This window comes from Equus asinus, chromosome 5, assembly GCF_041296235.1.
Source record: "Equus asinus isolate D_3611 breed Donkey chromosome 5, EquAss-T2T_v2, whole genome shotgun sequence".
NCBI lineage: Eukaryota > Metazoa > Chordata > Mammalia > Perissodactyla > Equidae > Equus > Equus asinus.
The window spans coordinates 76340174-76628531 of NC_091794.1; the positions used below are offsets into that span (position 1 = coordinate 76340174).

At 44.0% G+C, this 288358-nt stretch overlaps 4 protein-coding genes, 2 long non-coding RNA genes and 4 pseudogenes across 10 annotated transcripts; 6 read left to right on the top strand and 4 right to left on the bottom strand.

Annotated features, from left to right (window-relative positions):
• Window positions 1–559: 559 nt before the first annotated feature.
• LOC106833866 (cytochrome P450 4X1-like) lies at window positions 560–47525 on the top strand. The gene is made up of 12 exons (XM_014845236.3): window positions 560–878; window positions 20277–20418; window positions 21571–21615; window positions 22404–22531; window positions 24504–24631; window positions 24714–24868; window positions 35847–35953; window positions 36516–36706; window positions 42539–42672; window positions 44012–44076; window positions 45393–45475; window positions 46281–47525. Exons 1-12 carry the CDS (start codon window positions 702–704, stop codon window positions 46447–46449), a joined length of 1524 nt encoding a protein of 507 aa, XP_014700722.1. The 5' UTR covers window positions 560–701; the 3' UTR covers window positions 46450–47525.
• Window positions 47526–55288: 7763 nt separating this feature from the next.
• LOC106833869 (cytochrome P450 4B1-like) lies at window positions 55289–70275 on the top strand (annotated as a pseudogene).
• A 6516-nt stretch (window positions 70276–76791) lies between these two features.
• Window positions 76792–96976, bottom strand: LOC106833867 (cytochrome P450 4A6-like). 3 transcript variants are annotated; one of them, XR_006527884.2, is made up of 13 exons: window positions 96686–96956; window positions 92151–92292; window positions 91439–91483; window positions 90835–90962; window positions 89714–89838; window positions 89184–89338; window positions 88624–88730; window positions 88347–88537; window positions 88114–88247; window positions 87150–87214; window positions 86932–87008; window positions 85762–85999; window positions 76792–77792 (listed from the first exon to the last, which is right to left on the bottom strand). XR_006527884.2 is itself a non-coding variant. In XM_014845237.3 (12 exons), exons 1-12 carry the CDS (start codon window positions 96935–96937, stop codon window positions 77624–77626), a joined length of 1590 nt encoding a protein of 529 aa, XP_014700723.3. In that variant the 5' UTR covers window positions 96938–96976; the 3' UTR covers window positions 76792–77623. The 3 variants fall into 3 exon arrangements, 2 of the variants coding, with proteins under 2 accessions (XP_014700723.3, XP_044626671.2); XM_014845237.3 differs by lacking the exon at window positions 85762–85999 and having other exon boundaries at window positions 96686–96976; XM_044770736.2 differs by lacking the exons at window positions 85762–85999; window positions 88347–88537; window positions 89184–89338 and having other exon boundaries at window positions 88114–88302.
• LOC139045316 (uncharacterized) lies at window positions 92300–106875 on the top strand. The gene is made up of 3 exons (XR_011503410.1): window positions 92300–96557; window positions 99344–99412; window positions 106737–106875. It is a non-coding gene; the product is annotated as an uncharacterized lncRNA (long non-coding RNA).
• A 15425-nt stretch (window positions 106876–122300) lies between these two features.
• On the bottom strand, window positions 122301–215388 carry LOC106833794 (cytochrome P450 4B1-like; annotated as a pseudogene).
• Window positions 149639–158392, top strand: LOC106833899 (cytochrome P450 4A11-like; annotated as a pseudogene).
• Window positions 154547–196149, bottom strand: LOC139045444 (uncharacterized). The gene is made up of 4 exons (XR_011503764.1): window positions 195935–196149; window positions 195721–195838; window positions 158056–158175; window positions 154547–154896 (listed from the first exon to the last, which is right to left on the bottom strand). It is a non-coding gene; the product is annotated as an uncharacterized lncRNA (long non-coding RNA).
• LOC106833789 (cytochrome P450 4A11-like) lies at window positions 197990–211397 on the top strand. Of its 2 annotated transcripts, XM_044770732.2 has the most exons (13): window positions 198032–198295; window positions 200123–200256; window positions 202627–202768; window positions 203442–203486; window positions 203965–204092; window positions 205076–205200; window positions 205579–205733; window positions 206186–206292; window positions 206379–206569; window positions 206669–206802; window positions 207723–207787; window positions 207933–208009; window positions 210439–211397. In XM_044770732.2, the coding sequence occupies exons 1-13, from the start codon at window positions 198079–198081 to the stop codon at window positions 210605–210607; spliced, it is 1689 nt and encodes a 562-aa protein (XP_044626667.2). In that variant the 5' UTR covers window positions 198032–198078; the 3' UTR covers window positions 210608–211397. The 2 variants fall into 2 exon arrangements, with proteins under 2 accessions (XP_044626669.2, XP_044626667.2); XM_044770734.2 differs by lacking the exon at window positions 200123–200256 and having other exon boundaries at window positions 197990–198295.
• A 27463-nt stretch (window positions 215389–242851) lies between the features above and the next one.
• On the top strand, window positions 242852–255176 carry LOC106833753 (cytochrome P450 4A11-like; annotated as a pseudogene).
• A 1249-nt stretch (window positions 255177–256425) lies between these two features.
• Window positions 256426–278308, bottom strand: LOC106833773 (cytochrome P450 4B1). Of its 2 annotated transcripts, XR_011503411.1 has the most exons (13): window positions 277951–278190; window positions 266309–266450; window positions 266084–266128; window positions 265387–265514; window positions 264448–264572; window positions 263997–264148; window positions 263738–263844; window positions 262765–262955; window positions 261913–262262; window positions 260857–260990; window positions 260045–260109; window positions 259863–259945; window positions 256426–259445 (listed from the first exon to the last, which is right to left on the bottom strand). XR_011503411.1 is itself a non-coding variant. In XM_014845115.3 (12 exons), exons 1-12 carry the CDS (start codon window positions 278128–278130, stop codon window positions 259253–259255), a joined length of 1545 nt encoding a protein of 514 aa, XP_014700601.2. In that variant the 5' UTR covers window positions 278131–278308; the 3' UTR covers window positions 256426–259252. The 2 variants fall into 2 exon arrangements, 1 of the variants encoding a protein (XP_014700601.2); XM_014845115.3 differs by lacking the exon at window positions 261913–262262 and having other exon boundaries at window positions 277951–278308.
• Window positions 278309–288358: the final 10050 nt, after the last annotated feature.

Genomic DNA, 288358 nt, shown 5'->3' on the forward strand with positions numbered 1-288358 from the left:
TTTAACAAGGGGCTCCACATTCTCATTTTGCACTGGGATCCACAAATTATGTAGCGGGCGCTGATTGCATGCCTGGTGGAAATGCTAGATAATGGTACACTATTTCACGTCTCTCCCCAATCCAGTGTTCAGTGTCCTCTGTTAGCAGCTTGAAATGGAACATGGTGGACATTGGCAAACGTTAGAAATCAGAATGAGAACCACTTGTAAAACAATTACCAGCACAGCACTGGATAGGCCACGCTCCGTGAGTACAAAGATCATAAACGCCTACCACCAGCCCCCACACCCGTGTGGGTTTTGATAGAATATCACGGTGGGAAAGAAAGCTTTTTGCATAGCCGTTTACTATTTGTGGCAAAAAAAGAAAAACAATGACTTCAGCCATGGCATTATTTCAAAACCTAATTTCAGACCTCCCATGACTGAAAACTGTATGACACTCCAGGAGGGTATAAGAAGTCCTGAATGAAGGTTTGCATCAATTGATAAAGGCTTAGAAATCCGGGAACTCGCGCCTCCTCTGGCCAACCCCGAGCTGCCCCTCCCACCGCTCTTCCTCCTTCCCAGGGAAGAAAGGAGCTTCCCGCAGGCCACAGAGGCGCGGTGGGAGAGGTGACCCTCCCCAAGCGCGGGGCTCGAGAAAGCTCACCCTCTCCCCCCGCCCCAGAGACTGCTGGCAATCCGCGCGGCACACGGCGATGGAGTCCTCCTGGCTAGAGACGCGCTGGGCGCGGCCCTTTTACCTGGCTTTCGTGTTCTGCCTGGCCCTCGGGCTGCTGCAGGCCATCAAGCTCTACCTGCGGAGGCAGCGGCTGCTGCGAGACCTGCGCCCCTTCCCCGCGCCCCCCACCCACTGGTTCTACGGGCACCAAAAGGTAGATAGAAGGGAGGGGAGAAGGAGGATGCTGGAAACCGGGTGAGCAGAGGCGGCTGCTTCTTTCCCTTCCTCCCATTCCCCCGTCCTGCACAAACCTCTCTGGCCCAGCGCGTGGCTCTGGGCATCTTTTCATTACACCAGACTTTCCCTCACAGCCCTACTGGGAAACGGAAACACCCTGGAGCCACTAGAGAGGAATCTTGGGGAGCTGGGAGGGGGCTATTTAAAGAGACAAAACAGAAAAAGAGAACGTGGTGTAACTCAGGTCTGTGTCCAATTGCTTCACCAATCTCTTGTATATAAATGCATTTTATTTATACCGCATTTATATTTATTTATATTGCATTTTAAAAAACCTTCCACATATATTGCCAAAAAAATGGTATGTTATCCTGAATAACACTTACTAATTGCAGAAAATATGCAAAATTGGATGCAGTAGTTGCCACCCTTAGTCCCTTCCAGCCAGAGAAAATTAACTTCTTTTCTTAAGATTCTCGTGAAGTAGGGAGCAGCCCCAGCCAATCACTAAAAAAATATCGACTAAATGAAATTGTAAAATAGAAGGAGACCCTTACCTTTTGGTCTCTCCAGTTCTCTAAATCCGTTCCCACCCCTGATTCCTTGTTTTATTCATTCTGCCAACTTTGGGTGGCAGGTGTGTGATAGGTGCTTGGGTTACAAAGAGGAGACAGGTGCCTGCTCTCAAGGCGCCCAAGTCAGATGTGTAGGTAGACCACAGAGAGAAGATGAAAATACAGGGTCATGAGCGCTTTGACAGAGGCCTAGGGACAAGCGAACCTTGGAGGGACGTACGTATCTCTACCTAGGGGAGGAAAGAAAGTCTGTGAAAGGCTGAGCAGAATCCTAAAGGGTGGGTGGGGTAGGGTGGGGAGGGTGTCCCTAGCAGAATCCTACTGCAGAGTCCTTTGGCTCCCCCACTCCTACTCCTCTTTCCTAAGGCAGCCACTTTCAAGTCTTTCATCTGTTTATTTAAATCCTTACTTGTAAAATGTTATTACTGTGTTGCATTTCTTAATTTAATAATTTTGGATATCCATCTATTAAGTACCTTATGATGAGTAATCATTTACACTGCATCTTTTACTGCCCCCATATAGTTATATTGTATTTTTTTGTTAAATAGAAAAACTAGTCTTTATATTTTGATTATGTAAATGTTATTCGCCACCGACTTAATGGTTGATTTTGTTCCTATTCTCATAGGGCTTTTCTCTCCCATGGTGTTGTTAACTTTCTCCTTTTCTCACATGCTTAGTTTTTCAATATCTATCACTATTGTTGTTTCCCAAATGCTTTAATAGATCTGTCAATCACATCTCAATGATATTTCCAAATATTCAAGCATATCAAACAGTCTGTCCGTCCATATGCTTTTCTGGGGTCATTGCTCCTGGAGACTTCTCCTCCTGTTCTCATCTGGACTGGCTCTCTAGGCCTGGTGCTGTCCTGTGTCACGTCTCCTGTCTCCTGGCTACTCTGTCCTCTTTTGTTCTTGATTTATTTAATCATTTCTATGGGTAGCTTCTTGAGAAAGAATGAAGGAGTGTCAGGTGCGTTTTTTGAGCTCTTGAATGGCTGTAAATGTCTTTATCATAATTTTGAACTGGAATGATACTTTGGCTGGGTGTAGAATTACACTTTGGAAGAAATTTTCTCACAGAGTTTCGAAGACATTGTTCCATTGTCTTCTAGCTTTCAGGATAACTGTTGAAAGTTCTGATACCTTTCTGATTTTTTCCAACATTTTTATCGTGGTAAAATATACACAACATAAAATTTATCATATTAACCATTTTAAAAGTGTACTGTTCAGTGATATTAAATGCATTCGTAATGTTGTGCAACCATCAATGTCATCCAACTCCATAACTCTTTTCATCTTGTGAAATTGAAACTCTATACCATTAAACAATAACTCCCCGTTTCCGCCTTTCCTCAGCCCCTGGTAACCATCATTCTATTTTCTGTCTCTATGATTTTGACTACTCTAAGTATCTCGTATAAGTGGAGTCGTATAGTGTTTATCTTTTTGTGGCTAGATTATTTCACTTAGCATTATGTCCTCAAGGTTCATCTATATTGTAGCATATGTTAGAATTTCCTTCCTTTCTAAGGCTGAATAATATTCCGTTGAGTGTACATACCACATTTTGTTTATCCGTTCATCCATCGATGGACACTTGGTTGTTTCCACATTTTAGCTGTTGTGAACATGGGTGTTCAGTATCTCTTTGAGACCCTCCTTTCAATTCTTTTGGATATACACCCAGAAATGGAATTGCTGGATCATATGGTAGTTCTATTTTTAATTTAAAAAAAATTTTTTTAATTAAAAGTTTTTTTTGAGGAAGATTGGCCCTGAGCTAACATCTGTGCCCATCTTCCTCCACTTTATATGTGGGATGCCTGCCACAGCATGGCTTGACAAGTGGTGCATAGGTCCTTGCTTGGGATCCGAACTGGTGAACCCTGGGCCACCGAAGCGGACTGTGTGACCTTAACTGCTATGCCACCGGGCTGGCCCCTCTACTTTTAATTTTTTGAGAAGCCGCCATACTGTTTTCTGTAGTGGCAGTACCATTTTACACTTCCACCAAAAGTGCACGGGGGTTCCCATTTCTCCACGTCTTCACCAACACTTGTTATTTTCTATTTTTTTTTTTGATAGTAGCCCTCTGAATGGGGCTGAGGTAGTGTCTCATAATTTTGATTTGCATCTTCCTAGCGATCAGTGATATTGAGTATCATTTCAGGTGTTCAGTGACATTTTTATATCTTCTTTGGAGAAATGTCTAATTAAGTCCTTTGCCCATTTTTGGATCAGGTTGTTTGTTTTTTGTTGTTGAATTTTAGGAGTTCTCTATAAATTCTGGATATTAATCCCTTATCAGATATATGATTTGCGAATATTTTCTCCCATTCTGTGGGTTGCCTTTTTACTCTGTTGATGCTGTCTTTTCATTCACACCAATTTTTAATTTTCGTGAACTCTGTCTATTTTTTCTTTTTCGCCTCTGCCTTTGGTGTCATATTCAAGAAATCATTGCCAGGTACAATGTTGTAAAGCTTTTACCCGATGGTTTCTTCTAAGAATTTTTATAGGTTTAGGTCTTACTTTGAGGTCTTTGATCCATTTTGAGTTTATTTTTGTATATGTTGTTAGGTAAGGGTCCAACTTCATGCTGTTGCCTGTGGATATTCAGTTTTCTCAGCACCATTTGTTGAAAAGCCTGTCTTTTCCTCATTGAGTGGTCCTGGCACCTTTGTCAAAAATCATTTGATCATATATTGGAGGATTTATTTCTGGGCTTTCTAGTCTATTCCATTTGTCTCTGTGTCTGTCTTTACGCCAGAACCATGCGGTTTTATTTATTGGAGCTTTGTAGTAAGTTTGGAATCGGGATGTGTGTGCTTTGTTCTTCTTATTGAAAATTGTTTTGGCTATTCAAGGTCCCTTGATATTCCATATAAATTTTAGGATGGATTTTTCTATTTCTGTAAAAAACATCATTGGGATTCTGATAGGGATTACATTGAATCTGTAGATCTCTTTGGGTAGTAATGACATCTTAACAATATTAAGTCTTCCGATCCATGAACGTGGGATGTGTTTCCATTTATTTATATCTTTTTAAATTTCTTTCAGCAATTTTTTATGGTTTTCACTGTACAAGTCTTTCACCTCATTGGTTGGAAATAATTGGTTTTCCAATACTTGGTTTCAGCTCCTAAGTATTTTATTCTTTTTGATACTATTGTAAATGGATTTGTTTTTGTAATCTTGTTTTCAGATTGTTCATTGTTAGTGTATAGAAATACAACTGATTTTTGTGTAGAAAATATAGGTTTTCTACTTTTTAGTATAGAAATACAACCGACTTTGTATCCTATACTTTGCTGAATTCATTTAATAGTTATAACAGGGTATTTTGTGGAATCTTTAGGGTTTCCTACATATAAGATGATAGCATCTGTGAAGAGAGAATTTTACTTCTTCCTTTCCAATTTGGATGCCTTCTATTTCTTTTTCTTGCCTAGTTGGTCTGGCTACAACTTCCAGTACTATGTTGAATAAAAGTGGAAAAAGCAGGCATTCTTGCCTTGTTCCTGATTTTACAGGAAAATCTTTTTTTTTTTGTTTTGAGTAAGATTAGCCCTGAGCTAACATCTGCCTCCAATCCTCCCTTTTTACTGAGGAAGACTGGCCCTGAGCTCACATCCATGCCCATCTTCCTCTACTTTCTATGTGGGACGCCTACCACAGCATGGCTTGACAAGCGGGGTGTAGGTCTGCACCCAGGATCCAAACAGGCGAACTGAAGCAGAACGTGCAAACTTAACTGCTGTGCCACTGGGCTGGCCCCAGAGGAAGATCTTTTAATCTTTCACCATTGACTATGATGCTCACTGTGGGTTTTTCATATATGACTTTTATTATATTGACGTAGTTTCCTTCTATTCCTAGTTTATTGAGTGTTTTTTTATCAGGAAAGATATTGAATTTTGTCAAATGCTTTTTCTCCATCGATTGAGATGATCATGCAGCCTTTTCCCTTCATTCTGTTAATGTGGTGTATGGTGTTGATTGATTTTCATATGTTCAACCATCCTTGTTTTCCAGGAGTAAATCCCACTTGGTCATGGTGTATAATCCTTTTAATGTGCTGCTTAATTGTTTCCTCATTTGTTGAGAATTTTTGCATCAGTGTTCATAAGGGATATTGATTTCTGGTTTACCTTTTTTGTAGTGTTTTTGTCTGGCTTTGGCCAAATAGGATGAGTTAGGAAATGTTCCCTCCTCTTCAATATTTTGGAAAATTTTGAGAAGGATTGGTGTTACTTCTTCTTTAAATGTTTGGTAGAATTCACCGGTGAAGCCATCAGGTCCAGGGCTTCTCTTTGTTGGGAGATTATTTTTTGGTGAGGAAGGTTGGCCCTGAGCTGACATCTATTGCCAATCTTCCTCTTTTTGCTTGAGGAAGATTGTCGCTGAGGTAAGATCTGTGCCAATCCTCCTCTATTTTCGTAACTGGGATGCTGCCACAGCATGGCTTGATGAGCAGTATGTAGGTCTGTGCCCAGGATCCAAACCTCTGAACCCCAGGCCACCTAAGCAGAGCATGTGAACTCAACCACTACACCACTGGGCTGCCCCCAAGGGAGATTTTTTTTTAATTTTTATTTTATTTATTTAATTTTTTTATTGAGTTATTGATGGGTTACAATCTTGTGAAATTTCAATTGTACATTAATGTTTGTCAGTCATGTTGTAGGTGCACCACTTCACCCTTTGTGCCCACTCCCCACCCCACCTTTCCCCTGGTATCCACTAAACTGTTCTTCGTCCATAGTTTTAAATTCCTCATATGAGTGGAGTCATACACAGATTATCTTTCTCTTGCTGGCTTATTTCACTTAACATAATTCTCTCAAGGTCCATCCATGTTATTGCAAATGGAATGATTTTGTTCTGTTTTGCAGCTGAGTAGTATTCCATTGTATGTATGTACCACATCTTCTTTATCCATTCATCTGTTGATGGGCACTTAGGTTGCTTCCACGTCTTGGCTATTGTAAACAGTGCTGCAATAAACATTGGGGTGCACAGGACTTTTGGGATTGCTGACTTCAAGCTCTTTGGATAAATACCCAGTAGTGGGATGGCTGGATCGTATGGTAGTTCTATTTTTAGTTTTTTGAGGAATCTCCATACTGTTTTCCATAGTGGCTGCACCAGTTTGCATTCCCACCAGCAGTGTATGAGGGTTCCTTTTTCTCCGAAACCTCTCCAACATTTGTTGCTATTAGTTTTAGATATTTTTGTCATTCTAACAGGTGTAAGGTGATATCTTAGTGTAGTTTTGATTTGCATTTCCCAAGGGAGATTTTTGATTAGTAATTCAATTTCCTATTACTTATGGGTCTATTCACATTTTCCATTTCTTTGTGGTTTAGTGTTGGTAGGTTTTGTATTTCTAGGAATTTGTCCCTTTCATCCATTTTTTGGTATTTGATTGTTCATAGTACTCTCTTATAATCCTTTTTATTTCTGTAGAATCAGTAGTAATGTCTCCAATTTCATTTCTGATTTTAGCAATTTAAGAAGGAAGAGTCTTCTCTCTTTTTTCTTAGCCCATCTAGCTAAAGAGATGGAAATTTTGTTGATCTTTTCAAAGAATCAAATTTTGGTTTTGTTGACTTTTCTCTATTGTTTTTCTATTCTCTATTTTGTTTATCTCTGCTCTAATCATTATTATTTCCTCCCTTCTGCTAACTTTGGGTTTAGTTTTGTTTTTCTTTTTCTAGTTCCCTAACTTGTAAAGTTAGTTTGTTGATTTGAGATCTTTCTTATTTGTTAATCTAAGTATATATATAGTTATACATTTCCCCGTTACTGCTTTTTCTGTGTTCCATAAGTTTTGGTATGTTGTATTTTCATTTTCTTTTTTTTTTTTTTAAGATTGGCACCTGAGCTAACATCTGTTGCCAATCTTCTTCTTTTTTTTCCTTCTTATTCTACCCAAACTCCCCCAGTACATAGTTGTATATTCTAGTTGTGAGTGCCTCTGGTTGTGCTATGTGGGATGCTGCCTCAGCATGGCCTGATGAGTGGTGCCAGATGCATGCCCAGGATCCAAACTGGCAAAACCCGGGGTCGCCAAAGCAGAGCATGCAAACTTAACCACTTGGCCACAGGGTTGGCCCCTGTATTTTCATTTTCATTCGTCTCTAAGTATTTCCTTATTTCTCTGGTGTTGTATTCTTTGATCCATTGGTTGGGTAAGATTATGTTGTTTAATTTCCACAAATTTGTGAATTTTTCAGTTTTCCTTGTTATTGATTTCTAACTTCATCCCCCTGTGGTTGGAGAAGATACTTTGCATGATATCTGTCTTTTAAAATCTGTTGAGACTTAATTTGTGGCCTAACATATAGTTTATCCTGGAAAATGTCCCATATGCACTTGAGAAGAATGTGTTTACTATTGTTGGGTAGAGTGTTCTGTACATGTCTGTCAGATCTAGTTGGTTTATCGTGTTATTTAAGTCCTCTGTTTTCTCACTTAACTTCTGTGTGATTGTTCTATCCATTATTGAAAGCAGGGTGTTGATATCTCCAACTATTATTGTAGAACTGTCTATTTCTTTCTTCAATTCTGTCAGCTTTTGCTGCATATGTTTTGATGGTCTGTTGTTAGGTGCATAAATATTTATAATTGTTTTATCTTCTTGTATTGAACTTTTTGTATATAACGTCCTTTTTTGTCTCTGTAACCTTTTTGGATTTAAAGTATATTTTGTCTGATGTTAATATAGCCATACCTGCTCTCTTTTGGTTACTGTTTGCATGGACTATCTCTTTCCATGCTTTCACTTTTAATCTAATGATGTCTTTGGATCCAAAATGAGTCTTGTAGACAGCATATAGTTGGATCATGTTTTTTTAAAAATACATTATCCCAATCTCTGTGTTTTGATTTGAGAGTTTAATCCATTTACATTTAAATAATTGCTGATAAGGAGGGACTTTCTTTGTCATTTTGATATTTGTTTTCTATATGCCTTATAGCTTTTTTTGTCCCTCATTTCCTGCATTATTGTCTTATTTTGTATTTGGTTGATTTTTTTGTACTGAAATATTTCAATTCCTTTCTTATTTTCTTTTGTGTATATTCTATAGTGATTTTCTTTGTGGTCACCATGGGGATTACATTTAGCATCCTAAAGTTATAACACACTAATTTGAATTTATATCAGCTTAACTTCAATAACATACAAAAACTCTGCTCGTTTACAACTGTTCCCATCCATTTTAGTTGTTGATGTCAGAAAATTACACCTTTATACATTGTATGCCCCAAAACATAAACTAATAATTCTTTAAATGCATTAGTTTCTAAATTCATGTAGAAAAAAGGTAGAGTTACAAACTATTGTTACAATAATATTAGTGTTTATAATTGCCCATGTATTTACCTTTATTGAGATCTTTATTTCTTCATATGGCTTCGAGTTGCTATCTAGTGTCCTTTCATTTCACCCTGCAGAACTCCTTTGAGCATTCTTGCCAGGGCAGGTCTAGTGGCAGTAAGCTCCCTCAGCTTTTGGCTATCTGGGAATGTCTTAATTTCTCCCTCACTTTTGAGGGACAGTTTTGCCAGATATAGGACTCTTGGTTGACAGGCTTTTTTTCTTTTAGCTCTTTGAATATATCAGCCCACTGTCTTTTGTCTTCCAAAGTTTCTGATGAGAAATCTACTGATAATCTTATTGAGGATCCCTTGTATGTAATGAGTTGCTTCTCTCTCGCTGCTTTCAAGATTCTCTTTTTGTCTTTGTCATTCAAAAGTTAGATTATAATATAACTCAGTATGGATCTCTTTGAGTTCATCTTACTTGGAGTTCACTGAGCTTCTTAGGTGTTTATATTCATATCTTTCTTCAAATTTGGGAAGTTTTTAGCCATTATTTCTTCAAATATTCTCTCTATTCCTTTCTCCTCTCTCTTCTCCTTCTGGGACTGTATGTTGGTCTGCTTGATGGTGTCCCATAGGTCCCTTAGGCTCTGTTCACTTTTCTTCATTTTTCTTTCTGTTCCTCAGATTCAATAATTTCCGTTGTTCTTTCTTTAAGTTCATTGATTATTTCTTCGCTCTGATTATATCTGCCTTTGAATCCTTCTAGGGACTTTTAATTTCAGTTATTGTACATTTCAACTCCAGCATTTCTTTTTCGGTTTTGTGTCTCTTTAATGATATTTCCATTTTGTCCATACATTATTTTCTTGACTTTCTCCACATCTTCCTTTAGTTCTTTGAACATCTGTAAGACAGTTGTTTTGAAGTCTTTGTCTATTAGGGCTGCCACTAGATCTTCTTCAGGGAAATCTTCTGTTGATTTAATTTTTTCCTTTGAATGGGCCATATTTTTCTTTTTCTTTGTATGCCTTGTGATTCTTTGTTGAAAGCTGGACATTTCAATCTAATGATATAACTCTGGAAATCAGATTCTCCCCCTTCCCTGGGGTTTGCAGTTTTTTTTTTTTAGTTGTTGTAGGCTCTCTCTGTGCCAAGGATCAGCATGAGGTGTACACTTAAGGTCTTCTCAGGTCTTTTCTAGATCCATGCCTTTCCTCATGCATGTGTGGTGACTTTCTAATTTTTCCCACATATTCAGTTGTTTTTGAATGTCCTAGTCTTTATGCCATTTTTTCCTCCCTGAAGCCGCAGTACATAGTTGTATATCCTACTTGTAAGTCATCTAGTTCTTCTATGTGGGGTGCCACCACAGCATGGCTTGATGAGTGGTGTGTAGGTCTGTGCCCAGGATCCATGCTGGTGAACCCTGGGCTGCCAAAACAGAGTGCACGAACTTAACCACTCAGCCCTGGGGCCAGCCCCTGTCCTAGTCTTTAATGTCTGGTTCTCAAAAGGGGAAAAAGAGAGAAGTGATGGGGGGAAAAGACATCAGCCCTTTAAATCCTCTGAAAGTCACTTCAGCCAGAGGGGGAGGGGCTTGCAATAATGAGGGGAGGTGCAACAACAGTGGCCACTGGCCTCTTTGTCAGCACCTCTGTGACAGAAGAAGCAGTAATCAGAGCACAGATGCCCAATATTTGGAGGACAGGGTCTTTTTGTTCTCCCGGCTCCCACAAACTGTGTACAAGGTGCTCCAGGAACACCTGTAGCTGCCTGCCAACGTTCTAGGGGTGGGGGATGGGTAGGTGCTACTGTGCAAATTGCTGAAATTGACCAAAATTAACCACAGTTTACAGTCCAAGCCTTTTCCTTGGAAGTTGCAAGCCTTCAACTCCAGAGTTCCACAATAGGTAACATCACACACATTCTGCCAGTGCAATAGTTGTCTAGGTGGGGAGACAGAATACTGGTACTTCCTAGTCTACCATCTTTCCAGAATCCTCCCACTTTTCTGATTCTTAATCCTTATTATGTGACCCTTTGCTCTTCCTCTCTAGCAGCTTTAAGGTCTTTCCTTTGCCTCTGGTGTCCTGAAATTTAATTATGATGTGCTTAGCTGTGGCATCTAGGCACTTTTTTCATTTATTATGCCTGATGTTTGATTGGCAATCTTTTCCATCTGGAAACTCATGTCATCAGTTCTGGGAAATTTTTATGTATAATATTTGTCTTAGTTTAGGTTTCCCCAGAATAAGACCTTGAGATAAGGATTCAAGGGCAAGTAGTTTATTTTGGAGATGATGCCAGGAAACTTCGATACAGGATTAGGCAGGTGAGATAGGGATGGGAAGGCAGCCAATGCAGACTTTGTTCTCAAGCAGGTTACCACTGTGGATAACTGGAGTTAATCCCACAGGGGAACTCTGGTGGCCAATGTATGTACCTCAGAGTTATCCTGCCTGAAGAGTAAGGGAACTGGGGCATTTTTAGACTAACTTCTGTCAGTCATTGGTGGAAGGCTGGTTCTAGGGGGTGTTAAATCTCCAGTACTTCTGGACTGTTATGCAGGCAGCAAAGCAGGCTCCAGTGGCCAGAGCAAATCCTTAGTTTAATAAATGCAGATGTTGGTTATGGTATGCCTTAAAGTGGTAAGAATGATGAGTTGGGACAGAATAGTACCAGTGAATACTACAATTTCTTTGATACTCCCCACCACACCCAATTTCTCTCTTCTCTCATTCTGAAATTCCTTTTGGTTACATACAGACCTCCTGGATTTTTTAAATTAATTTTTTAAATTTATTGAGTTCATGATAAGTTACAATCTTGTGAAATTTCAGTTGTACATTTTGTTTGTCAGCCGTGTTGTAGGTGCACCCCTTCACCCTTTGTGCCCACCCTCCACCCCACCTTTCCCCTGGCAGCCACTAATGTGTTCTCTTTGTCCACAGGTTTAAATTCCTCACGTGAGTGGAGTCATACAGAGATTGTCCTTCTTTATCTGGCTTATTTCGCTTAACATAATTCCCTCAAGGTCCATCCGTGTTGTTGCAAATGGGACAATTTTATTCTTTTTTTACGGCTGAGTAGTATTCCACTGTATGTATATATATATATATATATATATATATATATATATATATATACCACATCTTCTTTATCCAATCATTTATTGATGGGCACTTAGGTTGCTTCCACGTCTTGGCTATTGTAAATAATGCTGCAATGAACATTGGGGTGCATGGGACTTTTGGAATTGCTGACTTCAAGCTCTTTGGATAAATACCCAGTAATGGGTAACTGGGTCGTATGGTAGTTCTATTTTTAATTTTTTGAGGAATCTCCATACTGTTTTCCATAGTGGCTGCACCAGTTTGCATTCCCACCAGCAGTGTATGAGGGTTCCTTTTTCTCCACAACCTCTCCAACATTTGTTACTATTAGTTTTAGATATTTTTGTCATTCTAATGGGTGTAAGGTGATATCTTAGTGTAGTTTTGATTTGCATTTCCATGATGCACAGCGACGATGAACGTCTTTTCATGTGCCTATTGGCCATCCATATATCTTCTTTGGAGAAATGTCTGTTCATGTCTCCTGCCCATTTTTTGATTGGGTTGTTTGTTTTTTTGTTGTTGAGTTGTGTGAGTTCTTTATATATTATGGATATTAAGCCTTTGTCGGATGTATGACTTGCAAATATTTTTTCCCAGTTAGTGGGTTGTTTTTTTGTTTCAATCCTGTTTTCATTTGCCTTGAAGCTCTTTAGTCTGATGAAGTCCCATTTGTCTATTCTTTCTATTGTTTCCCTTCTCTGAGAAGACATGGTGTCTGATAAGATCCTTTTAATACTGATGTCAAAGAGTGTACTGCCTACATTTTCTTCTAGAAGCCTTATAGTTTCAGGTCTCACTTTTAGGTTTTTGATCCATTTTGAGTTTATTTTGGTGAATGGTGAAAAAGAATGGTCAATTTTCATTCTTTTACATGTGGCTTTCCAGTTTCCCAGCACCATTTGTTGAAAAGACTTTCTTTTCTCCATTGTATGCCCTCAGCTCCTTTGTCGAAGATTAGCTGTCCATAGATGTGTGGGTTTATTTCTGGGCTTTCAATTCTGTTCCATTGATCTGTGCACCTGTTTTTGTACCAGTACCATGCTGTTTTGATTACTGTAGCTTTGTAGTATGTTTTGAAGTCAGGGATTGTGATGCCTCCAGCTTTGTTCTTTTTTCTCAGGATTGCTGTAGCAATTTGGGGTCTTTTGTTGCCCCATATGAATTTTAGGATTCTTTGTTCTAATTCTGTAAAGAATGTCGTTGGGATTCTGATTGGGATGGCGTTGAATCTGTAGATTGCTTTAGGTAGAATGGACATTTTAACTATGTTTATTCTTCCAATCCATGTACATGGAATGTCTTTCCATCTCCTTATGTCCTCATCCAATTCTCTCAGAAAGGCCTTGTAATTTTCATTATATAGGTCCTTCACTTCCTTAGTTAAATTTACCCCAGGGTATTTTATTCTTTTTGTTGCGATTGTGAATGGTATTGTGTTCTTGAGTTCTTTTTCTGTTGGTTCATTACTGGAGTATAGAAATGCTACTGATTTATGCAAATTGATTTTATACCCTGCACCTTTGCTGCAGTTGTTGATTATTCCTAAAAGTTTTCCAATGGATTCTTTGGGGTTTTCTATATATAAGATCATGTCATCTGCAAACAGCGAGAGTTTCACTTCTTCCCTCCCTATTTGGATTCCTTTTATTCCTTTTTCTTGCCTGATTGCTCTGGCCAGGACCTCCAGTACTATGTTAAATAAGAGTGGTGATAGAGGGCATCCTTGTCTCATTCCTGTTTTCAGGGGGATGGCACTCAGTTTTTGCCCATTGAGTATGATGTTGGCTATGGGTTTGTCATATATGGCCTTTATTATGTTGAGGTAGTTCCCTTCTATGCCCATTTTGTTCAGAGTTTTTATCATAAATGGCTTTTGGATCTTGTCAAATGCTTTCTCTGCATCTATTGAGATGATCATGTGGTTTTTATTCCACAATTTGTTGATGTGGTGTATTACGTTGATTGATTTGCGGATGTTGAACCACCCCTGTGTCCCTGGTACGAATCCCACTTGATCATGATGTATGATCCTTTTGATGAATTGCTGAATTCGGGTTGCCAAAATTTTGTTTAGAATTTTTGCGTTTATGTTCATCAGTGATATTGGCCTGTAGTTCTCTTTTTTTGTGCTGTCCCTGTCAGGCTTTGGTATCAGTGTGATGTTGGCCTCATAGAATGTGCTAGGAGGTGTTCCATCCTCCCTAATTTTTTGGAATAGCTTGAAAAGGATAGGTATTAAATCCTCTCTGGAAGTTTGGCAGAATTCCCCATGAAAGCCATCTGGGCCTGGGGTTTTATTCTTTGGGATGCTTTTCATTGCTGTTTCAATCTCTTTCCTTGTGATTGGTCTGTTCAAATTCTCTGCTTCTTCTTGAGAGAGCTTTGGGAGATTATAGGAATCTAAGAATTTATCCATTTCCTCTAGGTTATCCATTTTGTTGGCATATAGTTTTTTGTAATATTCTCTTATAATCTGTTGTATTTCTGTGGAGTCTGTTTTTATTTCTCTTTCCTTTCTGATTTTGTTTATTTGAGCTGTCTCTCTTTTTTTCTTTCTGAGTCTGGCTAGGGGTTTGTCAATTTTATTTATCTTCTCAAAGAACCAGCTCTTTGTTTCATTGATCCTTTCTACTGCCTTTTTTGTTTCAATAGCATTTATTTCTGCTCTGATTTTTATTACTTCTCTCCTTCTGTTGACTTTGGACTTTGTTCTTCTTTCTCTAATTCACTTAGGTGTAGTTTAAGATTGCTTATTTGGGATTTTTCTTGTTTATTAAGATGTGTTGTATTACAATGAATTTCCCTCTTAATACAGCTTTTGCTGTATCCCATATGAGTTGGTATGGCATGTTATCATTTTCATTTGTCTCCAGGTATTTTTTGATTTCTTCTTTAATTTCTTCAATGATCTATTGCTTGTTCAATAGCATATTGTTTAGTCTCCACATCCTTGTGTCTTTCTCAGCTTTTTTCTTGTAATTAATTTCTAGCTTTATAGCATTATGATGGGAGAAAATGCTTATTATTTCAATTTTTTTAGATTTGTGCAGTATTGCCTTGTTTCCCAACATATGGTTTATCCTTGAGAATGTTCCATGCACACTTGAGAAGAATGTGTATTCTACTGTTTTTGGATGAAGTGTTCTATATATGTCTATTAACTCCAATTGTTTTAGCTTTTCGTTTAGCTCCACTGTTTCCTTGTTGGTTTTCTGTCTGGATGATCTGTCCATTGATGTGTTGTGGTATTGAGATCCCCTACTATTATTGTGTTCTTTTTAATGTCTTCTTTTAGTTGCTTTATGAACTTTGGTGCTCCTGTGTTGGGTGCATAGATATTTATAAGCATTATTTCTTCTTGATGAAGTGTCCCTTTGATCATTTTATATTGTCCCTCTGTGTCTCTCTTTACCTGCCTTATTTTGAAATCTGTTTTGTCTGATATAAGTATTGTGACACCGGCTTTCTTTTGTTTGCTATTAGCTTTGAGTATTGTCTTCCACTTCTTCACTCTGAGCCTGTGTTTGTCCTTGGGGCTGAGGTGTGTTTTCTGGAGGCAACAAATTGTTGGATCTTGTTCTTTAATCCATTTTGCCACTCTGTGTCTTTTTATTGGAGAGTTTAATCCATTGACATTGAGGGTGATTATTGATGTGTGAGGGCTTAATGCTGTCATTCTGTTGCTCGTTATCTGGTTTTCCTGTGTTATCTTTGTTTCTCGTCCTGTGTGTTTTAGCCTACCCATTGACTTCTGCAATTCCTTATGCTGGGTTTCTTAGATTTCCCCTTATTTATGTTTTGTGTCTCTGTTCTGTTTTTTAGTTTAGTGGCTACCCTGAAGTTTGTATTCAGAATCTCGTGTATAATATAGTCCATTTTATGGTGGTCTCTTATTTACTTGACCTAGACTGATTTAGTCCCTTTGCTCTTCTCTTCCTAAATTATTCTCTTCATCTCTTCTTCCAACTCGTGTTGTGAGTTTGTGGTTAGAGTGATAAGATCGTCTTTGCTTTGGTGGTTTCCTTCCCTTTATCCTAAAGCTATAGTTGAATAGTTATCTTATTCTGATTCTATCTGTTTGTCTCCCTACTCTGTGATTTGTGACCCCTTTCTCCCTTTTTTTTTTTTTCAGGTATGAAAGCCTTCTTGAGGATTTCTTGTAGTGGAGGTCTTTTGGTTACAAAGTCCCTTAGCTTTTGTTTGTCTGGAAAATATTTAATTTCTCCCTCATATCTGAAGGATATTTTTGCTAGATAGAGTATTCTTGGCTGAAGATTTTTATCCTGTAAAGTTTTGAATATGTCATTCCATTCTCTCCTAGCTTGTAAAGTTTCTGTGGAGAAATCCGCTGAAAGTCTGATAGGAGTTCCTTTGTAGGTTATTTTCTTCTGCCTTGCTGCCCTGAGTATTCTTTCTTTGTCATTCATTTTTGCCATTTGTACTACTATATGCCTTGCAGTAGGTCTTTTTACATTGACAAATCTAGGAGATCTGAAAGCTTCCTCCATACACATTTCTCCCTCAATCCCTAGATTTGGGAAATTTTCTTCTATTATTTCTTTGAGCACTCTTTCTGTTCCATTTTCCTTTTCCACACCCTCAGGGATTCCAATAATTCTTAAATTGGATTTCCTCATTGAATACACTATTTCTTGGAGATTTTCTTCTTCTTTTTAAAAATTGTTAATTCTCTTTCTTCCTCTGTCTGGAGCCATTCAGCCTGTCTATCTTCGATTATGCTAATTTGCCCTCTATGGTATCTACATGTGCATTCAGGGAATGCATATTCTGTTTTATCTGATCTGTTGTATTTTTCATCTCTAGTATTTCTGATTGATTCTTCTTTATAGTTTCAATCTCTTTTGTGAAGTAACTCCAGAACTCATTGACTTGTTTCTCTATATTTACCTTTACCTCATTGAGTTTTTTGATGATAGCTACTCTGAACTCATTTTCACTTAGTTTACCTATTTCCAAGTCCTCAGGACTTAGTTCTGTGTTTTTATTGTTTTCCTTCTCGTCTGGAGCTTTTATAAATTGCTGGATGGTAGAGGACTGGGTTTTGCTCATGATGCTATTTTTCAGTTGCAGTTACAGCCTGTCGCCACTAGATGGGGGTCGAGAGCCACCCATTCTGAGCCGGCTGCCTTCAGCTGCGATGGCGGTGCACAGAGTGGGTTGGGGGAGGAGGGGCACTTTCTCTCGCATGTGGAACTGGATTCCAATCAGCTCTCGCTCTCTGGTTTCCCTGGGCCCTGACTTGATGGGGTCCCCGCACACAAAAGCTTTCCCCTGTTAGCGGGTTTCCACTGCATGGGTGGTGGGAGTCCTGGACCATCCTGTGGATATGTGGCCCCTCCCCTGCTCCTTCCCTCACCCTCTGCTGTGACCCCAGTCTCTAGGGGAGGGAGTGAAGTTCTCTCTTACCCCCTTCAAGCTCCTCCAGGGGTGGCTCCAGCCTCTCCGCCCTCCGTCGTTTGGCTGCTGTGGGTCTCTGACGATCTCTCTATTATTAGAATTATTGGTTGAAATTCAGTTGTTCATTTTTGGCTGTAGTTTGGAGAGGAGAGAGTCCCGGGTGAGCTCACTCTGCCATGTCACTGACGTCACGACTCTGGACCTCCTGGATTAAAAAAAAATCTTTGCTTTTTGATTTTGTCTTCCTACGATTTCTACTAAAACCATTTTTTTTTAATTTGGCTATCATAATTTTAATTTCCAAGAGCTCTGTCTTATCCTTCATTTATTCTTTGGTCAGTTACCTTATGATGCATGAAAAAATACCCTAAGACTTAGTTGCTTAAGACAACAAAGAAGTCCAATTTATGTATTTTTCCTTTTGTTGCTTGTGCTTTTGGTGTTATATCTAAGAAAACATTGCCAAATGCAAGGCTAAATCCTTACGTTTTCTTCTAAGAGTCAGAGTTTTAGCTCTTTCATTTTGAACTTTGATCAATTATGAATTAATTTTTGTATATTGTGTGAGGTAGGGGTCCAACTTCATTCTTCTGAATATAGATATGCAGTATCCCAGCGCCATTTGTTGAAAAGACTATTCTTTCTCCCATTGAATTGTTTTGGCACCTGAATAGGAGAAAGCCAGTCCTCCTCCTCCCTGTCTCCTTTACTATCACATACTACCACACTCACAACACTTCTGACACCAGATGTGTGGGAATTTTCCCCACAGTAAGCAATTCTGTGACACCAGCTGGAAGTCCTATAATTTAGCTCAATTCTGACGCCATCTGCCTGGAGAAAGCATCAGATCCCACAGATTAAGAGCTCAATCCTGCAAGATTGCCCCCTGCCCCTTCAGATGCCAATCACAAGTCCAGGTTGAAACCTGAGGTTCTGACTAATCAACTATAAAGCAGAGGTTCCCAGGACTCCCTCCTCAGGTTTCATTAATTTGCTAGAACAGCTCACAGAACTCAGGAAAACACTTTACTTACTGCTACTGGCTTATTATAAAAGGATATGATAAAAGATATAGATGAACATCCAAATGGAAGAGATGCATAGGGTAAGGTTTGTAGGAAGGGGCATTATTTCTCTGGGGACTAAGCATTTTCTGAATATTTCTGAGCAACATTTCCTAAATATGTGTAATACATATTTTCAAATGTATTTAGATACTGTTGTGGATGAAGAAGTATGAATTCATATATTACAGGATTCACAATAGCTTTCTGTCCTTTTTATCCAGACAAAAGTTACTAAAGGTATAACCAAATGCTTGTGGCTGAGGGTCTCCATGACAATGTCTTACCTAAAGAAATAATCTTCATGTGAGGCTATAATGTCCATGAGGGCAAAGATCTTGCCTGCCTTATAGTTTTCTAAATCTCTGTTGCCTGGTACATATAATAGGCACTTAGTAAATTCTCATCTGTTTACTGTTTGCAAATGAACAAATGAATACATATTCACATTGTTGGGAAACACTGCTTGCGTCGTCAGTGGATATTTGTCACTGGCTTGATTGTGGCAATGGGAGCAAAAAAGTCTGTAGCATTTCAAGAATTAGATTTCAAGAGTCTCAACGCTTTAGGGCTCCTAACCTATCCAGGGAGCACTTCATGGGTTAGAGGTACTAGCTGGTAATAGAGGAAATTGGGAGCCAAAGTTTTCCATCTCTTCTGAGGTGGAAACACCCTTCTCAGGGTAGGAACAAACCATCACAGGGAAAATCCTGTGATTGGTCACACAAGAACTTGCCAGCCTTAAGTTTTCTCTGCAAGTTAGGACCCCCATGATCATGCTCAAATGTGTAGCTAGGCACACCCAGACACACACGTACACCCGGACACGACACACACATACAGGTGCCCCCCATCCCCCACATTATACAAGAATCTGATGTAAATGAATCTCATTGTCAGTGATTTAGAGGAACTATTTATTTTTATGTTTTTTTAAAGATTTTATGTTTCCTTTTCCCTGCAAAGCCCCCTGGTAGATAGTTGTGTATTTTTAGTTGTGCGTCCTTCTAGTTGTGGCATGTGGGATGCCGCCTCAGCATGGCCTGATGAGTGGTGCCGTGTCCACGCCCAGGACTTGAACCAGCAAAACCTGGGGCTGCTGAAGCAGAGCGTGTGAACTTAACCACTTGGCCACAGGGTGGCCCCCTAGAGGAACTATTTAAATGGGCCATTAGTAATCTGCTTGTCAAGGCAAAAAGTTCATCTCTGATGGTAGTATTTGTACTGATTTATAAATGTTGGAAGCTTAGAATTTTGTATTTGAGTTTGCTTCAAGCTTCATACACCTGTTTAAATGAGGCTTCTACTGTCGTAAGGGAAAAGAATTGGATTTTCTTTGTAGATGGAGTTGGCAGGTTTTTAGAAAGAAGTCCTCATTATTAAGTTTTGAGAAAGAATCACTCATCAGTCATTACAGAGGAAAAGAGAGAGGGAATGGAGTGGAGAGCTGGATGATGGGTCATGTCAATCTACTAACAGTTTGCTTTCCACATTGGAAAAAAACTTTTTCAGCTTCCAGACTCCACTTCTAAGTATGTGATGTTGGTGGTGAGGCAGAGTGTGTGACTTGGCTCCCTTCACCCTCTCGGTTGGGTATATGTCATTGGCAGTGACTTAGTCTGGGGATACAACATGTATTTATAGTGAAAAGATAAATATACTAACCTTGTTTAGAAAATTATACCCCAAGCTTAGAAATCCCAAGGAAAGTAGGTTCACCCACTTCCAGGAAAAGGACTTGGCCCCTCTGCCTGTGCAACCTCATCCAGGCCCTGAGCTCAGCTTGTGTTTCTAAGAGGGGACAAATCCAGGCTGGCTGACTTCTCTAATTTCCTTCACTTTTTTCACTACAGTTACTTCAGGATGGTAAAATGGAGAAGCTTGAGGAGCTTGTCGAAAAATACCCTTGTGCCTTTCCTTGCTGGGTTGGGCCCTTCCAGGCATTTTTCTATATCTATGACCCAGACTATGCGAAGACATTTCTGAGCAGAACAGGTAAGAAAAGGGGGAATCTCAAGAATGTAATCCTCATAGAATGATATGCGCAACCCACAGGCAGGACTCTAAAGGAATTCTGCAGCAGAGATCAGTACTGGGCCTTTATGAGACACTGGAGAAAATGTGGGGAGGTTTCCTACCAATCCTGAAGGGGATCCCATGTCCCCCAGGTCCTGGTCTGGTTCAGGCTCCCGTGGGCCCTTTTAGGTCAGTGTATCCCAGAGGCCAGGCAGCACCCCCAGATCACCAGGGGCTTCCTTTGCCTCTCTTGCTTCTGTGGCTTCAGTGTCAGCAACACTCCCCACCCTCAGCCCCTTTCTTGAGCAGAGTCTTCAGGGGATGCTGACGTAGCTCTGCCTCTACTTGTTCAGTATGTCAGCCTGATTCCTAGATCGTTAATCTACCCATCTAACCTCTTGATTGCGGTCCAAATATTGTTTTTCTTTTCTCCCTGTTTCCCAACTGTGCTCCCTTTTGGGGGCACACATCATCTGACTCCCCCATCCAATCCTTTTCCGTGGCTTCCATGGTGGAATATCTCATAGCACAAAATTTAAACGTGCAGTTCTTGCTCCACAAACTCTGGTATCCTCATCTTTCGTCCCTGTGCCCTTGTCTCGATTGCTCTCAGTCAATCCTAGTACAAGGAAGCAGCCTTTCCCTGCAAGTCTCCATGTTGCCCCTCCCCCAGCTGATTCCTCTCAAGCTCACCTCTTAAAGCACAAGAGCCTAAACATCTCCAGGTGAGAGTTCAGGGGGCCCCAGGCGGCATTTGTACCTCCCTCTCTGGTGTCTGCTGCCCCAGCTCTAAGAGTTCATTTGGTTTCCAGAAAAGATACAATATGTTGTCCCAACTCCTGTCCTGGAACCTTGTGACTGTCAGCAATCTCTGTGTCTGTTGGAGGAAGTGTAAACAAGGGAGGAACCTGGGTTCTTGAACCTGTCTGTCTTGTGGGCTTGCTGTTCTCTGGTTCCAGAACCAAGGCTTGGGGTTTCCCCGGGCCTGCCAAGGGCTGTAGGAAGTGAGCTCTGGGCTCCCTCTTATTCACTGTTTGTGGTTAGTGCAGCCAAATGAAGAGAACTGTCGCCTGTGGTGACCGGTGATTTTCCTCTGATGCTGTCTCTTGTCTCCTCTGCTTGTCTCTGCAGATCCCAAGTCCAAGTACCCATGCAAGGTCTGGCTTCCATGTCTTGGTATGTATGTGCAAATGAGAGGGGTGCCCCGCTCTCTCGCTTGAAGTCCCCTTTCCATTAAAGCATTAGTTCCTTGTGAATTTTGTGTTCCCAGTATAGTTCATGGATTGGTTTGGAGTTGAGAGGACATGAATATTTGTTGTGTTTCTACTTTGAGCTAGAGACCAGGCTTATATATAGACAAGACCAGCTAGAGAAGGTGCCTTATGTATACACCTTCCTTTAATGTGCCCAGCGACACAGTGAAGTAGATATTTATTATCACACTTTATGATTGAGAAAACCAAGCCTCAGTGACCTACTCTATTATGTCATATGCCGCATAATGATGTTTTAGTCAATGATGGAGGGCATATACAATGATGTTCCTATAAGATTATTACCATATAGCCTAGGAGTGTAGTAGGCTATACCATCCAGGTTTGTGCAAGTACACTCTATTATGTTTACACAGCCATGAAATCAACTAACAACACATTTTTCAGAGCATATCCCCATCGTTAAGCGACATATGACTCTACTAGACAGGTCGTAACTGGGGATTCCAGGATTATCACTTTCATCAGGCTTTTAAACTTGGAGTCTTTCTCACGAAGCTAAATACATCCATCCCAGATGTAAGCATCAAAACTCCCCTCAATCTTAATAGATGGGCACTGCTTTGATATTCCACTATGTCATGACCACCTATGCGTCATGGTCATTCCATGATGTCTGTGTTCCTCACCTTTCCTTCCTTGTCTCATCTAATAAAATAGAATGAGGTTTTGTGCCTTTTATTTCTCAAGGAAAAGGACTAGTGAGTCTTGATGGACCCAAGTGGTTCCAGCACCGTTGCCTATTAACTCCTGGATATAGTGTTAACATCTTGAAATCATATGTCGAGGTGATGGCCCATTCTGTGAACATGATGTTGGTAAGTGAAGGGACAAAAGTGCTCTGGTGTGTTGCAAAATGCTTCCAACAGGGACTGGGTTAGACATATGTTTAATGGGCAGTGAGAGTCAAAGGGGGATGATTTCTAGAAATTAACCAATGTGCAAGTACCCACTGAGCAATAGGTGTCCATGTAAAGCTTTGGGATTGTTCTTGGGGTGATAAAAAAAAGAGGAAGATCTGGTCATCTATCTTAGATATGTTTTGAGATCCTATGGCAGTAACCAAGGACCAAGTAGTAAGATTCAGACGGTAGGTGCTGTAGGCGACGGGTGAGGAAACCAGGAGCAGCTACAATAGCTTCAGATTCAGAGGAGACTCCAATTTACCATGAATGTGTGCTGCACTAGAACATGTGGGTCATATGGACGAGGGCGTTCTCGGCAGGGTGAGTCTGTGTGAACAAGGGTTTGGAGTTTGGAATGGACTCTCCTGAAGGCCATAAAGGACCTAGCAAAGGCTAAGTGTCTACACTGAAGTGGCAGATGTGAGTGTCCTCTTATAGACAGTGGGTGATCTTTAGGAGTTGACCTGCGCCCTCCAAAGGGGCAGGAGGACTTTGCAGAGGAATATTCCTATGGGCGGTCCCTGGTGTATAAGTGAGTTCTATTCCCAAACTCCACTGTACGTGATATCCTTTAAAGTGCACTTATTTAAAAATCAGACGAGTACCTCATTAATACAGTCTCGTCATAAACACTTCAGACACCACAAACAAAGCCCAGGTTTCCCTCCCCCTTTTGCAAACCCATCTCTTTTCTCTAGAACTGCTGTTAGCAGCTGGTTGGCTGGGCTCTCAGCCAAGCTCACAGAAGCGGATTTAACCTGAAATTTGCCAGATTGTGGTGAAAATACCCGTGTGAGTTCTCAAGGCAGAGAGCTGGAGGCACAGGCTAGAGGGTGGGGCATGCTGCTCCTGTTTGGTGCTGCGCAGCTTTATGCTGGATTGCAAACCAGCCAGTGGTGCTCTTTGAGTTTATCTCCTTTTCGCTAAACCACTTCCATCTTGCTGGCTTCTCAGTCCCACGTTTCCCTGAGATTCCTCTCACAGCTTTCCCTCTGCTGAGTTGTCCAAAGTGCCTCCAGCTTTGAGCCGCCTCTTTGCTCTCATTTCTTCTAAACTCACTCTTTGTACTCAGCAAAACTTACATAATTCAAGATGAAAGCAACTGACTAAACAATTACATTTAGGTAGAAGCATTAAATAATGTTTTTTTCCTGTGGCCTCCAAATTCTTAGCACTCAGCCGTAGGCATAGGTGCTCAACAAGTATAGGTTGATGTGAACTTAAACGTTGAGATTTATTTGTATTTTGACAGAAAGAATGCTTATTATCACAAATACACATTCAACAGGGGACTTTGTGGCAGTTTAAGCCACAAAACCTTTCAGTGGTGTGAGTAGGTCGTTTTCGGGGAGGTAAAGTGGACGCAGGCAGCGCTTGGCTGGGCGTCAGCTCCCTGCAGCTGCTCCAATCATGGCTTGTCTCTTTCTCCCACTTCTCAATAGAAAATGGTTTTCCCCCCTAATGTTCCAGGTTTATTTTAAGAATGGTTATAGTGTTTGAGAGTAGTGTCGGGGTGGGGTGTCTATCAGTTTGGGGATGCTGATGGAGGAAGCCCTGTAATTATGGGTCTTGTAGCAGAGACTGTCTTTTTACTGGGACTCTGATCTGTGTTAAAGCAGAGTTATGGTAATAATTGAAAGGCCAAAGCTCCTTCACTCAGCCACTTACCAGGCACCTGGTTTACTCCATCTTCTTTCTCACCCAGCTGGGTGCATTTTCCCTTCCTCATGCCAAAGAAGCACTTGTCTTACTGCCCTTCATGACCTTTGGCTCCTGCTCGGTCGGGGCTGTCTCCCTCACGTCATAAGGGCAGGGTCAGAGAGGAGTCTTCAGATACAGGCGGTGTGATGATGGTGATGCTGTTGATCTTGACCTCCTGTGCCAGGGCAAGTGGGAGAAGATTTGTGGCACTCAGGACACGATCGTGGAGGTCTTTGAGCACATCAACTTGATGGCCCTGGACATACTCATGAAATGTGCTTTCAACCGGGAGACCAACTGCCAGATAAACAGGTCAGCGATGGGAGGACAAAAAAGACACTTGTTTGCCATTATCTAAGTCATTTATTGACATTATCCTCACTTTCTCTTCTAGCCACTGTGATCTTTATGTAAAATCGACATTTGAAGCCAGCAAAATCATCTTTTATCGCTTGTACAGTTTCTTACGTCACCACAACATACTTTTCAACTTCAGCCCTGAGGGTCACTGCTTACAGGAGACCAGCCAAATGCTGCATCAGCACACAGGTAGTTCTTGGGTTTGAGCTGCCCATGGCCATAACGCTTTCATCATTGTACTGTGTCTCTCTGGAGAAACAGGCCTCAATGTGACAAGAGAAAGAATTCTTGTCTTAATGGAGCTCTCATGTGGGCACTGCTCAAAAGATATACAAGTCCTTACAAGAGTTTGAGCATCCATAGTGGTAGTCTTATCAGAAATTTTCTATATATTATGCAGTTTTTACTATGTACAATTTTTATGAATACAAATATAACCCAACAAGTGGGCATTTAATATTTCAAGGCACACATGGCCTATGGCTTTTGCCCATTGATTGCCATAATGATGACAAACTAAGAGCATTCATGCAACATAGGAATGAAGAGGAGAACAGAGTACACATGGACATATATTGAAAAGAAGAGGGAAATGAGGAGTCGTTCAACGGGTGTGAAGTTTCAGTTATGCCAGCTGAGTAAGTTCTGGAGATCTGCTGTCCAACACAGTGTCTGTAGTTCACTATGCTGTGTTGTACGCTTGCAAAGTCACTAAGTGGGTAGATCTCAGGGTAAGTCTTCTTACCACAATAAAAAAACAAGGTAAAAGAAGCTCAGTTCAAAAATAAATAGTTTTAGCAAAACTAACATAAAAGTTGAGATAGATTCCGCTTTTTAAGCAATTCAGCATGACTTTTCATGAGCATCAGATAGAGCATATTTATCAAGCAGTTAACTAATCCTTTTTCAGCTCCACGTTTACTAGCAGTGTGACTTTGTTTTGTCTCAGTGTCTTCTGTAAAATGGGGATAAAAATGAACCAATCTCATAGGTTCATGGTGATGATTAAATATGTTAGTGTATGTAAGCACTTAGGAGAGTGCCTGCCATGGAGTAAAGGTTAAATATCAGATATATTTGCCCCCAGGAAATTTGTGAGACACATCTGCACTTGCACACTCACAGACATATGTGCACACATGAACCTAGATGTGGCAAGGAGGACAGTCCGATAAGCAAGTTAGAAACAATTAAGACATAAACGGGCATTATTTACAGTGAGAGTTCTCAAACCTGTTCGCATGATGGACCATACAGAAAATGTAAACGTTTGTGTGGCTCATTGGAGTAAACAGGAGTGGATTTGGGGGCATCTCCATGGGACTTGGTAAAAAAAATCTTTATGTTGTCTTTGTATTAGATAATTATGGTGAGAAAATGCAAAGTATTAGGTAAAAGATTAAATGTTAAAGTTGTTCAAAATAAAACCTTTCAGGGGCTGGCCCTGTGGCCGAGTGGTTAAGTTCATGCGCTCCGCTGCAGGCAGCCTAGTGTTTCCTGGGTTCGAATCCTGGGCGCGGACATGGCACTGCTCATCAAACCATGCTGAGGCAGTGTCCCACATGCCACAACTAGAAGAACCCACAAGGGAAGAATATACAACTATGTACTGGGGGGTTTTGGGGAGAAAAAGGGAAAAATAAAATCTTAAAAAAAAAAAACCTTTCAAAAATTTTAATTTTTCTTTAGTTAGATTTATCAATATTTGCTTTCATTGAATCTGGATTTTTAAAAATTTTATTGATGTCATAATAGTTTATAACATTGTGTAATTTCAGTTGTACATTATTATTTGTCAGTCACAATATGAATGTGCTCCTTCACCCCTTATGCACACTCCCCAACCCTTTTGCCCCCTGGTAACCACTAATCTGTTCTCTTTGTCCATGTGTTTGTTTATCTTCCACATATGAGTGAAGTCATACGCTGTTTGTCTTTCTCTGTCTGGCTTATTTCACTTAACATAATACCCTCAAAGTCCATCCATGTTGTTGCAAATGGGACGATTTTGTCTTTTTTATGGCTGAGTAGTGTTGCATTGTGTGTCTTCTTTATCCAATCATCAGTCAATGGGCACTTGGGTTGCTTGTACCTCTTGGGTGTTGCAAATAATGCTGCAGTGAACATATGGGTGCATAGGTCTCTTTGAATTGTTGGTTTCAAGTTCTTTGGGTAGATACCCAGTAGTGGGATAGCTGGGTCATATGGTATTTCTATTTTTAATTTTTTGAGAAATCTCCATCCTGTTTTCCATAGTGGCTGCACCAGTTTGCATTCCCAGCAGCAGTGTATGAGGGTTCCCTTTTCTCCACATCCTCTCCAATATTTGTTGTTTTTTTTCTTGGTAATTATAGCCATTCTAACAGGTGTAATGTGATATCTCATTGTAGTTTTGATTTGCGTTTCCCTGATAATTAATGATGTTGAACATCTTTTCATGTGCCTGTTGGCCATCTGTATATCTTTGGAAAAATGTCTGTTCATATCCTCTGCCCATTTTTTGATTGAATTGTGCTTTTTTGTTTTTGAGTTGTATAAGTTCTTTATATATTTTGGAGATGAGCCCCTTGTTGGATATAGGATTTGCAAATATTTTCTCCCAGTTGGTGGGTTGTCTCATTGTTTTGCTCCTGATTTCCTCTGCCTTACAGAACTCTTTAGTCTGATGAAGTCCCATTTGTTTATTTTTTCTTTCGTTTCCCTTGCCAGAGTAAAGATGGTATTTGAAAAGATCCTTCTAAGACCAGTGTCAAAGAGTATACTGTCTATATTTTCTTCTAGGAGTTTTATGGTTTCAGGTCTTACATTTAAGTCTTTAATCCATTTTGAGTTGATTTTTGTGTATGGTGTGAGATAATGGTCTACTTTCATTCTTTTGCATGTGGCTGTCCAGTTTTCCCAACACCATTTATTGAAGAGACTTTTCTTTCTCCATTGTATGTTCTTAGCTCTTTTGTCGAAGATTAGCTGTCCGTGGATGTATAGTTTTCTTTCTGGGCTTTCAATGCTGTTCCATTGATTTGTGTGCCTGTTTTTGTACCAGTACCATGCTGTTTTGATCACTATAGCTTTGTAGTATGTTTGAAGTCAGGGATTGTGATGCCTCCAGCTTTGTTCTTTTTCCTCAGGATTGCTTTAGCTCTTTGGGATCTTTTGTTGCCCCATATGAATTTTAAGATTCTTTCTTCTATTTCCGTGAAGAATGTCATTGGGATTCTGATTCGGATTGCATTGAATCTGTAGATTGCTTTAGGTAGTGCGGACATTTTGACTATGTTTAGTCTCCCAATCCATGTGCATGGAATATCTTTCCATTTCTTTATGTCATTATAGATTTCTTTCAAGTCTTACAGTTTTCGCTGTATGGGTCTTTCACCTCCTTGGTTACATTTATTCTTAGATACTTTATTCTTTTCATTGCGATTGTAAATGGGATTGTATTCTTGAGTTCTTTCTGTTAGTTCGCTATTAGAGTACAGGAATGCAGCTGCTTTTTGTAAGTTGATTTTGTACCCTGCAACTTTTGTTGTAGTTGTTGATTATTGAATCTGGATTTTGAGTAATAGTCACAAGCCTTCCCCTATTCCAGAGTATCTCAACCGTGGCACTAATGACATTTTGGACTGAATTGGGGGGATGTCCTGTGCATTGTAAGATGTTTAGCTGCACCCCTAACATCTACCCACTTGATACCTGTAGGACTCTGACGCTTGTGGCAACCAAAAAATGTCTGCAGACATTACTGAATGTTCCCTGGGGACAGTGTTGTCGCTGGTTGAGAACCACTGCCCTATACCCAGGTTATAGAGAAATTCACCTATGCTCTCTTCTAGTGCTTGTGCAGTTTTGTTCTCCTGCATTTAGATCTCTGATCCATTTAGAGTTTATTCTTATGTATGGTGTCAAGGGTTGATCTAATTTTTCCAGATCATTCTCCAGTTGTCTCATCACCATTTATTAAAAAGTTCCATCTTTTCCAGTGATTTGAATGACCACCTTTATCATAGTCTAAATTGACATATGTACTTGGATCTATTTTTGTACTTCCTTTTCCATTACATTGGTCTATCTGTTCATGTGCTAGAATCACACTGATTTTGAATATATCATTCCACTCCTAGCTGTAGAGCTTCTGCTGAGAACCTGATGGAGGTTCCTTTGTAGGTTATTTTCTTCTCTCTGGCTGCCCTTAATATTCTTTCTTTGTCATTGGCTTTTGACAGTTTTAATATAAGCCTTGGAGAAGGTCTTTTTGTAGTGAGATAATTAGCAGTTCTGTTAACTGTTAGGTACTTGTGTATCCACTTTCTTCCCCAGGTTTGGGAAGTTCTCAGCTATTGTTTCTTTGAATAAGCTCTCTGCTCCTTTCTCCCTCTTTCCTCCATTTGGGATACCTGTTATCCTTATGTTACTTTTCCTAATTGACTCAGATATTTCTCATAGAATTTCTTCGTTTTTTAAGTATCTTATTTCTCTCCTCTTCCACCGGGATCATTTCTGGATTTATATCTTCGAGCTCACTATTTCTGTCTTCTATATGATCGGCTTTATTTTTCAATCTTTCTACGTTACTTTTCATCTCATTAATTGTGTTCTCCATCTCCAGAATTTCTGTTTTTATTTTTAATTTTTAAAGTTTCAATCCTTTTGGTGAAGTACTCCTTCTGCTCCTTAATTTTATTCCTGAGCTCATTAACTGTCTTTCTGGATTTTCTTGTAACTCATTGCGTTTCTTCATGACAGCTATTTTGAATTCTGTGTCAGTTAGATTGTAATCTTCTGTGACTTCAAGTTTGGTTTCTGGAGAGTTGTCATTTTCTTTCTGTTCTGCAGTGTTACTGTAGTTCTTCATGGTACTTGATGAGTTGATCATCTGCTGGCACATTTGTGGTAATAACCACCTTTCTTATTTGAGTACGGCTTTGGTTACTTTAGTTCTGAGCTGCTTCTGGTTGTGTTTGAGAGCCTGCACTTTCTACCCTCTGCTGCCTCTGCTAGAGGTGTCGTCAGTGCCCTCCTTTTGCTGCTTATGCCTCTGAGGTTGCTGGTGCCTTGCTGCTTTTGATGTTACTGCAATCTTGGGTGTCACCATTGGGGTCACTGGGCTGTGAGCACTTCTGTTGCTTCTGGGGTTGCCTGGGTCTCGTGTTACTCTCCATGGGTTTTCCATGGGCTTGGATACTGCTGCCATGTGCACCACTTGTGCTACTGCTCCTGGGATGTCTGGGAGTGCTGGTTGCATTGCTGCCAGGGGCGCTGGGTTCACGAGTGTTGCTGTTGCTGCCAGGGGCCTGGGGACCCCGGGACTTGTATGCAGCCCCTGCTGCTGTTAGAGCTGGCATCGGGGGTGCTGCCACTGGGGGCTGGATCATGGGTTCTGCGTGGTTCTTGAAGCCTCAGGTTGCAGGTTCACCTGCCACTGCTGTGGGGGTCAAGGGCTAAGCAAGGAGTGAGTTTTTTTGTTTGTTCTGGCCACTGGCGCTAGCTGGGGTATTTTGAAAACTCAGGTCAGGGTGCCTCACCCCAGCTAGGAAAATGTGTGTTTTGGATACTGTCCCCACTGTTGGAAAGATTGGGCCACTGCTGGAGGAGGGAGAGGGGGCTGGGTCACCAGCTCCACTCTGTCCTGAACCCTCAGGGAGTTTGTGCCACCCACCACTGCTGGAGGACAGGGGCTAAGCCGTGAGTGCCTTTTCTGTCCCTGTAGCCTCTGGACACAGGCATGTGTGCTGGTGTGAGGATCTGGTTTTGGATCACCCTTGTGGGAGGAGCTATTACCCTAGTTTCACTGCCTCCCAGAAGTCCTGTATACCTACCTTCAGACATATAGATGCGCGGATCTCTTAGGTGTTCCATTGTGCTGTGTAGGGAATCCTTTGTTTGTCAATGGATGTCTGATTGGTGGTAGCTTAGAGGGAAGAGACAAAGGGAATAACTCAGTTTGCCATGATGCTGATGTCACCCTCCCAAACTGATTTATTTAAAGAGACTTTTAGTATGTTTTTCTTAAGTTAATAATTACTTTTTAGAGAGCTTTAGGTTTACAGAAAAATTGAGCAGAAAGCTCAAGTCCATAGTTTACTTTAGAGCTCACTCTTTATGTTGTACACCCCATGGATTTTGAGAAATCTAATGATATCTATCCATATTACGGAATAATTTCACTGCCCTAAAAACTCCCCCGGGCTCCACCTATTTACCCTTCCTTCCCTCGCCCTAAACTCCTGGCAACCACTGATTTTTTTTTTTTTACTGTCTGTATTGTTTTGCCCTTTCCGTGTCATTATTTGGAATCATACTGTATGTGGTCTTATAAGATTTGTTTCTTTCACTTAGTAATATGCATTTAAAGTTCCTCCATGTATTTTTATGGCTTGATAGCTCTTCTATTTTTATTGCTAAATAATATTCTATTGTATGGATGTACCACAGTTTGTTTACCCATTCACCTATTGAAGGACATCTTGGTTGCTTCCAAGTTTTGGCAGTTTTGAATAAAGCTGCTGTAAGTGTTTGTGTACAAGTTTTTGTGTGGACATCAGTTTTCAACTTCTTTGGGTAAATTCGAAGGAGCGTGATTGCTGGATAGTATGGTAAGAAAATGTTTAGTTTTGTAAGAATCTACCAAATTGTCTTCCACCATGGCATTACCATTTTGCCTTCCTGCCAGCAATGAACGAACAGTTCTGTCACTCCACATCATTGCTAGCATTTGGTGTTGCCGGTGCTCTGGATTTTGGCCATTCTAATAGATGTGTAGCGGTATCTCATTGTGGTTTTTAATTTGCATCACTTTCATGGCATATGATGTGGAACATCGTTTCGTATGCTTATTTGCTATCTGCGTATCTTCTTTGGTGAAGTGTCTGTTAAAGTCTTAGGTCCAGTTTTTAATCAGGTTGTTTTTTTTCTTATTGTTGAGTTTTAAGAGTTCTTTGTATATTTTGGATAACAATCCTTTATCAGAAGCGTCTTTTGCAAATATTTTCTCCCAAAATGTGGCTTGTCTTTTTATTCTCTTAAATCTGTCTTTTGCTGAGCAGTTTTGAATTTTAGTGAAGTCCAGCTTGTCAATTTTTTTCTCTCATGAATCATACTTTTGGTGTTGTATCTAAAAAGTTATTGCCAAACCCAAGGCCACATAGGTTTCCTTCTGTGTTATTTTCTAGATGTTTTATGGTTTTACATTTAGGTCTATGATCCATTTTAAGTTAATGTTTGTGAAAGAGGTGAGATCTATGTCTAGATTATTTTTCTTACATGTGGATGTCCAGTTTTCCCAGCACCATTTGTTGAAAAGATTGTTCTTTTCATTGAATAGTCTTGGCACCCTTGTCAAAAGTCATTTAACCATACATGCCAGGGTTTATTTCTGCACTCTCTATTCTATTCACATATTCTACTTATATATGGTATATGTCTGCCTTTATGCCAATATCACACTGTTTTGGGCACTGTAGCTTTGTAGTAAGTTTTGAACTTAGGAAATGTGAGTCCTTCAGTTTTGTTCTTCTTTCTCAAGATTGTTTTGGCTATTTGGGGTCCCTTGATTCCATCAGAATTTTAGGATGTTTTTTTCTGTTTTTTATTGTTAATTTTTAAGGCTATAAATTTTCTTTTGTTCACTGATTAAATATATCTCATGTATTTTGATAAGTAAATTTTCCATTATCATTGTTTTTTTTTCTTCAGAAATTCTGTAATTTCTGTTTGTATTTCCCTTTCACCGCAAAGGTATTTAATAGAAGGTTTATAAATTTCTAGGTGCAAAGGCTTTTTATTTTTTGATCTTTAAAACTTTCTAGTTTTATTGCAATTAGAGAACATTGTTTTTACTATTTCCCCTTTATGGAACTTACTAATGATTTTTTTTTTTCCTCTCTGTCTTTTTTTTTTTTTTTTTTTTGCTGAAGAAGATTCCCCTGAGCTAACGTCCATGCCAATCTTCCTCTATTTTTTTTTTTAGTGTGGGCTGCCAACACAGCATGGCTGCTAACAGAATGGTGTAGGACCATGCCTTGGAACCGAACCTAGGCCACTGAAGCGAAGCATGCTAAACTTAACTACTAGGCCACTGGGGCTGGCCCATGATGCTTTTGATTTAATATATGATGAATTTTTGTAAATTTTCCGTGTGCTCTTGAGAAGAAGATATACTCTCTATTAGGTATGGTGGTTGATATTTCTCCCTGTATGTTCTGCTTTTTATTTTGTTTAGATCTTCTATATCTTATTTTCATCCACTAGGCGTGTCCTGTTCTGAAAGCAGTATGTTAAAGACTCCTATTATTCATGTGATTCTGGCTATTTTCCCTTGTATCTCTTGTAGTTTCTGCTTTAAATAAGTACTGCCATGTTTGTGGTTTGAGTATATGTTCATAACTGTTCTATCTTGTGATTTCATGACTTTTAGCATTAGAAACTGACCTTGTTTAATGAGTTTTTGCTCAAATTCTCCTTTGTCTGATTTCAGGATTGCAACTCCTGCTTTCTTGTCATTTCCACTTGCCTGGTATATCCTTGTTCATGCCTTTATTTTTACCTGTTTTGAATTACTTTGTTTTATGTGTTTTTCTTATATGTAGAACATTTTTTTTTTCTTAAAGATTGGCACCGGAGCTAACGATTGTTTCCAATGTTCTTTTTTTTTCCTGCTTTTTCTCCCCAAATCCCCCCAGTACATAGTCGCATATTTTTTAGTTGTGGGTCCTTCTAGTTGTGGCATGTGGGACGCTGCCTCAGCATGGCCTGACAAGCGGTGCCATGTCTGCACCCAGGATCCGAACCAGCGAAACCCTGGGCTGCCGAAGCAGAACATGTGAATTTAACCACTCGGCTACGGGGCTGGCCCCTGTAGAACCTTTTTGAGTTTTGCTTTTTGAACCAATTTGAAAATCTTTTTATTTTAGTAAGCCAGTCATTCTCATCCTTATTTATTGAAATGACTGACATGTTTGATCTCAACATTGTCATGTTATAATGTTTTCCTATGTGTATGCTGTTATAATTAGTGTGTGTGTTAGGTTCCTAGGGCTTCTATAACAAATAACCAGACTAGGTGGCTTAAAACAACAACAGTTCATTCTCTCACAGTTCTGGAGGCTAGGTGTCCAAAATCAAGGTGTTGGCAGGAGCATGATCCCTCTTGAAGACTCTAGGAAAGAATCCTTCCTCTCCTCTTCCTACCTTCTGGTGGTTGCAGGTGATCCTTGGCATTCCTTGGCTTGCAGCTGTTTCACTCTCATTTCTGCCTCTGTCTTCCTGTGGTTGTCTTCCCTCTGTGTGTCTATCTTAGTCCATCTGGGGTGGTAAAGTAGAATATCACAGACTGAGTGGCTTAGAAACAATGACTTCATGACCTAATCACCTCCCAAATATTTCACCTGCAAATACTGTCGCATTGGGGATTAGATTTCAACGTATGAATTTTGGGAGGACATGAACACTCAGTCTATAGCAGGGTCTGTGTCCAAATTTCTTCCTCTTAAAAGGATACCAGTCATTGTATTAGGTCCCACCCTAACCCTATATGGCATCGTCTTAGTTTGATTACATCTGTAAAGACCCTATTTCCAGTAAGGCTACATTCATAGGTTTTGGGTGGACATGAATTTTGGGGGGACAGTGTGCCGTGTTTTTTTTTCTACGTGGTATGTCTTCTTTGCTCTTTTTAAATGTAATACCTTTTGACATTTAAGAAGGTTTATATTTTTGTTCTATGTCTATTGTAGTATTTAGTCATTTCATAGATCCTTAATCCCATTTTTCCTTATTTAATCTTTTGCTATCTGGTTGATCAGTACTTTATATTGTGATAAAATACACACAACATAACATTTACCACCTTCATCTTTTTTACGTGTACAGTTCAGTGCTACTAAGTACATTCACATTGCTGTACAACCATCACCACCATCCATCTCCAGAACTCTTTTCATCTTGCAAAACTGAAGCTCCATACCCACCAAACAATAACTCTTCATTCCACTCCCCCCTCAGCCCCTGGCAACCCCTGTTCTACTTTCCGTCTATGAAGTTGACTAGGTACTTAGTTATGTCGTGTATGGGGAGCCATACAGTACTTGTCCTTTGGGGACTGTGGTTGATGGTCTGTCAGTTTTTAATGACATCTTGTGATTTTTATTTCTCACCTGGACAACTATTAGGTTTCTTATTCTACTTTCCCCTCTCCCTCTACTCCCCCTAATTTTAGTTGCATTATTTTCATTTTTAATGTTTATGTGTTATTAGTCTGCCCATGTACCTATCCTTATATTAGTCTGAGATCTAGAATTAAATCTATGAAATTTTCCATTCCTCTCTTCATTGGATGAAACTCATCCACTATAGATTCCTCAATATGGGCTCATGGATGTAATATTTTCTGAGTTCATGCGAGTTGATAACTGTTTTTCAGTATACTTGATGTTCAGAGGACAGTTTTGCTGGATATAAAATACTTATCTCACATTTTGTTTCCTTGATTTTCTTGAAAATGCTCTAATCTTGTCTTGGCTTTTTTATTGTACTTGAGAAGTATGGTGCTAGCCTAACTTTCTTACCCTTAAAAGTCATTTAGTCTTTTATTTGGAGTCTCTGAGGATTTTCTATTCTCTGTCTTTAATGTCAAATAGTTTTACTAGGCTATATATTGCAATTGGTTATTCTGTTCCAATTTTTTCAGGCATAGGGTGTACCCTTTAATATGTAGATTTGAATTTTCTCTTATTCCAGAAAGGTCTCTTGGATTATTGTTTTAAGTGTTCTGTTCCACATTTTTGTTTGTTCTATAAGCCCCTTCAATTATACATATGTTGGCATATCTTTACCTGTGTTCCATTTTACTCCATTTCATTTGATAACTTTCCCATGGAAATGAGATATTAGCCTCAGAAAGAAGAGAATGATTGGTCATTTGCACCTAAATTTGAAATCATCTTAATTATATTGCCTATCTAGTTGTATGAAGTACATTTTTGGTCTGTTGTGTTTGTCTTTGGAGCTTCAATCAATGGTTGTCATTTGATGGGAAAATAAACATCTTTAAAAATTAAATCTATCTAAATATAATAAAACTTCTGGAAATTAGGCAAGATTTGAAGCTGGATATTGCTTGCTCTGTAATTTATTTTTCTTTGATTTTGTTGTCACTTTTATTCCACTCCAGAAAAGGCAATCCAGGATAGAAAGAAAGCCCTCGAGGAAGAGAAGAGGCAGGATAACACTCAGAAGAGGAAGCACCAGGATTTTCTGGATGTTGTCCTTTCTGTCCAGGTAAATCTTTCAAATTTCTGAGCCTGCTCAGGTATCTACTTAATTGTGTGAATAGGTGGATGAGTGGGGAGGAGAAGGGCCACAAGCAAAATTGATCACCTAAATCTAACTCTACTTTGGAATTGATGGACTGGCTCCATACAGTTTGAGATAAAGATAGAATTCTGCAGCTTTGTTACTCGGTGGAGCCAGATAACACTGAATTTTCTCCTGATTTGACAGGATTTGGATTATCATAAAGACACATGGTAGTTCAGGGAGGCACAGGAGAATGGGTCACAGGGAAAGCTGGTAAAATGCTGAGGAGGAGGTGCTGGAAAACCTGGATAATTTGGGCAGGATGAGTGGAAGAACTCTTTGCAAGGCTTGCTTTCCTTATGCAATGTTATTCTCCTTCATGCTCTGGACAAAGTGTGGCTCTTAGTATATATTTGTTGAACTGAATTAAAATTGAAACTCTCATTTGAAACTCTAATGTTTTTTCTAAAACCGTTATTTTGATCAGGGCTCCAAACATCTATAAACTGACGTTGCATAAAAATATCTCCCTTGTACTTTCTAGGCTGAAAATCGTGACAGCTTCTCAGACACTGACCTGCGGTCCGAGGTGAACACATTCTTGTTGGCAGGGCAGGACACCATGCCAGGGGGCATTTCCTGGCTCCTCTACCACCTGGCTCTGAACCCTGAGCATCAGGAGAGATGCCGGGAGGAGATCAGGAGCATCCTGGGAGATGGGTCTTCCATTACCTGGTAAGATCTGCATCCCTAAACATTTCATCCTAGTTCTCCTCCCGGGACTTTGCTTTATTCTTCCCTCTTGTACCTGGGTAACCATAGTACATCAAGACGTGTGTATGTGGAAGCAGAAGAGGCAGGCTACCATTCTGCTCTTTTTCTAGAAGGCCCCAAACTTATCTTTTGCAAAAGAAGTTCACTCATCTGTAAGTTGTCTATTTCATTGTTTTTCTAATCAGTGATGTGTAAAATGTCCTATTTATTTCTTTCCTCCAGGCTCTCATGCATTGGAAATGGGGACTTGATCCCTAGACTTGCATTTAGAGTTTGAATGGTTGGGCTCAAGTGGGCTCCTCTTCTGAGGGACCTGAGTGGGCATCTGCATCATTTAAGCCTCACTGTGGACATTCTCTCCCATCCCCTCGTTCACTTGTTTGGATTGGCTTTGGACTTTGAATGTAGTACTAAATGATATACATTGTAGTTGAGTTTAGCAAATATGGATTGAGGACATTTTGAGTACTGAGGCACTAAAAAAAATATACCAGATTTGGTGTGGGTCCTGCCCTCAACAAGCTCATGCTCTAGGATAGGAGCCAGGCCCCATGCAGATAACTGCAGTATAACATGGTGAGGATGATGAGAGAGATATGTGCTGGCTCCACAGAGTCTTAGAAGACAGGCACCTAAGCTGGCGTGGGGGGCTCAAGGAGACTCCCTGGGAGAGCTGCCATTAACTGCCTCTTACAGGATTGGTGGGAGTTAGCCAGGTGGAAAACTTCAACTCCTTTGCTAGACTTTGAGCATATCTTGCTGTTAATGAAGCCCAGATTAAAGATTTGCCTCTCAGACATGCTGTTTGCAGAGAAATCATGTGTCCCTGATGTAAACCGCACTCTGCACCTCAGGTCGATATTTCACATATCATCGTTTTGCTGGTGAGAGGGGCAGAAAGACAGAAGTGCTAAGGTACTTCTAAGGCAACCAGTCCCATGACTAGTGGGAAAGCACCATATTTCTAATGCAAAGATCAGCTCGGTTAGAACATTTATAAAGGAAAATTTAAATTTATAGGTATAGTAGAGATCTCACTTTCTATGAGGAAATAATAGACATTTCCTAATCCATATAGCACAAAACGCAGTGTTGATTAGTCATTTTGTATTCATTCATTGAGTTTGGAAACACTGTTTATCACCTCCCAATATTAATTAGATACTTTAACCTTGATTAGGATGAGTCTATATATAACTCAAATATTGACCTTTCTCATTCTTGTTTGGCCTCTGTGAAATGTGAAAGGAATAAAGATATCTTTGCCAGGTGAGAAAGCAAATTCCAATCTGTTAACTACCATTTATTTTAATGAGAGAAATGGCAACAATATTACAGAGAATAAAATATATTTTTATGCTATAATATGGCCTTATAGTTATGTTTAATGAAATTTGTACATAGCATTCTGAGAATTTGTAATTCTTTTACACAGATAATAAAAACACAATGCAAAGAGCAATTTCTATAAAAGCTGGAAAGTTGTTCCACGTCTCCGTTTGGCTCCTTGTTAGCCCGTTTCTGCTTTTGGTTCAAATTCCTGTCTTCTTTTTGCACCACGGCTGAGATGGAGAACATTGTTTTTCTTAAATATGCAAAGTGCCAGGCTAAGCAGAATTATTCTTTTTATTCTGTGCTTGAGGAGGAAAGAGTTCAAAATTAAAATTTCACATTAACTTATGGACAAAGTCTACATTCACAGTGAGTAATCAGAAAAGCAAATAGAAATAGAATAAAGCAAATAGACTGAATACATGCAGTCATTTTATTGAACCAACCTGACCAGCTAGGAAGCAAATAGAAAACTTTATTCTTCTCCTGCTGGCACTTCACACTTGCTGTGGGGAACAAGTTCTTTTCATCTCCGGGGTGTAATCTTGAGTGAATCTCATAGAGTTGCCATCCATTGAAATCACAAGAGCAGCCTCATTTCAGTAATTAGGCCGTCTGGTCCAGTGTCTTAATGTAAACTTCAAGTTCTCGTCCACTTGGAGCGTCTCCCTCCACCCAGCTCGGTACATCTTTGGGTCTAGAAGCCAGGGGTGGGTAACGGGTTGTGGTTGGCTTCTTACTGACCAGCTTGTGCCCTGCCCAGTAGCTGCTGTTTCTGACCCTTCTAGAAAGGGTCCATGAGGGAGAGAGGATAAGGAGAAAGGAGCTGGTACTGTCATGATCTTGCCCTCTGAGCTTGGTGGGTAGGCAGTGCTTCCTTTTACTCTCGATGAGAGTGTCCACGGTTTTCCTGGAGATTCCCTCATTGGGACTTTGCCATGGTGATTCATGGGGCAAGAGAATTCTTGTCCTAGGTCAGAGTTCCTTTCAAGCTGGTCCCGGAGCGCTCGCTCCTGTGGGTTCATTGGCCCACAGGACACACTGGGGCATTCCTGCCTTGTCCTGCAACTTTCCCCTGCTTCTCTGTCTGTTCTGATTCACAGCATTTCCTATCTGTATTATGTTCCCCAATCTTCAGGGAGCACATGTCAGATCATCGTGACCCGTCTGAAGCCCCCCTTTACTTAACACGGGAGGAAGTACCCTCTTCAATTCTTCATGGCACTTGGCATTACAATAATTCTTTTTTATTTTATTTTTCATTTTATTTTATTTTTATTTTTATTTTTATTGGATGTACATCATATTTCGAATTCTGTGTACATTATATCCTGTTCACCACCCAAACACTAATTATAGTCCATCCCCTCACATGTGAGCCTAATCACCCCTTTTGCCCTCCCCCCACTCCCCTTCCCCAATGGTAACCACCAGTCCAATCTCCAATGCTATGTGTTTTTTTTGTCATTGTTTTTATCTTTTACTTATGATTGAGATCATATGGTATTTGACTTTCTCCCTCTGACTTATTTCACTCAGCATAATACCCTCAAGGTCCATCCATGTTGTCACAAATGGCCGGATTTCATCATTTCTTATGGCTGAGTAGTAGTCCATCGTGTATAAATACCACATCTTCTTTATCCATTCGTCCCATCATGGGCACCTAGGTTGCTTCCATGTCTTGGCTGTTGTGTATAATGCTGCAATGAACATAGGGGTGCAAGTATCTTTATGCCTTTGTGTTTTCAAGTTCTTTGGATAAATACCCAGCAGTGGAATAGCTCAATCATATGGTAGATCTATCCTTAATTTTCTGAGGATACTCCATACTGCTTTCCATAGTGGCTATACCAGTTTGCACTGCCACCAGCAGTGAACAAGGGTTCCCTTCTCTCCACACCCTCTCCAACATTTGTTGTTTCCTGTTTTGTTAATTATAGCCATTCTGACCGGAGTGAGGTGATACCACATTGTAGTTTTGGTTTGCATTTCCCTGATAGCTAATGATGTTGGGCATCTTTCATATGCCTGTTGGCCGTCTGTATATCTTCTTTGGAGAAATCTCTGTTCAGATCTTTTGCCCATTTTCTAATTGGATTGTTGTTTTTTTTGTTGTTGAGCTGTATTAGTTCTTTTCTATATTTTGGATATTAACCCCTTATCTGTTAGATGGTTTGCAAATATCTTCTCCCAATTGTTAGGTTGTCTTTTCGTTTTGTTGATGGTTTTCTTTGCTGTGCAGAAGCTTTTAGTTTGATGTAGTCCCATTTGTTCATTTTTTCCTTTGTTTCCCTTGCCCGGTCAGACATGGGACTTGAAAATATGCTGCTCAAACCAATGTCATAGAGTGTACTGCCTATGTTTTCTTCTAGAAGTCTCATGGTTTCGGGTCTTACATTCAAGTCTTTAAACCATTTTGAATTGACTTTTGTGCGTGGTGTAAGGGAATGGTCTACTTTCATTCTTTTGCATGTGGCTGTCCAGTTTTCCCAGCACTGTTTATTGAAGAGGCTCTCCTTTCTCCATCATATGCTCTTGGCTCCCTTGTTGAATATTAGCTGTCCATAAATGTGTGGGTTTACTTCTGGGCTCTCAATTCTGTTCCATTGATCTATGTGCCTGTTTTTGTGCCAGTACCATGCTGTTTTGGTTACTATGGCTTTGTAGTATAATTTGAAATCAAGGACTGTGATACCTCCAGCTTTGTTCTTTTTTCTCAGGAATCCTTTGGCTATTCGGGGTCTTTTGTTGTTCCATATAAATTTTAGGATTCTTTGTTCTATTTCTGTAAAAAATGTTGTTGGAACTTTGATAGGGATTACGTTGAATCTATAGATTCCTTTAGGAAGTATGGACATTTTAACGATGTTAATTCTTCCAATCCAAGAGCACGGAATATCTTTCCATTTCTTTGTGCCTTCTTCGATTTCTTTCAACAATGTTTTATAGTTTTCGGTGTACAGATCTTTTACCTCTTTGGTTAGGTTTATTCCTAGGTATTTTATTCTTTTTGTTGCAATTGTAAATGGGGTTGTATTCTTAATTTCTCTTTCTGCTACTTGGTTGTTAGTGCATGGAAATGCAACCGATTTTTGTGCATTGATTTTGTATCCCGTGACTTGACTGTGTTCCTTTATTATTTCTAAAAGTTTTTTAGTGGACTCTTTAGGGTTTTCTAGATACAAAATCATGTCATCTGCAAAGAGTGACAGTTTCACTTCTTCTTTTCCAATGTGGATCCCTTTTATTTCTTTTTCTTGCCTGATTGCTCTGGCTAGGACTTCCAATACTATGTTAAATAAGAGTGGTGACAGTGGGCATCCTTGTCTGGTTCCTGTTCTTAGAGGGATAGCTTTCAGTTTTTCTCCATTGAGAATGATATTTGCCATGGGTTTGTCATATATGGCCTTTATCATGTTGAGGTATTTTCCTTCTATACCCATTTTATTTAGAGTTTTTATCATAAATGGATGCTGTATCTTGTCAAATGCTTTCTCTGCGTCTATTGAGATGATCATGTGATTTTTATTCTTGATTTTGTTAATGTGGTGTATCACGTTGATAGATTTGCGGATGTTGAACCATCCCTGCATCCCTGGAATGAAACCCACTTGATTGTGAGGTATGATCTTTTTAACATATTGTGTTATTCGATTTGCTAGTATTTTGTTGAGGATTTTTGCATCGATGTTCATCAGTGATATCGGCCTGTAATTTTCTTTTTTTGTGTTGTCCTTGTCTGGTTTTGGTATCAGGATAATGTTTGCTTTGTAGAAGGAGTTAGGAAGCCTCCTCCCCTCTTCAATTTTTTGGAAGAGTTTGAGAAGGATAGGTATTAAGTCTTCTTTGAATGTTTGGTAAATTCAGCAGGGAATCCATCTGGTCCTGGACTTTTATTTTTTGGGAGGTTTTTGATTGCTGTTTCGATCTCCTTACTGGTGATCGGTCTATTCAAATTTTCTACATCTTCTTGGTCCAGTTTTGGAAGGTTGTATGTTTCTAAGAATTTATCCGTTTCTTCTAGATTATCCAATTTGTTGGCGTATAGCTTTTCATAGTATTCTCTTATTATGCAATAATTCTTTTTAGAGGATTTTTTCCCTCTCAAAACTCTTAAGCCTCCTTTCTTCAATCCTTATACATTCTCAATTTATATGATGAGCTAAGGATGGCAAAACTGGTTTTCAGAAATCTGCTTAGCAAATACTTTACCATTAGTTTAGCAGCCTCACTTTATAATAAGAATATTTGGCACCCGTTGGTTCCTCTTCCTCTGGGACCTCACCCAATCTGGAGGCAGAAAGTGTGCCATTTTGATGTTCTGTTACATAAACCAATTGGCAAAATAGCTTTAACCTGAGGATGATGTTTACCAGGAACAAACAAAATACTATCAGTATTTGCAAACTGCATATGGAGTCTGAATTCTCCTTCCTCCTCCCTCCCTTGTCCTCACAGGGACCAGCTGGATGAGATGTCATACACCACAATGTGCATCAAGGAGTCACTCCGATTGGCCCCTCCAGTCCCATCCATTTCCAGAGAACTCAGCAAGCCCATTACCTTCCCAGATGGACTCTCCTTGCCTGCAGGTCTCTGCATTCTTTTCCTAAGCACTTCCTAGAGACCATGGGATCCTGGAGACCACAGTCACAAAGACTAGCAGGTTTCTCAACCCTTGGAGGGGTCAAAAGACAATCCTAAGGACAGCTGGCTTAGGGTTGGACATCTATTAAGAGCTCAGTGGGTAATGCTTTGATCAGGTAGGTTTCAGAGATTTCCCTGAAGGCACATAGCATTTGCAGCAAAGCTCTGCCCAGAACCTGTGTCACCAGAATCCAAGCCCAGGGTTTCTTCCGTTATGGAACATTGTTTCTCAGTTAATTCTTGTTTGGTTGAGTTTGAGACCCAGGGGAGACTTCATGGGGGATGAGCACCATTGTCTTTGTCTAGAAGACCCAAGGAGGGTCTTTGGCTTCATCATAATAGTATCACCCTTATAAGTGTGCAGCTCCTAATAGTTTACAGACAGCCTTCAAACAAATTCTCTCAATTTTTCCCCTTTGAACATGATCTTAGCAGACATTGTACAGTGCTTGGCAGTTTACAAAGCACTTTCAAATAGTTTCACTGTAGCCAAAACCCACTGGGGACCCCAACGTGCAGATGAGCAGAGCTGGAACTCACATAGTGGTCCTGTGCCCAGAGCCCTGTGCTCATCAGAAGAACACAGCTTTCTGAGCAGGGCGAGTGGGAGGCAGAGGGATCACATGAGACAGCCTTCACACATCTGGGTTGGTGTTCTGTTCACTCTTGCCATTGGAAACAAGCCGACAGAATGGCTTGTAGCAAACACCAACAGCCTGTCACTTACTGTGACTTTGTTGACAGATCCAGAATTAACTTACCAGAGTTATTTATGGTAACCAAATAATCCTCAAATTCTCTCTCCTCTGGTCTTTTTTTTTTTTTTTAATATCCCAATTACATGGATATTTGCAAAAATTCCCCAGCTTCCATTCATAAACAACACCAACAGAAACTTGTCATTGGATCTGCACGATGAAATTATGATTCTCTTCTTATGCACCCAAACTGTCTCCAGTGGGTGTTTTATAGTCCATTAATAGATATATAAGTAATATCTAGAGGTAGCAGAAAACATAAGTCTGGGTTATCATTTTTTGACATGATACCGATAGGTCCTTAAGCTAGAATCATGTATGAAATAGATCACTGCTCTGAATACTGAGGTGCACGAAGCCTCATGTTCCCATGGGTCCTTCACTGTTGGCATCAGCTACAGCACACAGGGCTGTGCCAGGAGCCTCCTCTTTCCCTTCAAGAAGAAAAGTCTTACTAAAGAGCCGTATAACCGCAGCCCCAGCTTTTTCCTTCTCCTGCAATCTCTTTATTGCCTTTCTTTCTCAGGAATAACTGTGGTTCTCAGTATTTGGGGTCTTCACCATAACCCTGCCATCTGGGAAAAACCAAAGGTATGACTGTCTTATGGGTAAACTTGCTGTGCAAGTCATTTTTTGTTAGCTGTGCACAGAAGTGGCCAATGACACAAAGCAAACAAAAATAAACATAAAAACCAAAAGTGTAGAACTTTTCCACCAAAGGAAAACTCTCCTCTTCCTCTATTCCTACTTTATCTTTGCTTTGAATGAACAGATTGCCATAAGGCCAGACGAGCTGCTCTAAATTGCTGCAGTCTGTAAATGAGTCATTTACTCAATGAGCTTACCAAGCACTTACCTAGATATCAGCAAGAGTGTCGACTCTTAATAGTAATTCAGGCAAGACAAACTCCCTTTGCTGGATGTAACAATCAGGATTCTGGCAGAAATGATGGCACGCTCAAGCTGGGCAATGGGACACAGGAGAGAGGCTGCTACTGGGAAGGGCCATGAGACAAGAGTGTGGCTTCAGTAGAGCATGCAGCCAGCCTGAGGCAGCCTGGTAGGGAGGGGACCAGGGAATCAACAAACCAACTGTTCTCTCCTCCCTCCCTTTAGATCACTTATAAACGTCTTTTATTGGCCAAACCCAACAGGAGGCCATGTGAGTCAGCTTCTTAGAGCCCAGAGCAGGATGGGAAATGGAGGAGAGAGGATCTGGAGAGGCTAAAAGAAGATGTGTGTAGCATACCTGAGTGCCTTGATTCAGTGTTCTTGAAATTAAACACTCACAACATGTATAGACACTTCTTTTTACATAAGCTGCTGAGGTTTAAGATCTATTACATGTAGTCGGAAGTTGGACCACGTGTCTCAGTAACAACTGATCACGTAATCACTTTGGCTTGACGTCTAAGTGAGTGCCCTCTTACCTCCAACGTGAACATAACTCCACTGGCCATAGTATTTCTGCTTTCCCCCTACGTAGTCTGGGTAGGAGACTAGTCCATTGGGAGGCCAGACAAGCTCTGCCGGTCTAGAGTTGCTCTGTCCAGTGTGGTAGCCATTAGCCACACGTGGCTATTGAGCACTTGAAAAGTGGCTAGTCAGAACTGAGATGAGCTGGAAATGTAAACTACACACTGGATTTTGAAGACGTAGTGCAAAAAGTTTGAAATATTTCCTTAATAATTATTTATATTGAGTACATATTGAATGATGATATTTTCTGTTAAAGGAGTAAATTCTATTATTAAAATTAATTTCACCTTTTTAAAATGTGGCTACCAGAACATTTGAAATGACATATATGGCTCACAGTATATTTCTGTTCATCAGTGCTAAGTAACAGCTTAAGAAACTTGTTAATGGTGTTCTGGATATGGTGGTGGGTTGCCCTCTCCTTTCAGGTCTTTGACCCGTTGAGGTTCTCCCAGGAGAATTCTGATCAGAGACACTCCCACTCCTTCTTACCATTCTCGGCTGGACCAAGGTGAGGACAATTTGAAATTGTTGAAAAAGCACAAAAATGTTTACTCGAGAACAGCTTTCTCCCTTTAGCCCCTCAGCTCTATAAATTCTTTCACGGAACCCCATCTTCTCACCTGACCAGGAGGTAGACCTTGGTGCCTATGTGAGCCCCTGAAAGGTCCAGTTAGTTTCACAAACGACAACACCCTTCTCTATCACACGCTATACAGCCATGCCTCAGAAAGCCATCCCAGGATGCAAGCTATTGCTCATAGGCTCAATGCAGTCCACCCCTAATGCAGGAGAAATACTTTTCTTTTAAATTTCAACTTTATTGAAGTATAATTGACATATAAAATGATAAGATATTGAAAGTGTGCATCGTGATGATTTGATGTACATATATGTTATCAAAGGATTCTTCTCCATCTAGTTAAGTAACACATCCTTCAACTCACCTATTTATCTTTCTGTGTGTGTGTGTGAGAACATTTAAGTTCTACTTTCTTAGCAAATTTCAACTATACAATGCAGTGTTGTCAACTATAGTCATGATGTTTTCCATTAGATCCTCACAGGAGACACAAGGAGACACAATCTATGAACAAATCCAAGGGCCACCTTGTTTAGGGAAGGTGTCGTGTTAGAGCCTCCCAGCTCACATTCATGCAGGGAACAATAGTCCAAAGTCCAGAAGTTTCCATGGCATTTACTGTGAAACTGTTGCTTTACTGTTAACATCAGAATTGTTGTTCTAGTATCTCATTAAAGAGTCGGGAGAAACAGCGTTTCCTCACCTATCTCTTTCTTTCCCTCGCTGTGTGCAGGAACTGCGTCGGGCAGCATTTTGCCATGGCTGAGTTAAAGGTGGCCATTGCTTTGATTCTGCTCCGCTTCAAGGTGACTCCAGACCCCACCAGGCCTCTTGTCTTCTTGTCCCAGGTTATCCTCAAACCCAAGAATGGGGTCCACTTGCATCTGAAGAAACTCTCCTAATGTTAGAGCCCAGGGTACAATGATGCATGTATTTTGTCTTAAAGTTAAATTACAGCTAATGGTCCAAGAAAATGGAGAGGAATCAAAGTGTGGTGGGAGGGCTAGGGGGTGGGATGGGGTCTCTGTGGAGCTGCACGTTCTCCAAAAACATTTCCAACAGAAATAAGTTTCTGTATGACTTTGGGAGGTTTTTAGATCTTTTCTGTTTTATTCTGGCTACTATTAATGCTAGATTTCAAGAATTTTGCTAGGAGACTTCCATATATTTTCTGTTGTTTTTAAAAATAGTTTTAAAAATTACACAAAAGGTGAATGTATCTTTACTGTAAGATATTTCCAACACTAGTAAAGTATATAGAGTAAACAGTAAAAATCCCCACTTGACGTAGCCCACACCTCCCTGCCCTGACCAATTCTACAGCTTTTCCTAAAGCAGAATAGTTTGGCGTGCGTTCTTTCAAACTTTTCCCTGTACATTCATATGTGCATATGTCTGTCTGTATTCTTATAGATGGGCTCGTATCTACGTTGTTCTTGCTTTTATCACTTAATAAAAATACACCTCATTCCTAATCATGGCTTCATGATATTCTATAAGATGGATGTAGTATAATTTAACTATTTTCCTATTAGTGGATATTTAAGTTATTTGTAGTTTTAAAAACATGCCTATTGGCTATTTGTGTTTCTTTGTTTTGTTCTCTGTGATTTGTACATTATCTATGTTTATTTTTCTATGGAGATGTTTGTCTTTTTCTTATTGATATCCTTGAGTTATTTATATATTGTGGATAGTAATCCTTGCTTGTAACTTTTCTTTGTAATTTTTTCCCATTTATTCCTTTTTTAAAAATGCATTTATGGAGGCTGTTACCATATGGAAATAACTTCTAAATTTTCATGAAGTCAGATATGTAAACTTTTCTTTATGGTTTCTGGGTTTTGATTCTTGGATAAGAAAGCCTTCATGTGGAATATTATCAATCTATTCTACAGATTTTCCTGGTGCTAACAACTCTTGTGAAGCACGAATGGGAATTTCTTTCTTTCTTTTTTTTTTAAGCATTGGCACCTAAGCTAACATCTGTTGCCAATCTTTTTTTTTTTCTCCCCAAAGCCCCCCAGTACATAGTTGTATATTCTACTTGTGAGTGTCTCTGGTTATGCAGGGAATTTCTTAATGATTTCCAGATTCATCTCTCATTTGATGTTTAAGTGCTACTCCCTGTCAGATACTGTGACAAGCACTAGGGATTCAGTGGATCAACAGACATGGCCCTTGCCCTCATGGGGCTTGTGTTCTAAAGTGGAAGATGGATGAGAAACAGATAATTCCACGTTGTCCTAAGAGCCATGAAGGAAATGAGTGGGCTGAGCTGGAGTGTAGTCCAGGGGAACTTACTTTAAATTGGGTTGACTGGAAAATCGTCTTCAAGAAGCTGACATATAAGTTGAGACCTGAAAGATGGTGCTGGGAGCTCCCCCTGCTTTTTCTCATGTGCCTCCTAGAGGAAAATTGTGGCCCATAGCTGGACATTTTAAACCACCCTGAAACAAACAGTGGAAGTCTGTTGTCTCTGCCAAGTGAAAGCAAAGTGATGTTGACTATCTGGATGGGTAGGAAATGAGCAGAAAGCACAGGTCCGATCACTAACAGCCTACTGCAACAAAAAGATCTCCCAATGGAGAAGCTAACACAAGACAACAACGTCTTTCTCTGTCACATGAAGGTCTTGAGCAGGAAGGTGGTGCAGAGCTGGTCGGGTGGGTTGCTCTGCAAGGTCATCAGGCATCCAGGTGTTCTAGCTTGTTCTCCTCCTTCAACACGTGGCTTTCAACTAAAGATCTAAGATAGCTGCTAGCTCCTGCCACCACATCTGCCTTCGGGCCAGTGGGAGGAGATAAAAGGGAGTGGGAAGGCACGCACCTTTCCTTTTGAGATATTAGCTGGAAGTTGTACACGTCACTTGTGCTCGCAGCTCTGCCAAAAACTAGTCACAAAACCTAGTCCCACCTTCTTTAGCTGAACGGGAGGCTGCGGGAGGTGGTCTTTAGCTGGCAACTGCGGGCTGAGCTAGAAGTTCTGTTTGTCCAAGAGCAGAATCCTGGTTGCGTTACTGGCTGTTGCCTGCGTGGAACATGGCCAGCTTCCAGGCCTCCTGATCCTGCCCTGCTCTGCCCACATTCCACAGCCCGAGCCGTCTCCCTCCACTTTGCCCATACCCAGGCCTTGGCACCAGCCGGGCAGTGATGTTTACTCTGAAGCACTTCTATCTCATGGGATAAGCTGTCCAGAAGACAAAGGCCAAGAGTCCACGTACCAGAGCCCACCTTCATGGGAAACATGCCCTCCTGCCTGGCTTCCTCCAGAGGGGAACAGAGTCCTCTTTGCCTGAGGCCACACTGCCAACTGGTCTAACTGCGCCCCAGGGGGAGCCAATCAGGAAAAGTGCTGAGTCGTCATCCCTGCTGGGAGAGGGAAGGACAAAGAGGAAAGAAGAGAAGGAAGGAGAGAAGGGGAGGGAGAGAGACAAGGAGATAGGTCATTTAGGAATGTCATGAAGTTTTCCCTGATGTGCCAAACACATCCCTTCCCTCTATGGGTTTTGAAGCAATTGTGAAATACCCATATCTCTTTTCTTGGTATCTGGGAAACTGGGTTTTTATGTAGGGGTTCCCAAGCTTCATGATTCCCCAAGACCAGGTGGTTAGAGTTTCCCATTGACTCAGGACCCATTGCACCAATCAGTGCAATAAAATGGGATTAGCACCTACATTTAGCATCAGCATGTAATCCCTCCCCTTGCCCCAGCTTCTGATCACTGACACCCCAGCAACCCCCATCCACACAGAGTCTTATGACCAGGAGTCACATAGCCATACTTCTTAGCTTGGGCTCCCCCAAAATGCAGAGCTTGAGGAAGAGGCTCATTAGCAGGTAGTTGACCCAGAAAACAGGAGGAGTGTGGTGCCTGGGAAGGGTGAACAGGAAGGAGGCAAAGTCGATCTAAGGTGTGTCATTGAGCTGGTTACCACTAGAGGCAACCAGGCTCAGTCATGCTTGGGGACCTTTGGAGGAACTGTGTAAAGTGCACCTCAGAACTGCTTGCCCGGGGCGTGGGGAGGAGAATGTTTATTATTTACTAGCTCCTGTTGTTCCCTGGTCAAAGGTTGCCTCAGGGGTGTCAGCTCTCTGGTCCTACCAGGTGTGTATGCCTATGCTGGAATGTCTAGGCAGCCTCCTACAGCTATCCTGCTGGCAGCAGCAGGGAAGCCCTGGGGCAGAGCACAAGAGGTGTGAAGTGAGGGGAGGTGCCAACAGGCTACAAGTGGGTGCAACTGGCTACTGCAGAAATGGTCAGAGCAAAAAGGTGGGCAGAGAGGATGTGAGACGGGGCATAAAAGCTGCCAGAGCAGCCGTGCACAGTTTGCACACAGGAGAGCACAGAGCACTGCCATGATCTCAGGATCCTCAGCACAGCTCTATGAACCCCTAGATGCCATCTGATTCACTGACATGGGGCAGCTGAGGCACTGAGAGCAGAGGGTGTCATCTGAGGTCACCCAGTGAGCCAGAGACAGACTTGAAACCAGAACCTGCATTTCCTGGCTCCCACCCAATGGTCTTCATTTGACAGGGCTTATATGCAACTAATCTTCCCAGGCGCAGGGTCACCTGGCGGGCAGGGGAATGCCTGAGTTCTGGACTCAGGCTCCTGGCAACACAGGGAGAAGTCTTTCTTTTGGCAGAACCATGTTAGAATGTGAGCTCCTGTCTGTCTTATCATTTTATTTCAGTCCCAACAGACTTTCTGGCCTGTGGTAGGTGCTCAGTACACATGTGTTGATGCACGAATGAGTCCGTTTGGTGACTGATAGGGGAAAAGTGGCACCACTCCTGGCTCCTCCTCTTGCATGCAGATGAGGGCAGTCCTCTTCTTTGGTGTTGACCTGCACAGCACTGACAGGCCTTCCTTCCCTTCCTGTAACTCAGGTCTGCTGGGTTTTGCCTGTTCTCTTCCCTCACCTCCCTTTCTCCTCCCGTTTGCCAAGATTGTAGTGTTCTTCCCAGGGACACATCTCTTACTCATTTTCTTCAGAGTGACACACAGCTCACAGTTTTTCCTGGAACCTGAAGGATCCCACTATTCCAGGTGGTGCCCTTGGAAGAGCAGGGATTCTGAGACATGCCCTCCCCCATCATGCTGCATCCTTAGTTAGCTGTCCTCGTGGCAAAGCCATCCTTGGGTGGATCAGAGCACCTTGGAAGGAGGCCCCTACCGTCTCCAGAGCCTCCACTCAGCACAAAGCCTGCAGAATGACCAACTCCTGCCCAGCCCAGCCACTTCACATCCCTCACTGCCCTCCTGCCCTCCCATCTACACCATCCACACCTCCCTCTCCTGTATTTCACACTTTCAGGAGCAAGATACTCAGCCAAAGCGGGTTGGGATTGCTCATGGGCTAGTACAGCCTAGGTGGAAGGAGCTGGGCAGACCACAAAGATCGGGAAGTTCCACATGCGGGGGTCGGGGGAAGCCATCTCCCCCGCCTCCCCTCACCCATTTTGGGCACTGATCCCTCACCTGTGCACCAAGTTTACCATGTGCACAGAGCATTGCCTGCTCTCCAGATGCCCCCCATCCCATGAAGAAGGTCGTGTGAGCAGGAGACACTGGAGTGGACAAGCCCAGAGGACAGGGAGGCATTGAGGGCATCAGACATTTCTAAAGCTGCCCAGGAGATCCCACGTGCAGCCAAGATCTAGACTGTTTTGGACACAACACTTCTCCTCCTGAATATAATCTGGGCCCTCCTTTCCCCTATCAGGAAGTCACACTCAGCACTCCCTCAGTGTGCCTGACATCCCTGGGAAATAGAGGTGGGTGTCAGGTTGAGGAGGATGGTGAGCTTTGGGCTCCTCATCAGGCAGCGGCTGCTGGGACCCAGCCACAAGAGGTGCCAAATGTGCTGCCCAGAAGGACACTAGTTTGGCGTTTCCAGTATATTTTGCATTAGCCAGTCAACCTTTCCTCACCTTCTCCTCCCCACAACCCCCAATATAATAGCCAATCTCTTCAACATCCATTCACCGAACAAATATTTATGAAGTTCCTACTGAGTGCTGGGTGCTGGGGTGGCAGAGATGACCCTGACATGGACCATCCTCTGAAGGTTTATGGAGTTGTGGGTGGGTATGCACAGGGCAGTATGGTGGGTGCACATTGCCAATGTTCTCTCAACCCTGCAAACCTCAGTGCCTGCACAACCCTCAAAGGTGGTCCATTCTTTCTTATATGCGCCTGGTCATTGATTCCCTGAGTGCTGGTATCTTGCCTGTCTCAGCTCAGCCGTGCAAAGTAGGGGAAAGACAAGCTCAGGCTCTGGCTTGCAGCAGAATGGGAAGATTTCAGGACAGGACAAACACTCTGAAACATGCCATGAAGGAGAAAGTAAAAAAATCCAAGAAGAGTTGCAGGCAAAGTCTTCAGAGTCAGAAGACTGGCTCTAACTGGTGTTTCTGAAGTGGAGGAGGAGTGTGAAAGAAGGCTTTCTGGAGGAGAACTGGAAAGCATTTGGATAAATGCAGAGTCTGACGGTGTGCATCTTCCTGACATGCACACTACTGCACTGGGGCTCATCTATAAGCTTTTCCTTATGGCTGACATTTTCCACTGGGCCCTTGAGGGTAGACTTTAGACCAGTGGGTGAAAGCTTCAGCGAGGCACATCTTGGCTTCCAAGAATCACACTACCAAGGTGGCCTCAGGGGTAGCTGGTAGGATCAGGACCCGGGAGTTGGCGGCTGGCCAGTCTCTGATTCTGGCCACATGATGACCTGTCCTCAGCTCTAGAAGTGGGGATGACTGTCAGATTCCAGCCAGGGAGTGGAGAGCAGGGTGTGTGACAAATAGACCATGAGTGCTGGGAGTGGCAGGAGAAGGTTTGCAGGACCTCAAACGCCATAAGCAATGTCCACCCTGCTGGGCCTCCCCCTGACTTCCTCTTCCTGATTGCCAACCCAGGCTCCCGGCCCCTTCCACACCAGGCCAGCTCAGAGCCACTGCACACACAAAGGGGGAAATCTTTCTGGAACATACCTCTGACCACCTTTGTTCCTCTGTTTAAGATCCCTCCATGGCTCCTGTCAGCATGGAAGACAAAGTCCAGTCTCCTCACCCCTCTGTTCTGTTTGAGGCTCATGTTAACTCTGCTCTTGACATTCCAATGTCCTGACCCGCTCCTCCCCGTGTGGTTTCTGCTTCATATACCTCAGATGTTTGCTTCACCTCCAAGCCATGGCCTTCAATTTCTCCATAACCAGATAGTTTCTTGCTCCCTCTGAGGGGAGCTTTGCTGAGGTTAGTCTCACTTAGAGCTCCTCTATGAGCCCTCTCAACACTTCCCAGGCTAGCCCCACTGCTCAGAGGCTACCATGTCTTTCCCACTTGTCCCTTCCCAGGTAATTCCATTCAGTTTGTTGCAGGCTAGCTCCCTAAACAGGTTTCAGCCCAACTTAACCAAGCCTTGCCCACTTTCCTGGGCTTTCCCCAGTATACCACTTAGGAATCCTTTGGTTTCAGGTAACAAAAAACCTAACTCAAACTGAATTTGAACAATAAGGAGGATTCATTTGCTCACATAATTCAAAGATTTGGAGGCACTCCTAGCGCCAGGTGAAGCTTGATCCAGGAGGTTGAACAATGTGATGAGTGTTCAGTTTCTCTCTGTCTAGTTCTCAGTTCAGGTACTTTGGCACGGAGTACCTTCTCGTCTGACTCTCCCCACACAGATGGCTCATGAGAACACATGCTTCCAGGTTCAAATCCAATCCTGGAGAGAGAGTCTGCTTCCAGAGAGCTTAAATTAGAGACTGAAATCGAATTTTAATCACCCTGATTGACTGACTTTGGTCACGTGCCGACCCTTGAAACGTCACTGTGGGCAAGCTCAGTGCAGACTGTCCTGAATAAATATGGGCCATGCTGGAGTTGGTGAGGCCAGTCCCACTGCACCCAAAGCCAACGAATTTGCAGACCGGTTGGACAGGGGAAGCAGGGAATGAACGCTGGGAGTCATTCAACCGAGGTCCACAACACCCACCTACCATCTTCTAGGCTAGCCCTATTCACTTCCCAGGGGAGTCCTAAATGGTCCTTGCCAGGAGCCGTGGCTCTTTCATCAGGTGGGAGCTCCTTGAGGCTCTCCCCTAAACACTGCCTTCATTACCCCGCTGGGCTGAGACCACGCTGATAAACAAATTCACCGTAAAGCATGGACGTCTGCTGATAGCTCTTCCTGCTCCCTTACTCTGACCTGGATGACTTGCATTTTCCTGGGGCACTCAAGTCTCGATCTAGGGACATGAAGCATGAATGCAGAATTTCAGGAAGTCCCTTGGAGTGTTGTCATCTTGCCTCCTCTGCCTATGGGTAGGAAGGGGTGTGGTGTCTCCCCAACAGAGGAGGAGGAGGCCATGTTGACACTTTACCATTCTCTGAGTCGCACCTGTGATCTGAGCTCTGAGATTGAGTTCCAAGTCCACCTGTTCGCTAGTTTTCCCCCTGCCACCTCCATGCCAGGCCCAGCCTTTGCTCTCTCTGCCCTGCTGGGAAGCTGATTTCCCAACACTGACTGCCCGAGCCTCTCTTGCCCTCTCACTGCTGGTTGGGTTTGGCGGATAGGAGACACTAGGAAGAGATTGGAGGGTGGGGGAAGAAAGGCTGGCACATTTCTTCTCTGCTCCGTCCCTGTTCCGGCTTCCCTTCTCCGGCAATAGCTGCCTCCACCAGGCTCCAGCAACGCTGTTTCCTCTCTTGTTCCTTCAGCCTACGGATGTCGATGGGCCTCTGCTGTTGCTCCTCTCTGGATGCCCCATCACACCTTGTTTGATTCCCGACTCTGCCTCCCCTCTGAAAGGAGCCCTGCATCCAAATCTCTTCATCTGAAGCATCAGCAGTGAATTCTGTTTCCCGTGGGATGCTGACTGTTACCACCCAAGACTGGAGGGAGAAACCGCAGATTCTGCCAGACAAGCCTGGGGCCTGGGCCAAGCTTGTTCTTCAACAGAGCCCTGGGATAGGGAGTTGAGAGCTGCCACTGCCCTGCTGTGAGCCATTGGGCTATTCCCTGCCCCTCTCTAGGCCCAAGTGTCTCGCTCCATCAATCCAGGAGTAATTGAATGTGATGATTTCTCGTTGTCACCCTCAAAGTAATATTCTGTATTCCTAAGCGTCAAGGTTGTACTGTGGTCTTGGGGGTGGAGTTGGCTTCTTTCTGACCCAGGATCTCCCTTCTGGGGCTAGAATCTTGTCCCTGAAAATGTCTCACAACAAAGGACTCAGAGCATCATGAGCCTGGCATAAATGCATCCCACCCAGTGGTCCATACTGATGGGGACAGTGGAAGCTTTCTTGTAAGAAAGTGCAGGCAAGCTGAGCCTCAGTCTCATTATCTGGAAAATGGGTATAAAGAGTAAGTACTTATGACCTGCTTGTTTGGGTTAAATGAGAGAGTGTCTAGAAAGTGCCTGAAACAAACATGCTTGGATGAAAAGGCAGTCGTTATTAGGTGATGATCACACCAAGAATTGCCTTCTGTGTGCTCCTCCAAGGAACCAAGGCCAGACACCCATTGCCTGGTTTCTTTGAAGTCCACCGCCTGGTTTCTCTTCAGCTGAGTTCTGTCTCCTCTGTTGTCTGTGGCTCCTGAGGCTGCTGTCTCCGCACTGTGGGGCTCAGCCTAGCCTGGGCTGCTGCTGGCTGCAGGGCGTGGCTAGGGGTGGGAGCTGGCAGGTGCCTGGGTCTAGAGTATAAGGGAACCTGGGACAGCAGGAGGCAGGCCAGAGACTAGGTGGCTACATCTCCAGCCATGGTGCCCGTCTTGCTCTCCTTGAGTGTCCGCCTGGGCCTGTGGGCTTCTGGACTGATCTTGGACTTAGGCTTCCTCAAGCTCCTTAGTCTGCTGCTACAGAGGCAGAAGCTGGCCAGGGCTATGGACAGCTTCCCAGGGCCCCCCACCCACTGGATCTTCGGGCACTCCCTCGAGGTACGTGGAGGGGAGAGAGGGACAGAGAAAGAAAATGGCCTCCTCTGCTTCAGAGAATCAGGCCTAATCCCCTGGAGCCATGGAGGGAGACCCTATGTTTGGGCAGGAGGATGACGTCCTGGAGCCATGGTTCCCGTTCAGCTTTCCACTGATCTCGCCCTCACTCCTGCCTTCTGAGCTGGCCTCAGATGGGGAGCACTTCAAAGTTGGGGCCAAAGCAGGTCACAGACTCCTTCCCATCATTCTGAGGGCCAAGGTTCAGGCAACGCTGTGCTAAGGGCTCAGCAAGAGTGTTGGGGAGAAATCCCCTGGACAGTCCGATAGAACTGGGCAATGTTGTTTAGAGGGTAACCAGCGCCCCCTTTGTTCTGTGCAGTGTAAAGATTTCCATTTTTAAGACTGAAAAGGAAAGTGAAGGCAGAGATGAGTGCTGTCACCTGAGAGACCTCCCCGAGTGTCTAAGCAGTTGGTGCCCTGAAGGTGGGGTTCTCCCTGTCATGCCTCTGGGCTGGCTTGGGAGCCGTGGCATCTCCTGGCTTCAGATCCTGGCTTGTTCTGCCCAGTTATTTCAGCGTGGTGGGGCCCACATTAGCACCCAATGTCAGGAACACCTCTTATCTCCCTGCCATAATGGGGATCTGGACCAGAGATTACTGAACACAGGGCAAGGGACACCTGCTTGGAATCAACTGGGAGAAGCAGATTCCTTGGCCCCTGGCCCCTGGAGATCCTAATTACCATCTTGGAACTAAGAGTCTGAAGTTGCAAACCTCCCCAAGTGTTTTGATCTGCAGCCAGGGTTGGGAAGCCAGAGATTAAGGCTCAGAGAGAGGCATGATGATTTCTTCCACCTCATGAGTACACTTTCCCATTTCCAGTCTAGGGAATTGCCTCTGCCCCATGATTGATGTTGGGAATGAGCTGGACCTCCGGTGAGGACTGCCCAGGCTTATTCTTGCCCCTTCAAATAATGACCCTCTCAGGATGGCCTGGTAACCTACATGCATCCTGGAGACACTCAGCAAAGCAAAGGGTGGGTCTGGGAGATGAATTAGACCCAGGCCCTGCTCTCAAGGAGCTTCCTGTCTAGAGGGGAAAACAGACAGCAGAGCCTTCCCTGCCCCAGGCGAGGTGGGGTGCCTAACCAGGATTGAGCATCAGCCCCATGCTCTGTATCTCACCACTTGTCCCATTGGGTTGTCATCTTTTGTTTACTGGTTCATCTTCCTCACTAGACCTGGAGGATGGAGATCTGGTCCGATTCACCACTGTACCCTCAGGGTCCCACACAAAGCCTGGCACAGAGCAGGCATCACCAAAAGAAACAAACAGTGAATGTTCGAGTGCAGGGAGTCGACAGAGCAGACAGAGTGATGGAGAAGACAAGTGGAGGGACCAGGAGGGGTTTGGGAGAGGCTTTGCTAAGTCCGCTTGGAGGTCATGGGAAGGTTGAGGTCTAACCCTAACGGGGTTATGAGAGGCACTTAAGGAGACCTTCAATCGCTTCCCTCTCATGTCTTCTCCACTTCTACTTGCCTCCATCAAGCCTGGGCTTGCCCTTAGCCCATGGTCTTCCCTAGGACAGGGACCTGGCTCCCTCATCCCCATGTCAGAACTGGCTTCCCTCTTTCTCCCAAATGACCCTGCCTTTCACCTTGAGAGTGTGTGGAGGGCCTGGAACACAGCTCAGCTCTGGCTTCTTGGCTCTAACACAGTAACTGAAGGGCCTTGGTGCCAGGAGTGGTGGGCAGGGCTACAGAAGTTGCTGCTCTTGGGAGCTACAAAGGTTTCCTGGGAGCCTTGGCAGACACCACACCTCTGCATTCCTCCAGGTCTTGGCACTTCTGCTCTCAGTTGGAGCCACACCTGAGCCTGAGAAATGAGGATGGAAGAGAGGGATTATTTTTTCTAACGTCAAGACAAGGAAACTGAGGTTCAGAAAGGCAAGGTGTTTGCCTATGTCCATGTGGTAGCTCAGGAACTGAGTTGAGGCAGGGCCCAGGACTCGTGCCTTTCCATTCAGGACACGATCAGTCCATACAGAATGACTGATGTTTGATTCCTGGGCCTGGCAATGACGGGATAGGACGGGAAGGAGGAGGACTGGTGGTGGAAGGAAGGGCCCGGGGCTGGGAAGAGCTGTCCATCAGGATTAACTTCTCCCTTCTCATCTCCAGTTACAGTGTAGAGGCCCTGGAAACATCTACCTGTGATCCTCAATTCTCAGAATGTGTCCCCTTGAGGCGGGGTCATGTCCCATTCTTGTAGGGTCCCCTTCATTCCACTCAGATCCCAGGGAGGACTTTGCACATAGGAGGTGCTCAGCCATATTGTTGGTCTGAGGTTGGGGCTCCTGGTAGGGGCCCATGAATCTGACCTGTGTGTGTCTGTGTGCCTGTGTTGGAGGTGGGGGATGGGAGGGGGAAATGCCAGCTCGCAGTTTGGGAAAGGTGATCTGAGACTACTTTGGCCTCTTTTCTGGCCCCACTCATTGCTGGCACCGTTCCCTTGACCTTGTGCTGTGCAGTGAAGAGCCCAGGTCTGGGGCTCTGGCTCATTTTCACTCAGCAGATGTTGATCATGGGCCTTCACTGTGCCTCCTCTCTGGGCTTCCCTTTCCTTGTCAATAACATGGAGACAAGCCTTTTTACCTCACTGGGTTAGAAGAGGATCAGAAGAGATCAAGTACAGGTGCTTTTCAAACTGCTGGGCAGATGGATGTCAGGTGCTAAAGCATTGTAGAGGTTTTCTTGCTACAAAACACCCTCAGGCATTTGCTTCCTTCCTCCTCTTCCTTCCTCCCAAATCAACCCAGTCTTTGGGGGCCTGATGAAGTCTCTCTTTTCCCAATCAATGAGCACTGTCTGATCAATAAATCTGGACTTGGCCCTATCCTGAGGCCAGAGGATGAAGAAACAAGACTAGAGGTGGCCTTAGAGGACCCCGGTCTGCAGGAAAGAAATAACACAGCTCAGTGTTCCAGACCCTTGGGCCCAGGGAGGGGATGCTGAGGTGAGACCTATGCGATCTGGAAGTAGCAGCCTGTGGACGTGCAGGAGGAAGAGTGGAAGACACTACCTGGGCAAAGGCACAGACACTGGAAAGAGTGTTGCGTGTTTAGGAAATGTTTGTTCAACAAATGTTTGTTTCTCGAAGTCTCATATGTGTCTATGTTACCAGCTCTGCACAGCTAGAGTGATGAGAGGGAGACAGAATGCAGAGGATGAAGCTGGTAGTGAGTAGGGGCAGATCACATAGGACCTTGTAGGCCACGTCTGAAGGCTTTACTGTATTCTGAGAGCAATGGGGGACCACTGAAGGGATTCCAGCAGGGGAGTGACAAGCTCAAATTCATGTGGTGGAAAGATCACTTTGGCTTTGGGTGGTGACTAGATTGGCAGAGACTTCAGATGATTTAGGGAGACCTGGAAGAGGCGGAGGCAGCGACACAGGCAGATCTTGGTGGAGTGAGGCAGCGAGACAGAGAGAAGTGAGAGGTAGAGAGGCTGTCTTGGCACCGTGGGCACGGGAAAGGGAGGCATTAATGCCCCACCACAGCCAGACGTGGGGTGTCAGTGAGGCGCCCTTCATGCACTAGGGAAAGGAGGCACAGGATTGCCCTGGGAGCTTTGTTACACTGTGGCATCAACATAGCTTGATCAGAGCAGAGTTTGGCAAAGTCACCTAAAGAGAGAAAAGGATCCTTGAGCCACAAGACTGGACTGTAACCAGGAGGAATGAATTCCTACGTATAAACGTAAACATGTGAGGATCTGAGACCCAGGAAGAGGAGGCTGAGGGGCTGGCGGCAGCTGTCAGTGTCTGGGCACAGGAGCCTTGGGTTCTGGATTTGGAGAGTGTCATGGCAGGACCCTCCTCATGGGAGCTGTTCCATCTGGCTCTCTTAGTTGCAGCTTCTGGATACCAATGTGAGAATCACTTGGTGGACCTGCAGGGGAGAGGGGCAGCCTCCACAGGGTAGCCACCTTGGTATCACTATAAATCATGGGAAAAACTCCATTCCATGATTCTGACTGGCATCAGGGTGGGCGATGGTTCTATTCCTATGCCTATGAGAGGCAGATTTGGGGGACAAATGGGTTGCATTCATGTTTGGAGATGCTGGGTCTGAGGAGTCTGGGGGTGTCAAGCAGAGATGTCCAGGGGTGGTTGGTCTTGTTTCTGGAGCTCAGGAGAAAGATAATCTGGGAGGAGCTTTTTACTTAGGAAGCAGTGTCAGGAGGATGGGAAAGGAATCCATGGGAGCTGGTGAGCACCTATGGGGAGAAGGTGCAGCGTGGGAAGAGGCCAAGGGCTGGATTCTGGTAACTTCAGTCTTTCTTTAACAAATGATGGGTGAGAAGCTGCTGAGAAGGGGCATCAGGAGAGGTGAGAGGACATGTAGGAGATAGTTCCAGAAAGAGAGGGGAATCGACTGTGTCACAGCATCTGGAAGTCCTCTGGGCTTACCACCAAGGAGGGCACTGGTCATCTTAGCAAGATCAGTGTCAGAAGGTGGGTGCTGAAGAGGGCGGAAGTGGAAACAGTGGAGTCAACTTTTCGAGAAGTTAGGTAATGAAGGGAGCAGGAAATGGAGTGTAAGCTAGAAGAAGAAGGGGAACCAAGGGAGATTTTGTTTTGTTTTTTAAGTGGGAGAGACTTGAGCCTATCTTATATGCAGATGGGCAGGAGCCAGTGGAGAGGGTGGGGTCTGTGATGTGGGAGAGAGAGAGACTGATTGATGGGTGAGGTGCTTGAAGGGAGGGTTGGAACCCCAAAGATTGGCCTTGGAGAGGCCCTGGACACCTCCTCTACTGGAATGGAAGGGAAGGTGGGGAGGTTGGGTGAGGGCAGCTGGTTCTTCAGGTCTGGTGGCTGACCTTTAGGGATTTCTTATCTAACGGCTTCTATCTTCTCTGGGAAGTAAAGCAAGGCTACTTTTCTGGGAGCCAGGAGCAGAGGGCTGGAGGGGACAGATGAGGAAAGAGAAGTTATGGAGGTGCAGATTGTGGCCAATGCCACGGGGCTTTCTAGAAAGCATTTCTGCTGATCTCTGCTCAAATGTCACCTCAGAGGGGCCTTCCCTGACCCTCGCAGCTCCCGTCTACAGTAGCAGCCTTGCCCTTATCCTGCTGTATTTTTCTTCCTAGAGTTTTCCTATTTGAAATTATTTTACTGTTGTATTTGATTCTTGCTGATTTCCTTTCTCCCCACCTGGAATGTAAGCTCAGGAGGGCAGGGCTTGTCTTGTTCCCACTGTGTTCCGAGGATCTGGCACCATGCCTGGCATTGAGAGTGGATGTTCATGCCCTTTTGAATATGTGAATGAATTCCTGGGGGATCTGACTCAGGGCAGTAAAGCTGCTCACACAAGGTGAGGACAAATATCTGTAGCCCCCTGGACTCCTGGGCACTTCTTGGACCCTATTCTCCTGTATTCTTAGGTGTTTGGATGCTTCCCTGTGCTCCTCCTCCACAGGGTCATCCCTGGAGCTGTGTTCTTCTTTGGTGCTGGCACAGAGAGGGTTGGGGGCAGGGCATACACTTTGCAATGGAATCCCCTGGGCTTGAAAGTTGTGAAACATTGGCAAGGCCCACTGTCAGTCTTCAAAAACAGCAACCAATTTAAGAGAGAAGAGAGTCCGTCATCATCAACCTTTGTGGTCAAGATGTCTGTTTTCCTATTAGCTTCACAGTTGTTTGGAAGACAATATTTGTTTGTCCCAGTCTAAAGGTCTGGCCCAGTTTAACAGTCCAAAGTTTCAAGGGTACGACGTGCAGGCAGTTCCTCTGAAATGGCTGCTCCGGTTCTATTTTAAAACGGCTCCCCTCTGTTAACTTTTCACACCACCAGCATTTCCTAGCCAATATCTGTGCCTAGGGGAGTTGTGGTCACTCATGTCGATCTCACCCAAAGTCCCTCTTGGTTCTTCTTTGTGGGTGCTCCTAACCCGTGAGCTTTGAAGACACAGCTTTGCTGTTCTTGACACTGGCTGGGGCTCATGCACATGCAGAGTGTTGACCAATCTCGTCGGGGGGACAGTGACTGTGTGGTGGGGGAGATGACTGGGACTAGAGCCCCTAAGGGCACCTGAGGATGTCCATCCTGGAGGAGAGTGGGCCCAGGAGGACCTGGCCCCCAAGCCCCAATCCCTGCAGGACGTCCAGGGCTGTGGGAGCCTGTGTTGCCCCAGAGACAGAGTGGAGACTCATGGGGGAGGCCACAGGCCGGTGACTTTCTGCTCAGTGACCAAGAAGTCTTTTTAAGTAATTAAGACAGTCCAAGGGTGGCTGAGCTGTTTGAAAAGCAGTCAGTTTTCTGTCCCCAGAGATGTGTGAGCTCTTGGGGCCAGATTCCCACATGGTTAAGGTGCTGGGCCAGGCCACCCTGGGTACTGGGATTGAAGATCAGCATGAGCTGCCTGGAGGGAGCCCCACTATGGTGGGGAAGAGGAAAGCCCTGCCCTCTCCCCTCCCTATCCATCTGTTTTTCTGACCTCTCATCCCCACTTTGAGCAGATTTATTTTTGTTCCCAAGCAGCCCCCTGGGAGAGCTGTGGCTGAACTGACTGGCTGAGCAGGCAGCTTGTTTCTTGAAGACTGGCCAACTGACCTCCAGGTCAACTGGCTGCTGGCCTGGGCAGGCTTGCTAACAGGGGAGGCAGCAAAAGAGCCTCAGTCAGTGTCGCAGTCTACCTGACTCATGTGGGACAGCTCCCTGTGGTCTGTGGGCTGCATTGTTCTCACCTATAAGGGCGGAGTGTGGTTCCTCTAGGTGATGTTGAAGTCTCAGATCTGATGCTTGGAGCAAAACTTACGCAGACTGTGGGGGAGCAGAGAAGAGGGTAGTGACTTATGCTTGCTCTTGCCAGTCCACCCTGATTTGTTTTCTTGGCGAGGCCAACAAGGAGTGCAACTGTGAGGCTGAGGGAGTGCGGCTGGGGAGCTGGAGTCAGTGAATTACCTCCATGCTTTGCTCTTTCCCTACTTCCTTCCTCCTGGAGAAAAACAAGCCAGCCCAGACTCAGAGCTCTATAGGGATCCCAGCTTGGGGCATCTGAGGACAGCTCTGGGGTATCCAGTTGTGTAACCCAGAAGAGCTGACCAGGCAGCCATCTGGCCCCCAAAGGGGATGCCCAGTACTCTTGGAGAGGTTGCAGCTCCACTAGTGGGTCCAGGTGTGGAGAGCTGTCCTCACTCCTACCAGGTTCCTGGGACAATCAGGGCACATAGGAGAAGGCTGGCACGGGGAGGCAGAGGCCAGCTCAAGCTGTGAACATGTGGTCAGCATGACATCAGGGTCTCCAGTCCCTGGCGAAGATGCGGCAGAGAGTCACACTCATGGTTGATGAGGAGTGGAGTGGAGTTCAGATGAACCAGATCCACCAAGAGCTCCTTCCAACCCTGAGATCCCGTGAGTCTGGCTTCCCTCTGACTTAAGCCTCTCTTTGCTCTCTGTCTGGTTGGGCTCCCTGGACCTGGGGGGAATGGAGAGCATGGGAACAGCCATGGTGATCAGAAAGTTGGTAAGGGAAATCCAGGAAAGCAGATGGAAAAACAAGAGAGTACACAGGGGGAAGGGGGCAATTCCGGGGACACAAGCCAGGAAGGAGGCAGGAAAGGGAAGGGGTTAGGGACACCAGAAGGTTCCCTCTTACCAGTGGATGGAGATGAGCTTCATCACTCTGTGCCGTTTTTGACAGGTGTGCACAAGGGCAGTGAAAACTCTCACAACCCCCCTGGGTCAACTCAGGATGCTGAGTTCAGAGGCAGTGAGGGAGGGGATCCGCGGGGGAGATTACACTGCCTCTGCAGAGGGTCTGGAGAGAGGAACCCCAGAGAAAGCACAGACGAGTGGCTGGGGACCAAGGTAGCCAGGCTCCCTTGGAGAACCTTGAAGTGGCTTAGGTCAGACAGGATCCCTGGGGGGCTGCATTATCAGATGCCCTGTGTCGTTCCTCAAGACAGTTTCCTGGAGATACAACATGGATCAGTTGTGTGGCTGAGGACTATAAAGGGTGCTTTACAGGGAGAAAGAGCAGGACCAGCACTTGCACAGACCTTAACATGAATGGCACACAATGGATTGTGCACTTCCCAATTTATGCAACTGAACACAACATCCCTGACAGACTACAATGTACAGAAGAAAGTGTGGGGCTCTAACCTGAGTTAGAGTACCACTAACCTACAAGCAATGGGCAAGTCAGTTCACATCTCTGAGCCTCAGTTTTCTCATCTGTAACATGGGAGTAATTATCTGTTTCACGTTAGGTGCGTGAAGCAATCTGTGAACTCCCTCACATAAAACCCGGCATATAGTAGATACTCAACACATATCTGTCCCCTTCCATTCTCTATGTGCAGAGACAGAAAGTGGAAACACGTGGTGAAACTGGACACTAGCCAGGGCACGCAGACTAGGGCCTGCAGGAAAAACAAATGGAAATCTGCAGTGCGGCTCCCACATAGGAAGTGCTGGTGGGGCCACCACCTGGACTGTGTCTGAGGCCCTGTGCAGAGTTCCACGGTGACCTGGAGATGCCACAGTGTGATCTGTGCACTTGGGAAACTCACAGCCCAGAGGTGGAGGTAGGGGTCCTTGATGTGAATCCAAGCTCCATGGCTAAAGAGCCATGTGATCGAGCTTCCTTTCCTAATCTGTGGAATGGAAATTGTGGTTGTGCCCATTTTATAGAATTTTCTGAGAATTAAAGGAAAGATTTTAATAGCAGGATTTACGCAGTGTCTGAACACATTAAATGGTCAATGAATGTTAATGTTAACAGTATTAATTTTGTTTTGTTCTGGATGCAAGCAATTGTAACATCAAGCACAATGTGGATAAGGCCCCAGCAGTGCTGAGAGGCCCAGAGGAGGTAGAGATTTCAGTCACGGAGGACCAGAGAGGTTTCTGGAGAAGGGCATTCAAGCTGGATGTCGAGCAATGGGTGGATTTTCAGCAGGGGTCCTGGCTAGAGGGTGTACGAGGAGCAAGGAATGGTCTAAGCAAAGGCGCAGAGGTGATGCCACACTCCAGGAGGCCATCTTAGCTCTAAGCATTAACACTCACAAGGCTACTGTGGGCACAGTGAGCATCAGTCCACTCCGAGGATCTGGGAACCTTGCCAGCAAGGCAGTGTCACTCTTCCTCACCACATCCACACAGACATGGGTGATGCACACCAGTGGGTGTGGGCCCATCCTGTCTTAAATCCCCATGCCCCACAGAATTCCAGCACCCACTAACAATCCCAGGGTTCCTGCAGGGGCCACGCACATTACAGGAGTCACCAAACTCAGGGAAGCCTAAAGCATGGTGTCCTCCTGATAGTTCATTCATGGTTCTTCCCAGTTCAGAAATTATTTACCAACCATGTTCATTTTTGCCATAGCCATGTTGCCGAGTGTCAACATAAAAATCAAAATTACTTGTTATTTTGTCATCAAAATTAGTTTATTCGGGAATAGCCAAAAGAACTGCGATTTGGGATGTGCACGCTATGGCACCATAGGCAAATTGAGAAAACAAAGGAGGGAGCTGCTTTTATAGAGAAAAAGGTGGAGTAGGGAGTGGCTTTTCTAAAGTAAAGTCCATTGAGGGGAAGTAACAGTTCAGGGCGGCAACGGCTGCTCATTGGCTGGGCTACAGCATTTCTCATTGGCTGGGCTGTTGCCAGGTGGGGAGAGAAATCTTCCTTCAGTAGTAAGGTAGTTTTAGTTCCTGTCCAAGATGCAAGCATCCCTCTCTTCCTGGTTGGTGTAAGTGACATATGGGGTATGCGTGAGTGTTTCCCCTCCAGGCCCTCCTGACTCCAACTTAGTTAAGGTTCCTTTGATTACTTTCCACAGCAGTGACACGGTTAACATTCTCCAGTTATCAGGTTTCCTGGGAGACTGAGTAGGAGAGTGTAACGCATGGTCTGCTTCCTAGGGGACCGGGACAAGGTTTGGTTAGTCCTTACCCACAGGTGGAAGGATCTCAGGGCGTGTTCGGAGCATGTTCTCTAGTACAGTTTGGGGGCGATCGGGAAAGGATGTGGCGGGAGAGGCAGGGAGGGGGCTTGGAGGAAGATGTTGGGGGAGGGGAGGCTTGAAGGGAGAGAAGTCAAGGCTTAGTCTGTGCGGGATCCAGTGCTAGATGCCTCCATGCGTTATGTCACTCAAGGGCCTGGAATGCCACACGACGGTTATGGACTAGTTTGAAAAGAGGGACAACGTATATTAAATGAAAAGCAGAAGGTTTCAGAAAAGTATTTATCACAAACTCCGTCTACATAAAACCCCTCTGGGTGAGTAGTTGAGCTATAAAACCCCCAGAGAGCACACAGCTCCCTCTGGATGGTCCCTCCAATCTCATCTCAGACCTCTGTCCCACCAAGTGGCAGCTCCTGGAAGACCCAACACTCTTTCCCACCCCAGAGGCTCTGTGCTTGCTGTTCCCTAATCAGCAAGGCTCTTCCCTTACTCTTCTCCTGGCCAGCTCCTTGTCATCCTTTGGGTTCCACCTGAAATGTCATCTCCAACAGGAGCCGTCCTGGACCACTCCATCTAAGCAGGTCTCCTTGTTGGTCTGTCTCATAGCACAAAGTTTATTTCCTCCTTCACAGACACTACTGTCTGTAATCATTTTACCTAATTGTTTCCTTACTTATTATCAGCCTTCCCCATAGAATGTAAGGGCAGGACCATGTCTGCTTCATTCCCCTGAGACGTCTAGACAGTGTCCTGCACATACCAGGTCCTCAATAAAACTGTGTCAAAAGACTTAACAGGGGTGGAATCGAGGTGTTTCTGTATTGCACAAGCTGGTATAATCTTTCTAATGAAAAAGCTTTAGCGCTGAAGAGAAAGCTCTTTCTGGCTGCAGTGTTGACAGAGCATTGGTGGCAGGCAGGAGATGGAAGCAGCTTGGGCAGTTTGGGCTTGTGGAGCCAAGCCAAGTGCAACAAGAGGGTGGCTTGGGCTTAAAGCAGTGGCTCTGGGGCTGGAGAGGGGCCTGAGCCCAGAGATGGATGGGACTGGGGGACTGGCTGGGAGGGGGTGCAGGAGGAGGGAGAGACCCTCCAAGGGCCTGTCTGGGAATCCTCCTCTCTTCCCAGCCCAGGGTCTTGGGGCCTGGCTGGTGGTGTTGGGTTCCTGAGTGGTCTGGACCTCTGTTGCCATTTCAGATCCAGCAGACGGGGAGCCTGGACAAGGTGGTGTCCTGGGCCCACCAGTTCCCCTACGCCCACCCACTCTGGTATGGGCAATTCGTTGGCTTCCTGAACATCTATGAGCCTGACTATGCCAAAGCTGTGTATAGCCGAGGGGGTGAGTGCTCCTGGGAGAGGGTGGGGCTTCCTGAGAACAAAGGTCTTAGGGCACCATGTGGGGAGGAACCCAGGCCTGCCCACTGAGTCTGGGAAGGTGAGGTCCCCATCCTATTTATGAGCAAGACTCCTCTGGGCTCCCCCAGTCCCTAGCTGGCCTGATCTTCTCTTTTTCCTGCAGACCCTAAGGCATTGGACTTTTATGACTTCCTCCTTCAGTGGACTGGTGAGTGGGCAACTGCCCTCCCAGCCCAGACCTTTGGAGCTGGGTGACCAGGATCCTTCCTGCTTTGTCCCTCCCTGCCCTGTCCACTAGTCAATTATCCCATTAACCAGACTACCAGGCTCCCATGGGCCCCTCCTAAGCTCAGCTGCTCCGTGGGGAGACAGGGAAGGAGGCAGGACATCTGGCTGGTTGGGAAATGCGGCTCAGGTACCTTCTCCTGCCGGGTGAGTCCTTTTCCCTGAACAGGCAGGGTCAGGGCTCTGCAAATGTGTGAGTGTCCAGAACAGCTTCCTGGAGGAGGTGGCCCAAGATTGGTCCTGGGAGATTTTATGGGGTTTGGTGACCAGGGCAGGGCCTGAGGAAAGGAGGGGTGGTAGGACCAAGGCAGGTGTCACGGAGTCTGTGAGGCTGTCTGGGTGGCTGGAAGGCAGAGCTGGGTGGGGATACGAGGCTGTGCAGGCAGGACAGGGGTGGGATTAGGTGGGGTGTGCTTGTCCACAGGATGCCAGAGGTGGGGCAGGATTGTGTGGACTGACCGGCCCTCCCTCTCCCATCCTTTCCCCAGGGGAAGGCCTGCTGGTCCTTCATGGGCCCAAGTGGTTCCAGCACCGCAGGCTGCTCACGCCTGGCTTCCATTATGATGTACTGAACCCTATGTGGCTGTGTTTGCCTACTCTGCATGCGCCATGCTGGTGAGCACCCTGCCAGGCTCCTGGAGGCTGTGGCTGCTGGCCAGCCCCTCTCCAACCGGTGTTCCCCCAAGGCTCCCTTTGCCTGCTATAGCAGTGCTGAGCCTTCTCCACCTGACCCCTGCTGCCTGCAGGTGCTGACCAGGTGCGAAGATCCCAGTGGCCAGGCAGCCCTGGCCCTCATCTCCACCAGGAGACCCAGCCCTCCCTGCCAGACCAAAGGGCCTCCATGGGGCCCCATGAAGGCTCCTACTGTAGCAGATTTGAGGGCTGCCTGTGTGTGAGGATATCAGGAAGGTCTTTCACATATAAAAAGTGTCTCCTCCTCATTCTCTGTCCCCCTCGGCTGCCTAAAACAACACCATTAGCACCTCATCTCTAAAAGGGATGCCATGGTCAGGGGGCAGGCTCAGGGTCTCAGGGCTGATAATCCCAAAGGTTACCAGGGCTATGATCTTCCCTTTGCATGAACTCCTCCCCAGCATGGCAGCAGGCCTGAGTTACTCACAGACTGTGCTGGGGAGCTCATCCCCATTCAGGCCTCCTCTTCCCATCTGTGCAGGCTGCCCTGGCTGGGAGGAAGTGTCCTTGTGCCTGTGCAAGGCCTGCCTTTAGTTCTGCCCTCTCACCTGCAGCCCCTACCCATCTCCACCCCGACATTCCGACAGGATGGAGGCCAGGCCAGGGACTGGGGGTGCACGGGAGGAGGACCGGCTGTGGGTTCTGGAGGGCAGGGGTGGGGCACTCAGTTCAGCTGGCCCCTCATATTACCTTCCATCTCTGTTCCAGGACAAGTGGGAGGAGAAGGCTCGTGAGGATAAGAGCTTTGTTTGACATTTTCTGTGATGTGGGCCACATGGCGCTGGACACGCTCGTGAAGTGCACCTTTGGCAAAGCAGACACTGGCCTGGGTCACAGGTCAGGGGGCACTTGGGGCTGACCACACTCTCCACCCAGGCCAGCTCCGAGGGGAGACTTGGCAGGACTCCTGGGCCCTGGTCTGAGAGGAGATAGGGTCCTGCCCTGGGGAGCCCCAGCTCGGGGGGGAGCAGGGCTATGCCCATGGTGGGGGAGACAGATTCTGGCTTTAGTGGGGAGACTTAAGGACAGGGAGAGGAAGGCAGAAAGCGCTGCAGTTGGGGAGGATTCTGGAATGGAGCTGCTCGGGCTCTGCTGGAGGTCAGTGTCTGAGAGACCCTCCCTTTCTCGGCTGTGCAGGGACAGTAGCTATTACCAGGCGGTCTGTGAGCTCACTCTGCTGACACAGCAGCGCATCGAGTCCTTCCAGTACCACAACGACTTCATCTACTGGCTCACCCCCCATGGCCGCCGCTTCCTGCGTGCCTGCCAGGTGGCCCACGACCACACAGGTGGGCCTTTGCTGCCGGGCCCAACCACAGAAAGCCTAGCTTCTAATCCAGCTCCTCTTGACCCCTCCAGGGTCTCTCCTTTTGCAAGAGCTCAGTTCCCCTTAGACCTGAGGATGGGTCCCCAGGAGTGACACCCTGTGCTCTGGCCCAGACCAGGTCATCAGGGAATGGAAGGCAGACCTGCAGGATGAGAAAGAGCAGGAGAAGATCTGGAATTGGAGGCACAGGGACATCCTGGACATTCTCCTGAGGGGTCGGATGAGTGCAGGCCAACTGAGATTGGTCCCAGAGGGCCTGCACACCATCCTATGGGACAGGGCTCACTGGACAGGAGCAGGGGCTGTTAACCATTGTTGTCTTCTTTCTCCTGCAAACATGACCTGTTCCTTGTCCCATGGCACATATCAGCACAGGCTCGGACATGAGATAGTGCTGGGTGTGTCTGGCTGTGGCCCTGGGGAGAGATGTCCTAGCAGGGAGGTTGGGGCACATGCTGAAAAACCTGAAGACCAGCTCCAGACTTCTAAGACAGAAGAATCTTAGTGTCCTAGAATCATAGAATCTTAGACTTTCTTCATTCACTCATTCATCCATTCATTTGAGCCTTTATTCATTTGCTCACAAACTCCCTGAGCCCCACCCTGGGTTTGTTCCTGTGCTAGGGATGCAGAAGATGAGAAACACCTGGCCCTGCCCTCCAGACTCTTACAGTCTAGTGGAGGAGACAGGAGCTGCACGTTGACGGAGATCCCTTCCTCCACCAGGTGGCATTCTGTGTGTCAAGTGAGCAGAACTGGCAGTCAGGGCTGGGTAAGGTCACAGGTCACGTGGCCAGAGGGATCAGGGAAGGCTCCCTGGAGAAGGAGGTTGGCAAGCTGGGCTTGGGAGAACAGATAGGAATCTGCGGGAAGGTTCTAACCCTCAGTCTGAAAAGGAACTGTCCCTCCCTCCCTCGGATGTTCATGTGACAACTACTGTTGTGGCTTCTTCTTGGTACCAATCTCAAATGCCTTGGGCCGTGTCGTTATGCCTCCCCTAACCCAGGATGAAGATGGGATCAAGCTGTCAGATGCTGAGCTCCGCACTGAGGTGGACACGTTCATGTTTGAAGGCCATGACACCACCACCAGTGGCATCTCCTGGTTTCTCTACTGCATGGCCCTGTACCCTGAGCACCAGCAGCGTTGTCGGGAGGAGGTGCGCGAGGTCCTTGGGGACCGAGACTCCTTCCAGTGGTGAGTGAGGCTGCAGGTGAGCCCAGTCTGTCCTGCTCAGCCCCAGGGAAGGACTGTGCCCATGCTGTCTGGTGTCATCCTTGGATGACACAGCCCTCCTGGAATCCAGGTGAGGGTGGTGGCAGCTCTCCTGTTCCCTCCAGTGTGTGGCGTTTTTGGGGAGCTGTGATGGACGCACTCCTGAGCCCATCCTCCCACAACGGAGGCTTTCCAGGTGTGAGTCCTGAGAGAAGGTTGTCAATAGGAGCCTGATTTCTTGTGCGCTGCCTCCTCTGACGGCAGAATCAGATGACCTTTCTGGGTTCCTGCATAGAGCAGGGAGCTCTGGGAGAGAAAGAGGCCGGAATCGGGAATGAACAGAGCTGGGAAAGCCAGGGGAGCTGATCTCTCCACTGCCTTTGCATGTGCCCTGCAGCCTCCAGAGTTGTCTAGGGAGGAGAAAAGGCTGTTTCCCAAACTCCGTCACTGAAAACCTTTCCATCGTTTTCTGTTTCTTGGTTCAAGCTTGAACTCATTAACAGGACACCGATTGATGCCGATCTCTCTTTGCAGCATGATCTCTGGGACCTCCCACAGGCTCCGCTCCCACCTCTGTCCTGACCTCCCTCTCTCCCTGCCTCCCCGCCTCTGGTGTTGGCATCTGGTCACACACCTCACTTTTCTCTCTGGGCTCCATGAGGCAGGCCCACAGCAGGGACGCAGAAGATGCCCAATCGATGGGAGAAACTTCAGATTCACTTGAGGGGGGCTGACCTAGGATTCCAGGGCCTAAGGTTTGGAGGACGAAGTCTTCACTACCCACTTTTTTTTTCTTTTTTTTAAAGATTTTATTTTTTTCCTTTTTCTCCCCAAAGCCCCCCGCCGTTACAGAGTTGTATATTCTTCGTTGTGGGTCCACCCAGTTGTGGCATGTGGGATGGTGCCTCAGCGTGGTTTGATGAGCAGTGCCATGTCCGCGCCCAGGACTCGAACCAACGAAACACTGGGCCGCCTGCAGCGGAGCGCGCGAACCCAACCACTTGGCCACGGGGCCAGCCCCCACTACCCACTTTTATTGGCCAGCTGTTGGAACCCTCCCAGAGTGTCCAGCTGTGTGTCAGGTCTTGTTGGGGGTGCGAGTGGGGAGAGGAGGAGGAGGAGCCAAGTTGCTGCCCTTGGGGAGCTTTCAGAGACAAAGTCATCTGACCACAACTAGAGAAAACCCTGGAGTAGGGAAGATGGAGTGGCCCCTTACTGAGGGCAGAGGAGTCAGAACGGGTGGAGCTTGAGTTCCTTTCTAGGGAGGGGTGAAACTCAGATAGGCAAAGTGAGAGAGGGCTGGGCATTCCAGGTTGGGTAACACTGTGAACACAACCTGCAGGCAGTGAGTTAAAATATTGACTTTATGATCACTTCATTGCATCTAGAGCTTGAAGCAACTTAAAGGACATTATTTAATAAAACAGTAAAACACAAATGAAAATGGACCAGAGTGAAAACCTTAGAGTTTGGGGCTCTGTAATAAAGTGTTACACAAGAGTTGTAGTTAGACCACTGTGAGCTTACTGGTGGCAAAAGGGAAAAGAAAAACATATATGTATATATTTTTACCTGAGATTTCTGTTGTTCATGCATTTATTACCTCATTTGACCAGTGTATATCAGCCCCTGTTCCTTTCCATTCTAGCTCCACAGGGGACACGAAGCAAAACTAAAGCATTGTCCTTGTGTGGCTTCTGTGGGGCCCTGGGAGACCCAGGGCTGACATTGTCTTTGATGGCTGGGTGCACATACACCTCTAGGGTCCTGTGCTTTCCCTCCCTAGCAGTGAAGATGAGGGAAGGATGGAGGCAAGCGGCACCAGAACCCTTGGGTCTGAGTGGCCATGCCACGTCCAGTCTCGCCTGGACCGTTGGAGCGCTTGTGTCCCTCTGACTCTCGGGTGTGTGCTGGAGATGAAAGGGAGGCTGGGGCTGGAGCCTGCCTTCCCGTGGGAGCCTGAGGCTCTACATCCCCAGGACGGCCTGGTTGTGTTGCCGGCAGGGATGATCTGGGCAAGATGACCTACTTGACCATGTGCATCAAGGAGAGCTTCCGCCTCTACCTGCCCGTGCCCCAGGTGTCCTGCCAGCTCAGCAAGCCCGTCAGCTCGTGGATGGCTGCTCCCTACCCGCAGGTGGATGGGGTGGCTTTGGGGATGGTTCTCTGATACTCTCTGTGCCTTTGGCCAAATCTGTGCACCAATGGGGAAGAGCTCAGGCTCTGTGTTTGGCCTGGTTCCAATCCTGGCTGCACATGAATGGGTCCCTCTTCCCCTCAGCCTCTGTTTTCTCTTCTGTGAAATGGGAGTGTGAAGTGTCCCTTCCTTACCAGGTTGTTGTCAGGATTAGAGACAATGTCCATCAGGGCTGTCATGGACCACCATGCAGGTTGTGCCCTGAACAATTTCAGGAAGGATCATTCCCATAGACTATGATGCTGTGCAGTGCACGACCTGTCCAACTGTAAGTGGTGGCTTTCTAAAGAATGTTTATCTCGGTATCCGGCATATAGTAAGCATCAATGAATGGTAGCTGTCACTATTGATAGAATAACATTGTAAATAATAACTTCCCTTGAGAGTCAGTTAATTGAAAGCAGAAAGTGTGTAATGGTCCTTGCCTGTCCTACCTCGTGGTGGGGTAGCTTCAGTGCTCCTTTTTGTGCTGGGTGCTGTCCCCAGTGCTGGGGCTGCAGGAGGCAGGTGTGACGATGATCAAAAGCCCTTTGATGTGTTGAGTATGGTTGTGAAGTGTCTGTCACTGCCAGTGCTCAGGCAGAGGCTGGTGCCCAGTTGGGGGGACACTGGGGGATTCTGGCCCAGTGAGGAGGTGGACCTGGCTCTCCCAGGACCACCTGGTCACCAGGCCTCCGCTCTGCCTGCAGGGATCCTGGTCTCTCTGCACATCTACGCCCTCCATAGGAACAGCGCAGTGTGGCCCGACCCTGAGGTACCCCAACCCCAGGCCGGGGGTCAGCTGAGGTGGGAGGCTGTGGGGGTCCGCCTTCCCCAGCACCTGGCACGTGTTTAAGCAAGGCCTGTCCCCTCAGGTATTTGACCTACTGTGCTTTTACTCTGAGAACGTGGCCAGGCGCCACCCCTTTGCCTTCATACCCTTCTCCGCTGGGCCCAGGCAAGGAGAGGCCCAACTTCCCCAGACGTGAGGGGCAGGGTGGGTGAGGTTGGAAGACGTTGTGGGGGAGGCATCATTTTGGGGAACTCTGTGGTGAGGGGGCAATGCTGGGTTTGTGGTGACTCTAAGGCAGGGTGAGTTCCAGGGACCTTCTTGCCACTAGCCTATTCATGTCCCTGGCAGGTGGTGGGTGGGTGAGTCATAACTAGAGAGAGCCCCAAGCCAGAATGTGAATCTACCCGGTCTGGACCCCTCACCATGCCCCCAAGAAGAGTTTCTTAAGCCCAGGTCAATCAATCGATCAGCCAATTGTTCTCCTCACAATCCTTGCTGATTTTTGTTGGCCACTAAGAGCACTGCATCCCTCACTCTGGACACCCCACAGCCTGATGCCGTGTTGTGCTCTCACCGCAGGAACTGCATCGGGCAGCAGTTTGCCATGAACGAGATGAAGGTGGTCACGGCCCTCTGCTTGCTGCGCTTTGAGTTCGCCCTGGACCCCTTGCGGCTGCCTATCCCGTTGCCCCAGCTGGTCCTGCGGTCCAGGAATGGCATCCATCTGCACCTGAAGCCGCTGGGCCCGGGCTCTGGGAAGCAGCTCTGCTGAGAGTAGGGCCTGGACAGCCCAGGCCATGGCCTGTCCCTGGGCACCGCCCTCCCCAGGCTGGGTTGTGCAGTAGCTGTGGCTCTCTGCCTTCCAGGGGCTTGTAGATTAGAAGGGGAGGAGGCGCTAGTGTAGACAATCACCTCGAGGGCAGGGCCATGTTGTCTATAAATGCTTATCATGCCTGTATGTCTAGGGCTTGCACCTACTTGCTGCTAGAATCTTCGCTTATCTCCCATAATTGGCAGTCTTTCTAAAATGTAGCAGAAACTTACATCCAGCCTGAATGACACAGTGAACGCCTTGGAAATTGTGCCTCGGGATTCACAGTTATGACCAGGCACTCACCCATCCCATGTGACAGAGAGGTGACTTTGTCCCTTCACTGAGATGTGTTTCTTTGTTTCACTTTTGTGTGTGTGCTTAGAATATAACAGAAATAAGGGAAAATCGCCTAAAGCAAAAATGTCCAGAAGAATGAGTTTCTCCAGCAAACTTCCAGGTGACCGCCGCCCAGGTCGAGGAATATGGAAGATGGTCTCACGGGTCTGCCTTCTGCCCCCCGAGATAGGGTTCTGTGGCACTCCTCACATCGTCAGCATCTGTGTCACTGTCACTTGGTGCTCTAGGCATTTGGGCTTTGGCTGGGAAGGGGGCAGAGTGGCATTTGAGGGGTCTTCCTGGAAGAGATGGTGCTTGAATCAGGCCTTGAGGCAGGTGAGGCACGAAGCTGTAAAGAAGGACTTTTGGGGAGGCCTCAGATGAGGCCCATGCTGAACCAGAGACCCTTCCCCAGGAGTCCCTGCAGCAGCTGCCTGATGGCTGGGGGCACACTCTCCTCTAGCGCTCCGGCCCAAGGCCATTAAGTGGGCTCCAACTGAGGAATTAGATAGCTGTGGAAGGGAGGGCATGGAGAATGGGGGAGGGACGGGAGAGGGGAATTCTGGACCTGGGACTTGGGAGGTCTCTATGCTGCCCTGGAGATGCACCATCTGGAGAAACATCCTTCCTGGTATTGATGCTTCCCCCCTCAGATGTAGGCTGCAGCCCTGGAAGGTTGGCATGGGCCACCTGCTCACTCCTGCAAAGCCCTCTTGAGACCCAAACCTCCTTGCCCACCTGAGGCTGGGATGCTGAGGCTCCAGCCAGAGTGTCCCCCATACCACTGGCTTCCCCTCTGTCCTGACCCTGGACAGACCTTTCTCTGCTAAAGTGAAGATAGGGTTTCACTAACCATCACCTGGGAGCTGAGCCCAGCGGTCATAACCACCTCTGGCCCATGAGTGGTGCCCAAGTCTAAGATGTGTCTACTTCCCAATGTCTTTGGATTATCGGGAGGCCTGTGAGTCAGGACAGGAGGAGGCCAGCATTCCCACTTCAATATTAAGGGAAGGAAGCTGCCAAGATGCTCCTTAGGGAAGAGCTTGAGCTGGGGCCTTCCAACTCAGGCCTCTTTTGACCAAGACTCTGTAGGGAGCAGTGACTCTCTCTGGGGCCAGGAGTCAGTGGGAAATAGAGCTGAGAGCTCCGGAGCCTGAGGGAAGGGGGAGGCTCCCTGTGGGAGGGGAGGACAGAGGCTGAGGACCCACAAGCACCAAAGATGAATTCCATTCAATCCTTCTGGCTCTCCGAACACAGCCTGCTGCCCCCAGTGATCCCAGGAGTTTTCATGCATGTGTGTGTGCGCAGTGTGACGTGAGAGGGGCACATGCAGGAATGGCTGCACAGCAATGTCTCTGTGGGTGTGTCAGGAATATGCATATATGTGTGAACTCAGCCTGGGTTTTTCCCCTTGTCTAGAGCCAGTAGGGTCATGTCTTGGTCACTCTGTTTATCTCTGTGGAATCCTGTGGTTGGAGCTCGTGACCATGGCCTGCTGCCCAGAATTCAATGTTCTTGTTGTCTTGTACTCTCTGAAGCAGTCAGCCGAGCCCTTGTGCACCACCTGATGCCAGGGACCTGCTGACCTTCTTGTCCAGGACTCTCCTGGCTTACTCTCATGCCCAAACCACTGGTCAGGCTCTGAGTGTCTATCCTTCTTCTCAGAGCAGGACTGAACTAGCCCAGTGACCTAGGAGACCAGGGGACTGGGAGGGACGTCCTCGCTGCAGGCACTGGCTGAGGATGAAGCCCCTTCAGAGAGGCAGAACATGGCATCACAGCACAGGCGGAGGGCTTCAGGGAGGTCAGTCTATGGCATCCATGGCCCTGGGCTGGGAATGGTAGGGGGTACAAGAGGGAAGGACCTGTGTGCAGAATCAGCAGGAGAGCAGGGCTGGGTTGAGAGAGACCAGTGGAGGAGTGCAAAGGGGCCTGGTGCTGGGACAGGGCCCAGGGTCAGGAGGATCAGCCCCCAAGCAGTCAGCCAGCATGATGGGGTTGAAGAAGCCACTCCTCCCACAGGGTGGCCAACCAGAGATACAGGGGACTGCCAAGGGGCTGTCCTGTGGGGGAGGTGCCATGGCTGTTTGCTGCTTGGGGTGTGACATCCTCTCCCACCAGCCAGCCAGTCTGCCTCTCTGGGCTCCTTCTAGTCCATCCCAGACAGACGCCCATGCTGTAGCCTCTGAGGAAATGGGTCACAACTGGCCCTGCTGGGGTCCTGGCACCACAGATCAGATATTACCTCCCTTCCTTGTCTCCTCTGTCTTCCCTCCCTTTGTCTCTCTCTTCTCTTCATCCATCTCATTCCAAGGGAGGACAACACTCCATGTGACACTGTGAACTTTATTGCAGACAGTGGGAAAGAAGGAGAAGGTATGTGAATGACAAACGGGTAGACAGTTCACACATCAAAGTGATTGAAAACATATAGCAATGGTGGTTACATAGCGACTCAGCAGGCTGAATATTGGCTCCCCATGGTGTCCATGTCCTGATCCCTGGGCCCTGCAACCACATCCTGTTTTAACTCAGTGGGGTCTATGTAATCACAAAGGTCCTCATAGTGAAGAAGGCCAGGTGAAGACAGAGGAGAGAGATATTTGAAGACACTGCTGGTTTTGAATATGGCGGGGGCTCCAGGAGCCAAGGAATGCAAGGAATGCAGTTCTAGATGCTGGAAAGGCAAAGAGGTTTTCTCTCCTAGTGGTCTGGAGGTAGGGTGACCCTGCCAACACCTTGGTTGTGGTCCAGCAAAGCTATTTCAGACTTGTGGCTCCAGAACCGTAAGAGAATAAATTTGCATTGTTTTAAGTCTCTATGACTGAGGGAAATTATTATAGCAGCAAAGGAAACTAATATAGGGACAGGCAGGCAAGCAGAAGGGAAAAAGACAAGGATAGAACAGACAGGCTGGAGGACAGGCAGGTGATGAGGAAATTGATGACAGTCATAGATGCAGGTGAGTCAGAGACAGACAGACACACAGGTAGGGAGCCTGGAGAAAATGAGAGAGAGAAGGGCCACAGGTTAATGGGCAGGCTGGCAGGTGGCAGAGAGAAAGCGGGAAGTGGGCAGGTAGGTAGGGGCAGGAGAGAGCGACAGAAACACAGGACGGCTGCAGGGGCCCCTCAGAGCCCACCCTTGCCCCACAAGAGTTAGAGGAGCTTCCTGAGATGCAGGTGGATCCCATTCTTGGACTTCAACACAATTCTTGGAACGGGAACAGGGACCCTGGAGGGATCTGGTGCCAGCTCAAAGCGAAGTAGGGTCAGGGCCACTGCCACCTTCAGCTCGTTCATGGCAAACTGCTTCCCGATGCAGTTCCTGGGCCAGGGAGGGGAAGCAAAGTGAGAAGTGGCCTCAAGTTTGTTCTGAGTTCGACAGTCATTGTCCACTGAGCCCCAGCCAGGAACAGGGCGTTCAGGGCTTTTCTGCATTTGATCCAGCCCTGATCCTATCCATACATGGTATACACACCTCTACCCCAAGCCTGGTTCACACCCTCCCCCTGACCTCTGACAAAGCCTACCTCTCTCCCAGGACTAGCTCCCAGGTGCTAACTCTGCTCTCAGCGGGCCTGAAATCCTGGTAGGTGAGGGTCAGTGCTGTAGGCCACCAGTCAAGTCAAGTGAATCACTAAAAAAGTTAATTATTAGTTTGTTCACTCCCTCCACAACCATCATGGCAGAGTTAGTTGTTCCCTTTATCTCTCCCCTCTAAGTTACAACCAGTCATATATCCATTGAGCCCAAAAGGACTCCCTGCACAGCACAGCAGAATGCCTGAGAGATCCATGGATCCGTATATCTGAAGTTGGGTGGACTGGACATCCGGGAAGCAGTGAAACTATGGGAGCATCAGAGGCCCAGTGGCTCTGATCCAAAATGCAGATCCTCACACTGGCAGGTGTGCTGGTGACTACAGGCTGTAGTGGCAAACACGGCATTTGTAGCTTAGCCCTTGTCCCGCCCCCCAGCAGTGTCAAGTGGCACACATGTCCTGAGGATTCAGGACAGAGCAGAGCCTGTGACCCAGCCTCCTACCCATCTCCCAGCAGTGGCTCCAGTCTTTCCAGCAGTGGGAGCAGCATCCAAAATGTGAATTTCCCCAGTAGGGGCAGGGTGCCCTGACATGAGGTTTTAAAGTACACTAGCACAGGTCAATGGCCAGAGGCTACTGGATCAGCAACAACATTTGTGGCTTAGCCCCTGCCTCTCCCCCACTAGTGGCAGGTGACGTCCATGACTTGAGGCTTCAGGTACCACAGCAGAACCCATGACCCAGCCTCCATTGATGGTACCCCCAACACTGGCTATACCAGGAGTGGAGGCTGCATACAAGAACCCAGGCCGCTGGCAGCCACATTGAACCTGTGAATCCAGCACCCTTGGCAGCAGTGCTGCCAGCACCTTCAGATGACAAAGGAGCAGCAGTGCATGTGGTGCATGGGCAGCAGCACCCAAGGAGAACTCACAGAGAGCTAGTGGGGGAACACAAGACCCAGGAAACCCTGGAAGCAGCAGAATTGCTCACAGCCTGGTTATCCTGGTGGTGACACATGAGACTGCAGTGACATCATAAGCAGCAAGGCACCAGAAACCTCAGGGGCACAAGCAGTAGAAGGAGGGCATAGATGATGCCTCTAGCAGTAGTTGAGGGTGGAACGTGTAGGCTTTCAAATACAACCCACAACACAGTACCAAAGCAATCAAAGCCATACCAAAATAAGAAAGGTGGTTACTACCACAAATACACAAGCAGAGGATCAATTTACCAAACACCATGAAGAACTATAGTAACACGGCAGAAGGGAAGCAGAATGACCGCTTTCCAGAAACCAAACTTGAAGTCACAGCATATTACAATCTGATTAACAGAGATTCAAAATAATTGTCATAAAGAAACTTGAGTTACAAGAAATCTCAGAAAGACAGTTCAATGGGCTCAGGAAAAAAATTAATGAACAGAAGGAGAACTTCACCAAAGAGAAACTCTAAAAAAAATAAAGAAAAAACAAACAGAAATTCTGCAGATGAAGAAAATTATTAATGAGAGGAAAAATAAAGTAGAAAGCATTAAAAATAAAGCAGATTATATGGAAGAGAGAATTAGTGAGCTTGAAGGTCGGAATCTAGAAATGATTCATGTGGAGGAGGAGAGAGAACTAAGATTTTTTTAAAATGTAGAAATTTTACAAAAAATATCCAAGTGAATTAGAACAAGTAACAGAAGGATGATTGGTAGCTGAGAAGGAGAAAAGAAGGGGAAATGAGCAGAGAGTTTACTCAAAGAAACAATAGCTGAGAACTTCTCAAACCTGGGGAAAGAACTGGATGTACAAGTACATGAAGTTAATAGAACTCCTAATTACCTCAATGCAAAAAGACCTTCTCCAAGGCCTATTATATTAAAAATGTCAAAATTCAATGACAAAGAAAAAATGCTAATGGTAGCAAGAGAGAAGAAAAATAACCTACAAAGGAATTCTCGTCAGCCTTTCAGTGGATGTCTCAGCAGAAACCCCACAGGCTAGGAGAGAGTGTAATGATATATTAAAAATTGAAAGAAAAAAGCTATCAGCCAAGAATACTCTATCCAGTGAAGTTATCCTTCAGATATGAAGGAGAAATAAAAGGTTTCCCAGACAAACAAAACCTGGAGGACTTCACTGTCCCTGGACCTGCCTTACAAGACATGTTGAAAGGAGACCTTCTACCTGAAACAAGGGGGCATAAGTTTATAAAGCTTTGAGGAAGGAGATAAATAAATAGACAGAATCAGAAAATTGCCGCTCTATATCAGAATAGGTTAGTAAAATCTTAATTATTACATGAAAAATAAAGGGAAAAAGGCATCAAAAATATAACCATTTCAATTTGGTCACAAACTCACGACACAAAAAAGAGTAATTTGTGACAACAAAAACAGGGAAGGGGAAGAGGAAAAGGATGGAACCTGCATAGGCTAATGCAGATAAGAGGTTATCAGAAAAATGACTATGTCATCTGTGAGATTATTTATACAAACCTCATGGTAACCACAAAAAAAAAAAAAATCAAAGCAGAGTCACAAATCATAAATAAAGAGGAAACTGAGAAAACCACCCAACTGAGATGGTAGTCAGAAATGCAAGGAAAAAGAAACAATGGCAATATAGAACACCCAGAAAACAAAAGATAAAATGGCAGTATTAAGCCTCCATATATCAATAATGACTCTAAATGTAAATGGATTGGATTCACCAATAAAAAGAGACAGAGTAGCTGGATGGATTAAAAAACAAAACCCAACAATATGCTGCCTCCAGGAGATCCATCTCAGCTCCAAAGACAAACATATGCTCAGAGTGAAAGGATGGAAAATGATACTCCAAGCAAATGGCAAGCAAAAGAATGTAGGGGTAGCCATACTTATATCAGACAAAAGAGACTTTGAGACAAAAAAGATAACAAAAGACAAAGGTGGGCACTATATAATGCTAAAAGGGACATTCCATGCAAAGACATAACACTTATTAATATATATGCACCTAACACAGACACACCAAAGTATATAAAGCAACTTTTAACAGATCTAAGGGAGAAACTGACAGCAAAACCATAACAGTAAGGGACTTTAACACCCCAGCTATATCAAAGGGTAGATCATCCAGAGAGAAATTCAACAAGGAAACGGTGGGCTTAAATGAAACAATAGACAAGGTGGACTTAATATATACTATATAGAGAGAACATTCCATCCAAAAACAGAGAAATACACTTTCTTCTCAAGTGCACATGGAACGCTCTCAAAGACAGACCATATGTTGGGAAACAAAGCAAGCCTCAATAAATTTAAGAAGATTGAAATCATATCAAGCATCTTTTCCAACCACAGTGCTATGAAACTAGAAATCAACTACAAGATAAAAGCTTGGAAAGGCACAAATATGTGGAGTTTAAGCAACATGCTACTTAACAACCAGTGGATAAATGAAGAAATCAAAGTAGAAATCAAAAAGTACCTGCAGACGAATGAAAATATAAAGACAACATACCAAAACTTATGAGATGGAGAATAAGTGGTATTAAGAGGGAAGTTTATAGCAATACAGCACTTCTTCAAGAAACAACAAAAATCTTGAACAATCTAACACTATGTGTAAAAGAACTAGAAAAAGAAGAACAAGGCTCAAAGTAAGTAGAAGGAAGGAAATAACAAAAATCAGAGCAGAAATTAATGAAATAGGGACTAAAAGAATAACAGAGAAGATCAATGAAACTACAAGCCAGTTCTTTGAGAGACAAAGAAAATTGACACACCATTTGCTAGACACTGAAAAAAGGAGAGAATTCTCAAATAAAATCAGAAAAGAAAGAGGAGAAATTCCTATAGACGCTGCAGAAATACAAAGGATTATAAGAGAATAATATGAAAAGCTATATGCTAACAAATTGGATAACCTAGACAAAATGGATAAATTCTTAGAATTGTGCAACCTCTCAAAACTGAATCGAGGAAATAGAGAATCTGAATAGATCAATCACAAGTAAAGACACTGAAAGAATAATCAAAAACCTCTCAAAAACAAAAGTCCAAGAGAAGATGGTTTCTGTGATGAACTGTACCAGATATTCAGAGATTTAAAACCAATCCTTCTCAAGCTCTTCTGAAAAATTGAAGTCATTTTATGAGACCAACATTGCCATGATACCAAAACCAGACAAGGACCACAGAAAAAAGGAAAATTACAGGACAATATTGCTGATGAACATAGATGCAAAAATCTTCAACAAGATATCAGCAAATGGAATACAATGAGACATTAAAAAGATCACACTTCATGATCAAATGGGATTTTTTCCAGGGATGCAGAGATGGTTCAACATCCACAAATCAATCAATGTGATACACCACATTAACAAAATGAGTAATAAAAATCACATGATCGTGTCAAATGATGCATTTTCTCAAGCATTGACAAGATCCAATATTAATTTATTGTAAAAACTCTCAATAAAATGGGTATAGAAGGAAAGTACCTCAACATAATAAAGGCCATATGTGACAAACCCACAGCCAACATCATACTCAATGGTGAAAAACTGAAAGCTATTTCTCTGAGAACAGGAATAAGACAAAGATACACACTCTTATTACTCTTATTCAACTTAGTTCTGGAAGTTTTAGCCAGAGCAATTGGGCAAGAAAAAAGAAATAAAAGGCATCTAAATTGGAAAGGAAGAAGTGAAACTGTCACTATTTGCAGATGACATGATTCTATATATAGAAGACCCTAAAGAATCCACCAGAAAATTATTAGAAGTAATTAATGAACACAGTAAAGTTTCAGGGTACAAAATCAACATACAAAAATCAGTTGCATTTCTATACACTAATAATGAACTAGCAGAAATAGAAATCAAGAATACAATCCCATTTACAACTGCAACAAAAAGAATAAAATACATAGGAATAAATTTAACCAAGAAGATGAAAGACCTATACACTGAAAACTGTAAGACATTATTGAAAGAAATCAAAGAAGACATAAAGAAATGGAATGATATTCTGTGTTCATGGATTGGCGGAATAAGCATAGTTAAAATGTCCATATTACCTAAAGCGATCTATATAGTCAATGCAATCCCAATCAGAATTCCAATGACATTCTTCACAGAAATAGACCAAAAAATCTGAAAATTTGTGTGGAACAAGAAGGGACTCTGAAAAGCCAAAGCAATCCTGAGAAAAAAGAACAAACCTGGAGGTGTCACACTCCCTGAATTCAAAATATACTACAAAGCTATAGTAATCAAAACAGCAGGATACCCTTAGAAGAACAGACACAGAGATCAATGGGACAGAAGTCTTTTCAATTAAAGGTGTTGGGAAAACTGGACAGCCACATGCAAAAGAATGGCAGTAGATCATTATCTTAACACCATACACAAAAATTAACTCAAAATGGATTAAAGGCTTGAATGTAAGACCTGAAACCATAAAACTAGAAGTATACATAGGTAGTATGCTCTTTGACATTGGTCTTGGCAGTATGTTCTCAAACAGCATATTCACTCAGGCAAGTGAAACAAAAGAAAAAATAAACAAATGAGACTGCATCAAACTAAAAAGCTTCTGCACAGCAAGGGAAACCATCACAGAATGAAAAGATAACCCACCAACAAGGGGACAAAATATTTGCAAATCATATATTTGAGGAAGGGTTAATTTCCAAAATATATAAAGAACTCATACAACTCAAATGACAACAAAAACAACCCAGTCAAAAAATGGGCAGAGGACATGAACAGAAAATTTTCCAAAGAAGATATATGGATGACCAACAGATACATGAGAAGGTGCTCAACATCACTAATTATCAGGGACTCACACCTGTCAGAATGGCTATAATTAAGAAGACAAGAAATAACTAGTGTTGGAGAGGTTGTGGAGAAAAGGGAACCCTCATATACTGCTGGTGAGAATGCAAACTTGTGCAGCCACTATGGAGACAGGATGGAGATTTCTTAAAAAATTAAAAGTAGAAATACCATATGATCCATCTATTCCACTACTGGGTATTTATCCAAAGAATATGAAATTAATAATTCAAAAGAGCTTATGTACCCCTATGTTCATTGCAGCATTATTTACTATAGCTAAGACATGGAAGCAACCCAATTGCCCATCAATGGATGAATAGATAAGAAGTGGTGTATATACATACAATGGAATACTACCCAGCAATAAAAAAATAATATTGTGCCATTTGTGACAATGTGGATGGACCTTGAGCGTATTATGCCAGGCAATGTAAGTCAGACAGAGAAAGACAAATACCGTATGATTTCATTCATATGTGGAAGATAGACAAACACATGAATAAAGAGAGCAGATTAGTAGTTACCAAAGGGGAAGGGGTCGGGGGAGGAAGAAAGGGGTAAACAGGCACGTATGTGTATGCGGTGACAGATAAAACCAGACTATTGGTGGTGAACACAGTGCAGCCTACACAGAAACTGAAATATAATAACGTGTACGTGACATTTACACAATGTTATAAGCCAATATAATCTCAATAAAATAATTTTTAATCAGTTAATCATTAGTTTGCTCACCCCCTCCACAAGCAGTTTCTGGCTTCACAATGTGGAGGCCGGGTTAGGTCATAGTAGGAGGAGGTAGGCCACACTCTCAGATGCTCACCATACAGGGGGACACACAGGGACATTGAGCCTCAGAGAGAGACTACCATGGAGTTGTGTAAGGACATCAGAAGGGCAACAGGGAAGCTTCCTGGGTTGTCCACAGGTTTGTGAACCTCAGCCTGTTGTACCATCTGCCTCCCAATTAGTGGTCCAGACTCCTGCCTCCCCCTCATCCTCTCAGTCAACCAGCTTCTGTAGCCTTCCAATCTAGTTCCAGAAATGTCCCCCTTGCCATCCCTCAGTCTCCTCACCTGGGCTTTTCTGTCTGTCTGCCTCTCCTCCCTCTACACCGAAGCAATGGCCCAGCTCAGACGCTCCTAAGCCTCCATCACGGGAAGGACATGTCCAAATGCCTCAGCTGGCACCAAAACTCTAGATGGGTTGTTGCCTCACTCGCCTCTTACCTGTCCAGCTCCACTTCCTAGCTCATCTCATGTTGAGATCGCCGAGATCGCCTCCCTCCACTTCTGCCTGCCACATGCTCAAGGCTAAGACCAATGACAGCCTGCACTTACCCCTCTGCTGGCTCTACCTCTTCCTTTCCGGACCCCCAAGGCACCATTAGTGTTTTACTCAATGACACATCACCGTCCTGTGCCCAGGACAGTGCCAGGAACATGGAGCATCCAACAATCTGCTCAATGAGTGAATGAGTGACTGAAAGAATGAGTGAATGAATGAATGATGTGTGTCTTGAGTAGAGGTATTTGCTTCTTTACTGTGAACTCTCGGAGGCAGGGACAGTATCTTTCATCTCTGTGTTCCCATCTCCCAGCACAGGACTTGGCAAACAGAGGCAGGCTTAGTACATAGTTTTATAATTGAATCCAAAAGGGAAAAAACCCAGAATGGCGTAAAATAAAAGTAGACGTTAGTTCTAACCTAGGAATTGAGCTGTCTAATACTCTCCTGTCCTCTGGTGGCAGCCACAGCCTGCAGTCCAAGTCTGTGATGAAGGACCCAGTTTTGGGAGAAACCAAGTGCTAGAGCCAATTTCTGGAAGCACAATTTGCTTAAAGCCTGTTTTGTGAAAGTTGATTCACCATTTGAAGAATTTATAGAATTATGGATTCAGAAAAATCTTGTTTCTAGTAACTACTTACAATGTTTGTGGAAGTTCCTGTTTCACAGGACGATTTCAGCAGCCCTGGAGGATTTTCACAGCAGCCGCTCTGGAGTGGACTCGTCCAGCTCAACAGCTGTCTCGAGTGTGCTTTAGATTTTACACACCAGGAAGCTTTCGAAGGCGTGTGTCATACACGGAATAGTGGATCTTCTCTCAAAAGCAATTGATTGTCCTCATGTTTTTTTTGCCAACGTTGGACTGTAGAGACTCTGGGACTATAGTGTATATATTCCATGTCACATAAAGGTTTTTGCCAATTGGAAGAGTTGTCATGGTTATGTGAATGTTAATATACGGTCAAATTTTATTGGGATAGACTGCAAAAATAGAGAAGACACACACTGGTGTGAAACCTTCTCCCAATGGCTACTGTAACCTTCCATGTATATGGCTGACCAGTTAGGACAGGGAAGGCCTGGAAATCAAGATGCATGCAAACATCACTGAGGCAGTGAGTAGCAGATTGGGGAATTAAGGAGAAAAGGCCCTGGGCTGGACTGCGAATGTGGGAAGAGAGAAACGACCTGTTAAGATTACTGACAATTGAGGAAAGCAACCATCTGAAGTTTAATTTTCTTCTTCTTCTTTTTTTTTTTTTTGTGAGGAATATTGGCCCTGAGCTAACATCTGTTGCCAATCCTTCTCTTTTTGATGGAGGAAGATTGTCGCTGAGCTCATATCTGTGCCAATATTCCTCTATTTTATGTGGGATGCTGCCACAGTGTGGCTCAATGAGTGGTGCTAGGTCTGCACCTGGGATCCGAACTCGCAAACCCTGGGCTGCCAAAGCAGAGCACACGAACTTAACCACTACACCATGGGGCCGGCCCCTGAAGTTTAATTTTTATGGAAAATTGTAATTCTGAAAAGTCATAATCCTAAAGTGTGGAGAACACTGAGTACACTGAACTTTGGAACAGCTGCTATCACTGATCGTAGCTGGCCATCGGAAAAGTCAGTGGGTCAAAGTCCCCGTGGCATGCCCTGAAATGTTACCTTTCTTGTGTACAAAGAGACACATGCCTCCTTCTCCACACACTGACATACAAGGGCATGTAGACTCAAATATAAACATGGGAGGTCACAAACATTGAGTGGGCACCCAGTGACACTCCCCCACCCCCAGACCAAATACGGAAAATCTCACCTTGATCCTCCTGAAAAGGGCAGGAAAGCGTGGCTGTGTTGAGAAGAACCTGGTGCAAACCGGAAAGGATCAAACACCTGCAGAGAGCACCAGGACCAGGCAGGTGGAGTCAAGTCCTTCCTTCCACCCACGAGGGGACATGAGTCTCAGAGTTTGGAGTGAGAGGAAGTATTGGTCTTGAAAGATCATCCCATACCCTTCTCCCATGGCCATCATACCTCTGGGTTTGGCCACACTTTCGGATTGTGGTGAAGGGCATAAAAGGAGAGCATGACCATGATTCCTGTGGGGCAGGAGGAGAAGAGAGAACACTGATCATACTCATGGGGAAGAGCACTGTCCCTCTGCTGGCAGGGAGCATGTACATGCAGGAAAGACTTGGGAGCTACAATTCCCATCACTCTGAGTGGAATGATCCTGACGTAAGAGAGGTGGGGTGGACATGGCAAAGCTCATGGAGATAACCATGATCCAGGATTGAGAAGCAAGAAAGAATTGGAGGCTTACTTTTTGTTTCAACTCAAGTGAAAACTCATATGTATCAGATACCATCCATGAGCCCTTGGGGAATATGCATTAACTGATTTAATTCTCACAACCCTCTAAGGAAGGCTCTCATGTCCCCATTGTTAAAACAAGGCACCTGAGTCTCAGAGAGACTGAAGGACTTGACTATGATCACACGGCCAAGATGTGTCAGGGCTAGGATTCAACCCAATGGAGGTGAGCCAAAGGATGACCTCCAACAGGCAGAGGTCTCAGATCTGGTCATCAGCTGCTTTCTGCCAACAACCTGAGGGATCCTCAAAGACTGGACCATCTGATCCATGACGATGGATTACCTAATCTCCTTCATTTGATGAGACCCCATAAGAAAAGAACTACATCTCCCTCTACCCCTGTCTGATTATCTCTCCAGCCCTCAGATCTCAGGGAATTATAATTTTATGGCTACTTCCCGAGCCCACATTCAGAGGCTAGCATTTGTTTATTGAGCTTTTGCTGGGTTAAAGTTCTGTGCCTAGTATTTCACACACCTCATCCTAACTACAAAGTAAGTATTGATTTTCTTGAGGGGAAAACAAGAACCAGAGAGGTTCAGAACTGCTCTAGGACACGTGTATTTCTGATCCTCCTTGTGTTCTTCAGGGCTCAGGTTAGTGAGTGTGATGAAGCTCATACCTCTGGGTAGGGAGCGTCCATCAGGGAAGGTGATGGGTTTGCTGAGCTGTCTGCCAATGCCTGGTACTGGTGGATAGAGTCGCAGTGCCTCCTTGATACACATGGTGGTGTAGGGCATCTGGTCCAGGTGGTCCCTGAAACCGAAGCTTATTCTGAAGGGAGGGCAGGGTCTGGGCAGACCAGGGGCTTCTCTAGCTGAGTGGGCAGGGCTCTCCCATTTCTTGAGCACTCACCAGCTGATGGAGGTGCCATCCCCCAGGAGGCCCTGGATCTCCTCCCGGCACTTCTGCTGATGCTCGGGGTGCATAGCCAGAGCATAGAGAATCCAGGAGATGCCACTGGCTGTGGTGTCGTGGCCCTCGAACATGAACGTGTCCACCTCGGCACGGAGGTCCTTGTCAGACAAGCTGCTCCCATTCTCCATCTGAGGAAGGCATGGTGAGAGTACAGCATTTGCCCCATGTTCTGCACTCCTGGGCAAAGCCTCAGGCCTCTCCTACACACACTCACTCTGGCAAAGAGGAGGATGTCCAGGAAATCCAAGTGCCTCTTCTTTCTGACCTTCTCCAGCTCTCCCTCCTTCTGCAGCTGAGCCTTCCTCAACTTGATCACTTGTTCTGTCCCAAAAAAGTGTTTCCCAGGTAGAGCTGAGAGGTCTGGGTGCCCAGATACAGCAACCCACAGTAGCCCCATCTTCCCCCTGCCCCAATCTGGGTGCCTGGTGGATAAGGATGAGTGTGGGAGTGGGTGCACACATTAGGGGTGAGAGCCCTTGCACCATGTGATTGCAGGTCAAAAATCCCTTAAATAGCACAGCCCATAGATTCTCTGTTTGAATGCTGCTGGGAGGGAGTCTCATGTAACCATCAACCATGTGGTACAGAGTTCCTGGAACCCTAACATCATTGGGACAGTTCCCATCCTCTGCACCAGGGAAATACCCAGCATGAGTTTGTCCAAGCTCCTGAAGAGGAACATATGAGCCTGGCTCTACCTGAAGGGTCAGGGCCAGTCCCTTTGAGATGTGCCTGATGATGGAGGGGAGCAACCCATGGAGAAGAAGCCGAAACCTGTGTGTTGATGGGCGAGCTTGCAGGCCCGGTGGTTCCACCTGCCTTCACGGGTCAGCCTATAGATGATGTCACTGTGGTAGAAGACATTTCTCAGGCGGACATAAAACAGATTGTTCAGATCCTCAACAGCATGGGTATAGGATTGGGAGTTCCTAAAGGGAGAGGATGCAGAAGAGAGTAGAGTGGAGGAAGGTCTCTGACCTGGAGGTGGAGTGGGGCTCTGGATGGAGGTTTCCTCAGTCAGTGGGGACAGGACGCTGATGCATGGGACATTGTTGTCTTCTGGCCCTCAAGACTCTTAGCCCCCTATAAATGGTGTGGGCAGCCAGGCTTCTACCTTAGCCAGAGATCAGGGATCCATGGTTGAGTCGCAGTTTGGTCTGGCTGGGATTTGAACTTGTCTAGAGCTGTGGGCAGAATCTTGCTTCATGTAGAGGTGAATATCTAAGTTGTCCCATTTGCTACTCAGGTAAGTCCACACCAGTGGGTAAGAAAGAAGACACAGCAGCTGAAGGGCAATCACTGACCTATCTGTCTGGATGCTGCCCTGGTGGCTGAAGGCACACTTCATGATGGTGTCCAGGGTCATCAAGGAGATGTGTCCAAAGATGTCCAGATGTGAGTCCTGGTTGATGAGCTCCTCCCATTTGTCCTGTGGTGAGAAGGGGACATTGACCCTACTCTGTCCCCCAGAAAACCTGTGATGACAAGGCCATGCGCTCTCTGTGTCTCTCCAGATATCTTGTTTGGAATCCCTCACTTTCAAGAACAGATGCATTAGAGCAAATTAAGACTGTAAAGCAAATGTTTGTCAAGTGAGGCATATTTCTCAGAAACTTTTATTATATATAATTAAACACGTTCTGTAGCAATAGTCTGAATTGGTTTTGAGGTTTTAGGAACAAGTTATCATTATAATCACCTTTTAGCAGCCAGAAAGCATTGTTTTTCAGGGGACAAAGGGGGAATCTTCTCTGTCCTGGGGCTGAGCTAGACCTGAGGGATAGGCGAAGTCCAACTGTAGGGAGCAAACCTGTCAAGCCAAGAAAAATCCTAAGGGGAGACTACTGGGGCTCCTAAGGAAGGGACATCAGGGGCTTCAATTCCTTTCATTCCTCAAATGTTAACTGAGCACAGCTGGTGAGAAATCAGAGTCCTGATCAGAGGTATGGTTATGGCAGGTCCTGGCTCTGAGAGTGTAGATTTTGTCTCCATTTCCATCCATGGAGTAGCTTGGCTCAAATGCATCAAGAAGCCCTGGGACCCTGGCCAGAGCCCACCTGAGTGACATCCTGGCATGTCCACCTTGCCAGTTAAGCTGCCATTGCTTAGGTAAGTCAGGGTCAGCTTGTCCTGCTGTCAAGGGGAGTAACACTTGCTCTAGTCGACTGTGCTGAAGACGTGGAGGTGAAAGGAGAGTGGACTCTGTATCTACTATGGCCCGCCTTTTCATTGGCTATAAAGGAAGTGTGGATCCAAGATGATACCTGGTTACCATCCTTTCCTATACACTTTTGGGGAGCCCTGTCTCATAGCATTATTCTGGGTGCCTCTACTTGATGGATGTCTTAGGGACATTGTGTCTGGACTGGCCTCTGTGAGTTGTGCTATGTGTGAACATGTGCAGGTGAGAGAGGGATAGACTTACCAGCATCACTCGGACAGAGTTGGCCATGAGCCCTACGTAGGGCTTCAGGATGTCATAGTGGAAGGCTGGGGTCAGCATCCGCCGGTGCTGGAACCATGTCTGCCCATTTAACAGAAGCAAACCATACCCTGGACCAGAGATAGGGGTATGTGGGAGTGAGAGACTGGATCAGAGTGACGACTGAGGACAACTTAGAAGGAACCAAGGGTGCTAGAATAAGGCCCATCATGGGGAAAGGCAGGAAAGGTAATACATTTAAGGATTGAGAATTTCCCCAAATGAGGGGTACATAGGAAGTGATTATGACAGCTGTGAGATAAAGGTTGAAAAAGAGTAGAGGGCAGGCCAGAGAAGGATTTGAATTAGTCAGGCTGAGATCATTTGTGAGGACTGAGAAGTGATGTGGAAGAAGCCAAGCTTCAGGAGGGCTTCACTGCCATTACAAAGGGGGAGGGTCTTGTTACAAGAAGAGAAATGAGGCTTGATCCAGAGATGAGGATGGTGACATGGGAGCCAGGCACCTGTTGCTCTCTATGAGCCCAATAGAGAGCTCTTGGCAAACCAAGCTGGCAGGTGGACCACAGTCCTAATCAGACGTACTTACCAATCCAGGGAGCCATGAATTTGTAGATACCAAGAGACTTTGGGTCTGAAAGGTAAGGAAGGACGTTACAGGAAGCTGCAGGGGACCAAACAAGACCAACAGCTCTCAGGAGGCAGCTGGAGTCCAGACCATGGGCTGTGATCCCTTTCCAATGATTATCAACTGCCAGTTTGTCTTAACCCACTGCCCAACTGCCTCCCCTCCTTGACTCTCTGTCCTGATAGTCACTGTGGGCTCAGGAAGGCAGACGCAATGTCCCAGCAGCAGGGAGCCCAGAGGACTAGGATGTTGAATCTGCAAGAAACACTAGCTCTGTCCTCAGTGCCAAAGAAAACACAGAAGACTGGTTTTCCTGCAATTGGTGGTGGCTTAGCCATCCTATGAACCAGGACAGACAACAATTGGAGATGCCAAACCCAAATCAGTGCACAAAGAAAATTGTCTTTCATTCTGGGGCAATTTGCATAACAGATCATCTCTATCTGGTTAAAAAGGAAAGAAAAAAAGAAAATAAAAAATAAATTCAGTCCCACACAGCTCTTTAAGCCTTCAGTTTATGTAAACAGTGTTGGCCTTAGGCTGGCTTGTGTGCCAGAAGGATGGATGAAAGAGTCAGGCTGAACTACCAGTCTCTTCTGGAATTTCATAGACCCAGGGGCATGTACCCGAGAGGGAAAAGTTTCTCCAGCTGGGATGCGGGTTTTGCTCTCACCTGATCTCCCCAGGATCACCTTCATGTAGTCAGGGTCATAGACCAGTAGTTGGACACTTGTGCCCCCCAGCCAGCGAGGAGAGGCACACGGGAATTTCTCTACCCTTTTCAGAAGGTCTTGTAAGCCTTGGTCATTTCGTAACTGTAACCAAGGGAAAGACAAATCAATAAAACCTTTCTCTTTAGGTCCAGTGCTTGGAGTGATGGTGAAGGGCAGGACAGCCACAGGGAGATAGTTCTGGATGTATCAGCAGTGATTAGGAACTTGGAACTGTTTCTAATGAGTTGGTCTTGCTGTCTCACCAAGAGTTGGCCTGAGGCCCGATTCTCACTTCTGGTTGGGCCATTTCTGGACCTCTTCTCAGAACTACCTTCAGAATCTTACCCATAGTAGGTGCTTGATAAGTGTTCTGTAGTAGACTCCAAGGTGTACAAAACTTTATACAGACTTATTATATTCGAGTTATTGGTTGAATTGTGCCCCCCTCAAATTCATATGTTGTTGTCCCAACGCCCAGTACCTCAGAATGTGACCTTACTTTGAGACAGGATCTTTACAGGGCCAACAGGTTAATGTGAGGTCCTTAGGGTCAGCCATTATCCAATATGACTCCTGTCTTTAAAAAAAGGGAGGAATTTGGATACAGAGACACTCATTTTTTTTGAGAGAAGATGATGTGAAGAGATATGAAGAAGATAGTGATTTACTAACCAAGGAGAGAGCCTGAAGCAGATGCCTCCCTCAGAGTCTGCAGAAGGAACCATCCCCGCTAACTCCTTGATTTTGGAGTTCTAGTCTCCAGAACTATGAGACACTAACTTTTTGTTGTTTTAGCCACCGAGTTTGTGGTACTTTGTTATGGCAGCCCAAGGAAACTAGAACAATTACGTAATGCTCAAGGCAAACCCAAGAAAGAATGGATGATTACTTGATCCAGTTTCACTGAAGAATCAGGAAACCCAGGTTGAAGGATATGTCCAGGTGAGCTGCATTTCAACCCAAGCCTGCTGACTGCAAGGTGTCCTTCCTCCAGGTTCCCAAGGCTCTCTGGGTGTCTCTATCATCATATTTCAATTCAATGTTTTCATTGCTGGGCACTATGTTGGCAAATATGGGATCTCTGTGTTCTTAGAGCCAGCATAGCGCACGTTTCATAGGAATTACGTGTTAATTTTCAAAGAAGGAATAAGTGCATAAGGGAATGAATGAGTACAGGTAGGAGAGTGAATGAGTGAGTCTTGATTAAAATTCATGTTGCAAGTGACAGATACAATCTTGAGCTAATGTAAGACAAAGGATAACAAAGAAGGCTGAGGACCCAAGAGTGGCTCACAGAGCCCAAGGGCAGGGGACAGCCAGAACATGGAACGGGCAGATCCAGGGACTGGAGAGCTACCAGGACTGAGTCTCTCATTCTTTCTCCCTGTACATGCATGCATTCATTCTCTCAACAAACATTTATGGAGGCTCTACCTTGTACCAGACACACTTCTAGAATGTGATGATACAGCCATGAATAAAAAGGCAACAGTCCCTTTTCTTGTGAAGCTGGGACCCTGTGGTGGAGAAGAGCAGTTCTGAATTTCTGGAGTTGGGACATTATCATTCTACCACACGTCATGTCTGAGTGTCCCTGTGAATACCATTCTGAGAATCTGATTGTAATATCATGGCCAAGGTGTCCACCTGCTACAATCAACTGTGGCTGGGCTTGAATAGGGCTTTCAGGGGTCCACCCTTTGTGAGGGAAGAGATCTCAAGGCAGGTAAGCTGGGCAGATATCAAAATGTTTCTACTACAGTGAACGAAAAAATACATGAATGCGTAGATAAGCAAATGGATTTACTCAATCATTTCTTTACATGTGTGATGAGTATTTACTTTGGGTCAATTACCGTCCTCACTGCTGTAGATTCAACAGTGAACAACTCAAGTCCCTGCTTCCATGGAGCTTATTTTCTAGCTGGAGTAGGGGTGGGGCAGACAATCCTGCCCTTAACTGAGAAGTGTCCTGCTTGAATTACTTCCGAAGGCCTCTCTGTCCTCCCAGGTCATGTCCAACACCAGGGCTGCCCTTCTTCTTTGATCCAGTGTGGGAACTGACCAGTGGGAGCGTCTTATCATCCAAGCTATGTTACCTGGTCCTCTAGGATCCCTTCATACTGGCCCAGCAGAAGCCTGGGGACCCTGGTTCAGCACAGTAGCATGCCTCCTTTCTGTTTGCTTGGTGCCCAAGCCAGTCAGCTTCCTGGAAACCCTGCCCTTGGGCACTGTCACTAGTTCCCATAGGAACCTCAAGGAGCTAAACTGTGTTCTGACCGTCCATTCTCCTCTCTGGGCCATTGTGGAGCCCACTGGTCTGTCAGCCCTCTAGTCAACAGCTGAGGCGGCCATCTATCCCTTAGCAGGTCTGGCAAGAGCCAGTCGAGACTCTTGAAGAGTAGATGATGTCCATGGTGGCAGTGGCAGTAACCATGTAGTCAAATACCTGTGTCCATATGGGCTCCAGGCAGGGGCTACTCAGGGCAGACAGTGCTCTCCTGGAGCTGTCCTTACTTGGCTGCTCCTGGGAACTGCAGCCACAGAGGAATTTCTCCCAAGGGGGGCACAAGGAGAACATGTAGATAGGTAATAATGCAGCCACACAGGCCATCACCAGATGTGTGGGCTCTGCTGACAGGGAAGCTACACCCGCGATAGGAGGGAGGACACGGGAAAGATTGGGCTGTTTGGGGCTATTTGGATCCCAAAGTTGTGAGTCCCCTTTCATAGTTCCTACTGGATTTCAACCCTATTTAATGCAGTGAGTTTGTTAAGCCTACAAAATGCTTGTCCTTCACAGGCATTAATATTATTCTAAATTCATGCAAAAGTGTGAGTTAACTGTGGTCTCTGTCTGTGCTAGTCCTCATTCTAGGATTATAATAACTCACTTGAGTAATATCAGTATCATCATCATCCCCAATTTATAGGTGAGGAAACTGAGGCATAGAGCGAGTATTCAAAGTGTGTGGCAGAGCTGGGATGTGAATCTAGGTAACTTGGCAACAGAGCCCATATGCTGAACTGCCCCAAATTGTCACTTGTCATCTGGCCTGAAAGATTAGCTTAAGCTAATCACGTGTGGTGTTCTAATCCCTGACTCTGCCAATAACAGAGGTATTGAATAAATGAAAATCTCAGGCAGTATTATAAGCAAAGAAAAACTTGGCTGCAATATCTGTCAGGCCAGCAGAAGGTAAGAGGTGATTCAGTACCAGGAGTGTGTTAGTTATGTAAATAGAAATGATCTACTTCCTGGGTCTACCAATCATCTAATGACCATCCGTGTCATGAGAATGTCACTGGAGGAAACTTTAGGGGCTCCTTTGTCAAATCCTAGCTCAGAAATGTGACAACTACATCAACAAAAGGTCACAATTTCCCCAATTCAGGAAATAATCTAGAGTCATCAGTACAAATTGCCTGAACAGACTGGGCTTTGGCTGTCTCTCTGTGGCTGATATAACAATTCCCGTCTTGGCTACTCTGCTAATAATCACCTTTCCTCCTTCTCTGAAAAGAGAGGAAGCCTCAAGTCTCTCCAACACCCTGCCTCCTATGTTCTGCACCCTCTCCCCACAGGGATCAGTGCTAACAGAGCTGGCTGGGGAGGCACGGTCTCTCACTCAACCTGCAGGTTGCTCCTTCCTCTGTCACTTCACACACCTGGGTGAGGCATTCCTATGTGTCAGGCTCTGTGCTGGGTACTGGGGCACAGGAAGGGGGACGACATCTTCAGCCCCAAGGAGCTCACAGTATGGGGGTTTGGGGATGAGAGCTGGGAGGCAAACAGACTCTGTTCAGTGGCACAACTCAAATGTCAGTGCCCCTTACCTGGGGCCATCCTGGAAACCTTCTCACTCATGTGTGCTAGTGACCTGTCAGGGTTTTATGAATGAAATCACCAGTCTGGAAAATTGCTCAGTCTCATGCACATCGAGCTCATTGTCCCCCTACACCTGACATCAACCCTCAGATCAGCAAGCGAGCTCTTTTCCTGTGACATGACACCTTCTTAGATTTCTGATTATCTTCTCCACAGACTGTGAACCCCACAGGGCAGGGACACATAGAGTGACATCTGTGTTCCCAGTTAGGCTCAGGGCCAGGCAGAGGGGTTGGGGTTGAGTGACTGGGGCAAGGAGGCATCTAGAAGCCTTTTCTGTGAGAACAGCTGAGGCTGCTCAGCCTTGAGAGGGAGGAGATTCAGGAAGGAACAGTCATTGTCCTAAAGTGCAGGGCTGTCAGATCAGCCTGCAAATCTACCTAAGGAAGGTGTGTCTGGCAGACGAGAGAACACCGGCACAGGCTTCCTGTGAAGGAGTGAGCTTCCCGGACTATGATGAGGAGCAGAGACCTGAGAGGTAAGCTGGCTTTTCCCAGGGGCCACATGCTCATCATACAACACGGCTTTGTCAGATGGACGTGCTGACCAGGCTCTCAGAGCTCCGGCCCCCTCGACCCTCCCCAATCCCATCCCACTCCTTCCTACCTCCTGGCTGTGCCCGTATAGCCAGTGGGAGGGAGGGCACGGGAACTCCTGGAAGGCTTTGAGCAGCCACTGTCTGCGCAGGTAGAGCTGGGCAGCCTTGAGCAGCAGCAGAACCAGGCCGAGCAGGGAGGCCACTTGCAGGAGCCCAGAAACACTGCCCAGGGGTCTGGGGGGGCTCAGCCCAGAGACACTCATGGTGCAGAGGCTTCCGGAGTGCTGACTTGCCTGACTGTTGCAACCTCCCCTGTGCATCCTAGAGCAAGTCAGTCAGGAGACAATTGGCACGCCCACTCGTGGGGAGGGTGAAGGGTGAGGGCAGAGCTTAGACCTGGGCCACCGTTGTTGATTAACTATGGAGGATCCACCTTGGGAAACAGTGGGAGAAAATCTTTCTCAGCTGACGGTGATAATGGCCCAGTACATATCAAACTTCCACTCATCAGTTTCCTACCCAAACTTTCAATGTGCACCTACTATGTGCCAGGCAGGATGCTAGGTGCTGGGACATAACTGCAAGCAAAACAGACATGAACCCTGGATTTGAGGAATTCACTCTCCAGTTTACAAATGGCCAGTAGGTGAGGTAGGTTTATTTATTATCCCCATTTGAGAGAAGAAAACTAGTTAGAGAGGCAAAGTGATGGGGCCATGGTAAAACAGTTAGGCAGAGCCCCAGCTTGGACTAGAACAATTCTCCATTGGACTCTGAAGTGGCCTGTCTCGGCTGACTCTGCAGTTTTCTCAGGGGTTTGTCCCACTCTACTCTTCAGTGGTGATGCAGGGTGAATGTGCCAGTGAATAGAGCACTGGCCTTGGACTCCGGAGGCTCAGCCCCAGGTTAGGGTTAATACATGGAAGCCAGTAACTTACACTTTCTGAGCCTCAGTTTCTCCTTTTCTAAGGGGGGATAATAATCCCATTCCTAAGTACATCCTAGGAGTGCCCATTTGCTTAGTCATTCATTCACTCAGCAAATATTTCTTGAGCACACAGTCTAGGTAAAGGCAGAAAACTAACTGAGAACAATAAAATATGCAAGACCTATACTGGAGGAAAGAATAGTGAACTGAGGCCACCCAGGGAAGGAGAAGACTAAAAACAACAATGGGGTCTTGAAGGATATATAGGAGTTCATTAATTGCAGACACTTAGAGAGAGAGATGAGAACTGAAAAAGTCATGGAGATCATATGCAAAACAGGAAGGGATGGGGACAAGTTAATCTTCAAGTCTCTCACCCTCATGTTTTTCATGATTATCTCCTTCAAGGTCACATCTAAGGCCCATAATTCACAAAGTAAAACACAATATATTTCAGGAAGAATTCCTTAAAGGCAGCCTTTCAAGGAGATGTTTCCTCCTGACCTGTTTCCTTACCTATGTTACGTCTTACTCCCAACACCCTATTCCTTTTCACTACCTCGTGACAGGTTATTCATCACACAACCCGTGGGGCCTGAGTTCTCTTCTTTCTTCCCTAAACCCTAGGCTCCTGTTCAAAACCCAGCCCATGTAATTACCTACATCCCTTCAGGCCAATCTTCCCCTAGTTCTGTGATACTTTCCATCTCCCTCTATTTCTGCCTCTGGGACTCTTGGGTCCTGACCCTTTCCCTTACTTGGCTCAGCACCAAGGACTTTTCACCAACACCACCTGGGGCAGTAGTGGAGAGGGCTTTGGAATCAGGGAGCCTGGCTCTGAATTCTGGTTGTAACTCTTTCTTTCCCTCCCTGAGCCCTCAGTTTCTTCTGTATAGTTGGGCTCATAATGCTTGGTAATCGCTAACATTCAGAGAGCACTTGCTATGTTCGGGGCACTGAGCAAAGAACTTTGTGTTTTCTCCCACAACAACCCTACACAACAGATTTTTTTTTTAAATCCCCAATTCTTGATGAGGAAACTGAGGCACAAAGAGGTTCACTACTTGCTCATGGTTACCCTGTTGGTAAGAGGTGGAGCCAGGATTGCACCCCAGGCATTCTGACTCCAGAGACTTTACTGTTAACCATTTATGTAGAGAGAAGCTTATTGGGTTGAGCCTCCAGTCCATACATGGCAGCCCTTGAATTTTCCACAGGGCATTTCCTGTTTTCTCCAGTGTTTCCAAGCAGCAGGAGAGTGTTTCAGGTTATCAGCTCCACATATTGGCCTAAATGTGAGCCTCACTATCCAGATCTGTTGTGAGAAAGTGTCGGGTTAAACATGTGGCTAGATGTGTCAGTCATCGAAAATGATGTTTCCAGAGGATTTTTAATGATATGAGGAAATCTTATAACGAAGTGATCAAAGCAGAATGTACAACTGTGTGTAGAGTATGAGCTGAACTCTTAGAAAGTTGTGCTGGCTGTGGTCAACAGTTATTAACCAGTAAGTATGTTTCCCATCCATTTGCTGTCCATACACCCAAACCAAGGGCTCCTTGCAGGTAGTAACTAGGCCTTCTGTGTCCTTATGCTCCCACAGCATGGAACACATGACTGTGCCTACTGATGGTGCCAAGAAATCCTTACTGATATGATGACTGAAGGAAGGAGGGAATGAGGAAGACTTTGGACTGGTTAGATCACCATCTTCAACACAGCAGGGTCAGTTTTGGTGCCACATTTTAAAAGGAAATTAATGTTCTTATTCCTGGATGGTTCCTCATTCTGTTTATAGGCAACAGAAAGGCAAAGGAGGGGGACAGTCAATCTCGAAGGCAGCGGCGTGAAGCAATTACTCCTGTGGGTAGGTAGTTCCTGTTTTCTTGGTTTGGTAAAGTTGGGTTTGATGCTGATGCAATTTATGATGTTGTGTTTACTTTTAATCTCTATGTGGATGGCATCTCCCAGGTAGAAGCTTTTTCTTTTCTTTAAAAGAGCTTTACTTGGGTATAATTTATATACCATAGAATTGATCCATTTACCATCAATAGGTTTTGGTATATTACGTTTTATAATTTTTTAGTTAATAAAATATATATAACATAAAATTTGCCACTTTTGGGGTGACGTCAGTGTCATGCTGGAGTGAAGTCTCCCAGGACTCTCTCCCCTCCAAATTACAACCAAAAGGAGCAACCGCATTCCAACAAAAAAAAAAAATCCTAATACCACAGAAATCGTCAGAGATCCACAGCAGCCAAACAACGGAGGACGGAGAGGCTGAAGCCCCCCTCATTGGAGCTGGAATGGGGTAAGAGAGAACTTCGCTCCCTGCCTTAGAGACTGGGATCGCTGCTGTGGGTGAGGGAAGGAATGGGGGAGGGGCCGCCATCTCGGCTGAAGGCAGAGGGCTCAGAACGTGCTGCTTTCGACCCCTATCTAGTGGTGACAGCCTGTAACCGCAACCAAATAATAGCATTATGCGTAAAAACCATTCCTCCACCATCCAGCAATTTATAAAATCCCAGACCAGAAGGAAAACAATAAAAGCACAGAAGTATGTCCTGATGACTTGGAAATAGGTAAAGTAAGTGACAATGAATTCAGAATAGCTATCATCAAAAAACTCAATGAGGTAAAGGGAAATATAGAGACATGAGTCAACGACTTCTGGAGTTACTTCACAAAAGAGATTGAAACTATAAAGAAGAACCAATCAGAAATACTAGAGATGAAAAATACAATGGATCAGATAAAACAGAATATGGATTCCCTTACTGCCTGTGTAGACACCATAGAGGAGCAAATTAGCATAATCAAAGATAGACATGTTGAATGGCTCCAGACAGAGGATGAAACAGAACTAAGAATTAAAAAAACTGATTAAAATCTCTGAGAAATAGCCGACTCAATGAGAAAATGCAACTTAAGTATCATCGGTATTCCTGAGGGAGTGGAAAAGGAAAATGGAGCAGAACGTGTGCTCAATGAAATAATAGCAGAGAACTCCCCAAATCTAGGGATTGAGAGAGAAAAGTGTGTGGAGGAAGCTTTCAGATCTCCTAGATTTGTAAATGTAAGACATAGATTTGTACTGCAAGACATAGAGTAGTAAAAATGGCAAAAATGAATGACAAAGAAAGAAACTCAGGGCAACAAGGCAGAAGAAAATAACCTACAAAGGAACCCCTATCAGACTTTCAGCAGATTTCTCTCCAGAAACCTTATAAGCTAGGAGAGATTGGAATGACATATTCAAAACTTTAAAGGATAAAAATCTTCAGCCAAGTATACTCTAGTCAGCAAAAATATCCTTCAGATATGAGAGAGAAATTAAATCTTTTCCAGACAAACAAAAGCTAAGGGACTTTGTAGCCACAACCCCCCCCTTCAAGAAATCCTCAAGAAGGCCCTCATACCTGAAAAAAGAAATAAAGGGAGAAAGGGGTCAGAAAACACAGAGTAGGGAGACAAATGGGTAGAATCAGAATAGGATAGCAAATATTTAACTATAGCATTAGGATAAATGGAAGGAAATCACCAAACCAAAAACAATCCTATCACTCTAACCACAAACTCACAACACAAGTTGGAATAAGAGATGAAAATAATAATTTAGGAGGGGAGGAGGAAAGGGACTGAATCAGTTTAGGTTAAGAAAGTAAGAGATCACAAGAAAATGGACTATGTTATGCACAAGATTCTGAATACAAACTTCAGGGTAGCCACTAAACTAAAAAACAGAACAGAGACACAAAACATAAATAAGGGGAAATCTAAGGAACTCAGCATAAGAAATTGCAGAAGTCAATGGATAGGCTAAAACACACAGGATGAGAAACAAAGGAAACGCCAGAAAACCAGAAAACGAGTGATAGAATTACAGCATTAAGCTCTCATGCATCAATAGTCACCCTCAATGTCAATGGATTGAACTCTCCAATAAAAAGACACAGAGTGGCAAGATGGGTTAAAGAACAAGATCCAACAATTTGTTGCCTCCAGAAAACACACCTCAGCTCCAAGGACAAACACAGGCTCAGAGTGAAGGGGTGGAAGACAATACTCCAAGCTAATAGCAAACAAAAGAGAGCAGGTGTCGCAATACTTATATCAGACAAAACAGATTTCAAGATAAGGCAGGTAAAGAGAGACATAGAGGGCCAACATATAACGATCAAAAGGACACCTCATCAAGAAGAAATAACACTTACAAATATCTATGCACCCAACACAGGAGCACCAAAGTTCACAAAACAACTATTAACAAAGCTAAAAGAGGATATCGAAAAAAACACAATAATAGTAGGGGACCTCAATACCCCACTTACATCAATGGACAGATCATTCAGACAGAAAACCAACAAGGAAACAGTGGAGCTGAAGAAAAAGCTAAGACAGTTTGACTTAATAGACATATTTAGAACTCTTCATCCCAAAACAGCAGAATACACATTCTTCTCAAGCATACATGGAAGATTCTCAAGGATAGACCATATGTTGGCAATCAAGGAAAACTTCTACAAATTTAAAAAAATTGAAACAATAACAAGTATCTTCTCTGATCATAATGCTATAAAGCTAGAAGTTAATTACAAGAAAAAAGCTGAGAAAGGCACAAAGATGTGGAGACTAAATAATATGCTATTGAACAAGCAATGGATCATTGAGGAAATTAAAGGAGAAATAAAAGAATACCTGGAGACAAATGAAAACAATAATATGCCATACCAACTCACATGGGATACAGCAAAAGCTGTATTAAGAGGAAAATTCATTGCAATACAGACACATCTTAACAAACAAGAAAAATCCCAAATAAGCAATCTTAAACTACACCTAACTGAATTAGAGACAGAAGAACAAACAAAGCCCAAAGTCAGCAGAAGGAGAGAAATCATAAAAATCAGGGCAGAAATAAATGCTATTGAAACAAAAAGGCAGTAGAAAGGCTCAATAAAACAAAGAGCTCGTTCTTTGAGAAGAAAAATAAAATTGACAACCCCCTAGCCAGACTTACAAAGAAAAAAAGGGAGAAAGCTGAAATAAACAGAATCAGACATGAAAGAGGATAAATAACAACAGACTCCGCAGAAATACAATGGATTATAAGAGAATATTACGAAAAACTATATGCCAACAAAATGGATAACCTAGAGGAAATTGATAAATTTTTGGATTCCTACAATCTCCCAAAGGTCACTCAAGAAGAAGCAGACAATTTGAACAGACCAATCACAAAGAAAGAGATTGAAACAGCAATCAAAAACATCCCAAAGAATAAAACCCCAGGACCAGATGGCTTTCCTGGGGAATTCTACCAAACTTTCAGAGAGGATTTAATATCTATCCTTTTCAAGGTATTCCAACAACTTAGAGAGGATGGAACACTTCCTAAAATATTCTACAAGGCCAACATCATGCTGATACCAAAGCCTGACAAGGACAGCACGAAAAAGGAGAACTACTGGCCAATATCGCTGATGAACATAGATGCAAAAATTCTCAACAAAATTTGGGCAACCCAAATTCAGCATTTCATCAAAAGGATCATACATCATGATCAAGTGGGATTCATACCAGGGACACAGGGATGGTTCAACATCCGCAAATCAATCAACATGATACACCACATCGACAAATTGAGGAATAAAAAACACATGATCATCTCAACAGGTGTAGATAAAGCATTTGACAAGATCCAACAGACGTTTATGATAAAAACTCTGAACAAAATGGGCATAGAAGGGAACTACCTCAACCTAATAAAGGCCATATGTGACAAACCCACAGCCAACATCATACTTAATGGGCAAAAACTGAGTCCCATTCCCCAGAAAACAGGAATGAGGCAAGGATGCCCTCTATCACCACTCTTACTTAACATAGTACTGGAGGTTTTGGTCAGAGAAATTAGGCAAGAAAAAGGAATAAAAGGAATCCAAATAGGGAGGGAAGAAGTGAAACTCTCGCCGTTTGCAGATGACACGATCTTATATATAGAAAACCCCAAAGAATCCATTGGAAACCTTTTAGAAATAATGAACAACTATGGCAAAGTTGCAAGGTATAAAATCAATTTACATAAATCAGTAGCATTTCTATACTCTAATAACGAACTAACAGAAAAAGAACTCAGGAACACAATACCATTCACAATCACAACAAAAAGAGTAAAATACCTGGGGGTAAATTTAACTAAGGAAGTGAAAGACCTATACAACGAAAATTACAAGGCTTTTCTGAAAGAAATGGATGACGACATAAAGAGATGGAAAGACATTCCATGTACATGGATTGGAAGAATAAACATAGTTAAAATGTCCATTCTACCTAAAGCAATCTACAGATTCAATGCTATCCCAATCAAAATCCCAATGACAGTCTTTACAGAAATAGAACAAAGAATCCTAAAATTCATATGGGGCAACAAAAGACCCCAAATTGCTAAAGCAATCCTGAGAAAAAAGAACAAAGCTGGAGGCATCACAATCCCTGACTTCAAAACATACTACAAAGCTACAGTAATCAAAACAGCATGGTACTGGTACAAAAACAGGTGCACGGAACAATAGGAAAGAATTGAAAGCCCAGAAATAAAACCACACATCTATGGACAGCTAATCTTTGACAAAGGAGCTGAGAGCATACAATGGAGAAAAGAAAGTCTTTTCAACAAATGGTGCTGGGAAAACTGGAAAGCCACATGTAAAAGAATGAAAATTGACCATTCTTTTTCACCATTCACCAAAATAAACTCAAAATGGATCAAAGACCTAAAAGTGAGACCTGAAACCATAAGGCTTCTGGAAGAAAATGTAGACAGTACACTCTTTGACGTCAGTATTAAAAGGATCTTTTTGGACACCATGTCTTCTCAGAGAAGGGAAACAATAGAAAGAATAAACAAATGGGACTTCATCAGACTAAAGAGCTTCTTCAAGGCAAATGAAAACAGGATTGAAACAAAAAAAGAACCCACTAACTGGGAAAAAATATTTGTAAGTCATACATCCGATAAAGGGTTAATCTCCATAATATGTAAAGAACTCACACAACTCAATAACAAAAATATCAAACAACCCGGTCAAAAAGTGGGCTGGAGAAATGAACAGACATTTCTCCAAAGAAGATATACGGATGGCCAATAAGCACATGAAAAGATGTTCATCATCGCTGATCATCAGGGAAATGCAAGTCAAAATTATACTAAGAGATCACCTTACACCCATTAGAATGACAAAAATAACCAAAACAAAAAGTAACAAATGTTGGAGAGGTTGTGGAGAAAAAGGAACCCTCATCCACTGCTGGTGGGAATGCAAACTGGTGCAGCCACTATGGAAAACAGTATGGAGATTCCTCAAAAAATTAAAAAGAGAACTACCATACGATCCAGCTATCCCACTACTGGGTGTCTATCCAAAGAGCTTGAAGTCAGCAATTCCAAAAGTCCCATGCACCCCAATGTTCACTGCAGCATTATTTACAATCTCCAAGATGTGGAAGCAACCTATGTGCCCATCAACAGATCATTGGATAAAGAAGATGTGGTATATATGTTCAATGGAATACTACTCAGCCATAAAAGAGAACAAAATCGTCCCATTTGCCACAACATGGATGGACCTTGAGGGAATTATGTTAAGTGAAATAAGCCAGTTAGAGAAGGACAATCTCTGTATGACTCCACTCATATGAGGAATTAAAAAATGTAGACAAAGAGAACAGATTAGTGGCTACCAGGGGAAAGGTGGGGTGGGGGTTGGGCACAAAGGGTGAAGGGTTGCACCTACAACATGAGTGACAAACATTAATGTACAACTGAAATTTCACAAGATTGTAACCTATCATTAACTCAATAAAAAAAATCAATAAATAAACTTCCTTTATTGTGTTGTGGAAAGTCACCCATTGGGTATTTTATTGGTTACTACAGCTAGCGTAAACTCAACTAATGTATTTATTTATTTATTTTTGCTGAGCAAGACTCGCGCTGAGCTAACATGTGTGCCAATCTTCCTCTATTTTGTATATAAGTTGCCACCACAGTATGACTGCTAACGAGTGGTATAGGTCTACACCTAGGAACTGAACCCCAGGCCACCAAAGTGGACCATGCCACACTTAATCACTAGGCCATGAGGCCGGCTCCCATTTATTTTTAATTGTTTGCATCCCCTCTAAAATACAAATTTCAAGTGGTCAGTCCTTGTCTGTCTATTCATTGCTGCATCCTCAGGGCCTAGAACAGCATTTGGTGCACAGGAGTGGTCAATAAATACACATGAGTGAAGAATAAGTGTAGACTGAATTATGTCTCCTAAAGCGGGAGTGAGCTAGACCAAGCCGCACAGCCTCTTACCAAACCCCAGCTGAGACTGACATCATGAGTCTTGCATCAGAGCTGCAATGTCTACTTTTTCAGAACATAAATAACTGTTCTTTGGCTGCACATAATAGCTGGGGCCAAAGGTTAGCTTGTGGTCATGGTTCGTTTGTTCATCCGTCCATCGATGAACTCATTTATTCATTAACCAAATATGTGTTGGGTGCCTACCAAGGCATGGGTACACAGGGTTATGGGGTCAACCTGTGGCTACAGTTGGGGCCAATCTATAGTTAGATTTAGTTAGGCAGACATAGCTCTGTATTCCACAAATAAGTGTTACTAGTCTCAATTTAGAAAGAGAAAGAGGGGCCAGCCCAGGGGCACAGCAGTTAAGTTTGCATGTTCCGCTTCGGCGACCTGGGGTTCACTTGTTCGGATCCTGGGTGTGGACATGGCACCGCTTGGCACGCCACGCTGTGGTAGGCGTCCCACATATAAAGTAGAGGAAGATGGGCATGGATGTTAGCTCAGGGCCAGTCTTCCGCAGCGAAAAGAGGATTGGCAGCAGTTAGCTCAGGGCTAATATTCCTCAAAAAAAAAAAAAAAAAAGAAAGAGAGCATGGGTGATTCAGTACAGCAAGTTTCTAGCTAGGAGGTACATTTAGAGCACTCTTCAGGAATGGAGGCCTTTCCTGGTGACTAGCATACTAATTCATAGAACAATGGGTTGGGGTAGTGGGAAGAAGTAAGGAAAAAATTGGTGTCCTTATTAGATATTTTAGAGAAGATTGCCAGGGAAGCTGTAGTGCTCCATTTGGAGGGTGATATTCACATTGTCTTCTATTTGAATTTGCAGGGCTGAAGACTTCATCGTCAAGACCTCTCAAGATTGGAGAGAGAGAACTGTGGACCCTTTCCTTCAGCTCTTGCCAGTGTTCTTAGGGAGACTCTGGTTCCTGGAGTGTTGAATAAATATGCATTCTGATTTCATCAAATGTCACTGATGTCCCTACTTTAAGCAGCCTCAAGTGCCAGAAGAAGTAGGCTTATAACATCTTAGATTATTTTGTTCATTTCTGGGCATCAGGCTTTAAGGGGGATGTTGTCAAACTCATTTGAGTTCAGAAGAGACAAATAAGAAAAGTGTTGGATATGAGGATGATGATATGTGAGGAAAGCAGCAAGAACTAGAGGTCTGGATTCCCATTCAAGAGGGATAAGATGGGGCTGCTTGAAACACTAGCCAGAAACTTGGCCAGAAGTTCAGTGTTGAATGGTCAATGAGACCTGAGAGAACGTGTAGTTCAGGCCTCCTTCTTGAGGAGAAAAAGAGAGTCAGGATTTGGAGAAATAATTCAAAATGTAAATATTAAGTCCAAATACCAGAAGTAGAATTGTAAAATGAGAGATAAAACAGAGAGGCAAGAGCCTAAATTGGTCCCAGATTGGAGTAGGAACAGAAGAATAGTTCCAAGATGATTGCCATGGACACCATCTAGTCTCCACATCTTGACTCTGTGGTGGTGGCTATTAGTGCAAGACCACATCTGACTTGCTAAAACTATAGAGCTGAAACACTGAGGACTTGGAAAGTCTTGATGACTGTCTCTAACTACTTAAAGAGTTGCCAGGGCTCCAGAGTTCTGGGTCTGCTACTCATAACTGAGAGACCTTGAGTGTGCCACCTGATCTCACTGAACTTCCCTTTCCTCATCTGGAAATGGAGCATAATAATAATAATAAATATACACATTACAAAGGGGTGGTACAGACCCAATTATGTAACAGTGGTACATGGACTCTGAAAATTATAAATTGTTGAAGAAGTTTTGAGTTGTACCAATGGTTGAAAGTTATAAGAAGGAAGATTTTGATTCAGTATTCTGAAACTTTTTGTCAGTGATAACTGCCTACAGATGGAATGCCTGAACTAATGGGCATCTCTGTTGCTAGCCGCAGCCATTTGCTAAAGTTCTTAAGGATATTAAGGTAGAGGAAGGGATTTAAACTGGGTCCAGGCATGGGCTCATAGAGTCCACTCATGCCGTGAAATCACAGACAAACTCCGTCGGTGCTTGGAGTACCTGAGTATTTCTGGAGATCCACAATTTTCTTTAGATTTGTAAAAAGGTCAATGATTCACAAAAGGTAAAGAATAAAAACATGATAACTTCATGTAATTAAAACTCTGTTTGGTGTATTATCCTTTACAAAAAAAACTTTTAGGATTAGTGCTTAAGAAAATGATCACCATTTTTTGCTTCTGTGCTATCTCTGAGTTCAGGGGACGAAAAGAGAGAGTCATAGTATTTTCTCCAGGCCTATGTGACTCCTTCAAGATGCTTGCCCACCCCATCCATTCCTGGCTTAGGACTGAATATTTATAAATTTACCTCGATGGCCTGCTTTATGATGGCTCTTGATTACTAAACTCTAAGTGCTATGACACCCTTCATGCTCAGCACTATCCCTGATACTGTTTCTATTTTAAAGGACCTGTCCCAGACGATGCTTAAATGATAGGCCGTTTGTGGCAGAGATGATTCAGTGTCTAATCAACATTCTTTCTGGACTCCTACAGAAATAGAACTCTTAGCTGAGCACACAGTTGCTAGCTAAAGACCACCTCTCCTGGTCTCCCTCTTAGCTACAGGAGGGACTAGGCTTTGTAAGTAGTTTTTTTGTAAGAGCTGTGAGCAGAAGTGATGTGTACAACTTGCAGCTAACATCTCAAAAGCAAAGGGGCGTGCCTTCCCACTCCCTTTTATTTCTTCCCACTGGCTTGAAGGTAGATGTGGTGGCAGGAGTTAGCAGCTTAGATCACTAATTGGAAGTCATGTGTTGAGGATGGAGAACAACAAGCCAGAAGGAGCCTGGAGGCCTGATGACCTTGTGGAGCAAACTGCTCTGCTAGCTCTGGACCACCTACTTGTTCAATACTTTTGAACAAGAGAGAAAGACACTGTTATCTTGTTTAAGCTCCTCTGTTTGGGGATCTTTTTGTTGCAGTAGGCTGTTAGTGATGTGACCCGTGCTTTCTGCTCATTTCCTCTCCATCTAGATAGTCAACATCAGTTTGTTTTTTAAAGATTTTATTCTTTTCCTTTTTCTTCCCAAAGCCCCCCAGTACATAGCTGTATATTCTTCGTTGTGGGTCCTTCTAGTTGTGGCACGTGGGACGCCGCCTCAGCGTGGTTTGATGAGTAGTGCCATGTCCGCGCCCAGGATTCGAACCAATGAAACACTGGGCTGCCTGCAGCAGAGCACACAAACCGAACCACTCCACCAGCCCCCAACATCAGTTTGTTTTTACTTGACAGGGACAACAAACTTCCACCACTTGTTTCAGGGTGATTTAACCTGTCCAGCTATTTGCCATAACTTTGCTGCTAGGAGGGACATGAGAAAAAGCCAGGGTAGCTTTCATCATGATCTTTCAGATATAAACTTGTATGTCAGCTTCTTAAAGATGATTTTCCAGTCAACCCAATTTAAAGTACGTTTCCCTGGACTACACTCCAGCTCAGCCCACTCATTTCCTTCACGGCACTTAGGACAACGTGTAATTATCTGTTTCTCATCCATCTTCCACTTTAGAGCGCGAGCCCCATGAGGGCAGGGGCCGTGTCTGTTGATCCACTGATTCCCTAGTGCTTGTCACAGTATCTGACAGGGAGTAGCATTTAAACATCAAATGAGTGAGGAATCTGGAAATCACTTTAAAATTCCTGTTCAGGCTTCACAAGAGTTGTTAGGACCAAGAAAATGTGTAGAATAGCTAGATAATATTCAAAATGAAGGCTTTCTTAGCCAAGACTCAAAACCCAGAAACCATAAAGAAAAGTTTATATATCTTACTTCATGAAAATGTAGACGTTCCATATGGTAACAAGCACCATAAATACAGTTTTAAAAAAGTAGAAATTTTTTTACTGTTTAGTGGGAGAAAATTACAAAGAAAAGTTACAATCAGGGATTATTATCCACAATATGTAAAGAACTCATCAATAAGGAAAAGAAATGACTCCACAGTAAAATAAACACAGATGACGTACAAATAAGAGAACAAAACAAAGATAAACACAGAGGACTAAGTGTGTTCTTAAACCTACAAATAACCATCCCATAGGAAAATAGTTAAATAAATTATAGTACAACCATATTACAGAATATCATGAAGCCATGATTAGGAATGAGATGTATTTTTATTAAGTGACAAAAGCAAGAAAAATATAGATATGAGCCCATCTATAAGAGTACATAAATACATATGTACATATGAATGTACAGGAAAAAGTCTGAAAGAACGCACACCAAGCTATTCTGCTTTAGGAAAAGCAATAGGTTCGTCAGGATGGGGAGATGTGGGCCATGAGAAGTGGGATTTTTACTGTTTACTCTACATACTTTTCTAGTGTTGGAAATCCCTTACCGTGAGCATACCTTCACCTGTTTTGTAATTCTAAAAACGATATTAAAAAGACAACGGAAAATATATGTAATTCACCTAGCAAAATTCTTGTATCTAGCATTAATAGTAGCCAGAATCAAACAGAAAATGTTTTAAAAATCTCCCAAAGTCATACTGAAATAGATCTAGGTGAAAATGTGTGTCACCTAGAAATGTTTTTGGATAATGTAAAGCTCCACAGAGACCCCATCCCACTCCCTAGCCCTCCCACCACACTTTGATTCCTCTCCATTTCCTTGGATCATTAGCCGTAATTTACTTTAAAACAAAATATTTATAATCATTGTACCCTGGGCTCTAACATTAGGGGAGTTTCTCAGGTGCAAGTGGACCCCATGCTTGGGCTTGAGGATAATCTGGGCAAGAAGACAAGAGGCCTGGTGGGGTCTAGAGTCACCTTGAAGTGGAGCAGAATCAAAGCAGTGGCTACCTTCAACTCAGCCATGGCAAAATGCTGCTCAGTGCAGTCCCTGAAAACACTGGGGGAAAGAAAGAGTTAGTTGAAGAAATGCTGCTTCTTCTGACTCTTTAATAAGATACTAGACAACAAGTCTGAAGTTCACAGTAAAGCAACAGTTTCACAGTAAATGCCACAGAAACTTCTGGGCTTTGGACTCATTGTTCCCTACAGGAATGGGAACTGGGAGGCTCCAACATGACGCCCTCCCTAAACAAGGTGACACTTGGCGTTGCTCATAGAATTGTGTCTCCTTGTGTCCCCTGTGAGAATACAACGTAAAACATCATGACTATAGTTGATAACACTGTATTCTATAATTGAAATTTGCTAAGAAAGTAGAACTTAAATGTTCTCACACACACACAGAAAAATAAATATATGAGTTGAAGGATGTGTTAATTAACTAGATGGGGAAGAATCCTTTCACAACATATGTGTACATCAAATCACCATGATGTACACTTTAAATATCTTACAATTTTATATGTCAATTATACCTCAATATAGGTGAAATTAAAAGGAAAAGAATTATTTCTCCTGCATTGGGGGTGGACTGCATTGAGCCTATGAGCAACAGCTTGCATCCCGGGATGGCTTTCAGAGGCACGGCTGTACAGGATGTGATAGAGAAGGGTGTTGTCTTTTGTGAAACTAACTGGCCTTTTCAGAGGCTCAAATAGGCACCAAGATCCACCTCACAATCAGGTGAGAAGATACGGTTCCATAAGTGAAATTATAGAGCTGAGGGGCTAGAAGGAGAAAGCTGTTCCCAAGTAAACGTTTTTGTGTATTTTCAACAATTTCATATTGTCCACATCTTGGTCCAGCTGAGAATGGTAAGGAGGAGTGGGGGTGTCTCTGATCAGAATTCTTCCAAGAGAACTTCAGAAAGTTAAAGACCTGAGATGAGAGGGCAACCCCACCACCATCCCCAAAACACCATTAACACATTTCTTAAGCTACTACTTAGCACTGATGAAGAGAAATATACTGTAAGCCATATATGTAATTTCCAATGTTCTGGTAGCCATATTTTAAAAAGGTGAAAATTAATTTTAATAATAGAATTTACTTAACAGAAAATATCATTATTCAATATGTACTCAATATAAATAATTATTAAGGAAATATTTCACATTTTTTCACACCTTTCACGCATTTTTTTCTCATCTTCAAAATTCAGTGTATATTTCACATTTCTAGCACATCTCGGTTCCAACTAGCCATGTTTCAAGTGCTCAGTAGCCTTGTGTGGCTAATGGCTACCACACTGCACAGAGCAACTCTAGACCTGCAGACCTTGTCTGACCTCCCTGTGGACTAGTCTGCTACCCAGGCTAAGTAAAGGGAAAGCAGAAATACAATGGCCAGTGGAATTATTTTTACTTTGGAGGTAAGAGTGCACTTAGAAGTGAAACCAAAATGACTATGTGATCAGTTGTTACTGAGACACACGGTCCAACTTCCCATTGGAAGTGGACCCACAAGTAACAGATCTTAAGCCCTAGCAGCTTGAGTAAAAGGAAGTGTCTGTACGTGTTGTGAGTATTTAAAGTTTCAAGAACACTGAATCAAGGCACTCAGGTATGCTACACACAACTTCTTTTAGCCTTTTGAGATCCTCTCTCCTCTCTTTTCCACTATGTTCTGAGCTCCAAGAAGCTGACCCACATGGTTTCCTGTTTGGTTTGTCCAATAAAATACATTGATAGGCGATCTGGAGGGAGGGCGAGAGAGCAGTTGGCTTATTTATTCCTTGGGCTCCTCCCTACCAGGCTGCCTCAGGTTGGCTGCAGGCTGTACTGAAGCCACACTCCCGTCTGATGGCCTTTCCCAGTAGCAGTCTCTCTCCTGTGTCCCATTGTCCAACTTGTGTGTGCCATCATTTCCTGACAGAATCCTGGTTGTTACATCCAGCAAAGGGAGTTTGTATTGCCTGAATTACCAAGAGTCTACACTCTTGCACATATCTAGGTCAATGCTTGGGTAGAGCTTACTAAATAAATAAGCTATATCCACTCTTGTACAGACTGTGGCGATTTAGAGCAGATTATGTGGCATTATGGCAATCTGTTCATTCAAAGCAAAGATAAAGTATGAATAAGGGAAGAGGACAGTTTTCCTTTGGTGGAAAAGTTTCACATTTTTGGTTTTTGTGTTTAATTCTGTTTGGTTTGTGTCATTTGCCACTTCCATGTATAACTAACAAAAAGTGACTCACACAGCATTAGTTCTTTGATGTGTTTACATGGAAGATAGTCATACATTTTGGTTTTCACAGACGGCAGGGCTGCAGCGAAGACCACAAATACTGACAACCATATTATTCCTGAAAAAGTAAGGAAATAAAGAAATTGCAGGAGAAGAAGCACATTGTGGGCTGCAGTTATATGGCTCTTCAGTAAGACTTTTCTTGAAGGGAAAGAGATAGCTCCTGGCAGCGCCCTGTGTGCTGTAGCTGATGCCAGCAGTGAAGGACTCATGGGAAGATGAGACTTGGCAGCACCTTAGTATTCAAAGCAATGATCTATTTAATACATGATTCTATCTTAAGGAGCTATTGGTATTATGTCAAGATGATAACCAGGCTTACCTTTTCTGCTACTTGTGGATATTACTTATATATCTATGAATGTACTATAATGTACTGGAATGTACTGGAGACAGTTTGGGTGCATAAGAACACAACCGTAATTCCATCATGCAGATCCAATGACAATTTTCTGTTGGTGCTGGGGAATTTGTGCAAATATCCATGTAGTTTGCATATTTAAAAAAAGAGGAGAGAGAATTTGAGGATTTTTGTTTATCAGAAATAATTCTGGTAAATTAATTTTGGATATGTCAACAAAGCTACAATAAGTGACAGACGGTGTTTGCCAGAAGCAATCCTGTCAGCTTGTTTCCAAGGGCAAGAGTCAATAGAACACTGACACAGATGACTGAAGTCTGTCTCACGTGACCCCTCTGCTTCCCAGTGAAGAACACTGGGCTCTGGGTGCAGGACCTCTGTGCAAGTTCTAGCTCTTCTCATCTGCACATTCGTATCCCCCAGTGGGTTTTGGCTACACCAAAAGTATTTGAAAGTAGTTTGTAAATTGCCAAGCACTCCGTAGTATCTGCTCAGATCGTCTTCCAAGGGGAAAAGAAATGACAGAATTTGTTTGAAGGCTGTCTGTAAACTATTACATGCTGCATACTTATAAGAGTGATATTATTATGATGATGAAGCCAATGACCCTCCTTGGGTCTTCTAGATAAACACAATGGTGCTCATCCCCCATGAAGTCTCACCTGGGTCTCAAACTCAGCCAAACAAGAATTAACTGAGAAACAATGTCCCACAAGGGAAGAAATCCTGGGCTGGGATTCTGGCGACATGGGTTCTGGGCATAGCTTTGCTGCAAATGGTTTTGTGCCTTTGGGAAAGTCTCTGAAACCCATGTATGATCAAGATGTAACCCACTGAACTCTTAATAGATGCCCAACCCTAAGACAGCTGTCCTTGGGATTGTCTTTTTACTCCTCCAAGGGTTGAGAAACCTACTGGTCTTCGTCACTGTGGTCCCCAGGATCCCATGGTTTCTAGAAATCGCTTAGGAAAAGAATGCAAAGACCTGCAGGCAAGGAGCATCCATCTGGGAAGTTAATGAGCTTGCTGAGTTCTCTGGAAATGGATGGACTGGAGGGGCCAATCAGAGTGACTCCTTGAAGCACATTGTGGTATATGACATCTCACCCAGGTGGTCCCAGTGAGGAAAAAGGAGGGACAAAGGAGGACAAAGGGAACTCAGACTCCATATCCAGTTTGTAAATACTGACATATTTTTTTCTATTTGATATTTGCTCCTGGTAAGTATCATATTTAGGTTAAAGCTATTTTGCCAATTCATTTATGTAATAGAATGTTAAAATGAGACTCTTTCTGCCTCAGATCAGCTGAAGTCCTAGAAGAAGGGGAACAAAACAGGTGCCAAATATCCTCATTATAAATGAGGGTGCTAAATTAATGGTAAAGGATTTGCTAACAAGATTTCTGAAAGCTACTTTTTCTTTAAATTATTATTATTATTTTATTGAGGTCATAATAGTTTGTAATATTGTGAAATTTCAGTTGTGCATTATTATTTGTCAGTCACTGTGTATATGTGCCCCTTTACCCTGTTTGCCCACCTCTCCACCCCCTTCCCCTCTGGAAACCACTAATCTGTTCTCTTTGTCCATATATTTGTTTATCTTCCACATATGACTGAAATCATACAGTGTTTATCTTTCTCTGTCTGGCTTATTTTGCTTAACACAATACCCTCAAGTTCCATCCATTTTGTTGCAAATGGAACAATTTTTATCTTTTTTATGGCTGAGTAGTATTACATTCTGTATATATATACCACATCTTCTTTGTCCATTCATCAGTAGATGGGCACTTGGGTCACTTCCATGTCTTGGCTATTGTGAATAATGCTCCAATGAACACAGGAGTGCATGAGTCTCCTTGGATTTTGATTTCAAGTTCTTTGGATAAATATCCAGCAGTGGGATAGCTGGATCATATGGTATTTCTATTTTTAAATTTTTGAGAAATCTCCATACTGTTTTCCTTAGTGACTGCACCACTTTGCATTCCCAGCAGCAGTGTATGAGGGTTCCCTTTTCTCCACATCATCTCCAACATTTGTTGTTTTTTTGCTTGGTAATTATAGCCATTCTAACAGGTGTAAGGCGATACCTCGTTGTAGTTTTGATTTGCATTTCCTTGATGACTAACGATGTCGAAAATTTTTTCATGTTTCTGTTGGCCATCCATATATGTTCTTTAGAAAAAATGTCTGTTCATACCTTCTTTTCTCTGCCCATCTTTTGATCAGGTTCTTTGTGTTTTTTTTTGTTGTTGTTGAGTTGTATGAGTTCTTTATATATTTTGGAGATTAACTCCTTGTAGGATATATAATATGCAAATATTTTCTCCCTGTTGGTGGGTTGTCTTTTCATTTTGTTCATGGTTTCCTTTGACTTGCAGAAGCTCTTTAGTCTGATGAAGTCCAACTTGTTTATTTTTTCTTTTGTCTCCCCTGCCTAAGTAGATACGGTATTCAAAAAGATTCTTCTAAGACTGATGTTAAAGAGTGCACTGCCTATATTTTCTTCTAGGAGTTTCTTGGGTTCAGGTCTTACCTTCAAGTCTTTAATCCATTTTGAGTTAATGTTTGTGTATGGTGTAAGATAATGGTCTATTTTTATTCTTTTGCGTGTGGCTGTCCAGTTTTCCCAACACCATGTATTGAAGAGACTGTAACTGAAAGTTCGGTCTCTGAACCCGATGCCAATCCAGACAATGAGAACAGAGTCTTGAGTGGAAGAGGAAAGGTTTTTATTATGCCAGGCACAGGGAGCAAAGCAAGGGCTCATGCCTCAAAAATTGCCAGCTCCCCGATGAGGAATGGGTAGGGATTTTTATTTGGGGTTTTGGGTAGGGGAGGGGGGAACATGTAGCTCGTGCAGCTCTGTGCTTTCCCACCAGCCTGCGTTTGGCCTTGAGAGGCTGCTTGCAGCAAGGCGGCGGGGATGGTGAGATAGGAGGATGGCAGGTGGGCGTCCTTCGCCGTTGTCTCCTCTTCTTGTTTGAGGCGGGTTCAAGCGCCAGGAGTCAAGGAGTTGAGGTCTGGGAAGCCTCTGCTCCTTGATGTTCTTGAGACAGCGGCTTTCCTGGCAAACTCAAGGACACATGATTAGCTAAACTTTAGTGTGCCTCCAACTCCAGGCCACCTGGGCTTTTAACAATTTGTAACTCCCATTTAGTTGTAAAGCTCAAAGGGTCCAAGTTTAGAGAAACAGGTATTTACATATGAGTGGAGCTAGAGAAGCAGGAAAGGGGATGGTGGGTTTTAGTTTTAACCCCGTATATGCTGGGTTCAATGTGGGGGAACTGATATCAGGACTGATGTTAAGAGCCTGTAACAAGACTTTCCTTTCTCCATCGTATGTTCTTGGCGCCTTTGCCAAAGATTAGCTGTTCATGGATGTGTGACTTTATTTCTGGGCTTTCAATTCTTTCCATTGATCTACATGTCTGTTTCTGTACCAGTATCATGCTGTTTTGATTACTATAGCTTTCTAGTGTATTTTGAAATCAGGGATTTGATACCTCCAGCTTTATTCTTTTTTCTCAGGATTGCTATAGCTATTTGGGGTCTATTTTTTTGCCTCATATGAATTTTAGGATTCTTTGCTCTATTTCCATGAAGAATGTCATTGGGATTCTGATTGGGATTTCATTGAATGTGTAGATTGCTTTAGGCGGTATGGACATTTTAACTATGTTTATTCTCCCAATCCATGTGCATGGAATATCTTTCCATTTCTTTATATCATCATCGATTTCTTTCAACAGTGTCTTATAGCTTTCATTGTATAGGTCTTTCACCACCTTGGTTAAATTTATTCCTAGATATTTTATTCTTTTTGTTGCGATTGTAAATGGGATTGTATTCTTGAGTTCTCTTTCTGTTCATTCATTATTAGAGTATAGAAATGCAACTGATTTTTGTAAGTTGATTTTGTACCCTGCAATTTTGCCATAGTTGTTGATTATTTCTAACAGTTTTCTGATGGATTTTTAGGGTTTTCTATATATAAAATCATGCTGTCTGCAAAAAGTGAAAGTTTCACTTCTTTCTTGTCAATTGGATACATTTTATTTCTTTTTCTTACCTAACTGCTCTGGCTACAACCTCCAGTACTATGTTGAATAAGAGTGGCAAGAGTGACTCTGTCTTGAATCTGTTCTCAGGGATGGTTTCAGTTTTTCTCCAATGATTATGATGTTGGCTGCAGGTTTATCATACATGGCCTTTATATGTTGAGGTACTTTCCTTCTATATCCATTTTATTCAGAGTTTTTATCATGAATGGATGTTGGATCTTGTCAAATGTTTTCTCTCCTTCTACTGAGATGATCATGTCATTTTTATTCCTCATTTTTTTTAATGTGGTCTATTACATTGATTGATTTGCAGATGTTGAACTATCCCACATCCCTGTTATAAATCCCATTTGATAATGGTGTGTGATCATTTTGATCTTTATTCAGTTTGCCAATATTTTGATGAGAATTTTTGCATCTATGTTCATCAGTGATATTGGCCTTTAATTTTCCTTCTTTGTGTTGTCTTGTCTGGCTTTGGGATCAGGGTGATGTTGGCCTCATAAAATGCGTTAGGAAGTGATCTATCTTATTCAACTTTTTGGAATAGTTTGAGAAGGATAGGTACTAAAACTTCTTTGAATGTTTGGTAGAATTCTCCAGAGAAGCCGTCTGGTCTTGGACTTTTATTTTTTGGGTGGTTTTTAATTACTGTTTCAATCTCTTTACTTGTGACTGGTCTATTCAGAGTCTCTATTTCTTCTTGGTTCAGTTTTGGAAGGTTGTATGAGTCTAAGAATTTATTCATTCCTGCTAGATCATCCAATTTGTTGATATATAGTTTTTCATACTATTCTCTTATTATCCTTTGCATTTCTGTGGTATGCATTGTAATTTCTCCTCTTTCATTTCTAATTTTATTGTTTTTTCTTAAAGATTTTATTTTTTCCTTTTTCTCCCCAAAGCCCCCCAGTACATAGTTGTGTATTCTTCGTTGTGGGTTCTTCTAGTTGTGGCATGTGGGACGCTGCCTCAGCGTGGTCTGATGAGCAGTGCCATGTCCGCGCCCAGGACTCGAACCAATGAAACACTGGGCCGCCTGCAGCGGAGCGCGCGAACTTAACCACTCGGCCACGGGGCCAGCCCTCTAATTTTATTGTTTTTTATCCTTCTATCTTTTTTCTTAGTGAGTCTGGCTAAGGGTTTGTCAATTTTGTTTATCTTCTTAAAGAACCAGCTCTCAGTTTCACTGACCCTTTCTAGAGTTTTTCAGTCTCTATTTCATTTATTTTTGCTCTAATTTTTATTATTTCCTTCCTTCTCTTGACTTTGGACTTTGTTTGTTCTTCTTTTTCCAGTTGTATTAGGTGTAGTTTAATATTGCTTATTTGAGATTTTTCATGTTTGTTAAGGTGAACCTGTATTGCTATGAAGTTCCCCCTTAGGATCACTGTAGCTGCATCCCATATGAGTTGGTATGATGTATTTTCATTTGCATTTGTCTCCAGGTATTTTTTGATTTCTCCCTTAATTTCTTCAGTGATCCATTGGTTGTTTAGTAGCCTGTTGTTTAGTCTCCACATGTTTGTCATTTTCCCAGCTTTTTTCTTGTAGTTGATTTCTACTTTCATAGCATTATGGTCTGAAAAGATGCTTGATATGATTTCAATCATCTTAAATGTATCAAGGCTTGCCTTGTTTCCCAACATACGGTCTATCTTTTTGAATGTTCCACGTGCTCTTGAAAAGAATGTGTATTCTCCTGATTTTTGGTGGAGTGTTCTGTATATATATCTATTAAGTCCCGTTGATCTAGTTTTTCATTTAGTTCCACTATTTCCTTGTTGAATTTATGTCTGGATGATCTATCCATTGATGAAAGTGGGGCGTTAAGGTCTCTTACTATTATTGTGTTGCTGTTAATGTCTCCTCTTAGGTCAGTTAATAGTTGCTTTATGTACTTTGGGGCTCCTGTGTCATGTGCATATATTTTATAAGTGTTATGTCCTCTTAGTAGAGTGTCCCTTTTATCGTTATATACTACCTCTCTTTGTCTCATTGCCTTTTTTATCTTGAAGTCTACTTTTTCTGATATAAGTATGGCAACATCAGGTTTCTTTTGTTTACCATTAGCTTGGCGTATTATCTTCTATCCCTTCACTCTGAACCTATGTTTGTCTTTAGAGCTGAGATGTGTTTCCTGGAGGCAGCGTATGGTTGGTTCTTATTTTTTAATCCATCCAGCCACTCTGTGTCTGTTGATTGGAGAATTCAATCCATGTACATATAGAGTGATTATTGATATATTAGGGTTTAATGCTGCCATTTTATCACTTATTTTCTGGTTCTTCTGTATTTCTCTTGTTTTTCAAACTGTGTATTTTGGACTGCCAATTCAGTTTGGTGGCTCTCTATGATGGTTTTCTCAGTTTCTCTTTATTTATCATTTGTGTCTCAGTTCTTATTTCTTAATTGTGGTTACCATGAAGCTTGCATAAAACATATCATAGATGAGATAGTCCATTTTCGGATAGCCTCTTATTCCCTTAGTCTAAGCACTTTCCGTCTTTTTCCTCTTCCCCTTCTAAGTTATTGTTGTCACATGCAAACCAGTTTTGAACCCCTTAGTTCATCATATAAATCAAGAATGTATAGGAATTGAAGAGAGGAGGCTTAAGAGTTTGGAGAGGGAAGAAAAACATTCATTAAAAAGAATTATTGGAATGCCAAATGCCGTGGAGAATTGTGGAGGGTGCTCTACATCACATGTGAGGCAAAGGATGGCTTCAGAAGGATCACTTGATGATCTGACATGTGCTTCCTGAAGTTTGGAGAGCATAGGACTGAAAGTAAAGCTGTGACTCAGAACAGACATGCAGGCAGGGGAGAGCATCAGGGTAAGGCAGGAATGTCCCAGTGTATCCTGTGGGCCAATGAACCCACAGGAGAGAGAGCTCTGGAACCAGCTTGAAAGGAATTCTGACCTAGGACAGGAATTCCCTTGCCCCTTGATTCACCATTGTAAAGTCTTAATGAGAGAATCTCCAAGAAACCCACAGATGCTTCCATTGAGAGTAAAAGGAACCATTGACTATCCACCCAGCTCAGAGGGCAAGATAACAGTAGTACCAGTTCCTTTCTCTTTATCCTCTCTCCTTCCTGGGATCATTTCTAGAAGGGTCAGAAACAGCAAGTACTGGGTAGTGGAGGAGCCGGTAAGTAAGAAGCCAACCACAACCCCTCACACACCACTGGCTTCCAGGTCCAAAAAGTACTGAGCTTGATGGAGGGAGATGCTCGAAGTGGATGAGAATTTGAAGTTTTTATTATGACATTGGACCACACAGCCTAATTACTGAAATGAAACTGTTCTTGTGATTTCAATGGATGGGAACTCTATGAGATTCACTCAAGATTATACCCTGGAGACGAAAAGAACTTGCCTCATACAGCAAGTGTGAAGTGCCATCAGGAGAAAAATAAAGTTTGTTATTTGCATCTTAGCTGGTCAGGTTGATTCAATAAAATGACTACATGTATTCAGTATATTTGCTTTATTGTATTTCTATTTGCTTTTCTGATTACTATTTGAATGTAGACTTTGCCCATAAGTTAATGTGAAATTTTAACTTTGAATACTTTCCTCCTCAAGCCCAGAATAAAAAGAATAATTCTGCTTAGCCTGGTACTTTGCATATTTAAGAAAAACGATGCTGTCCATCTCAGCCCTGCTGTAAAAAGAAGAGAGGAATTTTAACTCAATGCACAAATGGGCTGATGAGCCAAATGGAGGCGTTGAACAACGTTCCAACTTTTTCTGGAATTGCTCTTTGCATTGTGTTTTTATTGTCTGTCTAAAAGAATTACAAATTCTCAGAATGCTATGCACAAATTTCATTAAATGTAACTATAAGGCCATATTATAGAATAAAAACATATTTTATTCTCTATAATATTTTGCCATTTCTCTCATTAAACTAAATGGTAGTTAACAGATCCTCTGACCTTTGCTTTATCAACAGGCAAAGATTTACTGATTATTTTCACATTTAACAGAGGCCAAACAAGAATGAGAAAGGTCAATATTTGAGTTGTATATATATCCATCCTAATCAAGGTTAAAATATCTAATTAATGTTGGGAGGTATACAGTGTTTCCAAATTCAATGAATGAATAAAAAATGTCTAATCAACATTGCCTTCTGTGTTACATAGATTACACCTTTAATATATGGTAGGAAATGACTATTGTTTCCTCATAAGAAAGTGAGATCTCTGCTATACATACATTAATTAAAATTTTCCTTTAAAAATGTTCTAACTGAGTTGACCTTTGCATTTGAACTATGGTGTTTTCCCACTAGTCATGGGACTGGGTCACCCTTAGCATTTCTATCTTTCTGCCCCTCTGCCCAGCAAAATGATGATATGAGAAATATCGAGCTTGGGTGAAGAGTGTGGTTTATATCAGGGACATGTAATCTTTCTGCAGACAGCATGTCTGAGAGGCAAATCCATAACCTGGGCTTCATTAACAGCAAGATATACTCAAAGTCTAGCAAAATGGAGTTGAGGTTTTCACCTGGCTAACTCCCACCAATCCTGTAAGAGGCAGTTAATGTCAGCTCTCCCAGGAAGTCTCCTTAAACCTCCCAGTCCAGGTTAGGGCCTGTCTTCTAAGTCTCTGTGGAGCCAGCACTGCAATTACGTGTATGGGGGCCTGGCTCCTGTACTGGAGTGTGAGCTCACTGAGGGCAAGATCTACACCAAATCTTGCACGTTTTCTTACTGCCTTAGGACTTAATATATCTCAGTCCATATTTGCTAAACTCAACTACAATGTGTATCATTCAGTACTATATCCAAAGTCCAAAGCCAATCCTGAGGAGTGAACAAGGGGATGGGAGAGAATGTCCACAATGAGTCTTAAATGATGCAGATGCCCACTCAGGTCCCTCAGAAGAGGAGCCCACTTGAGCCCAACCATTCAAGCTCTAAATACAAGTCTAAGGATCAAGTCCCTATTTCCAATGCACCAGAGTCCGGGGGAAAGAAAGCAATAGGACACTTTACAGAACACTGGTTAGAAAAATGATGAAATAGACAACTTACAGATGAGTGAACATCTTTTGCAAAAGACAAAAGGATAATTTGGGGCCTTCTAGAAAAGGAAAAGAGTGGTTGCCTGCCTCTTTTGCTTCCACATAAACGTATTCTGATGCACTACAATCACCAAGGTACAAAAGGAAAGACTAAAGCAAAGTCCCAGGAGGAGAACTAGGATTAAATGTTTAGGGATGCAGATCTTATCAGGTGTTGGAAGACCATCTCCCAGGATGTCCCTGAGCTCCTGGCATCTCTCCTGATGCTCAGGGTTCAAAGCCAGGTGGCAGAAGAGCCAGGAAATGCCCCTGCCATGGTGTCATGCCCTCCAAACATAAATGTGTTCACCTCGGACTACAGGTCAGTGTCTGAGAAGTGTTCAGCCTAGAAAGTACAGTAGAGATATTTTTATGCAATGTCAGTTTATAGATGTTTAGAGTCCCAATCAAAATTATAGTTTTGGGAAAAAATTAGAATTTCAAATGAGTGCTTGAATTTTAGTTCAGTTCAACAAATACATACTATGAGCCACGCTTTGATGAGAGCATAACTGAGAACCAAAGTTAGATAAGGAAAGCAGGCCTTGCAAAGAGTTCCTCGATTCATCCTGACCGATTTATCCAGATTTTCCAGCACCTCCCTGTCAACATCTTACCAGCTTATCTTATGACCTGTTCTCCTATGCTTCCCTGAACTACCATATGTCTTTATGATAATCACAAAATCCTGTCAAAGTAGTAGAAAATTTAGTCTTCTTTGCCTCCCTCAAGTGAGAAAGTTGCAGAATTCTATCTTTACCTCAAACTGTATAGAGCCAAATGAACAATTTCAAAGAATTGTCAAATTTAGGTGATCAATTTTGCTTGTGTTTCCCCTTCTCCCCATTCATCTACCTACTCACACAATTAGAGAGATACATGAACAGGCTTTGAAGTTTGAAATTTGAAAGATTTACCTGGGCATAGAGGACAACATCCTGAAAATTCTGGTAACTCCTCATCTGAGTGTTATCCCTCCTTTTCTGATCCTTGAGGGATTTCTTTCTATCATGGATTGCCTTTTCTGGGGTAGAATAATAATTCCCCTTTACTAAAGTGACAGCAAAGTCAATTAAAGTAAAATAAATTATGGAGCAAGCCATGGCCCATGAATGACTTCAAATCTTGCCTAATATCCTGAGGTAAGAGTGGGTGTATTATATTTAAATAGATTTAATTTTTGCAGACATTTACTTTCCCATCAAATGGCAACTGTTGATCAAAGATCCAAACGCAAACATGACAGACCAAAAATATATCTATATAACTAGATAGGTAATATAATGAAGATGATTTCAAACTGAGGTGCAAGTGACCAATGCTTCTTTCTTCCTCAGGCTAATATCTCATTTCCATGGAAAATTATCAAATTAAATAGAGTAAAATGGAAGACAGGCAAAGAAATGCCAAAAATGTATAATTGAAAGGGCTAAAAGAAAAAACAAAAATTTGGAGCACAATATTTAAAACATAATCCACAAAACTTAACAAAAATAAGACAAAATTGATTGTACATATTAAAGAGCCCATCTTATGCCTTCAAAAATTGGAACATAATAACCAATTTCAATATATATCCTAGTAAAACTATTTAACATTAAAGATAGAGAAACAAAAATCCTCAGAGACTCCAGACAAAAAGACCAAATGACATTTATGTGTAAGAAAGTTAGGCTAGCATCACACTTCATAAGAACAATAAAGAAATCAAGGCAAGATTAGAGAATTTTCAAGAAACTCAAGGAAACAAAGTGTTAGATAAGTATTTTATATCCAGCAAAATTGTTCTTCGAGTGCCAAGTGTACCAAAAAACAGTTATCAACTTGCAGGAACTCAGAAAACACTATGCTCATGAGCCCATCCTGAGGAATCTTTAGTGGACGAGCTTCATCCAACCAAGAGACGACTGGGGAAACTTTTTAGATTTAATTCTAGATCTCAGACTAAAATAATGATAGGGACATGGGCAGAAGAATAATACATAAATATTAAAAGTGAAAATAATGCAACTAATAACACAAGGATTATGGAGGAGAAAGGGGAAAGTAGAATAAGAAAACTAATGTTGTGCAGGTTAGAGATGAAAATCACAAGATGTCATTAAAAACTGACAGACCATCAACCATTGTCCCCAAAGGACAAATACTTTATGGTTCTATATGGTTCCACATATACAAGGTACCTAAGTACCTAGTCAAATTCAGAGACAGAAAGTAGAATGGTAGTTACCATGGGCTGAGGGGGGAGTTGAGTGAGGAGTTATTGTTTGGTGGGTATGGAGCTTCAACTTTGCAAGATGAAAAGAGTTCTGGAGATGGACGGTGGTGATGGTTGCACAACAGTGTGAATGTACTAAATAGCCCTGAACTGTACACTTAAGAAAGAGGGAGATGGTAAACGTTATTTTGCATGTGTTTTACCACAATAAAAGTTCTGACCAATGAGATAGCAAAAGATTAAATAAGGAAAAGTGGGATTAAGGATCTATGAAAGGACTAAGTACTACTGTAGACATAGAACAAAAATATACACCTTCTTAAATGTCACAAGATACTACGTTTAAAAAGAGCAAAGACATACCACATAGAGAAAAAACCACAGCACATTGGGTAGAATAATGTCCCCCCAAAATTCACATCTACCCAGAACCTGTGAACGTAGCCTTATTTGGAAATAGGGTCTTTACAGGTGTAATCAAGTTAAGATGATGCCATATTGGACTAGAGTGGGTCCTAACATAATGAGTAGTAGCCTTCTAATAAGAGAGAAATTTGGACACAGACATTGCTATACACTGAAAGTTCATGTTCTCCCTAAATTTGTATGTTGAAATCTAATCCCCAATGTGATGGTATTTGGAGGTGAGATCCTTGGGAGGTGATTAGATCATGAGGGCACAGGCCTCATGAATGGGATTAGTGCCCTTATGGGACCTGAGAGAGCTCCATAACCCCTTCTGCCATGTGAAGACACAGTGAGAAGAGAGTTGATGTGAAACAGAAGCAGGCCCTTGGAGGACACCAAATCTACTGCTAACTTGATCTTGGACATCCCAGACTCCAGAATTATGAGAAGTAACTGTCTGCTCTTGATAAGCCACCCACTCTGTGATATTCTATTATAGTACCCCAAATGGACTTAGACACATGGAGGCAAGATAACCATAGGAAGACAGAGGGAGAAATGAGAGTGACACATTTGAAAGCGAAGGAATGCCAAGGATTACTGGTAACCACCAGAAGGTAAGAAGAGGCAACAAAAGATTCTTCCCTAGAGCTTTCAAGAAGGGTCGTGGACCTGCCAACACCTTGATTTTGGATGTCTAGGCTCCAGAACTGTGAGAGAATAAATTCCTGTTGTTTTAAGCCACCCAGTCTGTGGTTATTTGTTATGGTAGCCCTGGAAACTAATACACACACTAATTATAGCAGAATACATGGAGTAAAACAAAATAATATGACAGTGTTGAGACCAAACATGTCAGCAATTTCAATAAATAAGTGGGAATGACTTGCCTACTAAAATAAAAAGATTTTCAATTGGCTCAAGAAGCAAAATTCAACTATGTGCTACATATAAGAAAGACACATAAAATGAGGTAGTTCAAAATGGCTAAAAATAAAGGCATTGACAGGGATATACCAGGCAAGGGGAAATGACAAGAAAGCAGGTGTGGTAATCCTGATATCAGACAAAGTAGAATTTGATCAAAACCTCATTAAATAAGACCACCTTTTAATGCTAAATGTTGTGATATCACAAGACACAATAGTTATGAACATATATACACACTAAGAACACAGCAGTACCTATTTAAATCAGAAACAACAGGTGATGCAAAAAAAAAAATAGGCAGAGTCACACTAATAATAGGGGTCCTTAACATACCACTCTCAGGCCTGGACAAGTCAAGTGGCCAAAAATAAGATATAGAGGATATAAGCAAAATAATAAAGCAGAACATATGGGGAGAAATATCAAGCACCATTCCTAATAAGAGAGAATATATTTTCTTCTCAAGAGCACATGGAAAATTTTTAAAATTCATGATATATTAAATCAAAGAAAACATTAATAAGTTCCATAAAGGGGAGATATTACAAACAATGCTCTCTGATTGCAATGCAACAAAACTAGAAATTTAAAAAAATAAAAAATCCTTTCCACCTAGAAATTTATAAGCCTTCTATTAAATACCTTTTGAGTGAAAAGGAAATACAAACAGAAATTACAGAATTTCTGAAAGAGAAGTAATGAAATAATTGTTAAGCAAAATCCATGGGATATATTTAATCAGTGAACAAAGGAAACCTTCATAGGCTTAAAAACATATAGCAATAAAAAATAGATCTTTTGCCCATTTTTTAATTGGATTGTTGGTTTTTTTGTTGTTGAGGTGTATTAGTTCTTTGTGTATTTTGGATATTAACCCCTTATCTGATAGACGGTTTGCAAATATCTTCTCCCAATTGTTAGGTTGTCTTTTCATTTTGTTGATGGTTTCCTTTGCTGTGCAGAAGCTTTTTAGTTTGATGTAGTCTCATTTGTTCATTTTTTCTTTTGTTTCCCTTGCCTGGTCAGACATGGGACTTGAAAATATGCTGCTCAGACCGATGTCAAAGAGCATACTGCCTACGTTTTCTTCTAGAAGCTTAATGGTTTTGGGTCTTACATTCAAGTTTTTAATTCATTTTGAGTTGATTTTTGTGCATGGTGTAAGGGAATGGTCTACTTTCATTCTTTTGCATGTGGCTGTCCAGTTTTCACAATACAATTTATTGAAGAGACTCTCCTTTCTCCATCATATGCTCTTGGCTCCCTTTTGGAATATTAGCTGTCCATAAATGTGTGGGTTTACTTCTGGGCTCTCAGTTCTGTTCCATTGATCTGTGTGTCTGTTTTTGTGCCAGTACCATGCTGTTTTGGTTACTATGACTTTGTAGTATATTTTGAAATCAGGCAGTGTGATACCTCCAGCTTTGTTCTTTTTTCTCAGGAATTCTTTGGCCTTTCGGGATCTTTTGTTGTTCCATATACATTTTAGGATTCTTTGGTCTATTTCTGTGAAAAATGTTGTTGGAACTTTGATAGAGATTGTGTTGAATCTATAGATTGCTTTAGGAAATATGGACATTTTAACGATGTTAATTCTTCCAATCCAAGAGCATGGAATTCTCCAAAGAATATATACAGATGGCCAAACAGGCATATGAAGAGATGCTCAACATCATTAGCTATCGGGGAAATGCGAATCAATACTACAATGAGGTATCACCTCACTCCGGTCAGAATGGCTATAATTAACAAGACAGGAAACAACAAATGTTGGAGGAGATGTGGAGAGAAGGGAACCCTTGTTCACCAGTGGTGGGAGTGAAAACTGGTGCAATCACTATGGAAAGCAGTATGGAGTATCCTCAGAAAATTAAGGATAGATCTACCATATGATCCATCTATCCCACTGCTGGGTATTTATCCAAAGAACTTGAAAACACAAAGGCATAAAGATACTTGCACCCCTAGGTTCATTGCAGCATTATACACAATAGCCAAGACATGGAAGCACCCTAGGTACCTATCAAGGGACGAATGGATAAAGAATTTGTGGTATTTATACATGATGGACTACTACTCAGCCATAAGAAATGATGAAATCCGGCCATTTGTGACAACATCGGTGGACCTTGAGGGTATTTTGCTGAGTGAAATAAGTCAGAGGGAGAAAGTCAAACACCATGTGATCTCCCTCATAAGTAGAAGATAAAAACAATGACAAACAAACACATTGCAACAGAGATTGGATTGGTGGTTACCAGAGGGGAAGAGGTGAGGGAGGAAGGGGAAAGGGGTGATTAGGCACACATGGGTGGTGATGAATTATAATTAGTCTTTGAGTGGTGAACATGAGTAATGTACAAAGAATCTGAAATATATTATGATGCACATCTGAAAATTATATAATTTTATAATCCAATGTTACTACAATAAAAATTTTAAAAAACAAAGTAGGGGACAAGGGATTCTGGGAATCAGGCATGTAGAGGGGAAAAATGGCACTAGGCATGAAGTATGCAGATCTCTGTACTTCTCCTAATAGTCACCCAAGTGTTTCTATCACATAAGAGGTATGAAAATCCTGGTAGATAAAGTGACTCAGTTAACATCAGCCAGTCTCTGTCATCACATGTCCCAGCACTGTCACAAAGGGTCCATGAGCATAGTAGCCATAGTGGCAGGGATGGAGGCTATGAAGGGGCCCGATAACATGCGCACCTTCCTACTCACTGGGGTTGACTTAGCTACTGTCACTGTGAAACATCCAACATGCCAGCAATGAGACCAGTGCTAAATCTGGGAAACAGCAGCATTCTCTGAGAAGAAAATACACATTGGATGAGACACAACTAATCTTAAGTGGGTTTGGCCAAGTTCCAGTTACTATTCTTGCCTGTAGGGTTTCAGGTAACACCACTGTCCAAGGGCTTACATAGTGTTTGACCTACTAAGAGAAGATCTCACATAACATCACCTTGGACCACAGGACCTGTTTTATAGGAAAGGAGGTGTGGAAGGGAACACATAACCCATGGGATCCACAGGTCCATCACATACTTCCAACCAAAAAAGTTTCTGTCCTGAAAAGGTAATGGAATGGCCTTTTGAAGGCACATCTGAGACTCCACTTGGAGAAAATACTTTGTGAAGATGGGGCTCTATCTCCAGCATGTAATATACAACCTACTCATTGACCGAATTGTTCTGTGTTCTCCATGGATAGACTAAATGGGTCTAGAAAACAAAGAGTGGAAGGAAAGTTGAATCTGCTGACCATCACTCTCAGTGATCCACTTTGGGGAATAGTGCTCCCTATACCCACAAAATAGGCTCTCTGAATCTAAAGACTTGTTTCCCAAATAGGAGATATTTCTACCAGGTGGCATGGCAAAAGTCCCATTAAACATTAAGCTATGGTTTCCACCCAGTTACTTCAGGTTCCTCGTACCAAGAGAACAGCAGACAAGTAAAGCCATCCCATCCTTTGACACATATTATAGTCAAATTATAAAGACCCAAAGACAGAGAATTTTGAAAGCAACAAGAAAAAAGTGATTCATACCATACAAGTGATCCTCAATGATATTAACAGTTTATTTCTCATCAGAAACCATGAAGGTCAGAAGGTAGTGGGGTGATGTACTTACAGTCCTGAAAGAATTGTCTTGCCCCAACCAAGAATTGCATATCTGGAAAAATTAATCTTCAAGAATGAAGAAGAAATCAAGACGTTCTGAGACAAACAAAAGCTGAGGGAATTTATTACCAATGAACCTGCCCTACATGAAATACTAAGAAAAGTCATTCAGTCTCAAATAAAAGGACACTAGACAGTAACTCAATGACATAAAACATTTGTTGAAGAATAGTAATAAAGTCACTTCATAGATAAATATAAAAGCCAGTATTAATGTACTTTTCTATTAGTTTGTAATCTCTCTCTTTCCTATTTAATTTAAGGGGAAAATTTATTAAAATTGTATACCTATGTTAATAGGCATACAATATATAAAGATATAATCTGTGTCAACAATCACATGAAAGACATGGGGATAGAGATGTACAGGAACACAATGTTTATATACCATTAAAACTAAGTTAGTATTACTCAAATGAGATTTCATTATAAGTTAAGATGTTAATTGTAGGCCCCAAGAAAACCACTAAGAAAATAAATTAAGATATATGTAAGAGGAAAGATGAAGGGAATCAAAGAGGCGCACACACAAAATCAGCTAAATACAAAAAAAGGGCAGTAATGGAGAAAATGAGGAACACAAAACACATACGACACACAAAAAACAAAGAGCTAAATGGCAGAAGAAATCCTTCTTTATAAGTAATCACATTAAATATAAATGGATTAGACTCTACAACTAAAAGACAGAGACTGACAAATTAGATATTTTTTAAAAAACTGGATCCAATTATACACTTTCTAGAAGAGACACACTTTAGATATAAGGACACAAATCTGTTCAAAGTAAAAGAATGAAAAATATATCCCATGCACATAGAAATCAGACCAGAGCTTTAGTGGTGACATTATTGTCAGACAAAATGGATTTTGAAACCAAAAAATTTACAACAGCCAAAGAAGGACAATATATATTGATGAAAGTTTCAATACAGAAAGAAGAAATAACAATTATAAACATATACACACCTAACAAAAGCTCCTGAGAATATATGAATCAAAATTTGACAGAATTGAAGGAAGACATAGACAGTTTTGCAGTAATAGTTGGCAAGTTCAAGACTCACTTTCAATAATAAATAGAACAACCAGAGAGAAGATTAATAAGAAAATAGAGGACTTGAAGACACTATAAACCAATTTGACCTAACAGAAATGTACAGAACACTCCATCTAATAACACATTTTTTTTCAAGTGCACATGGAACATTCTTCAAGATAGATCACTTCCTAGGCCACAAAACCAGTCTTAATAAGTTTAAAAGATTGAAATAATACAAAGAATATTTTCTAATCACATGGAATGAAACTAGAAATCAGTAACAAAGGAAAACTGAAAAATTCACAAATATGTGGAAATTAAACTGCACACTCTTAAACAACCAATGGGTCAAAAAAGAAATCACAAGAGAAATTGGAAAGTACTTTGAGACAAACAAAAATGCAGTATGTCAAAACTTATGAAATGTAGGGAAAGTAGCAATAGGAGGGGAAAGTATAACTGTAATCATATACTTTTAAAAAAAGAGGAAAGACCTCAAATCGATAATGTAACTGTACACCTTAAGGAATTAGAAAAAGCTAAACCCAAAGTTAACAGAGGGAAAGAAATAATGATGGCTAGAGGGGAGATAAATAAAGTAGAGATTAAAAAGACAATAGAGAAAAAGCAACAAAAGCAAAAATTGGCTCTTTGAAGAGATCAACAAGATGTGAAACCTTAAGCTAAATCAACTAAAAAAAAGAGATGATTCAAGTTACAAAATCATAAAGGAAAGTGGGGACATTACTATTGATTTTACAGAACTAAAAAGGATTGTAAGGAATACTATGAACGGTTGTATACTAAAACATTAGGTAACCTAGATGAAATTGACAAACTCCCAAAAGCACAATCTACCAAACTGGATTAAGAAATAGAAAACCTGAATATAGTTGTGACTACCATGATTTTGAATCAGTAATCAAAAACCTCCCAAGTAAGAAAAGCCCAGACGAGATGTCTTCACTGGTGAATTATATCAAATATTTAACGAAGAATTAACACCAGTTCTTCTCAAAATCTTCCAAAAAGTTGAAGAGGAAAGAGTAGTTCCTTACTCATTCCATGAAGCAAACATTAACTTGATGTCAAAACTACAAGGAAAGAAAGATACAGGTCAATATTCCTTATGAATATAGATGCAAAAATCCTTAACAGAATACTAGCAGACCAAATTCAGCATCATATTAAGAGGATTTTACAATTTGACTGTGTGGGATTTATTCCCAGAAAGGAAGTGTGGTTGAAGATACAAAATTCAATAACTGTAATACACCATAATAAAGAAGTAAGGAGAAAAACATATGATCATTTCAACTATTTTACAAAATTATTTTACAAAATCCAACATCCATTCATTATATGACACTCAATTAACTAGAAAAGGAAGGGAACTTCCTCAAAATGCTAAAGGCTTTTTATGAAAAACCAACAAATAACAACATACTCAATGGTGAAAGATTGAAAGCTTTTTGCTAAGATCAGGAAAAACAAAGATACTGTGCTTTCATGACTTCTATTCAATGTAGTACTGGAAGATTTAGCCAGAGCAACTAGGCAAGAAAAAGAAATTAAAAGCATCCAAATTGGAAAGGAAGAATTAAAATTATCTGTGTTTGCAGATGATATGATCTTACATGTAGAAAACCCTAATGAATCAACAAGAAGTTTTAGAGCTAATAAACAAATTCAGCCAAATTGCAGGATATAAAATCAACACACAAAAGTTAGTTGTATTTCTGTATACTTGCAAAGAACAATCTGAAAAAAAATTTAAAAATCCATTTACAATAGCATCAAAAAATACTTAACAATAAATTTAAACAAAGAGGTGAAAGACTTGTACACTAAAAATCATAAAACATTGCTGAAATAAATTAAAGAAGAACAAATTAATGGAAGGACATCTATGTTAACAGATTGAAGTACTTAATATTAAGATGACAGTACTACTGAAAGCGATCTACAAATTCAATACAATCTCTATCAAAACTCCAATAACATTTTTACAGAAATAGAAAAATCCATCCCAAAATTTTTATGGAATCTCAAGGGGCTCCAAAGAATCAAAACTAACTTAAAAGAGAATAAATGTGTAACAAATTACAAAGCTATAGTAATCCAACCACAGTGATAATGGCATAAGGATAGACATATAGACAAAAAGAAAGAATAGACAATCCAGAAATAAACCCTCCCATATATAGTCAATTGATATTCAACAAGGGTGCCAAGACAATTCAATGAGTGAAAAACAGTCTTTTCAACAATTGGCTCTGGGAAAATTGGATATTCACAGGCAGAAGAATGAAGTTGGACCCTATGTTCCACCATATAGAAAAAGGAACATAAAATGGATCAAAGAGTTAAAACACAGCCCACAGAATAGGAAAAAATATTCACAAATCATATCAGAATTAAAAAGAACCCTACAACTCAACAATAAAAAATCAACAACCCACTCAAAAATAGCAAGGGACTTTGATAGACACATCTCCAAAGACACTTCTCCAAATTGCCATTTGGAAATGGCAAAAAGCACACAAAAAGATGCTTAACATCATTAGTCATTAGGGAAATGTAAATTAAAACCACAATGAGGTACCACTTCACAGCGAAGTGGTGTGGCTATAATTATTTTTTTAAAAAAAGAAATGGAAAAAAACAAATCTTGGGCAGAATGTGGAGAAATTGGGCCTCTTTTGCATTACTGGTAAATATGAAATGGTGCAGCCACTATGGAAAACAGTTTGGCAGTTTCTTAAAAAGCTAAACATAGAATTATGTGATGCAGTGATTCCAATCCTAGGTATATACTCAGAGGGATTCAAAACAAGGACTCAAACAGATAGTTGCAGGGCAATGTTCATTGTACCTTACTCAAAATAGACAAAAGGTACAATAAACCCAAGTAACCATCAATAGATGCAAGTGTACACAAAATGTGGTATATGCCTACAATGACATATTAATCAGTCATAAAAAGGAGCGATGTTCTGATACATGCCACAACATGGATAAAACTTGAAATCATTGTGCTAAGTGAAAGAAGCCGGAAACAAAAGGAAAAATATTGCATGATCCATTTATATGTGGAATTTAGAAAAGGAAAATTCGTAACAGAAAGTAGATTAGACATTACCAATAGCTGTGGGAAGGCAGAATGGGAAGCGCAAAAATTTTGGAAATGGGTAGTGCTGATGGCTATAGAAAAGTGAACGTAATTAATGCCACTGAATTGTATACTTAAAAATGGTTAAAGCAGCACATTTTATGTTATATATATTATACTAATTAAAACAAAATAAGAATGTAATATGCCAATAACCATTGATGTAATGAATGAATTGAATTGTACATAAATTGTATCTCAATAAGGCTTTTTTTTAAATAAGGGGGCTCCTACCTGGGAGATGCAGTCCTCGAAGAGGAGTAAAATTAAACACAATGTGATAATTTGCATCAGTATCAAACCCAATTTTATCAAACTCAGAAAACAGGAAGTGCCTGCGTGATCGACCCACAGGAGTAATCTCTTCAAGCTGCTAGCTTGGGGATTGACTGGCCCCCTCCTTTGCCTTTCTGGTGCCTATGAACTGAACCAGGAACCATCCAGGAATAAGAACATGAATTTCCTTTTAAAATGTGGCATCAAAACTGACCCCGGTCTCTTGAAGATGGTGATCTAACCAGTCCAAAGTCTTTCTCATTCCCTCCTTCCTTCAGCCATCAGATCAGTAAGGATTTCGTGGCACCACAGTAGGCACAGTCCTGTGTTCCATGCTGTGGGAGCATAAGGACACAGAAGGCCTAGTTACCACCTGCAAGGAGTCCTTGGTTTGGGTGTATGGATGGCAAATGAATGGGAAAGATATTTACTGGCTAATAACTATTGACCACGGCCAGCACAACTTTCTAAGAGTTCAGCTCATACTCTACACACAGTTGTACATTCTGCTTTGGTCACTTTGTTGTTTTTTTTTCTAAAGATTTTATTTTTTTTCCTTTTTCTCCCCAAAGCCCCCCAGTACATAGTTGTATATTCTTCATTGTGGGTCCTTCTAGTTGTGGCATGTGGGACACTGCCTCAGCGTGGTTTGATGAGCAGTGCCATGTCCGCCCCCAGGATTTGAACCAACGAAACACTGGGCCACCTGTAGCAGAGCGCGCGAACTTAACCACTCGGCCACTGGGCCAGCCCCGTTTGGTCACTTTGTTTTAAGCTTCTCCCATATCATTAAAAATCCTCCATAAACATCATTTTCAATGGCTGCTACATCTAGCCACATGGTTTACCTGACACTTTGTCACAAGAGCCCTGGAGAGTGAGATTTGCATTTAGGCCAATATGTGGAGCTGACAACCTGGAACATTCTCCTGCCGCTTGGAAACACTGGATAAAACAGAGCAAACAGGAGATGATCCCTGGAAAGTTATTTGGGCCTCAGTTTGCTCACCAAGAGTCGGGGATTTTTTAAAAAAATCTGTTGTGTAGGGTTGTTGTGGGAGAAAACATATGAAGTTCTTTGCTCAGTGCCTAGAACATAGCAAGTTCTCTCTAAATGTTAGCTATTACCAAGCATTATGAGCCCAACTATGCAGAAGAAAGTGAGGACTCAGGGAGGGAAAGAAAGAGTTACGACCAGAATTCAAACCCAGGCTCTCTGACTCCAAATCCCTCTCCACTACTGGCCCAGGTGGTGTTGGTGAAAAGCTGGTGCTGAGCCAAGTAAGGGAAAGACTCAGGGCCCAAGAGTCCCTGTGGCTGGGGTGAGGGGATGCAAAGTTACCACAGAACTAGGGGAAGGGTGGCAGGATTGGATGTAAGTGGTTGTGTGCCCTGGGCTTTGAACAGGAATCCAGGATTTAGGGAATAAAGATAAGACTCTGGCCCCATCGGTTGTGTGATGACTCACCTGTCATAAGGTAGGGCAAAGGAGAAAGGTGTTCAGGGTCCAGGATAGATGGTTGAGGGAGCAGGTCCAGAGGAAATAGGTCCCCTTGGAAAGCTGCCTTCCGAGGAATTCTTTCTGAAATATATTGTATTTTACCTTCTGAATTATGGGCCTTGGACATGACTTTGAATGAGTTAACCACAAAAAAGTGAAAGAAGTAATGAGCTAAAGATGAACGTGGCCCCATCCCTTGCTTTTCGTGTATGACATCCATGGATTTGCCAGCGCTCTTTCCTTTTTCTGGTATTTGCCAATGCTGCTCTATCCATCCTTCAAGATCTCTTTATTTGTTTATTCTTTCTTTTTGTGGGTGCCCTAAGCCTACTGTTCATTCCTTCAGTACATCCTTTATCATATTTTTTGTACTAATTTATTTGTCTGTCTTCAGGCACTAAACTGTGAGCTCAAAAGATATTTTTGAGTGAATGAATGGGCAAATGAATGAATAATTCTATAGGTATTCAGAGAAAGGATTATTAGCCCACCTATATTAGTTTCCTGGGGCAACTTTAACAATTTACCAGAAATCTGCTAGCTTAGAACAATATGAATTTAATCTCTCATAATTCTGGAGGCCATAGTCTGAAATAAGTATTCCTGGTTCAAAATCAAAGTATTGGCAGGGCCCTACTTTCTCTGGAATCTAGGGTGAATTTATTGCCTGATCCTTCCAGCTTCTGGTGGCTGCTGGAATTCCTTGTCTTATAGTCACATATCTCCATTCTTCAAAGTCAGCATCTTCAAATCTCTCTCCACTCTGTCTTCATGCGGCCTTCCCCGTGTATGTGTCAAATCTCCCTCTGTTGCTCTTATCAGGATACAAATGATTTCACTTAAGGCCCACTTTGATAATCCAGGATAATCTCCCAAATCAAAATGCTGAATGTGTTATCTTCAACACTTTGCTTGGAAATCTCATCAGCTAAATATCCAAGCTCATTGCTTATGAGTTCTTCTTCCCACACAAGTGTAAGACATAATTCAGCTAAGTTTCCTGCCTCTATACAACAAGGTTTGCTTTTCTCCAGTTTCCAGTAGCATGTTCCTCATTTCCTTCTGAACCATCATCAGAGGTGCCCTTAATGTTTACATTTCTACCAACCTTCTGTTATGATGATATGTATATTCTCTAAGATAATATAAGCATTTCTTTCCATGCTTCACACTTCTGTCTGAATCCTCACCAAAGCATCTTTGATGTTCATATTTCTACAATAATATGTTTAAGGCAGTCTAGGCTTTTTCTATTGTGTCCTTCAAAATTCTTCCAGCCTCTACTTATTATTCAACTTCAAAGCCACTTCCACACTTTTAGATATTTGTTACAGCAACATCCCCACCTCTGGTACAAAAATTCTAAGGCTGTTGTAACAAATCACCGCAAACATGGTCATTTAAAATAGAAATTTATCCTCCCACAGTTCTGGAGGCCTGAAGTCTGAAATCAGTATCCTGGACCAAAACTAGTGTCAGTGGGGCTATGCTCCCTCCAGAGGCTCTACTGGAGAATCCATTTCCTGCCGCTGTCAGCATCCTTGGCTTATGGCTGCATCTCCCCAGTCTTTAAGGTCAGCATCTCAGATCTCCCTCTGCTCCATCTTCATGCTGTCTTCTCCTCTGTGTGTGTCAAATCTCTCTCTGCATTTAGGGCCCAGCTTGATAACCCAGGATAATTTCCCCAGCACAAGATCTTTAAGTTATCACATCTGCCAAGGCCCTTTTCCCAAATAATGTAAACTTACAGATTCTCAGGATTAGGTCTTTAGAGGTCATTATTCAGCCTACTATAGTCTGCCCTGTGACACTCAAAGATTTATGTTCTGCCCTCATGCAAAATACGTTCACCCCATTTCAACATTCCGAAAGCCTCAACCGTTTACGGCATTAACTCATGCCCAAAATGTCACCTAAATGCCATTGGTGTAAAACTAGAATAACTCTTTTTTTGTGATTGTGGTGGGATTGTGATAATATAATGCAGCTTGAAACATGTCACATACGTAGGGCTAAGGTTAGGGCCAAAAAATCCTTTCATGGGAAATGTATGAGATGGCCATAATGAAATAGTAGGTTACATACAAATAGAATTGTTAACAGTAAAGTCTTAAAAATAAAATCAGGGGCCAGCCCGGTGGCTCAGTGGTTAAATGTGCATGGTCCACTTTTGTGGCCCGGGGTCCGTAGGTTCAGATCCCGGGCGTGCACCTATGCACCACTTGTCAAGCCATGCTGTGGTAGGCATCCCACATATGAAGTAGAGGAAGATGGGCATGGGTGTTAGCTCACGGCCAGTCTTCCTCAGCAAAAAGAGGGGGATTGGTGTAGATGTTAGCTCAAGGTTAATCTTCCTCAAAATAGAATAAAATAAAAACAATTATGTAAATGTCTGGAATATAAACGTTATGAAATTCTCCTAAAAATTAAATTTCTCTAGGAGTATTTATCATGATGATATTAGCATATTCAGCTAAGAAGAACAGGCAAATAGTTCAGCTGCATGTTTAACATGAAAGTCAGATTAAAGCTCTGATTCCCCTTCAATTAAGTCAAAGGGAGATCAACTAGTTTCTTTTAAAGTTGAAATAAATCTCATTATTGTAAGTGGCCATGATGGGAAAATTGATCATAAACATTCTTGAGTAATGGTAAAGCTAAATAGTGTAAATAACCCACTTACTAATGTAACTGATAATAAGATGATTGCTAATTTACTTCATATGAAACTGTGCAGCTGCTCCTAATGTACCAATTTAAGACATATTTTGAATGTGAAGCTCCTCCTGATCTTAGGATGGAGTATATAGCCAGCTCGATATTGACAGAATAAACACTATCCCTAAGTTTATCTTAAATAGTGGATATAGAATAGGTAAGGGAATTGTAGTGTTATTATTAAGATAAACAATAGAATTCATGCAGTGATATTGATAAAGAGGAAGTTCACAGTTATAATGATTCTTTAAAAATAGTTTTATGGCTTTGGCAATTGGTTATAGTAGATTATAAGGGTCAGTAGCATTAATTCCTTTTTGAAGTTGTGTATACCTAAAACTTTTTATACAACTATATTAAGAATGCTATGGCTAATTAAATAGGAATAACTAATGATATGTTATTAATAATGAACATATTGTCAAGAAGAAGAGGTGCATGTCTGATTACAAAGGTTTAAGTTTTACACAATTACCAGGTTCTCCCAATTTAATAAGCCCAATTTTGGGGCAGGGCTGATGTTTATTATTTAGATTAAGATTACTTCATTGATCTAATATAAAGCACTTTTGAAAAGTTGGCCTTAATTCTGTTTTCATTTCTTTAGAATAGAAGCCTGTCAGGAATGGTATATCTGATAGTTCTAGGCTTCCAATATTTAGGGAAGATGTAGCAAAAGCCAGAGCTTAAATGATCTTAGATTTTGAAGTTCATGCTCATCATTTAAATTTTGAATAATGGATCTAGAGCATAAGAATAATATAGCTTTAAAGAATGCTCATGTACAGTTATTTTTAAATACTAGGTATGACTGATTTATGCCAATAGTTATGATTATTAAGCCTAGTTGATAGGAGATTGAGAAAGCAACAATTTTTTTCTTTTTTTAAACTGACATATAATTGATGTATAACATTATATTAGTTTCAGGTTACAACACAATAATGCAATATTTGTATATATGGCAAAATGATCACCATAATAAGTCTAGTTAACATCTGTCACCATACATAGTTAACTTTTCTCTTTTTTGCTGAGGAAGATTCATCCTGAGCTAACATCTGCTGCCAATCTTCCTCTTTTTGTAGGTGAGGCACTGCCACAGCATGGCCACTGACTGATGAGTGGTGTAGGTCCATGCCCAGGAATCACACCTGGGCCGCTGATGTGGAGCAGGCTGAACTTAATCATTAGGCCACCGGGGCTGGCCCACTAAAATTTCTTTTTCTTGGGATGAAAACTTTTAAGATCTACTTTCTTTCTGTCTTTCAAATATGTGGTACAGTATTGATAACTATAGTCATCATGCTGTACATGACACACACATGATTTATTTATTTTATAACTGAAAATTTGTACCATTTGACTCCCTTCACCCATTTCATCCACCCACCTCTGGCAACCACCAATTTGTTCTCTGTATCTCTGAGCTCAGTTTTTTTTGGATTTTTAGGTTCCACATATAAGTGAGGTTGTATGATATTTGTCTTTCTCTGTCTGAGTTATTTCACTTAGCATAATGCTTTCAAGGTCCATCCATGTTGTTGCAAATGGCAAGATTTCTTTCTTCTTTATTACTGAATAATAATAAATTATATATATTCCTGTATATTATATTATATATTATAATATTCCATTATATATATATGTCACATTTTCTTTATCTGTTCATCTGTTGATGGACACTTAGGTTGTTTCCATATCTTGGCTATTGTGAATAATGTTGCAATGAACATGGGAGTACTTGCATATTTTCAAGGTAGTGTTTTTGTTTCCCTTGAATAAATATCCAAAAGTGGAATTGCTGGATTATATGGTAGCTCTATTTTTAATTTTTCGAGAAACCTCTATCCTGTTTTCCATAGTTGTTGCACCAATTTACATTCCCACCAACACTGCACAAGAGTTCTCCAAATCCTTGCCAACACTTATTTTCTTGTCTTTTTGGTCATGTCCATTCTAACAGGTGTGAGGTGATATCTCATTGTGGCTTTGATTTGTATTTCTCTGATAATTAGTGATGTTGATGACCTTTTCATGTATTTCTTGGCCATCTGTATGTCTTCTTTGGAAAAAAGTCTATTCAGATCCTCTGCTCACTTTTTTTTTTAAATTGAGTTATTGATAGGTTACAATCTTGTGAAATTTCAGTTGTACATTAATGTTTGTCAGTCATGTTGTAGGTGCACCACTTCACCCTTTGTGCCCACCCCCCACCCCACCTTTCCCCTGGTATCCACTAAACTGTTCTTAGTCCATAATTTTAAATTCCTCATATGAGTGGAGTCATACACAGATTGTCCTACTCTCGCTGGCTTATTTCACTTAACATAATTCTCTCAAGGTCCATCCATGTTATTGCAAATGGAATGATTTTGTTCTGTTATGCAGCTGAGTAGTATTCCATTGTATATATGTACCACATCTTCTTTATCCATTCATCTGTTGCTGGACACTTAGGTTGCTTCCACGTCTTGGCTATTGTAAACAGTGCTGCAATAAACATTGGGGTGGATAGGACTTTTGGGATTGCTGACTTCAAGCTCTTTTGATAAATACCCAGTAGTGGGATGGCTGGATCGTATGGTAGTTCTATTTTTAATTTTTTGAGGAATCTCCATACTGTTTTCCATAGTGGCTGCACCAGTTTGCATTCCCACCAGCAGTGTATGAGGGTTCCTTTTTCTCCGCAACCTCTCCAACATTTGTTGCTATTAGTTTTAGATATTTTTGTCATTCTAACAGGTGTAAGGTGATATCTTAGTGTAGTTTTGATTTGCATTTCCCTGATGATGAGCGATGATGAGCATCTTTTCATGTGCCTATTGGCCATCAGTATATCTTCTTTGGAGAAATGTCTGTTCATGTCTCCAGCCCATTTTTTGATTGGGTTGTTTGATGTTTTGTGGTTGAGTTGCGAGAGTTCTTTATATATTATGGATATTAAGCCTTTGTCAGATATATGACTTGCAAATATTTTTGCCAGTTAGTGGGTTGTTTTTTTGTTTCAATCCTGTTTTCATTTGCCTTGAAGAATCTCTTTAATGTGATGAAGTCCCATTTATTTATTCTTTCTATTGTTTCCCTTCTCTGAGAAGGCATGGTGTCCGAAAAGATCCTTTTAATACTGATGTCAAAAAGTGTACTGCCTACGTTTTCTTCCAGAAGCCTATTGTTTCAGGTCTTGCCTTTAGGTCTTTGATCCATTTTGAGTTTATTTTGGTGAATGGTGAAAAAGAATGGTCAATTTTCATTCTTTTACATGTGGCTTTCCAGTTTTCCCACCACCATTTGTTGAAAAGACTTTCTTTTCTCCATCGTATGCCCTCAGCTCCTTTGTCAAAGATAAGCTGTCCATAGATGTGTGGTTTGATTTCTGGGTTTTCAATTCTGTTCCATTGATCTGTGCACCTGTTTTTGTACCAGTACCATGCTGTTTTGATTACTGTAGCTTTGTAGTATGTTTTGAAGTCAGGGATTGTGATGCCTCCTGTTTTGTTCTTTTTTCTCAGGATTGCTTTAGCAATTTGGGGTCTTTTGTTGCCCCATATGAATTTTAGGATTCTTTGTTCTAATTCTGTAAAGAATGTCGTTGGGATTCTGATTGGGATGGTGTTGAATCTGTAGATTGCTTTAGGTAGAATGGACATTTTGACTATGTTTATTCTTCCAATCCATGTACATGGAATGTCTTTCCATCTCCTTATGTCCTCATCCAATTCTCTCAGAAAGGCCTTGTAATTTTCATTATATAGGTCCTTCACTTCCTTAGTTAAATTTACCCCAGGGTATTTTATTCTTTTTGTTGCAATTGTGAATGGTATTGTGTTCTTGAGTTCTTTTTCTGTTGGTTCATTACTGGAGTATAGAAATGCTACTGATTTATGCAAATTGATTTTATACCCTGCACCTTTGCTGCAGTTGTTGATTACTTCTAACAGTTTTCCAATGGATTCTTTGGGGTTTTCTATATATAAGATCATGTCATCTGTAAACAGCGAGAGTTTCACTTCTTCCCTCCCTATTTGGATTCCTTTTATTCCTTTTTCTTGCCTGATTGCTCTGGCCAGGACCTCCAGTACTATGTTAAATAAGAGTGGTGATAGAGGGCATCCTTGTCTCGTTCCTGTTTTCAGGGGGATGGCGTTCAGTTTTTGCCCATTGAGTATGATGTTGGCTATGGGTTTGTCGTATATGGCCTTTATTATTGTTGAGGTAGTTTCCTTCTACACCCATTTTATTCAGAGTTTTTATCATAAATGGCTGTTGGATCTTGTCAAATGCCTTCTCTGCATCTATTGAGATGATCATGTGGGTTTTATTCCTCAGTTTGTTGATGTGGTGTATCACGTTGATTGATTTGTGGATGTTGAACCATCCCTGTGTCCCTGGTATGAATCCCACCTGATCATGATGTATGATTCTTTTGATGAATTGCTGAATTCGGGTTGCCAAAATTTTGTTTAGAATTTTTGCATCTATGTTCATCAGTGATATTGGCCTGTACTTCTATTTTTTCATGGCTTCCTTGTCAGGTTTTGGTATCAGCGTGATTTTGGCCTCATAGAATGTGTTAGGAAGTGCTCCATCCTCTCTAATTTTTTGGAATAGCTTGAAAAGGATAGATATTAAATCCTCTCTGAAAGTTTGGTAGAATTCCCCAGGAAAGCCATCTGGTCCTGGGGTTTTATTCTTTGGGATGTTTTTGATTGCTCTTTCAATCTCTTTCCTTGTGATTGGTCTGTTCAAATTGTCTGCCTCTTCTTGAGTGAGCTTTGGGAGATTGTAGGAGTCCAAGGATTTATCCATTTCCTCTAGGTAATCCATTCTGTTGGTGTATAGTTTTTTGTAGTATTCTCTTATAATCTGTTGTATTTCCGCAGAGTCTGTTGTTATTTCTCCTCGCTCATTTCTGATTTTGTTTATTTGAGCTTTCTCCCTTTTTTCTTTGTAAGTCTGGCTAGTGGTTTGTCAATTTTATTTATCTTCTCAAAAAACCAGCTCTTTGTCTCATTGATCCTTTCTACTGCCTTTTTCATTTCAATAGTATTTATTTCTGCTCTGATTTTTATGATTTCTCTCCTTCTGCTGCCTTCGGGCTTCATTTGTTCTTTTTTCTCTAGTTCAGTTAGGTATGCTTTCAGGTTGCTTATTTGGGATTTTTCTTGTTTGTTAAGATGTGCCTGTATTGCGATGAATTTTCCTCTTAATACAGCTTTTGCTGTATCCCATATGAGTTGGTATGGCATCCTATCATTTTCATTTGTTTCCAGGTATTTTTTGATTTCTTCTTTAATTTCTTCAATGAGCCATTGCTTGTTCAGTAGTGTGTTGTTTAGTCTCCACATCTTTGTGCCTTTCTCAGCTTTTTTCTTGTAATTAATTTCTAGCCTTATAGCACTATGATCTGAGAAGATGCTTGTTGTTATTTCAATTTTTTTAAATTTGTAGAGGCTTGTCTTGTTTCCCAACATATGGTCTATCTTAGAGAATGTTCCATGTGCACTTGAGAAGAATGTGTATTCAGCTCTTTCAGGATGAAGTGATCTATATATGCCTATTAAGTCCAATTGTTTTAGTTTTTCATTCAGCTCCACTATTTCCTTGTTGATTTTCTGTCTGGATGATCTGTCCATTGATGTGAGTGGGGTGTTGAGGTCCCCTACTATTATTCTTTTGTTTTTCACATCTTCCTTTAGGTCTTTTAATAGTTGCTTTATGAATCTTGGTGCTCCTGTGTTGGGTGCATTGATATTTATAAGCGTTATTTCTTCTTGATGAAGTGTCCCTTTGATCATTATATATTGTCCCTCTGTGTCTCTCTTTACCTGTCTTATTTTGAAATCCACTTGGTCTGATATGAGAATTGCAACACCTGCCTTTTTTTCCTTGCTATTTGCTTGAAGTATTGTCCTCCACCCCTTCACCCTGAGTCTGTGTTTGTCCTTTGGGCTGAGATGTGTTTCCTGGAGGCAACAAATTGTTGGATCGTGTTCTTTCATCCGTTTTGCCATTCTGTGTCTTTTTATTGGAGAGTTCAATCCGTTCACATTGAGAGTGATTATTGATGCATGTGGACTTAGTGCTGTTAATCTGTCGCTCATTATCTTGTTTTCCTGCGTTTCTTTTCCTGTTTGCTTTAGACTACCCATTTAATACTGCAATTTCTTATGCTGGTTTTCTTAGATTTTTCCTTATTTATGATTTGTGACTCTGTTCTGTACTTTATTTTAGTGTCTACCTTGAAGTTTGTATTTAGAATCTCGTGTATAATATAGTCTATTCTCTGGTGGTCTCTTACTTACTTGACCAATACTGATTTAGACCCTTTGCTCTTCCCCTCCTAAATAATTATTTTCATTTTTTATTCCAACTCGTCTTATTAATTGGTAGTTAGAGTGCTAAGATCTTCCTTGTTTTGGTAGTTTCCTTACCTTTAGCCTAATGCTATAATTGAATATTTGCTATCCTGTTCTGGTTCTATCCATCAGTCTCCCTAGTCTGTGGATTGTGTCCCCTTTCTCCCTTTTTTCTTTTTTCAGGTATGAGAGCCTTCTTGAGGATTTCTTGTAATGGAGGGCTTTTGATTACAAATTCCCTTAACTTTCGTTTGTCTGGAAAAGATTTAATTTCTCCCTCATATCTGAAGGAAATTCTTGCTGGATAGAGTATTCTTGGCTGAAGATTTTTATCCTTTAAAGCTTTGAATATGTCACTCCATTCTCTCCTAGCTTATAGGGTTTCTGTAGAGAAATCCGCTGACAGTCTGATAGGGGCTCCTTTATAGGTTATTCTCTTTTTTTTTCCCTTACTTCCCTGAGTATTCTTTCCTTATCATTCCTTTTTGCCAACTTTACTACTATGTGCTGTGGGGTAGCTCTTTTTACATTGACAAATCTAGGAGATCTAAAACCCTCCTCTACACACATTTCTCCATCAATCCCTAGATCTGGGAAGTTCTCTTCAATAATTTCGTTAAGCACACTTTCTGCTCCATTTTCCTTTTCCATATTCTCGGGAATTCCTATGATCCTTATGTTCTTACTCCTCATTGAATCCATTATCTCTCGGAGATTTTCCTCATTTTTTAAAATTCTTTAGTTCTCTTTCTTCCTCTGTCTGGTGCCATTCAGCCTGTCTATCTTCGATTATGCTAATTTTCTCCTCTATGTTGTCTACACGGGCATTCAGGGAATCCATATTCTGTTTTATCTGGTCCATTGTGTTTTTCATCTCAAGTAATTCTGTTTGATTCTTCTTTACGATTTCAATCTCTTTTGTGAAGTAACTCCAGAACTTGGCTTGTTTCTCTATCTTCCTCTCTACCTCATTGAGTTTTTTGATTATAGCTGCTCTGAACTCATTATCACTTAGTTTACCTAATTCCAAGTCCTCAGGGCTTAATTCTATGTTTTTATTGTTTTCCTTCTGGTCTGGGGCTTTTATAAATTGCTGGATGGTAGAGGAGTGGTTTTTTCTCATGGTGGTAGAATTCAGTTGCAGTTACAGCCTGTCACCACAAGATGGGGGTCAAGAGCAGCATGTTATGAGCTCTCCCCCTTGGGGCAAGATGGCTGCGCCCACTGGCTTTGCTGGGGGGGAGGGGCTGTTACATGCGCCAGTCTGGGTTCAAATCAATTCTGTTCTCTGGTCTCCCAAGGCCCTTGATTTATGGGGTCCCCGTGGACGGAAGCTTTCCCCCGTCAGCGGGTCTCCACTGAATGAGCGGCAGGAGTCCTGGATGATCCCCTGGTCGCGCGGCCCTTCCCCCACTCCTTCCCGACCCGCGCCGCAGCGATCGCAGACTCTAAGGGAGGGAGCGATGTTCTCTCCTACCGTTCTAGGGCCTCCGAAGGTGTAAGCAAGGTTTATGATCTCCACCTTCTTGGTATTGTAGGTCTCTAACGAGCTGGCATTATGTTTATTCTCTGAAATTCAGTTCTTCCAACCTTTTGTTGTATTTTGGAGGGGAGAGAATCCCGGGTCAGCTCACCCCGCCATTTTGCTCCACCCCCCTCCCCTCTGCTCACTTTTTAACCAGATTGTTTGGGTTTTTATTGCTATCAAGTTGTATAAGTTCTTTATATATTTGGATATTAACCCCTTAGCAGATATGATTTGCAAATACTTTCTCCCAATTCATAGGTTGCCTTTTCATTTTGTTGATGCTTTTTAGTTTTATATGGTCCCATTTGTTTTTGCTTCTGTTGCCTTTGCTGTGAAATCCAAAAAATACTTGCCAAATGATGCCAAGGATCTTACCCTCTGTGTTTCTTCTAGGAGTTTTATGTTTGCATGTTTTAGGTTCAAGTCTTTAATCCGTTTTGAGTTAATTTTTGTGTATCATATAAGATAATGGTCCAGTTTCATTATTTTGCATGTGGCTGCTCAGTATTTCCAACACCATTTATTGAAGAGACTGTCCTTTCCCCATTTTTATTTTTGGCTCCTTTGCTGTAAATTAATTGGCCATATATGTGTGGGTTTATTTCTGGGCTCTCTATTCTGTCCCATTGATTTATGTGTCTGGTTTAATGCCAATAACATATTGTTTTCATTACTATAGCTTTATAATATAGTTTGAAATCAGGGAGAATGATGTCTCCAGCTTTGTTCTTCTTTCCCAATATTGCTTTGGCTATGCAGGGTCTTTTGTGGCTTCATATAAATTTTAGGATTGTTTGTTCTTTTTCTGTGAAAAATGCCATTGGAATTTTGATACGGGTTGCATCAAGTCTGTAGATTGCTTTGGATAGTATGGACATTTTAACAATATTAATTCTTTCAATCTATGAGCATGGAATATCTTTCCATTTATTTGCATCTTCTTCAATTTCTTTCATCCATGTCTTATAGTCTTCAGTGTACAAGTCTTTCACCTCTTTAGTTAAATTTATTCCTTGGTTTTTTATTCTTTTTGATAGAATTGTAAATGGGATTGTTTTCTTAATCTCCCTTTCTCATGGTTCATTATTAGACATGAACCCAACATTTATAGAATGTATAGAAACCAAACAAATTTTTGTATACTGATTTTGTATCCTGCAACTTTACTGAATTTGCGTGTTAGTTCTAACAGATTTTTTGTGGAGTCTATATATAACATCATGTTATCTGCAAACAGTGACAGTTTTACCTCTTCTTTTCCAATTTGGATGACTTTTATTTCTTTTTCTTCCATAATTGTTCTGGTCAGGACTTCCAATATTATGTTGAATAAAAGTGGTGAGAGTGAGAATCTTTGTCTTGTTCCTGATCTTAGAGGAAAAGCTTTCAGCTGTTCACCACTGAGTATGATGTTAGCTGTGGGTTTGTAATATATGGTCATTATTATATTGAGGTATACTCCCTGTATACCCACCCAATAGAGTTTTTATCATAAATGGATGTTTAATTTTGTCAAATGCTTTGTATGCATCTATTGACCTGACCATATGATTTGTATCCTTGGTTTTGTTAATGTGGTGTATTGCATTAGTTGATTTATGGATATGGAACTGTCCTTGCATCCCTGGAATAAATCTCACTTGATCATGATGAATGATTTTTATAATGTATTCTGGAATTCAGCTTGCTAACATTTTGTTGAAAATTTTTGTGTCTATGTTCATCAGGGATACTGGCCTGCAATTTCCCTTTCTTGTGACACCTTTGTCTGGTTTTGGTATCAGGGCAATTCTGGCCTTGTAAAATGAGTTTGGAAGTATTCCCTCCTCTTCTATTTTTTGGAATGGTTTGAGAATGATTGGAAATAATTTTTCTTTAAATGTTTTGCATTAATTCTTCCTTAAATTGTTGATACAATTCACCAGTGAAGTCTTCTGGTCTGGACTTCTGTTTGTTGGAAGGCCTTTGACTGCTAATTCAATCTCGTTCCTAGTAAGCAGTCTGTTCAGATTTCTTATTTCTTCATGATGAAGTGTTGGTAGGTTGTATATTTCTAGGAATTTATACATTTATTCTAGGTTGTCTAATTTACTGGCATATAATTGTTCATAGCAGTCTCTTATGATCCTTTGTATTTCTGTGGTATCGGTTATAAGGTCTCCTTTTTCATTTCTGATTTTATTCATTTGAGTCATCTCTTTTTTTCTTGGTAAATCTGGACGAAGGTTTGTCAAGAGAAAGCTGTTGCTTTTAAAATATTTTGTGTTTAAGAACAGGTTGCAGTAAACAATGTATACAGGCTCCCAAGTGAAGTGTGAAAGTACTCCTGCTACAACTATAGTACTCAGTGAAGTAGGACTGAAGATCCTAGAAGGCATTGGCCTTCATAGATGAAGGAAGTGAGAGAAATAGTACCAATTGTGCAGATTTTCTGGTTGTAGTTAAAAGTAGACCTGTTAATGGGAAAACAACATAATTAAGATAGTATAAGAATTTGTTGAAATTCTCATGCATTTGAATGGAGAAGGAATCGTGCTATTGCTATTGCATTGTGAAGTCAATTGTTCCAATGTAATTATAAAAAAGTTCTCCAAGGACTGCTGGATTAGTATCGGTTCATCCATACCACCATCAAGTTAACAGAAATGACATAATTTGCACTCCTTCTAATCCAATAGTTGAAAGAGGTTGATAGTGGTAACTAAAATTAGTATTGTAATAAGATATAAAAGTAAAATATTGAAAGATTGGCTGATATTAGGGTCTGAATGTGCATATCAAATTAAGAATTCCATTTGATCATGTGATAAAAAAGCGCTACTGAATGAACATTATTGGAATATAGTAAACTAGACTGTGAATTCCTTGAAGTTAGAGTCCATGTCTGTTTTGCTTGCAGTTATGTCCCAGCACCTAGCATCCTGCCTGACAAACAGTAGGTGCATATTGAATGTTTGGGTAGGAAACTGATGAGTGGAAAGTCGATATGTACTGGGCCATTTTCACTGTCAGCTGAGAAAGCTTTTCTCCCACTGTTTCCCAAGGTGGATCCTCCACAGTTAATCAACTGTGGTGGCCCAGATCTAAGCTCTGCCCTCACCCTTCACTCTCACTGCTGGTGGGTGGGGAAAATCTCTTTTAAATAACTTGGTCTGGGGTGAGCAGGGGAGGTTGCAACGGTCAGGGAAGTCAGTGCTCCAGAAGCCTCTGCACCATGAGTGTCTCTGGGCTGATCCCCCCCAGACCTCTGGGCAGTATCTCTGGGCTCCTGCAAGTGGCCTCCCTGCTCGGCCTGGTTCTGCTGCTGCTCAAGGCCGCCCAGCTCTACCTGCGCAGACAGTGGCTGCTCAAAGCCTCCCAGGAGTTCCCGTGCCCTCCTTCCCACTGGCTCTACAGGCACAGCCGGGAGGTAGGAAGGGCCAGGGCTCTGAGAGCCTGGTCAGCAGGTCCATCTGACAAAGCCATGTTGTGTGATGAGCACGTGGCCCCTGGGAAAAGCCTTACTTCTCAGGTCTCGGCTCCTCATCCCAGTCCAGGGAGCTCACTCCCTCACAGGAAGCCTGAGCACTTCCTTTGACTGACAGCCTTGCACTTTAGGACAATGACTGTTCCTGCCTGAATCTCCCCCCTCTAGGCTGAGCAGCTTCAGCTGTTCTCACAGAACAGGCTTCTAGATGCTTCCTTGCACTAGTCACTCGACCCCATCCTGTCTGCCTGGCCATGAGCTTGCCCGGGAACACAGATATCATTCTATGGATTCCTGCCCCATGGGGTTCAGTCTGTGGAGATTATAGACAGGAATCTAAGAAGGTGTCAGGTCACAGGAAAAGAAGCTCACTTGTTGGGCTGGGGGGCTGCTGTCAGATGCAATGGGCCAACTGACTTGGTTTGCCCAAGACTGGGGGATTTTCCAGACTGATAATTTCAGTGCTAAAATGCTGACAAGTCACTGGCACACATGGGAGAGAAGGTTTCCAGGATGGCCCCATGTAAGGAGTTCTGACATTTGAGTTGCACCATTAACAGGATGAGGTTGCCTGCTTGCTCTCCTCCCTCATACCCTGGACTGTGAATTCTTGGAACTGAGCATATAATCCCCCTCACCTCACTATACTGCACAGAGCCTGGCACAGAGGTGAACAAACATTAGGAGGAAAAGAGAGGCTGCAGAGAGCTGAGATGCCTCTTTCCTCAGAGATGGAGGCAACATGATTATAGTAGAGTGGAGTCAAAGATGGGAACTTGAAACAGACAAAGTCGCATATGGGCTGGCCCCAATACCTCTCTCCTTTCTCCTTCCTAATCTCTTGCTTGACCCTAAGTTACTCATTGTCCTCCCTACCTCCCTGTGCATTCCAGCCTCTGGGTCTCTGCTCACACTATGCCCTCTACCCAGAATGATCTTGTCCCTCACATGTCCATCTACCAAGGTCCAGCCCAAACTACCTCCTCTGAGATGTCTTTCTGGGTCTCCCAGGAGCAGGGGAGACAACCCTTTTCCCCACAGACACTGCTTCTCATAAAGCAGTGCTGGTGTTATTCAGCTATTTTTGTCTGCAGTGTCATAGCTGTGAGCTCCTTCTGGGAGAGATCACCTCTGATTCATCTTTGTAACCCAGTAGCATCTTGGTAAATGATGACTTGATGAGTGAGCAAGTACATGAGGAAGACCTTTCTCATGTTCACTTCTGAGTTAGGCCCTCCTTCCCCAAAGCTTCCCTGGAGTCTTGGGCTTCCTTCCATCACAGCATTAATTATTCTGTATGTCATGGCCTCAATGTTTCTGTCTCTCCAACTGGGCCAGAAGCTCCAAACAGGTAAGATTCTATAGTCATATTCTAATTCAGTACTTAAACCTGTGCCTGGAACATAGTAAATCCTCAATGAATATGTGCTGAATGAAGGAACCTGTCCCACAGAAAGGTAGGTTGCCTCAGAACATGTGAATCCTGATTGTCAGAAGGAGGTAGACAGAGATTGGATAGCAATGTAGCAGATAGGTGCTTTCAGTTACATAGAAGCAGTTGAAACAAAGAAGAGGTGACTAACTGGAACTTTTACAGGAGCAAATACCTACCAGAATTCCAGAGGTGATAAAACAAAGCTGTCTTAAAAGTTGAGGAAAGGCAGTGGCTCTGTATCAAAGAGGAGGGCACTCCAAGTAGAGGAAAGAATGTGTGCCAAGGCCTACAAGGGTAAGCAGGGTTAGCTGGTGTCAGGAGCACTGGCAGCAGCATCTTGGGGATGGAGCAACAGGTCCTGGTGGAATAGCCAGCATGGCAAGAGGCAAGAACAGAGAATGTAAAGTTGGAAAGCAAAGTCCTTTGTGATCCACACTGAGGAGTTTAAAAAGAGTGCTGTAGACAATGGGAAGCTCACAAAAGTTTCTTTTTCTTGTTAAGGGAAAAGGAGATTTAAAAACCCCCAAATCAAAATCTTCATTCAACACCATTTTCATATGGATACATCCAGACTTTATTCTACAAGTGTGTGCATATCCAATATGTAAAATAACAGTATACACATAATTTTGTATTAAATGTTTTCACTTAGCCATATATATCCCAACACTATTTTATATTAACAAACATATACATGTATGCTGGTGAGACAGGAACCAGCCTAGTGAGACAGGGCCATCTGCAAAGCCCCTGGCCTAATAAGATCAGGCCACTAACCAATCAACAAGCTGGGACAATCAGACAGAAACCACCAAGATCCACATTGCTTAGGCTCTGGACTTTCCTGGGCTTACACATGCACCCTAGCACCCAGGAGTCTACAGAAGGTGACCCTAGCCCCATCAGCACGGTAAAAATCACCCCCAGGGGTGGAGAGCTAGCATGCTAGTGATACACACGTTGCATGTAGTAGCATGCTGCACAATAGCGCAGGCACAGAACAACCCCACCTCTACATCCCACGACAAGGCCCTCCTCCCTAACCTTTGCCTAATAGAAGCCCCACAAACCTGCTACCTAATGAGCCAGTCACCTGCCCCTTTCTTTCATGCACTGGCTTCCTTGTGCCTCCCCTGTACACAAGCTAATAAACTTTTATTTTTCTACTTCCGTTTGTTCTCTCTCTTGATTTCTGTCCTGGGGAACGACAAAAACACAATATGATGGTAACACTGGGATAATGTTGAAAATATATAACAACCAATATGGGAAAATAAAATTAATATATAAATTTAAATTTTAAATATAATCCATCATATTCTCTAAATAAACAAAAGTGTACAGCAAAACTGCTTACCAAGTGATACATGTTGTCATACAAATCATTCATGTAAATGTAATGACTTCCATATGTGTTACACTGTGGAGTCCATCCCTGACCAAGTTTCTCTAGGCAGTCTGGAGTGAAGGCCCATAGCTTTGCCAACAATGAGACATAATCCGGCCTTAGGACAAAACCTGGACAGCCAGCAAAGTCTGGAGCAGAGCCCAGGTCATGTGAAACATTCTAAACTCTTAGTTCTGCTGATAGATCTAGAACTCTCTCCCTGTGCCCATCCTACTCTTCACTCTCACTCCAACACGGGGACTAGAGGGATTTTATTGATTTATCTTTCACTTGATGACAATTCCAAAAGGATAAGGAGCTTCAACAGATGATGAAAAGGGTAGAGAAATTCCTGTGTATCTCTCCTCGCTGCTTATGGGGGAGTGAGGTTCTCTTTGAGGTCTATACCCTGACTACATGAAGGCAATCCTGGGGAGATCAGGTGAGAGCAAAACCCACACCCTGGGGCAGCTCTTCCCTCTTGGGTCCACGCCCCTGAGTCGATGAAATTCCAGAAGAGACTGACAGTTCAGCCATCAATACACAAGCCAGCCTAAGGCCAACAATCATTACTTAAACTGAAGGCTTAAAGAGCTGTGTGGGGATGAATTTCTTTTTTCTTTTCTTTCTTTCTTTCTTTTTTAACCAAATGGGGATGATCTGTTATGGAAATTGCCCCAGATCTGAAAGACAGTTTCCTTTGCACACTGACTTGGGTTTGGCATCTCTAATTGTTGCCTGTCCTAGGCCATGGGATGGCTAAGCCACCACCAATTGTAGGAAAATCACAGGCCTCTGTCTTTTCTTTGGCACTGAGGACAGAGCCTGTGTTTCTTACAGATTCACCATCCTAGTCTTGTGGGTGCCCTCCTGCTGGGACTCTGAGTTTGCCTTCCTGAGCCCATAGTGACTATCAGGACAGAGAGTATCTGGGATGCAAGGCAAATAGAAGGTGGTTTGAGAGAAACTGGCAGCTGATAATCATCAGGAAGGGATGTAGCCCATGGTCTGAACTACAGCTGCCTCCTGGGGGCTACTGGTCTTGTTTGGTCCCCTCCACCTTCCTATAATGCACTGCCTCACCTTTCAGACCCCAAATCTCTTGGTACCTACAGATTCCTGGATCCCTGGATTGGTAAGTATGTCTAACCAGGACTGCAGTCCACAGCCAGTTTAGTTTGCCAAGAGCGGTATCTTTGGCTCACAGAGAATAACAGGTGACTGTCCACCATGTCACCACCCTCCTTTCTGAATCAAGCCTCATCTATCTTCCCGTAACAAGACCCTCCCCCTTCCTAATGGTGGTGAGAGCCCTCCTGAAGTTCAGCTTCTTCCACATCACTTCTCAGTACTCACCATGGTCTCAGCCTGACTTTTATTGAAGTCCTTCTATGAGCTGCCCCCTACTTTTTTCCAACCTTTAACTCACAGCTGTCATAATCACTTTCCATGTACCAGCCATTTGGGGAAATTCTTAGTCCTGGAATTTACTGGCTTTCCTAACTTTGCCCATGATGGGCCTTCTTCTGACACCCTTGGTTACTCCCAGTTTCTACCCAGTCATCCCTCTGATCCTGTCTCTCACTCCTACACACACTCCCATCTCTGGCCCAGGGTATGGTTTACTCCTCTGGCCCTGGGAAGACTTGGTTCCAACCCCAGTGGATGCTGACCCAAGCCTTCCACTATAACATCCTGAAGCCCTATGTGGCACTCATGGCCAACACTGAGTGATGCTGGTAAGTCCGTCCCTTTCTCACCTGCATGCACACAGTACAATTCACAGAAGCCAGTCCAGACATGTGCCCCTCAGACATCAGTCAGACACAGCCACCCAAAATAATGCACTTAGGTCTTATTATGAGACAGAGTTCCCCAAAAGTGAATGGGACAGGAGAGTACTCACAAGCCAGGTTGGATCCACACTTGGTTATTGCCAAGGGAAAGGAGGGCTATGGTGGATAACAGAGTTCACTCTTCTCACACCTCCACATCTTCAGCACCGTGGACTAGAGCAAATGTCATTTCCACTGGACAGCAAGACAAACTGACACTGGCTGGCCTGGGAAGTGGAAGCCTCAGCAGCAGATTGGACATGCCAGGATATCACCCAGGTGGGCTCTGGCCAGGGGACCAGGGCTTTTACATGGATTTGAGCCACTATCTAGAAGGAAATGGAAACCAGGTCAACACTCTCAGAGCCAGGTCCTGCCATCACATCACTTCCCATTAGGGCTGTGATTTCAAACCAACTGTGCTCAGCTTACATTTGAGGAATGAAAGGAATTGAAGTCCCTGATGTTCCTTCCTTGGGAGCTCCAGTACACATCCCTTAGGATTTTTCTTGCCTTGACTCGTTTGCTCCCTGAAGTTAGACTTCTCCTGTCCCTAAGTTCTAGCTCAGCTCTCAGAACACAAAAGATTCTTCCTCTGTCCCCTGGGAAACAGTGTTTTCTGCTGTGCCAAAAGGTGGTTATCATTGTAACTAATTCCTAAAATTTAAAACTAATTCAGACTATTATGACATTATTAATTATTTTTTAAAGTATCTGAGAAAATAGGCCTCACATTACAAAGACTTGCATATAGTCTTATTTGCTGTAATGCATCTTTTTTAGAAAGTGAGGAAATCCTTAAAGAATATTTAGAAAGACAGAGAGAGAGCATGACCTTGTCATCACAGGCCTTCTAGGGGAGCAGAGGAGGGTCAATGTCCTCTTCCCACCACAAGACAAATGGGAGGAGCTCATCAGCCAGGACTTGCTTCTGGAGATCTTTGGACATGTCTCCTTGATGACATTGGACATCATCATGAAGTGTGCCTTCAGCCACCAGGGCAGCAGACAGGGCCATGATAACCCTTCTGCTGCAGGGTCTTATTTCTTACCCATTGGTGTGGACTTACCTGAGGGGTAATAGGGCAGCTTGGATGGCTACAGCTCAAAAAACAGCATTCTGTCAAGAGCCCCCAACAATGGTTAAATTCCATATAGATCAAAACTTGACCCAGCCATGGATCCCTGATCCCTGGTTTAGGTAGAAGCCTGGCTGCCCACACCACTTATAATAAGGGGCTGAGGGTCTCAAAGTCTGTGAGATGACAATGACCAATGCTTCAGTGTGGTCTGTCCCCACTGACTGAGGAAACCTCCACCCTGAGTCCTACTCCACCTCCAGGTCAGAGGCCTCCCTGCAAACCAGTCTCTTCTTCATCTTTCCCCTTCAGGAACTTGCAATCCTACACCCAGGTCATTGGGGACCTGAACAGTCTGATTTTCATGGGTGAGGAATGTCTTCTACCAGAATGACATCATCAACAGGCTAACACCTGCTGGCTGCTGGAACCACTGGACCTGCCAACTTGCCCAAAACACAGGTTGGATTCTACCTCCTGGGCTACTCCCCTTATTCATGAGGTACCTCCAAAGGGGACTACCCCTGACACCTCAGGCAGAGCTCAGTCCCCTGTTGCCCCTCTAGGAGCTAGGACACAACCATGCTGGGTAATGCCCCAGTGTAGGGGGGTAGTAAACAATATTTTAGGGGGACCGGTGTTGTGCAGGGGTTCACAAGTGTCACCATATTGGTGATGGTTGAATGTGACCCCTCCCAGCAGCATTCAAGTAGAGCCTCCATGGCCTGCACTATTAAATAGAGGGGAGGCCTGACCTGTGATCAGATGATGCTAGAGCTCTCACCCCTGATGTGCACACCCACTCACATACTTGTCACGATCCACTTGGCACCCAGATTGGGGCAGGGGCAAGATGGGGCTACTGTGGGTTTCTGCATCTGAGCACCCAGACCTCTCAGCTCTGCCTGGGAACCACTGTTCTGGCACAGATTGCGTGATCAAGCTGAGGAAGGCTCACCTGCAGAAGGAGGGAGAGCTGGAGAAGGTCAGGAGGAAGAAGAGTCACTTGGATTTCCTGGACATCCCCCTCACTGCCAGAGTGAGTGTGGTAGAAGAGGCCTGATGATGTGCCCAGGAGTGCAGAAGATGGGGCAAACCCTGCACTCTTGCCATGCCTTCCCCAGATGGAGAATGGGAGCAGCTTGTCTGATGCAGACCTCCGTGCTGAGGTGGACAAGTTCATGTTCAAGGGCCATGACACCACAGTCAGTGGCATCTCCTGGATCCTCTATGCTCTGGCCACGTACCCTAAGCATCAGCAGAGGTGCTGGGAGGAGATCCTGAGCCTCCTGGGAGATAGCGCCTCCATCAGGTGGTGAGTGCTCAAGAGATGGGAGAGCCCTGCCCACTCAGCTAGAGAAGCCCCTGGTCTGCCCAGACCCTGCCCACCCTTCAGGATGGGCTTCGGTTTCAGGGGCTGCCTGGACCAGTTGTCCAACACCACCATGTTCATCAAGGAGGCACTGTGACTCTATCTACCAGTACCAGGTGTTGGCAGAGAGCTCAGCAAGCCCATCACCTTCCCTGATGGATGCTCCTTACCCAGAGGTATGAACTGCATCACACTCACTAACCTGAGCATTCTGTGAGAACACAAGGAAGATCAGAAATCCATGTGAGCTAGAGCAACTCTGAAGCTCTCTGGTTCTTGTTTTCCTCTCAAGAAAATCAATCCTTATTTTGTAATTAGGAAATGCTAGGTACAGAACTTTAACCCAGCAAAAGCTCAACAAACAAATGCTAGCCTCTGAATGTGGGCTGGGAATTAGCCCTAAAATTCTAATTTCCTGACATGTGAGGGCTGGAGAGACAGACAGGGGTTGGGGGAGATGTAGTTCTTTCCTTATGGGGTCTAGGCAAATGAGGGAAATCAGGGAATCCACTGTCATGGATCAGATGGTCCAGTCTCTGAGGAGCCCTCAGGTTGATGGCAGAGAGCAGCTGATGACCAGATCTGAGACCATGCCATGGTTGGAGACCACCCTTTGACTCACCTGCCATTGGGTCTGAATCCCAGCCCTGCCACATCCTAGCTGTGTGATCATAGGCAAGTACCCCAGTCTCTCTGAGGCTCAGGTACCTCATCTGAACAATGAGGATATGAGGGACTTTCTTGGAGGGTTGATGTGAGGATTGAATGTGTTAATGCATATTCCCAAGGGCTCATGGATGGCATTTGATTAGTGTGAATTTTCACTTGAGTTGCTTCAAAAAGTAAGCCTCCAATTTTTTCTTGATTCTCAATCCTGGGTCCTGGTTATCTCCTCCTAATCTGTGCACATGAGCTTTTCCATGTCCACCCCACCTCTCTAGCAGCAGGCTCATTCCACTCAGAGTGATGGGAAGTGGCTCCCAGTCTTTCCTGCATGTACACGCCTCCTGGTGGCAGAGGCACTGGGCCTCACTCACCCCATGAGTATGATCAGACTTCTTTCTTCTTCTTCTTCCCTGCAGGAATCATAGTCTTGCTTTCCTTTAATGCCCTTCACCATAGCCTGAAGGTGTGGCTGAACCCAGAGATATGATGGCCTATGGGAGGAGGAATAGTGATGATCTCTCCAGACCAATGCCATGTCTCCCTCCCACCTCCAGGAGTCCTGTCCTGTCATGGATTGGAAGGAAGGGCTTGACCCCACTTGCCCTACCCCTAGTGCTCTCTCTGCAGGTGTTTGATCCTTCCTGGTTTGCACCAGGTTCTACTCAACACAGCCACACTTTCCTGCCCTTCTCAGGAGGATCAAGGTGAGGCATCCTGTACTTGCAAGGGGAGTGTCACTGGGTGCATTCTTGATGTTTGCGATGTCTTATGTTCATATTGGTGTGTGCAGTTATGCCATTGTATGTCAACGTGTAGGGAAGGATATCTGTGAACGAATTAAAGGTGGCATTTCAGGAAACACCACAGGGACTTTGACCCACTGATTTTTCCAAATGGCTGCCACAATTCAGTGTCAGTGCTGTTCTGAAGTTCAGTGTATTCTGGTGTTTTCTCCACTCTAGGAGTATGACTCTTCAAACTTAGAATCTTTCACAAAATTAAACTTCAGATGGTTGCTTTGCTCAACTATCAGTAACCTTAACGGGTGGTTTTCTCTCTTCCCACATTCACAGTCCAGCTCAGGCCCTTTTCTCCTTAATTCTCTGATCTACCACTCACTGACTCAGTAATGTTTGTGTGTGTTGGAATTTGCAGCCCCTTCTTTGTCTAGCTGTTCAGCCATATACAAGGAAGTTTACAGTAGCCATTGGAAGAAAACTTCACACCTATATGTTTCTTCCCTATTTTTGCATCTATCCCAATAAAATTTGGACTGCATATTAATATTTACATAACCATGACAACTTTTCCAGTTGGCAAGTTTCTTTATATGACATGGGATCTAATACTATAGTCCCAGAGTCTACACGGTCCAACATTGGCAAAAAAGCATAACAATGAGGACAATCAACTGCTTTTGAGAGAAGATCCACTATTCCATGTATGACACATGGCTTTGAAAGCTTCCTGGTGTGTAAAATCTAAAGCACACTTGAAACACCTGTTGAGCTGGGTGAGTTCACTCCAGAGTAGCTGCTGTGAAAATCCTCCAATGGTGCTGGAATCATCCCATGAAATAGTAATTTTCACAAACTATGTAAGTAGCTACTAGAAATGTTTTTTTCCTGAATCCACAATATGTGAAATTTTCAATTGGTGTATCACCTTTCAGAGAACAGGCTTTAAGCAATTGTTCTTCCAGGAATTGGCTCTAAGATTTGGTTTCTCTCAGGACTGAGTCCTTCCTCATAGACATTGGCTACAAGTCATGTGGCTCCCACTAGATGACATGAGCATATTAGCCAGCTCAATTCCCAGGTGCCAAACAGGTGCCAAATATCCTTATTATAAAGTGAGGTTAGTGCTAAAGTAATGGAAAAGGATTTGCTAAGGATATTTCTGAAAACCAGCTTTGCAAACTTTAGCTCATCATATAAATCAAGAATGTGTAACCAATGGCTAAGGATTAAAAAGAGGAGGCTTAAGAGTTTTGAGAAAAATAAATCATTTAACAAAAATTAAAGGAATGCCAGAGTAAGGTGAGGAATGGAGGAGGGTGTTCCTCACCATGCTAAGCCAAGGGGTCTTCAGAAGGGTCACTTAGATGATCTGACACGTGCACTTTGAAGTTTGGGGATCATAGGATTGATAGTAAGCCTGTGACTGAGAATAGACAGAGGGACGGGGTGAGCAGCAGGGAAAGGCAGGAATGTTCCAGTGTGTTATGTGAGCCAATGAAACCACAGGACAGAGAGCTGCAAAAGCAGCTTGAAAGGAACTTGGACCTAGGACAAGAATTCTCTTGCCCCATGAATCACCATTGCAAAGTCCCAGTGAGGGAATCTCCAAGAAACACACAGACGCTCCCATCAAGAGTAAAAGAAAGAAGTGACTATCCACCAAGGTCAGAGAGCAAGATCACAACAGCAGCAGCTCCTTTCTCCTTATCTACTTTCCATCCTGGGACCAGTTTTAGAAGGCTCAGAAACAGCAGCTAGTGGGAATGGGAGGAGCTGGAGAGTAAGAAGAAGCCAACCCCAACCCCTCACACATCAGTGGCTTCCAGACCCAAAGAAGTACTGAGCTGGATCGGGGGAGATGCTCCAAGTAGATGATAATTTGACGTTTTTATTATGACACTGGGCCAGACACTTAATTACTGAAATGAGACTGCTCTTGTGACTTAAATGGATGAGAACTCTATGAGATTAATTTAAGATTACACACAGGAGATGAAAAGAACTTGCCCCACACAGCAAGTGTGAAGCGCCAGTAGAAGAAGAATAAAGTTTTTATTTGCATGCTAGCTGGTCAGGTGGGTTCACTAAAATGACTGCATGTATTTTGTCTATTTGCTTTATTGTATTTATGTTTGCTTTCCTAATAACTTATTTTAAATACAGGATTCAGCCATTAGTTAATGTGAAATTTTAATTTTGGACTCTTTCCTCCTCACATCCAGAATAAAAAGAATAATTCTGCTTAGCCTGGCACTTTGCATATTTAAGAAAAATGATGCTGTCCACCTCAACCCTGCTACAAAAAGAAGAGGGGAATTTTAACTCAATGCAGAAATGGGCTAGAAAGGAGCCAAATGGAGATGTTGAACAACTTTCCACCTTTTCCAGAAATTGCTCTTTGCAGCATGGTTTTATTATCTGTCCAAAAGATTTATATATTCTCAGAATGCTATATGAAAATTTCATTAACTGTAACTACAAGGCTACATTACAGAATAAAAATAATTTATTCTCCATACTATTATTACCATTTCTCTCATTACAATCAATGGTAGTTAACAGATCCTCTGCACTTTGCTTTCTCACCTGGAAAAGATTTATTTATTGTTATCACATTGTACATAGTCCAAAAAAGAATGACAAATGTCAATATTTGAGTTGTGTATACATCCATCCTAATCAAGAGAAAATATCTAATTAGATCCTAATGTCAGCATCATGGCAGAGTGAGTTCTTCCCTTTGTCTCTCCCCTCCAAGATACTATGAAAAAGATAGTCATAAACCAACAGAAGACATTCACACAATACAAAAGACATCTGAGAGACTCACGCAGCCATACATCTGAAGGTGGAGGTGTTTGACGCCCCCCCAGAGGAAATGGAAGGAGATAAGGGGATCTCCTCTCCCTCCCCCAATGGCAGTGACCCAAGGTGTGAGACTGCCTGTCGCTCTAAGAAAAGAGGGGGAGGGGTAGCTCTCTGCAGGGACAGTTTCACTCTCCAAGTTCCCTCACAGCCCATGGGAAAGCCCCACACAGAAGTCGACATTGTGCAGATATCTTCATCAAGCTAGCACCTGAGGAGACGAGATAGCAAGAGCAGAGCAAGAATGCTCCCAGGATCACACAGGTGAAAGAAAGTGCCCCTACCCCCACCTGGCACTCCAGCTCAGTCAATAGGCCAGAGCATTCATGCATGGGTTAGAAAAGCAGCAGCTGTGAGCAAGAGAACTGGCAATCACAGACAGGCACTATCAGCATAGATTCTAAAAGACAGGCACAGATGCAAGGGGTTGCCTCAGGCTCAGAATACACAGCTCTTAACTTCCCCACATTTGCACCAGGTGGAAGCTGCAAACAGATACTATTAAAATATTAAGACACAAATCCATGCCATCAAATAGTGTGAAGAAATCTATTAATACTCCAGACAAAAGGAAAATGATGAGCACCCAGAAATCAATTCTGAAGGCACAGAAATTTATAATCTAAATGACAGAGAATTAAAAATAGATATCATAAAAAACTCAATGAATTACAAGAAAATACAGACAGACAGTTCAATGAAATCAGGGACAAAACTAATGAGCAGAGAGAATTCTTCACAAAAGAGATTGCAACTACAAAGAAGAACCAATCAGAAATGTTGGAGACGAAAAACACAACAGATGAAGTAAAAAAAAAAAAAAAAAAGAACTCCCTGGATAGCAGAGCTGATATTGTGGAGGACAGAAATAGCACTTTGGAGAACACAAATATAGAAATGCTTCAGATGAAGGAGGAGAGAGAATTAAGACTAAAAAGAAATGAAGAAATTCTCCGAGAAATATCCAACTCAATTAGGAAATGCAATATAAGGATTATAGGTATTCAAGTGGGAGATGGCAGTTGAAAGGAGCACACAGCTTGTTCAAAGAAATAATAGCTGAGAAATTCTTAAACCTCGGGAAAGAGCTGGAAATACAAGTAAAAGAAGCTAATATAACTCTGAATTATATTAATGTATAAAGACCTTCTCCAAGGCATATAGTAGTAACCTGGTAAAAGTCAATGACAAAGAAAAAATATCCAGGGCGGTAAGGTAGAAGAAAATACCTTACAAAGGAAGCACCAGCACACTTTCAGTAGACTTCTCAGCAGAAAACTTAGAGACTAGGAGAGAGAGGAATGATATATTCAAGATTCTGAAAGACAAAAATATTCAGCCAAGAATACTCTGTACAGCAAAAATATCCTTCAGATATGATGGAGAAATAAAACCTTCTGCAGATAAACAAAAGCTCAGGGAGTTCATCACCATAAGACCCCCCCCACCCACTATAAGAAATGCTCAAGAAGGTCCTCATACTTGTAAAAAGAAAGGGTGTACAAAGATTTGAGCAAGGAGATATATAGGCAGACTAAATCAGAAAATTGCAGCTCTCTATCAGAACAGGTTAGCAAACATTTAATTATAACATTAAAGATAAAGGGAAGGAAAACATAAAAAATACATATAATCACCTCATTTTAACCACAAACTCACAACACAAGATGGAATAAGTTGTGACAACAATAACTTAGAAGGGGAAGAGGAAAGAAAGGGAATTGGCTTAGTTTAAGGAAATAGGCTATCAGAAAAATGACTATCTCATCCATGGGATTTTTTTATACAAACATCATGATAACCACTAAACAAATAATCAAAAAAGAGACAAAAATGAAAAATAAAGAGAAAACTATCATAGAGAACTGCAAAACTGAATTGGTAGTCTGAAATACATGGGATGAGAAACAAGGGAAATACAGAACAACCAGGAAATGAGTGATAAAATGGCAACATTAAGCACTCATACATCAATAATCACTCAAAATGTAAATGGATGGAATTCTCCAGTCAAAAGACACAGAATGGCTGGATGGATTAAAAAACAAGTCCCAACAATATGCTGCCTCCAGAAAACACATTTCAGCTCTAAAAACAAAGAGCTCAGAGTGAAGGGATGGAGGATGATACTCTAAGCTAATGTCAAACAAAAGAAAGCAGGTGTTGCCACACTTATATCAGATAAAGTAGACTTCAAGGTAAAACAGGCAGTGACAGACAGAGAGGCAGGATATAATAAATGGGGCACTCCACCAGGAATACATAGCACATATAAATATATATGCACCCAACAGAGGAGCACCAAAGCACATAAAGCAACTATTAACAAACCTAAAAGAAGATATTAATGACAGAACAATAAAAGTAAGGAACCTTAATATCCCACTTACGTCATTGGATAGGTCATCCAGACAGAAAGTCAACAAGGAAATAGTGGATTTTAATGAAAACTAGACCAGATGGACTTAAAAGATATATGTAGAACACTCCATACAAAAACAGCAGAATACACATTCTTTTCAAGTGCACATGGAACATTCTCAAAGATAGACCAAATGTTGGGAAACAAGGCAAGCCTCAATAAATTTAAGAAGATTGAAATCATATCAAGCATCTTTTCTGACTATAATGCTATGAAACTAAAAATCAACTGAAAAAAAATAAAGCTGTGAAAGTGACAAATACATGGAGCCTAAACAACATGCTACTGAACAACCAATGGATCATTGAAGAAATTAAAGGAGAAATAAAAAAATATGTGGAGACAAATGAGAATGACAATACACCTTACCAACTCATATGTAATGCAGGAAAAGCAGTCCCAAGAAGGAAATTCATAGCAATACAGACCCATCTGAACAAACAAGAAAAATCTCAAGTAAGCAATCTTAAGCTACAGCTGACAGAATTATAAAAAGAAAAACAAACAAAGCCCAAAGTAGGCCGAAGGAGAGAAATATTAAAAATTAGAGCAGAAATAAATCAAATAAAAACAAAAAAACAGTATAAATGAAACAAAGAGCTGGTTCTTTGAGAAGAACAAAATTTACAAACCCTTAGCCAGACTCACTAAGAAAAAAAGATAGACAGCTGAAATAAATAAAATCAGAAATTAAAGAGGACAAATTAGAATGAATATCATGGAAATACAAAGGATTATAAGAGAATACTATGAAAAAATGTATTTCAACAAACTGGACAATCTAGAAGAATTAGATAAACTCTTAGACTCATACACCACCCAAAACTGAAAGAAGAAGAAATAGAGAAGCTGAATGGAGCAATAACAAGTAAGAGATTGAAACAGTAATCCAAAACATCCACCAAAATAAAAGTCCAGGACCAGATGGCTTCGTTGAAGAATTCTACCAAACATTCAAAGATTTCATACCTATCCTTCTCAAACTATTCCAAAAAGTTGAAGTTGCTAGAACACTTACTAACACACTTTATGTGGCCAACATCACTCTGACCCAAAAGCCAGACAAGGACAACACAATGAAGGAAAATTACAGGCCAATATTGCTGAGGAACATAGAGGCAAAAATCCTCAACACAACACTGGCAAACTAAATACAGCAACATGTTAAAAGGATCATGCACCATGATCAAGTGGGATTTATAACAGGCACAAAGGGATGGTTCACCATCTGCAAATCAATCAATGTGATACACCACATCAACAAAATGAGGAATAAATACCACATGATCATCTCAGTAGATGCGGAGAAAGCATTTGACAAGATCCAACATTCATTTATGATAAAAACTCAATAAAATTTGTATAGAAGGAAATAACTTCAACATAATAAAGGCCATATATGACAAACCAACAGCCAACATCATTCTCAACAGGGAAAACCTGAAAGTCATCCCTGTAAGACCAGGAAGAAGACAAGGGTGCCCACTCTCACGACTCTTATTCTACATAGTACTTGAGGTTTTGACCGGAGCAATTAGGAAAGAAAAATAAATAAAAGAAATCCAAATAGGCAATGAAGTGAAACTCTCACTGTTTGCAGATGACATGATTTTATATGTGGAAAACCCTGAAGAGTCTATCAGAAAACTACTAGAAGTAATCAACAACTACAGCAATGTTGCAGGGTACAAAATCAACTTACAAAAATCAGTTGAATTTCTGTACTGTAATAATGAACTAACAGAAAGAGAACTCAAGAATACAATCCCATTTACAATCACAACAAAAAGAATAAAATATCTAGGAATAAATGTAACCAAAGAGGTGAAAAACCTATACACTGAAAACTACAAAACATTATTGAAGGAAATTGAAGAAAACATAAAGAAATGGAAAGATACTCCATGCACATGGATTGGAAGAATAAACATAGTTAAAATGTCCATTTTACCTAAAGCGATCTATAGATTCAATGCAATCCCAATGAGAATCCCAATGACAATCTTCACAGAAATAGAACAAAGAATCCTAAAATTTATATGGACAACAAAAGACCCTAAACAACAAAAGCAATCCTGAGAAAAAAGAACAAAGCTGGAGGCATCACAATCCCTGACTTCAGAATATACTACAAAGCTATAGTAATCAAAACAGCACAGTACTGGCACAAAAATAGACAAACAGATCAATGGAACAGAATTGAAAGACCAGAAATAAAACCACACATCTATGGACAGCTAATCGTCGACAAAGGAGCCCAGAACATACAATGGAGAAAGGAAAGTCTCTTCAATAAACTGTTTTGGGAAAGCTGACAGCCAACACGCAAAAGAATGAAAGTAGACCACTATGTTAGACCATACATGAAAATTAACTCAAAGTGAATTAAACACTTGAATGTAAGACAGGAAACCATAAAAGTCCTAGAAGAAAATATAGGCTGTATACTCTTTGATTTTGGTCTTAGTAGCAGCTTTTCAAATATCATGACTCCTCAGGCAAGGGAAATAAAAGAAAAAATAAACAAATGGGACTGCATCAGACTAAAAAGCTTCTGCAAGGCACTGGAAACATGAAGGAAACAAAAATACACCCACCAACTAGGAGAAAATATTTGCAAATCATATATCTGATAAGGGGTAATTTCCAAAATACATAAAGAGCTCATACAACTCAACCAGAAACAAACAATCAGATTTAAAAACGGGCAGAGGATGTGAGCAGACATTTTTCCAAGGAAGATATACAGATGGCCAACAGGCACATGAAAAGATGTTCAACATCACTAATTATTAGGGAAATGCAAATCAAAACTACAGTGAGATATCACCTTACACCAGTCGGAATGGCTATGCTTACCAAGATAAAAATATAACAAATGTTGGAGAGGATGTGGAGATAAGGAAACTCTCATACACTGCTTGTGGGTATGCAAACTGGTGTAGCCACAATGGAAAACAGTGTGGAGATTTCTCAAGATGTTAAAAATAGAAATACCATATTATCCAGCTATTGTACTTCTGTGTATTTATCCAAAGGATATGAAAACAAGAATTCGAAAAGATATGTTCATCACCCCATTATTCATGATAGCAAATCTTGGAAGCAGTCTAAATACCCATTAACAGATGAATGGATAAAGAAGATATGGTGTATATATATAAAATAGAGCACTACTCAATCATAAAAAAGTCATAATTGTTCCATTTGCAACTACATGGTCGACCTTGAGGGTATGATGTTAAGCAAAACGAGCCAGACAAAGACAAACACCATATGATTTCACTCATATATAGACGATAAACAAATTTATGGGTAAATAGAACAGATTAATGGTTATCAGAGGGGAAGGGGGCTGGAGGTGGGGGAAAGAGTTAAGGGTGTACATATGTATGGTGATTGATAAAATTTATACTATTGGTGGTAAGTATGATGCAGTCTAAACAGAAACTGATAATAATAATGTACACCTGAGATTACACAATGGTATAAATCATTATGACCTCAATAAATATGAAAAAAAATCTTAGAAGAAAACATAGGACAAGACCTTCACAATAGTGAATTTGGCCAGAATTTCTTGTATATGAGACATAAGGCACAGGTAACAAAAAAAAAAAAAATAGAAAATCAGATTTCATGAAAATTAAAAATTTTTGTGCATGAAAAGATAGTAGCAACTGAGTAAAAAGGCAACCCACAGAATGAAATAAAATATATGCAAATCGTATATCTGGTAATGGATTAATATCCAGAATATATAGAAAACTTCTAAAACTCAACAACAAAAACCAAACAACCCTATTCACAAAGAAGCCAAGGAATTGAATAGACATTTCTCCAAAGAAGATAATGCAAATGGCCAATAAGCACATGAAAAGATGTTCAACATCAATGATCACTAGGGAAATGCAAGTAAAAATTACAATGAGATACCACCTCACACCCTCTAGGAAGTGTTGACAAGGATGTGGAGAAATTAGAACACGTGCACCATTGGTGAAAGTGAAAACTAGTACAGTCTATGAAAAACAGTATGGCAGTTCCTCAACAAATTAAAAATAGAATTATCATATGATCCAGCAATTTTACTTCTGGGTATATACACAAAAGGACTGACAGTAGAGTCTCAAAGAGATATTTGTCTGCCCATGTTCACATCAGCATTATTCTCAATAGCTAAGATATGGAAGCAAACTCAATTATCCATCAATGGGTGAACGGATAAACAAAATGTGGTATATACATACAATGTAATATTTTCAGCCTTAAAAAGAAAGGAAATTCTGATGTATGTTACAACACAGATGAACCTTGGGGACAGGCTAAATGAAAACACCAGTCACAGAAAGACAAACGCCATATGATGCCACTTATATGAGGTACTTAGAATAGTCAAAATCATAAAGACAGAAAGTATAATGGTTGTTGCCGGGGATTGAGTGGAAGGGAGAATGGAGAGTTATTGTTTAATAGGTATAGAATTTCAGTTTTATAAGATGAAGAGAATTATGGGGATGGATGGTGGTGATGAATGCAGAACAATGTGAACGTATTTAATACCACTGAACTTTACATTTAAAAGTGGTTACGATGGTAAATTTTACATTATGTGTATTCTACCACAACTATAAAAATAAAAAACTTAAAAAGTCACACACACCACTCACACCCAAATAAATTAACAAAGCAAAAAAAAAAAATCAATAAGAATGAAAATAAGTACATTAAATCCTAACTAAAAAACTAGTAAAGAAGAAGAAAGTAAACCAAATGAGAGTAGAAGGAAGTAAATAATAAAGAAAATAGAAAAATTAATAAGGTAAAGAACAGGAAAACAGTAAAACAAATTAAGAAATCAAAATACTGGCTCTTTAAAAAAAATCCATAACAGATATACTAGTACACTTTATCAGAAAAAAAGGAAGAAAGCACAAATATAAAAGTAAGAAATGACAAGGGGAAAATAACTATTGATCCTGGGAAATTCTTTTAAAAATCCAGAGACTATCAGCTTCTAATCAAATAAATTTTAAGACCTAGATGAAATGGAAAATACAGTGTACCAAAATGGACACCAGTAGAGATAGAAAACTTAAGCTAATTTCCATAAGAAATAGAGAACGTCATTAAGGAACTACTCCCACCAGGAAGATAAAAATAAAGGACCACGGAGAAGAAAGAGAGAAAGGAACACAAGAAATATTTGAAACAATAAATGACTGAGAACTTTCCAAAATTAATGATAGACACTAAACCACAGATCCAGAAACCTCAAAGAATACCAAGCAGGAAAAAATCTACACCTATAAACATCATATTCATATACACATATACACATCATATTCAAAGTGCAGAAGATCACAGACAAAAAGAAAATCTTGAAAGTTACAGGAATGTCATGTTTACAGGAAGAAAATGCCTTACATTTACAGGAGGAAGGATAAGAATTACTTTGAGCATCTCTCCAAAGACCTGGCAAACAAGAAGAGAGTGTAGTAAAACACCTGAAGTATTGACAGAAAAACTCACCAACTTGGAATTCTGCAAAATTACCCTTAAAGGTGAAGGAGAAATAAAGACTTTCTTAGACAAACAAAAATAGAGAATTTGTATCATTAGACTGGCTTTACAAGAAATAGTAAAAGAAGTTCTTTAGAAAGAAGAAAAATGATATAGGTCAAAAGCTTAGATCTACACAAAGGAAAGAAGAGCCTTAAAGAAGGAATAAATGAAGGCAAAATAAAATCTTTTATTTTTCCTATTTTTAAAGGATCTAACAGATACCACTTTGTTCACAATAATAATAACAACAATGTGTCTAGTGATTATAGGTTATTGATAAGTGAAATAAATGACAACAATTTTATAAGGGATAGGAGAATAATTGGGAATTGGGAATACTCTGTTATAAGGTACTTGTAAGTATTATTTGAAAATGAACTTGGATTAGTTGTAAATATATATTGCAAACTCATGGGCTAAAAATAAGCGTAATTTATATGCTAAGAAAGGATAAAAGTGAAATTATATAAAATGCTCCATTAAAACCAGAGAAGGAAAAAAAGACTGGAAGATATTTTTTACAAAGAAACAAATGGCAAGTATTCCAAATATGGTAGCTATTAATCCAACTATATTAACAATCACTTTAAACATCAATGGTTTAATGCACCAATTAAAAGAGAGAGACTGTCAGAGTGGATAAAAACACAAGACCCAACAATATATTTTCTACAATAAACCCACTTTAAATATAAAGATACATATAGATTAAAAGTACAGGGATAAGAGCCAGCCCAGTAGTGTAATGATTAATTTCACATGCTCTACTTTGGCGGCCCAGTGTGTGTGGGTTAGGATTCCAGGAGCAGACCTACACACTCCTCATCAAGCTACACTGTGGTGGCTTCTCATATATAAAGCAGCAGAAAACTGGCACAGTTGCTAGCTCAGTGACAATCTTCCTCAAGCAAAAAGAGGAGGGTTGGCAACAGATGTTAGCTCAGAGCCAATCTTCCTCACCAAAAAAATGTTTAAAAAGTAAAGGCATAGAGAAAGATATAACATGCTACCTAACCAAAATAAATCTGGAGTAACTATATTAATTTCACACAGAACAGATTATGGAAAAATAAAAATTATTAGGGATAAGGAAGGGCATTACATTATGATAAAGGGGTCAATTTTCCACGAAGACAACAAGCTTTAATGTGACTGTGTCTAACAACAGAGTGTCAAAATACGTGGGGTGGAAACTACTAGGACTATAATGAGAAATAGATGAATCTGCTCTTATAGTTGGAAACTTCAATGCCCTTCCATCATATGAGAGTGACCCAGCAGGGAGAAAACAAGCAAGGACATAGTTGAGTTGAACAGCATCATCAATCAACTTGATCTAATCCACATCTATAGAATACCTCATCCAACAACAGCACAGTACACCTTCTTCTAAAGTTCACACAGAACATTCACCAAGAGAGACCACATTCCATAAAACATACCCAAAGTTGTAAAGTAACAGAAATCATACAAAGTATGCTCTCAGATCACAATGAAACAGAAATCAATAACAGAAACATAGTTGTATAACTTCAAAATATTTGGAGAGTAAACTTCTATATACCACATGGGTCAAGAAAGAAGTCTCAAGAGAATTTTTCAAAATATTTTGAACTAAACAAAGGTTAAAATACAACTGATAAAAATTGTGGAATGCAGTGAAAGCAGTGCTTAGGGGGAAATTTGTAGCATTGAATGAATATATTAGAAAAGAAGAAAGAACTAAATTCAATAATCTAGGCTTTGACATTAGGAAACTAGAAAAAGAAGAATGAATTAAATGTGAAGTAAGGAAAAGAAAAGAAAACACTTTAAAAAATTAGAGCAGAAAGCAATGAAATTGAAAATAGTAAGTCAAGAGATAAAATCTCATATACAAAATAGAGAAAGATTGGTACAGATGTTAGCTCAGGCACAATCTTACCCAAACAAAAGAGGAAGATTAGCAACAGATGTTTGCTCAGGGCCAATCCTCTTCACAAAAAAAGAGAGATAAAATCGATGATACCAACAGCTAGTTCTTTGGAAAGATCAATAAAATTGATAAGTCTCTTGCCAAGTTAACTAAGAAAAAAAGGACAGAGATAAAAATTAATAACATCAGATATAAAAAGGGGCCATCACTACTAATGCTATGAACATTAAAAAGATAATAAAGAAATATTATGAACAATTCTATTCCTACAAATTTCACAACCTAGATGAAATGGAACTAGGAAACAAATATAGCAAAGTTGCAGGATACAAGGTGAATATACAAAGGTCAAAATCTTTCTTATATACTACCAATCAATAATTAGAATTCGGAATTAAAAAGGTGATATCATTTACACTAACACCAAAAAAGAAGTACATAGGTATAAATCTACTAAAATATGTACAAGACCTATAAGAGGGAAACTACAAAACTCTGATGAAAGAAATAAAAAAAGATCTAAATAAATTGAGAGATATTCCATGTACATGGATGGGAAGAGTCAATATTATGTTCTTCCTGACTTAGAGATTCAATGCAATGAAAAAAAAATCCAACAAGTTATTCTGTGCATATTAATAAACTGATTCTAAAGTTTGTGTGGAAAGGCAAAAGACCCAGAAGAGCCAAAACACTATTTAAGGAGAAAAACAAAGTTGGAGGGCTGACTGCCCGACTTTAAGACTTACTCTAAAACTACAGTCATTGAGACAGTCTGGAATTGGTGAAAAAAGACACAAATAGATCAACGGAACACAATAGAAGCCCCCAAAATAGACCTACACAAATACAGCCACTGATCTCTGACAAAGGAACAAAAGCAATTTAATGGAGAAGGGATAGTCTTTTCCTTTTCCAGCACAAATGTATCATAGACCTCAATGTAAACTGTAAAACAGTAAAATACCTAGAAAATAACAGGAGGAAATCTGTGTGACCTTGGGTGTGGCAATGACTTTTTAGATACAACACCAAAAGCATAATCCATGAGAGAGCAAAAAAAAAAAAAAAATGATAAGCTGAATTTCATTAAAATTAAAAACTGCTCAGCAAAAGACACAGTCAAGAGAATAAAAAGACAAGCTCCATATTGGGAGAAAATATTTGCAAAAGAAACTTCTGATAAAGGACTGTTATCCAAAATATACAAAGAAGTCTTAAAATTCAACAATAAGAAAAAAACACAACCAGATTAAAAACTGTACCAGACTTCAACAGACACCTCACCAAGGAAGATATACAGATAGCAAATAAGCATATGAAAAGATGCTCCACATTATATGTCATGAGGGTGATGTAATTAAAAGCAATGATGAATTTTTTTCAAACCACTGTCATCTCATGCCTGGATGACTGCAGCAACCTCTTTTTTTTTTTTCTTTTCTAAGTTTGGCACCTGAGATAACAACTGTTGTCAATTTTTTTTATTGCTTTTTCTCCCCAAATCCCCCTAGTACATAGTTGTATTATTTTCGTTGTGGGTCCTTCTAGTTGTAGCATGTGGGATGCCACCTCAACATGGCCTGATGAGCAGTGCCATGTCCATGCCCAGGATCCGAACCAGTGCAACCCTGGGCCACTGAAGTGGAGCATGCGAACTTAACCACTTGGCCACGGGGCTGGCCCCCACAATGATGATTTTGATGTCAGCATTATGGTGGAGAGTTATTCCCTTTGTCTTTCCCCTCTAAGTTTACAACCAACCGGACATCCACTGACCAATGAAAGATTCCTTACATGGCACAACAGAACGCCTAAGACATCCATGCATCTATATGTCTGAAGATGGCTGGACTTGAACTCCAGGAGGCAGTAGAACTAGGGGAACAACCTCCTCCCTCTCCCTGCCAGCAGCCATCCAAAATGCAGGTACTCACACAGGCACACCTGACTGCAAACAGAAGCTGCAGGGGCAGACCTGGCACTCACAGCTCAGTCCCTGCTCCCACTCTTTCCAACACTGGGGATACTATACAAAACGTGGATTTTCCTGGGTGGGGCAGGGTGCTCTGACCTGAATTTTCAAACACACTGGCTTGTTCCACCTATCAGAGGCTGCATAAGCACCAGCAATGACAACCACTCCCTACTTAGCATCTGCTCCCCCTTGCAATAGCACGTGAAACCTGAGACCTGAGGCTTCAGGAACCACAGCAGAACCCATGACACAGCCCCAGTGGCAGGACCTCTAACACTGGCTCTCACAGCAATGGAGGCTTCAGATACGTCCCTGTAAACCTAAGCCACTGGCAGCAAGAACAACATCCATGAACCCAGCACCCCTGACAGTGGTGCAGCCAGCAACTCCCAACATCCCAGGAACAGTAGCATGGGTGCTGCACTGGGCAGCAGCATCTGAGCCCATGGAGAGCCAGTGAGAGAACATGAAACCCACGCAACCCTGAAAGAAGCAGAAATGCTCACAGCCTGATGAACTCAGTGGTGACACCTGAGACTGAAGCAACATCATAAGCAGCAAGGGACCAGCAACCTCAGAGGCACAAACAGCACATGGAAGGCTCTGATGATCTCCCTAGCAGGGGCAGTGGAGGGTGGAAAGTGCAGGCTCTCAAACACAACCAGAAGCAGCTTAGAATCAAAGTAACCAAGGCCGTACCCAAATAAGAAAGGTGGTTACTACCACAAATGAGCTGGCAGATGATCAACTCATCAAGTACCATGAAGAACTACTGTGCTATGGTAACACAATAGCACAGAAAGAAAATGAAAACTCCAGAAACCAAACTCAAAGTCACAGAAGATTACAATCTAACTGACAGAGAATTCAAAATAACTGTCATGAAGAGACTCAATGAGTTGCAAGAAAACTCAGACAGCCACATTTAGAACTCAGCAAAAAAATTAATGAACAGAAGGAGTACTTCACCAAAGAGAGTGACAGTCTAAAAAAAAAGACAAACAGAAATTCTGGAAATGAAGAAAACAACTAATAAGATGAAAAATAAAGTAGAGAACAATAAGAAGGAGCAGACCATATGGAAGTGAGAATCAGTGAGCTTGAAGACAGAAATCTAGGTGAAACAGGTCAAAGAGGAGAGAGGACTAAGATTCAAAAAAAATGAAGAAATACTATGAGAAACATTTGACTCAATTAGGAGAGTAACATAGGGATAATAGTGTCTCAGAAAGAGAAGAGAGAAAGGAGCAGACAACTTATTCAAAGATATAATAGCTGAGAACTTTCCAAACCTAGGGAAGACACTGGCTATCCAAGTACATGAAGCTAATAGAACTCCTAATTATCTGAACACAAAAAGACCTTCTCCAAGGCATATAATATTAAAACTATCAAAAGTCAATGACAAAGAAATAACACCAAGGGAAGCAAGAGAAAAGAAAATAACGTACAAAGGAACTCCCATCAGGCTATCAACAGATTTCTCAGCAGGAACCCTCCAGGCTAAGAGAGAATGGAATATTCAAAATATTGAAAGACAAAAAGAATAATCCAAGAATACACTATCAAGCAAAGTTATCCTTCAGATATAAAGGAGAAATAAAAGTTTTCCCAGACAAAGTTGAGAGAGTTCATTCTGAATCGACCTGCCCTAGAAGAAATGTTGAAAGGAGCCCTCCTACCAGAAAAAAGAAGGCAAAGGTTTACAAAGCTTTCAGCAACCTGGTAAATAGACAGAATCAGAAAATTGCAACTCAATATCAGAATTGGCTAGTAAACAATTATAAAAAAAAAAAAAGCCTAAAGGGAAAGAAAGTATCTAAAATAATGCCATCAATTCCATCTGGTCACAAATTCATAATAAAACAGAATAATTTGTGACAACAAAATCATAGAAGGGGAAGAGGAAAAGGACAGACCCTTCATAGGCTAACGGAGATGAAATGGTATCAGCTGAAAAAGGACTATCTCATTTATGAGATCTTGGTAACTGCAAACCTCATGGTAACTGCAAAACAAAGAATCAGAATGGAGTCACAAATTATAAAGATAAAACTGAGAAAACCACCACAAAAAACCTCCAAACTTAAATGGCAAACATAAATACAAGGTAAAAGAAACAATGGAATATAGAACAACCAGAAAACAAAGATAAAATGGCAGAATTAAGCCCTCATATATCAATAGTCACCTCAAATGTAAATATAAATGGACTGAATTCACCAATCAGAAGGCACAGACTGGCTGGCTGAATTAAAAAAAAAAACACTCAGCAATTTGCTGCCTCCAGGAGACATATCTCAGCTCTAAAGACTGACATAGGTTCACAGTGGAAAATGAGGGATGGAAAGATGAAAGGAATGGAAGACAATACTCCAAGCAAATGTCAACCAAAAGAAAACAAATGTATCCATACTTATATCATAGAAAACAGATTTCAAGCCAGAAAAGATAATAAAAGACAAAGAAGGACATTACGTAATGACAAAAGGGACGTTCCACCAAGAACACAACACTTATTAATGCTAATATTAATACCTAACACGGAAACACCAAAGTATGTAAAGCAACTATTAACAGAAGTAAAGGGAGAAAGTGACAGTAACAAGTAACAGTAGGGGACTTTAGTACCCCACTAATATCAATGGATAGATCATCCAGAGAGAAAGTCAAGTAGGGAACAGTGGCCTTAAATGAATCACTAGGTCAGATGGACTTGATAGATGTGTGTAGAACAGTCCACCCAAAGCAGCAGACACACCTTCTTCTCAAATGCACGTGGAACACTCTCAAACACAGACCACACTTTGAGAAAGAAAGCCTCAATAAATTTAAAAAGATTTAAATCATACCGAGCATCCTTTCTGACCACAATGGTACAAAACAAAATGAACTACAAGAAGAAAGCTGGAAAAGTCACAAATATGTGGAGACTAAACATGCTACAGAGCAACTATTAGAGAAATGAAGAAATCAAAGGAGAAATTTAAAAAAAATACCTGGAGACAATTGAGAATGAAAACACAACATACCAAAACCTAAGGGGTGCAGCAAAAGTGGTACTAAGAGGGAACTTTATAGCAATACAGGCCTACATCAAGAAACAAGAATAATGTCAAATAAACAATCTAGCAACATACATAAAAGAATGAGAAAAAGAAGGAAAATGAAGCCCAAAGTCAGTAGAAGGAAGGAAATAATAAAAATCAGAGCAGAAATAAACGAAATAGAGATTTAAAAAATGATAGAAAGAATCAATGAAACTAAGAGCTGGTTCTTTGAGAAGACAAAAAATTTGACAAAACCTTAGCTAGACTCAATAAGGAAAAAAGAGAGAATGCTCAAATAAATAAACAGAAGTGAAAGAGGGGAAATTACAACAAATACTACAGAAATACAAAAGACTATAAGAGAATGCAAAACAAAAGCTATAAATCAACAAATTGGATAACCTAGAAGAAATGGATACATTCATAGAATCTCATAATACAACCTCCCCAAACTGAATCAGGAAGGAATAGAGAATCTGAATAGACCAATATCAAGTAGATTCAAATAATATACAAAAACTTTCCAAAAAACAAAATTCCAGGATGAGATGGCTTCTCTGGTGAATTCTACCAAGCATTCAAAGATTTAAGACCTATCCTTCTCAACTCTTCAAAAAAATTGAAGAGGATGAGATGCTTCCTAATTCATTTTACAAGACCAACATTATCCTCTTATGAAAAACAGACAATAACAACACAAAAAAGGAAAATTATAGGCCAGTATCAGTGATAAACATAGATGTGAAAGCCCTCTACAAAATATTAGCAAATCAAATACAAGAATAGATTTAAAAAATCATACACTACCATCATGTAAGATTTATTCCAATAATGCAGAGATAGTTCAACATCCAGAAATTAATGTGATACACCAGATTAACAAAATGAAGAGTAAATATCATATGATCACCTCAAATGATGCAAGGAAAACATTTGATAAGATCCAACATCCATTTATGATAAAAACTTTCAATAAAAGGGGTATAAAAGGAAAGTACCTAAACACAATAAAGGTGATATATGACAAACCCACAGCCAATATAATACTCAACAGTGAAAAACTAAAAGCTATTTCTCTAAGAACAGGAAGAAGACATGGCTGCCCACTTTTGACACTCTTATTTAACATGATAATGGAAGTTTCGGTCATGGAACTTAGGCAAGGAATAGAAATAAAAGGTATCTAAACTGGAAAGGAGGAATTAAAACTGCCACTCCTTGCAGATGACACGATATGATTCTATATATAGGAAACCCAAAAGAATCCACCAAAAAAACTATTAGAAACAATTAACGAATGCAGGAAAGTTGAAGCGTACAAAACCAACATAAAAAATCAGTTGAATTTCTATACACCAATAACAAACTAGCAGAAAGAGAAATCAAGAATACATTCCCATTTACAATCACAATAAAAAGAATAAAATACTTAGGAATAAATCTAACCAAAGAGGCAAAAGACCTATACACTGAAAACTATAAGACATTATTGAAAGAAATTGAAGAAAACATAAAGAAATGGAAAGATATTCCATTTTCATGGATTGGAAGAACAAACATAGTTAAAATGTCCATATTACCTAAAGCAATCTACAGATTCAATGCAATCCCAATCAGAATCCCAATGACATTTCTCATGGAAATTGAGCAAAGAATCCAGAATTTATATGGAACAACAAAAGACCCCAAGGAGTCAAAGAAACCTTGAGAAAGAAGAACAAAGCTGGAGGTATCACACTCCCTGAATCAAAATATACTACAAAGCTACAGTAATCAAATTAGCATGGTACTGGCACAAAAGCAGATCAACAGAGCAGAATTGAGAGTCCATAAATAAAACCACACATCCAAAGGCAGTTAATCTTTGACAAAGGAGCCAAGAACATACAATGGAGAAAGGAAAGTCTCTTCAATAGATGGTGCTGGGAAAACAAGACAGTCACACGCAAAAAATGAAAGCAAACCATTCTTTTACATCATATACAAAAAATAACTCAAAATGGATCAAAGACTTGAATGTAAGACCTGAAACCATAAACTAGAACAAAACATAGGCAGCATGCTCTCTGAAATTGGTCTTAGCAGTATCTTTTTGAATACAGAGTCTCCTCAGTCAAGGGAAACAAAAAAATAAACAAATGGGACTATATCAAGGTAAAATGTTTCTGTATGGCCAAGGAAACCTTCAACAAATCACAACACAACCCACCAACTGGGAACAAATATTTGCAAATCATATATTTGACAAGGGGTTGATTTCCAAAATATATAAAGAACTCATAAAAATCAGCAACAAAAAAGTGAACAACTCAATAAAAGAAATGGTAAGAACAGATATTTTTCCAAAGGAGATATATGGATGGCCAACAGGTACATAAAAGATATTCAACATCACTAATTATTAGGGAAATGCAAATCAAAACTACAATGACAAAGCACCTCAAACCTTCAGAAGGGCTATTATTAAAAAGAAAAGAAATAAGTGTTGAAAGGATGTGGAGAACAGGAAAACCTCATTCACTGTCCATAAAAATGCAACCCTGAGCCACTATGGAAATCAGTGTAGAGATTTCTCAAAAAAATAAAAATACAAATTCCATATGATTCAGTGATTCCATTTCTGTGTATTTATCCAAAGAACATGAAAACACTAATTTGATAAGATATATGCACCCCCATGTTCAGTGCAGCATTATTCACAATAGCCAGGACTTGGAAGTAACCCAAGCGTAGGGGTAAGGTGAAAGTAGTGAAGGGGCACATACGTATAGTGACGGATGGAAACTAGACTTTTGGTGGTGAACACAAGGCAGTCTATACAAAGTCTGAAATGTAATAATGTTGACCGGCAATTTACACAATGTTATAAACCAATGTGACCATGACAAAATAATTTTAAAAGCAATAACAATGAGATACCAATACACATCTACTAGAATGGCCAAAATAGGAGAGATATTGTCAAGATGGTGGCATAAGCAGACTCTGAACTCATCTCCCCCCACGAACACAACCAGGTTACAACTACTTTTGGAAAAATTACCCTGGATAGAAAACTGAAAACTGGATAAAAAGAACCCCTGCAACAAGGGACAGTCCTGACTAAGGTGGAAGAGGCAGAAATTCCTGCTGGAGAGCAAAAATGCCACCTTCAGGGGCAGCAGACCTCTCAGCTGACCAGGCGGGAACCACCCTAAGGTATGCAGCCCTCTCTGGAGGAGTGAGATCCTGAGTGGGTGCCGATACTGCTATGAGCATCCTTCAGACTCAGCACAACTGAGATGAGGATCTTACTGTCTGGATTTGCTGGCTATTAACTACAGCAAGGATACTCCCAGAAAAGCTATCAGACAAAAGCTGAAAGGACCTGGGTCTTAAAGCGCCCACGCACAAACTCACCATTTCAGCAACCTAAAGTCACCAGAGAAGAGGCTGACAGCCCTTTGGTGAACCGAGACTCACCTGGTGGGCTCTGGGGCATCTTGGCGAGAGGAGGGACCTCTCTGGAGACTGAGATACTGGTGGGGGCCATTGTTCTACCAGGTTCAGGCATGTTGACACAGACCCCAGTGGACTCCATTGAGGTTCCTCCCTTGGCTTGTTAGCCCAGGGGTCGGCCACACCCACTAGAGCACAGATTTAATCCAGTTCAGCCAGGGCAGGTAGCCTGCCCCAGGGACCCGCCCCACCCAACAGCAAGTTCTCAGGCTACTTTTCAGCCTGCATTGACTGGGTGCCTTGATCCTTTAGAGGCAGGTGGTCTGTCTACCTCTGTGGGGCAAGGACTGTGGGAGGACCCGGTGAACTGTGGGTGGCACTGGTGGAGAGGTGGGGGCCTCAGCAGTGGGGCATCAGGGTGTGCTCCAGGGAGTTGTGAAGTGTGCATGGACCAGGACTGTGTTGACAGTGTGTGTGGTCCTGTGGGGGGTGAGGCTGATCAGCAGCAGAAGACCTGTGCTTCACAAATAGGCATAAAAAGGATCAGCCCCACCTTCCAAAGCCTGAAACAATTGAGTGCTCCCATGCCTAGCCCCACTCAGCTGCAATCCTAAGAGAACTGACAACAGCCTTGTAGGCCTGAGGACTACAGCAACTGTAAGCCTTTGAGCCCAGCAACCAGCTACACTGGGTACCAACCCCATTAAGAGGAAAACTGCAAAAAGAGTGTGCTGATAGATTTTGTAGCCAATGATGCTGAGGCTCTCCAAACCAGACTTACAAACAGCTGGCCAGGGAAGGAAAGACTAGATTCCCTGGGTACCTGCATTAAGAGCAACCCTGACACAGAAGAAGGACACAAGTAGCCCACAAAGGGGTCATTCCTGGATCATTTGGACTGGTGATGAGAGGGAAGCACACTATTGGGCCTCATAAGGTGTCTCATACATAAGGCCACTTCTCCAAGATCAGGAGACATAGCTGACTCAGCTAATACATAGAAATAAGCACAGAGAAAGAGGCATAATGAGGAGGCAAAGGAATACACTCCAAGCAAGGGAAGAGGATGAAACCCCAGAAAAAAGGATTAAATGAAACAGAAATAAGCTCACTACTCAGCAAAGAGTTTAAACCAAATCTCATAAGGATGCTCACAGATATTAGGAGAAGACTGGATGAACACAATGAGTTCATCAGCAATGAACTAGAAGATATAAAAAAGAACCGATCAGAAATCAAGACTACAACGCTGGAAATGAAAAATGCACTAGAGGGACTCAATAGCAGAGTAGAGGATGCAGAAGAATGGATCAGCAAGCTAGATGAAAGACTAGAGGAAATCACCCAAGCTGAACATGAAAAAAAAAAAAAGAATTAGACAGAATGAGAACAATCTAAGGAAACTCTAGGACAATATCAAGCACGTTAACATTCATATTATAGGTGTCCCAGAAGGAGAAGAGAAAGACAAAGGGGCAGAAAATTTATTTGAAGAAATATTAGATGAAAATTTTCCTAACCTAAGGATGGAAACAGACATCCAAGTACAGGATACACAGAGAGCTGCAAACAAGATAAGCCCAAAGAGGTCCACACCAAGACACATTATAATTAAAATGTCCAAAATTAAAGATAAAGAGACAATCCTAAAAGCAGCTAGAGAAAGGCCACCTGTGACATACAAAGGAAATCCCATAAGGCTTTCAGCCAACTTCTCAGACAAAACCCTGCAGGCGAGAAGAGAGTGGCATGACTATTTAAAGTGCTCAAAGGAAAAAACTTATAGCCAAGAATACTCTATCCAGCAAGGTTGTCATTCAGAATAGAAGGAGAGATAAAGAGCTTCCCAGACAAGCAAAAATAAAAGCAGTTTATTACCAAGAAACCAGTTCTACCAGAAATGCTGAAGGGACTTATTCAAGTGGGAAAGCAATGACCACAAATAGAGATTTAAAAAATTATCAAAAAAAAACCCCCAAAAAACCCCAGGCAATAAATCACTTGTAAAGGTAAAAATATAGTAAAGGTAGCAGATCAACTACTTGTGAAGATAATATGAATGCTAAAAGAAAAATGTACTAAAATCACCTATTTCAATGATAAGAGGGTAATGGATAGACGCACTAAACAAGAGACTACATATGATTTCAAAAAATAAAATATGAGAGGAGGGGAGTGAAAAAGTAGAGCTTTTAGAAAGAGGTCAGGCTAAAGAGTCTATCAATTCTATATAGACTGTTATATACATAAAATATTATATAAGATCCTCATGGTAATCACAAATCAGAAACCTGTAATAAGTACACAAAAAAGTAAGACAAAAGAAGTTAAACATATCACTAAAGAAAGCCATCAAACCGCAAGAAAAGAGAGCAAGAGAAGAAGAAAGGAACAGAGAAGAACTACTAAAACACCCAGAAAAAAAAGTAACAAAATGGCAATAAATACATATTTATCAATAGCTACTTTAAATGTCAATGGACTAAATGCTTCAATCAAAAGGCACAGGGTGGGGGCCGGCCCTGTGGCTAAGTGGTTAAATTTGCTCGCTCCACTGCAGCAGCCCAGGGATTCACCAGATCAAATCCTGGTCACGAATATGGCATTGCTCATCAAGCCATGATGAGGCGGCGTCCCACACGCCACAACTAGAAGGACCCACAACTGAAAATACACAACTATGTATCAGGAGGCTTTGGGGATGAAAAGAAAAAAATTTTAAAAATCTAAAAAAAAAAGCATAAGGTGGCCAGTGGAATAAAAAAACAAGACCCATGTACATGCTGCTTACAGAAACACACTTCAGACCTAAGACACTCACGAACTGAAAGTGAAAGGATGGAAAAAGATATTCCATGAAAAAGGCAAAGAAAGTAAAGCAAGGGTGGAGCAAAATGGCGGGGTGAGCTGACCCGGGACTCTCTCCCCTCCAAAGTACAACAAAGGACTGAAAAAAAAAAAACACCTGAATTTCAGCTAATGAACCTAATGCCAGGACTCAGAGACCTACAGTATCAAAAGACAGAAGACGGAGCCCCTACTGCCCACCTCGGAGATGCTGGAACAGGGTAAGAGAGAACATCGCTCCATCCCCTAGAAAACGGGATTGCCGTGCGGGTCCAGGAAGGAGCGGTGGAGGGGCCGCATGACCAGGGGATCGTCTAGGACTCCCGCCGCTGGTACAGTGGAAACCCGCTGATGGGGGAAAGCTTCTGTGCACGGGGACCCCATAAAAGCAGGGCGGGAGACCAGAGAACAGAACTGATCGAATCCAGGTCAGTGCCGAGAGAAACCACCCCACCCCCGCGCCGGCAGAGCACACTGGGCACCGCCAGCTTGCCCAAAGGCTGCGAGCTCAGAACACGCGGCACTCGACCCCCATCTAGTGGCGACAGGCGGTAACTGCAACCTAATTCTACCACCATGTGAAAAACTGCTCCTCTACCATCCAGCAATTTATAAAAGCCCTGGACGAGAAGGAAAACAATAAAAACATAGAATGAAGTCCTGAGGACTTGGAATTAGGTAAACTAAATGAAAATGAGTTCAGAGCAGCTATAATCAAAAAACTCAATGAGGTAGAGAGAAAGATAGAGAAACAAGCCAAGTTCTGGAGTTACTTCACGAAAGAGATTGAAATCATAAAGAAGAATCAAACAGAATTACTAGAGATGAAAAACACAATGGACCAGATAAAACAGAATACAAATTCCCTGAATGCCCGGGTAGACTCCATAGAAGAGCAAATTAGCATAATTAAAGATAGACAGGCTGAAATGCTCCAGACAGAGGAAGGAAGAGAACTAAGGATTAAAAGGAATGAGGAAAGTATTAGAGAGATAGCAGATTCAATGAGGAGAAAGAATTTAAGGATCATAGGAATTCCCGAGAATGTAGAAAAGGAAAATGGAGCAGAAAGTGTGCTTAAAGAAATTATAGAAGAGAACTTCCCAAATCTAGGGATTGAGGGAGAAATGTGTGTAGAGGAAGCTTTCAGATCTCCTAGATTTGTCAATGTAAAAAGACCTACTGCAAGGCATATAGTAGTAAAAATGGCAAAAAGGAATGACAAAGAAAGAATACTCAGGGCTGCATGAAATAAGAGAATTACCTAGAAGGGAGCCCTTATCAGACTTTCAGCAGATTTCTCTGCAGAAACCTTACAAGCTAGGAGAGAATGGAGTGACATATTCAAAGCTTTAAAAGATAAAAATCTTCAGCCAAGAATACTCTATCCAGCAAGAATATCCTTCAGGTATGAGGGAGAAATGAAGTCTTTTCCAGGCAAACAAAAGTTAAAGGAATTTGTAACTGAAAGTCCTCCACTACAAGAAATCCTCAAGAAGGCTCTCATACCTGGAAAAAGAAAAAAGGGAGACAGGGGTCACAAACCACAGAGTAGGGAGACAGATAAATAGAACCAGAATAGGATAGCAAATATTCAACTATAGCATTAGGATAAAGGTAAGGAAACTACCAAAGCAAAGACGATCTTATCACTCTAACTACAAACTCATAACACAAGTTGGAACAAGAAGTGAAAATAATAATTTAGGAGGGGAAGAGCAAAGGGACTAAATTACTCTAGGCCAAGTAAGTAAGAGACCACCAGAGAATAGACTATATTATACACGAGATTCTAAATACAAACTTCAGGGTAGACACTAAACTAAACAACAGAACAGAGACACAAAACATAAATAAGCAAAAATCTAAGAAACTTAGCATAAGAAATTGTAGTATCAAATGAGTATGATAAAGCACACAGGAAGAGAAAAGCAGGAAAGCCAGATAATAAGCAACAGATTGACAGCTTTAAGTCCACATGCATCAATAATCACTCTCAATGTAAACGGATTGAACTCTCCAATAAAAAGACACAGATTGGCAAAATGGATTAAAGAACAAGATCCAACAATTTGTTGCCTCCAGGAAACACACCTCAGCCCCAAGGACAAACACAGGCTCAGAGGGAAGGGGTGGAGGACAATACTTCAAGCAAATAGCAAGGGAAAAAAAGCAGGTGTTGCAATTGTTATATCAGACAAAGTGGATTTCAAAATAAGACAGGTAAAGAGAGACACACAAGGACAATATATAATGATCAAAGGGACACAATCAAGAAGAAATAATGCTTATAAATATTTATACACCCAACATAGGAGCACCAAGGTTTATAAAGCAACTATTAACAGACTAAAGGAAGATGTTAAAAACAACACAATAATAGTAGGGGACCTCAACACCCCACTCACATCAATGGACAGATCATCCAGACAGAAAATCAACAAGGAAATAGTGGAGCTAAACGAAAAACTAAAACAATTGGACTTAATAGAAATATATAGATCACTTCACCCTAAAAAAGCAGAATACACATTCTTCTCAAGTGCACATGGAACATTCTCAAGGATAGACCATATGTTGGGAAACAAGGCAAGCCTCTACAAATTAAAAAAAATTCAAATAATAACAAGCATCTTCTCTGATCATAATCCTATAAGGCTAGAAATTAATTACAAGAAAAAGCTGAGAAAGGCACAAAGATGTGGAGACTAAACAATACACTACTGAACAAGCAATGGATCATTGAAGAAATTAAAGAAGAAATCAAAAAATACCTGGAAACTAATGAAAATGATAACACGCCATACCAACTCATAGGGGATACAGCAAAAACTGTATTAAGAGGAAAATTCATTGCAATACAGACATATCTTAACAAACAAGAAAAATCCCAAATAAGCAATCTTAAGCTACACCTAACTGAACTAGAGAAAGAAGAAGTAATAAAGCCCAAAGTCAGCAGAAGGAGAGAAATAATAAAAATCAGAGCAGAAATAAATACTATTGAAACGAAAAAGGTGGTAGAAAGGATCAATGAAACAAAGAGCTGGTTCTTTGAGAAGATAAATAAAATTGACAAACCACTAGCCAGACTTAGAAAGAAAAAAAAGGAGAAAGCTCAAAGAAACAAAATCAGAAATGAAAGAGGAGAAATAACAACAGACTCTGCAGAAATACAACAGATTATAAGAGAATACTACAAAAAACTATACACCAACAGAATGGATTACCTAGAGGAAATGGATAAATTCTTGGACTCCTACAATCTCCCAAAGCTCACTCAAGAAGAGGCAGACAATTTGAACAGACCAATCACAAGGAAAGAGATTGAAACAGCAATCAAAAACATCCCAAAGAATAAAACCCCAGGACCAGATGTCTTTCCTGGGGAATTCTACCAAACTTTCAGAGAGGATTTAATATCTATCCTTTTCAAGCTATTCCAAAAAATTAGAGAGGATGGAGCACTTCCTAACACATTCTATGAGGCCACCATCATGCTGATACCAAAGCCAGACAAGGAAGCCACGAAAAAAGAGAACTACAGGCCAATATCACTGAGGAACATAGATGCAAAAATTCTAAACAAAATTTTGGCAACCAGAATTCAGCAATTCATCAAAAGGATCATACATCATGATCAGGTGGGATTCATACCAGGGACACAGGGATGGTTCAACATCTGCAAATCAATCAACGTAATACACCACATCAACAAACTGAGGAATAAATACCACATGATCATTTCAATAGATGCAGAAAAAGCATTTGACAAGATCCAACAGCCATTTATGATAAAAACTCTGAACAAAATGGGCATAGAAGGAAACTACCTCAACATAATAAAGGCCATATACGACAAACCCATAGCCAACATCATACTCAATGGGCAAAAACTGAGTGCCATCCCCCCAAAAACAGGAACGAGACAAGGATGCCCTCTATCACCACTATTATTTAACATAGTACTGGAGGTCCTGGCCAGAGCAATCAGGCAAGAAAAAGGAATAAAAGGAATCCAAATAGGGAGGGAAGAAGTGAAACTCTCGCTGTTTGCAGACGACATGATCTTATATATAGAAAACCCCAAAGAATCCATTGGAAAACTGTTAGAAGTAATCAACAACTACAGCAAAGGTGCAGGGTATAAAATCAATTTGCATAAATCAGTAGCATTTCTATACTCCAGTAATGAACCAACAGAAAAAGAACTCAAGAACACAATACCATTCACAATCGCAACAAAAAGAATAAAATACCTGGGGGTAAATTTAACTAAGGAAGTGAAGGACCTATATAATGAAAATTACAAGGCCTTTCTGAGAGAATTGGATGAGGACATAAGGAGATGGAAAGACATTCTATGTACATGGATTGGAAGAATAAACATAGTCAAAATGTCCATTCTACCTAAAGCAATCTACAGATTCAATGCTATCCCAATCAGAATCCCAATGACATTCTTTACGGAATTAGAACAAAGAATCCTAAAATTCATATGGGGCAACAAAAGACCCCGAATTGCTAATGCAATCCTGAGAAAAAAGAACAAAACCGGAGACATTACAATCCCTGACTTCAAAACTTACTACAAAGCTACAGTAATCAAAACAGCATGGTACTGGTACAAAAACAGGTGCACAGATCAATGGAACAGAATTGAAAGCCCAGAAATAAAACCGCACATCTATGGACAGCTTATCTTCAACAAAGGAGCAAAGTGCATACAATGGAGAAAAGAAAGTCTTTTCAAGAAATGGTGGTGGGAAAACTGGAAAGCCATATGTAAAAGAATGAAAATTGACCATTCTTTTTCGCCATTCACCAAAATAAACTCAAAATGGATCAAAGACCTAAAGGTGAGACCTCAAACCATAAGGCTTGTAGAAGAAAACGTAGGCAGTACACTCTTTGACATCAGTATTAAAAGGACCTTTTCAGACACCATGTCTTCTCAGAGAAGAGAAACAATAGAAAGAATAAACAAATAGGACTTCATCAGACTAAAGAGCTTCTTCAAGGCAAATGAAAACAGGATTGAAACAAAAATAAACCCCACTAACTTGGAAAAAATATTTGAAAGTCATATATCTGACAAAGGCTTAACATCCATAATATATAAAGAACTCTCACAACTCAACAACAAAAAATCAAACAACCCGATCAAAAAATGGGCTGGAGACATGAACAGACATTTCTCCAACGAAGATATACGGATGGCCAATAGACACATGAAAAGATGCTCATCATCGCTGATCAACAGGGAAATGCAAATCAAAACTACACTAAGATATCACCTTACACCCGTTAGAATGACAAAAATATCTAAATTTACTAGTAACAAATGTTGGAGAGGTTGTGGAGAGAATGGAACCCTCATACACTGCTGGTGGGAATGCAAACTAGTGCAGCCACTATGGAAAACAGTATGGAGATTCCTCAAAAAATTAAAAATAGAACTACCATACGTTCCAGCCATTCCACTACTGGGTATCTGTCCAAAGAGCTTGAAGTCAGCAATTCCAAAAGTCTGAGGCACCCCAATGTTTATTGCAGCACTGTTTACAATAGCCAAGACATGGAAGCAACCTAAGTGTCCATCAACAGATGAATGGATAAAGAAGTTGTGGTATATATACACAATGAATACTACTCAGCTGCAAAACAGAACAAAATCATCCCATTTGCAACAACATGGATGGACCTTGAGGGAATTATGTTAAGTGAAATAAGCCAGTTAGAGAAGTATAATCTCTGTATGACTCCACTCATATTAGGAATTTAAAAATGTGGATAAAGAGAACAGGTTAGTGGCTACCAGGGGAAAGGTGGGGTGGGGGGGTCAGCACAAAGGGTGAAGTGGTGCACCTACAACATGAATGACAAACATTAATGTACAACTGAAATCACACAAGATTGTAACCTATCATTAACTCAATAAAAAAAAAGAAATTGGGGGAAAAAAAGAAAGTAAAGCAAGGGTAACAGTACTTATATCAGACAAAATACACTTTAAAACAAAAACTGTAAGAAGAAACAAAGGGCACTACATAATGATAAAGGGAACAATCCAAGAAGAAGGTATAACACTTGTAAATATCTATGCATCCAACATGGGAGCACCTAAAATTATATAGCAATTATTAACAGACATAAAAGGAGAAATAAACAGTAACACAATAATAGTAGGGGACTATAACACTCCACTTACACCAATGGATAAATCATCCAAACAGAAGATCAATAAGGAAACGCTGGCCTTAAATGACACGTTAGACCAGATGGACTTAGATATATAGAACATTCCATCCCCAAACCACAGAATGCACATTCTTTACAAATGCACATGGAACATTCTCCAGACTTGATCACATATTGGGCCACAAAACAAGTCTCAATAAATTTAAGAAGATCGAAATAATACAATGCATCTTTTCTGACCACAAAGGTGTGAAACTAAAAATCAACTACAGGAAGAAAACCAGAAAGGCTACAAAAATGTGGAGATTAAACAAAATGCTACTGAACAATGATTGGGTCAATGAGGAAATCAAAGGAGAAATCAAAAAATACCTGGAGAGAAATGAAAATGAAAATACAACATGCCAAAATCTGTGGCATACAGCAAAAGCTGTTCAAAAGGGAAGTTTATAGAAATTCAGGCCTTCCTCAGCAAAGAAGAAAAATCCCAAATAAACAACCTAAAAGCACATCTATAAGTACTGGAAAAAGAACAAAAAAGAAAGCCCAAAATTAGCAGAAGGAAAGAAATAATAAAAATCAGAGCAGAAATAAAAGAAATAGAGACTAAAAAATCAATAGAAAAAATTAATGAAACCAATTGCTTGTTCTTTGAAAAGATAAACAAAATTGACAAACCCTTAGCTAGACTCAGCAAGAGAAAAAGACAGAAGGCCCAAATAAATAAAATCAGAAATGAAAGAGGCGAGATTACAACGAATACCTCAGAAATACAAAAAATAATAAGAGAATACAATGAAGAGCTACACGCCCACAAACAGGATAATCTAGAAGAAATGGATAAATTCCTAGAAACATAAAACCTTCCAAAATTAGACCAAGAAGTAGTAGAGAATTTGAATAGATCAATCACCATTAAGGAGATCGAAACAGCAATCAAAAACCTCCCAAAAAATAGAAGTCCAGGACCAAATGGCTTCCCTGGTGAATTCTATCAAACATTCAAAGAAGACTTAATACCCATCCTTCTCAAACTCCTCCAAAAAATTGAAGAGGGGGGAGGCTTCATAACTCCTTCTACAAAGCCAACATCATCCTGATACCAAAACCAGACAAGGACAACACAAAAAAAGAAAATTACAGGCCAATATCACTGATGAACATCGATGCAAAAATCCTCAACAAAATGCCGGCAAATCGAATACAACTATACATTAGAAAGATCAAACATCATGATCAAGTGGGTTTCATTCCAGGGGTGCAGGGATGGTTCAACATCTGCAAATCTATCAATGTGATACACCACATTAACAAAATGAAGAATAAAAATCACATGATCATCTCAATAGATGCAGACAAAGCATTTGAAACGATGCAGCATCCATTTATGATAAAAATTCTAAATAAAATGTGTATAGGAGGAAAATACTTCAACATAATAAAGGCCATATATGATTCACCCACAGCAAATATCATTCTCAATGGACAAAAACTGAAAGCTATCCCTCTAAGAATAGGAGCCAGACAAGGATGCCCATTGCTACCACTCTTATTTAACATAGTATTGTAAGTCGTAGCTAGAGCAATCAGGCAAGAAAAAGAAATAAAAGGGATCCACATTGGAAAAAAAGGCGTGAAACAGTTATTCTTTGCAGATGACATGATTTTATAGAAAGAAAACCCTAAAGAATCCACTAAAAAATCTTTAGAAAAAATAAATGAATACAGTCAAGTCGTGGGATCCAAAATCAACATACAAAAATCGGTTCCGTTTCTATACACTAACAGTGAAGTAGCAGAAAGAGAAATTAAGAATACAACCCCATTTACAATTGCAACAAAAAGAATAAAATACCTAGGAATAAACTTTAAAAAAGAGGTGAAAGATCTGTGCACTGAAAACTATAAGACATTGTTGAAAGAAATAGAAGGAGACACAAAGGAATGGAAAGATATTCCATGCTCTTGGATTGGAATAATTAACATCGTTAAAATGTCCATGCTTCCTAAAGCAATCTACAGATTCAAAGCAATCCCTATCAAAATTCCAACAACATCTTTCACAGAAGTAGAACAAAGAATCCTAAAATTTATATGAACAACAAAAGACCCCGAATAGCCAAAGGATTCCTGAGAAAAAAAGAACAAAGCTGGAGGTATCACAATTCCTGATTTCAAAATATACTACAAAGCCATAGTAACCAAAACAGCATGGTACTTGCATAAAAACAGACACATAGATCAATGGAGCATAATAGAGCCCAGAAATAAGCCCACACGTTTATGGACAGCTAATATTCAACAAGGGAGCCAAGAGCATACGATGGAGAAAGGAGAGTCTCTTCAATAAATGTTGTTGGGAAAACTGGACAGCCACATGTGAAAGAACGAGAGTAGACCATTACCTTACACCATGCACAAAACTCAACTCAAATCAATTAAAGACTTGACTGTAAGACCCAAAACCATGAAACTTCTAGAAGAAAACATAGGCAGTACATTCTTTGACATCAGTCTGAGCAGCATATTTTCAAGAACTATGTGTGACTGGGCAAGGGAAACAAGAGAAAAAATGAACAACTGGGACTACATCAAACTAAAAATCTTCTGCACAGCAAAGGAAGCCATCAACAAAACAAAAAGACAACCTAACAATTAGGAGAAGATATTTGCAAACCATATATCAGATTAATATCCAAAATATACCAAGGACTCATACATCTCAACAACAAAAAACCAACAACCTGATTAAAAAATGGGCAAAAGATCTGAACAGAGATTTCTCCAAAGAAGATATACAGATAGCCAACAGGCATTTGAAAATATGTTCAACATTATTAGAGATCAGGGAAATGCAAATCAAAACTACAATGAGGTATCACCTCACTCCAGTCAGAATGACTATAATTAACAAGACAGAAAACAGCAAGTATTGGAGAGGATGTGGAGAGAAGGGAACCCTCGTACACTGCTGGTGCGAGTGTAAACTGGTACAGCCACTATGGAAAGCAGTATGGAGTATCCTCAGAAAATTAAGAATAGATCTACCATATGATCCAGCTATTCCACTGCTGGGTATTTATCCAAAGAACTTGAAAACTCAAAGGCATAAGGATACATGCACCCCTATGTTCATTGCAGCATTATACACAATAGCCAAGACTTGGAAGCAACCTAGGTGCCCATCAAGGGACAAATGGATAAAGAAAATGTGGTATATACACAATGGACTAATACTCAGCCATAAGAAATGATGAAATCTGGCCATTTGTGACAACATGGATGGACCTTGAGGGTGTTATGCTAAGTGAAGTAAGTCAGAGGGAGAAAGTCAAATACCATATGATCTCACTTATAAGCAGAAGATAAAAACAACAACAAACAAACACATAGCATTGGAGATTGTATTGGTGGTTACCATAGGGAAAGGGGTGAGGGGGGAGGGCAAAAGGGGTGATTAGGCTCACATGTGAGGTGATGGACTATAATTAGTTTGTGGGTGTTGGACATGATGTAATTTACACAGAATTAGAAATATATTATGATGTACATCTGAAAGCTATATGTTATAATTCAATGTTACTGCAACAAAAAAATAATTAATTTATAAAAGGAAATTAAATAATAAATGAAAAAGCAACAAACCCAAAAATTGGCTCTGAAAAAATCAACAAGATGACAAACATTTAGCTAAATGAATTTTTACAGAAAAGAGATGACTGAAGTTAAAAAATCAGAAAGGAAAGTGGGGACATTCCTACTGATTTTACAGAACTAAAAAGGATTATAAGAGAATATTATGAATACTTATATACTAAAAAATTAGATAACCTAGATGAAATTGCCAAATTCCTAGAAACACAATCTAGTAAGCTGACTTAAGAAGAAATAGAAAATCTGAACAGAGCTGTAACTAGTAATAAGATTGGATACGTAACCAAAAACCTCCCAAATAAGAAAAACCAACGCCAGATGGCTTCACTAGTCAATTCTATCAAATATTTAAAGAAGAATTAACACCAGTTCTTCTTAAACACTTCAAAAAACTTTCTAGAATAAGGAACACTTCCTGACTCATTCCATGAAGCCAACATTACATTGATGCCAACACCAGACAAAGACACCACAGGAAAGAAAGCTACAGGTCAATATTCCTTATGAATATAGGTGCAAAAATTCTGGACAAAATACTAGCAAACCAAATTCAGAAGCATATAAAGAGGATTATACTTCTTGACCAAGTGGGATATACTCCCAGAATGCAAGTGTGGCTCAAGGTGCAAAAATCAATCAATGTAATACACCACAAAAATAGAATGAAGGGAAAAAACAACAGGGTCATCTCAATTGGTGCTGAAAAGCATTTTACAAACCTCAACACTCTTTCATGATAACAACATTCAATAAACTAGAAAGAGATGGGAACTTCCTCAAAATGCTAAAGGCTTTTTATTAAAAACCCACAACTAACAACATACTCATTGGTGAAAGACTGAAAGCTTTTCTGCTTGTTTTCCTTGGGAAAAATAAGGACACTGTGCTTTCACCACTTCTATTTAATATAGTGCTGGAAGTTCTAGCCAGAGCAATTAGGCAAGAAAAAGAAATTTAAAGCATCCAAATTGGAAAGGAAGAAGTAAAATTATCTGTGTTTGCAGGTGATATAATCTTACATGTAGAAAACCCTAAAGAATTAGCAAGAAATTTTATAGCTAATAAACAAATTCAGCAAAATTTCACGATATAAAACCAATACACAAAATCAGTTTTATCTCCATATACTTGCAATGAACAATCTGAAAAGAAAATTTTAAAAAATTCATTTACATAGAATCAAAAAATTAAAATATGTAAAAATAAATTTAAAGAAGTGAAAGATTTGTCCACTGAAAACTATGAAACATTGCTGAAAGACATTAAAGAAGACACAAATAAATGGAAAGACATCCAATGTTAATGGACTGAAACTCTTTATATCATTAAGATGACGAGACAACCAAAAGTGATCAACAGATTCAATACAATCCCTATCAAAGCTCCAATGATTTTTTTTACAGAAATAGAAAATCCATCCCCAAACTTACATGGAATCTCAAGAGACTCTAAAGAACCAACACTGAGTTGGAAAAGAACAAAATTGGAGGACTCATACTTTCTGATCTCAAAACTTACTACAAAAGCTACAGTAATCAAACTACTGTGACAATGGAATAATGATAGACATACAGACAAAAGGGAACAATGGAGGACCCAGAAATAAGCCCTCAGATGTATGCTCAATTGATATTCAACAAGGGTGCCAAGACAATCTAATGAGGAAAAGAGTCTTTTCAACAAACAATTTGGGAAAACTCAATATTCACGTGCATAAGAATGAAGTTGGAGCCTTATCTTATGTCCTATACAAAAAAGAACACAAAATCAATCAAAGAGTTGAAAGCTCACAAAATGACAGAAAATTTTTGCAAATCATATCAAAATTAGAAAGAACTCCTACAAATGAACAACAGAAAATCAATGACCCATTCAAATATGGGAAAGGGACCTCAATAGACACATCTTCAAAGAAGATAGGCAAATGGAAAAAAGCACATGAAAAGATGCACAACATCATTTGTCATTAGGGAAATGTAAATTAAAACCAGAATGAAGTACCACTTCACATCCTTTAGGATGGCTTTAATGGTTTTTTTTAAAAAAAAACAAATGGAAAATAACAAACGTTGGATGGATGTGAGGAAAATGGGACTCAGCTGCATTACCGGTGAGTGTGAAATGGTGCAGCCACTGTGGAAAACAGTTTGGCAGTTTCTGAAAAAGCTAAACATAGAATTATCATGTGATCCAGTAGTTCTACTTCTAGGTATATACCCAGAGGGATTCAAAGCAAGGTCTCAAACAGATAGTTGGAGGGCAATGTTCATTGCGCCATACTCACAATAGACAAAGGTACAAAGAACCCAAGTGACCATCAGTAGGTGAATAGATACACAAAATGTACGTACATACAATAGCATATTGTTCAGTCACAAAAAGGAATGAAGTTCTGGTACATGCTACCACATGGATGAATCTTGAAAACATCGTGCTAAGTGAAAGAAGCCAGCCACAAGAGGAAAAATAATATATGATTCCACTTATATGTGGGACTTAGAATAGGCAAATTCAGAAAGTAGATTGGAGATTACGAGGGACTGTGGGAAGGCCGAATGGGAAATTAATGCTTAATGGTTACAGAGTTTCTGTTTGCAGTGATGCAAAAATTTGGGGGGGGCCGGCCTGTGGCCAAGTGGTTAAGTTCGCGCACTCTGCGTCAGTGGCCCAGGGTTTCACCAGTTTGGATCCTGGGCACAGACATGGCACCACTCATTAGGCCATGCTGAGGCGGCATCCCACATGCCACAACTAGAAGGAAGCACAACTAAAATATACAACTATGTACTGGGGGGATTTGGGGGAAAATAGCAGGAAAAAAAAAGATTGGCAACAGTTGTTAGCTCAGGTACCAATCTTTAAAAAAGAAAAAAAAAATTGGAAATAGTTATTGGTGATGGCTGTACAAAATGAATGTAATTAATGTCACTGGACTGTATACTGAAAAATAAAGTGGCAAATTTTATGTTATATATGTTTTACTAGTTGAAACAAAATAAGAATGGAATATACCAAAAACCATTGATGATAAATGGGTGAACTGAATGTTATATAAACTATATCTCAATAAAGCTGTTGGTTTTTTTTTTTTTTAACAAAAAAGCCTTCTACCTGGAAGATGCAGTCTATGTAGAGGAGTAAAAGTAAACAAAGTGTGATAAATTGCATCAGCACCAAACTGAACTTTACCAAACCCAGAAAAGTGCCTGGGGTGATGTACCCACAGGAGTAATTGCTTCAAGCTGCCAGTCTGGGGGTTGACTGCCCCCCTCCTCTGCCTTTCTGTTGCCTATAAATTGAACCAAGAACCTTCCAGCACTAAGACTATTAATTTCCTTTAACATGTGGCATTAAAACTGACCTTGGTCTGTTGGAGATGGTGATCTAACCAGTCCAAAGTCTTCCTCATTCCCTCCTTCCTTCAGTCATCAGATCAGTATTTCTCAGCACCGTCAGTAGGCACAGTCCTGTGTTCCATGCTGTGGGAGCATAACGACATATTAGACCTAGTTACCACCATCCAGGAGTCCTTGGTTTGTGTGTGTGGACAGCAAATGAATGGAAAAGATACTTACTGGTTAATAACAGTTGACCATGGCCAGCACAACTTTCTAAGAGTTCGGCTCATACTCTACACACAATTGTACGTTCTGTTTTGATCACTTTGTTTTAAGCTTCTCTCACATCATTAAAAATCCTCTATAAACATCTTTTCAACAAATGCTACATTTAGCCACATGGTTTACCCAACACTTTCTCATAAGAGCCCTGGATAGTGGGGCTTGCATTTATGCCAACAGGTGGAGCTGATAACCTGAAACTCTCCTGCTGCTTGGAAACACTGGATAAAACAAATCAAACAGGAAATGCCCTCTGGAAATTTCAGAGGCTGCCATGTATGGACTGGAGGCTCAACCCAATAATCATCTCTTTACGTTAATGGTTAACAGCAAAGTCTCTGGAGTCAGACTGCCTCGGTTTGAATCCTGGCTCCACCTCTTACCAACAGGGTGACCCTGAGCAAGCTGCGAACCTCTTCATGCCTCGGTTTCCTCACCTAGAATTGGGGCTTCTTTAAAAAATCTATTATGTGGGTTGTTATGGGAGAAACATATAAAGTCTTTTGCTTAGTGCCTAGAACATAGCAAGTGCCCAGTGATTGTTGGCTATTAACAAGCATTATGAGCCCAACTATAGAGAAGAAACTGAGGACTCAGCAAGGGAAAGAAAGAGTTACAACCAGAATTCAAAGTCAGACCCTCTGACTCCAAAACTACCACTTCCCCATGTGCTGTGGGTGAAAAGCTGGTGCTGAGCCAACTAAGGGAAAGAGCCAGGGTCCAAGAGTCCCTGGAGTGGAAGCAGAAAGGAATGGAAAGTAACTGCAGAAGTAGAAGAAGGGTGGCAGGAATGGAAATGAGCAGTTATATGGCCTGGGGTTTGGACAGGATCCCAGAATTTAGAGGAGAAAGAAAAGAACTCTGGCCCCATGGATTGTGTGATGAGTCACCTGTCATCAGGTAGAGCAAAGGGGAAGAGTGTTGGGAGTAAGAGGTTAGATGGGTGAGGGAGCAGGTCAGGAAGAAATGGCCCCTTGAAAGGCTACCTTCAAGGAATTCTTCCTGAAATATATTGTGTTTTACCTTCTGAATTATGGGCCTTGGATATGACCTTGAAGGAGAGAGTCATGAAAAATGTGCGGGTGAGAGACTTGAAGATTCACTTGTCCCCATCCCTTGCTCTTTTGCATATAATCTCCATGACTTTTTCAGGGCTCATCTCTCTCTCTCTCTATCAGTCTGCGCTTAATGAAGGCCTATACATCCTTCAAGACCCCATTCTTGTTTTTAGTTTTGTCCTTCCCTGGGTGGACTCAGTATACTATTCATTCCTCTGGTACAGGCCTTGCATATTTTATTCTTCTAAGTTAGATTTCTGCCTTTACCTAGACTGTTTGCTCATGAAATATTTGCTGAGTGAATGAATGACTGAACAAATGAGTATTCCTAGGATGTACTTAGGAATGGGATTATTATCCCCCCTTACAAAAGGAGAAACTGAGTCTCAGAGAATTTACATTGCTGGCTTGCATGTAGTGAGCCTAACCTGGGGCTGAGCCTCCTGAGTCCAACGCCAGTGCTTTATCCACAGGCACAGTCGCCCTGTGTCACCACTGAAGAGTGGAGTGGGACAAACCCCAGGGAAAACTGCAGTCAGCTGAGACAGGCCACTTGTGAGTCCAATAGAGAAGTGTTCTAATCCCAGCTGGGGCTCTGCCTGAGTGTTTTCCGACAGCCACATCACTTTACTTCTCTGTAACTAGTTTTCATCTCTAAAATGGTTATAATAAATAAACCAACTTCACCTACTGAACATTTGTAAAATGGACTGTGGATTCCTCGATGCCAGGATTCATGTCTGTTTTGCTTGCAGCTGTGTCCCAGCACCTAGCATCCTGCCTGGCAAATAGTAGGTGCACATTAAGTGTTTGAGTAGGAAATTGATGAGCGGAAAGTTGACATGGCCATTATCACTGTCAGCTGAGAAAGCTTTTCTCCCACTGTTTCCCAAGGTGGATCCTCCACAGTTAATCAACTCTGGTGGCCAAGTCTAAGCTCTGCCCTCACCCTTTGCCCTCACCACAGGTGGGTGGGGCAATTCTCAACTGACTGACTTGGGCTGGGCTGATCAGGGGAGGTTGCAACAGTCAGGCAAGTCAATGCTCCAGAAGCCTCTGCACCATGAGTGTCTCTGGGCTGAGCCCCCCCAGACCCCTGGGCAGTATCTCTGGGTTCCTGCAAGTGGCCTCCCTGCTCGGCCTGGTTCTGCTGCTGCTCAAGGCTGCCCAGCTCTACCTGCGCAGACAGTGGCTGCTCAAAGCCTTCCAGGAGTTCCCGTGCCCTCCTTCCCACTGGCTCTACGGGCACAGCCGGGAGGTAGGAATGAGTGGGACAGGATTGGGGAGGGTCGAGGGGGCTGGGGCTCTGAGAGCCTGGTCAGCACGTCCATCTGACAAAGCCGTGTTGTATGATGAGCATGTGTCCCCTGGGAGAACCCAGTTTCCCTCTCAGGTCTCTGCTCCTCAGCCCAGTCTGGGGAGCTCACTCCTTCACAGGGAGCCTGTGCCGGTGTTCTTCCCTTCCTTAGGTAGATTTGCAGGCTGATCTGACAGCCCTGCACTTTAGGACAATGACTGTTCCTTCCTGAATCTCCTCCCTCTCAAGGCTGAGCAGCCTCAGCTGTTCTCACAGAAAAGGCTTCTAGATGCCTCCTTGCCCCAGTCACTCAACCCCAACCCCTCTGTCTGGCCCTGAGCCTGCCTGGGAACACAAGCATCACTCTATGTGTCCCTGCCCTGTGGGGTTCACAGTCTGTGGAGAAGATAATCAGAAATCTAAGAAGGTGTCATGTCACAGGAAAAGAGCTCACTTGCTGATCTGAGGGTTGATGTCAAGTGTAGGGGGACAATGAGCTCGATGTGCATGAGACTGAGCAATTTTCCAGACTGGTGATTTCATTCATAAAACCCTGACAGGTTGCTGGCACACATGAGTGAGAAGGTTTCCAGGATGGCCCCAGGTAAGGAGCACTGACATTTGAGTTGTGCCACTGAACAGAGTCTGTTTGCCTCCCAGCTCTCATCCCCAAACCCCTGCACTGTGAGCTCCTTGGGGCTGAGGATGTCATCCCCCTTCCTGTGTCCCAGTACCCAGCACAGAGCCTGACACATAGGGATGCCTCACCCAGGTGTGTGAAGTGACAGAGGAAGGAGCAGCCTGCAGGTTGAGTGAGAGACCGTGCCTCCCCAGCCAGCTCTGTTAGCACTGATCGCTGTGGGGAGAGGGTGCAGAACATAGGAGGCAGGGTGTTGGAGAGACTTGAGGCTTCCTCTCTTTTCAGAGAAGGAGGAAAGGTGATTATTAGCAGAGTAGCCAAGACGGGAATTGTTATATCAGCCACAGAGAGACACCCAAAGCCCAGTCTGTTCAGGCAATTTGTACTGATGACTCTAGATTATTTCCTGAATTGGGGAAATTGTGACCTTTTGTTGACGTAGTTGTCAAATTCCTGAGCTAGGATTTGACAAAGGAGCCACTAAAGTTTCCTCCAGTGACATTCTCATGACACGGATGGTCATTAGATGATAGGTAGACCCAGGAAGTAGATCATTTCTATTTACATAACTAACACACTCCTGGTGCTGAATCACCTCTCACCTTCTGCTGGCCTGACAGATATTGCAGCCAAGTTTTTCTTTGCTTATAATACTGTCTGAGATTTTCATTTATTCAATACCTCTGTTATTTCTGAGTCTGGAATTAGAATGCCACATGTAATTAGTTTGAAACTAATCTTTCAGGTCAGATGTCAAGTGACAATTTGGGGCAATTCAGCATATGGGCTCTGTTGTCAATCCACCTAGATTCACATCGCAGCTTTGCCTCGTACTTTGAATACCCGCTTTATGCCTCAGTTTCCTCATCTGTAAATTGAGGATGATGATACTAATAGTACTCAAATGACTTATTATAATCTTAGAATTGGGCCTGGCACAGACAAGGGCCACAGTTACACTCACTCTAATTTCTATGATTTAAAATAATATCAATGCCTGTGAAGGACAAGCATTTTGTAGGCTTAACAAACTCACTGCATTAAATAGGGACGAAATCCAGCAGGAACTATGAAAGGGGACTCACAACTTTGGGATCCACATAGTCCCAACAGCCCCATATTTCTCTGTGTCCTCCCTTCTATTGCAGGTGTAGCTTCCCCGTCAGCAGAGCCCGCACATTTGGCAATGGCCTGTGTGGCCCATTATTTCCTGTCTACCTACTCTCCTTGTGTCTCCCTTTGGGGAAATTCCTTTGTGGCTGCAGTTCCCAGGAACAGCCAGGTGAGGACAGCTATAGTGGAGCACTGCCTGCCGAGTGGCCCCAGCCTGGAGCCCACATGGGCACTGGGTGTTTCCCTACAGCATTAGTACCACTGCCACCATGGGCACCATCTCCTATACAAGAGTCTCAACTGGCTGTGGCCAGACATTCTCAGGGACGGATGGCAGACCCAGCCATTGACAGGAGGGCTGACAGATCAGTAGGCACCTGAATGGCCCAGAGAGGAGAACGGACACGCAGAACACAGTTTAGCTCCTTGGGGTCCCTACGGGAACTAGTGACAGTACCCAGAAGCAGGATTTTCATGAAGCTGACTGGCTTGGGCACTAAGTAATCAGAAAGAAGGCATGCTGCTGTGCTGAACTACAGTCCTCCAGGCCTCTGCTGGGCCAGCATGAGGGGATCCTAGAGGCCCAGGTAACATAGCTAGGGTGGTAAGAGGCTCCCAATGGTCAGTCTCTACACTGGGTCAAAGAAGAAGGGCAGCCCCAGGGATGTACATGACCTGGACCAAAGAGGGGCCTTCTGAAGTTATTCAAGCAGGACACTTCTCAGTTAAGGGCAGGATTGTCTGCCCCACCCCCATCCACACTAGAACATAAGCTCCATGGTAGCAGAGATATGTGTTGCTCACTGCTGAATCTCCAGCAACAAGGCTGTCGATTGACCCAAAGAAAGTATTCAATACACATTTGTCAAATAAATGAAGGAGCTAATCCATCTGCTCATCTACCCATTCATGTATTTGCTCATTCACTGTAGTGGGAACATTTTGGGATGTCTGCTCAGTTCACCTGCTCTGAGATCTTTTCCCCCACATAGGATGGGACCCTGAAAGCCCTATTCAATGTAGACACAGTTGACTGTAGCAGAGGGACCCCTTGGCCATGATATTACAATCCGATTCTCAGAATAGGATTCCCAGAGCCGCTCACACATGACATGTGGTAGATGGTAATGTCCCAACCCCAGAAGGGTAAAAATGCCCTTCTCCACCATGGAGACCCAGCTCCACAAGGTCAGGGACCGTTTTGTGTTTGTTGGTGGCTTTATCACCACCTTCTAGAAACATGTCTGGTACAAGGTAGAGCCTTCATAAACATTTGTTGGGAGAGTGAATGCATGCGTGTACAGAGAGGAAGAATGACAGACTCAGTGCTGACAGCTCTCCAGTCCCTGCATCTGCCCCTTCCACGCTCTGGCTGCCTCCTGCCCTTGGGCTCCATGAGATGCCCTTGGGCTCCATGAGGTACCCTTGGGTCCTCGGCATTCTTTGTTGTCCTTTTCCTTGTCTTACATTAGCTCAAGATTATTCTGTTACTTGCAACAAGAATTTTAATGAAGACTCACTCATTCACTTTCCTACATGTATTCATTCATTCCCTCATGAACTTATTCCTTCTTTGAAAAATAAGGCATAATTCCTATGAACCATGCTCTATGCTTGCTCTAAGAACACAGAGATCACAGGTATTAAAGGTAAGTTTGCCAACACAGTGCACAGCAATGAGAACATTGAGTTGAAATATGATACTGGAGACACCCAGGGAGCCTTGGGAACCTGGGGGAAGGATACCTTGAGGTCAGCAGGGTTGGACTGAAACGCAGCTCACCTGGGCATATCCTTCAACCTGGGTTTCCTCATTCTTTAGTGACACAGGGTCACATAATCATCCATCCCTCACACAGGTTTGCCTTGAGCAGTCCATAATTGTTCTAGGTTCCTAGGGCTGCCATTACAAAGTACCACAAACTGGGTGGCTGAAACAATAGAAATGTAGTATCTCACAGTTCTGGAGAGTAGAGGTCCAAAATCAAGGTATTGGTAGGGTTGTTTCCTTCTGCAGGCTTTGAGGGAGGCATCTGTTACAGGCTCTCTCCTTAGCTAGTAAATCAGTATCTTCCCTACATCTCTTCACATCATCTTCTCTCAATGATTGTCTGTCTCTGTGTCCCAGTTTCTCCCTTTTTATAAAGACACAAATCTTATTGGATAAAGGCCTACCCTAATGGCCTCACTTTAACTAGATTACCCTATAAAAACCCTATCTCCAAATAAAATCATATTCTGAGATACTGGGGGTTAGGACTTCAACTTACGAATTTGACGGGGACGCAATTCAACCAATAGCTCTAATATAAGTCTGTGCAAAATTTTGTACACCATGGAGTCCACTACTGAGGCCAAGTCTTGGTGAGAGAACAAGACACCAGATCAGATCCCAGCTCTTCAGAAATGGCTCCAAACTCCTAATCACTGCTGATACGTCTAAAAATATCTGTGTGTGGCCATTCTGCCCTTCACCAACACTCCAAGTGTTGGAGCTAAAGAGAAAGGTTTTATTGATTCATATTTTCCTTTGTGACAGTTACAAGAGGACCAGGACCTACCAGAGCTTCTGAAAAGGGTAGAGAAATTCCCACGTGCCTCTCCTCACTGGTTATGGGGAAGCAAGGTTCTCTTCACGGTCTATGACCCTGACTACATGAAGGTGATCCTGGGGAGATCAGGTGAGAGCAAAACCCACACCCTGGGGCAGCTCTTCCCTCTTGTGTCCATGCTCCTGGGTCTGTGAAATTCCAGAAGAGACTGGCAGTTCAGCCATCAATACCTGACCCTCTTCCAACTACCCTCCAGCCAGAAGCCAGTCTAAGACCAACACTGTTTACATAAACTGAAGGCTTAGGGAGCAGTGTGGGGCTGAATTTCTTATTTCTTCTTTCTTTCTTTCTTTCCTTTTTAACCAAATGGAGATGATCTGTTATGTAAATTGCCCCAGAATGAAAGACAATTTCCTTTGCACCCTGACTTGGGTTTGGCATCTCTAACTGTTGCCTGTCCTGGCTCATGGGATGGCTAAGCCACCATCAATTGCAGAAAAATCAGCCTTCTGTGTTTTCTTTGGCACTGAGGACAGAGCTAGTGTTTCTTGCAGATTCAACATCCTAGTCCTGTGGGTGCCTTGCTGCTGGGACACTGAGTCTGCCTTCCTGAGTCCACAGTGACTATCAGGACAGAGAGTCAGGGAGTGGAGGCAGATGGGCAGTGGTTAAGATAAACTGGCAGTTGATAATCATCAGGAAGCGATCACAGCCCATGATCTGGACTAAAGCAGGCTCCTGAGAGCTGCTGGTATTGTTTGGTCCCCTGCACCTTGTTGTAATGTCCTTCCTTACCTTTCAGACCCCAAACCTCTTGATACCTACAGATTCCTGGCTCCTTGGATTGGTAAGTATGTCAAACTAGGACTGCGGTCCACCCACAAGCTCTGTTTGCCAAGAGCTATCTCTTGGACTCAAAGAGAACAACAGGTGACTGGCTACCAAGTCACCACACTTGTCTCTGGATCAAGCCTCATTTCTCTTCTTGCAACAAGACCCTCCCCCTTCCTAATGGTGGTGAAAGGCCTGCTGAAGCTCAGCTTCTTCCACATTACTTCTCAGTCCTTGCCAAGGATCTCAGCCTGACTTTTATTGAAGTCCATCTATGACCTGCCCCTACTCTTTTTCAAGCTTTATCTCACAGCTGTCATAATCACTTCCTATGTACCAGCCATTATGAGAAACTCTCAGTCCTGAAATGTACTGGACTTTCCTGCCTTTGTCCATGATGAGCCTTCTTCTGACACCCTTGGTTCCTCCCAAATTGTCTCCACTTGTTGTTCTGATCCCATTTCCCACCCCCCACATACCCATCTCTGGCCCAGGGTATGGTTTGCTCCTCTTGAATGGGCAGACATGGTTCCAGCACCGGCGGATGCTGACTCCAGCCTTCCACTACGACATCCTGAAGCCCTATGTAGGGCTCATGGCTGACTCTGTCCGAGTGATGCTGGTAAGGCCATTCGTCTCTCAGCGGCACATGCTCACACACAGCAAAACTCACAGAGGCAAGTCCAGACACATGTGTCCCCCAGACATCCATCAGACATAGGCATCCAGAATAACATTATGAGACAGGGCTCCCAAAGTGAATTGGACAGGATGGTATCCAGGTACCAGCTTAAAACCACACTTTGCTCATCACTAAGGTAAAGGCAGGGCATGGTGGATACAAGGTCTGCTCTCCTCTCACCTCCATGAATTCATCCTGGTGGACTAGAGCAAAGGTCATTCTCGTGGACAACAGGACAAGCTGACCATGGTTAACCTGAGCAGTGGCAGCTTCAGTGGTGGGATGGACAAGCCAGGATGTCACTCAGGTGGGCCCTGACCTGGGGCCCAGGGCTTCTACATGGTTTTGAGCTGCTCCATGGAGGGAAATGGAGTCCAGGATTATACTCTCAGAGCAAGGACCTACCATGACCTCACCTCCCATCAGGACTCTGATTTATCACCAAGTCTTCTCAGTTAACATTTGACGAATGAAAGGAATTGATGTCCTTGATGCCCCTTCCATGGGAGCCCCAGTAATCTCCCCTTAGGATTTTTCTTGTCTTGACATGTTTGCTCCATAAAGTTGGACTTCTCCTGTCCATCAGGTCTAACTGAGCCCCGTGACAGAGAAGTTTTCCCCTTTGTCTCCGTAAAGAGAAGGTTTTCTGCTCTGCCCAAAGTGGTTATCATGGTAACTTGTTCTTAAAATTCAAAACTAACTCAGACTATTATAACAGAAATGTTTAGTTATATAATAAAAGTTTATGAGAAAATAGGCCTCATGTTACAAACATTTGCCTTACATTCTTAATTTGCTCTAATGCATCTGTTCTGGAAAGTGAGGGATTCTAAACAGGATATCTGGAGAGAGAGAGAGCGTGGCCTTGTCATCATGAGTCTCCTAAGGGAGAGAGTAGAGTGAATGTCTCCCTCCCACCGCAGGACAAATGGGAGGAGCTCATCAGCCAGGACTCACATCTGGAGATCTTTGGACATGTCTCCTTGATGACCCTGGACACCATCATGAAGTGTGCCTTCAGCCACCAGGGCAGCGTGCAGACAGACAGGTCAGTGATTGCCCTTCAGCTGGAGGGTCTTCTTTCTTACCTACTGGTGTGGACTTACCTGAGTAGCAAGTGGGACAACTTAGATGTTCACCTCTACACTAAGCAAGATTCTGCCCACAGTTCAAGACAAGTTCAAATTCCAGCCAGATCAAACCTTGACCCAACCGTGGATCACTGACCCCTGGCACAGGTAGAAGCCTGGCTGACCACACCACTTATAATGAGGGACTGAGGGTCTCAAGGGCTGTGAGATGACAATGACCAATGCCTCAGTGTCCTGTCCCCACTGATTAAGGAAACTTCCACCCAGAGCCCCGCTCCACCTTCAGGTCAGAGGCCTCCCTCTACTCCAGTCTCTTCTGCGTCTTCTCCCTTTAGGAACTCCCAATCCTACATGCAGGCTGTTGAGGACCTGAAGAATCTGTTTTTTTTCCGCATAAGAAATATCTTCTACCACAATGACACCATCTACAGACTGACCTCTGATGGCCGCTGGAACCACCGGGCATCCCAGCTTGCCCATCAACACACAGGTTTTGGCTCCTGCTCCCTGGGCTACTCCCCTCCTTCATCAGGCACATTTCAAAGGGACTGGTCTGACTCCTCAAGTAGATCCAGGCCCCCTGGTTCCCCTCCAAGATCTGGGACACACTCATGCTGTGTACTTCCCTGATGCAGGCTTTGGGCACCAACCTGGTGATGTTAGGGTTCCAGGTGCTGTGCACCACATGGGTGATGACTAAGTGAACCCCTTGCTCAGCAGCATTCAAGCCAAGTTTCCATGAGCTGTGCTATTATGGGGATTTTTGACCTGCAATCAGATGGTGCAAGAGCTCTCATCCCTTACGTGCACACACACTCCAACATTCATCCTGATCCACCTGGCACCCAGATTGGGGCAGCAGGAAGATGGGGCTGTTGTGGGTTGCTGTATCTGGGAACCCAGAGCTCTCAGCTCTTCCTTAGAACCACTGTTCTGCCACAGAACGAGTGATAAACTTGAGGAAGGCTCACCTGCAGAAGGAGGGAGAGCTGGAGAAGGTCAGGAAGAAGAGGCACTTGGATTTCCTGGACATCCTCCTCTTTTCCAAAGTGAGTGTGTGTAGGAGAGGGCTGAGGCTTTACCCAGGAGTGCAGAAGATGGGGCAAACCCGGCACTCTCGCGGTGCCTTCTCCAGATGGAGAATGGGAGCAGTTTGTCTGATGAGGACCTCCGTGCCGAGGTGGATACATTCATGTTTGAGGGCCACGACACCACAGCCAGTGGCATCTCCTGGATCCTCTACGCTCTGGCCATGCACCCCGAGCATCAGCAGAGGTGCCGGGAGGAGATCCAGGGCCTCCTGGGAGATGGTGCCTCCATCAGCTGGTGAGTGCTCAAGAGACGGGAGAGCCCTGCACACTCAGCTAGAGAAGGCCCTGGTCTGCCCAGACCCTGCCCGCCCTTCAGGATGGGCTTCGGTTTCAGGGACCACCTGGACCAGATGCCCTACACCACCATGTGCATCAAGGAGGCACTGCGACTCTATCCACCAGTACCAGCCATCGGCAGAGAGCTCACCAAGCCCATCACCTTCCCTGATGGACGCTCCTTACCCAAAGGTATGCAGTCCATCACACTCACTAACCTCAGCACTCTGCAAGTTTGTAAACAAGGAAGATCAGAAACCACATGTCCTAGAGCTGCTCTGCACTTTCTCTGTTTTGTTTTCCTCTCTAGAAAATCAATACTTACTTTGTAGTTCAGATGAGATGTATGAAATGCTTAGCACAGACCTTGAGACCAACAAAATCTCAGTATAGAGATACTACCCTCTGAATGTTGGTTCAGAAATTATCCCTAAAATTCAAATTCCCTGAGATGTGAGGTCTGGAGAAACAATGAGACAGGGGTAGTGGGAGGTGTGGTTCTTTCCTTTTGGGATCTAGGAAAATGAGGGAGATCAGGGAATCCACTGCCACGGATCAGATGGTCCAGTCACAAGACCCCTCAGGTTGATGGCAGAGAGTAGCTGATGACCACATCTGAAACTTCTGCCATGGTTTCAGGCCATCCCTTACCTCACCTTCCATTGGGTTTGAACCCCAGCCCTGCTACATCCTTCTGTGTGATCATAGGGAAGTCACTCAGTCTCTATGAGGCTCAGGTGCCTCATATGAACAATGGGGTTATGAGAGCCTTTCCTGGAGGGTGGATGTTAGTATTGAATGGGTTAATGCATATCCCCCAAGAGCTCATGGATGGCACCTGACAAATGTGAGTTTTCACTTGAGTTGCTCCAAAAAGTTAGCCTCCAGTTCTTTCTTGCTTCTCAATCCTGGGTCCTGGTTATCTCCTCCTAATCTGTGCACATGAGCTTTGCCGTGTCCACCCCACCTCTCTTGCAGCAGGCTCATTCCACTCGAGTGATGGGAAGTGGCTTTCATGTCTTTCCTGCATGCACATGCCCCCTCCTGCCACAGGGACAGGGACCCACCCCATGTATATGATCACTCTGCTCTCTTCTCCTTCTGCCCCACAGGAATCATGATTGCGCTCTCCTTTTATGCCCTTCACCACAACCCGGAGGTGTGGCCGAACCCAGAGGTATGATGGGCATGGGAGGAAGGGATGGGATGATCTCTCCAGACCAACACCTCTTCCCACTCCCAACTTTGGCAATCTTATCCCCTCGTGGATTGGAAGGAGGGACCTGACCCCACCTGCCTTGGTCCTGTTGCTCTCTCTGCAGGTGTTTGATCCTTCCCGGTTTGCACCGGGTTCTACTCAACACAGCCATGCTTTCCTGCCCTTCTCAGGAGGATCAAGGTGAGGTATCCTGTACTTGGGAGAGGAGTGTCACTGCCTGCACACCCGATGTTTGTGACCTCCTATATTCATATTGTGTCTATAGTTATGTCCTTGTGTGTTGGTGCATTGGGAAGGAGGGGTGTGTCTCTATGCACACAAGAAAGGTGGCATTTCTGGGCACCCCACAGGGACTTTGACCCATTGACTTTCCCAATGGCTGCCACAATCAGTGACTGTGGCTGTTCCAAAGTTCGATGTATTCTGGTGTTTTCTACACTTTAGGAGTATGAATTTTCAGAATTAGAATTTTCATGAAAATTAAAATTCAGATGTCTGCATTTCTCCATTATCAGTAATCTTAACAGGTGGTGTCTCTCTTCCCAAGTTTGCTGTCTGGCTCAGGGCCTTTTCTCCGTAATTCTCTGATCCTCCACTCGCTGTCTCAGTGATGTTTGTGTGTGCTGAGTTTACCAGCCCCTTCCTTGTCCTAAGTGTTCAGCCACATATACGGAAGGTTACAGTAGCCATTGGAAGAAAATTTCACACCAGTGTGTGTCATCTCTATTTTTGCAGTCTATCCCAATAAAATTTGACTGCATATTAATATTTACATAACCATGACAACTTTTCCAGTTGGAAAAATTTCTTTATGACACTGGATCTATATACTACAGTCCCAGAGACTCCTTGGTCCTATGTTGGCATAAAGCACAACAATGAGGACAATCAACTGCTTTTGAGAGAAGATCCACTATTCCGTGTATAACACATGGCTTTGAAAGCTTCCTGATGTGTAAAATCTAAAGCACACTCGAGACAGCTGTTGAGCTGGACAAGTCCACTCCAGAGCGGCTGCTGTGAAAATCCTCCAGGGCTGCTGAAATCGTCCTGTGAAACAGGAACTTCTGCAAACATTGTAAGTTGTTACTAGAAACAAGTTTTTTCTGAATCCATAATTCTATGAATTCTTCAAATGGTGAAGCAACTTTCACAGAACAGGCTTTAAGCAAGCTGTTCTTCCAGAAATGGGCTCTAGGAATTGCTTTCACCTAGAACTTGGTCCTTCCTCATAGACTTGGGCTGCAGGCTGTGGCTGCCACTAGAGGATGGGAAAGTATTAGAAAGCTCATTTCCTAGGTCAGAATTAATGTCTACATTCCCTTTCAGTCTTTTTTCTTGGTCAATTCAATTAACTTCATTCAGTTATAAAACTATGTACTAAGCCCAACTCTGTGTGCCAAGTCCTGTGCTGGCAGATGGGAACACAGAGATGAAAGATACTGTCCCTGCCTCCAAGACTTCATAGTCAAGAAACAAATACCTCTACTCAAGACACACATCATTCATTCATTCATTCTTTCAGTCACTCATTCACTCATAGAGCAGATTGCTGGATGCTCCATGTTCCTGGCACTGTCCTGGGCACAGGACAGTGATGTGTCCTTGAGTAAAATATTCATGGTGACTTGGGGGCTGAGGAAGAAAAGGTAGAGCCAGCAGAGGGGTGAGGGCGGCTGTCATTGGACTTCGCCTTGAGCATGTGGCAGGCAGAGGTGGAGGGAGGCATTCTCAGCGATCTCAACAAGAGCTGAGCTAGGAAGTGGAGCTGGACAGGTAAGAGGTGAGTGAGGCAACAACCCATAGAGGGCTTTGGTGCCAGCTGAGGAATCTGGACAAGTCCTTCCTGTGATGGAGGCACAGGAGGGTCTGAGCTGGGGTGTTTCTTGGTGTAGAGGGAGGGGAGGCAGGCAGACAGAAAGTCCAGATGATGAGACTGAAAGATGACAAGGAGGGACATTCCTGGACTATATTGGAAGGCTACAGAAGCTGGTTGACTGAGGGGATGAGGGGGAGGCAGGGGTCTAGAGCACTGATTTGGAGGCATATAGTATAACAGGCTGAGGGTCACTAACCTCTGGACCCTCCAGGAAGCTTCCCTGTTGCCACTTGGCCTTCCTTATACAACTCCATCTTGTCCTCTTTCTGAGGATCAGGGTCTCTGTGTGTCCCCATAGAGGTAGAGGATCAGAGAGTCTGGCCCAGCCTGTCGCCTACCTTCCCCTGACCCATTCTCCAAGTTGTGAAACCAGAAACTGCTTGTGGAGGGAGTGAACAAACTAATAATAATATTTTTGGTGATTCGCTTGACTTGACTGGTGACTAGAGCGCTGACCCTCACCTACCGGGATTTCAGGCCTGCTGAGAGCAGAGGTAGTGCCTAGGAGCTAGTCCTGGGGGAGAGGTAGGCTTTGACAGAGGCCAAGTGGAGAATGCAAACCAAAGCTTGGGGTAGAGGTGTGTGACCTGGAGGGATGGGATGGGGGCTGGGCCACATGCAGGAGGGCCCTGAATGCCCTGTTCCTGGCTGGGGCTTAGTAGTCAATTCCTGCCCAGTTCAGAACAAAGTTGGAAGCCACTTCTCATTTTGATTTCCCTCCCTGGCCCAGGAACTGCATCGGGAAGCAGTTTGCCATGAAGGAGTTGAAGGTGGCCGTGGCCCTGACTCTGCTCCGCTTTGAGCTGTCACCAGATCCCTCCAGAGTCCCTGTTCCCATTCCAAGAATTGTGTTGATGTCCAAGAATGGGATCCACCTGCATCTCAGGAAGCTGCTCTAACCCTTGTGGGGACAATGATGGGCTCTGAGTCACCCCTGCAACCATCCTGTCTTCCTGTCGCTCTCTCCTGCCCCTGCCTGTCTGCCCACTGCCTACTTTCTATCTGCCCACCTGTCAGCCTACCTGATCTCCTGCCTCCTGCCCATCACACTGTTGCCCTTCTCTCTCTCATTCTCTCCAGGCTTCCTACCTGTTTGTCTGTCTGTCTCGGACTCACCTGCAGCTCTGACTGTCACCCAACTCCTCACCTGCCTGTCCTCTAGCCTGTCTGCCTGTCTATCCCCATGTTAGTTTCCTTTGCTGCTATAATAATTTACTGCAAGTTTATTCTCTTATGGTTCTTGAGTCAGAAGTCTGAAATATCTTTGCTGGAACGCAAACAAGGTGTTGGCAGGGCCACCCAACCTCCAAGGATCTAGGAGAGAAAATCTTTGCCTTCCCAGCATCTAGAGCTGCATTCCTTGGCTCCTGAAGCCTTCTCCATATTCAGATGCAGCAACATCTTCAAGTGTCTCTCCGTTCTGTCTTCACCGGGCCTTCTTGTTTATGAGGACCTTTGTGGTCACATGAGCCCACTCAAATAAGACAGGACGTAGTCACAGGTCCAGGGATTAGGACGTGGACACCACAGGGAGCCAGTATTCAGCCTGCAGAGTCACTGTGTAACTACCATCTCTCTGTCCTCCCAATAACTGATCTCTTCTGTCTGTTAGATGTCTACCCATTTGTCATTCACACACCTTCTCTTTCTTTCCCACATTCTGTAATAAATTTCACAATGTTGCATGGAGTTTTTGTCTTCCCTTTGAAGGAGACGGATGGAAGACAAGCGAGAGAAGGGGAGGGAAGACAGAGGAGACAAGGAAGGGAGATTTTATCTGCTCTGTGGTGCCAGGACCCCAGCAAAGCCAGTCATATCGCATTGCCTCAGAGGGCAAGGTGTGGGCGTCTGTCCAGGAGGGACTGGGAGAAGCCCAGTTGGGCAGATGGCTGGGCTGGTGGGAGAGGACGTCACATCCCAAGCAGTAAACAGTGACACCTCCCCCACAGGACAACCTCTTGGCAGTCCCCTGCATCTCTGGTCGGCTACTCTGAGGGAGGAGGGTCTTCTTCAAGCCCGTCACAGTTGGGGACTTTGTGGGGACTGGTCCTCCTGTCCCTGGGTCCTGACCCTGTACCAGGCCCCTTTGCACTCCTCCACCAGCCTCTCTCAACCCAGCCCTGCTCTCCTGGTGGTTCTTCACACAGTTCCTTCCCCCTCCCACCTCCTGCCTTTCCCAGCCCAGGGTCCTTGATATTATAGACAGACATCCCACAGCCCTCTGCCTGTGCTATGATGCCACAATCTGCCTCCCTGAAGGGGATTGCGCCCAGCCAGTGCCTGTAGTCAGGACCTCTCTCCCAGTCTCCTGGTCTCCTACTCCAGGAAGCCTTCCCTGATCCCTCAGGCCAATTGACCTGTAACTTTACCAAGCCCTTACTGTCAGTTCTGCTCACTTGACACACAGAATGCCACCTGGTGGAGGAAGGGATCTCTGTCAACGTCCACGCTTGTCTCCTCCTCCAGCCTATAAGGGTCTAGGATGCAAGGCCAGGTATTTGTCATCTTCTGGATCCCTAGCACAGGAACTAACCTGGGGTAGGGCTCAGTGAGTTTATGGAGCGAATAAATAAAAGATCAACTGAATGAATGCAAGAATGAAGAAAGTCTAAGGTTCTAAGATTCTAGGGTGCTAAGATTCTTTGCAGTCTTAGAAGTCTAGTGTTGGTCTTCAGGCCTTCTAGCATGTGACCAAACGTCCCAGTTAGGACATCTCTCCCTGATGCTATGGCAAGCCGCACCCAAATCATCCCACCTCTGAGACTTTGCTGCTATGTGTCACAGGACAAGGAACAGGTCATGTTTGCAGGAGAAACAGGGAAACCATGGTTAAGCGCCCCTGCTGCTATCCAGTGAGCCCCATCCCAGAGGATGGTGCGCAGGCCCTCTGGGACCAGTTCTCAGCTGGGCGCGCAATCACCCGAGCCGTCAGGCGAATGTCCAGAAAGCCCAGGTGCTGGTTCTGGATCTTCTCCTGCTCTTTCTCATCCTGCAGGGCTGCCTTCCATTCCCTGATGACCTGGTCTGGGCCAGAGCACAGGGTGTTACTGGCTGGGGACCCAACCTCAGCTCTAAGGGGAACCAAGCTCTTGCAAAGGGACAGACCCTGGAGGGGCTGAGAGGAGCTGGACTAGAAGCTGGGTTTTCCGTGGGTGGGCCCTGTGGCAAAGGCCCACCTGTGTGGTCGTGGGCCACCTGGAAGGCCTGCAGGAAGTGGCGGCCATGATGGATGAGTGAGTAGATGAAGTCGTTGTGGTACTGGAAGGACTCGATGCGCTGCTGTGTCAGCAGAGTGAGCTCGCTGACCGCCTGGTAATAGCTACTGTCCCTGCACAGCCGAGAAAGGGAGGGTCTCTCAGACACTGACCTCCAGCAGAAGACAAGCAGTTCCATTCCAGAATCATCCCCAACTGCAGTGCTTTCTGCCTTCCTCTCCCTGTCCTTAAGTCTCCCCACTAAAGCCAGACTCCATCTCCACATCAGGGGCAAGGCCCAGCTCCTCCTGACCTGGAGATCCCTAGGGCAGGACCCTATGTTCTCTCAGACCATGGCCCAGGAGTCCTGCCAAGTCTCCCCTCGGAGCTGGCCTGGGTGGAGAGTGCGGTCAGCCCCAAGTGCCCCCTGACCTGTGACCCAGGCCAGTGTCTGCTTTGCCAAAGTTGCAAAGTGTGCATGAACGTGTCCAGCGCCAGGTGGCCCACATCACAGAAGATGTCAAAGCTCTTATCCTCACGAGCCTTCTCCTCCCACTTGTCCTGGGGCACAGAGATGGAAGGTAATGTGAGGGGCCAGCTGGACTGAGTGTCCCACCCCTGCCCTCCAGAACCCACAGCCGGTCCTCTTCACATGCACCCCCAGTCCCTGGCCTGGCCTCCATTCTGCCAGAATGTCAGGGTGGGGGTGGGCAGGGGCTGCAAATCAGAGGGTGGGACCAGAAGGCAGGCTTTGCACATGCACAAGGACACTTCCTCCCAGTGAGGGCAGCCTGCATAGACGGGAAAAGGAGGCCCGAGGGGTGGTGAGCTCCCCAGCACAGTCTGTGAGTAAGTCAGGCCTGCAGTCATGCTTGGGAGGAGTTCCTGCAAAGGGAAGATCCTAGCCCTGGTAACCTCTGGGGATTATCAGCCCTGAGACCCTGAGCCTGCCCCCTGACCCCAGCATCCCTTTTAGAGATGAGGCACTAATGGCATTGTTTTAGGCAGTTGAGGGGGACAGAGAATGAGGAGGAGACACATTTTAGGTGTGAAAGACCTTCCTAATATCCTCACATACAGGCAGCCCTCAAATCTGCTACAGTAGGAGCGTTCTTGGAGCCCCACGGAGGCCCTTGGTCTGCAAGGGAGGGCTGGGTCTCCTGGTGGAGACGAGGGCCAGGGCTGCCTGGCCACTGGGACATTCAGCACCTGGTCAGCACCTGCACTCAGCAGGTGGCAGGTGGAGAAGGCTCAGCACTGCTATGGCAGGCAGAATGGGGCCTCAGGGCCTCAGGGATTCTCCTCACTGCCCTCCCCCAGGGAAAACCGGGTGGGGAGGGTCTGGCCAGCAGCCACAGCCACCAGGAGCCTGGCAGGGTGCTCACCAGCATTGCATGCATGGAGTCAGCAAACATGGCGACATAGGACTTCAGTACATCATAATGGAAGCCAGGCGTGAGCAGCTTGCGGTGCTGGAACCACTTGGGCCCATGAAGGACCAGCAGGCCTTTCCCTGGGGAAAGGATGGGAGGGGGAGTGCCCGTCAGTCCACACAATCCTGCCCCACCCATGGCAACCTAGGAACAAGCACACCCCACCCCACCTCACCCCACCCATGTCCTGCCTGCCCAACCTCATATCCCCACCCAGCTCTGCCTTCCAGCCACCCAGACAGCCTCACAGCCTCCGTGACACCTGCCTTGGTCCTACCACCCCTCCTTTCCTCATGCCCGGCCCTGGTCACCAAAACCCATAAAATCTCCTAGGACCAACCTAGTGCCACCTCCTCCAGGAAGCTGTTCTGCACACTCACACATTTTCAGAGCCCTGGCTCTGCCTGAGAGAAGGACTCACCTGAAAGGAGAAGGTACCTGAGCCCCATTTCCCCACCAGCCAGGAGATCTCCTGCCTCCTTCCCTGTCTCCCACGGAGCAGCTGAGCTTAGGAGGGGCCCTTGGGAGCCTGGTAGTCTGGTTAATGGGATAACTGACTAAGTAGACAGGGCAGGGAGGGACAAAGCAGGGAAGGATCCTGGTCACCCAGCTCCAAAGGTCTGGGCTGGGAGGGCAGGTGCCCACTCACCAATCCACTGAAGGAGGAAGTCATAAACATCCGGTGCCTTAGGATCTGCAGGAAAAAGAGAAGATTCAGGCCAGCTGGGGACTGGGGGATCCCAGAGTAGGCTTGGTGATAAATAGGATGGGGACCTCAGCTGCCCAGACTCAGGGGGCAGGCCTGGGTTCCTCCCCACATGGTGCCCTAAGACCTTTGTTCTTAGGAAGCCCCACCCTCTCTCAGGAGCACTGACTCCCTCGGCTATACACAGCTTTGGCATAGTCAGGCTCATAGATGTTCAGGAAGCCAACGAACTGCCCATACCAGAGTGGGTGGGCGTAGGGGAACTGGTGGGCCCAGGACACCACCTTGTCCAGGCTCCCCATCTGCTGGATCTGAAATGGCAACAGAGTTCCAAGCCATTCAGGAACCCAACATCACCAGCCAGGCCACAACACCCTGGGCTGGGAAGAGAGGAGGCTTCCCAGCAGGCCCTGGGAGCATTTCTCCCTCCGCCTGGATACCTTCCCAGCCAGTTCTTCTGTCCATCTCTGGGATCTATCTGTCTCTGGGCTCAGGCACCTCTCCAGCCCCAGAGCCACAGCTTTAAGCCCAAGCCACCCTCTTATTGCACTTGGCTTGGCTCAACAAACCCAAACTGGCCAAGCTGCTCCCATCTCCTGCCTGCCACCAACCCTCTGTCCACACTGCAGCCAGAAAGAGCTTTCTCCTCAGCACTAAAGCTTTTTCATTAGAAAGATTATACCAGCTTGTGCAATACAGAAACACCTCGATTCCACCTCTGTTAAGTCATTTGACACATTTTTATTGAGGACCTGGTATGTGCAGGACACTGTCTAGACGTCTCAGGGGAATGAAGCAGACAAGGTTTGCCCTTTCATTCTTGGGGAAGACTGATAATAAGTAAGGAAACAATTAGGGAAAATGATTACAGACAGTAGTGACTGTGAAGAAGGAAATAAACGCTGCGCTATGAGACAGACCAACAGGGAGACCTGCTTAGATGGAGTGGTCCAGGACAGCTCCTGTTGGAGATGACATTTCAGGTGGAACCCAAAGGATGACAAGGAGCTGGCCAGGTGAAGAGTAAGGGAAGAAGCTTTCCAGTTAGGGAACAGCAGGCACAGAGGCTCTGGGGTGGGAAAGAGTGTGGGGTCTTCCAGGAGCTGCCACTTGGTGGGACAGTGGCCTGAGATGAGATTGGAGGGACCATCCAGAGGGAGGTGTGTGCTCTGTGGGGGTTTTATAGCTCAACTACTCACCTAGAGGAGTTTTGTGTAGATAGAGTGTGTGATAAATACTTTTCTGAAACCTTCTGCTTTTCATTTAACATATCTGTCCCTCTTTTCAAACTAGTCCATAACCGTCATGTGGCATTCCAGGCCCCTGAGTGACATAACGCCTGGAGGCACCTAGCGCTGGATCCCGCACAGACTAAGCCTCGACTTCCCTCCCTGCAAGCCTCCCCTTCCCAACACCTTCCTCCAAGTCTCCTCCCTGCCTCTGCCGCCACATCCTACTCCCGATCGCCCCCAAACTGTACTAGAGAACGTGCTCTGAACACGCCCTGAGATCCTTCCACCTGTGGGTAAGAACTAACCAAACCTTGTTGCCGTCCCCTGGGAAGCTGACCTTGGGTTACACTCTCCAACTCCGTCTCCCAAGAAACCTGATAACTGGAGAATGTTAACGATTTTGCTAGTGTGGAAATTAATCAAAGAAACCTTAACTACGTTGGCTTCAGGAGGGCCTGGAGGGGAAACTCTCACACATACCCCATATGTCACTTACGCCAACCAGGAAGAGAGGGATGCTTGCATCTCGGACAGGAACTAAAACTACCTTACTACTGAAGGAAGATTTCTCTCCCCACCTGGCAACAGCCCAGCCAGTGAGAAATGCTGCAGCCCAGCCAATGAGAAGCTGTTGCCGCCCTGAACTGTTACTTCCCCTCAATGGACTTTCCATTAGAACAGCCACTCCCTACTCCCCCTTTTTCTCTATAAAAGCAGCTCCCTCCTTTGCTTTCTCGATTTGCCTATGGTGCCATAGCATGCACATCCCAAATCTCAATTCTTTTGGTTATTCCTGAATAAACTCATTTTGACAATAAAATAAGCAATTTCGCTTTTTAAGTTGACACTCAGCAACTTGGCTATGGCAAAAATGAACACGGGCTGGTAAATAACTTCAGAACTGGGAAGAACCATGAATGAACTATAAGCGGGACACCATGCTATGGACTTCCCTGAGTTTGGTGACTCCTGTAATGTGCGTGGCCCCTGCAGGAACCCTGGGATTGTTAGTGGGCACTGGAATTTTGTGGGGAATGGGGATTCTCAGACAGGATGGGCCCACACCCACTGGTGTGGATCGCCCATGTCTGTGTGGATGTGGTGAAGAACGCCTGACCCAGCCTTGCTGGCAAGCAGCCTGGATCCTCGGAGTGGACTGATGATAACAGTGCCCATGGTAGCCTTGTGAGTGTGAATGTTTAGAGCTAAGATGGGCTCCTTGGGTGTGGCATCACCTCTGTGCCTTTGCTTAGACCATTCCTTGCTCCTCGTAGACCCTCTAGCCAGGATGCCTGCTGAAAATCCACCCATTGCTCGACATCCAGCTTGAATGCCCTTCTCTGGAAACCTCTCCATTCCTCCGTGACTGAAATCTCTACCTCCTCTGGGCTTCTCAGCCCTGCTGGGACCTTATCCACATTGTGCTTGGTGTTACAATTGCTTGCATCCAGAACAAAACAAAATTAATACTGTTAACATTGACATTCATTGACCATTTAATGTGTTCAGACACTGTGTTAATCCTGCTATTAAATTCTTTCCTTTAATTCTCAGAAAATTCTATAAAATGGGCACGACCATAATTCCCATTCCACAGATGAGGAAAGGAAGCTCGGTCAAATGGTTCGTTGGCCATGGAGCTGGGATTCACATCGAGGACCCCTGCCTCCACCTCTGGGCTGTGAGTCCAAGTGCACAGATCACACTGTGGCATCTCCAGGTCACCGTGGAGCTCTGCACAGGGCCTCAGACACAGTCCAGGTGGTGGCCCCACCAGCACTTCCTGTGTGGGAGCAGCAGTGCAGATTTCCATTTGTTTTTGCTGCAGGCCCTAGTCTGCCTGCTCTGGCTAGTGTCCAGTTTTACCTCTTGTTTCCACTTTCTGTCTCTTCACGTAGAGAATGGAAGGGGACAGATTTGTGTTGAGTATCTACTATATGCCGGGTTCTATGTGAGCGAGTTCACAGACTGCCTCACGCACCTAATGTTGAACAGATAATTACTCCCATTTTACAGATGAGAAAACTGAGGCTCAGAGATGTGAACTGACTTGCCCAATGCTTGTAGGTTAGTAGTGCTCTAACTCAGGTTAGAGCCCCACACTCTCTTCTGTACATTGAAGTCTGTCAGGGATGCTGTGTTCAGTTGCCTAAATTGTGCACTGCACAATCCAATGTGTGCCATTCATGATGTGGTCTGCACAAGTGCTTGTCCTCCTTTTCCTCCCTGTTAAGCACCCTTTCATAGTCCTCATCCACTCAACTAATCCATGTTGTATCTTCCAGGAAACAGCCTTGAGGAACGACACAGGGCATCTGATAATATAGCCCCCAGGGATCCTGTCTGGCCTAAGCCACCTCCCCAAGGCCCCTGCGGTTTGGGCCTGGCTGCTTTGGTCTCCAGCCACCCATTTGTGCCTTCTCTGGGGTTCCTCTCCTCCAGGCCTTCTGCAGAGGCCAGTGTAATCTACCCATGGATCCCCTCCCTTACAGCCTCTGAACTCAGCATCCTGAGTTCAATCCAAGGGAGTTGTAAAGATTTCACTACCCTTGTGCACAGCTGTCAAAAATGGCAGAGTGATGAATCTCATCCTCATCCACTGGTAAGGGGGAACCTTCTGGTGTCCCTAACCTCTTCCCTTTCCTGCCTCCTTCCTGGCTCGTGTCCCTGGAAATGTCTTCTTCCCTCTGTGTCTCTCTTGTTTTTCCAACTGCCATCCTGGGTTTTCCTTGCCAACTTTCTGATCACCATGGCTGTTCCCCTGCTCTCCATTCCTCCCAGGTCCGGGAAGCCCAACTGGACAGAGAGCAATGAGAGGCTTAAGTCACAGGGAAGCCAGACTCACAGGATCTCAGGGTTGGAAGGAGCTCTTGGTGGATCTGGTTCATCTGAGCTCTACTCCCCTCCTCATCAGCCATGAGTGTAACTCTCTGCCACATCTCTGCCAGGGACTGGAGACCCTGATGTCACGCTGACCACATGTTCACAGCCTGAGCTGGCCCCTGCCTCCCTGTGCCAGCTTTCTCCTATGTGCCCTTATTGTCCCAGGAACCTGGTAGGAGTGAGGACAGCTCTCCACACCTGGCCCCACTAGTGGAGCTGCAGCCTCTCCAAGAGGACTGGGCATCCTCTCTTGGGGACATATGACTGCCTGGCCAGCTCCTCAGGGTTACACAACTTGGTACCTCAGACCTGTCTTCAGATGCCCTGACTGAGACCCCTACAGTGATCTGACATCTGGGGCAGCTTGTTTTTCTCCAGGAAGAAGGAAGTAGGGAAAGAGAAAATCATGGAGGTAATTCACTGAGCTCAGCTCCCCTGTCACACCCCCTCACTGTCACAGTTGCACTCCTTGTTGTCCTACCAAGAACATACAACAGGAGGCATTGGCAAGAGCAAACATAAGTGACTATCCTCTTCTCCTCTCCCCCACAGTCAGAGTAAGCTTTGCTCCGAGAATCAGATCTGAATGAGACATCAACATCACCTAGTGGGACCACACTCCATCTTCATAAGTGAGAACAGTGCAGCCCACAGACCACAGGGAGCTGTCCCACATGAGTCAGGTAGACTGTGAAACTGACTGAGGCTCTTTTGCTGCCTCCCCTGTTAGCAAGCCTGCCCAGGCCAGCAGTCAGTTGACCTGGAGCTCAGCTGGCCAGTCTTCAAGAAACAAGCTGCCTGCTCAGCCAGTCAGTTCAGCCACAGCTCTGCTAGGCAGCTGCTTGAGAAGAAAAATAAACCTGCCCCCCAAATGGGGATGGGAGTTCAGAAAAACAGATGGATAGTGAGGGGAGAGTGCAGGGCTTTCCTCTTGCTCATCATGGTGGGGCTCCCTCCAGGCAACTCATGCTCATCTCCAATCCCAGCACCCAGGGTGGCCTGAACCAGCACCTCAACTATGTGTGAATCCTGCCTCAAGAGCTCACATATCTCTGGTGACAAGAAACTGCTTTTGAAACAGCCCAGCCACCTTTTGACTGTCTTAATTCTTTAAAAGAATTCTTGGTCACTGAACAGAAAGCTACTGGCCCGTGGCTGCCCCCATAAGTCTCCCGTCTGTCTCTGGGGCCACACAGGCTCCCACAGCCCAGGACGTCCTGCAGGGATTGGGGATCAGGGGCCAGGTCCTCCTGGGTCTGCTCTCCTCCAGGATGGACATCCTCAGGTGCCCTTGGGGGCTCTAGTCCCAGTCATCTCCCCCACCACACAGTCACTGTCACCCCAACAAGATTGGTCAGCACTTTGCATGTGTGTGAGCCCCAGCCAGTGTCAAGGACAGCAAGGCCATGTATTCAAAGCTCAAGGGTTAGCAGCACCTGCCAAGAAGAACCAACTAAAATTGAGAATAGCAGCATCTCTGAAATAACCATAAAAATCAATGAAAAAAATGCACTCTATTTACACAAACTTTTGGGGATTCAACTATGGGCTTGAGCAGAGAGCCATGGGAACCTAGAGGGAGGGGATCTAATGTGTCATGCCTCAAAGAGCAGAGAAGTGACTCCTCCCACAGTGGAGTGACCAATAGGTGGCTTCATCTTCCAGCCTCTTTTTCAGAGACGTGTGCTACTGCATATGTACATGTGAACATGCAACACACAGAAGGAACCTCTGGCTCAATAGGAAGAGCAGAGGGACTTTGGGCGAGATTGACATGAGTCACCATGACTCCCCTAGGCACACATATTGGCTAAGAAGTGATGGTGGTGTGAAAAGTTGACAGAGTGGAGCCGTTTGAAAATAGAGCCAGAGCAGCCACTTCAGAGGAACTGCCTGCACGTCGTACTCCTTGAAACTTTGGACAGTTTGGACTGGGCCAGACCTTTAGACTGGGCCAAACAAATATTGACTTGCAAACAACTTTTCATAAACTAACAGGAAAACAGACATCTTGACCACGAAGACCAATAACGATGGATTCTTCCCTCTTAAACTGGTGCTGTCTTTGAAGATTGACAGTGGGCCTTGCCTAAAGTCACAGAGGTTTTGAGTCCAGGTCTTTCAGTTCCAAAGTGAATGCTCTGGCCCCAACCCTCCCTGTCTTCAGCACCAAAGATGAACTCAGTCCCAGCGATGACCGGTTGGAGAGGGAGTACAAGGAAGCAGCCAAACAGCTAAAAGACAGGAGGGCATAGGCCTAAGAAGTGCCCAAGGGTCCAGGGGGCTGCAGACATTGGTCCTCACCCTGTGTGAGCGGCTTTACTGCCATGAGTTGGGTCCGGCAGGGATTCATTCACATATTGAAAAGGGCATGAGCACCTAATCTCAATGCCAGGCATGGTGCCAGATCTGGGGAACACAGTGGGAACAACACAAGCTCTGCCCTCCTGAGCTTACATTCCAGGTGGGGAGAAAGGAAATCAGCAAGAATCAAATACACCAGTAAGATAATTTCAGGCAGGAAAACTCAAGGAAGAAAAATACAGCAGGATAAGGGCAGGGCTGCTACTGTAGACGGAGGCTGCAAGGGTCAGGGAAGGCCCCTCTGAGGTGACATTTGAGCAGAGATCAGTAGAAACAACTTCTAGAAAACCCTGTAGCACTGGCCAATGTCTATTCAAAACCTTCTCTTTCCTCAACTGTCCCCACCACCCCTCTGCTCCTGGCTCCCAGAAAATTAGCCTTGCTCTACTTCACAGATGAGAAGCCATTGGATAAGAAATATCTAAAAGTCAGAACTGAAGAACCAACTGCCCTCACCCAGCCTCCTCACCTTCCCTTCCGTTCCCATAGAGGAGGCGTCCAGGGCCTCTCCAAGGCCAATCCCTTTGGATTCCAAACTTCCCTTCAAGTACCTCACCCATCAATCAGCCCCTCTCTCTCCCACATCACAGACCTCACCCTCTCCACTGGCTCCTGCCCGTCTGCATTTAAAACAGGTTCAAGTCTCTCCCACTTAGAAAACAAAACAAAATCTCCCTTGGTTCCACTTCCTCTTCTAGCTTACACTCCCTTCATTACCTAACTTCTCAAAAGAGCTGATTCCACTGTTTCCACTTCTTCCCACCTCTCTGACACTGCTCTTGCTAAGGGGACCAGTGTCCTCATTGGTGGTAAGCTCAGAAGATTTCCAGATGCGGTGACACAGTCAATTCTCCTCTCTTTCCTAGATGTCCTCTCACCTCTCCAGATGCCCCCTCTAGGAGCTCCTCATTGATCATCAATTAATGAAAGACTGTGGCTCCCCCAAATCCAGCCCTTGGCCTCTTCCCACACTGTACCTTCTCCCCATAGGCTCTGACAAGCTCTTGTGGCTTCCTTTCCCATCCACTTGACACTGGTTCCTAAATCAACAGCTACTCCCAACTTATCTTTCTCCTGAGCTCCAGAAACAAGACCAACCACCCCTGGACATCTCTGCGTGACCCCTCAAGACCCCTCAGACACAGCATCTCCAAACATGAACATAGCACATTTGTCCCCCAAATCCACCCCTCTTCCCATACCTAGGAATGGAAACACAATCCACCCTGATACCAGCCAGAAACATGGAATGGAGTTTTCCCCATAATTTATAGCAATACCAAGGGGGATGCCCTGTGGATCCTGCCCCTCTCACCTGCAGGTCCACAAGTGATTCTTACATTGCAATCCACAAACGGGAACTAAGAGAGCAAGATGGAGCAGCTCTCATGAGGAGGGTCCTGCCATGACACTCTCCAAATCCAGAACCTAACATTCTTATGCCCGGAGATAGACAGCTGCCACCAGCCCCTCAGCCTCCTCTTTCTGGGTCTCAGATCCTCACATGTTTACACCTAAACATAGAAATTCATTTCTGCTGCTTACAACCCAGTCTTGTGGCTCAAGGGTCCTTTTCTCTCTTTAGGTGACTTTGCCAAACTCTGCTCTGATCCAGCTATGTTGATGCCACAGTGTAACAAAGCTCCCAGGGCAATCCTGTGCCCCCTTTTTTCCTAGCGCATGAAGGGGGCCTCACTGACACCCCACGTCTGGCTGTGGTGGGGCCTTAATGTCTCCCTTTCCCATGCCCATGGTGCCAAGACAGCCGCTCTACCTCTCACTTCTCTCTGTCTCGCTGCCTCACTCCTCCAACATCTGCCCGGGTCGCTGCCTCCACCTCGTCCTGATCTCCCTAAATCATCTGAAGTCTCTGCCAATCTAGTCACCACCCAAAGCCAAAGTGATCTTTCTACCACATGAATTTGAGCTTTTCACTCCCCTGCTGGCATCCTTTCAATGGTCCTCCATTGCTTTCAGAATAAAGTAAAGCCTTCAGACAGGGCCCACAAGGTCCTTTGTGATCTGCTTCTACCCCCTTCCAGCTTCATCCTCTCCATTCTGTCTTCCTCTCATCACTCTAGCTGTGCAAAGCTGGTAACATAGGCACATACAAGACCTCAAGAAACAAGTATTTGTTGAACAAACTTATTTCCTAAACACACAACACTCTTTCCAACCTCTGTGCCTTTGCACAGGTAATGTCTTCCACTCTTCCTTCTGCACATCCACAGACTGCTACTTCCAGATCTCAAAGGACTCATCTCAGCGTCCCCTCCCCGGGCTCAAGGATCTGGAACATTTTGCTGTGTTATTTCTCTCCTACAGACCAGGGTCCTCTAGGGCCAGCTCTAATCTCGTTTCTTCCTCCTTTGGCCTCAGCATAGAGCCAGACTCAGAGCTATTTATCAGATAATGCTAGTTGATTGGGAAAAGAGACACCTCATCTGGCTCCCAAAGACTGGGTTGATTTGGGGGGAAGGAAGAAGAGGAAGGAAGCAAATGCCTCAGGGTGTTTTGTAGAAAGAAAACCTCTACAATGCTTTAGCACCTGACATCCATCTGCCCAGCAGTTTGCAAAGCACCTGTGCTTGATCTCTTCTGATCCTCTTCTAACCCAGCGAGATAAAAAGGTTTGTCTCCATGTTATTGACAAGGAAAGGGAAAGCCCAGAGAGGAGGCACAGTGAAGGCCCATGATCAACACTGCTGAGTGAAAATGAGCCAGATCCCCAGACCAGGGCTCTTCACTACACAGCACAAGGGCAAGGGAATGGTCCCAGCAATGAGTAGGGCCAGAGAAGAGGCCCATGCAGTCTCAGGAGAACATCTTTCCGGGGCTGGGATTTGGACTTCCCCCTCCCACCCCCACTTCCAACACACACACACACAGACTCACACACAGATCAGATACATGGACCCCTCACAGTGGCCCCAACCTCAGGCCAACAATATGGATGAGCACCACCTATGTGCAAAGTCCTCCCTGGGCCCCAGAGTGGAATGAGGGGGACCCTAGAAGAATAGGACATGAATCTGCCTCAAGGGGACACATTCTGAGAATTGAGGATCACAGGTAGATGCTTCCAGGGCCTCTAGACTATAATTGGAGATGAGAAGGGAGAAGTTAATCCTGATGGACAGCTCTTCCCAGCCCTGGGCCCTTCCTTCCACCACAAGTCCTCCTCCTTCCCGTCCTATCCTGTCATTGCCAGGCTTAGAAATCAAACGTCAGTCATTCAGTATGGACTGATCATGTCCTGAATGAAAAGGCACAAGTCCTGGGCCCAGTCTCGACTCAGTTCCTGAACTGCCACATGGACACAGGCAAATGGTTGGCCTTTCTGAACCTCAATTTCCTCGTCTTCACATTAGAAAAAATAATCTCTCTCCTCCATCCCCATTTCTCAGGCTCAGTTGTGGCTCTGACCGAGAGCAGAAGTGCCAAGCCCTAAACCCTGGAGGAATGCAGAGGTGTGGGGGCTGCCACAGTTCGTGATGAGGAAGATAATTTGCTACCCCAAAATGTGTCTCTTTAACATAAGGATTATTTTAGCCTGATTCTTTTTAAGAGACAAAAGACAGAAAATTTCTTTTTACCTCCCCCTTAAATCCCTAAAAGGATTTAGTTAAATTTCCTGTAATAGGAACAGAGCCCCCAACAGGGATAAATATGAAGAATCTGGGCTAAGTGTGGTGGCAGAGACTAGGCAGGGCCTAGAGATAAGAGTCTCTCCACATCCCCTTGTCCCCGCACAGCATTATTACCATGCAGAGACAAACCAATCCAAAATTGGGGTCACCTCCTGGTGAGTTAAAATGAGACTCACAACCAGAACTAGTTTTCACACAAAGTAGAGCTTATTTGAAGCAAATAGGATGCCACATGGAATCATTTCCAAAGTCGTGGCTGGCCCCCAGCATGGAAAAAAAAGCAGGGGCCTTTTATTTCGGAAGGGGAATGAATATTCAAAAGGGAGAGGTGGGTATTCCCTTGCTCAGACTTAGTTGGAAAACACGTTTCCACACACACTGCAGGTTCTGGTAATAAGGCCTAAGCTCCTCCCAGAGTGGAGTTCTTAGCAGTAAAAATGAGGCAAAGTCATAGGCATTGCTGTTGTGGTAGGGCTTGGTCTAGTTCAGAGTGGTTGGTGATTACTTCTCTTAACATAACAAAAAGAAAAAACAATTTGGAGAAACAGTTTGCTTCAAAAACCTCCCCTGAGTTCCTCATGGCAATTAGTCAGTGATGGCATGGCAAACATTTATTTAGCAAACATTTGCTCTTTAATCTTCCTGTGAATTGCATTTCTCCCCTTTGAAAGTCCCAAACCACTACCCCCAACATCCTCTTTTGTCTTTGCCTGAAGATGGTATTTAAGGTGAGGGCTTCGGCCATTTTGGTGTTACTCAGTTTTGCTGCGTCTCTCTCGAGTATACATGCTGTTAAGCGTTGTTTGATTTTCTCCTGTTAATCTGTCTAATCTGTCTCATGAGTCTTTAATTCTTAGACCAGGCAGAAGAATCTAAAAGAGTAGAGGAAAATTTCTTCCTTCCCTACTGAAGCTAGGTACCTAAGGGTTACTGTAAATATTCAATAAGATTACCTTTGGACCTTGTTATGAAAAGAAGTTAATCTTGTCAATTTGCTGTTTTCCTGTTTAACCTGAGGGGTAACTCAAGGGTCACAAGGATTTATGAGCTTGCTTTACAGAAGAAAGAATGCCTTCAAGGATCACCAGATGGCCAGCTCCCAGCTGCCCTTGATGCCCAGGAGTCAGATTGTCCAGGTGCTTACTGGGAGTGAAAGAAACACAAATTACCCCTTTGTTTCTCTGAAATTCCTCCTGCCACACCTCTTGCTCTATAAAACCCCAGACTTCTGCCCTTGTTAAGGTGGGTTTGATAGAACCCACACTCCCTCCTGCCTTCTCATCTTCGTCAATTCAAATAAACCTTTCTCCTTCTCCAGCACCACTGTCTCACTGTTTGGCTTACTGCACATCAGGCACATGAAGTTGAGATTAACAGGTTCTCTGTGTGGGACCTCTGGAGCAGGCTGAGTGGGTCCTCCTCTGTGAGTCAGGGCATGCGTGAGTGGCATGGCATGTGCAAGGGGTGGGCCTATGTTGGTAGGGTGTGTGGGGCCTCTGCAGTGGGGTGAAGGGGTCCACATCAGTGGGTTGGGGTGTGTACAGGGGGCAGGACTGTGTTGATGGGGTGTGTAGGCCTGTGGGCCATGGGGCCTGTCAGCTGCAGAGGACTTGTTCTTCTTAAACAGCCACATAGAAGATCGGCCCTACCTCCCAATACCTGAAACAATTGTGTGCTGCTATGCCTGGGACTGGCCCTGCACAGCTGCACTCCTGAAAAAGCTGACAACCGCCTTGCAGGACAGGGGCCTGCAGGAATTGTAGGCCCCTGAGGCTGGCAACCAGCCACATTGGAGGCCTACTCAGAAAAACTACTTAACAGAAAAACTGAAGCATGAATGTGTTATTAGATCTTGCAGCCAACTGTGCTGGGGCTCCCACGACCTGATAAAGTGACTGAAGGGAACATAGCAGCCTCACATGGCTGAGCCTTACAACCTGCGGACCAGGGGATAGCCTAGGTCCCCCATGCTCCTACAGCAAAAGCAACCATGCCACAAAAGAAGGACACACATAGCCCACACAGGGGACACTCATGGAACATTTGGAATTGGTGACACAGGGAAGTACACTGCTGGACTTCATAAAGCATCACTTACATAAGGCCACCTCTCCAAGATTGGGAGGCTAGCTGATCTAGCTAATACATAGATATAAGCACAGAGAAAGAGGAAAAATGAGGAGACAAGGGAATATGTTCAAAATGAGGGAATAGGGCAAACCCTCAGTAAAGAACTAAATGAAACAGAAATAAACAATCTACTTGCCAAAGAGTACAAACTAATAGTCATAAGGATGTTTACTGATCTTGGGAGAAGAATGGATCACTTGAGTGAGAACTTCAACAAAGAATTGGAAAATATAAGAAAGAACCAATCAGAATGAAGAATACAATAATGGAAATCAAAAATTCACCAGAGGGACTCAATAGGAGAGTAGATGATACAGAAGAATGGATCAGTGAGCTGGATGAAAGACTAGAGGAAATCATCCAAGCTGACAAGTTAAAAGCAAAAAGAATTAAAAAGAATGATGACAAGCTAAGGTACCTCTGGGACAACATCAAGTGCTCTAGCATTCATATTATAGGTGTCCCAGAAGGAGAAGAGAGGCAAAGGGGCACAGAATCTATTTGAAGAAATAATAGCTGAAAACTTTGCTAATCTAAGGAAGGAAACAGCCATCCTGGTACAGGAAGCACAGAGAGCACCAAGCAAGATAAACCCAAAGAGGTCCATACCAGACACGCTATAATTAAAATATCAAGGATAAAGAGAATCCTAAAAGCTGCAAGAGAAGGGCAACAAGTTAACAGACAAAGGAAACTTGATAAGGCTTCTCAGCAGAAACTTTACAGGCTAGATGGGAGAGCCACAATATATTTAAAGTGCTGAAAGGAAAAAACCTACAGCAAAGGATACTCTACCTGGAAAGCTTATCATTCAGAATGGAAGGAGAGATAAAGAGTTTTCTAGACAAGCAAAAACTAAAGGAGTTTACCACCAATAAACCAGCCTTACATGAAGAACAAAATGGACTTAAGTGGAAAAGAAAAGACCAGAAATAGGAATAAGAAAATACTAAAGAAAACAATAAACTCACTGGAAAAGTTATATATACAGTAAAGATAGCAGATCGACCACCTATGAAGCTAATATGAAGGTTGAAAGACAGAAGTACTAAAATTATCTATTTCCATGATAAAAGGGTAATGGATACACACTCACAAAGAAAAAAGTTAAACATGATATCAAAAACATAAAATGTAGGGGGAAAGGGGGCTGGCCCCGTGGCCGAGTGGTTAAGTTCGCGCGCTCCGCTGCAGGCGGCCCAGTGTTTCGTTAGTTCGAATCCTGGGCGCGGACATGGCACTGCTCATCAGACCACGCTGAGGCAGCGTCCCACATGCCACAACTAGAAGAACCCACAACAAAGAATACACAACTATGTACCGGGGGTGCTTTGGGGAGAAAAAGAAAAAAATAATAAAAAAAGAATGTAGGGGAAAAGGAATAAAAGAATAGATCTTTTAGCAAGAGGCCAAACTTAATTAAGTATTAACTCTCTATTTTAAATTAACACTTAGTATAGATTACTATATACTTAGGTTATTATATATGAACCTCCTGGTAATCACAAACCAGAAACCTATAATAATACACAAAAAATTGAGAAAGGAGCCGAAACATAATACTAAAGAAAAGTGTCAAACCACAAGGGAAGAGAACAAGAGAATAAGAAAGGAACAGAGAAGAACTACTAAAACATCAAGAAAAAAGGTAACAAAAGGCAGTAAGTACATTCTTATCAATAGCTACTTTAAATGTCAATGAGCTAAATGCTCCAGTCAAAAGACATAGGATGGTCAACTGGATAAAAGAACAAGACACATATATGCTCCATACAAGAGACACACTTCAGTACTAAACACATTCACAAACTGAAAGTGAAGAGATGGGAAAAGATACTCCAGACAAATGACAATGAAAAGAAAGCTGTGGTAGCAATACTTATATCAGACAAAATAGACATTAAAACAAAAACTGTAACAAGAAACATAGAAGGGCACTACCAATGATAAGGGGAACAATCCAACAGAGGCTATAACACTTCTAAATATCTATGCACCCAACAAAGGAGCACCTAAATATATAAAGCGATTATTAACAGACATAAAGGGAGAAATAGATAGTGACACAATAATAGCAGGGGACATTAACACTGCACTTACAACAATGGATAGATCATCAAAACAAAAGATCGATAGGAAAACATAGGCCTTAAATAACACATTAGACCCAATGGACTTAGTAGGTATATAGAGAGCATTCCATCCAAAAACCACAGAATACACATTCTTTTTGAATGCACATAGAACATTCTCCAGGATAGATCACATATTAGGCAATAAATTGTCTCAATAAATTAAGAAGAGTGAAATAATATCAAGCATCTTTTCCAACCACAACGGTATGAAACTAGAAATCAACTACAGGAAGAAAACTGGAAAACGAAAAAATATGTGGAGATTAAACCAAATGCTACTGAACAACTGTTGGGTCAATAAAGAAATCAAAAGAGAAATCAAAAAATATCTGGAGAAAAATGAAAATGAAAATTTGGCATGCCAAAATTTATGGGATACAACAAAAGCAGTTCTAAGAGGGAAGTTTATACCAGTACAAGACTATCTCAGCATATAAGAAAAGTCACAAAAAACAATCTAACAGTGCACCCAAGGAACTGAAAAAAGAAGAAAAAGCAAAGCCCAAAATCAGTAGAAGGAAGGAAATAATAAAAATCAGAGCAGAAATAAATGAAATAGAGACTAAAAACAATAGAAAAAATCAATGAAACAAAGAGCTGGTTCTTTGAAAAGATAAAGAAAATTGACAAACGTTTAGGTAGACTCACCAAGGAAATAGAGAGAAGGTTCAAATAAATAAAATCAGAAATGAAAGAGGAGAAATTACAATGGACACATCAGAAACACAAAAGATTATAAGAGAATACTATGCAAAACTATACACCAACAAATTGGATAATCTAGAAGAAATGGATACATTCTTAGAATTGCACAACCTTCCAAAACTGAATCAAGAAGAAATAGAGAATTTGAATAGAACAATCGTCAATAAGGAGATCAAAAGAGTAATCAGAAACCTCCCAAAATATAAAAGTTCAGGACCAGGTGGCTTCGCTGGTGAATTCAACCAAACATTCAAAGAAGGCTTAATACCTATCCTTCTCAAACTCTTTCAAAACATTGAAGAGGAGAGGAAACTTCCTATCTCATTCTACGAATCCATTAACCTGAGGCCAAAACCAGACAAGGATGTAACACAAATAAAGAAAATCACAGGCTAATGTCACTAATGAACCTTGATGCAAAAATCCATAAAAGATACTAGCATATAGAATACAACAATACATTAAAAGATCATACATCATGATCAAGTGGGATCTATTCTTGGGATGCAGGGATGGTTTAACATCCACTAATCAATCAACATGATGCACCACATTAACAAAATGAAACATAAAAATCACATGATCATCTCAATAGATGCAGAGAAAGCATTTCACAAGATACAGCATCCATTTATGATAAAAAATCTGAGTGAAATGAGTATAGAAGGAAAACACCTCAATGTAATAAAGCCCACATATGACAAAACCACAGCTAATATCGTTTCCAATGGAGAAAAACTGAAAGCTATCCCTTTAAGAACAGGAACCAGAAAAGGATGACCATTTTCACCACGCTTGTTTAACATAGTACTGGAAGCCCCAGCCAGAGCAATCAGGCAAGAAAAAGAAATAAAAGGGATCCAAGTGGAAAGGAAGAAGTGAAACTGTCGCTAGTTGCAGATGACATGATTTCATATAGAGAAAACCCTAAAGAATCCACCTAAAAAGTCTTAGAAATAATAAATGAAAACAGTAAAGTTGCAGGATGCAAAATCAACATACAAAAATCACTTGCATTTCTATACAGTAACAACAAAGTAGCAGAAAGAGAAATTAAGAATACAATCCTATTTACAATAGAAACAAAAATAGTAAAATACCTAAGTATAAGCTTAACCAAAGAGGTGAAAGATCTGTACACTGAAAACTATAAAATATTGTTGAAAGAAATTAAAGACGACTCAAAGAAATGGAAAGATATTCCTGCTCTTGGATTGGAAGAATTAAGAGAGTTAGAATGTCCATACTTCCAAAAGCAACCTGCAGAGTCAATACAATCCTTATTAAAGTTCCAACAACTTTTTACACAGAAATAAAACAAAGAATCCTAAAATTTATATGAAACAATAAAAGACCCTGAATAGCCAAAGGAATCCTGAGAACAAAGAACAAAGCTGGAGGTGTCACATTCCCTGATTTAAAAATATACTACAAAGCTATAGTAACCACAACAGCATGATACTGGTACAAAAACAGACACAGAGATTAATGGAACAGAATTGAGAGCCCAGAAATAAAACCACACACCTATAGGCAGCTAATCTTCAACAAAGGAGCCAAGAACATACAATGGAGAAAGGAAAGTCTCTTCCATAAATAGTGTTGGGAAATCTGGACAGCCACATGCAAAAGAATTAAGATAGACCATTATCATACACCATACACAAAAATTAACTCAAAATAGATTACAGATTTGAATGTAAGACCTGAAACCATGAAACTTCTAGAAGAAAACATAGGCAATATGCTCTTTGACACAGTCCCAGCAGCATATTTTAAAATACCATATCTGACCGGGGAAGGAAACAACAGAAAACATAAACAAACGTGACTGCATCAAACTAAAAACCTTCTGCACAGCAAAAGAAACCATCAACAAAATGAGAAGACCACCTAACAATTGGAAGAACTTATTTGCAAAGCACATATCTGATAAAGGGTTAATATCCAAAATATATAAAGAACTCATGCATCTCAACAACAAAAAAACTAACAACCCAATTGAAAAACGAGCAAAAGATCTGAACAGACATTTCTCCAAAGGAGATATACAGATGGCCAACAGGGTCATGAAAAGATGTTTAACATTGCTAATTATCAGCGAAATGCAAATCAAAGCTACAGTGAGATATTACCTTATTCTTGTCAGAATGGCTATAATTAACAAGACAGGAAACAAATATTGGGGAAGATATGAAGAAAAGGGAACTCTGTTACACTGTTGGTAAGAGTGCAAACTGGTGCAGCCAGTATGGAAAACAATCTGGAGATTCCTCAAAAATTTAAGAATAGAACTATTATATGATCCAGCTATTCCACTGCTGAGGATTTATCCAAAGAACAAGAATGCATAAAGACACATGTCCCACTATGTTCATTGCAGCATTATTCACAATAGCCAAGACTTGGAAGCAACCTAGATGTCCATCAAGGGAAAAATGGATAAACAAGATGTGGTATATATACACAATGGAATACTACTCAGCCATAAGAAAGGATGAAATTCAACCATCTCTGACAACATGGATAGACGTTGAGGGTATTATGCTAAGTGAAATAAGTCAGAGGGAGAACGTCAAATACCATATGATCTCACTCATAAGTAGAAGATAAAAACAACAAATACATAGAAACAGAGATTGGATTGGTGGTTTCTAGAGGGGAATGGGGGAGGGAGGCAATGAAAGGGGTCATCAGGCACATGTGTGTGTTGATGGATTGTAATTAGTCTTTGAACACGACGTAATCTACACAGAAATCAACATATAATGATGTACATCTGAAATGTACGTGATGTTATAAACCAATGATACTGCAATAAAAAATATATAAATAAAAATTTTAAAAATCACCTTGGACCACAGGACCTACTTTACAGCAAAGGAGATGTTGAAGTGACCACATAACCATGGGTCCACTAACCCATCACACACTGTCCATCAAAAAGTTTCTGTCCTGAAAAGTTATGGAATGGCACTTTCAAGGCATAACTGAGGCTCCAACTTGGGAACTATCCCTTGTGAAGATGGGTCTCCATCTCCAGGGTGTAAAATACAACTTACTCCTTGACCTAATGGTTCTGTGTTCTCAATGGATAGACTACATGAGTCTAAAACCAAAGGGTGGAAAGAAAATTAATTCTGCTCACCGTCATTCTCAGTGATCCACTTTGGGAAATTAGTGCTCCCCATACCCCCCAACAATAGGCTCTGTGATTCTAAAGACTTGTTTCCCAAGAGGGAGAGATTTCTTCCAGGGGGTGTGGCAAAAGTCCCATTAAACATTAGGCTACGGCTTCCACCCAGTTATGTCAGGTTCCTTGTACTAAGAGAAGAGCAGGCAAGGAAAGGAGTCTCATCCTATAAGGGTAATTGACCCTGATCACTAGCAAGAGGTATGGCTGCTATTCACAATGGGAGCAGGGCAATATAATTTGGCCACCAAATGATCCACTAGGAAATCTTTCAGTATTCCCTTGCCCAATTATGACAGTGGATAGACAAGGGCATCCTGAGATGGCCATGGGATCAGGGGCTCAGTCTCTCAGGTATAAGGAGCTGGGTCACACCACTTGCACAAGCAGGAATGTTACCTGAGGATGAGTGAAATATAGAAGGAACAGCAGAGGAGGGAGACAATGAGTATCGTTTGTAGCCTTGAGGCCCCAGTGATCATCTCATTAGCCTTCCTCTTCTAAATTTCCCAAGGAATTTACTGTATGAAGCAAGTGGATCCCAGCAGTGAACAGAGTAGATTATACTGGATATTATGACACACCATTGAGAGCCACCTTCAGGACTCAGGCACTTATTCCTCCAACTGCCAGCAGTATTAGCTGTCAATGTCTCACATTAGAGTTCCTCTCTGGGAAGTTCCCTAGGCCATACGAACTGGCCTTGCTCAAGTTTACACTCATCCTTTAGGGGTAGCCTGCAACCCATGATGGGTCTTTGTGGAGGAAGAAAATTATATTCCCCTCACCTCCTTTCAGGACAACTCTGACTCCCCAGATTCAGTGCTTATCATGAGTTTGCCTGTGGAAACTGTCTCAAGTGCATCATGGTCCATATTCTCCCCCTGCCCAACTCCTGCCACCCTTGCTTCCTCACAAGTCTTGTTCCCAGCATCCACCTGGCAGGGTAGTATAAGTATAAAGGTAGCTAATTTAGTACAATGCTGAGAACATACTATTATGGTAAATAAATGATAGGTATGTAGTAACAAAACTTCAGTTAGAAATCTGAGGTGTTGGTCCTGACTCTGACACTCACTTGCTTTGTGACCTTAAGAAAGTCAATTAATATCTCTGGGCCCTAGTTTTCTTGTCTGTAAAATAACCTTAATAACACCTTACTCATAAATTAAGAAGTAGCTGTGATTGTGCTTTGGAAAGGTGAAGCACTAGGAAAATATGGTGTAGACATTTATTTTTGCAGCTCTACTATGTGTGAGTAATATGTTAGGCACTGAGAAAAGGAAATCTCATATTCTCAGAACTTTCCTCTGACTCTTATTTACATAGGAAGTGGTCGTGATATGCAGAGCTCCACAATGAAAATAAATTTGGCAGCTTTGTGCTTTCTCTCAGATGGGAAAAGCAGGAAAATATTTGGGCTTAGATGACATTCTGCCAGAGTGACATTAGGGAAGATGGCACAGTATTAAGCTCCAGGAATCCATACTGCCACTGAAACAACACTTGAACTGGCAAGAGCTGTCTGAAGCAGGTACTTTGGAACTCTGAGTCTGGTAGAACACATGCAGCATCCAGGGGAGAGCTTGATGAAGAGACTGGTAAATTTCAGTCAGTTTCAGTTTTCCTGCAAAAGTGGCTACCACCTCCCTTTCCTCAACCACAGGGGAGGCAGCTGTGTTGACAGTGCACATGTTCCAAGGGCAGCTTACTGGAACCAGGGTAGGCAAATAAGGCCTGTCCTCCCAGGTTAGGAGTTATGTGTTTGGGTTACTGTTGGCTGCTGATGAATGCTGAGAGACCAGCACAAAGTGTTTTGGCCCCACAGGCTGAAGTGGCTTCCTAGCTAAGAGGGGATTTAAATGAGAAGACCTATTTCTCCCCATCTTGTGAGCCAGACATTTAAAAAAATACTTGTCAGATACCTGGCTAACTAGAGACAATGGAAAACAACTGGCTGACCACACACAACAAAGAATGCACACTTTGCAAAAACAGTTTGGAACAGTTACAAAAAGAAGTTTCCAGCCCATCCACAAGCAAAATACAAGCAATTAATGAAGAGTGAAAGAATTAGACTTCTAAGTTACTGAAACATAATAATAAGCATGTCCAGTTCTTAACAAAAACTGGCATAATGTGCAAAGAAACAGGAAAACATTGTCCACTCGCACTAAATAAAGAATATGACAGAACCATCTATGAGGAAGCCCAGACATAGGAATTATTAGTCAAAGATGTTAATCAACTGTCTTAAATATGTTCAGTGAGCTAAAGGAAACTGTGGACAAAGACCTACAGGAAATGAGGAAAATGATGTCTGAGCACAATGAAAATATCAATAAAAAGACAGAAACTATAAAAAAGGAAGCAAACAGAAATCCTGTGGCTGAAAAGTACAACTTAAAAGAAAAACTCACTGAAGGGATTCAACAGCAGATATAATCAGGTAGAAGAAACAGTAAGTGAGATTTTAGATAAGGCATTTGAAATTATCTAGTCTGAGCAGCAGAAATAAAAATGAATGAAAATAAAAAGAGCCTGAGATCTATAAGAACCATCAAACATACCAACATGTGCATTATAGGAATTTCAGAAGGAGAAGAAAGAGAGAGATAAAGAGGCAGAAAATTTATTTGAAGAAATAATGCCCCAAACTTCCCAAATCTGATGAAATATATGAATATACACATCCAAGAATCTCAATGAACTCCAAGAAGGATAAACTGAAAGAGTCTACACTGACACATACTATAGTCAAATTATAAAAATCCAAAGACAGAGAATTTTGAAAGCAGCAAGAGGGAAGTGACATCACATACAAGGAATCCTCAATGAGATTAACAGTTGATTTCTCATCAGAAACCATGAAGGCCAGAACGCAGTGGGATGACGTATTTAAGGTCCTTAAAAAATATCAACCAAGAATTTCATATCTGGCAAAATTAATCTTCAAGAATGAAGAAGAAATTAAGACATTTCAAGGTAAACAAAAGCTGAGGGAATTTATTACCAGTGCACCTGCCATACATGAAACTCTAAAAAGAGTCATTCAGTCTCAAATAAAAGGACACTAGACATTAACTTGAAGACATAAAACATTTGTTTAAAGAATTCAGTAAAGATAACTTCATAGGTAAACATAAAAGCTGGTATTAATGTACTTTTCTATTGGTTTTTAATTTCTCTTTCTTTCCTTTTTAATTTAAGAGGAAAACTTCTTAATATTATATATCTAATTTAATGGGCATAGAATAATAAAGATATCTGTGAAAATAATCACATAAATGAGATGGATAGAGATGTATAGGGGCACAATGTTTATATACTATTAAAGTTAAGTTAGTATTATTCAAATGAGATTTTGGTATAAGTTTTAGATATTAATTGTAGGCCCCAAGAAAACCACTAAGAAAATAACTTAAAAATATACATAAAGGGAAGATGAAGGGAATCAAAGAGGCACACTCCAAAAAATGAGCTAAATACAACAAAGGCACTTATGGAGAAAATGAGAAACACAAAACATGAGACACAGAAAAAACAAACAGCTAAATGGGAGAAGTCCTTCTTTGTAAGTAATCACATTAAATATAAATGGATTAGTCTCTTCAACTAAAAGACAGAGATTGGCAAATTAGATATTTTTTAAAAACTGGATCCAATTATATGCTGTCTAGAAGAGACATACTTTAGATATAAGGACCCAAAGCTGTTGAAAGTAAAAGAAAAAAGAAATCACAAGAGAAAGAAGAAAATACTTTGAGACAAATGAAAACAAAAACACAATATGTCAAAACTTATGAGATGCAGGGAAATCAGTGATAGGAGGGAAAATTATGATAATCACATACATTAAAAAAGAAGAAAGACCTCAAATCAATAACCTAACTGTATACTTTAAGAATTAAAAAAAGCTAAACTCAAAGGTAACAGAAGGAAATAAAGAAGGAAGATTACAGTGGAGATAAATAAAATAGAGAATAAAAAGGCAAAAGAGAAAAATCAACAAAACAAAAACTTGGCTCTTTGGAAAAACAAGCTGACAAAATTAGCTACATTGATTTAAAAAATAGAGAGAGAACTCATGTTACAAAATCAGAAAGGAAAGCGAGGACACTACAACTGATTTTTCAGAATTAAAAAGGATTATACGAGAATACAATGAAGAGTTGTATACTAAAAAAATTAGATAATGTAGATGAAATTGACAAATTCCTAGAAACACAATCTACTAGGCCGACTTAAGAAGAAAAAGAAAATCTGAATACAGCTGAAACTAGTAATAAGATTGAATAAGTAACCAAAAACTTCCCAAATATGAAAAGTCAAGGCCAGATGGCTTCAGTGGTCAATTGTATCAAACATTTAATCCTTCTTAAACACTTCAAAAAAGTTAGAGAAGAAGGAACACTTCCTGACTTATTCCATGAAGCCAACATTACATTGATACCAACACCAAACAAAGACACCGCAAGGAAAGAAAGCTACAGGTCAATATATTCCTTATGAATATAGATGCAAAAATCCTTGACAAAATACTAGCAAACCAAATTCAGCAGCATATAAAGAGGATTATACTTCTTGACCAAGTGGGATTTATTCCTAGAATGCAAGTGTGGTTCAAGATACAAAAATCAATAAATGTAATACACCACAATGATCCAGTGAAGGGGAAAAAACCCACAGGATCATCTCAATTGATGCAGAAAACGTATTTCACAAAACTCAACAGTCTTTCATGATAAAAACACTCAAAAAACTAGGAGGTGATGGGAACTTCCTCAAAATGCTAAAGGCTTTTTATGAAAAACCCACAACTAACAATATACTCATTTGTGAAAAACTGAAAGATTTTCTATCAGAATCAGGAAAAACAAGGATGCTGTGCTTTCACCATTTCTGTTCAATATAGTACTGGAAGTTCTAGCCAGAGAAATTAGGCAAGAAAAAGAAATTTAAAGCATCCAAATTGGAAAGGAAGAAGTAAAATTATCTGTGTTTGCAGATAATATGATGTTACATATAGAAAACCCTAAAGGATCAGCAAGAAATTTTATAGCTAATAAACAAATTCAGTAAAATTGCAGGATATAAAACCAACACACAAAGATCAGTTTTATTTCCATATACTGGCAACATGATCTGCAACAGCATCAAAAGTAATAAAAAAAATATATGAATAAATTTAACCAAAGAGGTGACAGATTTGTCCACTGAAAACCATAAAACATTGCTGAAAGAAATTAAAGGAGACACAAATAAGTGGAAAGATATCCTATGTTAACGGATTGAAACACTTAAAATCATAAAGATGACAAGATAACCAAAAGTGATCAACAGATTCAATATGATCCCTATCAAAACTCCAATGATGTTTTTTTACGGAAAAAGAAAACTCCATCTCAAAATTTACATAGAATCTCAAGAGACTCCAAAGAGCCAAAACTAACTTGAAAAAGAAGAACAAAGTTGGAGGACTCATACTTTCTGATTTCAAAACTTACTACAAAGCTACTGTAATCAAACTACTGTGATACTGGCATAATGATAGACATACAGACAAAAGGAAAAATGGAGGACCCAGAAATAATCCCTCAGGTATATGGTCAATTGATATTCAATATGGGTGCCACGACAAATTCAATGAGGAAAAGATGGTTTTTTCAACAATTTGGGAAAACTGGATATTCACATGCAGAAGGATGAAGTTGGACCCTTGCCTTACATCATATACAAAAAGGAGCATAAAATTGATCAAAGAGTTGAAAGACAGCTCACAGAATGCCAGAAAATCTTTGCAAGTCATATCAGAATAAAAAAGAACTCCTACAGTTCAACAACAGAAAATCAATGACCCATTCAAATATTGGAAAGGGACTTCAATAGACATATCTCCTAAGAAGATATGCAAATGGGAAAAGCACAGGAAAAGACGCTTAACATCATTTGTCATTAGGGAAACAAATTAAAACCACAATGAGGTACCGCTTCACATCCTTTAGGATGGCTTTATTTTTTTTACCAAAAAAACAAATGGAAAATAACAAATTTTGGTCAGAATGTGAAGAAATTGGGACTCTTCTGCATTACTGGTGAATGTCAAATTGTGTGGTCACTATAGAAAACAGTGTGGCAGTTTCTTAAAAAGCTAAACAGAATTAGCATGTGATCCAGTAATTTTGCTTTAGGTATATACCCAGAGGGATTCAAAGCAAGGTCTCAAACAGATAGTTGGAGGGCAATGTTCATTGCGCCATACTCACAATAGACAAAGGTACAAAGAACCCAAGTGACCATCAATAGGTGAATAGGTACACAAAATGTACATACACACAGTAGCATATTGTTCAGTCACAAAAAGGAATGAAGTTCTGGTACATGCTACAGCATGGATGAAACTTGAAAACATCGTGCTAAGTGAAAGAAGCCAGACACAAAAGGAAAAGTAGTATATGGTTCCACTTATATGTGGGACTTAGAATGGGCAAATTCATAGAGACAGAAAGTAGACTAGAGATTACCAGAGACTGTGGGAAGGCCAAATGGGAATTAATGCTTAATGGTTACAGAAATTCTATTGGCAGTGATGCAAAAATTTTGGAAACAGTTAGTTGTGATGGCTGTACAAAAGTGAATGCAATTAATGCCACTGGATTATATACTTAAAAATGGTTCAAGTGGGGAATTTAGTGTTATGCATATTTTACTAATAAAGACAAAATAAGAATGTAATATACCAAAAACCATTGATGGCAAATGGGTGAACTGAGTGCTATATAAACTCTATCTCGATAGGCTGTTTCTTTTTAAAGGGCTTCTACCTGAAAGAGCCAGTCCACGTAGAGGAGTAACAGTAAACAAAGTGTGATAAATTGTGTCAGCATCAAATTGAACTTTACCAAACCCAGAAAAGTGCCTGGGGTGATCTACCCACAGGAGTAATTGCTTCAAGCTGCCGCTTTGGGGGTTGACTGCCCCCCTCCTCTGCCTTTCTGTTGCCTATAAATTGAACCAAGAACCTTCCAGCACTAAGGATATTAATTTCCTTTAAAATGTGGCATTAAAACTGACCTTGGCCTGTTGAAGATGGTGATCTAACCAGTCCAAAGTCTTCCTCATTCCCTCCTTCTTTCAGTCATCAGATCATTAAGTATTTCTTGGCACCATCAGTAGGCACGGTCCTGTGTTCCATGCTGTGGGAGCACAAGGGCAAAAAAGGTCTAGTTACCACCTGCAAGGAGTCCTTGGTTTGGGTGTGTAGATTGTAAATGAATGAGGAAAATACTTACTGGTTAATAACTGTTGACCACGGCCAGCACAACTTTCTAAGAGTTCAGCTCATACTCTACACATAGTTGCACATTCTGCTTTGATCACTTTGTTATAAGCTTTCCTCATATCGGTAAAAATTCTCTATAAACACCATTTTCAATGACTGTTACATCTAGCCACATGGTTTACCCGACGCTTTCTCACAACAGCCCTGGATAGTGAGGCTCGCATTTAAGGCTCTATGTGGAGCTGACAACCTGAAACACTCTCCTGCTGCTTGGAAACACTGGATAAAACAGAGCAAACAGGAAACGCCCCCTGGAAAGTTCAGGCGCCGCCATGTATGGACTGGAGGTTCAACCCAACAACCATCTCTCTACGTTAACAGTTAACAGCAAAGTCTCTGGAGTCAGACTGCCCGGAATCCTGGCTCCACTTCTTGTAAGACCCTGGGCGAGCAGCAAACCTCTTTGGGCCTCTGCTTCCTCACCCAGATTTGGGGATTTTTTAAAAACCTGTTGTGTAGCATTGTTGTGGGAGAAAACATATAAAGTTCTTTGCTCAGTGCCTTGAATACAGCAAGTGCCCTCTGATTGTTACCTTCTACCAACTTTTATGAGCCCAAATATACAGAAGAAATTGAGAAATCAGGGAGGGAAAGAAAGAGTTACAACCAGAATTCAGAGCCAGGCTCTCTAACTCCAAAGCTCTCTCCACTACTGCCCCATGTGCTGTGGGTGAAAAGCTCGTGCTGAATCAAGTAGAGAAAGAGTCAGGGTCCAAGAATCCCTGTGGCTGGGGTAGGGGTAGGGAGGGAAAGTAACCACAGAACTAGGGGAAGAGTGACAGGAATGGATGTAATTGTTTACGTGGCCTGGGTTTTGGACAGGAGCCTTGGACCTAGGGGAGAAAGAAAAGAACTCTGGCCCCATGGATTGTGTGATGAATAACCTGTCATGAGGCAGGGAAAAGGAATAGGGTGTTGGGAGTAAGAGGTTAGATGGGTGAGGGAGCAGGTCAGGAGGAAATGACCACTTGCAAGGCTGCCTTCAAGGAATTCTTCCTGAAATATATTGTGTTTTACCTTCTGAATTATGGGCCTTGAATGTGACCTTGAACTTGATAATCTGGAAAAACATGAGGGTGAGAGACTTGAAGATTAACTTGTCCCCATCCCTTGCTCTTTTACATATGATCTCCATGACTTTTTCAGTTCTCAGCTCTCTCTCTAACACTCTGCACTTAATGAACTCCTATACATCTGTCAAGAACCCATTCCTGTTTTTCAGTTTTCCTTCCCTGCGTGGCCTCAGTTCACTATTCTTTCCTCTAGTGTAGGCCTTGCATATTTTATTGTTCTAAGTTAGTTTTCTGCCTTTACCTAGACTGTTTGTTCAAAAAATATTTGCTGAGTGAATGAATGAATGAATGAACACATGAGCACTCCTGGGATGTACTTAGGAATGGGATTATTATCCCCCCAAACAAAAGGAGAAACTGAGGCCCAGAGAGTTTAAGTTGCTGGCTTCCACATAGTGAGCCTAACCTGGGGCTGAGCCTCCTGAGTCTAAGGCCAGTGCTCTATCCACTGGCACAGTTGCCCTGGGTCACCACTGAGGAGTGGAGTGGGACAAATGCCAGGGAAAACTGCAGTCAACAGAGACAGGCCACTTTGGAGTCCAACAGAGAAGTGTTCTAGTCCCAGCTGGGGCTCTGCCTGACTGTTTTCCTGCAGCCCCATCATTTTGCCTCTCCGTAACTAGTTTTCATCTCTGAAATGGGGATCATAAACAAACCAACCACATCTACTGAACTGAGGGATTTTCTAGACTGGTGATTTCAGTGCTAAAACCCTGACAAGGTGCTGGCACATTTGTAAATTTGAGCGTGGATTCTTTGAAGTCAGAGTTGGTCTGTTTTTGATTGCAGCTGTGTCCCAGCACCTACTGTCCTGCCTGGCACATAGTAGGTGCACATTAAGTGTTTGTGTAGGAAACTGATGAGTGGAATGTTGATATGTACTGAGCCATTATCACCGTCAGCTGAGAAAGCTTTTCTCCCAGTTTCCCAAGATGGATCCTCCATAGTTAATCAACAACGGTGGCCCAGGTCTAAGCTCTGACCTCACCCTTCGCCCTCACCACAGGTGCGTGGGACAATTTTCTCCTGACTGACTTGGGCTGGGGTGCGCAGAGGAGATCAGCAACAGTCAGGCAAGTCAGGACTCCACAAACCTCTGCACCATGAGTGTCTCTGGGCTTAGGCCCCCCAGACCCTTGGGCAGTGTTTCTGGGCTCCTGCAAGTGGCCTCCCTGTTCGGCCTGGTTCTGCTGCTGCTCAAGGCAGCCCAGCTCTACCTGCGCAGACGGTGGCTGCTCAAAGCCTTCCAGGAGTTCCCGTGCCCTCCTTCCCACTGGCTCTACGGGCACAGCTGGGAGGTAGGAAGGAGGGCGTGGGAGGGTGGAGAGGGCCAGGGCTCTGAGAGCCTGGTCTGCACATCCATCTGACAAAGCCATGTTGTGTGATGAGCATGTGTCCCCTGGGAAAACCCAGTTTCCCTCTCAGGTCTCTGCTCCTCATCCCAGTCCAGGGAGCTCACTCCCTCACAAGGAGCCTGTGCCGGTGTTCTCAGGTCTGTCAGACACCCCTTCCTTAGGTAGATCTGCAGGCTGACCTGACAGCCCTGCACTTTAGGAAAATGACTGTTCCTGAATCTCTCCTCTTACCAGGTTGAGCAACCTCAGCTATTCTCAAAGAACAGGCTTCTAGATGCTTCTCTCCCCCAGTCACTCAACTCCAACCTCTCTGCTTGGCCCTGAGCTTGCCTGGGGACACAGACGTCACTCTATGGGTCCCTGCCCTGTGGGGTTCACTGTCTGTGGAGAGGACAGACAGGAATCTAAGAAAGTGTCATGTCCCAGGAAGAAAGGCTCACCTGCTGATCTGGGGGGTCATGTCAGGTGTAAGGGGCCAACAAGCTCGATGTGCCTGAGACTGAGGGATTTTCTAGACTGGTGATTTCAGTGCTAAAATCTTGGCAAGTCACTGGAACATGTGAGCGAGGAGGGTTCCACGATGGTTCCAGGTAAGGAGTACTGACAGTTGAGTGGCACCACTAAACAGAGTCTGTTTGCCTCCCAGCTCTCATCCTCAAACCCCTGTACTGTGAGCTCCTTGGGGTTGAGGATGTCGTCCCCCTTCCTGTGCCCCAGTACCCAGCACAGAGCCTGACACATGGGGATCTTCAACCCAGGTGTGTGGAGAGACAGAAGATGGAGCAGCCTGCAGGATGGGTGAGAGACAGTGCCTCCCCAGGCAGCTCTGTTAGCACTGATCCCTGAGGGGAGAGGGTGCAGAGCAAGGTTACGGGTCTCCAGGTGAGGGGCTTACCAAGGGTTTGTGGACTGAACAAGCCTTAGGAGGTGGGGCGTTATAGAGAGCTGAGGTTTCTTTCTCCTCAGGGAAGGAGACCAAGTGATGATCAACAGAGGGGAGCCAAGACAAGAACTATTATATCAGCCACAGAGAGACAGCCAAAGCATAGTCTGTTCATGCAAATTGTTGAACTGATGACTCCAGATGATTTCTTAAATTGGAGAAATTGTGACCTTTTGTTGATGCAGTTGTCACATTTCTGAGCTAGGATTTCAGATAAGAGGCCGCTAAAAATTCTTCCAGTGACTTTTTCAGGACACAGATGGCACCCTCCTGCTGCTGAATCACCTCTCACCTTCTGCTGGCCTGACAGATATTGCAGCCAAGTTTTCTTGCTCTTATAAATCTGTCTGAGATTTCCGTTTATTCAATACCTCTGTTATTGCTGAGTCAGGAATTAGAATGCCACATGTAATTAGGTTGAAACTAATCTTTCAGGCCAGATGTCAAGTGACAAGTTGAGGCAGTTCAACATATGGGCTCTTTTTTCAAACCACCTAGATTCACATCGCAGCTCTGCTACATACTTTGAATACCCGCTCTATGTCTCGGTTTCCTCATCTGTAAATTGGGGGTGATGATGATACTGATAGCACTCATGTGAGTTCCTATAATCTTGAAATGGGACCTGGCACCAACAAGGGCCACAGTTACAGTCACTCTAATTTGTATGATTTTAAATAATATCAATGCCTGTGAAGGGAAAGCATTTTGTAGCCTTCACAAACTCACTGCGTTAAATAGGGGCAAAATCTAGCAGGAACTATGAAAAAGAGACTCACAACTTTAGGATCCAAATAGCCCCAATGAGTTCCATCTTTCCCTGAGTCCTCCTTCCTGGTGATGGCCTGTGTGGCCTCATTATTTCCCGTCTACCTACTCTCCTTGCACCTCCCTTTGGGGAAATTCCTCTGTGGCTCCAGTTCCCAGGAGCAGGCAGGTGAGGACAGCTCAAGTGGAACACCACCTGCCCTGAGTGGCCCCATCCTGGAGCCCAGATGGACACAAGTATTTACCTACAGGGTTACCACCACTGCCACCATGGGCACGATCTCCTCTATAAGAGTCTCGACTGGCTCTGGCCAGACCTGCTCAGGGACGGATGGCAGCCCCAGCTATTGACAAGAGGGCTGACAGATCAGTGGGCTCCAGACTGGCCCCGAGAGGAGAATGGATAGGCAGAACACAGTTTAGCTCCTTGGTGTCCCCTAAGTGAGCTTGTGACAGTGCCCACAAGCAGGGTTTCCAGGAGGCTTACTGGCTTGAGCACCAAGCAATCAGAAAGAAGGCATGCTGCTGTGCTGAAAAGTATCCCCAGGTCTCTTCTGGGTCAGTATGAGGGGATCCTAGAGGACCAGGTAACATAGCTGGGGTAGTAAGAGGCTCCCACTGGTCAGTCCCTGTACTGCATCCAAGGAGAAGGGCAGCACCAATGATGGACATGACCTGGACAACAGAGAGGCCTTCCGAAGTCATTCAAGCAAGATGCTTCTCAGTTAAGGGCAGGATTGTCTGCCCCACCCCCACCCCCACTAGAACATAAGCTCCATGGTAGCAGGGACTTGAGTTGTTCACTGTTGAATCTCTAGCAATGAGGACAGCAATTGACCCAAAGTAAGTTCTCCATACACTGTTATCAAATAAATGAATGAGAGAATCCATTTACTCACCTACTCATTCATGTATTTTTTCATTCACTGTAGTGGAAACATTTGGGGATGTCTGCTCGGCTCACCTACTCTGTGATCTCTTTCCCCACAAAAGATGTGCCCGTGAAAGCACTATTAAACCCCAGGCACAGTTGATTGCAGGAAGTGGACCCCTCAGCCATGATATTACAATCAGATTCTCAGAATAGGATTCCCAGGGCCACTCAGACACGACATGTGGTAGAATGGTAAAGCCCCAACCGCAGAAGGATAGAACTGCCCTTCTCCACCACAGGGATCCAGATCCACAGGACAGGGACAATTGTGTGTTTATTTGTGGCTGTATCACCAGCTTGATGAAATGTGTCTAGGACAAGGTAGAGCCTCCATAAACATTTGCTGAGAGAATGAATGCATGAGTGTACAGAGAGAAAGAATGAGAGACTCAGTCCTGGCAGCTCTCCAGTCCCTGGATCTGCCCCTTCCATACTGGCTGACCCTTACCCTTGGGCTCCCTGAGACATCCCTGGGTCCTCAGCCTTCTTTGTTGTCCTTTTTCTTTGTCTTACATTAGCTCAAGACTATTCTGTCACTTGTAACAAGAATTTTAGTCAAGACTCACTCAATCACTATCCTACATGTACTCATTCAATCCTTCATGCACTAATTCCTTCTTTGAAATATAAGGCATAATTCCTATGAACTGTGCTCTATGCTGGCTCTAAGAAAGCAGAGATCACAGGTATTAAAGGTAAGTTTGCCAACATGGTACACATAGATGAGAACACTGAGTTGGAATATGATAATAAAGACATCCAGGGAGCCTTAGCAATCAGGGGTAAGGACACCTTGGGGTCGGTAGGCTTGGGTTGCAATGCAGCTCCATGGCATGTCCTTCAACATGGGTTTCCTCTTTCTTCAGTGACACAGGATCACTGGACACAAGTTTGCCCTGAGCAGTACATAATTGTTCTAGTTTCCTAGGGCTGCCATAACAAAGTACAGAGAACTGGGTGGATAAAACAACAGAAATTAATGTCTTACAGTTCTGGAGATTAGATGTCCAAACCGAGATATTGGTACAGTTGGTTCCTTCTGCAGGCTGTGAGGAAGGCATCTGTTGCAGGCTCTCTCCTTGGCTAGTAAATTAGTATCTTCTCCACATCTATTCACATCATCTTCTCTTGATGATTGACTGTCTCTGTGTCCCAATTTCCCCTTTTTTATAAAGCCACCAGTCATATTGCATAAAGGCTGAGCCTGATGACCTCACTTCAACTAGATTACCCTGTAAAGATCCTATCTCCAAATAAAGTCATATTCTGAGATACTGGAAGTTAGGACTTCAACTCATGAATTTGAAGGGGTCACAACTCAACCAATAGCTCTAATATAAGTCTGTGCAAAGTTTTGTACACCATGGAGTGCGTTACTGGGCATTTATCAAGAAACTGCTCTGGGTAAGTTTCTCGAGGCAGTTCTGAGTGAGGGCCCAGAGATGGCCCAACCAGAAGCCAGAATCAGGCCTTAGGCCAAGTCTTGGTGAGAGAACAAGAAACCTGATCAGAGCTCAGTTCATCAGAAATGGTTCCAAACTCCTAATCACTGCTGATACATCCAGAAATATCTCTGTGTTGCCGTCCTGCTCTTCACCACCACTCCAAGCACTGGACCTAAAGAGAAAGATTTTATTGGTTTGTGTTTCCCTTGGTGACAGTTCCAAAAGGGCCAAGAACTACCAGAGCTTCTGAAAAGGGTAGAGAAATTCCCGCGTGCCTCTCTTCGCTGGTTATGGGGAAGCAAGGTTCTCTTCATGGTCTATGACCCTGACTACATGAAGGTGATCCTGGGGAGATCAGGTGAGAGCAAAACCCACACCCCAGCTGGGGCAGCTCTTCTCTCTTGGGTCCATGCCCCTGGGTCTGTGAAATTCCAGAAGAGACTGGCAGTTCAGCCATCAATACCTGACCCTCTTCCAACTACCCTCCAGCCAGAAGCCAGCCTAAGGCCAACACTGTTTACATAAACTGAAGGCTTAGGGAGCTGTGTGGGACTGAATTTCTTATTTCTTTTCTTTCTTTCTTTCCTTTTTAACCAAATGGAGATGATCTGTTATGTAAATTGCCTCAGAACGAAAGACAATTTCCTTTGCACACTGACTTGGGTTTGGCATCTCTAACTGTTGCCCGTCCTGGCTCGTGGGATGGCTAAGCCACCACCAATTGCAAGAAAATCAGCCTTCTGTGTTTTCTTTGGCACTGAGGACAGAGCTAGTGTTTCTTGCAGATTCAACATCCTAGTCCTGTGGGTGCCTTGCTGCTGGGACACTGAGTCTGCCTTCCTGAGCCCACTGACTATAAGGACAGAGAGTCAAGGAGGGGAAGCAGATGGGCAGTGGTTAAGATAAACTGGCAGTTGGTAATCATCAGGAATGGTGGCAGCCCATGGTCTGGACTAAAGCAGGCTCCTGAGAGCTGCCAGTGTTGTTTGGTCCCCTGCAGCTTCCTATAATGTCCTTCCTTACCTTTCAGACCCAAAGTCTCTTGGTACCTACAGATTCCTAGCTCCCTGGATTGGTAAGTACATCTAACTAGGACTGTGGTCCACCTGCCAGCTCGGTTTGCCAAGAGCTCTCTATTGTGCTCACGGAGAACAACAGGTGCCTGGCCACCAGGTCACGACCCTCATCTCTGGATCAAGCCTCATTTCTCTTCTTGTAACAAGACCCTCCCTCTTCCTAATGGTGGTGAGAGCTCTCCCAAAGCTCAGCTTCCTCCACATCACTTCTCAGTCTTCACCATGGTCTCAGCCCGACTTTTACTGAAGTCCTTCTCTGACATGCCACCTACTTTTTTCCAACCTTTATCTCACAGCTTTCATAATCACTTCCTATGTGCCAGCCATTTGGGGAAATCCTCATTCCTGTAATATACTAGACTTTCCTGCCTTTGTCGATGATGGGCCTTCTTCTGATACCTTTGGTTCCTCCCAAGTTGTCCCAGCCCTTGCTCTTATGCTATTTCCCACCCCCACACACTCATCTGTGGCCAAGGGTATGGTTTGCTCCTGTTGAATGGGCAGACGTGGTTCCAGCACCGGCGGATGCTGACCCCAGCCTTCCACTATAACATCCTTAAGCCCTACGTGGGTCTCATGGCCGAATCTGTCCGAGTGATGCTGGTAAGCCCATCCCTCTGTCACCTGCACATGCTCACACACAGCAAAACTCACAGGGGCCAGTCCAAACACATGTGTCCCTCAGACATCCATCGGACACAGGCACCTAGAATAACATTATGAGACAGGGCTCCCCAAAAGTGTATTGGACAGGGGAGTATTCAGGTTGCAGCTTGGATCCACATTTTGCTCATCATTCTAGGAAAGGCGGGCCATGGTGGATACATGGTACGCTCTTCTCTCACCTGCAAAAATTCATCCTGGTAGGCTAGAGCAAGGGTCATTCCTCTGGACAGCAGGACAACCTGACTGTGGCTAACCTGAGCAGTGCTACATTCAGTGGTGGGGTGGACAAGCCAGGATGTCACTCAGGTGGGCTCTGACTGGGGCCCAGGGCTTCTGCAAGGTTTTGAGCCACTCCATGGAGGGAAATGGAGACCAGGATTATATTTTCAGAGCAAGGATCTGCCATGACCTCACTTCCAATCAGGACTCTGATTTCTCACCAACTGTGTTCAGTTAACATTTGATGAATGAAAGGAATTGAAGTCCCTGGTGTCACTCCCTTGGAGCCCCAGTACTATCCCCTAGGATTTTTCTTGCCTTGCCATCTGTGCTCCCTAAATTCCGACTTCTCCTGTCCCTTATGTCTAGCTCAGCCCCATGAGAGTGAAGTTTTCCCCTTTGTCTCCTTAAAGACAATGTTTTCTGGTCTGCCAAAGTCAGTTATCATCATAACTTGTTCTTAAAATTCGAAACTAACTCAGACTATTATGATAGAAATGTTTAGGTGTATAGTAAAACTTTCTGACAAAATAGGCTGCATGTTACAAACATTTGCCTTACATTCTTAATTTGCTCTAATGCGTCTGTTCTGGAAAGTGAGGGCTTCCAAACAGTGTATCTGGAGAGAGAGTGAGAGAGTATGGCCTTGTCATCATGAGTCTCCCAGGGGAGAGAGTAGAATGAATGTCTCCCTCCCACCACAGGACAAATGGGAGGAGCTCCTCAGCCAGGGCTCACATCTGGAGATCTTTGGGCACATCTTCTTGATGACCCTGGACACCATCATGAAGTGTACCTTCAGCCACCAGGGCAGCATCCACACAGACAGGTCAGTGATTGCCCTTCATCTGGAGGGTCTTCTTTCTTACCTACTGGTGTGGGCTTACCTGAGTAGCAAGTGGGACAACTTAGATGTTCACCTCTACACGAAGCAAGATTCTGCCCACAGTTCCAGACAAATTCAAATTCCAGCTAGACCAAACCTTGACTCAGCCATGGATCGGTGAGCCCTGGCACAGATAGAAGCCTGGCTGACCACACCACTTATAATGAGGGACTGAGGGTCTCAAGCGCTGTGAGATGACAATGACCAATGCCTCAGTGTCCTGTCCCCACTGATTAAGGACTCCTACACCCATAGATCCACTCCACCACCAGGTCAGAGGCCTCCCTCCACTGTAGTCTCACCTGCATCCTCTCCCTTTAGAGATTTGCAATCCTACACCCAGGCCGTTGAGGACCGGAAGAGTCTGGCTTTTTTCCGCTTGAGGAATGTCTTCTACCAGAATGACATCATCTACAGACTGACCCCTGATGGCCACTGGAACCACCAGGCCTGCCAGCTAGCCCATCAACACACATGTTTTGGCTCCTGCTCCCTGGGCTACTCCCCTCCTTCATCAGGCACATTTCAAAGGGACTGGCATTGACTCCTCAGGTAGAGCCAGGCCCCCTGGTTCCCCTTCAAGAGCTGAGACACACTCGTGCTGTGTACTTCCCTGGTGCAGGCATTGGGAACCGACCTGGTAATGTCAGGGTCCAGGTGCTGTGCATCACATAGGTGATGATTAAGTGAACTCTTTGCTTGGAAGCATTCAAGTTGAGCTTCCATGAGCTGTGCTATTAAGGGGATTTCTGACCTGCAACCAGAAGGTGCAAGAGCTCTCACCCCTTACATGCATACCCACTCTTACACTCATCCTGACCCACCTGGCACCCAGATTGGGGCAGGGGGCTGATGGGGCTGCTGTGGGTTGCCGTATCTGGGAACCCAGAGCTCTCAGCTCTTCCTTAGAACCACTGTTCTGCCACAGAATGAGTGATAAACCTGAGGAAGGCTCACCTGCAGAAGGAGGGAGAGCTGGAGAAGGTCAGGAAGAAGAGGCACTTGGATTTCCTGGACATCCTCCTCACTGCCAGAGTGAGTGTGTGTAGGAGAGGCCTGAGGCTTTGCCCAGGAGCACAGAACGTGGGGCAGACCCTGCACTCTTGCCGTGCCTTCCTCAGATGGAGAATGGGAGCAGTGTGTCTGATGCGGACCTCCATGCTGAGGTGGACATGTTCATGTTCGAGGGCCACGACACCATAGCCAGTGGCATCTCCTGGATCCTCTATGCTCTGGTCACGCACCCCGAGCATCAGCAGAGGTTCCGGGAGGAGATCCAGAGCCTCCTGGGGGATGGCGCCTCCATCAGCTGGTGAGTGCTCAAGAGATGGGAGAGCCCTGCCCACTCAGCTAGAGAAGCCCCTGGTCTGCCCAGACCCTGCCTGCCCTTCAGGATGGGCTTTGGTTTCAGGGACCACCTGGACCAGATGCCCGACACAACCATGTGCATCAAGGAGGCACTGTGACTCTATCCACCAGTACCAAGCATTGGCAGAGAGCTCAGCAAGCCCCTTACCTTCCCTGATGGACGCTCATTACGCAGAGTTATGAATTTCATCACATTCACTAACCAGAGCACTGCAAGAACGCCACAATGGAGGTCATAAATCTATGTGTCCCAGAACAGCTCTGAACCTCTCTGGGTCTTGTTTTCCTCTGAAGAACATCAATACTTACTTTGTAGTTAGGATGAGGTGTATGAAGTTCTTGGCACAGAGCTTGAGACCAGTAAAAGCCCAGTAAACAAATGCTAGCCTCTGAATGTGGGCTCGGGAATTAGCCCTAAAATTCTAATTCCCTGAGATACGAGGACTGGAGAGACAATCAAGCAGGGGTCAGGGGAGATGTGGTTCTTTTCTTGGGGTGTAGGCAAATGAGGGAGATCAGGGAATCCACTGTCATGGATCAGATGCTCCAGTCTCTGAGGACCCCACAGTTTGCTGGCAGAGAGTAGCGGACTACAAGATCTGAGACCCCTGCCACAGTTGGAGACAACCCTCTGGCTCACCTCCCATTGGGTTGGAAGCCCGGCCCTGCCACATCCTAGCTGGGTTATCACAGGCAAGTTGCTCAGTCTCTCTGAGGCTCAGGTGCCTCATATGAACAATGGGGCTATGAGAGCCTTTCCTGGAGGGTGGATGTGAGGATTGAATGAGTTAATGCATATCCCCCAAGGGCTCATGGATGGCACCTGATAAACATGAGTTGTCATTTGAGTTGCTCCAAAAAGTAAGCCCCCAATTCTTTCTTGCTTCTCAATCCTGGGTCCTGGTTATCTCCTCCTAATCTGTGCACATGAGCTTTGCCGTGTCCACCCCACCTCTCTTGCAGCAGGCTCATTCCACTCAGATTGATGAGAAGTGGCCCTCAGGTCTTTCCTGCATGCACATGCCCCCTCCTGCCACAGGGACAGGGACGCGCCCCTTGTGTATGATCAGTCTGCTCTCTTCTCCTTCTGCCCCACAGGAGTCACGGTCATGCTCTCCTTTTATGCCCTTCACTACAACCCGGAGGTGTGGCCAAACCCAGAGGTATGATGGGCGGGGGAGGAAGGGATGGGGTGATCTCTCCAGACCAACACCTCCTCCCACTCTCACTCAGGCAATCCTGTCACCTCATGGATTGGAAGGAGGGACTTTACCCCACCTGTCCTGGTCCTGGTGCTCTCTCTGCAGGTGTTTGGTCCTTCCCGGTTTGTACTGAGTCCTGCTCAACACAGCCACGCTTTCCTGCCCTTCTCAGGAGGATCAAGGTGACACGTCCAATACTTGAGGGAAGAGTGTCACTGGGTGCACAGCCGATGTTTGTGACCTCTTGTGTTCATATTGGCGTCTGCATTATGCCCCTGTATGTCAGTGTGTTGGGAAGGAGGTGTGTGCCTCTGCACAAAAGAAAAGTGGCATTTCTGGGCACGCCACAGGGACTTTGACCCACTGACTTTCCCAGTGGCTGCCACAGTCAGTGACAGTGGCTGTTCCAAAGTTCAGTGTATTCTGGGGTTTTCCACACTATAGGAGTATGGCTTTTTAGAATTAGAATTTTCATGAAAATTAAAATTCAGATGTCTGAGTTTGTCAATTATCAGTAATCTTAACAGCTGATTTCTCTCTTCCCACATTCGCAGTCCGGCTCAGGGACTTTTCTACTTAGTTCTCTGATCCGCCATTCAATGTCTCAGTGATGTTTGTGTGTCTTGGGATTTCCAGGCCCTTCTTTGTCCTGACTGTTCAGCCACATACATGGAAGGTTACAGTAGCCATTGACAGAAAGTCTCGCAGCCGCGTGTGTCTTCTCTGCTTTTGCAGTTTATCCCAATAAAATTTGACTGCATATTAATATTCACATAACCATGACAAATTTTCCAGTTGGAAAAATTCTTTACATGACATGGGATCTGTATACTATATTCCCAGAGTCTACAAGGTCCAATGTTGGCATAAAGCACAACAATGAGGACATCAACTGCTTTTGAGAGAAGACCCACTATTCCGTGTATGACACACACCTTCGAAAGCTTCCTGGTGTGTAAAATCTAGAGCACACTCGAGACAGCTGTTGGACTGGATGAGTCCGCTCCAGAGCGACTGCTGTGAAAATCCTCCAGTGCTGCTGAAATCGTCCGGTGAATCAGGAACTTCTACAAACATTGTAAGTTGTTACTAGAAACAAGATTTTTCTGAATCCATAATTCTGTGAATTCTTCAAATGGTGGATCAATGTTCACAGAACAGGCTTTAAGCTAGCTGTACTTCCAGAAATTGGCTCTAGCATTTGGTTTCACCCAGCACTGGGTCCTTCCTCATAGACTTGGGCTACTCAAGACACATAGCATTCATTCATTCATTCTTTCTTTCTTTTACTCATTCACTTGTTAAGCAGATAGTTGAATTGCTCTGTATTCCTAACACTGTCCTGGGCACAGGACAGTGATATGTCCTTGAGTAAAACACTCATAGCGCCTCACAGGTTTGGAGAAGAAGAGGTAGAGCCAGCAGAGGGGTGAGGGCAGCTGTCATTGGACTTAGCCTTGAGCATGTGGCAGGCAGAGGTGGAGGGAGGCATTCTCAGCGTTCTCAACAAGAGCTGAGCTAAGAAGTGGAGCTGGACAGGTAAGAGGTGAGTGAGGCAGTGACCCATAGAGGGCTTTGGTGCCAGCTGAGGAATTTGGACAAGTCCTTCCTGTGATGGAGGCACAGGAGTGAGCTGGGCTGTGGCTTCGCTGTAGAAGGAAGGGAGGCAGGCAGACAGAAAAGCCCAGATGAGGAGACTGACGGATGGCAAGGAGGGACCTATCTGGACTAGACTGGAAGGCTAGAGAAGCTGGTTGACTGAAGGGATGAGGGGGAGGCAGGGGTCTGGACCATTAATTGGGAGGCAGATGGTAAGACAGGCTGAGGGTTGCTAATGCGTGGCCCCTAGAGGCAGCTCCCTGCTGCCATTCTGATGTCCTTACACAACTCCAACTTGTCCTTTCTCTGAGGATCTGGGTCCTTGTGTGTCTCCCTACAGCGTGAGGGTCTGAGAGTGTGAACCATCCCGCCCCCTACCTTGCCCTGACCTGGCCTCCATGTCGTGAAATCAGAAACTGCTTGTGGAGGGAGTGAGCAAACTAATAATTAACTTTTCAGTGATTCGCTTGACTTGACTGGTGACTAGAGCGCTGACCCTCACCTACCGGGATTTCAGGCCTGCTGAGAGCAGAGGTAGCGCTTAGGAGCTAGTCCTGGGGGAGAAGTAGGCTTTGACAGGGGCCAAGTGGAGAATGCAAACCAAAGCTTGGGGTAGAGGTGTGTGACCTGGAAGGATGGGATGGGGGCTGGGCCACATGCAGGAGGGCCCCGAATGCCCTGTTCCTGGCTAGGGCTCAGTGGTCAATGCCTGCCCAACTCCAAACTGAGTTTGAGCCCACTTCTCACTTTGCTTCCCCTCCCTGGCCCGGGAACTGCATCGGGAAGCAGTTTGCCATGAACGAGCTGAAGGTGGCCGTGGCCCTGACCCTGCTCCGCTTTGAGCTGTCACCATATCCACCCAGAGTTCCTGTTCCCATTCCAAGAATCGTGTTGAAGTCCAAGAATGGGTTCCACCTGCATCTCAGGAAGCTCCTCTAACCCTTGTGGGGACAATGATGGGCTCTGAGGGGCCCCTGCGTCCATCCTGTCTTCCTGTCACTCTCTCCTACCACTGCCTGTCTGCCCACTTCCTGCTTTCTCTCTGCCCACCTGCCAGGCCACCTGATCTCCTGCCTCTTGCCCATCAGACTGTCACTCTTCTCTCTCTCATCCTTCTCCAGGCTCCCTACTGTTTGTCTGTCTGTCTCTGACTCACCTGCAGCTCTGACTGTCACTTAACTCCTTCTCACCTGCTTGTCCTCCAGCCTGTCTGCCCTCTCCCTGTATTTCCCTTTCTGTCCACCTGTCTGTCCCTTTATTGTTTTCCTTTGCTGTAAATACTAATCTACTGCAGTCGTAATAACTTAAAACAATGTAAATTTCTTCTCTTACAGTCTATAGTCAGAAGTCTGAAATGGCTTCGCTGGTCCAGAGCCAAGGTGTTGCCCGGGCCACCGGACCTCCAGGGATCTCAGGAGAGAAAAGCTCTCTTTGACTTTCCATCAGCTAGAGCTGAATTCCTTGCATTCTTGGCTCCTGGAGCCCCCTCCATATTCAAATCCAGCAGCATCTTCAAACGTGTCTCTGCTTCTGTCTTTACCCGGCTTTCTTCTTTATGTGGACCTTTGTGATTACACAGGCCCCACTCAGATAATATAGGACAAAGTGACAGGGTCCTGGGATTAGGACGTGGACACCATGGGAGCCAGTATTCAGTCTGCATTTCCCTGTGTAACTATAATCGCTCTGTGCTCTCAATCTCTTCATGTGTCAACTGTCTACCCGTTTGTCATTCACATACCCGCTCCTTCTTTCCCATGCTCTGCAATAAAGTTCACAGTGTTGCATGGAGTGTTGTCCTCCCTTGGAAGGAGATGAATGAAGAGAAGAGAGAGAGAAGGGGAGGGAAGACAGAGGAGACAAGGAAGGAAGGTAATCTCTGCTCTGTGGTGCCAGGACCCCTGCAGGGCCAGTCGTGTCCCATCGTCTCAGAGGCCACAGCGTGGGCGTCTGTCCAGGAGGAACTGGGAGGAGCCCATGGGGGTAGATGGGTTGACTGGAGGGAGAGGATATCATATCCCAAGCAGCAAACAGCCGTGGCACCTCCCCCACAGGACAGCCCCTTGACAGTCCCCTGCGTCTCTGGTCCGCCACCCTCAGGGAGGAGGGGCTTCTTCAACCCCGTCACACTGGCAGACTGTGTGGGGACTGGTCCTCCTGATACTGATTCAGGTTCGTTTTACCCGCCACATGAAATGCCAGTCACCAAGACGAGGTCGCAGTAGGGAAAGGGTTTATTCCCACGGCGGCCAAGCAAGGAAATGGGAAACAAGCCTCAAATGCACCTCCCCAAAATTGGGGATTAGGAATATTTACAGGATAAATGGGGCAGCGAAGTCTGAAGTGTGGGGATAGAGGATTGGTGGTAAGGAGACATGAAGTAATTGATGATCTGCACAAGTGTAGTCAAGCTTCATGACTCTCCGTAGGACACGTCTTCACAAAACGATGGCGTCAACACTATCTGAGGGTGGAATTTTCAAGCCCCTGATGTCAAAGGGCCACCTATCAGTCATCCACCCAGGCAAAGATGATGAGTCAGTGGTCTTAACAGGCCTGAACTGGACAAGGAGTCAACTCTCAGTTCCTGAAAACTTAAGCACACATTACCATGGTGACCCAAGCATCAGAGATGTTACCTGGAGGCTGGGCTTTAGGAATGCATTATCTAACTTCTTTTGCAGACAGCTAAGTGAGGATAGTTAAAGCAAGTTGTTCCCTGCTTTCACTCCTGACCCTGGGCCTTGACCCTGCACCAGGTCCCTTTGCACTCCTCCACCGGCCTCTCTCAAGCCAGCCCTGCTCTCTTGCTGGTCCTGCACACAGGTCTTCTCCCCTCTCATCCCCTGCCTTTCCCAGCCCAGGGGCTGGGATGCTATAGATAGAGCTCCCTGCAGCCCTCTGCCTGTGCTGTGATGCCATGTTCTGCCTCCAGGAAGGGGCTCCTCCCCCAGTCAGTGCCTGGAGCCAGGACCTCCCTCCAAGTCCCTTGCCCTCCTAGGTCACTGGGCTAGTTCAGCCCTGCTCTGAGAAGAAGGGTGGACACTCAGCGCTTGACCAGGGGTTGAGGCATGAAATTAAGTTGGGAGAGGTCTGGAGAGGAAGGTCGGCAAGGCCCTGGCATCAGGTGCTGCAGAAGGGCTCCACCGACCATGTCAGAGAGTACAAGGCAACAGGAACCTGGAATTCTGGGCAGCAGGCCATGGACACGAGCTCTAACCACAGGATTCCACAGGAGATGAAGAGAGTGACCAAGAAGGGACCCTTCTCGCTCCAGGCAAGGGGAAAAACCCAGGATGAGTTTACACGCATGTGCATACCCCCGCCGGCACACATAGAGACACTGCTGTGCAGCCATCCCTGCGTGAGCCCCTCTCACATCACACTGTGCACACACACGTGCACAAAAACGCCTGGGATCATAGGAGGCAGCAGGGAGTGATTGCAGAGCTGGGAGGACTAGTTCACCTGTCCCCAGCCTCTGTCCTCCCCTCCCACAGGGAGCCTCCCCCTTCCCTCAGGCTCCAGAGCTCTCAGCTCTATTTCCCACTGACTCCTGCCCCCAGAGAGAGTCAGTGCTCCCTATGGAGTCTTGGTCAAAAGAGGCCTGAGTCGGAAGGCCTCAGCTCAAGTTCCTCCCTGTTGAGCATCTTGGCAGCTTCCTTCCCTTAATATTGAAGTGGGATGATGGCTTCCTGTTCTGACTCCCAGGCTTCCTGATAATCCAAAGACATTGGGAAGTAGACACATCTAAGACTTGGGTGCCACCCATGGGCCAGAGGCGGTTATGACCGCTGGGCTCTGCTCCCAGGTGTTGACTATAGAAACCCTATCTTCACTTCAGCAGAAAGAGGTAGGCCAGGACAGAGGTGAAAGTTGGTGGCATGGGAGACAGCCTGGCTGGGGCCTTGGCATCCCAGCCTCAGGTGGGCAAGGAAGTGTGGTTCTCAAAAGGGCTTTGCAGGAGTGAGCAGGTGGCCCATGCCAACCTTCCAGGGCTGTGGCCCTCATCTGAGGAGGGAAGCATCAATAGCAGGAAGGATGTGTCTCCAGATGGTGCATCCCCAGGGCAGCATAGAGACCTCCCAAGTCGCAGGGCCAGAATTCCCCTCTCCCATCCCTCCCCCATTCTCCATGCCCTCCCTTCAACAGCTGTCTAATTCCTCGGTTGGAGCCCACTTGATGGCCTTGGGCCGGAGCCCTAGAGGAGAGTGTGCCCCCAGCCATCAGGCAGCTGCTGCAGGGACTCCTGGGGAAGGGTCTCTGGTTCAGCATGGGCCCCACCTAAGGCCTCCCCAAAAGTCCTTCCTTACAGCTTCAGGCCTCACCTGCCTCAAGCCCTGATTCAAGCACCATCTCTTCCAGGAAGCCCCCTCGAATGCCACTCTGCCACCTTCCCAGCCAAAGCCCAAGTGGCCAGAGCACCAGGTGGCTGTGACACAGATGCTGACGATGTCAGGAATGCTGCAGAGACCTATCTCGGGGGGCAGAAGGCACACCCGTGAGACCATCTTCCATATTCCTCGACCTGGGCGGCGGTCACCTGGGAGTTTGCTGGAGAAACTCATTGTTCTGGACATTTTTGGTTTAGGCAATTTTTCCTTATTTCTGTTATATTCCAAGTGCACACACAAAAGTGAAAGAAAGAAACCCATCTCAGTGAAGGGACAAAGCCACCCCTCTGTCACATGGAGTGGGTGAGTGGCTGGTCATATCCATGAATCCCGAGGCACAATTTCCATTGTGGTCACTGAGTCACCAAGGCTGGATGTAAGTTTCTGCTACATTTTTAAAAGACTGCCAATTATGGGAGATAAGTGAAGATTCTACAAGAAAGTAGGTGCAAGCCCTACACATACAGGCATGATAAGCATTTATAGACAACATGGCCCTGCCCTCGAGGTGATTGTCTACGCCAGTGCCTCCTCCCCTTGTAGTCTACAAGCCCTCGGAAGGCAGAGAGCCACAGCTACTGCACAACCCAGCCTGGGGAGGGTGGTGCCCAGGGACAGGCCATGGTCTGGGCTGTCTGGGGCCCTACTCTCAGCAGAGCTGCTTCCCAGAGCCCGGGCCCAGCGGCTTCAGGTGCAGATGGATGCCATTCCTGGAGCGCAGGACCAGCTGGGGCAACGGGATAGGCAGCCGCAAGGGGTCCAGGGCGAACTCAAAGCGCAGCAAGCAGAGGGCCGTGACCACCTTCATCTCGTTCATGGCAAACTGCTGCCCGATGCAGTTCCTGCGGCGAGAGAACAACACGGCATCAGGCTGCGGGGTGTCCAGGGTGAGGGATGCAGTGCTCTGAGTGGCCAACAAGAATCAGTAAGGACTGTAAGGAGAACAATTGGCTGATCGACTGATTGACCTGGGCTTAAGAAACTGATCTTGGGGGCATGGTGAGGGGTCCAGACTGGGTAGATTCACATTCTGGTTTGGGGCTCTCTCTAGTTATGACTCACCCACCCACCACCTGCCAGGGACGTGAATAGGCTAGTGGCAAGAAGAAGGTCCCTGGAACTCACCCTGCCTTAGAGTCACCACAAACCCAGCATGGTCCCCTCATCACAGAGTTCCCCAAAATGACGCCTCCCCCACAACATCTTCCATCCTCACCCACCCTGCCCCTCACGTCTGGGGAGGTTGGGCCTCTCCTTACCTGGGCCCAGCGGAGAAGGGTATGAAGGCAAAGGGGTGGCGCCTGGCCACATTCTCAGAGGAAAAGCGCAGGGGGTCAAAGACCTGAGGGGACAGGCCTTGCTTAAACACCTGCCAGGTGCTGAGGAGGCGGGCCCCCACAGCCTCCCACCCCATCTGAGCCCAGGCCCAGGGATGGGGTACCTCAGGGTCGGGCCACACTGCGCTGTTCCTGTGGAGGGCGTAGATGTGCAGAGAGACCAGGCTGCCTGCGGGCAGAGCAGAGGCCTGGTGACCAGGTGGTCCTGGGACAGCCAGGCCCACCTCCTAACAGGGCCTGGGTCCCCCGGTGTCCCCACAATGGGAACCAGCCTCTGCTTGAGCACTGCCACTGACAGACCCTTCACGAGCACCCTCAACACATCAAAGGGGTTTTGATCATCATCACACCTGCCTCCTGCAGCCCCAGCACTGGGCATAGCACCCGGCACAAAAAGGATACTGAAGCTACCCCACCACGAGGTACGACAGGCACCGAGCATTACATACTTTCCGCTTTCAATTAGCTGACTCTCAAGGGAAGTTGTTATTCATAACATTATTCTATCAATAGTGACAGCTACCATTCATTGGATGCTTACTATGTGCCAGATACTGAGATAAACTTTCTTTACAAAGCCACCACTTACAGTTGGACAGGTTGTGCACTGCACAGCATCATAGTCTATGGGAATGATGCTTCCTGAAGTTGTTCAGGGCACAACCTGCATGGTGGTACATGACACCCTGATGAACATTGTCTCTAATCCTGACAACAACCTTGTAAGACAGGGACTCTTCACACTCCCATTTCACAGAAGAGGAAACAGAGGCTGAGGGGAAGAGGGACCCATTCATGTGCAGCCAGGATTGGAGCCAGGTCAAATACAGAGCCTGAGCTCTTCCCCATTGGTGCACAGATTTGGCCAAAGGCACAGAGAGTATCAGAGAACCATCCCCAAAGCCACCCCATCGACCTGCGGGTAGGGAGCGGCCATCCACGAAGCTGACGGGCTTGCTGAGCTGGCGGAACACCTGGGGCACGGGCGGGTAGATGCGGAAGCTCTCCTTGATGCACATGGTCAAGTAGGTCATCTTGCCCAGATCATCCCTGCCGGCAACACAACCAGGCCGTCCTGGGGATGGGGAGCCTCAGGCTCCCACAGGAAGGCAGGCTCCAGCCCCAGCCTCCCTTTCATCTCCAGCACACACCCGAGAGTCAGAGGGACACAAGCACTCCAAGTGTCCAGGTGAGACTGGACGTGGCGTGGCCACTCAGACCCAGGGGTTCTGGTGCCGCTTGCCTCCATCCCTCCCTCATCTTCACTGCCGGGAAGGGAAAGCACAGGACCCTAGAGGTGTATGTGCACCCAGCCATCAAAGACAATGGCAGCCCTGTCTCTTCCAGGACCCCACAGAAGCCACACAAGGAAAGTTCCTTAGTTCTTCCTGGTATCCCCTATGCAGATAGAATGGAAAGGAACAGGGGCTGATATACACTGGTCAAATGAGGTACTAAATGCGTGAACAACGGCAAGCTCAGGTAAAAATATATACATATATGTTTTTCTTTTCCCTTTTGCCACCAGGAAGTTCAGAGTGGTCTAACTACAACTCTGTGTAACACTTTATTACAGAACCCCAAAATATAACATTTTGACTCTGGTCTATTTTCATTTGTATTTTACTATTTTGTTAAATAATGTCCTTTAAGTTGCTCCAAGCTCTAGATGCAATGAAGTAATCATAAAGTAAATATTTTAACTTGCTGCCTCCAGGCTGTGTTCACAGTGTTACCCCGCCTGGAATGCCCAGCCCTCTCTCACTTTGCCTATCTGAATTTCACCCCTCCCTGGAAAGCCAAATCAAGCCCCACCCATTCTGACTCCTCTGCCCTCAGTAAGGGGCCACTCCATCTTCCCTACACCGTGGTTTTCTCTAGTTTTGCTTAAATGACTTTGTCTCTAAAAGCTCCCCAAGGCCAGCAACTTGGCTCCTCCTCCTCCTCTCCCCACCCGCACCCCCAACAAGACCTGACACATCGCTGGACACTCTGGGAGGTTTCCAACAGCTGACCAATGAAAATGGGTAGTGAAGACTTCGTCCTCCAAACCTTAGGCCCTGGAATCCTAGGTCAGCCCCCCTCAAGTGAATCTGAAGTTTCTCCCATCGACTGAGCATCTTCTGCGTCCCTGCTGTGGGCCTGCCTCATGGAGCCCAGAGAGAAAGGTGAGGTGTGTGACCAGATGCTAAGGCCTGAAGCAGGGAGGCAGGGAGAGAGGGATATGAGGGCAGGGGTGGGAGCGGAGCCTCTGGGAGATGCCCAGAGATCATGCTGCAAAAAGAGATCAGCATCAATCGGTGTCCTGTCAATGAGTTCAAGCTGGAACCAAGAAACAGAAAACAGTGGAAAGGTTTTCAGTGACGGAGTTTGGGAAACAGCCTCTTCTCCTCCCTAGATGACTCTGGAGGCTACACAACACATGCAAAGGCGGTGGAGGGATCAGCTCCCCTGGCTTTCCCAGCTCTGCTCATCCCCGATTCCCACCTCTTTCTCTCCCAGAGCTCCCTGCTCTCTGAAGGAACCCAGAAGGGTCATCGGATTCTGCCATCAGAGGAGGCAGCACACAAGAAATCAGGCTCCTGTTGAACCTTCTCTCAGGACTCACACCTGGAAAGCCTCCATTGTGGGAGGATGGGCTCAGGGGTGCATCCATCACAGCTCCCCAAAAACGCCACACACTGGAGGGAACAGGAGAGCTGCCACCACCCTCACCTGGCTTCCAGGAGGGCTGTGTCATCCCAGGATAACACCAGACAGCATGGGCACAGTCCTTCCCTGGGGCTGAGCAGGACAGACTGGGCTCACCTGCAGCCTCACTCACCACTGGAAGGAGTCTCGGTCCCCAAGGACCTCGCGTACCTCCTCCCGACAACGCTGCTGGTGCTCGGGGTACAGGGCCATGCAGTAGAGAAACCAGGAGATGCCACTGGTGGTGGTGTCATGGCCTTCAAACATGAACGTGTCCACCTCAGCGCGGAGCTCAGCATCTGACAGCTTGATCCCATCTTCATCCTGGGTTAGGGGAGGCATAACGACACGGCCCAAGACATCTGAGGTGGGTACCAAGAGGAAGCCATAACAACAGTTGTCACATGAAGGTCCGAGGGAGGGAGGGACAGTTCTTTTTCAGACTGAGGGTTAGAACCTTCCCGCAGATTCCTATCTGTTCTCCCAAGCCCAGCTTCCCTGCCTCCTACTCCAGGGAGCCTTCCCTGATCCCTCTGGCCACGTGACCTGTGACCTTACCCAGCCCTGACTGCCAGTTCTGCTCACTTGACACACAGAATGCCACCTGGTGGAGGAAGGGATCTCCGTCAACGTGCAGCTCCTGTCTCCTCCACTAGACTGTAAGAGTCTGGAGGGCAGGGCCAGGTGTTTCTCATCTTCTGCATCCCTAGCACAGGAACAAACCCAGGGTGGGGCTGAGGAAGTTTGTGAGCAAATGAATAAAGGCTCAAATGAAAGGATGAATGAATGAATGAAGAAAGTCTAAGATTCTAGGGTACAAAGATTCTTCTCAGTCTTAGAAGTCTGGAGTTGGTCTTCAGGCCTTTCAGCATGTAACCCAACCTCCCTGCTAGGACATCTCTCCCCAGGGCCACGGCCAGACACACTCAGCACCATAACACGTCCAAGCCTGTGCTGATATGTGCCATGGGACAAGCAACAGGTCATGTTTGCAGGAGAAAGAGGACAGCAATGGTTAAGCGCCCCTGCTGCTGTCCAGTGAGCCCCATCCCAGAGGATGGTATGCAGGCCCTCTGGGACCAGTTCTCAGCTGGGCAAGCACTCACACGAGCCCCCAGGAGAATGTCCAGGAAGTCCAGGTGCCTCCGGTTCTGGATCTTCTCCTGCTCTTTCTCGTCCTGCAGGGCTGCCTTCCGTTCCCTGATGACCTGGTCTGGGCCAGAGCACAGGGTCTCACTGCCTGGGAACCCATTCTCAGCCCTAAGAGGAACAAATCTCTTGCAAAGGGAGGGACCCTGGAAAGGCCGACCGAAGCTGGACTAGAAGCTGGGTTTTCTATGGGTGGGCCCTGCGGCAAAGGCCCACCTGTGTGGTCGTGGGCCACCTGGCAGGCACGCAGGAAGCGGCGACCATGGAGGGTGAGCCAGTAGATGAAGTCGTTGTGGTACTGGAAGGACTCGATGCGCTGCTGTGTCAGCAGAGTGAGCTCACCGACTGCCTGGTAATAGCTACTGTCCCTGCACAGCCGAGAAAGGGAGGGTCTCTCAGACACTGACCTCCAGCAGAGCCCGAGCAGCTCCATTCCAGAATCCTCCCCAACTGCAGCGCTTTCTGCCTTCCTCTCCCTGTCCTTAAGTCTCCCCACTAAAGCCAGAATCTGTCTCCCCCACCATGGGCATAGCCCTGCTCCCCCCGAGCTGGGGCTCCCCAGGGCAGGACCCTATCTCCTCTGAGACCAGGGCCCAGGAGTCCTGCCAAGTCTCCCCTCGGAGCTGGCCTGGGTGGAGAGTGTGGTCAGCCCCAAGTGCCCCCTGACCTGTGACCCAGGCCAGTGTCTGCTTTGCCAAAGGTGCACTTCATGAGCGTGTCCAGCGCCATGTGGCCCACATCACAGAAGATGTCAAAGCTCTTATCCTCACGAGCCTTCTCCTCCCACTTGTCCTGGAGCAGAGATGGAAGGTAATATGAGGGGCCAGCTGGACTGAGTGACCCACCCCTGCCCTCCAGAACCCACAGCCGGTCCTCCTCCCATGCACCCCCAGTCCCTGGCCTGGCCTCCATCCTGCCAGAATGTATGGGTGGGGGTGCGTAGGGGCTGAAGGTTAGAGGGCAGGACCAAAAGGCAGGCCTTGCACATGCACAAGGACACTTCCTACCAGCGAAGGCAGCCTGCATAGATGGGAAGAGGAGGCCCGAGGGGTGGTGAGCTCCCCAGCACAGTCTATGAGAACTCAGGCCTGCAGTCATGCTGAGGAGGAGTTCCTGCAATGGGAGGCTCCTATCCTTGGTAATCTCTGTGGATTATCAGCCCTGAGACCCTGAGCCTGCCCCCTGACCGCAGCATCCCTTTTAGAGATGAGGCACTAATGGCATTGTTTTAGGCAGTCGAGGGGGACAGAGAATGAGGAGAAGACATTTTTTAGATGCGAAAGGCCTTCCTAATGTCCTCACACACAGGCAGCCCTCAAATCCGCTACAATAGGAGCCTTCTTGGGGCCCCACGGAGGTCCTTTGGTCCGGGAGGGAGGGCTGGGTCTCCTGGTGGAGACGAGGGCCAGGGCTGCCTGGCCACTGGGACCTTCAGCACCTGGTCAGCACCAGCACTCAGAAAGTGTCAGGTGGAGAAGGCTCAGCACTGCTATGGGGGCCTCAGGGCCTTAGTGATTCTCCTCACTGTTCCCCGACCCCAGGGAAAACTGGGTGGGGAGGGTCTGGCCAGCAGCCACAGCCTCCAGGAGCTTAGCAGGGTGCTCACCAGCATGGCACGGGTGGAGTCAGCAAACAGGGCCACATAGGGCTTCAGTACATCATAATGGAAGCCAGGCGTGAGCAGCTTGCGGTGCTGGAACCACTTGGGCCCATGAAGGACCAGCAGGCCTTTCCCTGGGGAAAGGATGGGAGAGGGAGGGCCAGTCAGTCCACACAATCCTGCTCTGCCCCGGCAGCCTGGGGACAAGCACACCCCACCCAACCCCACCCCTGTTATGCCTGCCCAACCTCATATCCCCACCCAGCTCTGCCTTCCAGCCACCCAGACGGCCTCACAGCCTCCGTGACACCTGCCTTGGTCCTACCACCCCTCCTTTCCTCAGGCCCTGCCCTGGTCACCAAAACCCATAAAATCTCCTAGGACCAACTTAGTGCCACCTCCTCCAGGAAGCTGTTCTGCACACTCACACATTTTCAGAGCCCTGGCCCTGCCTGTTCAGGGAAAAGGACTCACCTGGCAGGAGAAGGTACCTGAGCCCTATTCCCCCACCAACCAGGGGATCTCCTTCCTCCTTCCCTGTCTCCCCACGGAGCAGCTGAGCTTAGGAGGGGCCCTTTGGAGCCTGGTAGTCTGGTTAATGGGATAACTGACTAAGTGGACAGGGCAGGGAGAGGCAAAGCAGGGAAGGATCCTGGTCGCCCAGCTCCAAAGGTCTGGGCTGGGAGGGCAGGTGCCCACTCACCAATCCACTGAAGGAGGAAGTCATAAACATCTGGTGCCTTAGGGTCTGCAGGAAAAAGAGAAGATCAGGCGAGCTGGGGACTGGGGGATCCCAAAGGAGGCTTGCTGATAAATAGGATGGGCACCTCAGGTGCACAGACTCAGCGGGCAGGCCTGGGTTCCTCCCCACATGGTGCTCTAAGACCTTTGCTCTCAGGAAGCCCCACCCTCTCCCAGGAGCACTCACCCCCTCGGCTATATACAGCTTTGGCATAGTCAGGCTCATAGATATTCAGGAAGCCAACGAACTGCCCATACCAGAGTGGGTGGGCGTAGGGGAACTGGTGGGCCCAGGACACCACCTTGTCCAGGCTCCCCGTCTGCTGGATCTGAAATGGCAAAAGAGGTCCAGGCCACTCAGGAACTCAACATCACCAGCCAGGCCCCAAGACCCTGAGCAGGGAAGAGAGGAGGCTGCCCAGACAGGCCCTGGGAGCATTTCTCCCTCCACCTGGATACCCTCCCAGCCAGTCTGCCAGTCCATCTCTGGGATCTTTCCATTTCTGGGCTCAGGCCCCTCTCCAGCCCCACAGCCACAGCTTTAAGCCCAAGCCACCCTCTTATTGCACTTAGCTTGGCTCAACAACCCCAAACTAGCCAAGCTGCTTCCATCTCCTGCCTGCCACCAACCCTCTGTCCACACTGCAGCCAGAAAGAGCTTTCTCCTCAGCACTAAAGCTTTTTCATTAGAAAGATTATACCAGCTTGTGCAATACAGAAATCACTTCGATTCCACCCCTGTGAAGTCCTTTGACACATTTTTATTGAGGACCTGGTATGTGCAGGACACTGTCTAGACGTCTCAGGGGAATGAAGCAGACGTGGTCCTGCCCTTACATTCTATGGGGAAGACTGATAATAAGTAAGGAAACAATTAGGTAAAATCACTACAGACAGTAGTGTCTGTGAAGAAGGAAAAAAACGCTGTGCTACGAGACAGACCAACAGGGACACTTGCTTAGATGTAGTGATCCAGAATGGCTCCTGTTGGAGATGACATTTCAGGTGGAACCCAAAGGCTGACAAGGAGCTGGCCAGGTGAAGAGTCAAGGAAGAGCCTTGCTGATTAGGGAACAGCAAGCACAGAGCCTCTGGGGTGGGAAAGAGTGTGGGGTCTTCCAGGAGCTGCCACTTGGTTGTACAGAGGTCTGAGATGAGATTGGTGAGACCATCCAGAGGGAGGTATGTGCTCTGTGGGGGTTTTACAGCTCAACTACTCACCCAGAGGAGTTTTATGTAGGAAAAGTTTGTGATAAATACTTTTCTGAAATCTTCTGCTTTTCATTTAACATATCTTGTCACCCTTTTCAAACTAGTCCATAACCGCCATGTGTGGCATTCCAGACCCTTGAGTGACATAACACCTGGAGGCACCTAACACTGGATCCCGCATAGACTAAGCCTTGACTTCCCTCCCTGCTAGCCTCCCTTTTCCAAACACCTTCCTCCAAGCCCCCTCCCTGCCTCTCCCACCACATCCTTTCCCTCGCCCCCATACTGTACTAGAGAACGTGCTCCGAACATGCCCTGAGATCCTTCCACCTGTGGGTAAGGACTAACCAAACCGTGTCCCCGTCCCCTGGGAAGCTGACCTTGGGTTACACTCTCCAACTCAGTCTCCCAGGAAAGCTGATAACTGGAGAATGTTAACTGTGTTGCTAGTGTGGAAATTAATTAAAAAAAAAAAAAAAACCTTAACTAAGTTGGAGTCAGGAGGGCCTGGAGGGGGAACACTCACCCCAACCCCATATGTCAATTACACCAAGCCGGAAGCGAGGGATGCTCACATCTTGGACAGGAGCTAAAACTACCTTACTACTGAAGGAAGATTTCTCTCTCCACCTGGCAACAGCCCAGCCAATGAGAAATGCTGTAGCCCAGCCAATGAGAAGCCGTTGCCGCCCTGAACTGTTACTTCCCCCCAATGGACTTTCCTCTAGAACAGCCACTCCCTACTCCATCTTTTTCGCTATGAAACCTGCTCCCTCCTTTGTCTTCTCGATTTGCCTATGGTACCATAGCATGCACATCCCAAATCGCAGTTCTTTTGGCTATTCCTGAATAAACTCATTTTGACAATAAAATAAGCAATTTTGCTTTTTAACTTGACACTCGACAACATAGCTATGGCAAAAATGAACATGGGTCGGTAGATAACTTCTGAACTGGGAAGAACCATGAATGAACTATCAGGAGGACACCATGCTTTGGGCTTCCCTGAGTTTGGTGACTCCTGTAATGTGCGTGGATGCTTCAGGAACCCTGGGATTGTTAGTGGGCACTGGAATTCTGTGGGGAATGGGGATTCTAAGACAGGATGGGCCCACACCCACTGGCGTGGATCGCCCATGTCTGTGTGGATGTGGTGAGGAAGAGTGACGCTGCCTTGCTGGCAAGCTGCCCAGATCCTCAGAGTGGACTGATGCTCACTGTGCCCACGGTAGCCTTGTGAGTGTGAATGCTTAGAGCTAAGATGGCCTCCTGGGGTGTGGCATCATCTCTGTGCCTTTGCTTAGACCATTCCTTGCTCCTCACACACCCTCTAGCCAGGACGCCTGCTGAAATTCCACCCGTTACTCGACATCCAGCTTGAATGCCCTTCTCTGGAAACCTCTCCATTCCTCCGTGACTGAAATCTCTACCTCCTCTGGGCCTCTCAGCACTGCTGGGGCCTTATCCACATTGTGCTTGGTGTTACAATTGCTTGCACCCAGAACAAAACAAAATTAATACTGTTAACATTGACATTCATTGACCATTTAATGTGTTCAGACACTGCAGTAATCGTGCTATTCAAATTTCCTTTAATTCTCAGAAAATTCTATAAAATGGGCACGACCATAATTCCCATTCCATAGATGAGGAAAGGAAGCTCGGTCACATATTTCGTTGGCCATGGAGCTGGGATTCACATCGAGGACCCCTGCCTGCACCTCTGGGCTGTGAGTTTCCCAAGTGCACAGATCACACTGTGGCATCTCCAGGTCACCATGGAGCTCTGCACAGGGCCTCAGACACAGTCCAGGTGGTGGCCCCACCAGCACTTCCTGTGTGGGAGCAGCAGTGCAGATTTCCATTTGTTTTTCCTGCAGGCCCTAGTCTGCCTGCTCTGGCTAGTGTCCAGTTTTACCTCTTGTTTCCACTTTCTGTCTCTTCACATAGAGAGTGTAAGGGGACAAATTTGTATTTAGTATGGACTATATGCCGGGTTTTATGTGAGGGAGTTCACAGACTGCCTCACGCACCTAATGTGAAACACATAATTACTCCCATTTTACAGATAAGAAAACTGAGGCTCAGCGATGTGAACTGACTTGCCCATTGCTTGTAGGTTAGTAGTGCTCTAACTCAGGTTGGAGCTGCACGCTCTCTTCTGTACGTTGAAGTCTTCCAGGGCTGCTGTGTTCAGTTGCGTTAATTGTGCACTGCACAATCCAGTGTGTCTCATTCATTTTGAGGTCTCTGCAAGGGCTGGTCCTCCTTTTCCTTCCTGTAAGGCACCCTTTATAGTCCTCAGCCACTCAAGTAACCCATGTGGTATCATCCAGGAAACAGCCATGAAGAACGACACAGAGCATCTGATAATGCAGCCCCCAGGGATCCTGTCTGACCCCAGCTACTTCCCCCAAGGGCCCTGGCATTTCAACTGGCTACTTTGGTCTCCAGCCACCCATCTGAGCCTTCTCTGGGGTTCCTCTCCTCCAGGCCCTCTGCAGAGGCCAGTGTAATCTACCCATGGATCCCCTCCCTCACAGCCTCTGAACTCGGCATCCTGAGTTCAACCCAGGGGGGTTGTAAAGATTTCACTACCCTTGTGCACAGCTGTCAAAAATGGCAGAGTGATGAAGCTCATCTCCATCCACTGGTAAGAGGGAACCTTCTGGTGTCCCTAACCTCTTCCCTTTCCTGCCTCCTTCCTGGCTCATGTCCCTGGAAATGTCTTCTTCTTTCTGTGTCTCTCTTGTTTTTCCATCTGCCTTCCTGGGTTTTCCTTGCCAAATTTTTGATCACCATGGCTGTTCCCCTGCTCTCCATTCCTCCCAGGTCCAGGGAGCACAACTGGACAGAGAGCAGGGAAAGGCTTAAGTCACAGGGAAGCCAGACTCATGGGATCTCAGGGTTGGAAGGAGCTCTTGGTGGATCTGTTTCATCTGAGCTTCACTCCCCTCCTCATCAGCCATGAGTGTGACTCTCTGCCGCATCTTCGCCAGGGACTGGAGACCCTGATGTCATGCTGACCACATGTTCACAGTTTGAGCTGGCCTCTGCCTCCCTGGGCCAGCTTTCTCCTATGTGCCCTGATTGTCCCAGGAACCTGGTAGGAGTGAGGACAGCTCTCTGCACCTGGCCCCACTAGTGGAACTGCAGCCTCTTCAAGAGGACTGGGCATCTTCTCTGGGGGACAGATGGCTGCCTGGACAGCTCCTCTAGGTTACACAATGGGACACCTCAGACCCGTCCTCAGATGCCCCAAGCTGGGATCCCTATAGAGCTCTGAAGCAGGGCTGGCTTGTTTTTCTCCAGGAGGAAGGAAGTTGGGAAAGAGCAAAGCATGGAGGTAATTCACTGAGCCCCGCTCCCCAGCCGCACTCCCTCAGCCTCACAGTTGCACTCCTTGTTGGCCTCACCAAGAAAACAAATCAGGGTGGATTGGAAAGAGCAAGCATAAGTCACTACCCTCTTCTCTGCTCCCCCACAGTCAGAGTAAGCTTTGCTCCAAGCATCAGATCTGAGACTTCAACATCACCTAGAGGAACCACACTCCGCCCTTATAGGTGAGAACAATGCAGCCCACAGACCACAGGGAGCTGTCCCACATGAGTCAGGTAGACTGCGACACTGACTGAGGCTCTTTTGCTGCCTCCCCTGTTAGCAAGCCTGCCCAGGCCAGCAGCCAGTTGACCTGGAGGTCAGTTGGCCAGTCTTCAAGAAACAAGCTGCCTGCTCAGCCAGTCAGTTCAGCCACAGCTCTCCCAGGGGGCTGCTTGGGAACAAAAATACATCTGCTCAAAGTGGGGATGAGAGGTCAGAAAAACAGATGGTTAGGGAGGGGGGCGGGTAGGGCTTTCCTCTTCACCAACATGGTGGGGCTCCCTCCAGGCAGCTCATAGTGATCTCCAATCCCAGTACCCAGGGTGGCCTGGCCCAGAACCTTAACCAGGTGGGAATCCAGCCCCAAGAACTCAAACATCTCTGGTGACAGAAAACCGACTGTTTTTCAAACATCTCAGCCATCCTTGGACTGTCTTAATTACTTAAAAAGACTTCTTGGTCACTGAACAGAATGCTACTGGCCTGTGGCTGCCCACAAGTGTCTCCACTCTGTCTCTGGAGCCACACAGGCTCCCACAGCCCAGGGACGTCCTGCAGGGATTGGGGCTTGGGGGTCAGGTCCTCCTGGGTCTGCTCTCCTCAGGATGCACATCCTCAGGTGCCCTTGCGGGCTCTAGTCCCAGTCATCTCCCCCACCCCACAGTCACTGTCGCCCTGACAAGATTGGTCAGCACTCTGCATGTGCATAAGCCCCAGCCAGTGTCAAGGACAGCAAAGCTGTGTCTTCAAAGCTCATGGGTTAGGAGCACCTGCCAAGAAGAACCAAGTGAAATTGAGTAGAGGCAGTATCTTTGAAATAACCATAAAAACCAGTCCAAAAAAAAGGGACTCAATTTACACAAACTCTTTGGGGACTCAACTATGGGGTTGAGCACACAGCCACAGGAGACTGGAGAGAGGGGATGTGTAACACCCCAAGGAACAGAGAAGTGACTCCCTCCACAACAGAGTGACCAATAGGTGGTTTCATCCTCCAGCTCTTTTTCAGAGGCAAGTGTGCAACTACACATATACATGTGAATACAAGAACACGTGTGAACAAGCAACACATAGAAGGAAACTCTGGCTCAATAGGAAGAGCAGAGGGACTTTGGGTGAGACTGGCATGAGTGACCACGACTCCCCTAGGCACACATATTGGCTAAGAAGTGATGGTGGTGTGAAGGGTTGACATAAGTGGAGCCATTTTAAAATAGAGCTGGAGTAGCCATTTAGGAGGAACTACCTACATGTCGTACTCCTTGAAACTTTGGACTGTTCAAACTGGGCCAGACCTTTAGGCAGGGACAAACAAATATTGTCTTCCAAACAGCTGTAAAGCTAATAGGAAAACAGACATCTTGACCACAAAGATTGATGACGATGGACTCTCTTCCCTCTTAAATTGGTTGCGGTTTTTGAAGACTGACAGTGGGCCTTCCCAAAGTTTCACAACTTTCAAGTCCAGGTGTTTCAATTCAAAAGCGTATGCTTCGCCCCAACCCTCCCTGTGCCAGCGCCAAAGATGAACACAGCCCCAGGGATGACACGGTTGGAAGGGGAGCACAGGGAAGCATCTAAACACCTAAGAGTACAGAAGGATAGGGGCCAAGAGTCCAGGGGGCTTCAGACATTGGTCCTCACCCTGTGGGAGTGGCTTTGATGCCCTGAGGTGGGTCTCCAAGGAATTCATTCACATATTCAACAAAACGGCATGAGCACCCACTCTCAATGCCAGGCATGGCAGTAGATCCCTGGATCACAGTGGGAACAAGACAAGTCCTGCCCTCCTGAGCTTACATTCCAGGTGGGGAGAAAGGAAATCAGCAAGAATCAAATACAACAGTAAAATAATTTCAGGTAGGAAAACTCTAGGAAGAAAAATACAGCAGGATAAGGGCAAGGCTGCTACCGTAGACGGGAGCTGCGAGGGTCAGGGAAGGCCCCTCTGAGGTGACATTTGAGCAGAGATCAGCAGAAATACCTTCTAGAAAGCCCCGTGGCATTGGCCACAATCTGTACCTTCATAATTTCTCTTTCCTCAACTGTCCCCACCACCCCTCTGCTCCTGGCTCCCAGAAAAGTAGCCTAGCTTTACTTCCCAGAGCAAATAGAAGCCATTAGATAAGAAATCCCTAAGGGTCAGCCACCAGACATGAAGAACCAGCTACCCTCACCCAGCCTCCCCACCTTCTCTTCCGCTCCAGTAGAGGAGGAGTCCAGGGCCTCTCCAAAGCCAATCCCTTTGGGTTCCAACCCTCCCTTCAAGCACCTCACCCATCAATCAGTCCCTCTCTCTCCGACATCACAGACCCCACCCTCTCCACTGGCTCCTGCCCATCTGCATTTAAAACGGGCTCAAGTCTCTCCCACTTAAAAAAGAAAACAAAATCTCCCTTGGTTCCACTTCCTCTTCTAGCTTACACTCCACTTCCTGCTCCCTTCATTACCTAACATCTCGAAAGAGCTGACTCCACCGTTTCCACTTCCGCCCTCCTCAGCCCCCACCTCTCTGACACTGCTCTTGCTAAGATGACCAGTGCCCTCCTTGGTGGTAAGCCCAGAGGACTTCCAGATACTGTGACACAGTCGATTCCCCTCTCTTTCTGGAACTCTCTCTTAGATGTCCTCTCACCTCTCCTGATGCCCCTTCTCAGCAGCTCCTCACCCATCATTTGTTAATGAAAGATGGAGGCTCCCAGAATCCAGCCCTTGGCCCCTTCCCACACTGCACCTGCTCCCCATAGGTGCTCACCAGCTCCCATGGCTTCCTTTCCCATCCTCCTGACACTGCTTCCTAAATCAACAGCTCCTTCCAGATTATCTTTCCCCTGAGCTCCGGAAACAAGACCAACCACCCCTGGACATCTCTGCTTGACACTTCCAGACCCCTCAGACCCAGCATCTCCAAACATGAACACAAAACATTTGTCCCCGAAATCTGCCTCTCCTTCTGCACCTAAGAATGGAACCACCATCCACCCTGATACCAGCCAGAATCATGGAATCGAGATTTCCCTGTGATTTATAGAGATACCAAGGGGGTGCTCTGTGGAGGCTGCCCCTCTCCCCTGCAGGTCCACCAAGTGATTCTCACATTAGAATCCGCAAACTGGAACTAAGAGAGCCAGATGTAGCAGCTCCCATGAGGAGGGTCCTGCCATGACACTTTCCAAATCCAGAACCCAAGGCTCCTGTGCCCAGACACTGACAGCTGCCGCCAGCCCCTCAGCCTCCTCTTTCTGGGTCTCAGATCCTCACATGTTTACGTTTATAAGTAGGAATTCATTCCTCCTGGTTACAGTCCAGTCTTGTGGATCAAGGGTCCTTTTCTCTCTTTAGGTGACTTTGCCAAACTCTGCTCTGATCCAGCTATGTTGATGCCACAGTGTAACAAAGCTCCAGGGGCAATCCTGTGCCCCCTTTTCCTAGTGCCTGAAGGGGGCCTCACTGACACCCCACGTCTGGCTATGGTGGGGCCTTAATGCCTCCCTTTCCCGTGCCCACGGTGCCAAGACAGCCGCTCTACCTCTCACTTCTCTCTCTCTTGCTGCCTCACTCCTCCAACATCTGCCTGAGTCACTGCCTCCACCTCGTCCTGGTCTCCCTAAATCATCTGAAGTCTCTGCCAATCTAGTCACCACCCAAAGCCAAAGCAACCTTTCCCCCACACAAATTTGAGCTTGTCACTCCCATGTTGGAATCCCTACTATGGTCCACAAATGGTCTCAGAATAAAGTACAGCCTTCTGACATGGCCTACAAGGTCCTATGTGACCTGCCCCTACCCACGTCCAGCTTCATCCTCTCCATTCTGTCTCCCTCTCATCGCTCTAGCTGTGCAGAGCTGGTAACATAGGCACATACAAGACTTCGAGAAACAAATATTAGTTGAACGAACTTATTTCCTAAACACACAACACTGTTTCCAGCATCTGTGCCTTTGCGCAGGTAATGTCTTCCACTCTTCCTTCTGCACATCCACAGACTGCTACTTCCAGATCACATAGGCCTCACCTCAGCATCCCCTCCCTGGGCCCAAGGGTCTGGAACACTGAGCTGTGTTATTTCTTTCCTACAGACCGGGGTCCTCTAAGGCCACCTCTAGTCTTGTTTCTTCATCCTCTGGCCTCAGCATAGGGCCAGGTCCAGAGTTATTGATCAGATAATGTTAGTTGATTGGGAAAAGAGAGACCTCATCTGGCTCCCAAAGACTGGGTTGATTTGAGAGGAAGGAAGAGCAGTAAGGAAGCAAATGCCTCAGGGTGTTTTGCAGCAAGAAAACCTCTACAGTGCTTTAGCACCTGACATCCATCTGCCCAGCAGTTTGCAAAGCACCTGTACTTGATCTCTTCTGATCCTCTTCTAACCCAGTGAGGTAAAAAGGCTTATCTCCACGTTATTGACAAGGAAAGGGAAGCCCAGAGAAGAGGCACAGTGAAGGCCCATGATCAACACTGCTGAGTGAAAATGAGCCAGATCCCCAGACCAGGGCTCTTCACTGCGCAGCACAAGGGCAAGGGGAGGGTCCCAGCCATGGGTGGGGCCAGAGAAGAGGCCAATGCAGTCTCATGAGATCACCTTTCCCAAGCTGGGAGCTGGCATTTCCCCCTCTGACCCCACCTCCAACACAGGCACAGAGCCACACACAGGTCAGATTCATGGGCCAACCTCAGGCCAAAAATATGGCTGAGCACCACCTATGTGTAAAGTCCTCCCTGGGCCCCGAGTGGAATGAGGGGGACCCTACAAGAATAGGACATGACCCCGCCTCAAGGGGACCCATTCTGAGAACTGAGGAGGATCACAGGTAGATGCTTCCAGGGCCTCTAGTCTGTAACTGGAGATGAGAAGGGAGAAGTTAATCCTGATGGACAGCTCTTCCCAGCCCCGGGCCCTTCCTTCTACCACCAGTCCTCCTCCTTCCCATCCTATCCCGTCATTGCCAGGCCCAGCATTCAAACATCAGTCACTTTGTGTGGACTGATTGTGTCCTGAATGAAAAGGCACAAGTCCTGGGCCCAGTCTTGTCTCAGTTCCTTAGTTACCACATGGACATAAGCAAACACCTTGCCTTTCTGAACCTCAATTTCCTTGTCTTGACGTTAGAAAAAATAATCCCTCTCCTCCCTCCCCATTTCTCAGGCTCAGTTGTGGCTCCGACCTAGAGCAGAAGTGCCAAGCCCTGGAGGAATGCAGAGGTGTGGGGGCTGCCAAGACTCCCAGGAAACCTTTGTAGCTCCCAAGAACAACAACTTCTCTAGCCCTGCCCACCAGTCCCAGCACCAAGACCCTTCAGTTACTGTGTTAGAACCAAGAAGCCAGAGCTAAGCTGTGTTCCAGGCCCTCCACACACTCTCAAGGTGGAAGGCAGGGGCATTTGGGGGAAAGAGAACAGCCAGATCTGACATGGGGGTGGGGGAGCCAGGTCCCTGTCCTAGGGAAGCCCATGGGCTGAGGGCAAACCCAGGCTTCATGAAGGCAAGTAGAAGTGGAGAGGACATGAGAGGGAAGGGATTGAAGGTCTCCTTAAGTACCTCTCATACCCCCATTAAGGTAGGACATCAACCTTCCCATGACCTCCTTGTGGACTTAGCAAAGCCTCTCCCAAACCCCTCCTGGTCCCTCCGCTTGTCTTCTCCATCACTCTATCTCCTCTGTCGACTCCCCTCCCTTCTCTCCAACATTCACTGTTTGTTCCTTTGGTGATGCCTGCTCTGAGCCAGGCTTTGTGTGGGACCCGGAGGGTATGGCGATGAATCTCATCAGATTTCCATCCTCCAGGTCTAGTGAGGAAGATGAACCAGTAAGCAGAAGATGACAACCCAATGGGATAAGTGGTGAGATAGAGGATGGGGCTGATGCTCAATCCTGGTTAGGCACCCCACCTAGCCTGGGGCAGGGAAGGCTCTGGTGTCTGTTTTCCCCTCTAGACAGGAAGTTCCTTGAGAACAGGGCCTGGGTCTAATTCATCTCCCAGACCCACCCTTTCCTTTGCTGAGTGTCTCCAGGATGCATGTAGGTTACCAGGCCATCCTGAGAGGGTCATTATTTGAAGGGGCAAGAATAAGCCTGGGCAGTCCTCACCCGGAGGTCAAGCTAATTCCCAGCATCAATCATGGAGGAGAGGCTTCCCTAGACTGCGAATGGGAAAGTGTACTCAGGAGGTGGAAGAAGTCATCACGCCTCTCTCTGAGCCTTAATCTCTGGCTTCGCAAACCTGGCTGCAGATCAAAACACTTGGGATGTTTGCAACTTCAGACTCCTAGTTCCAATATGGTAATTAGGATCTGCAGGGTCCAGAGGCCCAGGAATCTGCTTCTCCCAGTTGATTCCAAGCAGGTGTCCCTTGCCCTGTGTTCAGTAATCTCTGGTCCAGATCCCCATTATGGCAGGGAGATAAGAGGTGTTCCTGACATTGGGTGCTAAGATGGGCCCCACCACCACAAGATAACGGGGCAGAATAAGCAAGGATCTGAACCCAGGAAGATGCCACAGCTCCCAAGCCAGCCCAGAGGTGTGGCAGGGAGAACCCCACCTTCGGGGCACCAACTGCTCAGACACTCGGGGAGGTCTCTCAGGTGACAGCACTCATCTCTGCCTTCACTTTCCTTTTCAGCCTTAAAAATGGAAATCTTTATATTGCACAGAACAAAGTGGGCTTTGGTCACCCTCTAAACAACATTGCCTAGTTCTATCGGACTGTCCAGCGGATTTCTCCCCAACACTCTTGCTGAGCCCTTAGCACAGCGTTGCCTGAACCTTGGCCCTCAGAATGATGGGAAGGAGTCTGCGGCCTGCTTGGGCCCCAACTGTGAAGTGCTCTCCATCTGAGGCCAGCTCAGAAGGCAGCAGTGAGGGGGAGATCAGTGGAAAGCTGAACGGGAACCATGTCTCCAGGACGTCATCCCCCTGCTCAAACATAGGGTCTCCCTCCATGGCCCCAGAGGATCAAGCCAGATTCCATGAAGGAAAGGAGGCCATTTTCTTTCTCTGCCCCTCTCTCCCCTCCACGTACCTCGAGGGAGTGTCCGAAGAGCCAGTGGGTGGGGGGTCCTGGGAAGCTGTCCATAGCCCTGGCCAGCTTTTGCCTCCGCAGCAGCAGACTAAGGAGCTTGAGGAAGCCTAAGACCAAGATCAGTCCAGAAGCCCACAGACCCAGGCAGGACACACTCAAGGAGAGCAACACAGGCACCATGGCTGGAGATGCAGCCACCCAGTCTCTGGTCTGCCTCCTGCTGTCCCAGTGTTCCCTTATACTCTAGACCCAGGCACCTGCCAGCTCCCACCCCCAGGCACGCCCTGAAGCCAGCAGCAGCCAAGGCTAGGCTGAGCTCCACAGGGTGGAGACAGCAGCCTCAGGAGGCACAGACAACAGAGGAGGCAGAACTCAGCTGTGGACTTCAAAGAAACCAGGCAATGGGTGTCTGGCCTTGGTTCCATGGAGGAGCACAGAGAAGGCAATTCTTGGTGTGATCATCACCTAATAACGACTGCCTTTTCATCTAAGCACCTTGTATGTTTCATGTACTTTCTAGACACTATCTCATTTAACGCAAACAAGCAGGTCATAGGTACTTACTCTTTATACCCATCTTCCAGATACTGAAACTGAAGCTCAGCTTACCTGTCCTTTCTTACAAGAAAGCTTCCACTGTCCCCATCAGTATGCACAGCTAGATGTGATGCATTTATGTCAGGCCCATGATGCTCTGAGTCCTTTGTTGTGAGACACTTTCAGGGACAAGATTCTAGCCCCAGAAGGGAGATCCTGGGTCAGAAAGAAGCCAACTCCACCCCCAAGACCACAGTACAAACTTGACATCTAGGAACATAGGATATTACTTTCAGAGTGATAAGGAGAAATCATCACATTCAATTACTCCTGGATTGATGGATCGAGACACTTGGGCCCAGAGAGGGGCAGGGAATAGTCCAAAGGCTCACAGCAGGGCAGTGGCAGCTCTCAACTCCCAATCCCAGGGTTCTGTTGAAGAACAAGCTTGGCCCAGGCCCCAGGCTTGCCTGGGGAGAGTCTGTGGTTTCTCCCTCCAGTCTTGGGTGGTAACAGTCAGCATCCCACGGGAAACAGAATTCACTGCTGATGGTTGAGATGAAGAGACTTGGATGCAGGGCTCCTTTGAGAGGGGAGGCAGAGTCAGGAATCAAACAAGGTATGATGGGGCATCCAGAGAGGAGCAATAGCAGAGGCCCATCGACATCCCTAGGCTGAAGGAACAAGAGAGGAAACAGCGTTGCTGGAGCCTGGTGGAGGCAGCTATTGCCGGAGAAGGGAAGACAGAGCAGGGAAGGAGCAGAGAAGAAATGTGCCAGCCTTTCCTCTCCCACCTCCAATCTCTTCCTGGTGTCTCCTATCAGCCAAACCCAACCAGCAGTGAGAGGGCAAGGGAGGCTTGGGCAGTCAGTGTTAGGAAATCAGCTTCCCAGCAGGGCAGAGAGAGCAAAGGCTGGGCCTGGCATGGAGGTGGCAGGGGGAAAACAGGTGGATTTGGAACTCAATCTCAGAGCTCAGATCACAGGTGTGACTCAGAGAATGGTAAAGTGTCAACATGGCCTCCCCACCTCTGTTGAGGGGACACCACATCCCTTCCTGCACATAGGCAGAGAAGGCAAGATGACAACTCTCCAAGGGACTTCCTGAAATTCTGCATTCGTGCTTTGTGTCCCTAGATCGAGACTTGAGTGCCCCAGGAAAATGCAAGTCATCCAGGTCAGAGAGTAAGGGAGCAGGAAGAGCTATTAGCAGACTTCCATGCTTTACGGTGAATTTGTTTATCAGCGTGGTCTCAGCCCGGCAGGGTAATGAAGGCAGTGTTTGGGGGAGCTCCCACTGACGAAAGAGCCACGGCTCCTGGCAAGGCCATTTAGGACTCCCCTGGGAAGTGAATAGGGCTAGCCTAGAAGGTGGTAAGTCGATGTTGTGGACCTTGGCTGAATGACTCCCAGCGTTCATTCCCTGCTTCCCCTGTCCAACCAGTCCGCAAATTCGTTGGCTTTGGGTGCAGTGGGACTGGCCTCACCAACACCAGCATGGGCCCATATTTATTCAGGACAGTCTGCACTGAGCTTGCCCACACTGATGTTTCAAAGGTAGGCACATGACCAAAGTCAGTCAATCAGGGTGATTAAAACTCGATTTCAGTCTCTAATTTAAGCTCCCTGGAAGCAGACTCTCTCTGCAGTATTGGATTTGAACCTGGAAGCATGTGTTCTCATGAGCCATCCGTGTGGGGAGAGTCAGACAAGAAGGTACTCTGTGCCAAAGGACCTGAACTGAGAACTAGACAGAGAGAAACTGAACACTCATCACATTGTTCAACCTCCTGGATCAAGTTTCACCTGGCGCTAGGAGTGCCTCCAAATATTTGAATTATGTGAGCAAATAAATCCTCTTTATTGTTCAAATTCAGTTTGAGTTAGGTATTTTGTTACCTGAAACCAAAGGAGTCCTAAGTGGTATACTGGGGAAAGCCCAGGAAAGTGGGCAAGGCTTGGTTAAGTTGAGCTGAAACCTGCTTAGGGGGCTATCCTGTGACAAACTGAATGGAATTACCTGGGAAGGGACAAGTGAGAATAACGTGGTAGCCTCTGAGCAGTGGGGCTAGCCTGGGAAGTGTTGAGAGGGCTCATAGAGGAATTCTAAGTGAGATTAGCTTGAGCAAAGCTCCCTTAAGAGGGAGCAAGAAACGATCTGGTTATGGAGAAAGTGAAGGGCATGGCTTGGAGGGGAAGCAAACATCTGAGGTATGTGAAGCAGAAACACCATGGGGAGGAGCAGTCAGGACATTGGAATGTCAAGAACAGAGTTAACATGAGCCTCAAACAGAACAGAAGAGCGAAGAGACTGGACTTTGTCTTCCATGCTGACAGGAGCCACAGAGGGGTCTTAGAGGAACAGAGGTGGTCAGAGTTGTGTTCCAGAAAGATCTCCGACTTTGTCTGTGCAGTAGCTCTGAGCTGACCTGGTGTGGAAGCGGCCAGGAGCCTGAGTTGGCAAGCAGAAAGAAGAAGTCAGAAGAAGGACCAGCAGGGTAGACATTCTTTATGTCCTTAAAGTTACTGCATACCTTCTCTTGAGAGAAATATTGCCCAGCACTCATGGTCTATTTGTCATACACATGGCTGAAATATGACAGTCATCCCCACTTCTAGAGCTGAGGACAGGTCACCATGTGGCCAGAATCAGAGACTCCACAGCAGCCAACTCCCGGGTCCTGATCCTACCAGCTATTCCTCCAGCTACCTTGGTAATGTGATTCTTGGAAGCCAAGATGTGCCTCGTTGAAGCTTTCACCCACTGGTCTAAACTCTACCCTCAAGGCCCCCATGGAAAATGTCAGCCATAAGGAAAAGCTTATAGATGAGCCCCACTGCCGTAGTGTGCTTGTCAGGAAGATGGAGACCGTCAGACTGCCTTTATCCAAATGCTTTCCCGTTCTCCCCCAGAAAGACTTCCTCCACACCCCTCCTCCACTTCAGAAACACTAGTTAGAGCCAGTCTTCTGACTCTGAAGACTTTGCCTGCAACTCTTCTTGGATTTGTTGACCTTTTCCCTCATGGCAGGTTTCGGAGTGTTTGTCTTGTCCTGAAGTCTTCCCGTTCTGCTGCAAGCCAGAGCCTGAGCTTGTCTTTCCCTCACTTTGCGTGGCTGAGCTGAGAGAGACAGGATACCAGCACTCAGGGAACCCATTACCAGGCGCCTACAAGAAAAAATGGACCACCTTTGAGGGTTGTGCAGGCACTGAGGTTTGCAGGGTTGAGAGAACATTGGCAATGTGCACCCACCACACCGCCCTGCGCATACCCACCCACGACTCCATACCTTCAGAGGAGGGTCCACGTCAGTGTTCTCTCTGCTTCCCCAGCACCCAGCACACAGTGGGCACTTAATAAATAATTGTTTGGTGAATGGATGTTGAAGAGATTGGCTACTATATCGGGGTTTGTGGGGAGGAGAAGGTGAGGAAAGTTTGACTGGCTAATGCAAAATATGCTGGGAATGTCAAACTATTGTCCTTCTGGACAGCACATTTGGCACCTCTAGTGGCTGGGTCCCAGTAGCCGCTGCCTGATGGGGAGCCCAAAGCTCACCATCATCCTCAACCTGACACCTACTTCAATTTCCCAGGGATGTCAGGCACACTGAGGGAGTGCTGAGTGTGAATTCCTGAAAGGGGAAAGGAGGGCCCAGATTATATCCAGGAGAAGAAATGTTGTGTCTAAAACATTCTAGATCGTGTCTGCACATGGGGTCTCCTGGGAATCTTTAGAAATGTCTGATGCCCTCAAGGCCTCCCTGTCCTCTGGGCTTTCCCACTCCAGTGTCTCCTGTTCACATGACCTTCTTCAGGGGATGGGGGAACATCTGGAGAGCAGGCAATGCTCTGTGCACATGGTAAACTTGGTGCACAGGTGAGGGTTCAGCGCCCAAAAAGAATGAGGGGAGGCAGGGGAGATGGCTTCCCCCCACTCCGGCATGTGGAACTTCCCGATCTTTGTGGTCTGCCCAGCTCCTTCCACCTAGGCTGTACTAGCCCATGAGCAATCCCAACCAGCTTTGGCTGAGTATCTTGCTCCTGAAGGTGTGAGATACAGGAGAGGGAGGTGTGGATGGTGTAGATGGGAGGGCAGGAGGGCAGTGAGGAATGTAAAGTGACTGGGCTGGGCAGGAGTTGGTCATTCTGCAGGCTCTGTGCTGAGTGGAGGCTCTGGAGACGGTAGGGGCCTCCTTCCTAGGTGCACTGATCCACCCAAGGATGGCTTTGTCATGAGTACAGCTAAGGAAGGATGCAGCATGATGGGGGAGGGCATGTCTCAGATCCATGGTCTTCCAAGGGCACCACCTGGAATAGTGGGATCCTTTAGGTTCCACAAAAAAACTGTGAGCTGTGTGTCACTCTGAAGAAAATGAGTAAGAGATGTGTCCCTGGGAAGGACACTACAATCTTGGCAAACGGGAGGAGATAGGGAGATGAGGGAAGAGAACAGGCAAAATCCAGCAGACCTGAGTTACAGGAAGGGAAGGAAGGCCTGTCAGTGCTGTGCAAGTCAACACCAAAGAGGAGGACTGCCCCCATCTGCATGCAAGAGGAGAAGCCAGGAGTGGTGCCACTTGTCTCCTATCAGTCATCAAATGGATTCATTCGTGCATCAACACATGTGTACTGAGCACCTACCACAGGCCAGAAAGTTTGTTGGGCCTGAAATAAAATGATAAACACGACAGACAAGGAGCTCACATTCTAACATGGTTCCGCCAACAGAAAGACTTCTCCCTGTGTTCCCAGGAACCTGCGTCCAGAACTCAGGCATTCCCCTGCCTGCCAGGTGATGCTGCTCCTGGGAAGATAAGTTCTATATAAGCCCAGTCAAATGAAGACCATTGGGTAGGAGTCAGGAAATGCAGGATCTGGTTTCAAGTCTCTCTCTGGCTGACTGGGTGGCCTCCGATGACACCCTCTGCTCTCAGTGCCTCAGCTGCCCTGTGTCAGTGAATCAGATGGCGTCTAGGGGTTCACAGAGTTGTGCTGAGAATACTGAGAGCATGGCAGTGCTCTGTGCTCTCCTGTGTGCAAACTGTGCACAGCTGCTCTGGCAGCTTTTATGCCCCATCTCACATCCTGTCTACTCACCTTTTTGCTCTGATCATTTCTGCAGTAGCCAGTTGCACGCAGGTGTAGCCTGTTGGCACCTCCCCTCACTTCACACCTCTTGTGCTCTGCCCCAGGGCTTGCCTGCTGCTGCCAGCAGGATAGCTGTAGGAGGCTGCCTAGACATTCCAACACAGGTATACACACCTGGTAGGACCAGAGAGCTGACACCACTGAGGCAACCTTTGACCAGGGAAGAACAGGAGGTAGTAAATAATAAACACTCTCTTCCCCACGCCCCGGGCAAGCAGTTCTGAGGGGCATTTTACACAGTTCTTCTGAAGGTCCCAGAGCAGGACTGAGCCTGGTTGCCTCCAGTGATAACCAGCTCAGTATCGCATCTTGGATTGGCTTTGCCTCCTCCCTGTTCACCCTTCCCGGGTACCACCCTCCTGCTATTTTCTGGGATCAACTACCTGCTAATGAGCCTTTCCCTCAAGGTCTGCATTTTGGGGGAGCCCAAGCTAAGACATATGGCTATGTGATCCTGTTCATGCAATTCTGTGTGGATGGCGGTTGCTAAGATGTCAAAGATCAGATGGTGGGGCGGGGGAAGGGGTTACATGCTGATGTTAAATGTAGGTGCTAATCCCATTTTATTGCACTGATTAGTGCAATGGATCCTGAGTCAATGGGAAACTCTAACAGCCTGGTCTTGGGGAATCATGAAGCTTGGGAACCCCCACATGAATACTCAGTTTCCCAGATACCAAGAAAAGAGATATGGGTATTTCGCAATTGCTTCAAAACCCATAGAGGGAAGGGATGTGTTTGGCACATCAGGGAAAACTTCATGACATTCCTAAATGACCTATCTCCTTGTCTCTCTCCCTCCCCTTCTCTCCTTCCTTCTCTTCTTTCCTCTTTGTCCTTCCCTCTCCCAGCAGGGATGACGACTCAGCACTTTTCCTGACTGGCTCCCCCTGGGGCGCAGTTAGACCAGTTGGCAGACCTCAGGCAAACAGGCCTTCTGTTCCCCTCTGGAGGAAGCCAGGCAGGAGGGCATGTTTCCATGATGGTGGGCTCTGGTGGTGGACTCTTGGCCTTTGTCTTCTGGACAGCTTGTCCCACAAGAGAGACTTGCTTCAGAATAATCCCCACTGCCCGGATGGTGCCAAGGCCTGGTTATGGGCAAAGTGGAGGGAGACGGCTCGGGCTGTGGAATGTGGGCAGAGCAGGGCAGGATCAGGAGGCCTGGAAGCTGGCCATGTTCCATGCAGGCAACAGCCAGTAACACAACCAGGGTTCTGCCCTTGGACAAACAGAACTTCTAGCTCAGCCCGCAGTTGCCAGCTAAAGACCACCTCCCCCAGCCTCCCGTTCAGCTAAAGAAGGTGGGACTAGGTTTTGTGACTAGACTTTGGCAGAGCTGCGAGCACAAGTGATGTGTACAACTTCCAGCTAATATCTCAAAAGGAAAGGTGAGTGCCTTCCCACTCCCTTTTATCTCCTCCCACTGGCTCGATGGCAGATGTGGTGGCAGGAGCTAGCAGCTATCTTAGATCTTTAGTTGAAAGCCACGTGTTGAAGGTGGAGAACAAGCTAGAACACCTGGATGCCTGATGACCTTGCAGAGCATCCCACCTGACCAGCTCTGCACCACCTTCCTGCTCAAGACCTTCATGTGACAGAGAAAGACGTTGTTGTCTTGTGTTAGTTTCTCTATTGGGAGATCTTTTTGTTGTCGTAGGCAATTAGTGATCAGACCGGTGCTTTCTGCTCATTTCCTACCCATCCAGATAGTCAACATCAGTTTGCTTTCGCTTGGCAGAGACAACATACTTCCAGTGTTGGTTTCAGGCTGATTTAAAATGTCCAGCTATTGGCCACAATTTTCCTCTAGGAGGCACATGAGAAAAAGCAGGGGGAGCTCCCAGCACCATCTTTCAGGTCTCAACTTATATGTCAGCTTCTCGAAGATGATTTTCCGGTCAACCCCATTTAAAGTAAGTTCCCCTAGACTACACTCCAGCTCAGCCCACTCATTTCCTTCATGGCTCTTAGGACAACGTGGAATTATCTGTTTCTCATCCATCTTCCACTTTAGAACACAAGACCCATGAGGGCAGGGGCCATGTCTGTTGATCCACTGATTCCCTAGTGCTTGTCACAGTATCTGACAGGGAGTAGTATTTAAACATCAAATGAGTGAGGGATCTGGAAATCACTTAAAAATTCCCATTCAGGCTTCAGAAGAATTCTTAGCAGCAGGAAAATATGTAGAATGGCTTGATAATATTCCAAATGAAGGCTTTCTTATCCAAGAATCAAATCCCCAAAACCATAAAGAAAAGTTTAGATATCTTACTTCATGAAAATTTAGAAGTTCATTCCATATGGTAACAGACACCATAAATACAGTTTTTAAAAAGTAAAAGAATGTGAAAAAATTACAAAGAAAAGTTACAAAGATTATTATCCACAATATATAAAGAACTCATATGAATCAATAAGAAAAAGACAAACAATTCCATAGAAAAGTAAACATAGATGATGTACAAATCACAGAGAACAAAACAATCATAAACATAGGTGGCCAATAAGCGTGTTTTTAAAACTGCAAATAGCTTAAATACCCAACGATAAGAAAATACTTAAAGAAATTATAGTACATCCATATTACAGAATATCATGAAGCCATGTTTAGGAATGAGATGGATTTTGATTACTTGAAAAAAGCAAAAACAAATATGGATATGATCCCAACTATAAGAATACGGACAGACATATGTACATATGAATGTAGAAGGAAAAGTCTGAAAGAATGAACACCAAACTATCCTGTGTCAGGAAAAGCTGTAGGATTGATCAGGAGAGGGAGGCGTGGGCTACATAAAGTGGGATTTTTACTGTTTACTCTACATAATTTTCCACTGTTGGAAATCTCTTACTGTGACCATACATTCACCTATTACTTGTATAATTCTGAAAACAATTTTTCAAAACAACAGAAAATGGATAGAATCACCGAGCAAAATTCTTGGTATCTAGCATCAATAGTAGCCAGAATCAAGCAGAAAAGATATGAAAGTCTCCCACAGTTATAAAGAAACAGGTCTAGGTGACACCTCCTGTAGCCACATTGTCAACCTAAAAACAAGAAACTGGTTTAGCAGACAAAGTGTTTGTTTGGGATCAAAGAAGTACAATTCAGAGTCCACAGATGTGAGCAGCAATCAAACAGCTTCCCACTTGGGAGCAAAAACCAGGGAGTTTTAAAGACAAAAAAGGAATGTTTGCATAATGTGTTTACAAAGAATTTTCACTAGTGTTGGCAGCAGAACACTAATCTTCGCTAAACAAGATTGTTGCTAAGGCTATCACTAAGCAAAATCTTCCTACTGTGGAAATTTACAAGTGTTCTTGCACAGTCCTTGGAATATTTGTGGTTTGGCCCAGTTCAAAAGTTCACAGCTCCACGCGGTGAGGACATCCATAGATCCTACTTCCTTAATGGCCTCCCAGCTCCAGTTTAAACCATCTTGACATAAGGGACTCCATCTTATTTCACCCTTTACACTGTGTTTTTGGAGAATGTGCAGCTCCGCAGAGACCCCATCCCACCTACCTAGCCCTCCCACCACACTTTGATTCCTCTCCATTTTCTTGGACCATTAGCTGTAATTTAACTTTAAGACAAAATATTTATAATCATTGTACCCTGGGTCTAACATTAGGGGAGTTTCTTCAGGTGCAAGTGGATCCTATCTTGGGCTTGAGGATAATCTGGAACAAGAAGACAAGAGTGCTGGTGGGGTCTAGAGTCACCTTGAAGTGGAGTAGAATGAAAACAATGGCCACCTTTATCTCAGCCATGGAAAAATGCTGCCTGATGCAGTTCCTGCAGACACCGAGGGAAAGAAAGAGATACTTGAAGAAATGCTGTTTCTTCTGACTCTTTAATGAAATACTAGAATAACAAGTTTGAAGTTCACAGTATAGCAAAATTTTCACACTAAATACCATAGAAATTTCTGGACTTTGGACTATTGTTCCCTGCAAGAATGTGAGCTGGGAGGCTCCAACATGACACCCTCCACGAACAAGGTGGCACTTGGATTTGTTCATAGATTGTGTCTCCTTGTGTCTCCTGTGAGGATCTAACAGAAAACATCATGCCTATAGTTGACAACGCTGCATTGTATAGTTCAAATTTGCTAAGAAAGTAGAACTTAAATGTTCTCACACACATACAAGGTGATAAATATGTGAGTTGAAGGATGTCTTAATTTACTAGAGGGGGAGATTCTTTCACAACTTATATGTACATCAAATCACAATGATGTACGCTTTTAATATCTTAAGATTTTATACATCTATTATACCTCAATAAACCTGAAATTAAAAAGGAAAAGAATTGCTTCTCCTGCATTGGGGGCGGGGCTGCGTTGAGCCTATGAGCAACAGCTTACATTGTGGGTACAGGGGGTTTGCTACCCCAAAATGTGTCTCTTTGGCTTGAGGATTATTTTAGGCTGATTATTTTAAGAACAAAAGACTCAGGAAGAAACTCTAAACTTCCCTCTAACTGCCTCAAAGAATTTAAGACAAATATGAACTCTTCCTATATTCCTGTAAATACCCCTTTTCTCCTTTGAAAGTCCAGACCGCTGCCCCTTTTCCCTAGTCCAGAATGATGTATATTCCACATTTTGCTTGAGTGTCTTTAGAATTTTTCATGGTTATGCAAATTTGCTGTGCCCACATATTAAACTATTCGATTTTCTCCTGTTAACCTGCCTTATGTCACTTTA

Bases quoted from the DNA above. Each gene is read 5' to 3' on its own strand.
- LOC106833866 (XM_014845236.3), top strand. From the start codon at position 702: ATGGAGTCCTCCTGGCTAGAGACGCGCTGGGCGCGGCCCTTTTACCTG. The intron at 24,632-24,713 runs GTCAGCGATGGG...TTTCTCTTCTAG, and splicing joins ACCAACTGCCAGATAAACAG to CCACTGTGATCTTTATGTAA. The intron at 35,954-36,515 runs GTAAATCTTTCA...TGTACTTTCTAG, and splicing joins ATGTTGTCCTTTCTGTCCAG to GCTGAAAATCGTGACAGCTT.
- LOC106833867 (XM_014845237.3), bottom strand. From the start codon at position 96,937: ATGCACAGGGGAGGTTGCAACAGTCAGGCAAGTCAGCACTCCGGAAGC. The intron at 90,963-91,438 runs GTAAGTACGTCT...TCTCTGGTCCAG, and splicing joins ATTCATGGCTCCCTGGATTG to GGTATGGTTTGCTTCTGTTA. The intron at 89,839-90,834 runs GTAAGTCTATCC...TTCTCACCACAG, and splicing joins ACTCTGTCCGAGTGATGCTG to GACAAATGGGAGGAGCTCAT.
- LOC106833789 (XM_044770732.2), top strand. From the start codon at position 198,079: ATGCTCCAGAAGCCTCTGCACCATGAGTGTCTCTGGGCTGAGCCCCCC. The intron at 198,296-200,122 runs GTAGGAATGAGT...CTTCTATTGCAG, and splicing joins TCTACGGGCACAGCCGGGAG to GTGTAGCTTCCCCGTCAGCA. The intron at 207,788-207,932 runs GTATGATGGGCA...CTCTCTCTGCAG, and splicing joins AGGTGTGGCCGAACCCAGAG to GTGTTTGATCCTTCCCGGTT.
- LOC106833773 (XM_014845115.3), bottom strand. From the start codon at position 278,130: ATGGTGCCTGTGTTGCTCTCCTTGAGTGTGTCCTGCCTGGGTCTGTGG. The intron at 266,451-277,950 runs GTACGTGGAGGG...TTGCCATTTCAG, and splicing joins TCTTCGGACACTCCCTCGAG to ATCCAGCAGACGGGGAGCCT. The intron at 260,991-262,764 runs GTGAGTGAGGCT...TGTTGCCGGCAG, and splicing joins GACCGAGACTCCTTCCAGTG to GGATGATCTGGGCAAGATGA.